This window comes from Malus sylvestris, chromosome 15, assembly GCF_916048215.2.
Source record: "Malus sylvestris chromosome 15, drMalSylv7.2, whole genome shotgun sequence".
Taxonomy (NCBI): Eukaryota; Viridiplantae; Streptophyta; class Magnoliopsida; order Rosales; family Rosaceae; genus Malus; species Malus sylvestris.
Genome location: NC_062274.1, coordinates 50,816,286 through 51,027,912, shown reverse-complemented (window position 1 = coordinate 51,027,912; position 211,627 = coordinate 50,816,286). Strand labels below are relative to the sequence as shown.

Genomic DNA, 211,627 nt, shown 5'->3' with positions numbered 1-211,627 from the left:
GTATGTCTAGTGGGGAAGTTAGTTGTCTAGCAGATAGTGCAACCACGTACACCATTTTGCGTGAACGACACTATTTTACTAACTTCATACCCAAGAAAGCTCATTTGACAACTCTCTCAAGCTCATCTAACCTGATTGAAGGATACGAAAATGCACGTATCATATTGTCTAATGGTACAATTATGATCATTAAGGATGCACTCTATTATCCACGTTCCGGAAGAACGTTTCTGAGTTTTAGAGATATTTGAGATAATCAATATCATCGTGAAACCACTGAAGATCATGGTTCTGAATTTCTTTGTATCACTTCATATGAATATGGCCAGGCATATTCATGCGAAGTTGGAACACTTGCCAAGTTGGTTATACATCACAACCATTCACGGCATAGAAGCCCACAGTGTGGCCAGCCCTATGCCTGAGTTCCATGACACTTTGTTGATTTGGCATGACCGTTTGGGACATCCTGGACGTGACATGATACGTTGTATCCTCAAATCTTCACACGGGTATAAGTTACATCCCTATGTTGGAGTTCCACCATGCAAAGCGTGTTCTTTAGGGAAGTTGAATGCTCAACCCTCATATACAATAATTATTCACGATCCCTCTAAATTTCTTTAGAGGATTCAAAGGGACATTTGTGGACCTATCCAACCAACCTGCAGATCATTTAGATACTTTATGGTGTTGGTTGATGCATCGACATGATGGTAATTGTTTGCTTGTTGTCCATACACAACGCCGCGTTTGCTAAACTTATAGCTCAAATAATTAAGCGAAGGGTTCACCACCCTGATTATCCAATCAAGTCGATTCAACTGGACAATGCTGGAGAGTTTACGTCATAAACTTTTGACGATTATTGCATGTCAGTAGGGATTGATGTGGAACATCTTGTGCCCCATGTTCACATCCAAAACAGCTTGGTAGAAACTTTCATAAAGCGCCTTCAATTGATAGCTTGGACTTTGGTTATGAGAACCAAACTGCTGGTATCTACCTCGGTCTATGCAATATTGCACGCAGTTATGTTGGTCGGCCTGAGGCCCACCGCTACCCAACCACATTCACAGTTACAATTGGTCACTGGATACGAGCCTGACGTCTTGCATTTACGGGTGTTTGGGTGCGCCATTTATGTGCCAATAGTGTCGCCACTACATACCAAAATGGGTCCTCAGAGAAAAATGGGAATCTATGTCGATTATGATTCGCCATCAATTGTTCGATACTTAGAACCCTTGACAGCAGATCTCTTTACCACACGTTTTACGAATTGTCACTCTGATGAGACAATCTTCCCGTCGTTAGGGGAGATAAGCATGTTAACGTTCCCATAGAACACCACAAATTGTCGTGGTATGCTCCCACTATGGCTCATTTAGATCCTCGCACTGCCCAGTCTGAAACTAAGGTGCAACGAAGTGTAGATTTTCAGAGCATTGCTCAAAGCATGCCAAATGCTTTTAATGATCTAGCAAAGGTGACAAGATCACATATACCCACTGCAAACACACCTGCAAGGATATATATACCCCGCATACATCAACAACCTGCCTGGGAAGGCCGGACTGTCCTCGAAGGTAGGGAGGTCGCACCCTCCATGCGGCAAGGTACATTGGCGGCTAGCCAATCACCTGTTCTGACCCTGAAGTATGGCAGACCCTTTGGTTCAAATGATTCACAACCCCGAAAGAGGAAAATGGCACCAATTAATGACCATAGTTTGAATCCGACCATCGCTTACTCATCCGTTCTGACGCATGAGGTTATTCTAGATTACGATGATGCTTTAGACGAAACATACCGGCCTCTCGAGAATCGTGAGATTTCGCACCACTACACAATATTGGATATGGTTTGGAATAAGAATGAGATGATCATCGACGATGCATTCTCGTACTCAGTAGCTACTGACATTGTTTGTACCATACTTGACCAATCCCGAAACTACTGAGCACCGGTCAACGTTATACCGTCAAGGACCCAGAAGAGCTTCCTTTCAACCAGGAGGCCAATCACAATGTGACACGTGTCGACATCAGAAGCCAATCACAGCTCGACACGTGTCAACATTAGAAGCTAATCACAACACGACACGTGTCAATGTTAGAACAAAACTAGAAACTCTCTTCTATAAATAGGGATCATTCTCCCACAATAATCTCTAATGTCATTTTGTACTAAACTATTCACTAGAACTCACAAAATGAGAGCTTGAACCTATGTATTTGTGTAAACCCTTCACAATTAATGAGAACTCCTCTACTCCGTGGACGTAGCCGATCTGGGTGAACCACGTACATCTTGTGTTTGCTTCCCTGTCCCTATTCATTTACGTACTTATCTTCACTAGTGATCGAAGCAACCAAGCGAAGGTCACAAACCTGACACTTTCTGTTGTACCAAAGTCCTCGCTGATTTTGTGCATCAACATTTGGCGCCGTCTGTGGGAAATCGACACTTATTCCCACTCTCTTCAGCTTTGTCAAGCTGGTTTCCACCACTCGTACACTTTCTTTTGGCCAAACATCTCTCTCCAACATGGGGAGCGAAAGAAGCCATAGCATACAGAATGACACCCCCATTGGACCTAGTATGAAGCAACGAAAGCAGAAAGGAAATAGAGTTACTCTTCAAGCTAAAGTCGATGAGTTAGAAGCTCAGAACAACAAGATAGTGATGAGGAACGAGGTCCTCCAGGAGCAGTATGAAAAACTTTTTGAGATGTTTCACGAGGCTAGGCATGCTCAAGCACACAAGCTCGTCGCCCCTGCTGAGGTCAACAATCATCTGAATGCCCCCCAACACGGAGGGTCACCGATATCCAACACGGACATCCCTGATAGGGATCGAGCTACACATCAATGTGATAATCAACATGAGACTTCTCTCAACCCAGTTGCTTCAACCTGAAGCAGAAGGAGTAGAGGAAAGCACCTCCTCACAGAAGGAGTGGAAGGATCAAAAGCCGTCTATCGCGATTGTCGAGACTTCCTAAAGCAACGTCGAGAAAATCCCATCCACATAAGCTCGAAGATCAATGACCCAAGAGTTTCTGAAAGACTCGGTCCTCTTCCACGACCTAGGCCAGCAGTTAATCTAGGGAATGGGCAACAAGTCCCAGAAGAACATGAAGGTACAGGGGACTCGGAAATGTTCCGACATACTCACTCTAGGAGTCAGTGTGACGAGTCTAAGGAAAAATCATGCTATCTTGATCAAACTTTCCTACTTCGAAGAGGCGATGGGGACTTACGGAAGAAAACTTCAGTGATGCATAACTCCACTCAGGACCCCCTCGTCTTACAGCTCCTGGAAGAAGTAAACAAGTTGAAGGCTGAACGTCAAGCCGAGATACCTGACTGGAACCAACCCAGGCCTGGCCCCCTCACAAGAAGGATCCTCAACACCCCCTCCAAGCGAAGACAAAGCAGAAGCTTGACTTACAACTCTATACTAGAAGGGAAGACCTGATTGAACACATTAACCTCTTTGAGTCCACCATGGTATATCGGAGACACACCGATGAAGAACGGTGCCTTCTCTTCCCCTCCACCCTCTCTGGCGGAGCTTTAAACTGGTATTGCCGTCTTCCACCCGAGACAGTAGACTCATTTGAAGAGTTGAGGAAGTTGTTTGTCTCTCAACACATCTTCCAGACCGATCGCTTGCATTCCGCAGATGACTTGTACACTATTCGCCAGAAGCCGGACGAGTCATTACGAAAGTATGCTGGCCGCTTCAGCCATGAGTATTCCTGCTGCGCTGAGGCAGATGACAAGACCGCCCTCAAGGCCTTCACGGCAGGCTTACGTGATTGTTTCTTCAAGTACATGATCAATGCCAACACTTGGAAGACTTACTCTGAGGTGATGGCATAAGCTTACAACCATGCCTCCGCCGAGGCAAGGACATATCAAGGGAAACCCCCTACAGTCACCCCTTATCAGCAAGTAGGGAGTGGAGGCCAGATCCAACCGAATGAGAAGACCTCAACCTTCCAAACGGTAGCAGCACACCCCCCTGCCTCATTTAATGCTTCGCCATGTCAGCAGACATATCAATCCCAGGGCAAAAGGAAAGATTTCCATCCTTACCAATCTCATTTTAATAAAAAGAATAAGGGGCACTAGCGCGATAACTCGGGATATCGTCACAATAACGCCCGTCCCCAGGCAGTCAATGCAGTGGGCCAATCACGTGTCAAAACAGGCCCTACCCCGAGGTATGAGACATACACACCTTTGAACGCTACATGCGCGGCCATATACCCCAGTATAGCTCATCTGATACCAAAGCCAAAGCCAAGACAGCCAGATTACAAGTCCATGAAAAACACGGGCATGTTTTGCTGCTACCACGAGTATAATGGTCATGATGGCGAGGAGTGCGTCATCCTCCGTGATCATATTGAAGCTTTGGCACGTGAAGGAAAAATTGATCAATTCCTCCTTCACCCTCCAAGGGATAACCGTAACCAACGCCAGGTGAATGTGATATATTCTATAAGCGGCGGCACACCTATGTCTGAATCTTCCAATAGGGCGATGAAAAACAGTGAACGAACTTTGAGACCTGGCCATCAAGTGTTTCACGTGGAAGACATCAGGGGAGGCAAGTATCAAAAGCCTAACTGAGATCCAATATGTTTCTACCCTGAGGAAGAAATAGCTATCATCTACCCTCATAACGACCCGCTGATCGTGGAGGCTCACATAGCAAATTTTGATGTGAAACGAATCCTGATAGACACAGGTGCTTCAGTCAATATCATGTTTGTTGAAGCTTTCAAGGCACTTAATGTAGCTGAACACTTGCTCGATAGCTCGATTTCTCCTCTGATAAGCTTCTCTGGCGATATCGTGCAACCTTTAGGGAGTATACACTTACCCTTCACCATTGGTACAGGCCCCTACACAGCTACTATTACCACTAACTTCCTAGTGGTCAATTGCCCAACGGCATACAATGTCATCTTTGGGCGAACATACATCAATGATCTCAAGGCCATGGTATCCACACATATGTTGTTGATGAAGTTTCCAACCCCTTTCGGCAATGGATACATCAGGGGAGATCAACTTAGTGCTCGATCATGTTACAACACTTCAGTTAAGCAACAACACCTGCCTGTCCCCAAGGAGACCCTCTCTATACATAACCAGGTAGTAAAGATCAGTCCAGATGAAGCCAACTCGGATCTTCATGATGGCAACAGTCAACCCGACGACCCTCGAGATGACTCATTCACCCAGCAAGCACAACCCGCTGAAGAGTTAGAGAATGTCTCTATCTCCAAAGACCATCAAGATCGCATGGTGAAGATTGGCACCACTTTGTCACCACCCCTTCGGTTGTCGCTGATCTCCTTTTTGCAAGAGAACGCCGAGGTCTTCGCTTGGTCATATAAAGATATGCCGGGCATTTCTCCCGATATCATCTGTCACCACTTAAGTATTGATCCCAAGACCAAACCAGTAAAACAGAAGCGAAGATGTTATGATGTTGAACGATACGAGGCGATGAAAGCAGAAGTTGAAAAACTCAAGGACATAGGCTTCGTCCGTGAAGTCAATTACCCAACATGGGTAGCAAATGTTGTCCTTGTTAAGAAAAATCTGACCAAGGAAAGTCTCCTGCTTCAAAAGGTCTTGTGGAGAATGTGTGTCGGCTACACTGACCTAAACAAAGGATGCCCGAATGATAGTTTCCCCCTTCCTCTCATTGATAGACTTATAGACTCTACGGCAGGGTGTGAGCTCTTGAGCTTCATGGATGCTTATTCAGGATACAACCAAATCCTCATGAACCCCTCAGACCAAGAACACACATCATTCATTACTGACAGGGGACTATATTGCTATAAAGTCATGCCTTTCGGTCTAAAGAATGCAGGAGCAACTTATCAGAGACTGGTCAATTCAATGTTCGCCGAACAGATTGGGAAGAGTATGGAAGTTTACGTTGATGTTATGTTAGTCAAGAGCAAACATGCTGACCAACACATCACCAACCTATCTGAAACTTTCACCATTCTAAAGAGGTATCGAATGAGGTTGAACCCCAACAAATGTGCCTTCGGCGTGGGCTCTGGCAAATTCTTAGGCTTCATGATTAGCCAACGAGGCATTGAAGCTAACCCCGAAAAGATCAAAGCAATCCTCGACATGAAAGAGCCAGTAACTTCAAAAGACATCCAAACCCTTACTGGCAAGGTGGCAGCCTTAACCAGATTCATCTCTAAGGCCACAGACAGATGTGCTCATTTCTTCAAATCACTCAAGGGAAATAAGAAGTACATTACATGGACGGAGGAATGTGCCAAGGCATTCAGGAACCTCAAAGAGTACATGAGTAAAGCCCCTCTGCTCTCCAAACCAGAAGTTGGTGACACTCTCATTATCTATCTATCGGTTTCGGCTTCAGCAGTTAGTTCTGTTCTTATTCGAAATGACAGTGGTGTCGAACGGCCCGTCTATTATGCTAGCAAGGCCCTACAAGATGCGGAGACACGATACTCCAACATTGAGAAATTAGCTCTAGCATTGGTCATGTCTGCTCGAAAACTTCGCCCTTATTTCCAAGCACACGCCATCATCGTGCTTACCAATCACCCTCTTCGACAGATACTCCAGAGTCCTGACACGTCTGGGCGAATGATCAAATGGGCGATAGCATTGGGTGAGTTTGACATCTCCTACCAACCAAAACCAGCCGAAAAGGGTTAAGCAGTAGCAGATTTCATCGCCGATTTCACATATCCTGTTGACATTGCTTCTACACCTGAAGCAATAGCTTCATTACCATCGAAAGCTCAGAAGATAAAATCAACAACCCAAGCATGGAGTCTGTATGTTGATGGCTCATCCAACCAACAGGGCTGCGGAGCAGGATTAGTCCTCACTACCCCTGACAAAGTGGCGATAGAATACGCTATTCGTTTCAAATTCAAGGCATCGAACAACGAGGCCGAATACGAAGCCCTTTTAGCAGGCTTACGTTTGGCCAAGCATCTTGGAGTTAAACAAATTGATATCTTCAGTGACTCCCAATTAGTGGTCAACCAAGTCACGAACAACTTTGATGCTAAGGATAGCTCCATGGCAGCATATCTTGCGCAAACACGACTTTTACTCAAGCACTTCCACTACCAGATCACCCAAGTTCCTCGAGCAGCAAACAGTCATGCAGACGCTTTGGCCCGCCTCGCCTCGGCAGTGGAAGACAAGATTGGGAGAAAAATTCATGTCGAATTGTTGGCAGCACCAAGCACCATGGTCGCGGAAGTGTGCAATTTACAACAAGGAGATAGTTGGATCACCCCAATTTATAAATTCATTGCCCATGGCACCCTTCCAAATGACAAAGTCCAAGCTAAGCAGATTCGATACAAGTCTGCTCGCTACTTGATCATTAATGACCAACTCTACAAGCGCGGTTTTACCCTGCCCTACCTAAGATGCCTTACACCTGCGAAGGCGGAAATTGTCATTCGGGAAATACATGAAGAATTCTGCGGAGATCATGCTGGGTCTCGATCCCTAGCACACAAGACTTTTCGCCAAGGATATTATTGGCCAACACTCCACCAATATGCCATCAGAATATCTCGCTCATATGATAAGTGTCAACGCTACGCAACTATCCCTCACTCCCCTCCCGAGCCGCTCACTCCTATGATCAGCCCTTGGCCCTTCGCCCAATGGGGACTTGATTTGATCAGCCCAATGCCTGCAGGGAAGGGCAAGGTCCGCTATGCAATCGTTGCAGTTGACTACTTCACAAAGTGGGCTGAAGTAGAACCCTTGGCAACCATTACTGAGGGAAAAATAGAAGACTTCGTATGGAAGAACATCCTCTGTAGATTCGGCATTCCCAATGCGATAGTCACGGACAATGGGCGGCAGTTCGACAACAAGAAGTTCAAGATGTTCTGCTCTAAGTTCAACATGAACTTATGTTTTGCCTCTCCAGCCCATCCCCAGTCTAATGGACAAGTCGAGGTCGTTAACAAAATAATCAAGCGCACTCTGAAAACTAGCTTGGACAAAGCTAAAGGTTGTTGGCCAGAATTCGTACCCCAAGTTCTTTGGTCATACCGCACTTCATATCGGACTTCCACAGGAGAAACTTCATTCTCACTTGCTTTTGGTACAGAAGCAGTTGTCCCGGTTGAGCTTGAGCAAGCAACATACCGAATCCAGAATTACATGCAGAGTGAGAACGACAAACAACTCACCCTCAACCTGGATCTAGTCGAGGAACACAGAAATCAGGCTCACCTGAGGAATGTCGCCTACAAGCAGCGCATTTCCAACTACTACGACTCAAGGGTCAAACCTCGCTCTTTCAAAGGAGGAGACTGGGTACTGAAGAAAAGATTACTCTGTGATATGGTCCCGAGTGAAGGAACACTCAGTCCTAACTGGGACGGACCGTTCGAGGTTGTCGGCATCAGCCGCCCTGGCTCCTACAAGCTCAGAAACTCCGACGGCAAGACCCTTGGCCATCCATGGAATGCTGACCACTTGAAGTACTATTACAAATAGACTCACATTGTACAAGTGTTAAGCTACAGCCGTTCGGCATCCTATGTAACAAAGACCATTTGGTAGAATTCAATAAAGAGGTGATTTAGCCAACTCGGCCATAAACTCTTTTCCATTTTGAGCAATGAAACACTCAAGTGTTGAAGCTTCAACGCAAATGTTTCCAATACAAAACAAAATCTAAGTATGTGTCAACAAGACTATACAAAGGATCTACATCATACATTCCAACACATTCATACATAAACATCATACATTCCAACACATTCATACATAAACATCATACATTCCAACACATTCATACATAAACATCATACATTCCAACACATTCATACATAAACATCATACATTCCAACACATTCATGCATAAACATCATACATTCCAACACATCCATACATAAGCCAACTGTGCTTCGAAAGGGTTCAACACACTTTGTGTCATTCGACATTTGCCACAATGTGCCTCGACACCTTGCCCTTATTCTCACCAACTAGGTGATGAAGGAACTCACCTTCGTACCACCAACTAGGTGATGAAATGTACAACCCGTACTCTAATATTATTTGGAAACTTGCCACCCTTATCACCAATCAGGTGAAGAAGGAACTCATCTTCATGCCACCAACCAGGTGATGAAATGTACAACGCATACTTTCCTTCATGCCACCAACCAGGTGATGAAATGTACAACGCGTACTCTCCTTCATGTCACTAACCAGGTGATGAAATGTGATGAAAGGTGATTAAGGAATTCACATTCGTACCACCAACCAAGTGATGAAAGTTAACCAGAAGACGAGTGGTACAACTTGTACATGTGAACTCCTATCATTCACAAATAATAAAAAACCATCAAGCTTTACAACTCAACTAGGGGAGCACTTATGCCTAACAAGAGCTATAGTCACCAACAAAGTCTTATTGCAAGCCAACAATGGCTTCAGTGCATGGTATACGAAGATCAAGCTCTTCAGCCCTCTTGCATCTGCTTCAGACATTTCTCCTCTGTAACAATGCAAACACTACAACTCATAGAAAACTTCAAACGCTCTTGATTAAGACTGTTCGAAGCAAATTCAATTTATATGGTTCATCCAAACCTTCGACTACTACAAGATGTGGCTTGCATCACAATCTCTCGCTTAACAGTATGGAAGCAAAATTTGTATACGATGTCTCTCCCACATTTTCAAATTTCTAGTTTTCCCAAAAAAAAAAAAAAAGAGGAAATTGGAAATTGGGAAATTCAACAAAGCTTCATCAATGGAACACAACTACAATCCTCAAAAGCTTTGCACTATCTTCATCAAGATAGTGTGAAGCAAAATCAATTTATGGTGCCAACAAAAGCTTCATCAATGGAGGACAAATATCAATCTCAAAAGCTTTGCACTATCTTCATCAAGATAGTGTGAAGCAAAATTAATTTATGGTGCCAACAAAAGCTTCACCTATAAAGCTTCAACCCCAAAGCTTCACCTATAAAGCTTCAACACCAAAGCTTCACCTATAAAGCTTCAACCCTTCAACACCAAAGCTTCACCTATAAAGCTTCAACACCAAAGTTTCACTTATAAAGCTTCAACACCAAAGCTTCACCTATAAAGCTTCACCTATCAAGCTTCACCTATCAAGCTTCAACCCCAAAGCTTCACCTACAATACAAAATTTCAACACCAAAACATATAAAAGCTTCACACACTCTTCATCAAGATAGTGTGAAGCAAAATCAATTCATGATGCCCAACAAAGCTTCAACCTCAAAGCTTCACCTACAAAGCTTCAACACCAAAGCTTCACATACAAAGCTTTTAAATATATATATATATATATATATATTATTTTTATTTTTTATTTTTTCGGAAATTCGAAAATTCAAAAATCCGAAAATTTGAAAATTAAAAAAAAAAAAAAAATTCCTAGGCCTCATATTTTTTGGGCCTAACAACTTTCATAACAAGTATATATGAAGAAGGAGTTTTGGGCTACCACTTAGAAAGGAAATGCCTCATTCGTCAACTCCCTCGACCAGAGACTTGGGGGACTCCTACCATATGCTACTGCACCTTGATACTCGGAAGTCTCACGACCACTTCGTGACTTGGATTTTTCAAGTCTCCAAACGAGAAGTTTTCCTCACTCGGGAAATTAAGGGAGCACTACCTCAACTTACATGCTTCACTCACAAAGTTTCAACATACAAGCTTCAACAAAAGAAAAAATTCAAAGAACTTAGTGAAGAAGGCCTTGGTGTATTTAATACAATACGTTGAAATGAAGCAAATCTTATTTATTGATATTTCCGATAAGTTACAAATATGTACATATACATGAATCGAAATAAACAAACAAGAGGGAGCCTTCACAAAGGTTGCTCAGGGGAAGTCTCAGCAGTCGGTAGAGCCCCAGAAAGAGAAAGCACCGGAGGGTGGTTATCCGGAGCCTCAGTACTGGACAGAACCCCAGAAGGAGGAGGCATCAGAGGTTGATCATTTGGAGCTTCATTACGCGGTACAGCCCCAGAAGACGACGGCAATAAATGCCTTTGGAACAAACCCACAAACCGCTGATGATCAAGTAAAACCTGACCATCAGATTCCTTCATCTGGTCAAGCTTTCTCTTCATGTTTGTAGCATAGTCATGTGCGAGCCGGTGCAACTGTTTATTCTCATGCTTGAGCCCTCTAATCTCCTGTTTGAGACTCATCACTTCAGCAGCCAATGATTCAACTTGGCGGGTTCTAGCAACTAGGCGTTGGGCCATATTAGACACAGAAGCTGCACACTGAACATTAAGAGCCAGAGAATCCTTAACAGCCAACTCATCAGACCGTTTGGACAGTAGTCTGTTATCTTTGGGAGTGAGAAGGTTCCTGGCCACCACCGCAGCGGTCATATCATTCTTCATCACAGAATCCCCAACGGTAAGAGGACCAGTAGGGGATATGAAGGATGGCTGCCATATGTTGTCTGGAGAAGGCGTGACTGTCTCTTCTCCAAGGTTCAAGTCAAAATGACGGTCGGAGGGGCCAGACATTTTCAAAGGTGTTGAAGAGGGAAGAGGTCAGACAAATCAAGATCTTAGAAGTGCAAGAATGGAGCTTCTACTGGTGGAGATTCAAGTGTGCTGTGGAACTTAATGCCAGCCTCTATAAAAATCTGCACTCGACGGAGCTTCAGAAATCGAAGAGGCGTTTGCTTTCTCAAAAGCTGGGCTGCTCAGAGACCACGAGGGCCGATCTCAAAAATCAAAGAGGCGTTTCCTTTCTCAAAAGCTGGGCTACTCATAGACCACGAGGGCCGATCTCAGAAATCGAAGAAGCACCTGCTTTTTCAGCCTCGTCAGCACCTATCACATGCACACTCAGCTTTGCGGAAATTACGGGCAATCTGTCGAAGATTTCTGGTGAAATAGAAAGCACGCGAATCTTGCTGTTCAATCACCACTCTCCACACGCACCATCAACTCCTCGGGTACCACATATAACTTTGCCATAGATCTCTGACAAAGTTTAGGCGCGAGAATTTCGAAGTTCCAGCTACCCTACTATTACCCATAAGGGTAAAGGAACATCACCACTGCTTGACAATTGGAAAGTCCCTATGTGTGTCGACCTCCGTGTTCTGTGGCAAGACAGGCTGGCAAGAACGTCCAACCTTTACTCACATTCGAGAAAAGACTCCCAACATAATTACTTTCTCAAAAACCGAAGCGGCACCGCTTTCCGAATCTCGAGAGCTAGATCCCCGACGAGATTGCTTGTTCGAAAACTGAAGAGGCATATCTCTCAGAACTTCGAGAGCCAGATTTCCTTAGATAAAGCTTGTCTGTAATCTTCACACGCAATATTAGCTTTCCAGATACCACATACCACTTTTTCAAAGTGCTCTGACAAAGTTAAAACACGTGAAGCTGACAGCTCCCACTACATTGCTGTGATCAAGAAGGGTAAAGGAATAGCATTACTACTTGTTATTGGGAAATCCCTATATACATCGACCTCCCTCCTCAACGGACAGGTAAACCTGCAAAAATGCTCAACCCTTTCTCGCATTCGAGAATGCACCCTCAACATAACCTCTCGAAATACTCAGCTTTATTTCTCCCTGATAATACCTCAGCAAATAAGCCACACCAAGAACAAGAGTATCTCATATCATCAGGGTCGAAAGCAAGAGTATCCCATATCATGCTTTCTCTCTGTCCTTGTCTTCGTCCTTGTCCATACCTGCAGGACAAAGAGAAAGAGAGCAGTCAGTCGGAACCTGAAATCAAACCTCCAATCTGGAACTGACTGCCTGAGACCTTTGCCTGGTTGCTTACTTAGCATTGCTCTCGAGAACTCATCCTCAACTGCTGTCAAGGTCATGAATTCCACCGGCACATACCTCATGACAGTTGATCAGATATTGGCTCTTTACACTGAAGCTGCTAAGCGTGGATGAGTCACTATGAAGGAATGTTCTGAAAGACCATTTAAATGCAAAGGTTGCACACCACTTCTGCCATGCAAAAGATTGAAGCAGAAGGTTCAACGGTGAGCTGAAACAGATCACTACAGCATGACACCTTTCCATACCACATTCATTATTCCGTCAACAGCAAAAGTATCCCATATCATCAAGGTTGAACGTACTCTAGATTTGATGGACTTGTTTTGACCCTCAAATTCTTGAGTCGGCCTTATACTCTGAAGGGAACCAGAAAACCCTCCAGCACAGTTCAAGAATAAGCCTGTGGAAAGTTACTTCTTCAAAAGCAAAAGTATCTCATATCATCTCTTCTCCATTTGCTTCTCCTTATCCTGGCAGGTGAATGAGAGACAAGGAGAAGGAGAACAATCAACCGGAAGCCGAAGTCGAACCTCTGATCCTGGGTTGCTTGCTTGGAAGTTTGATTGCTTACCTTGTCTGTCACCTCTTTCGGCAGATCTCCTAGCTCGGCGACTTGGGGGACTCCTACTATAGGGTTTGTATCGCACTTGACCAAGCCCGAAACTACAAGTAAGCTTCAAGTGAAATTGATACATTACCTTGTGCATCTTCATCGGTTAAAGATACCACCCATGGATGGAGGAAAAGTACTTCCAGAGAAGATGGCACATCCACATATGAGACAGATAAGGCACGTGAAAATGATACCACACTTCAGTACTTAGAAGTTTCGTGATTACTCAATGGCTTGGATCTTGCAAGTCCCCAACCGATGAGCTTCCCTCACTCGGGAACTTAGGGGAGCACTGTTTGTACCATACTTGACCAATCCCGAAACTACTGAGCACCGGTCAACGTTATACCGTCAAGGACCCAGAAGAGCTTCCCTTTAACCAGGAGGCCAATCACAATGCGACACGTGTCGACATCAGAAGCCAATCACAGCTCGACACGTGTCAACATCAGAAGCCAATCACAACACGACACGTGTCAATGTTAGAACAAAACTAGAAACTCTCTTCTATAAATAGGGATCATTCTCCCACAATAATCTCTAATGTCATTTTGTACTAAACTATTCACTAGAACTCACAAAATGAGAGCTTGAACCTATGTATTTGTGTAAACCCTTCACAATTAATGAGAACTCCTCTACTCCGTGGACGTAGCCGATCTGAGTGAACCACGTACATCTTGTGTTTGCTTCCCTGTCCCTATTCATTTACGTACTTATCTTCACTAGTGATCGAAGCAACCAAGCGAAGGTCACAAACCTGACACTTTCTGTTGTACCAAAGTCCTCGCTGATTTTGTGCATCAACAGACATCATGCTTAGCGATGACATTAAACCATGTTCCGTCAATAAATGCCGACGTAGAATCGATTGGTCAAATTGGAAACAAGTAATCCAGGTCGAACTCGATTTGCTCGTAAAACATAAGGTATTTGAACCTATCGTTCCTACACCGCCACGTGTGAAGCATGTTGGCTACAAGTGAGTTTTCATGAGGAAGCGTAATGAGAAGAATGAAATAATGCGATATAAAGCACGCCTCGTAGTGCAAGGCTTCTCTCAGCGCCCTGAAATTGATTACGAGGAGACGTATTCACCCGTAATGGACGTTATAATGTTTCACTACCTAATCAGTTTGGTAGTTTCCAAAAAATTGAATATACAGCTTATGGACGTGGTAACCGTGTATTTCTTTTTATAAGGATCTAGATACGAAAATATACATGAAAGTTCCAGAAGGACTTCCATTGACTGGCTCAAATAGTTCTAGACCATGGAACACTCTCTCAATTAAGTTAAGGAGGTCACTCTACGGATTGAAATAATCTGGGCGGATGTGGTATAACTGTCTGAGTGAATATTTGACAAGTCAGGGTTATGTGAACAATGAACTATGCTCATGCGTGTTCATAAAGAAGTTACATTCCGGATTTGCAATCGTTGCAGTTTATGTCGATGACATGAATCTCATTGGGACTCTCGCAGAGCTTAAGGAAATTGCTGCACACTTGAAGAGATGAATGATCTTGGGAAAACTTAATATTGCATCGGCCTAGAAATCGAGCATTGTTTAGATGGAATCCTAGTACATCAATCGAACTACACCCAAAATGTGTTGCGTCGTTTTAATGAGGATAAAACGAAGCCTTCGAGTACATCCATGGTCGTTCAGACTCTAGATGCTAAACGAGATCCCTTCCATCCAAAGGAAGAAAAAAAAGATTTTGGAACTCGAAGTTCCTTACCTAAGTGCAATTGGGGCTCTATTGTACTTAGCTCAGTGCACTAAACCTGACATCTCATTCGCTATGAATCTATTGGCTAGATACAGCAATGCGCCCACACGCAGACACTGGAATGGTGTTAAAGACATTTTTTGCTACCTTAAGGGTACTACGGATTTGGGCTTGTTCTATACCCGCGAATCTCCAAGTGTTGCCACCCCCTATGGTACACAGATTGATTCTCGCCTTGTTGGTTACACAGATACTGGATATTTGTTTGACCCACATAGAGCACATTCTCAAACGGGTTATGTCTTTGCCGTTGGAGACACCGCTAGTTGCGACTTCGTCTAACCATGATGAGATTCTCCCCCTACATGAAGCATTGTGTGAGTACTTTTGGTTGAGAGAAGTTATGAGACACATTTGAAGCACTAGTGGTCTTACATCAGTCGTTGACCTTCCTATGACGATCTTTGAAGACAATGCGACATGTATCTAGCAGTTGAAGAAGGGATACATCAAGGGAGACAACACCAAGCACATAGCACCAAAGTTTTTTTCCTCACACCAGCAGCAGCAACATCAGAACATTGAAGTCAAGCAAATCCGCTCCCAGGATAACCTGGCTGAGCTTTTCACCAAGTCGTTGCCCAAGTCTACATTTCAGAAGCTTGTCCAAGGAATTGGTATGGATAAATTATCTAAGTTGAATCACTTGTAGTTCTCATATTTAGAGGATATGTCTAACTCATGGGGAGTATCAAGAAGCATACTCACATGATCTTAATGTACTCTTTTTCCTACGATTAGGATCATTTTTCCCACTGGATTTTTGCTACCTAAAGAGGTTTTAATGAGGCACCCATCATGGTATGATCATACTTCGATGAGTTCACTACCTTTGTCCAGTTTGACGTTTGTTTAAGACATTATGCATACTTCTCACTTTTCTCCTTAGTCTATGGGTTTTCCCTATGCCTTGGGTTTTACCATAGTGAAGTTTTGTGAGTTTTACTACAAATGCATACTTCAAATAAATTTGAGACTCGCAATCACTCGTTGTGTCGAATACTCATCAACTATTCTACCTTATCTGCTGAAGATCTGATGCGATGGTTTGTTGAGTATTTACACACTTAAGGGGGAGTGTTGCAATCATATTTAGAATAGAAATGTAATTGTGTAAATCCTAGGAGATATGAGAAAGTATCTTATATTCCTATTAGGAGTAGATTACTTATTAAATGTTGTAATCCTAAAGGGAAAGGTTTTTACCTATCCTACTACTATAAATAAAGGCACAATGGTTTGAATCAAACACACCTCACAATTAAATCAATCTCTCTTCTCTCTAATTGTGGCCGCCCCCTCTCTCTAAACCCTAGATCGTTCAATCAAATAGACTTACAACAAATTCCTACTTTTCTCTAGCAATAAAAATTTGATTTGTATATTACCTTCTTCCACAAACACAAGCGTATTTTCATCTCTCTCTCTTTCTAATGTGCTTCATTTTTCCCATAGATGAACCCTAAATCAGTGATTTCATGACATTTCGAGATTATTTAATTAGTAAGAGTGAGATACTGATTTCATTTAAGTTTAAATATTGATTGTTAAACTTTGTATGAATATATTATCCATTTTCTTTTTCAAACAAGGAGGGCCTTTTTATTAATTTCTCCTAAAGAAACTACACTAGATGGAAAAAATGGTTTGAACCCAAAATGAAATGAGTTAAAGAAAAGGACCCTAACCACAACAGTTTTCCACCACTTACATCAAGTTTTGAATTCTATTCGTTAAAAAAAGGAGAGAAAAAACTTAACATGTGATACAAGTTGGGTCGTGTAATCCGTTATTTTAACAAGTTTGGTTTAAATATAGATTTTTTAATCATAAATAAACATGTTGAGATAATGAGTTAACATGAACACGACAAATAGAATTGAGACTTTTGATGGGAAAATAGAAAAAGAAAAGAGCTAAAAAAATTATAAAGACAAAAGTAGACATGAGGGAGCGTATTATTGGTCGGCGGTGCAGTAAAAAGGAATAAAGGGATTCTTTTTATTTTGGATCAAAATTAAAAAGGGAAGGGGGTTTAAGTCGGAAACTGAAGTGAAGGGCTAAAGCAGTTAGCAGAGTCCGTTTTCAAATCGTATTCATACGTATCACCCTCATCCTCCTCCATCGATACCATCAAATTTAGGGTTTCCACAGAGCAACTTGTGGCTTGCGATCGCCATTGAAATTCAGACTCATCAGGTAATATCATAATTTCGATTTCGTCCCCTAAAGATTTGATCTTCCGGCATCCAATTCGATACAACCAGTCAAAGAAACTTATTTCGGAGATTAAATTTTGTAACTTGTTTATTTTATTTGATTATTTTTGAATTTTGGTGAAGAGGGTTTGATTTGAATTGATTGGTTAATGTAGTAGGGATAGGGAGGGATGTCGAGGTTCCATGTGGGAGGGAAGGTGGTGGATAAAGTTGACTTGTTGAAGACTAAGAGCTTGCTGTGGCGATTTGATGTCTGGCCTTTCGCTATCCTTTACGCTATCTGGCTTACCACAATTGTGCCCACCATTGACATTGTGGATTCCGGGATTGTTTTCGGTGCCCTCGTAGCTCTTCACATTCTCGTTTGGCTTTTCACTGTTTGGTCCGTCGATTTCAAATGCTTTGTACATTATAGCAAGGTATGTGTATACATTTTATATATGATCTCAATTTATGTATGTATAATTATATATGTGTGAGCGCTTTACGGTACAACAATAAAGTTGTTCCATTGCATAGGAGAAAAATGTGGGGTTCAGCATGAAAACAACCCCTAATAGTGGGAGTCTTATCCCCTTTTAGCATGTGTTTGATGTCATACATTTACAATATATACATATGTACTTATATAAGTATATAGCAATGCTCTATTGTGAGTGAGGATTTAACATGTTAATGAGGACTGTATATTGGCACATGATTATACTCATTAACAATTTTGACGGCAATAGGAGAGTCTGGAAAGAAAGTAATTTTCTTGGCCTCAATAATCAGAATTGAGAGTCTAGCACAATAGCATTACTCTTAATGTTAATATATATGTATATCCTAACTAGTATGGGAAGACATGAATTGGAACGTAACTTGATGAAATTTCTTTTTGATGATTTGTTGTAATTGTTGATTCTTTTGGTCTTCAGGTAAATGATATTCACCAGGCAGATGCATGCAAAATAACGCCAGCAAAATTTTCTGGTTCTAAAGAAATTGTATCACTCCATTTCCGTAAGCTTGTAAGTCAATTATACAGTTTGAATACTTTGACTACACTTTCTTTTAATTTTATCATAAAGATTCAATGGATAGTATTATGCTAAAGTTCCTGGTTACTATCAATTTCCTTTTCCCAATATGGGAAGTAGTCCTTGATTTGTCTGGTGAATTTTCAGCAGGGAGATTCCTCGTCCTCAGTGGATATTGAAGAGATTTACTTTGACTTTAGAAAGCAACGTTATATCTTTTCCAAAGAGAACGATAACTTTTGCAAGCTTCCTTACCCTACCAAGGAATCATTCGGTTACTATTTAAAATGTACTGGCCATGGATCTGAGGCTAAAGTTGTTGCTGCTACTGAAAAATGGGGACGGAATGCGTGAGTTACCTTTCTTATTTCCCTTTTTCCTTCTTGAAAACGTATTTGTTGAATTGTTGTCATTGTTTTGATTTTTCTTGCTCATCAATTGGAATGCAGTAATGTTAGTCTTGATCATCCCTTATCCAATTTTTATCCAAGTCAAGCTTTAACATTAGCAAAATTGCTGCTTCAGTGCTGGGAAATATTGGTGTCTCTTTAATAGACTAAGTTAATAAATTTAATAGAATTCAATTTCCGTGGCTGCTTCAAATACTTCTGAAATGTTTGAAAAAAAAATTAAGAGATGAGTGGATGATAAAGCTTAGCCCATTGAGATGATATTTATTTCCCTTGATAAGTTAGACGGAGTGGTCTCAGCAATTTTGGAAAAACTTGAAATGTTCAGTATTTGAATTCTGAGTCTAGAACAATAAAGTTTGACCTAAGGGTAAGGGTCTTTGAAGTTTTACAGTTGAGGAGGTGGTGATGCTTTTGGAAAGGCTACGTTCCTGGGTATCTTAATGTGTGTGTTCTTTGCAGTACTTTTAGATAGGATGGCTGCAATTGTTTAGGAAAGATTCTGTAATTTTCATTTTTTTGAATTTTTATTTTAGTGGAGCATGTGGTACATTGAGCACGATCCAGTTAAGTTATCATTTTCTTAACTGGTCTTTGCTGTACACGTTTCTTTGTTGTGCAGATTTGAGTATCCACAACCTACATTCCAGAAATTAATGAAAGAAAATTGCATGCAGCCCTTCTTTGTCTTCCAGGTTTTTGCTCTCTCTCTCTCTCTCTCTCTCCAATGTGAGATTTCCTTTCCGTGCATGCTCCCTTTCCTTACCTACATTTATTTGTGCTCCCTGCATGTAGGTTTTCTGTGTGGGTCTCTGGTGTTTGGATGAATATTGGTATTACAGTTTGTTCACGCTTTTTATGCTGTTTATGTTCGAGTCAACAATGGCTAAAAGTCAGTTAAAGACTCTTAGTGAGCTAAGACGTGTCAGAGTGGATAACCAGACCATCATGGTACATCGCTGTGGGAAGTACGTTATCTACACGCAATTGTTTATTTGTCGTAATATTTAAGCTGTTTATTCTTGATGCATTGACTGCTGTAAATTTTAGGTGGATAAAGCTTGCTGGAACTGATCTTTTGCCCGGTGATGTTGTTTCTATTGGGCGAGCTTCTGGTCCAAATGGAGAAGATAGGGCTGTGCCAGCAGATATGCTTCTATTAGCTGGAAGCGCTATTGTCAATGAAGCCATTCTCACAGGCGAGTCTACTCCCCAGTGGAAGGTGGTCACCTCTTGTCAACTTATAAAGTGTTCTACGTCTGTCATTGCAGCATTTTGGTTTTTTAATTTATGCATGTTCACACACATAGATTTATGCATCTCAATGTGTGTATATTCTTTCTGGCGGTGATTGCTTGGCTAAATTTCTTGGTCCAGTAATAATAGTTTTCTCGTTTTATTTAATATTACCCCTATGTTTGTCTTCACTTTATCCTTTTTCCTTGAGGCTTGATGCAGTTACAAAACCATAATATTCTTGTCTAAGTTTGAAGATGTAGGGTTGATTCAAAGTTTGTGAGGATAATTAGGGTGTGGGTTGATGAATCATTCTTGGACTCAGTTGGACAAGGAACTTAGAGCTAAGACTGCAAATAGAAGTAAAAGCAGGTGAAAGAGTTAGAGGAAGAAAAAAAAGAGGGACAATACTAGGAAGCTGTGACTCAATAGTAAACTGATCCTGAATTGGATGAAACTTCATTCACTGTCAAAAATATGGGTTTTAAACTCACTGTGATCTTAAACCCTATATTGGAGGAAATTTGGTGTAGGAAAGTTTGGAGATTCTGTGGGATGGAACAGGATACAGTTTTGGAAGAAAAAGAAATAGTAATCAGGACTTTCTGTCTTTGATCTGGTTGCAGGATTTATGGGTAGCGGATAACTTTCTTATTTTTATGGTGGTCATTGTGAGGTTGTGATGAATCATTCGTCCCACATAGGAAAGTTAAGAAACTTTGTAAATGTTTATAAGGAGTTGGGGCATTTCCCCATTGGCAATTGGTTTCGGGGTGGAACCTCAAGTTTTTTTTTTAATGGTGTTAGAGCAGGTTCACCCATGTGTGAAGCTTAATGGCCACACATGCTCCATGTCACTTAGTTGAATTGTCAATGTGTTAGGCCAAATTTTGCCACACATGAGGGTGCGTGAGGATGTGAGAAATTGTTTCACAGCAGAAAGTAAAGAAATAACCTTGCAAGGGCTTATAAGGAGTTGGGTCACTCACCCAATTACCAATTGGTTTTGGTTTGGAACCTCAACTTCCTGCAGTTATTTGTGGCTAGAGTTTATGGGAGGATTCGGGTCTTTTGATGGGGAGAAGAAGTGGGTTTATTTTAGGCTGTTTCATAGTGCCATGTTCTTTTTTTTTTTTGGATGTATATTTTGCTGTACTTGTTTTTTTGTGCTATGAACTTCTTGTCTACTATTTCTGTATTTACTTATTTTAATTAATGGATTTTTTATTTATTTATAAAAATGAGAAAATTAGTTCGGCCGCGGACAAAAAGTCCACTATCTAAACAAAGCAAAAAAACTGAAAACATTATGTAAAAGATTCATTCCCTTAATTGGTTGAGCTCTCTCTTAATTTATTTATTTATCTGTCATTTTTCCCCACAGTACCTTGTAAGGTACAAGGTCTTTCTTGGATAATTGCTCATAGGGAGGGATGAGTGCTATCCAAACCAAGGAAACCTAATACATGTCTGCTATCCTCTTGGATATTTTATCCAGAAAAGGTAGCACAAAATACTGATAATTTATATCCATTTTCCTATTGCACTTGGACAATGGGGCTATTCTTCAAAGCAAGTTTGCGATTGGCACTTATGGCTTCTTGTGTACTGTTGTTTGATGATAAACGTTGTGTCTTTGCTGGAGGAAAATAATTGTAGGATTATTTTTCAGGTATCGATCATGGCCCGAGGAACTGAGGAGAAATTATCAGCTAAGCGAGATAAAAGCCATGTCTTATTTGGTGGGACTAAGATATTGCAGCATACTGCGGATAAGGTAGCTTATCCTAAAATATATGTTTAAGCCAACAAATGTTATCATTAATGTTTTTTTAGCGAATATCATTAATGTTTCATAATATCATGGGTTCTGTATTTATGTTTTCATTATCTCAATGGAGTCAGGGCTTTCCTTTAAAAACCCCCGATGGTGGCTGTGTGGCTGTTGTTCTGAGGACTGGGTTTGAAACAAGTCAGGGGAAACTTATGCGTACAATTTTGTTTTCTACAGAGAGGGTATTTTTGCTATGACTACTCAACCTATATACATTATGGTTTGACTTTTACTCCACTTTTATTTTATATAATGTGTGTACATACATTTTACTGTAGGTGACAGCTAACAGCTGGGAAAGTGGGCTGTTCATTTTGTTCTTGGTCATATTTGCAGTGATAGCTGCTGGTTATGTACTAAAGAAGGTAAAAGTGGTTCCTTGATAGGTAGATGTGATGCTTGATGCTTGTGTAGTGTTATTTTCTGACAATCAAGACGTCTTTGATGTAGGGGCTCGAGGATCCTACTAGGAGCAAGTACAAGCTTTTCCTTAGTTGTTCACTCATTATTACTTCTGTGATTCCTCCTGAGCTGCCAATGGAATTATCTATAGCTGTTAATACATCTCTGATTGCTCTTGCACGTCGCGGAATATTTTGTACCGAACCTTTCCGAATTCCTTTTGCTGGAAAGGTATGTTGTGACAGCTTTAATTATGTCTTTTTATTTTATTTTTAATTTTTATTATATATATATATATATATATATATTTCTTACACTTGTTTATAGGTTGCTCTTTGGATAATGCTGCTTTTTTCAAAAATACTGTCCATGGAGCTATCTAGTTATCTGATCTACAACTAATAAAGATGATCTTATTTTACAATGATGCTTCATAAAGTAATAGTTTATAACACAGAAACACTCCAGTCATTGAAAGCAGCCCAAACTATCTATCGACTCTGCAGAGAATACTGACATCCAAAGTGATCAACCTCCTCATCCCATTCATTTCCAACTACACCACCCTGTAAATTGCCACTCAGCAGGGGGACCCTCTTTATCCCTCCAATGAATTTGTAACTCACATTAAGGCATTGCATGAAACTGGAATTTCCCAGCTCACATGTTCTCTCCCTAAACAGTCTGCCCCAAGGATAAAAGCAATGGGACAATGAAGCAGGAGTTTTTACCCATCTAATACCATAAAACTGGATAGAGTTGCTTTATTCATGATAACTTCATTTCTCTAGTGTGCAAACCGAATACAAGATTTGGCTACTTAGGCATGCAGTCTGACATCTGTCTTCCTTGTCAAGCAGAAAATGTGTCCTAGAGAATTACATAATGTGATCGTATCTTTAGAATTAGTGTCATCCCCATACTTTTCTGTTCGGTTACGCATCAACCATACTTCTTTGATACCTTATTTTCGCTGTTTGCTTGTAGCCTTGTACTGACCAAGTTGTATTCCAATATGACATACTGCAGTCTTATTGTGCTGTACAAAGTATATTTTGATGCATTTGTTTACTGTTTTCCATGCAGGTTGATATCTGCTGTTTTGACAAAACTGGAACACTTACATCAGACGATATGGTATTCCATATTAATCAAGTATATGATGCTCATTAAATTGACTCGGATTCATATAAAATTTAATGCTTTTCTCGTGCTCTTCTCCAGGAGTTCTGTGGAGTTGTTGGGTCAACTAGCAGTACAGATTTAGAAGCTGACATGAGTAACGTGCCTGTGCGCGCAGCAGAGATTTTGGCGTCTTGCCATGCCTTGGTGTTTGTGGATAATAAGCTGGTATGCTAGTGTTATCTTCTAAACAGACGGTCTGTTTTAGGTTGTATTCTTTTTTATTTAGTTATGTCGGATGCAGTATGATTGTTGATGATGCAAGCTCTTTAGTTTTAGATTGCTTATATTGTCAAAGGTATGCGAATCAGAAAGGTAAAATCACACAAATTCTACCTATCTAGAACCATTAGATGTCTGCTTCTTTGCAATCATAATGAAATGTTTGCTCCTTAGAACTTGCAAAAATAAAGGAGCTTCAGAAATCAAGTCTTTTTGTAGTTTGTTAATGAATGGTCAGTTAGAAAAAGTATGTCTTGTGTTTTTCTTCCTTGTTTCAGGGTTCTTGGCCTGTTATGGATCTCCTGCATCCTTTTTCCTAATTTATTTTTATTTATTTTAATTGAAGTCTTTTTCTTATAATTTTTTTTTGGCTATAATGCCTTTCCTAGATTTTCTCTACTGCATTTGTTAGTTTTTGATGTGAACAAAAAGGAATAATCAAAAGGGATCTAGGCTCTTCCTTTTTTTGTTTTGGGTTTGTGTTTCTGGAGCAATGTATTAAAAGCTTGAGGCGTGGGCGAGGCGTCCGAGGGATAGCCCAGCCTAGGCGTGAGGCGTGGGCGAGGCGTCCGAGGGATAGCCCAGCCTAGGGGTGAGGCGAAGCCTCATGTGACCTAAATTTTTTAATATATACACTGAGCGTACACATATATTATATTAAAAAAAGAAGATTATTAATCAATAATGACCCTGAGCACACACATATATATACATATATTATATTATATATACATATATATGAAATAGAGGATGAAAAGCACAATGAGCACACATATAACAATGCACGTAGACAGCACACACATCCATTATATAAAAAAATAAAAATCAGAAAAAAGGCAGAGAGACGATAGTGCAAGAGGTATGAGGCAGTTAAAACCCTTCCCAAAATTTGGGTTTGGGAGTAAAAAAAAATAAAAAATAAAAAATCCCCTGAGGCGCGCCTAGGCGGCTCTGGTGACGCCTTCCACCCACTCCAGCAAAACAGAGGCGTTAGCCTTCGCGCCCAGCCTCAAAGGCGCCCTAGGCGTGCCCCGAGGCTAGTTTTTTAAAACATTGTTCCGGAGTTATCCAAACATATTATATCTCAAAATATATTCCCTTTTGGAATTTTGTCTTTGTTTTGCCAACTGGGTCATCCAGTCTCCCTTATTTGGTTTTCCCACCCCATGCATGAATTTAAATTTCTTGAAAATGCCTTATTTAGTTAACTGGATTTATAACTTTCAAGTCAGTTGGAACTCAATATCAATTTATCCTGAATAGCAAATTAATGGCTGCGTTGACTGAAAGATGGAACAAGAGATACTTCGGTGAAGATAAATTTATCCGCAGTAATGAAATGGCTTAGTATCCTACTATCCTGTTATATGTACTATCAACGTCTGGTGACAGGTGGTATTATTTTTTAAATTTGTTTGGAAAATAACTGATACTGCACAACTCCATGTAGGTTGGTGATCCTCTTGAAAAGGCTGCCCTTAAAGGAATAGATTGGACCTTCAAATCTGATGAGAAGGCCATGCCAAAAAAGTAAGCTGCAATCTCTTGTTTTTGTCAATTTCTATATGTCAGCACTCAGCAGTTATATTTGCATTTCTGGACTAATCCATAATATCCTTTAATCATTTATTTTCATATTTATTTTTTAACCTTTTTTTCTCATATTTTCCTCATAGGTTAGTTGTTAAACAGTTATCCTGACTGTTGATGATAGATTATTTTGGAAAGTTGAATTTAATGCAATGTTAACGTTTTAAGTAGATTGAAAAGTGAGGTAATCCTTCAGAAAATTGTTTAACCAAAGAAACCTTCAGCAGGGCATAGATTAAAGTACAATCCAGGATCCATCTTGGTATGAATTTTCCATTGGTATGATATCTAATTATTGTTAGAATGTCCAATCCAATCAGTTATCCTTAAGCCAGTTAGTTTCTTATGGAAAGCTTGTTTTCGTCTTTCGCACTGATTTTTTAGTCGAATTTTTTGGACAAAAAGAACATCAAGCTATGTTTATCCTTAAGCCAGTTACAGTATGAGAGGTTGTGGATAAATTAGATTTACAAGGTTGGTCTAGTGAAAATGCGGTCTGTGATGTGCTAAGATATATATTTGCTATTTCAAATATGAAAAATGGGCCAACATATTAGTGGTCTTATAAATAGGCGATCAATAATTTGTTAATCTAAAGTTTGATTATGGTCAATGTTCATTCTTCTTTTATGAGGCAGTAAATCCTGTGCTTTTGTCTATATTTATGAGTGGTAATTCTTTCTACGTTGTTCTTATTGTACGCATCACTAAAACGCAGGGGAAGTGGTCATGCTGTGCTGATTGTTCAGAGACATCACTTTGCTTCCTACTTGAAAAGAATGGCAGTTGTAGTGCGCATTGAAGAGAAATTTTTTGCTTTTGTGAAGGTTCGTCAGTCATTCATCAGTACTACGTTGCAATCTATGTTACCCATATACCATAAGCATTAAGATTGCCATTATAGAGTTCTTGATTGCTGCTCAATTTGCTTATTTGTGTTCTGGGACAGGGTATCATTTATCTTAATTCATCAATCTTGTTACTTCACAATCAATTGTATGATTTTTGTTCTTGTCATATCTTGTTATATCTACCCTCATAGTCAGGTGTTGACTTTGATTTCTGCACTTATAGAGCTCAATACTGGTTATTTGACACACAAGAGGAGACAAATGTGTTGGCGTTTAACCATAGGGAAAAGGGGGAAATAGTAACTCTGTTCTCCACTGTCTTCTAGCTTTTAAGTTTGTGGCTGAAACTATCTTGGGAAGAAATTTCGAGCTGGTAATCCCAAATGCTTGGGTAATCCCAAATGTTGTGATTATCAAGTGAAATAATATGGGTTTTGAAGAAGGCCAAGGTTCTTTTGGGGTTGCTGTTGTCTGCAATATAAGTTGTTTTGATGCAGAGTAACAATCAAACTTTTGAAGATTATTGGGGGGGGAGGGGGGGGGGGGGTGTAGGGGTGTAGGTGGAAGATCTGCGAACCTCAGTCTCTAATGAGTGTGGTGACCGTCCTTTCCTGTTGAATGTGAACTTGGAAAGTAGTTTCTTAGGCTCCTTTGGTGGTTTTAACCTGTCCTTGGTGTTGCTATTTTTGGTTGTCTGTTTGATATATATTTTTTAGTCCTGTTTCCTTCAGACTCCCGCTTCACTATTTTGTACAGTTTCCATTTTTTTCTCATTTCAGTGGTTCTATTTCTTATGTAATATATTACAATCTAAGTACTCCTTTTTCTATATCTTTGCAGTAGAAAAGATGTTCACTCCAGTATTAATAGCTGTTAACAATGAATTTTTCTTTTCATTTCAGGGTGCCCCTGAAACCATTCAGGGTAGACTCACTGAAGTGCCATCATTTTATGTTGAAACTTACAAGAAATTTACTCGACAAGGGTCTCGTGTTCTGGCCCTTGCCTACAAATCTCTTCCTGACATGACAGTAAGTTCTCTGGATTTGTTATTTCTCAATTGCTTTGAATAGTATAGGTCCTGGTGGTTCATGTTCAAAGGAAATAACTTATGTACACACTGGTCATACCATGTTATGTGGTACTAGATGATTTTAAATTGGACTGGAAAAGGGAAGACTTTTGAGAGCCATCGCATTGAGTACAGTACTTAAAATGTCAAAAAAAATGTTTTACTTTTGAGTTTATTCATCAGACTGGTTGGATTACAGATAAGATAAGAATTTGTTTTTTTTTAATAATAAACTTATGTCTTGAAGCTATTAATCATAACTAATGAATTTTCAGGACTCTTTTTCTTCCTTAGCCCAATCCAACTTCTGGATTTAATGCTTTGATCTTCTTCATGGTGCATGTTAAATTTCAAGCAAACTTCATTTGGCGTATCATCAATTAGTATTTTTCTTCATTTTTCGTAATTTAGAAATTTAACCTTAAGGAGGAAATGGTTTAAAATATAGATTATAGAATCGAGTTTCTAATTTGACATGCATAATGATCTCAAGTAGAAACAAGAATTAACCAAAGGCTATGTCTTTACTTTTCTACTTTACATTATTGTTAATTACATATGTATAATATCTGAGTAACTGGATTTAAATTCAATGACACTTCTTATACTTGAAGAGTTTCACATAGTTTGTCCCTTATCTCTCTCTAAGGAAGTTTTATAGGCTTTTTTTTTATATTGTATTTGAAGTGTTTAATTATCTTCTTATTGCTTGAAGGTTAGCGAAGCCAGAAGCTTGGATAGGGATGTGGTGGAGAGTGGCCTTACCTTTGCTGGTTTTGCGGTAAATTAATCATTTCTATTATTTCCTCATACAGAGTAATAGTTTTCTTACTGTTTCTGTTTTTTTATTTATTTTTGCCCCATTTATCTTGTTTTGAAGATTAGATTAGTGTCTGGAGTAGGCTTTGTTTACTTCCTTCACGTCACTAAATTCTTGTCGTTTGAATTTCAGGTTTTTAACTGTCCTATTAGATCAGATTCAGCCGCTATTTTGTCTGAGCTTAAACGATCCTCACATGACTTGGTATGTGGTTTCCCTGACGGTCTATCTGTAATTTTGTATAAGGGAATGGTATCTTGTATCTTACCCTTAACTACCATCACTTAAGAAGTATATTCTAGAGAAAAAGAAACTATGTTAGCCTTTTATTGAGGTGAAGAAATCATTTTCATTTTTTATAATTATTTTTGGCCATAAACATTTAGAAGCAAGTTTGTAAGACTATCATGGTCATGTTGCATTTCCAGGAACTATTCCTATGAAGAAATATTGCAGATTGTAAGAGCCTTTATATGGTGATAGCTGTAGAATTATCAGCACTATGGACTTCTAAATTATAGTTGTGTAGCTATTCTTAAATGCTCCCTTTTTTGATAAATTCAAACCACGTTTTACTATATTAGAGGGCCATTATGACCCTTTTACAGAAAACCACTCTTGCATATCTTCATAAGGATATTCGACCAACTGCTTGCTTTTGGGGTGTTGATTGTTTTTTTATCTCTGTATCAGCACTATGGACATCTAGATTGGAGTTTGGTGTAATTTTAAATACTTTCATTTGATTAGTTGAAATCATGTTTTACTGTTGAACACTCTCGCATATCTTCTTTCATTTGATAAGCTCAAACAATGGTTTTGCTGTATGAGGGCCATTATGACCATTTTACACAGAACCATTCTTGCATGTCTTTGTCAGGATATTCTACCTACTGCTTTCTTTTGGGTTGTCCTGATTGTTTACAGATTTAGTGTAGTTTATTTTTTGTTTGCTCACAGCTCTTTGGTTTGGTGTTCCCTTTCCCCTGTTTTTCTTGTTTTCCTTTGTATGGTACAATCATTCTCATTCATTTTGTTTTTAACAAAGCCGCTGCGTAGGCAGATATAAAATTTAAGTATATATATTTATCCAAAGTGTTTCTTTTGTTAGGTGATGATTACTGGTGATCAGGCTCTGACAGCTTGCCATGTTGCTAGCCAAGTTCATATTATATCAAAATCAGCATTAATTCTTGGTCCAAAGAGGGACGGTGAAGGATATGAGTGGATATCTCCTGATGAGACTCAGATGATTCCTTACAAGTAAAGCTTTTCTTATTTAATGGATTGACTGTTTTCAATTTGGTTTGGTACTCTTGATGTTTTGCTTGGCTGTAAAACCTACTAAAGTGGTTCAATAATTGGGAGTTCCTATCGTTTTTTGGTTTTTATTTATGATCTTGTGAATTTGTTTCCCTTCTGCACTCTTTTTGCTGATTCACCTCCTTATTTCTTTCTCCTTTGTTCTGAATGGAATTGATGAAACTGATTTCAGTGAAAACGAGGTGGAAGCTTTGTCTGAGACTCATGATCTCTGTATTGGTGGTGACTGCTTTGAAATGTTGCTACAAACCTCTGCTGTTATACGGGTCATTCCATATGTCAAGGTGCTTATTAATAACCAATTAAGTATTAATTGTGAAACTTGTTTTTTATTAGTGGCTTTATCTTAACGTTGCTGGCTGGAGTCATCTTATTAGGTTTATGCGAGAGTTGCTCCTGAGCAGAAGGAGCTGATTTTGACTACTTTCAAAACAGTGGGGAGGATAACATTGATGTGTGGGGATGGAACCAATGACGTTGGAGCGTTGAAGCAGGTAATTTGTTTTGTGAATATTCAACTACTAGTTGAGTTATTTTTTCTTGGCAAGGCAACTGGCTTATTTGAAATAATAAATCCTTAGTGTAAGTATTAAAAGTCAGTTATTGACGTAATGGCAATTAACGATAGTAGAATTGGATTAGTTTATTTCAATCCTATGTTTGGTGCTAAAAAATAATAGGGATTGGATAAAAGCCAATCCCATCAGTTTCGTTCTTGTATGATAATTATTCCTACCACTCTGACCTCGTGACCATGAACCCAAGACCAGGGACCTGGGTCCATGAACATAGGTGCTACTAAAACTATCCCATTCTTAGAAAGAACAATTACTAAAACATCGCATGTTATAAAAAATTATCATATCCTTAAAATAAAAATTAAAGTTATCCTATCCAATCTAGTGCAATCCAATCTAATCCGTTCCCTTGACAACAATCTAGTTAAATTCTGGGCACCAGACAAGCCTTCAGGGTGTTTCCTTTGTATTCATTCCAGAACTGTGGGGTTGCCATTCTAACTTTGAAGTTAGTTATCATGGTTTCATGCTACAAAAGAATAAGTAAAGTTCTAGGGGTAGCAATATGTTTCACTCCCCATAGTGTACTCGCTTACACACATTGACACACACAGACACACACACACACACATGGGCTTCTACAGAATCAAAGATTAAATGTCTCACTTGTTCCCTTGATAGCTTTTCAGATATTTATTAGTACTGTTTTGTGTTTTCTTAATTTTTTTAAGGATTTAATATAAGAAAGTCAAATTATAGCTCGAATCATGTGTGCTGCTTTTTCATAATTAAGCTGTGAACTAATAAAGTGTGGTATGTTTCGCTCCTCTCAGTCCCATGTGGGAGTTGCTCTATTGAATGCGGTGCCTCCAACTCAGAGTGGAAAGCCGCCCAGTGAAATGTCTAAAGAGCCAAAGAAGTCCAAGTCTGCATTGGATGTTGCAGGTAAATCTACTAGTGTAAATAGAGAAGTCTCTTCAAAGGGAAAAGCCACCGCAAAATTGGATCCCACTAGCAACCCAGCTGGTAACCGGAATCTGTCGGCTGCCGAGTTGAAACGACAGAAGCTAGCTTCATTGCAAAAGAGACTAATGGATGATATGAATGAGGAGGGGGATGGTCGCTCAGCTCCAATTGTAAAGCTTGGAGACGCTTCCATGGCATCACCATTCACAGCGAAGCATGCATCGGTTGCTCCGACCACTGACATAATTCGTCAAGGTCGCAGTACTCTGGTGACTACTCTCCAGATGTTTAAAATACTAGGCCTCAACTGCCTCGCGACAGCTTATGTGCTTAGTGTTATGTACTTGGATGGTGTCAAGCTGGGTGATGTGCAGGCTACTATCAGCGGTGTGTTTACGGCTGCCTTTTTCCTATTCATCTCACATGCGCGCCCTCTTCCAACCCTTTCAGCTGAACGGCCTCATCCGAATGTCTTCTGCTCCTATGTCTTTCTTTCTCTGTTGGGACAGTTTGCTATCCACTTATTTTTCTTGATATCTTCTGTGAACGAGGCTGAGAGACACATGCCAGACGAGTGCATTGAACCAGACTCTGATTTTCATCCCAACCTTGTAAATACAGTCTCGTACATGGTGAGCATGATGCTACAGGTGGCCACCTTTGCTGTGAACTACATGGGGCATCCGTTCAATCAGAGCATCACAGAAAACAAGCCATTCTTGTATGCCATCGTGGCTGCGGCTGGTTTCTTCACAGTTATCACATCTGATGTATTCAGGGACTTGAATGACTGGCTTAGGCTGGTGCCCTTGCCAGTGGGATTGAGAAACAAATTACTGTTATGGGCTCTTCTCATGTTTGTGACCTGCTACTCGTGGGAGAAATTTTTGCGGTGGGCATTCCCGGGCAAGATTCCAGCCTGGAAGAAGCGACAACGGATTGCTGCTTCTAGTCTCGAGAAGAAGAAACAACTTTGAGCGAGTACAAGCTCAACGCCGGACTGCGATTCGACATTTTTGGCAAATGGGCAATGCAGAGTTACATACAGCAGAATGGAGTTCTATTGTGCCACAGGAGGTTCCATCCCCTCTTTGATAGGAGATTTTTATTGAGTTGAGTTTGTAGGAGGATTATTTTTGGGACCTCTGCCCTATAAACAAACTGTATTCCTAATGGTAGCTTTTACCAATTGTTTTGACCCTTCATGTCCCTTGTATTTGGAACTACATGCCAAAAACTATAAATTCTGTTTCTAATCAAGATAATCTTGGCGGTTTAAAAGATCTTATGGGGTTTTATAAGCTAGTTTTAATTTTGATTTTCATTGTTTGTCGCTTGAATACCATTAGGTTTTCACGCTCAAAAAGTGGAGTCCGACTTCAATGCTTGGTTGCATTAGTGCTACATGTGTTTTAGCTGTTAGATCACAATGGTTAGATTCAAAGTTTTAAAAGGCGTTAGTCGGGCAAGGGACTAGCGCTAGGCGTCTAGATGGAGCCAAGTGGGGGCCTAGGCCCCTTTTTAAGTTTTAATTGAATTTATTATCTAACATAAAGATAAATGTTTATTTATACATAAAAAGGAATACATAATTGTATTGTGATACATATATTGCAAAATAGAATGACTATAAATTAGAAAGTATTGGAACACATATAATGAGTGTTCATCAAAGTATTCAACAAGTCTTACTATTTAATGAAAAAATAAAATGTAAAATGAATGTTATCTACTTTCTATTTAAGTGAGAGTTGTGACCAAGGCCGGTGCCTAGACGAGTCTAGTGGGCTAGGCGAGCTTCTAGGTAGGTCTAAAGTCCTTTCTTAATTTTTAAACGTCAACAAATTAATCAGGGTGGTGGTTAGCCGACTAATGCTTAGCCGATGGTCAATCTCATCTATTTATTTTTTGGACTAACTGGTACTTAGCATTGAAGAAACATTGAGGTTTCCGGGACTATATTTTTTACCTTTATGGAGCAAAATCATGTATATAATCTTGCATTTAAAAGTAGTTTGAAGGTTGAGGGAACTAGATTGTTGCGCAATTTGGTTGTTTGTGTTCTGAGCAATCTTGGTATTCTTCGATTAATTATATGAAGTAATTCTATTTTGTGCTTTTAAGGTGATTTGCTACCCACTCGTTGGGGGTGTGGCCCTATTATATGAAGTAATTTTAGCATCCTTCCTTGTTATATCATTCCATTGGCATAATACTCACTTTAAAATCAGAATGTCACAATAACGGTGAACCTGTTTTATGTAAATTATTTTTCTAAAAAAAAAAATGAAAAGGAAAAGGAAAGAGACCAAGACAATGATTCTAGTCTGATTCAAGAGAATGGTTGCCAAGGGGGCTAGCTACATGCATATTTACCTTTCATACATTGCCGATACATGGATTAAGCGAAAATGCATGTTTATATGTACCGAATAAATGCTACTAAATTGAACCTCACCTAGACAATTAAGAGAAAAAAAATTAAACAATATGTTCAAGTTAATACGCATGCAACCCCTAATGATCATTAACACTGAAGCTGAAGTAGTCTGTTTATAATTAAGTGTTAATTAATTGATGATTAGTAGGTGTGTGTGTAACCTCCCATGTTTATGTTGTGATGAGGGTTATGCTGTAGCTTTGTCAATCCAACCTGCCCTTGCATCCCACCCCTTGCATACTGCTGCCACATGAACTGCTCGTCCATCAACAGCTTCTGCTTCTTCTCCAGGTCTGACATTTGCACATATGATGGCGGCGGTACCACTAACGAAGCAGCAAAAGGGTCTACATGTACATTTGACTCACTAGGATGATTTGACGAAGACGATGATGTTGGTGGTGCAGGCAATGCTAGCATTGCAGGCCGTCCTGCTGACCCTAATGCAACACTACTCGAACTGCCACTAACTCCATACCCTGGGCCTGCCATCGCGGCTGATATCTCCGCTTGCTGGTACATTCCGTCCAGCAACAGCAAGTCAAAACCGCCCCCGAGGGAAGCCTTCTGATTCGACAAGTGGCTTGCGGACTGGACTAACGCCGTTTCCCAATCAGCTTCGTCAGCAAAAGCTTCCCATGCCGGTAGACCTGCTGGTGCTTGTTCAGTGGCGCCGTTGAACAAAGCCAACGCCAATTTGTCAGCGTGTTCATTGCTCGACAAAGCATCTTCTCCCAAGTTCAACAGGTCGCCTTCTTCTTGTTGCGATTTCTTAGTTTCCTCTTCCTTTACTGGTTCTATCTCCTTGTTATTGCTTTCCTCAACGAAAACCTCTGGCGGTGGCAGGGCCTTCATGGCGTTCATGTCTTCTTCTTCTTCTTCGCCGCCATGATTTGATTCTTCATCTTTGTTTGCCTCATCAATCTTTTGTTGGTCTAGTAGTGCCTTTACCGACCTCTTGCCTTGTGCCAAAGCTGACTTGTCACGTATGTAGTCGTCCATAACCTCGAGCTTCTTGGGTGTAATCTTCTCAACCTCCGGGTACTCTGAGGAGCGCGCAATGCCGATTTGTTTACACCACCCGTAGAACATGTCCAACTCATCAAATTGCTTTCCGATGCGGCAGAAGATCTCGTACACCTTGGCACAGTCAGGGATCTCCAGCTCCATGAAGCGGTCGATTAAGATGCCCATTATTTCTGTTATGTCATTATATATCTGGAAACTCTCTTTTACTATCGCGTACAAGGCCACTATTACAACCCTGTTGTTCTTTGCTACACCTGTAATTAAAAATCATGCACATAAAATAACAAAAAATTGTTAAGAAAGGCTCCCCTATTTAATATTGCTCTGCAAAAAATAAAAGAAGAAATAGCAAACTACAAACAAAAAAAAAAAGACTCTGTAATTCTCGAATAGAGAGTGATTGGCTGGTATCTCATAACAATCTACAATGCCTTCGACACATATATGGCCAATATTTTGCCAACTGAACAAATATCGACGAAGTATCAACAAAAGGTCGGCCAAATATCAACAATGTACCAAATATATATACTGTAGATTTGAATATGATATAAAAATAATATTTTCTCTTCTAAAATAAACGTGCACGTTTTAATTAGTTGATCACATAATGTGACATATGATTTCCTTGATGAAATATTGCATGCAGCCTGTTAGTGTTGGGCGAAGAAAGATTGAATTGATCGAACCTGTTGGGCGACATCCTAAAAATCGCTCAAGGAGCTGCTGCAAATGCTGCATCCTAGAAAACAACTTGTCAGCTTTCATTTCATGCACCGGTGTGGCTCTCTGACATGACTGCTGGTTGGTAAAATTATTAGCCTCCTCCTGAGGATCTTCAATATCTTCATCAAACCCAAATGCACTGCGTTTCCCACGCCGGCTTTGCATTCGGAACTCAAGCCGTTGGTCTAGATACAATGCATACGTGCGCACAAACGCAGAATGGTCCCAAGAATTGGAGCGCGAGGTGTCACGAAAATCAGACATGTTGAGAAAGCGAGTGCCGCGCCTTGTGGAGAAAAATATTTCTTGTTCATAAGCAGGGTCACCCTCGGTCAGCAGTCGTTGGACTAACATGAGGGTCTTGAGAGCCACGATCCAGTTTTTGGTCTTGTTGAGGCGCCGGGAGATGGTGTTGATACAAGCGCTGATGAAGGCACGCGAATAGCATGTTAGGCTGAGAATTTCTCGTAGGTATTTCTCTTCGGTCGGGTATTCTTCGTGCGTTGTTGCTTTCACAATGGCAACGTCTAGGTCCGCCAAAGAGGTGCTGCTACCGACTTTGGCGAGGCCTATGCTGGTTTGGTCCTTCACCGCATCCAAGGCTCTTCTAAATTTGCTTGAAGCCATGAATATTATAGATATTTTTCTATATATACACACCAGGTGTCACAAATCAAAAGAACCTTATTTGCAGTGTTAAAAAGATCGAGGAAAAGAAAATAATATTTGATAATAATTAAGAAAAGAAGAGAAGACTGCCCTCTCTTCTTCTCTTTTTGTTTTCTTTGTTCTTCTCCTCTCTCGATCCCTATTGTCTACTTGTTGCTCAAAACCTAAGTTTTTACACCCTTCAATGCAACCATGCAATTTTTGTGCGATATTGTAGCATCAAAATGTGGAAATTCAATGGCAGTGAAATAGCCACGTGTCACATGATGATTGCCAGTTTATTGTTACTGCTTGAGTTTATAAACATGGTTATTATTTTACCTGTCATTTTGTGGGTGGGTGCAGAGGACATTCTTAGCCTGCCATGGCATTTTGACCATTTCAACGGTCTTGGGACCAAGAACATGATTGGTGCGTCAAATGTGGTGTTGAAAAAGCAGCTGGATCTTCTAAATTTCTTCTTCCATTTTTCTCTCAATTTCCTCAAATCTTCTCGATTTAGATTCATTTAAACAAAATCAACCATTGCTTTTCTTGGTTGAGTTATCAACTATGGACGACTGAATTTCTTAAGCTGTCAAACTCCAAGGTTTTAGTGATAAGAGTTTCTCCCACTTTTTACGAAGTATATTCATAAACATAGATATTCTTTTCTTTTTTTTTTGTCAAAATAAACATAGATATTGAGTGGATCCATTAGACTCAATCATACACCAAGAATATGATGGGGTTCGGGGGGTGTCTTTGTCAAATCAATTCCTTTTTCAAATTGATCTATTGTGTGTGGATTTTCTTCAACTTAAAACGTGGATGAACACAAACTAGGACAAGAGAGGAAACTTTTGAGAAAATTTTGAGAATTTCACAAGGTTGCTGCATTTACTACTTTGCATGGGGGCTCCCTTTTTTGGGATGCTTTTGGTCCATAATTCTTATTTAATACCCTTGCAGTGGATGTAAACGTTTCTATTCATCTTTAATAAATTATACTCTTTTGACAAAAGAAAAAAATTATAACTTTAGACCCAATTTCAATCTTATGACACGAGATGAGTACACGGTAATTTAGTTGACAAGTTAAAATCCTACCACATGAGAAAAATCCAAGGAATCTAGCCCAAAGCTTCTTTGATGCCTTCTTAATCTCTCTCACACCATCTGCCTCAAAACTCCTTTGAAGCCTTCTTGTAACTTGTGAAGGAACTCGATAAACTTGGTATAAGCTCTCTCAACTATGTTCGAATACATTGTTGGAGCCATGTTGTGAATGAATCCTACATTTATGGGAGATTGGACCTTCCATGGGCTTATTAGTAAGTTAGGCTATTCTCTATATTGATAACTTGTTTTATGATGAATCCTCAATTTTTTTTATGGTGTCAGAGCAAATTGTTCTATGTATGAAGCCTAAAGCCACATGTGCTCCGTGTCATCTTGTTTGTGTTCTCCCGTTGTTTGACTTGAAAACTTGCCACACGTTAGGGGCGTGTTGATAATGAATTTTACATTGATGGGAGAAGAGACTTTACATGAGCTTATAAGTAGGTTGAGCTACTCCTTATATTGCCAATTAATTTTATGGTGAAACCTCAACTTTCTTCAAACTACATGAGGACCATGATAGGCCTAGGCCTCTCGTGCAGTTTCTTTAATTTGTATGTTTTTGCTTGATCTGTTAGATTTAGCTTCAGTTTGTGTGCTTTTGGTTGAGTACCATGTAGTTAATATTCATCATTTGCATGTATAGAGTGTTGTTTAAAGAATTTATCTTGAAAGAAAAATCTCACAATTGCAGTTTTGAGCCGTTGTCATTTATAATATTTTTTTTGACAAAACTTGTAAACAAATTAGGTGCTTATAATATAATTATTTTAATATTCCGTATCGCTGTTCCTCTCATTTGATTAAAATATTTGATTCCTACACAAAACTTGACCTTCAAATTGTCTCTGATCGTATATATAATATATAAAAAGCCCCCTATATTATATTTAGTTTAATTTCTTTCATATGGTCTAGAGACCTCTTTTAGCCTCAATTTCTGGCTCCATTGCTGCTTCATTCAAATAGAATAAAAAAGAAGACAGGTTACAGTAATCCTGCAACGACCAAATTTGAAGTTAAAATTGCGATCGGCGATGTCTGTAACGATGAAAGTGCGTTAAGTTTTAGAGAGTTTAAATTACTAGAAATATCTTTCAGAAATCCTGATGTCCAATTATATAGTAGTATTAAATTTCTAGAAACCATGATATCCAGCTTTTATTGTGTTTTAGTTCAAACATAATTAACTAGCTAGAATAATAGGTTAAAGCTAATTCCATGCAAGGGTGTAATACATAAGTGAAAAACCAAAAACAAAAGCTACAGAAAATTATTCTTCTAAATTCAGAGCTATACCCTTATTGGATTGCTTATGTATATCATATTTTATTCACTAATTAATTAGTCACCTCAATCAAATAATTTATAATCTCTTTAGTTTGCATTTAAAAGCACACATCTTGATTCCTCAATCGGTTATGCAATGTTCATTGCTTTCTTGTTCTTATCTCTCTCATCGTCTCTAACACTATTTGCAAATGCAAGAACTCCTCAATTAGTCAGGAGTAGCGTCTCAATTAGTTATGAGTGTCTGCAACAAACTCAAAACCAATTCGGCTACAACCATTAGAAATGCTAGCTCTTTGGAATGATATTCCAACTTGATGATCAACATCTAATTTCAAAAATCTTGATATAGCCATCGTTAACTTAGCACTATCAAATGCAACCCAAAGCAAAGTTTTATTTTTTATTTTTAAATGCGCTCAACACCACCAACAACAATGTTAATAGCTCCAGAGCTAAAGCAATGTGTAGATGTGTAGGATTTTGTGTCAGGCAATTTCATTTTTTCAAGGCAAGGGATCAACGACAGTGACAAATTGGTCTTTGATATCCTCAAAAAAGCATTGACCTCTGTTGAAGTTGAGCTTCTTAATTCAATATCTACTACGAATTTTCTGGTTATGTTATACAGGGATGTGCATTCCTTGTTACTTCTTAGTTGTGAAATATCGATGAAAAGAAACCCGAACAATGTATTACAATTTTAACATACTAAATATCGAGGAAAAGGAACGTGAACAATGTATTACAATTTTAACATACTAGCATCGAGGAAAAGGAACGCGAACAATGTATTACAATTTTAACATACTTATATACTAAAAGAATGTATCTATGATTACTATGTAAATAAAAAATAAAAAAAAGAATGAATAATGAAAATAAGAAAGGAAAAAAAAAAACTGATATTTACAACGAATTACGACCGTTTACAATCTCTTTTGTGTTATTTAATTTCAATTTCTTATATTACCTTCACTTAACTATGCATTGACTTATATGAAAAACAAATTATGCTACATGTATTTTAATTGAAACTTGACATCATCGTTATCATAGTTCGAATACAGCTTCTGAGATGTTTCATTGCACCATTCGATTCCTACAAACTATGTTTTCTTTATCAAAGGGTTAGGGAGATTTAAACTTGAAACCTCTTCAAACATGCATTGGGAGAAGAATTACTACTGGACACCCATATTTATCTTAAGGAATAGTTTAGTTGCGGTCCCTGGTCCCTAACTGTTATAGACTCAAACCTTATGCATTTTAGATTTTTTATTGAAGTCCCTTTCCGCTACATAAATAACATAATAATAAAAGAGATGCAATAATACCAATAAAGTCTCAACCTTTTTTTTTTTTTGCTTTCATTTACACTACCAATTTATTTATTCAAAATTGCTTATGGGTTTAGATAATAATAATAATAATAATAATTGTTTATGGGTGCATTCTAGATTATAAAAAAAAGGGATTTTTTTTTTAAAATGAGTACATTTATATAATAAAATGTGGCTACATTTTATATATTAAAAATTGGTACATTTACATAAAAACGTGGGTACATTTTATATAGAAAACAATGGGTACATTTTATATTAGAAAAAAACAATGGTACATTTTAGATTTAAAAATAAAGAGATTTTGCATTAAAAAATGAAAACATTTTACATAAAAAATGGTACTTACAAAAAAAAATAGGGATACATTTTACATATAACAAAGTGGTACATTTGTAAAAAAAAAAAAAGGGTACGTTATAAATAAATTATGGGTACAAATAAAAGGTTAAAAAACAATTATGAGTACAAATAAAAATTTAAAAAATAAGGGACAAAAAGAAATTAATACATGGGTACAAATTAAAATTTAAAAGAAAATTGGTACAATTTAAAAAATGATTGCAAATTAAAAATGGGTACAAACTAGAAATAGAAATATATGATAAAAAGTTTAGCCATAAATATAATATATCAAATGTAACGTTTCTAACACTAAATGAATATATTTAAAAATAAAACATAGTTATCTTGACATGTAAATATTTTTTTTTTGAATAATTAATGGCGTTATTAAAACTGAAGGACCTGATCAAAATTTGAAAAGAAATAAGGTTTTAATCAATGGAGTAGAAAAAAATAAGGATGGGAACCTAATTTCTCCTTATCTTAAAATGCCACCTTGTTTTATGACCTTTTTTAAGACAATCCAAAATAATTCGATAATCTTCCAAGATTCTTTTGTTTTACTAAAGAAATGAATTTTAAGAATGCAAAATTCTTGATCATGATCAACATCCAATTAGGAAGAGCTTGCTCGAGTCGCTCTTGAGTCAGCCATAACGAGTACACAAAGTAGTCGTAGCTTCATCAACATTTACTCAAGAGGGATCCGAGGAAGGCTATTAACAATATTATTTTTGGTGTGGCGCGGGCTTCATTCCAGGGGCGGAGTGAGGCCTGGGTCTCTTCTGCATTTTCTTTATTTTGTATATGCTTTTGCTTGTCTTTGTTAAATTTAGCTTCAGTTTGTGTGTTGTTGGTTGAGTACTCTAGAGTTGATTCACTATTCTGCATGTATAGGGTGTTACTTAAAGAATTTATCTTGAAAAAAAATATCTCAGTCAATTTTGAGCCATGATGATTAATGTTCTTTTTTGTAGCAAAACTTGTAAACAAATTTGGTGCTTATGATATAATTATCTTAATATTTCGTATCTCTATTCCTCTTCTTTGATTAAAATTTTCCATTCTTTTACAATTTTTTTTTTGTGTCCCCCCATTTTTCGCTTAATTAAGGGTAGTGCTATTCAAATAGTCCTTTTTACTTCCAACACATCCTTGTTAATTTTGGTCCATTGATCTTTTTCAATTTATTCGACCCAATAGTTAAAAATTGAAAGGGGTGTTGAGAGGTAAAAATGAGTGTTGGATAGCACCACCCCTTAATTAATTAATTAACATATTATTGGTTCATGTGATCAGTTAAATCTTTGCTTACAATTGATACCTAGATTATTTTGACACACAAAATTAATACGTTTGCTAATAATTTTGAATACAAGTAGTTATATGTGAGCTTTTTACTTCTATTAGAAAATATGTCAATTAGTATATCAATTCTGAGTGCCAAATAACATGACATCGAAAAGTATTTACCAACTAAGTGTGCATCACTCCTAAGCATGGAATATTTGCATCATGCATGTGTCATGCTCCCCTAAGCAGCCACCCGAAATCCCTATTGTTGCTTGGGATTGTACAAAATATTTACCCAAATGCTATAAAGCAGAAAAAGAAAGGAGAGTTTTAAGGTCTGCTCAGTGGCCCTTTAGCTGCAAACTTACACATTACATTACAGTGCTAACTGGGCTCCACTTCCCTCTCTCACGTTTATCCTCCTCAATAATTCTACACGTGAGCATACCAAGTCCCAACCAAAGGATGATCGAGACTTTCCAGCTAGATCTCAAGTGCACAAAATCTCAATGCAGCATGTAATAATTAAGCTCAAGTCAACTCCTACTAATAGTCATTTTACGAATTTGTCTTCATAGTTCAACCTACTAATTGATTTTTTTAAATGATTAATTTTCACTGTTCATTTTTAAGATTCGTAGTCTTAAACTATTGGGAAAAAAAAATATATTAATCACCAACTTATTACGCTAATTGCGGTTCCTTGCTTTTTGATGGTGGATTGGAAGAATTATCTCTGACGATTTCATCATATGCGATTTGCGTGTACATATATTTATAAATAAGGAAATCAGGTTGCATATGTTTTAGCTTCATTTGGGACATATAATTATGTTTATTACTGGGGATCCACAATTCCAAATTTTGTAACATCTGCCCGCGCCCGTGACATATCGTTTTGTCCTTATTATCCTTTTCGATGATCATTTTGCCTTTGCGGGTCTTGGCATAGTCCCCATGCTTGTATTTTTTTTGTTTACTTTCATTTATTATCAATAAATTTGGTGGAGGAGGGATTGGCGTGGGGGATTTCTAGGTGTAATGTTGCTCACCCCTTTAGGAAAAGGAGGTGTCTTGCATGCGACCATTGCCAAAGAGCTAATCTTGCCTCATCTTTTTCCATTGAATAAGATAATATTTAACTAAAAAAGATTACTAACAAATGTATCGATTCTGTATTTGCCTTGAGCAAACAAGGTTTAGAGTAGGGCCAGACGCAAAACAAAGACAAACACTATTACATGAGGGTTTTTCTTCTTGTTGTTGAACTGTTACATGCGTTACTATCTCAAAAGTTGGTAGAATAAGTTCCGGGGGGGGGGGGGGGGGAACCCTAACTAATGTACTTTTCTCTATGCTAATTAATCTCCAGAGAAATCTGCATATCTCTACGGACAGTTGATTATGAACACATGAAAATTTCTGACCATAAGTGGATGTGGTCTTCATTGTGAGACTCACATATATTCACGGTCAAATAATGCTTAAGCGGCCGCATGCCACTTAGTTCAAAATATGTAAAACATGTAGAATTGCTATATAGCTTTCCACTCCTCTCTATGTGACTATGCCAGTGTTGAAAAAATAGTAAAACAGGTCGATCTCATTGTCTCTAATAGGCATAAGTTCTACACATAATACTATGGTCCATTTTTATTAAAATTGTGTTAGATATGAAATTAGTTGTGTGTCTAAATAGCATTGTTTCGAAATAATATAAAGATAAGTTTAATGTATTGAACAACACTCAAATGGCGAAGCCAAAAATTATTTGGTGGGTGCGCTAAGCTAAAATTATTACTACGAAATCAATTTCTCAATTTTCTTTTGTTGCTTACATAGATTTATATAATAGTAACCTAATTCAATTCTATATGATAAATTATATTTCAACAAATCTATCAGAAAATTTAACAATTCAAATTATGCAAACTGAAAATATCAAAATAATTAAAATTTCAAGTATGAACTCTCAAAATCCAAAATAAACAGATAAACTCGCAGTTAGATCAAGAACAAAAAATAAAGTGGTCAAGAACTTACTAATTGATCAGAAAAATCAATAAACATGCAGATTAAGAGTCAAAGAAGAGAGACATTTGTCTAAGTGTCTCTTTGGCAAGAGGCCTTTCTTTAGACTTAAAAAATGTTTAGTCTGGTCTGTATCTCTGTATCGCATTGACAAGCAGCTTTCATGAGTCATGAGTGAGTGCTTTGAGCAATGAAAGGTTACAGTCTACTAAGACTCTTGGTAGTAATGATATTCAAGTTTTTAATTTAATACTATGAATTTTTGGTGTTGGTTAAAGTGATTAGTTTTTTTTTTTTTTTTTTTTTTTTTAAGTGATTAGTTGTGGGCTAGGACAATAAAACATTATATAGTAGCCCAACTAATTAGTTTGTTTAATGTTAAGGAACTCAAACGCTAACTATGCTATAGCCCACCATAGCCATGTACTTGGCTATGCTAGAAGACAAAAGTTCATCTACCATGGTGGATTCCCGTGATAGATTGAAATCTACCATGGACGGTCTGCCTTTTAAGAATCTAAATGTGATAAAAAATACATATTATTTTTTACCACATACTTGTATCATAATAGAAATGAGCTATTGTGGATTCGCTAGATAAATAAGTAAAGCCCACTTGGAGTTTAAATAATGGAAATTTTTACAACATTAATCTAGCTACAACCTGCAGTAATGAAATTATACAATTGGATAAAGCTAATCGATAATAATAGAGCACTAGTTAGGTCCCTCTCTGTCCTTTAATTTTCCCCTTGATCAGTTCTCTTAATTACTCTAATTATAATTTGGCAAACTTATTTCATCAAGATCATCCAAAGATAAGAACACTTCGTCCAGGCACGAAAGCTCTGTCCCATCATCATCATCATCCTCACGCTCGTAGACTTTACACAGAACGTATCCACTGTATTCCTGAAAAACAATTATATATGTAGAAATAAAAATAAGGAAAACTAATGAAAAATGCTTGAAAACTTTGAGTTTTAATGATAAGGACAAAATAAAGGGTAAAGTGAATAGTACCATGATTGACTTTTTAGTGTAAAAATGTGGTTTTTCGTTAAAGTGAACAGTACCAGGTTCTTTTCGTTAAAGTTCCCATAAGAATAACAAAAATACACTTTCTTTTGCATATGTAAGAGAACTGTCATAACTACGTAATTATTTTGTTTCTTGACGTGATATATAGTACGTGAGTAGCCACGCATGCACATCATGTCATTACATAGTAGTAGTATTAGTAGTAGTAGTAGTGATGGTGACATGCATTACTAACTGTATTGGATTGCCCTCTTCTTTTGGATGATCTGCTGGTGGTCGTGGTGGTGGAAGAAGAAGCACAATCTGAGGCTGACGAAGAGAGACGATACTCGTGCATTGTCCAATTAGTTTTGATGCCTGAATTTGGAGCTTCTCCAACGAAAAACGTCAAATATTTTTTCATCCCAACTTTCTTGGTAGGATTAGAAGATGAGCTTGAAAAGATAGGTTCTTCAATGCCTAATGTTTTCCAGTACCCATTATTCGTGACCCGATTCTGTGCCCTCCTGCTGTAGAAGTACCACTGCTTGCCCTCACTCAAAGCCTTACCTATACATAAATACAGTGCAAAAACTCATTAATTAATATACGAAATATATTCTCTTACCAGAAGATATAACAATATTAACTAATTATATTGCTAGTCTCAATATGTATGGGAATCGATCGGATTCTTGTGTAGACACGTCCGTATATAAGTTTGCAAGAGAGTCCTGTAATATGTGCTAGCAGTATTGTACCATCTATTCATTGTCAAATATATGTAGTCAAGTACATAAGTGCTTGATTTAGTTGTTCGGGAGTATTTTTAATATTTACAAAAGAAACGCATACATGCATGGTAACAAAAACAAGCATACCATTTAATTCCCATGGATCATATGGGTAGAGATGGAGATCGGGAATGACATCGGGATGGAAAGGTAAGAGAGCTGCCTTACGTTGAAGGAAATGGACTACAAGTTCTTCGTCGGTCGGGTCAAATCGGAAACCAGGAGGGAGCTTAAACTGGTCGTCTCCCATTAGGAACGAATATCAGACAATAACAAGAACAAGAACAAGAACAAGAGAGAAGAAGAAGAAGAAGAAGTTACATGATACAGTAGCTAAGCTGTGGATATATAACTCGTGTAAACGAAGTCTTAGCTGAAGGTGATACTTATAGCTAGCTGTATAGAAAGCAATAGATCGAGAAGAAAACAGAAAAAGATAGAAAACAAATATAAAAGAAAAGTGAGTGAGTGAGTGAGTGAGTGAGTGACGTGAAAAAGAAGGTGGGATTTCATCAGAAATGGGGGAGTTGAGTTGATGGTTTGATTGATGGTAAAAATGATTTGATATGCAAGGCGGCGGGCAACGAACCTGTACATGTAGATACTTTGAAAAGTAATTTAATTGGGTTTTGAGGGACATATTTGTGAGCCACACAAAAAAAAAAAAAAAAAAAAGAGAAAAAAAAAATACTTGATTGTAATTTGTGCCGGAAGCAGCCTGCAATATGAGTAGGTGGATGTGCCATATACACTCGTACTTCTGTTTGGACACTAACTTATTTAGAAGGATCAGTCATTCTTCTTTCAACGTGACGTAATATCAATTTATTATACAAACATTCTGATTGAGATAATTTATTCTCTTTGTTATAATGTAAATATTATCTTTATTAAAATGAATTCGATTTGGAAAAATTAAAACATTCATAAGAATCAAATAAATTTACGTTTCATTTTGAAAATATTACTTGTTACAAAACATCGATTTGTTGGATACAAATAGATGTCTCAAAGATCTCCAAATTAGATGAATGTCTTGAAATGATCTTTAGATGGTGAAAGAGAATAAATAATTGTGATTATGACGTTTGAACTAGGGGTGGGTTCTAAAAACCGAAAACCGAAAAAAAGGGGGACCAAACACCAATCCGAAACCAAAAACGAAAAAAAACCCAAACCAAATTGAAAACACCGTACCGAATTATTATATATCTATTATTTATTATTTATTATTTGTATTTTATTTTTTTAAGCGCAATTCCCGCTCCAATTCCAACCCAATTTATAAGCCCAATTATAAAAGGAAAACTAATGAAAAAGGGTTTGAAAACTTTAAGTTTTAACAATAAGGACAAAATAAAGGGTAAAATGAATAATACCAAGATTGATTTTTTAGTGTAAAAATGTGGTTTTTCGTTAAAGTGAACAGTACCAAGAGCTTTTTGTTAAAGTTCCCAATTATAAACCCTAGCACTATCCTTTTTTTTTACTTAGAGAGCCGCATGCATTCCTTTCTCCATCTTTCTTTCTTCTTCTTTTTTTTGTCCCTCTTTCTTCTTCTTTTCTTTCTCCCTAGACCTCAGCCGCATCGTCTTCTCTCCTTCTTCTTTCATTTTTTTTCTTCCTCTTCTTTCTTTTTTTCCCTAGACCCCACATCTTCTTTCTTCTCACCCCAATTTTGAATCTCACCCACCGACTCTATCCTCCCCGGAATTCCAAAGCTCTATTTCTACGCTTCCTGCTTGATCTCTAGCAGATTAACTCCGTCTGTAGCTCCCGACGCTGCCACCATAGACGAGTCCACCAAGCCCGCCATAGCCAATTCTACCAAGCGGTGCCTCGCAAATTTATTCAAAGATTTATATGTGGAATTTGAATTTAGATTTCTCAAATTTTCATATGATTTTAGGTCTTCCTAATTGAAAATTATGCATGCATGCTTAGATTTGTCAAAAATTAAATTTTTGGGACTTGTGTTTTGGTTGATTAGACAGAGATACACTTCTTTATGAAAGCTTTTCGTGATATGAAAACTAGTATTCTAAAACTTAGATGAAATCTAGATTTTGGACTTTTTCGATGATTGAATTTGAAAATTCGTTTGCTTAATGATAGGGAATGATAAGGTTAGTTTATTGATTTTGTTCTGCAATCCATGTATCTGGAAACAAACTGATTTATTCTTCAACCTAAAAAAGTTGCAGAAGGAAAAAAAAAATGAACCAAACCGAAACCGAATAGGAAAAAACTGAAACACCGAAGTTGAACCGAACCGAAAAAAACCGAATCCAACAGTAATTTCGATTTGATTTCCGGTTTCGGCCAAAAACCGAACCCATCCCTAGTTTGAACAGTAAAATAGTGGCACGCCGTCTTTGAAAAATAAATCATCCTCACAAATAAGGAGCCAAGTATAATATTTTTGTTTGTTTATATATTCAATCATGTTGTATATTTGGAATTTGATAAAATCAGAAAATTTGGAAAATATTGTGGGTCTTCATCATCCCACTTCATGCTGATATCATGCACCTCATTCTTTAATCTCATCCACGTAACTCACGTGAATATGGGTTTGGTCGTGGACCAATTTGAGGTCGATGGGCCACCTTCCTTTTGGAGTGTGCCAAAACACCAATAATTATCATTATTTGGGATTATAATTATTAAGAACAAGATTTGGAGTGTGTAACTAACTAACTTCTGGCTTTTGCTTTCCTTTGCTTCTCTTAAAGAATACTAGTCATCAACATCTCATAGCAAAGTTAGACAAATTGAGATGATCACACTCGCATACCCTAAACCCAATTAACAACAAGATTTGCACTTCCACTTGGGGACTTAACAACACTCAACTCCCTAACCCTAAATTCACAAATCAGAGTCTTGAGACTTGAGAGTCAAGCAAAACTTTTCTTACTTTGGAAGTGCGCGGGTGCCACTAGAGTAGGGCTAGTTTTCCCCTTTCAAGTTTATCGCATATGTATTCTCTTAATTTTGTACTATATTCCTTCTTTTTTTGCTTCATTACAAAAAACGGTTTTAGGCTCTTTATCTCTAACTTACTCCTACCCACCATCACCATTGAGCTAACCCTAATGGATTCTTCCTCCACCCTCTTTTATTTTATACATTTCCCCCCCTCTCTGTAATTTTTCAGATGCACTAAACCTAGCTCATTCAAAAAAATTACTAGGACTTACTGCTAAAAGGAGACTTGAAATGGTGACTGACGTTGTTCTTAGAAAATGTGTTTGGAAGTTTTGAGATCATCTTATTCCATTAGCTGTTGGACTACATAATTACAAGAAATGAGTTTACACTAGAAAAACTGATGATGATGCCAATGGCAATCCCTATGTGAACTTCCAAAACCACAAATAAACAAATTGTTGAAAAATATAAAGTATTTTAGAGATTTGATGTGATATGATTTGATTTGATTAAGACTTTGATATGATATGATTTGATTTGGTGTAGGTTTTCTTGTCATGTGGACAAAGGATGGTTTTTATTTTATTTATTTTCTATTATTGCTTTGGTGTATTCTTATAAATTACTTCCTTATAGAGAAGAATACAATATTAAAGTTGTATTTGAGATTATAGGCGCTTTCCTATGGGTGCACGAAGCTAATTTTCTTCATGAACTCACATGCTATGAACTTGAGAGTGAAGATTATCCACAATTGTTAGAAGAAAAAGAAGAAGTTAAAGTGTTGTCGCTACCATGAAGAAAAAAAAAAGTTATGTTGTCGTCGCTTGGGGAAAAGAGAAATTTTTTTTTGCATGATATCTGTTTCCTGTCATGGAGCCTTTTGTGCTTTATTTTATTTTTCTTTTTGATTTACTTTGATTATGAGTTTGAGGAATGAAAAAAAAACAAAACAAAACAAAAAGAAGAAGAGTGAAAAAAAAATTTGTTGGTTGGAGCTTTCAAAAAGAGGTTTTATTGGGCTTTCAAAAATATTAATGTTTTTTTCAATTAGACTTTCGAAAAAAGGTATTAGTTCCAACATATCAAGAGTTTTGTTTACAGGGCTTTCGAAAAAAGAATTGGTCTTTTGAAAATATTAGTGTTAGTTCCAGTTGTGCTTTCAAAAAGAGGTGACAACTCCGAGAATTATGATTTGTTATGATTTGTTAGTCAGCCTTTTCAAAAGAGATGTTTGTCTTTCAAAAAGAGGCGTTAGTTCTAACAGATTATGATTTGCTGAGTTTTCGTAAAAATTGATGTTAGGTTCACTGGTGAAAATTTCCTGCACGTGTGACTTAATGCGTGGTCCTAAGAAGGGGGTGTTGAACTTACAAAATTTCAAATTAGAATTTATTTCCTTCTTGGTACATCGGGAGTTTGAAGGGGGTGTTGGAAAATATGAACTATTTTAGAGATTTTATTTGATTTGGTCTACATTTCCTTATTTTGTGGACAAATTATTTTGATTTTATTTATTTTCTAGTATTGCTCGTTGTATTCATATAAATATCTCATTATGGAGAAGAATAAAGAATTAGAGTTGTATTTGAAAACTGTAAATTTGTAAAGAATTCTAAATTTATCCTAAACGCATTATTTTCGACTCCTCCAAACAAACAAATAAACAAGTTAATGTCAATTGAGGATGACGCGGGTCGACATCAATCCTAGACCAAGGCCGATCGACCACCTTCAGTTTCGCGGCCGAAGACGAGCCCAGTGATGGATGGAGACAAAGGCCTAAAAGCGAAGAAAGCTTAAGCAAATTCTCAATCCAAGTGCATTGTCCGAACTGAGTTGGAACGACAAGCGGCTCTAGATTGAATGAAGGGTGACAGGTGCCAAATGAAATAAGGACGTGTGAACAAAAACTTACACGTCTTTATTTCATTGGCACGGGACGTCGCATGATGTGGCGCTGTACCCATGTCATGTAAGTCGTTCTTAGACAGAAAGCCGTGAAAACTCGCCAAAACTCTTAACACACTGCTCCAAACAGAAAATACTCCAGTCGATATTATTGAAAGATTGCAAAGCAAAGCATATCTCATTTGTAAAAGAGAAGTTACAGTTCACAAAACATAGTCCACGCAATGAAATAGAATCCTCTGGTCCAGATAAACATGTAAGATTGTTCCACTAAATGTCTCTAAGCCACCACATATGTCATTATCATAAGCACGCTCCCGAAGAGATAACTTATCCAACGATTTGACTTCTGATATCAATGGTAGTCGGGAAAGGCAGAAGCAATCGCTTGATTCGAACTAAGCTGCTTATGTAGTAATCTGAACTTGTCCTTAAGCCTCTTGATCTGCAAATCCAACAGCATGTCAAACAAATGTGTACAAGCACGCGTGAAGCGGGTAAGAAAGAGAGGGCAATTTGACAGGTCATAAGTGGGTGGAAACACAAGGCAAAATTGAAATACCCTTTTAATCTCAATTTCTGCATCTCGCTTTCGCTGGCCTAATAAGCGTCTCAGATTTGTGATATCGAAAATATTATCCAAGTCATCCTCAAAAGCAGATTTTAAGTCTTCTCTAAGCAGTGCAGGCAACTTATCTACAACAGGCATCAGAAGAAAGCAGTTGAACTGCAAAACAAAGGCACACGTTATTAAACAAAATAAAATGTCCCATTAGCAGGAAAAAATAAACCAACAGAGCCATTAAAAGTTAGAAGTAGAATATATGTGTGTGAGTGTGTGTTTGTAGATATAATTGATCTGATTTAAAACTAAAGAAACAAGTCATTATTCACAATGTCCGAAACATCAACCAAATAGAGTGCTAATTATCATTTCCGCTTACTCAGTTAGATTTGGAAAGCAGCAGTTTATATTACAAACCTTCAACTCTGCAGAGGCTAAGAAATATTCCTTTATGCCATGAAATATCTGCTGCACCAAAGCATAAACGATCCTTTCAGATGAAGGAGCAAGCCTCCTATTCCAAAGTGTACTGTCTAAAAGATCAGCCAGCCTTGTTTCTGTTGAATGAATAAAAGATGTCAAATCAGTGCCAGAGGCCACATGGCTGAGCTTCACATCTCCCCGTGACTTGGTATCCTTCTCACTGGTGACCGACCCAACGGATGAATCTTGGGAAAGACCAGCAGATACACCACTACCACCTGTTGTGGCATGTTCTGTTCCAGCGAAAGAGTCTAAAAATTGACGTAACCCAGCTCGATTCTACTAATTAGGCATCAAATTAGTAGAGCAAATAGATTTTATAAGGAAAAATCATGCAATATAATGAATAGTATAGAAATTATTAGGCTTGAATCCTCCCTTTTTCGGGTTCCACAATATAAAAAATGAAACATACATAAACAGTAAAATGTCAGTTCTTAACTATACTAACAGATTATTTTAATAGGAATATTATGTCCTTTTCCTTCTTATTATGTTATGTAAGAGGGTTGAGATCATACTTGGTGTTTATATGGCATAAAAGATAATTTTCTTTAAGGCCTCTAACAAAGACTTGTAGTATTTCAGATGTTAATCTATTTAGCCTAGTAGGTCTCCAATAGTAATCTTTTTATATCTTTCTCTAAGCCAGAAAGCGAGAACGAGGTTATCTCCTGTTTTCCAGGTTGTTCAACCAGAAAAAGAGCCTACTGTAACTGATTTTGGCTGCTATAACTCTTCCACTCTAAATCTATTTCATTATTACACTATCAAACTATTCAAATTTTCGTACAGCAACAAAATAGACCAATTTGAAAGCATAACACATGTAGGAATGCCTTCATAGTCAACTATGAATACCTTGTTGTGAAGAGACCAGGTGACATAACGGGTGGTGCTTACTAAATCCTCCATGCATCTGCAGCAAAAACATATTTAACAGGAGCAGGTACAGGTGAAGGAAACGGGGATATATAAGATATACACATTCTTGGGGATTGTGTATGCTCCTAACTCACTTGAAGTTTAATTTATCAATAAATTTCATTTTAATGTTTTACTGCTGCATTTAATGAAAGAGTATCACATTTAATTACGTGAACTATATTGTTATGTATCTAGTTTGGAAGATTGAATGAAAATAAACTTAGTACATAGCATTAGCCATGTACAAGAATTCTAGTTCATCAGATCCACCCTAGTTGTAATTTATGTAATTTGGCCAATTCAGCATCTAGGGAATCAATCTAGGTTACTTGTGGTTCATTGCATCCATGCAGACCTGCAATTGGATATTCCTCCTAAATTTCCAAAGCCCACATGTCGTATTTGTTTCTTGGCTTCCTGTGCTGGTTGGATGAATTCAAGACTTTTCCTTCATGAACCGAGATTAGACCTTCAGGTGAAACTGGTTTTGGTAAACTTTAATGTGAGTTGAGATGTTCGCTTGGGCCCTTTTTCCTCTTAAAATTTCTAGTTCCATAGTGGCTAAAGATTGCGCTTGAGAGCACCAAAACGCGTTTCTTGGATCAATGAGTGGCATCCCATTTGAGAACCTCTCAAAAGGCCCTACGTTTCCTGACTAAACTTCAATGGATCAATAAAACATAGTAATGAAACCTTTACGAGTTTTATCATTTTTTATTCTAAAGAACAAGAAATTTGGTATACCATACTCTTCTAAAGACTAAATGCAGACCTCTGAAAGATGGTTTGGAATGAACAGTTAGGCATCGCTATAAAAAGATTAGGTAATACACTTATAGGGCATGTTTACTTGGAATGGGGAAGTCATGAATGATAATGATACTTTGTTGTTTATAATATCAGGATGCGTTACTAAGTGCGACATATGTTCCTTGTGTGTTAGTAAATACAGGATATGTCAGGATCAGGAATGGACAAGAATTTTCGCCACCCAGATTTGAAAACGAGCCATGGTAGCGCAGCTACTGCCCATGGCAGCTTAAGCCAGTGCGAGGGCAAAGGAAGAAGACGGGAAAAGAAAAAGCTTTTTAGTTAAAAAGTTCTGGACTGAACGGCACCGTTTGGTCCTTTGATTGAAATAGAAACGACAACAGCCATTTTAAAATGGAAAGAAATGACCGGTCAATTTTCTGAAATTAATTAACAGTATGTATGATAAGGGTTTCTTATAGATATAGGTTTTGAGTTCTTCAAGTGGGCTGGAGTTATTCTTCTCAAGCTTTATCAAAGGTTGATATCCTGTTTGGATTACTGTACTGTTTGTGAGATTTTAAAAGTTTGGAGTTGGTTGCAAATTGAGCAAGAAGGTAATAAAGAACTTTTCAACTTTGAAGCAATCTTCAAATGTTGGTTTTCAAGGGCTCCATCTCCCCGTTACCTTGTCTTTGGCTTAGCACTTAAAAGGAAAGCTTCAGCGGGTCAAACTTATCATTTCTATAATTACTACTACTATTAAGTATTAACGAATCTATAATGCATCATAAAAATTTTGGGGGCAATTATAGAGCTTATTCATTCTTTAAATTATGAATCAGATTCACAACAGCATGATTTGATTTTTAAGGACATTTTTTGTTCCCATAAAAATTTGAGAAGCTTTGCATGTCACCCACCCAGTGAAAAAATCCTGGATCCGCCCCTGTTAATTTTGATTTAGTTATAACATGCTTGTTTTAATGTATTCCCATTAGAAAAAACGAAAAGAAAAGAAAAACCTAAACAGGGTATTCACTTACTAAGATAGTAACATATATATATATATATATATATATAAGTAGTAAAGCAGCTTACTTTTCACGACATGCCCTTTCAGTAGATTCTGCAAAGTCATTGAAAGCAGAAGCAACACGCCTCAGAAACACCTCATGGCCACTTAAATACTCACCATCTTTCTGTAGAAAGCAAGATAGAAATTGCAAGAATTAACTGTGCAGAACTTGAGTTTATTATATGCACACAAGATTTGGAAACCACCAACCAACACAACGGTGTAGACTGTAGTCCATACCTGAAGAAGATAGACTGATATAGGAAGTAATCTCTTCAGAATGTGTAAGAGCCTACAACCTAACTGCATGAGTAGAAAATATAATTTTCAAAAGCTAAGACCGTGATAGTCATAACAAGATATTTACTTGCGAAATAATTTGTAGCCTGAATAAGAGTCCGAAAAGACGGACCAAATTACTGAACCTTTTGAAGATTCCTTAAGATTACATAAGTAGATTCCTTAATTCTATAGGGAAGTTTCCATTAACATCAGCCAAAATTTATTCATAAAAACAGAAGAAACACAATATGCTTGCTCCATCGAATATAACCTACTAGAATATATAAATTTTCAATTTCATCATTTGGGTGGGTTGATTAATTAACACTAACTTCCTAGTCAATGGAAAATAACCCCTTGAAAAAAGGAGGTTCCTAAAATGTATTCCTCTTTTATTAGGGAAGCCATTTTCCAAACCTACCAAGCTACCAAAAATATATATTTTGCAATTTCTGATTATTTTCTGTGATGGCGAACAAAAAAAATATCTTCCTGGTAGATGGCAATTCAGAAAATGACTTGCTCTGATCGAAGGGGAAAGCTGTTTTCTAAACAAATTTACCAAGACCAGTGGCCCATTGTCCACAGCCAGTCAGCCACCCCATGCTAATTGATGGTGAGTGCGAGGGCCAGAATGTATGAATTGTTCTTTCATTTGAAACAATTATTTTATGTAGTGCAAAGCCTAATTATTCAGCAGAAAACAACCAAAAGATCGTTGCAACAATTGTTTTTATATAAGAAATTCTTGCAATAAAATTAAAAGATTTCAAAAATTTACAAACCTATGGAGTTTAATCAAGTTTCATAGACTCCATGTGAATTTTAGGTGAAATCATCAGAAATTTTAGGGGGAGAGGCCTGATTTCCAAAAGCCTTAAAACAGTATAAAATCCCTCCAAATCATTCATCTTTTAAATATTTTAAAATCAAATCCTAATTGAATACACATGGAGTTTTATGAACTACGTTATAATCCAGAATGAATACACTCAGATTTCTACACAGTTTTATAAACTACTTTAAAATCTTGAATACCCATGGACTTACATGGATTCATTTAAATTCTTGATTGAATACATACGGATTTGTAAACTTTTTTAAAATCCTTTAAACTCCTAATTGAATACACCCCTAAGTATGAATATTTTCTAAAACCACATCTCCACTTAATTCCTCTAGGTACACGAGTAATGATAATTATATGCTGACCTACATGTATCTCCTGAATATTTTATTAAAAAGAGGGTGGTTCAAGATGGAAAAATTGTTAGGTATATTAATTGTATGATAATGTTACGATTTAAAGGGACACTAGAAGGCGAAACTGGGAGATATTTTTAGAATTGCAAGTTTCCAATCCATTTCTTCAAGATACATTGAAAGAAGAAAATCTGGGGGAGCTCCCTTGAGGGTTCCTATAGATCATTGCCGTTTATGAGGTAGTTTTCTTTGTGAAAACAACGGACTTAATAGAGTTCTCATAGTCTAGCATCTGTCAGGTAAAATGTAGCTTGTAGGTGCTCTGTTTCAAGGCTTGCATTTTATTCAATTAACCGAGCAGACAGACTTTAAAATTAATAACTATATTGATCATAACTTTTAAACACATGATGACACAAGATACCTATATTGCACCACTTATAACATAACTCGTGTCACAGGGAAAAGATAGAAGGAAAGAAAAATGGGAAATAAATTACTGAGAGAAATTATTCATCACCTGATGGAGGAAAGGCTCAAATGTATCACGGGCCTTTGCAACAGCTATTACACAAGCTGTCCTGATTTATCAAAAGTAAATTTGAAATGGAAAAGGGATTAATAATAGAAAGGGACACAAAAACATCAAGATAAATATTGGAGCACAAATATTGCAGCTTAAGAATCAGATTCACAGGTATGATAATATAAAATTATAAATACCTTGAGTAGTTTGTTCCATCATGTAAATCTTCCACTCCACATGCATTTACAATTTCTTCCCGTGTAATTGGAGGGCATTTTATACCACCAACTACAAAACGGAACTCAGCCATGGCACGATGGTATTGTGCACCCCCATATAGACGCATTCCTGCATTCTGAACACAATGGATACACGGTGATTACATGCATGTATATGAAACTCTAAAAGGTTCAGTCAGTTTGGGTCCAGAACATACGCAAGAAATGAGTCTACACTTTTCAGCCTAGTAAAAACTTTCACCTAGATGTTAACGAGAGAAAACAAAGAAAGGCAGCAACTTAAATAGCCTGATTTTTTTGCACGGTTTGGTACTCATATTGGAAGGGAAGAAGCAAGGCTGATTCCAACATTTAGAAAGAAATACAAACAAGCCAAAAAATCTGGAGAGAGAGAGAGAGAGAAAGAGAGAGATTTCCGAAAATTTTCAGTATGGAAAAATTCCTGCCACAATACAAGCCATGCAAACACAAAAGAAAATAAAAAAGGAAAAAGAAAATTTACAGTCTGAGAATTCTATAACTTACGGGTATAAGCTTGTGGGGGAACTGAAGGCCATCACTGCTAACAAATGCCCCTCCATTAGTCCTCTCGTCCTGTAGCGTTTCACCTTGAAAAAGGAGCGATATATGAATGAAACTAGAATAGGAAAGTCTCCATCAACATGAAACGAATTTTCATCATTCATCCTCTCATCCTGTATTATTTCACGTTTAGTAAGCTTAAATAGTTTGTGGTTAACTAATAAGCAACTTAAGCTTATTTACCAAATTTATCTGGAGGTGCAACAACTGTTCCTTTCAGTAGCAATGATAACTGAGGAACAAATAAAACTTTTGTCAGTAAAAATAACAATAGTTTTTAATCATTAAAAATTTAAATACAAATGAAGAACTAGAAACTAAAACAGCCAAACTAATGAAAAAATAAATGGTAAACAATAAATAAAGGTTTCATAAAACCATGAGACTTCATGTAAGCATAAAACAAATAGAAGCTAACATTATGACTAGTTCACATAATTTCTTCCACCCCAAAAATTCTGAAGGAAAACAAAAATGTAAGACCGAATCTACTTTTAACCACACTAAAACTCGGGTCCTTCGTGTGAGATCTCAATGTGGTCCTAACCTTTAGCACTATAGTGTGAGGCCATTCTACTACCCCATAGATAAGGTACAATATACCAGCCACGGAAGACTCCGATACTAAGATATGAATAACAACAACATATGAGTACTTTTAAATGACAACATCTAAACTACAGAAACCTTTGTCAAGAACAGATCATGAAATATTCTTCCTTTCTCCTTCAGTTTCAGTTCATCCAAAGTGCTGCATAAACAAAATAATGCAATATAACCAACCAATATAAAAGAAATAAATAAGATAAATTTATAATACCACAGAAAACAAAATTTGCTTAACCTTCCTGGTCAATGGTCTGACCAGAGTTTAAGCAAATAAAGTGCCATAAATTGCATCCAGTCTGTTAATTGCCCTAAAGAAATGTGCTCTGTAAGTTAAAACTGTGGACCTGAGTTCTTGATTTATTTCATTCATCTTTCTTGTTGCGCTACGGAACTCCTTCTCAAGAAGTGGAATGATTAGTGGCACATTATCCATATACCTTGCAAAATTTGATTCCAAAACTTTTAGCAATGGAACTTAGCAAGTTGTCATTATTATTATCAGAATAGGAAGAATAGGATTATTACTAACCTTTTCTGTAGTAATTCTTCCAAAAACAACCTAAGTTTGCTTACACCTATTCGACTTCTTTCTTGTATTGACAGTGACCGGCTCATCTTCTCCTCCAAGCTTGCAACATCTTCCATCTCTCTTAATGATATTGCCTGCATAAAGAAAGTACAAACCAGCCAGCTATGATTCCACATCAAAAGAAAAAAGGAACATAATTGTATACCTGCATACCCAATCTTATGCTTATTATCTAACAGAATACAAAGAATCTACCAGCAACAGCTAAGGTCGTACCCAGTGCACAAGGCTCCCGCTTTACGCAGGGTCTGGGAGAGGTAAATGTCGGCTAGCCTTACCCCCATTTATGGAGAGGCTGCTCCCATTTATGCAGTATGTAATTTAAACAGTATCAGGATTGACGCAAATATCACAACCAAAGCTCCAAACACTGGAAAGTTTCGGGCCAAAGTTCTGATGAGCAGGGTACATATTACAACTTTCATACTGCCAAATTATTGTTACTAGCAAAATTTCTTCCAGAAGAACAACCATTAGTCGGATGAGAAACAGGCCAGCAATTAGAGCCATAAAGTTGCAAATTCTGACTTCAAAAGTTGCTCTGAGGATCAGTGGATTAAAATATCACACTCAATGCAATATAGTTACTAAATAATAATGATCTACTTTAAAGCTTAAGCTTTATATCATTAAATGACAAAAACAACACTCTGCAGCGGAATATTGACAACTATCAATTAAGGTCGCCGAATGAACATCACAACCATTCCTCGCTTTTTACTCTCTGAAAATGAACAGAGGGCGAGCACGAGTACCTTTTTGAAATCTTCATTAGATCTGTAAACCGAATCATGGCCAACGCCAACTCTTCCAGAGGGCACAGAAGTGAAAAAGGGAGAGTCTCCCAAGATACACCCATCGAGCATACAAGTGGGAGGTGAGAGAAATACTTCCACATCCGAGGCACGAGCAAACTGGGGTATTTTGGTATCAAGTTTGGTTGAGACAATCACAGTCCTTGAGAGCTCGGGATCAATCTGCAGACGATGAGCAAGGTAAAGCTTGATCGAAAAGAATAAATTAACAAATCACAATGCATAAACAGAAGAAAAGAAGCAACACCTGCATTACAACCCTTCTTGTAGTTGCATTACTCCAGTCACTGCAATCTTCAAGACACAAAATTATGAACTCTTTATGCTGCATTTTCGCACGAACTAGAGCTTCGACAGCACGAGCGTGGCCCTGTAATCATCATAAATTACAAATTTACAACGCAACATCTATCGAAATTCAGAACGAAACCAATGAAAGCGTCATGTTTCCTACTCGAAATTCAAACATTATCGACAATGGAAAACCTGTAAAGCTCGATTCTTTGGACCAGGAGCAGGAGCGATTAGTCCAGGAGTGTCGATAATGGTAAGATTAGGGCAATACTTGTATTCGACTCGAATGATGATCTCCTCAGCGGAGAAAAGACAAGGCTCCTTCTCCAACCTCATGTTCTCAGCTTCAATGTAGGCTTGAATTTCTTGGAGCGAGAGAGACTTTTCGTAATCGGAACTGGAATCGGAGGGGAGGAGGAGGCGGCAGACGGGGGAGTGGGCTTGGGGGTCGTACTTCATGTGGAGGGTAATTGGGCGGCGGGTCTTGGTGCCGCCGCCTACGTGGTTGAACTGGAACCCCATAAGTGCTTCCACCAAGGCGCTCTTGCCGTCGGTCTGGTGGCCCACCACAAGCACCGCTGGCGCGTCGAATGGAGTGTCGAAGGCCTGCGCCAGGCCGTGGAGTTCGTTGTAGGCCTCGTACAGACGGCACTGCTCCTCCTCCTCCTCCTCCGCCCATTTCTTTTCATTTTCCGCCTCCTCCCTCGACATTGCTGCGCTGCTTCTTCTGTTACTGTTAGAGTGAAGTGGAGCGTAGGCCAGTTGATACAATACCGTTATTCAGATAGAAACTCGGAGCAGGACGTTTCACATTTCATACGTTATCTTCTTTTTTTTCCATACGATTTGTTTGTTTCTTCAAAAAAACGAGTGATCTTACTTTACTAGCTACTAGTTACTAAATATTATATTCAACCATTTTAATATGAACACACCTTTGCTGCTGAAAGAATTGCAGCCGTTGCTGTTGAAACTCAATTACAGATGGACATGGTATTCAAATAATTGAAATTAAAATTACAAATTGGACACGTGTTTATCTTGGATAGGAGTTTCAGCAGCAATTATTGCTTTTCTTTTGCCACCTGTTGATTTTCGTTCAACAACCGTTTGGTACGTGGAAGAGAACGGAACGGAGTAGGACGAGACGTTCCGTCCTATGTTTGATGTGCTTAAAACAGGTGAAACGTGCTATTCCATGGGATGAATTTTGGGTGAATTTTCGTTCCGTTTCATCCTCTGGAACGACTCTTTCCATATCTGTGGAACACAAAATTATAACATCTCCGTCTTCTTCTTCCTCCTTGTTTCCATCCGATGACATTTTTGCTCCCTCTCTGTTCCGTCCCGTCCTGTCCCTTCCCATTCCGTTCCATCTCGTCCCGTCTGCATACCAAACGATACCTTAAGGTTGGTTTGTAGTTGTGGTACTTTATAAAAACTAGCTCATTAAAAAATATGAGATATTAAATATGTAGTTAAAAAAAAAATAACTTTTAGGGTAGGATAACATATTCCACTAGATTGAACAAATAATTAAGCTCTTCTAAACAAGAAATTAGGATAGGATAAAAGTTTGATGCCCTGGTGGAAACTGGAGTAAAATGGACACTGAAAATTAAAAAAAAAAAAGATATAAATATGCAGTCGGATTATAATTAGAGTCTACTAGATTTGTAGCCTGCAAATCACATGATAATTAGAAACAACTTTTCCAGTTTTCCAAGAAAATTGGACGAAAGGGCCCATAAAAGATCAAAACTATGTGCTATTCAAAAATTTAAAGAATAAAAAGAAGCTGTGTTCTAATATAACCCCGGTCCGGGAGCCAAGTTTAAAATTCAACAAATTCGAGTCTTCCAAGCAAAAGTACTTAAGGCTAATCCACGCAAGTTCGAGTCCGGGAAGGGACGTGCTCCCATCCTAGCAAAGTACCTAGGCTAATCCTCTTTTGCATTTTCCTTCCCTTCGACAGAAGCTGGTGGATCCGCGAGAGCATTAGACGCTGGGTTATCACTACAACTGGATTCCTCTTCCGCTCCGTTTCCAAGTTTGAGATTTCGTTTAACAAGAAAATGTGTTTTCTAATGGTTCATAAATTTTAAGTTGGTTTTGCTTTATTAAATTGTCAAATATTTTAAGCTTTTGAATATAAACTAATATAATCATATGACTAATATGCATTTGAACCTCAGAGATCTTCAAAATGAGGACCTTAGGCCATCTCCAATCGAATGAGGATCAAAGGACTCTCTTTAGCCTTATAACCTTTCAACATATTAATATTTTAATGAATAATGCCTCGATCATATTTCTTAGCATATCCAATTGAGAGAGCCAAGGGACCATAAGCCAAACATAGTCATGTGACAAAAAAACCATTTCCTACTGATGGGCCATAGGTCAAACATAATTTATTATTTTAATTGAATTAATATGATTACTCAAATTAAACTACATCAATAGTTTTTCGAGATGTAATCTTAATAATTTTTCGAATATGATTTCGAGTGACACATGTCTCTAAAATGAGTAACTTTCTAGATTTATTGTCGATATGTAATCTCAATCATTTTTTCGATAGGATTTCGAGTGACACATGTCGCTAAAGTGAGTAACTCTCCAGATTTCTTATCGATATGTAATCTCAATAATTTTTCGGATAAGATTTCGAGTGACACGTGTCAAGATGTAATTGTTTGTGCAAATTTTAGATATGATTCTTATTTGCATGGTACTTCTTATCTTCAGCTTCTAATGTCCATAAATATGTTAGATATTAGGGTATAATTCACACACCTTCATCTTTGCCCTCTCTAATATCTCTTTCTATTCAAATTTGCAATAAATTCCAATTTTGGATAATCTTCGCATTTCAACTGGAGTCCATCCAATTCCAAATTGAAAGATAAATGAACGTGAGTCCATCCAATTCCAAATTGAAAGATAAATGAACGCAAATAAAATAAGAAGATTAGGAGTTCAATGAAAAAGATGAAACATGACACAACACAGCATATCAAAGTTCATCTTTCTGCTGACGGGCATCCAATGAAAGTGTAAAGCACCCTGGAAAAGAGGTAATCAGCGCCCGACAAGCTGAAGATTTAAAACTGAAAGAAAGAGGAAGCGGGAGCATGAGGTGATTGTAATCATGCATTTTCCTTTACAATTTTTTATTATAATTCATTTGGGTCGAGTGTGTGACATGACAAGTGTTTGGAGCAGAAAAATTTGCCTCGAAAGAAGCGACGAAAATTGGAAGCAGCTAGAGAAATGTTTAGAGGAGGAAAATCAAAATGAAAAGTTTGACGTACGTCCCTCTCTCTCTGACTCTGCATATACATACATATAATATTTCTGTACCTTTGGGACGAGGAACTTAATTTTGATTCGTATGTGGGGGCAGTCTTGTATTCCCGTAGCCAGCTTAGGCCACTAAATCATATTGTTAGGGGGTTACGGGAGTTAGCATAATGAATTGTCCTTAAGGATCCTTAACTATGCTAACTCCCGTAACCCCCTAACACATATATATAAAATGTTTAGTTAAATATCATATTATTGTGTTTTAGAGTGGAATAATATACAAAAACAGAAAAGATATCAGGATGAAGAAATATTTGGTTGGTTGGTCTTTCTCCTTTTCATATATTGTGAGATATGTTAATAGTCGTAAAATGATTTTGGTTGAGGTTATGTTATTTGTAAATAGATCTACTTGAGAGATCTTAACTAGTTTTGCTAGATGATGAATTTCTTATCCACTATTTTGTAATTCATGTTATATTTTAATAAAGCGTTATTGTTTTAAAAAAAAAAACACTTAAAGTTTTCTTGTAATCTTGTAGCTCAAAATTCTAGAAAAAAGGAGACAAAAAACTTTGATGACCATATCCACACTCACATACACACAGATATATATATATATATATATATATATGTATGTATGTATGTATGTATGTATGTATAAAATGCATAAAATGCAATAACGCAGAGAAATTTGTGACTAAGGTTATTAGACTTGATGCCACAAGAGTGGAAGAGAGATTTGAAAAACTCTACATGAAATTATTTCATAGGCTACTTTACTTTCATGCTTCTAGGTGTGTGTATACAGTAGTGATGCATGTTGTGGATTTTATGATAAAAAATTCTCTTCATATGAGTCAAAGGAGGCAGAACAAAAAACGTGGTGGAGTCGGAAATGAAGCACCTTATCTTGTGATTAATCCTCCCTTCGATTTTGATTTGTATCTTACAGTCTTACTAAGCATTTTTGTGCTGTACATAGACTTTATGTTACAGATTCAGTCAAATTTTTTAATGGGCACATATCACCTAACAACAAGTCCTTGAGAAATGTACCTATAGTTTACTCATCTTGAAGTCAATGAAAAGTGTGGCAGTGTTGTTGTCATTCTGGTGGGGAGCTTCCATCTTAGTAATAGCTCAAATGGTAAATGGCTTCAAATTTGTCCTGATTTAACATTGCCCTTTTTTATCCAGGTTTTTCAAACATTGCCCGCATTAAGGACCAACGAGACTTTCTAGAGAAAATTACTTCCGGTAATGCTTACTGCTAGTCTTATTTTACCTTTTCTTTTGTTGTGAGTGAACTTTTAATTTTCATTCAGTTCTTAACCTTTATTGTTTTTACTTTGTTTGAGTAGATGGTTTGACATCAGTCTTATTTTTCAGCCGCTTACCCATCCACGCTTGTAACTTGTGATATTTTTACAATGCATCAATCATGTAATATTTGTAATAAACTGCTTCTCTCAACTTACTCTTTTTCATCTTTACCGAGGCAATATCTTTGCTCCAACCGTTGCGGAGTTGAGATGGAGGTTCCCACATGTAACCATATATGAGACAATACTTGATAAGGTGTGTCATTCAAATATGCTACTAAATCATCAGATATCTGGTTTACTTGAAATAGTAACTTATTAAAAAAAAAGATTTGAAAATCATTTGTATGATTCTATTATGTGTTATGTCTTTAGTGGGAACTCCATGTTTTGATAATGCCCAGTCAGGCTTGCATTTTTAATATTTTGGGCTTAGGAGCCTCCACTTAATCAAAAAAGAAAAGAAAGTTTATTGCAGCTTGGCTGGATGCATTGAATTTATTTGTAGTTCGCACTTCCCAGTTGTACACTTGCTTTTTGCATCTTGATTGGATGTGATTTCTTTTGGCAGGGGATTTTAGGGAAACTATTCTATAACGATAAAAAAAGTTGGTGAATAATGTTCAACGGTCAAGTGATGAAATTTATTTTTCTTCTTATAGTGCTTCAAGATAGTCGTAACGACATCAAAATGTTGTATATCGCTTTGGCAAGTAACTTTTTCCAAACTTTAATTATCATTTACCATGTAGACATAACTTTTTTTTTTATATTCTCTATAGGAAAGTTTCCAAAAATTTTGCGTGAAAGATACCACTGTGGTAAGTGATTTCATTCTTTTGTTTATTTGAGCATAAAACTTCTATATGTAGTGTAGGGACGTTCAAGATCAATGAATATCGGCCTTGTTGTAATCTTTAGATAGAATAATGCTTTGTAAATATTTTTGCAGCCAGTGTTCTTAAAATGAGAAATTTGTGACTAAGGTTATTGGACTTGATGTGGAAGAGAGATTTAAAAAACTCTATATGTAATTATTTCATAGGCTACTTTACTTTCATGCTTCTAGTATGTGTGTATACGGTAGTGATGCGTGTTGTGGATTTTATGATCAAAGTTCTCTTCATATGTGAATTGCAGTGTGGACAGAATGAGGATATTTACTAATCTCAGGGTTCACCAGATAAGATGACAACATCTCTTATACCGTTATTCCATGGATGCATTACCGAGAAGAAGAAACATTCAAGTAATGTTTCTAACCTTTTGTTTCACACATCGGAATATAACCAACTTCGATTATTTGAGTGTGGTGTTAGTAAATATGTGTTGCACATATTCCACACAATACATATTTCGGAACATGTTCCTTTGGTTATCACCGGTAGGGTGAGTTCCATACTCGATCGTTGGTTGGAAGCACAAAAGATGAGACATGATTGCCTAGCACGGGTGAAATTTATATTGAGGTAGGTTAAGTACATTTCACTTAATTCAATGCTATTTTTATATGTTTACAGTTTTTTGGTATCTTGTTTAGGCAATTATGTATATCAAGCTAGAAAGAAGCTTAGGAAAATGGTCATTTTAGTTGATACGATTCTGATCGCGGATGGACAGATTCAATTACATTTTCCTATCAAAATTCAAAGCGGGCAAAAAAAGTTGGAGAGTTTGGTTAAACAAGGTCTAGACCAAATGCGAAATGTAGTTAATTGGAGTGGTATTAATATGGGAAGTGTTGATATTTATGAGCTGAAGAATATGTTTGCGCAAAATGATAATAGGTAGGTGCTTTTTAATTTGTGTTTGATCTATTTATTTTATTTGTAGTTATAATTTTCATTTTGAATGATGACAAGTGTTTTTCTGTACTATAGATTCTTGAAAATCATACTGCAGGGTCCGACGTTAAATGATTCAATAGGGCGAAATAAAATGCGTTGTTGGGCATGGTCAAAGTTTAAAGATAGTGGGGTTATGTTTGGTATTGACAGAGAACCTACAAAATTGGCTAGACTAGGGGTTGGTAAGATATACACAAAGAGGGGCATACGTAAGAAGTATAATTAGAAGTAGAATCTAAGAAAGGTGTTAGGAGATATAAAGTACCAATATTGGACTGGTCAAGTAGATGATTTTGACCATTTTGGTTAAGTGTGATGTGTTAGCATACTTGAGGTTTAACCGTATTATCGTAGCACACACTGAAGTCATATAAGAATACTTGATCTTTAGTGTGCGCTATGATTATAATGTTAAACCTCAAGTATGCTAACACATCACACTTACGAAACTGGTCAAAACCATCCACCTAACCAGTCTAATACTGGTACTTTATATCTCCTAACACCCTTCTTAGATTCATTATACTTCTTACGTATGCCCCTCTTTGTGTATATCTTACCAGCCACTAGTCTAGCCAATTTTGTAGGTTCTCTGTATATACCAAACATAACCCCACTATCTTTAAACTTTGACCATGCCCAACAACGCATTTTATTTCGCCCTATTGAATCATTTAACGCCTGACCCTGCAATGTGATTTTCAAGAATCTATAGTACAGAAACACTTGTCATCAATCAAAATTAAAATTAATATTACAAATAAAATAAATAAATCAAACACAAATTAAAAAGCACCTAGCTATTATCATTTTGCGCAAACATAAACATATTTTTCAACTCATAAATATCAACACTTTCCCATATTAATAACACTCCAATTTAAAATCCAATTAACTACATTACGCATTTGGTCTAGACCTTGTTTAACCAAACTCTCCAACTTCATGTTTTGAACGCTTTGAATTTTGATAGGAAAATGTAATTTAATCTGTCCATCCGTGATCAGAATTGTATCAACTAAAATGACCATCTTTCACAAGCTTCTCCCTAGCCTGATATACATAATTGCCTAAACAAGATACCAAAAAACTGTAAACGTATAAAAATAGCATTGAATTAAGTGAAATGTACTTAACCTACCTCAATATAAATTTCACCTGTGCTAGGCAATCATCTCTCGTCTTTTGTGTTTCCAACCAACGACCGAGTATGGAACTCACCCTACCGGTGATAACCAAAGGAACATGTTCCGAAATATGTATTGTGTGGAATATGTGCAACACATATTTACTAACACCACACTCAAATAATCGAAGTTGGTTATATTCCGATGTGTGAAACAAAAGGTTAGAAACATTACTTGAATGTTTCTTCTTCTCAGTAATGCATCCATAGAATATCGGTATAAGAGATGTTGTCATCTTATCTGGTGAACCTTAAGAATAGTAAATATACTCATTCTGTCCACCCAACACACTGCAACGTACACAATCAATTCACATATGAAGAGAACTTTGATCATAAAATCCACAACACGCATCACTACCGTATACACACATAAGCATGAAAGTAAAGTAGGATATGAAATAATTACATATAGAGTTTTTTAAATCTCTCTTCCACATCAAGTCCAATAACCTTAGTCACAAATTTCCCATTTTATAGAAAAAGAACACCGGCTGCAAAAATATTCACATTTACAAAGCATTATTCTATTAAACAAGGTTGATATTCACTGATCTTGAACGTCCCTACATATAGAAGCTTATGCTCAAATAAACAAAACAAAAGAATGAAATCACTTACCACAGTGGTATCTTTCACGCCAAATTTTCGGAAACTTTCCTATAGAAAACATTAAAAAAAAAATTAAGTCTACATGGTGAATGATAATTAAAGTCTGAAAAAAGTTACTTGCCAAAGCGATCTAGTGAAAGCAATATGAGAAGAAAACTAAATTTCATCAGGATCATTGACCGTTGAACACTATTCACATACTTTATTAATCATTACAGAAATAAAATCAAATACTTTCCCTAGAATCCCCTGCCAAAAGAAATTCAACAACTCACAGATCTTCCCTCAACCTCTGCAACTCATACTCACGGCAGAAATCACAAAGAAATTCTTCAAGGCCTCAAAACTCAAATCAAAACCCTAATGACCCCTCTTCCTCCAAGATCCTAAAATTTATATCTTGGAGTGAAATTAAAAGCAACCAAGTTCAAGACTCGGATTTTTGTGAGGACCCAAGTGGAACAACCAAACCCTTTCAGTCTCGAAGCGGCGAATGCCTGTGTGGAAGAGACGTGATTAAGGAGTTAACCTCCGACACTCCTGTCAAAACCTAGCAGCCCGAGCATGAACCCAAACCCATTTTTAGCAACAAATATCACCCCTGGGACCTGCCCCTCCAGCGCCGTACTCGCCTCTGTCTCCGCTCCTCAATCTCTCCCGCCGCGACCCTGACAACAGCGGCTGAATCAGACGAGATACTATTTCACTTGAGCATCTTGGCCACAGTCAGATGGGGAAGGCCTGGAGTTAAGAAAATGAGCAAGAATTTCGGTGTTGAAGGAAATGGGTGACTGCAAAACAAAAAATTAGTAAAACGAAGAAGATGGGGAAGGATGGAGAGACTGGGTTACTAAGGCTAGGAAGGAAGGAGGCTGTGCCGGGAAAAGAAAAAGAAACGAAAAACAAAAGAGGGAGCTGGGTAGGGTCACCCAAAAACCCCTAATACAAAAGAGAAAAAGGCTGCCAACAAAGTAAATGGGCGCGGGCCTCCTCTTTGGGCCTAAAAACCTTCATTAAAAAACATATATATATATACACACACATATATATATGAGAAATGAATTTTGAGCTGTCATTTGGAAAAGAAAAGGGTGAAGCTTTATTATTTTGACAATTTGGCTACTAGCAAGATACCTTCTTTGGCAACTCTTCTTCCTTGGAGATTTGGATGACTTCTACTATATGCTACTACTTGCTACTAGTCCTTAATACTTAGAAGTTTTGTGATTACTCAGTAACTTGGATTTGTCAAGTCCTCAATTGTGAAACTTTCTTTAGTCGGGAACTTAAGGGAGTACCATACTTGACCAATCCCAAAACTATTAAATACCGTCAATGTTATACCTTCGAGGACTTACTGACAGGTTCATGCTGAGGCACCCTTGCTGAAGCAAAAAGAAATTGAACCGCCTTTCTTATACAATCGAGAAGCGAGAGATTTATAGGGTTGTGATGATGCGGGAACAAAACCCAAAGATGATATGGTTGAGGACATCTCTGAAAGCAAAATGATATTTCATTTACAGAGATGAGATATGAAGGATTAACTGGATGTCCTCAAAGATGGAAATATGTTGGAAACAAATGAACATATATATAGGAGGAGGGAACCATCTTCTGTAAAATCGACGAAACTGAGAGACAGTGAGAGTGAGAGTAGAGAACCAGGAAAAAAGAGTTGATGATGTTGTATGGATATGGCATCGTCTATCCAACAAGGAGGCGATTTTTAGTGGGCTAAGCTCCTGCAGTTTAGAGCAGTTCCATCGGGGAACCTTTATGCCGGCACCCAGCCATATTATTGGCCCGGCACTCAGCTAATCCACTCCAGCCGAGCAGATAGGCTGGCACCTAGCCCAAGCTGGTCTCTAGGCCGGCTCAGAATGTGCTGAGCCCTTGCCCGGCCAACATGATGCCAGGCGATACCGCCACGCCTCCCTGAGCTGAATTCGAAGCACTCTGCTTTCCTTCCACCACCACCCCAACTCAAGCTTCCATATCCAAAACCCTCCCTCTCGGTCTTGGGCTGCTGCTCGGAGCTGCGGCGATCGAATAGATTGGTGACGAAGCAGCTGACGTCATGGTCCGAATCGAAGGCGGCATCGGAGAACCAGTCGCAATCGGAGGAGCTCCGGGGATCGAGATGATCAGCGGTGAAAGGTTTGCAGGTTTGGTTGGCACACCAGTGGGTGAAGGGATCGGGGAGGAGGGTTGGGTGGGATTGCGGGTCGTCGGGTTCGTTTGGTGGAGGCGATTTTCAGTGGGCTAAGCTTCTGCAGTTTAGAGGAACAAGTGAGGTAAGGTGATCATCACTTTCTATTTCCTTTGATCTGTTGAGGATGGAAGATGTAGGCTTAGTGTTAGATGTATATTGAATTCTGTTCTGATATTAGGGCTTAGCTGTTCTGTATTTAGCACCCTTTATAAAATAGAGTAAATTGTACAAATGGTCCCTCAACTTTAATCAAATTGGAGCAATGGTCCCTCAACTAAAAATCCATTACCATTGGTCCCTCAACTTATCAAAATGTGTAGCTATAGTCCTTTTCATCAATTTTGTCAAAATTTTGTCAAAATAAGCTATGTTGGAATGACCATTTATATAATTAGGGTCCCTTAACTCATCAAAGTGTATAATTATGGTTCTTTTCGTCAACTATGTCAAAAAATTTGTCAAAACGAGTTATATTGGAAGGACCATTGCTACAATTGGATTAAAGTTAAAGGACCATTTCTCCACTTGAATTAAAGTTCAGGGACCAATGGTAATGGATTTTTAGTTGAGGGACCATAGCTGCACGTTTTGATAAGTTGAGGGACCAAAGGTAATGGATTTTTAGTTGAGGGACTATTGCTCCAATTTGATTAAAGTTGAGGGACCATTTGTACAATTTACTCTATAAAATATGTCCTTTCACAAGTCCAATTCGATTAAATTGGTATTGAGCAATACTATTTCAGCTTTTGGTTCAAAGAATATAAAATTTTCTTATTGATTATGATCTCTCTATTGCGCTCATGCACTGTTATTGATAATGATTTCATCACTTGATTACATGATTCATGACACTTAATTTAATATTATCAATCTACTGTGATAAGGTTATGTCCCTACTGAGCTGTTAAAGCTCACCCTACAATTGAAAGGATAGGCGGAATGAGAATGAATTAGATGTGAGGATAGAGAGTTTATTCATTTATTTATTTTTGCCGTGCAAAGAATTCTTGAGTTCTTTTTATAAGAGGAATTTTATTTTTCACCCCGTTAATTCAGTTTCTTTATTTATTTATTTTTTTTAAGCTTGGATTACAGATTCGGGTTCGAGTTTTTTTGCCGACTCCGTATCCGCGGCATGACAAAATGTTTCTATATTGTGAAAACCATATGTCTGTGTATACCCCTTAGCCACCAATTGTGGCTTGTACCTCTCAATAGACACATCAACTTTGTACTTGACTGTGTATACCCACCTACACCCAACTCTCTTTTTTCCTTGCGGCAACGGAACCAAAGTCCACATTTGGTTCTTTTGAAGTGCATCCATTTCTTCTTCCATTGCCTTGGTCCATCGAGCATCGGATAATGCTTCTTTCAAGGAACTAAGGGTGCGTTTGTTGCGCCAGACTGTCTCGGACTGGACTAGCTGCCGGGACTAAGCTGGACTGGCTTAGACTGGACTAAGCTGGACTAACTTAGTGAAGCGTTTGGTGCAGTCTCGGACTAAGAAGCAGGATAAGAAAAACAGTATTGTTCACCAGATTTGTGTTTGCTTAGACTAGGACTACAAATTTTTGCCATTGTGTAATAGAGTAAAGCTACAAATCTCATGATATGGGTTAATTGGAGCATATTTTTACCATGTATATTATGAATCTTAAAAAAAATTGACAATTGTTTTGTTTCTATTACCTGCTAATAGAATTGGGTTTAATTTGCAAATGTAGCTTGATTTAAACTCTATCACCCAACAGAAGAAAAATAATAGTGGCCAATACATGCAACTTCAACAAATACAAGTACATAAGATCTCCATAATTTAGAAAATCCTAGTTAACATTAGTTAACATTAGCCAAAATAGATCTCCATAATTTACAAAATGGCTAGTTAACATAAGCCAAAATACTAGTGCAAAGCTAAGTTATAAGTCATAACATAAGATTGTATGATTAATAAAATACATCCATGTTAACGTTAATAAAATACATCCATGTTAACATTAGCCAAAATCCTCATCCGCTTGCGTTGTCGCTTAAAAGCCTTTGGACGAACACTTTCTTGAGTTCCGGTTTGATTGCCCTGAACACTCCCACATTTTTTGGTTTATCCAAAATAAGAGACAATGCATCAATTTGATCCATAAGAGAGAGACCCATTGCTTCAAGTTCATTAGCTATGTCAGTATGATCTGCAGTACCTTGAACTAAAGCTTCAGTTACCATTTGCATCCTCTTCCCACTTTCAACATAAAAATCTTTCAGTCCACTGATAATTGCCTCGGTTCCATCACTTGAACTTCCCACAACTCTTTTCCTCTTTCTTTGGCTATTTTCAGATGGGGTGCTTTGTTGGCTTTGTTGGTTCATTGAAGAAACAAAATTATCACCTCCAATATCACTTTCACCAACATGATCATGACTTTGTTCCTCCACCATTTGAGCAGGGGTTTCGGCTACATTACCCGTAGCCCGATCTTTTCCAAATATATATGCAAATCTATCAAACAGTGGAAAAGGTTTGCTTCTCCATCCATCGGCTTCTTTATTTCTCTAAGATTATATCAACATAGCAAAACTAAAATTTAGCATGCGTAACAAATATAGCAGCAAGAATATAACTAATGCATAAATAAAATAGGATATGAACCTTCACATAAGTTTGCCATGCGTCATCACTGTCAACTTCAACGCACTTTTTGACATCATTCCATGCAAATCCACTTGTGTTTATCATGTCAACGACCATACTATATGTTTTTTTCCATTTCTTCAACTTGGACTCAATATGTGGATTTGCCTTTATATTTGAATGAGGACATAAAACATTGACAGCTTTTGCTATTTCAACCAAAGTACCTTGTTTGAAAGCACCGGTGTCACACCGTTGCTTCCGAGCAACAAAATCCTCAAGAACTCCGAGTAATACTTCTTCCTCAAATGCTTCCCATTTACGCCTTCTTCCTTTTGGCTCTTGAGTAGCATTCAAAAAATTTTCGTTATCCATACCTAAACAAAAAATATTTTAATGAAGGAAAATACCATACAAATAATCAATTTGCATAATATCCAATCAACTTGCATAATATCCAATCAACTTGCATAATATCCAATTAATTTGCATACCATCCAATCATTGTGCTAATATCTAACAAATGCATGATAAAAAGGAATACTAAAATAAAATGTTATCATTAACACATATAGCTAGTTCGGTTGCTGGTTCCTAATTGCTCTCCACTCATTATACATTTCCTGAGCCATATCATTCCTCATTGCAGTCCACTGGTCCGATGTTTGAACACTACCAACATATTCACCTTCTTCTATATTTTGTCCATATTCTATTATTGGCAAATTCTCCATTGGATCTACAGACATCTCTTGCCTAATAAGATTGTGTAGTAGGCAACAAGCGGTAATTATTCGACCTTGTGTCCTTATCGGATAGAAATATGGACTCCTTAGTATCGACCACCTTCCTTTTAGCAAGCCAAAACAGCGTTCAATTACATTCCTTGCCTTAGAATGCTTCATGTTAAAATATTCTTCCTTATTAGAAGGTGTTCGTCCCTCCTATTCAGATAAATGATAAGGTATTCCTCTATAGGGTGCAAGGAATCCTTCACCATTTGTATAACCACCATCTACAAGGTAATAACAACCTAATGAAAAAAAAAACAGACCTTATTAGTGTTTTGTAGTTGACAAACAGAACTAAACCTAACTTACAAAGTTGAGACTAAGTAATAGTCTTACCCGCTGGTACCTTAAAACCATTAGGCCTACTAATTGCATCATGTAGCACTCTAGAGTCTGATGCGGAACCCTCCCACCCCGGAAACATATATATGAACTGCATATCTCCTGAACACACACCTAACACATTAGTTGCGACTCGACCCTTTCTTGTTCGGTATCTTGGTTTGTCAATTTCAGGTACATGCACATCAATGTGTGTTCCATCCAATGCTCCCAAGCAATTCTTAAAAATAAAAAATAAAAAAGTTTTTGTTAATTTATACAAAGGGAATGAAGAGTTAAAGCTTAGGGAAAATGAAAAAAATTTATCATCATACCTTAAAACATCGCCACCTAGGATCTGTAGAATCAATAGGCACAGGCTGGGGGACTTTTAGTAGGATACCTTGTAATCGCAAAATTCCTTGCAATACGCTATTGAAATACCTACTTATAGTCTCTCCCGACCTATAAAATCTACCGCCAACACTACGATTCTTAGTATGATGTGCTAATATTTGTAAAGTCATACACACATGTTCCTCTACAGACACCAAACCATTAGTTTTTACCCTCCCATCTTGACGAAGTAAGTCGCATAATATGCCAAAAGTCCTTCTATCCATTCTCAATTCGTTGACACATTCAGTATCAGTATTCCCTATTATACCATTCAGATAACACAAACTAATCTCTCGTCTAATAAGTGAACGGTTAGTCAATGTGGGTCGTTCAACATGTCTCTGTTTGCCACGTAGCATCATCACCACAAGAATCGTACAAATACAAATTGTCTCCAAATAAGACATCTCTAACAATAAGATCAATAAAAGCTTCATTCGATCCATATCTATCCAAACAAAAAAAAAAAACAATAGTATGAGGATTGCTATCATTCCTAGGCATTGCATGTGAAGAGGGAAATTAAAGGACACCTGTAATGCAGTAGCCTTAGCCTTAGCCTTCTGTTTATGCTCATCTTCTCTGCAACAAACAACCACAAAAAATTGCAATTCAGCATCAACCCCACACCATACAAAACATTCACATTATAATATCATGGTTATAAACCAAGTACATACACACACACACTCATGGACAAATGTGCAAAATACACATACATACTCACACTCACACTCACACTAACACACACACACGGACATACACACACACTGCACACACACTGCACACTGCATACATACTGCATACATACACACACACACACACTGCACACACACACACACACTGCATACATACATACACACACACTGTACACACACACACTGCATACACACACACACTGCACACACACTCACACTCACACACACTCACACTCACACTTACACTCACACTCACACACACTCACACTCACACTTACACTCACACTCACACACTGCACAGTCACACACACACACACACGGGGACAGAGTGCAACACACTCTTACCCTCACACACACACTCTGTTTTTATACTCACACACACACACATGCACACACACACACACACACACTGCATACACACACACTGCACACACACTGCACACTGCATACATACTGCATACATACACACACACATACTGCACACACACACACACACTGCATACATAAATACACACACACTGCATACACACACACATTGCATACATACTCATACTCATACACACACTGCACACACTGCATACATACATACTCATACTCATACACACACTGCACACACACACACTGCATACATACACTACACACACACACTGCATACATACTCATACACATACTGCACACACACACACTGCATACATACCGCATACATACACACACACACACACACTGCATACACACTCACACACACACTGCATACACACACACACTGCACACACACTGCACACTGCATACATACACACACTGCATACATACTGCATACATACACACACACACACACTGCATACACACACACACTGCACACACACAGTGCATACACACACACACTGCATATACATACACACTGCAAACACAGTACATACATACACACACTACATACACTACACACACACTACATACACTACACACACACACTGCATACATACACACTGCAAACACAGTACATACATACACACACTACATACACTACACACATACACTGCATACACTACACACACACCCTGCAAGTACACACACACTGCATACATACACACTGCAAACACTACACATATACACACACTACATACACTACACACACACTACATACACTACACACACACACTGCATACATACACACTGCAAACACAGTACATACATACACACACTACATACACTACACACACACACTGCATACATACACACTGCAAACACAGTACATACATACACACACTACATACACTACACACACACACTACATACACTACACACACACACTGCATACACTACACACACACCCTGCAAGTACACACACACTGCATACACCCTGCATACATACACACTGCAAACATACTACACACACACACTGCATACATACACACTGCAAACACTACACATATACACACACTACATACACTACACACACACTACATACACTACACACACACACTGCATACATACACACTGCAAACACAGTACATACATACACACACTACATACACTACACACACACACTACACTACATACACTACACACACACACTGCATACACTACACACACACCCTGCAAGTACACACACACTGCATACACCCTGCATACATACACACTGCAAACACAGTACATACATACACACACTACATACACTACACACACACAGAGACACACACACACGCAGACACACACACACAAGCACAAAGTACTCCCATTGTTGAAACCCCAATTTTAAAAAATCGAAAACAACATGTGGGTAGGACTTCCAAGTTTTACAACATTGACATCCTAAATTCCCAAGTTCCATCTCATCTTATGAAAAGCCCAAATCCTAATTTCAATTTCACCTAAATATCAAAACCCTAATTTATTCAAGTGCAGATCTCTATGATTCAAAAATTATCAAACCCAAAACAATCAAATCACATAAAACTCAGTAAAATTACCTTCTACAACACAAATACATGCAATTAATAGAAGAATCGAAGTTTACCGTACAACTCAGATGAGGCGAGCAGATGCAGAGACAGGAAGGCGCTCAGAGGAGGGTGAGGAGGAAGAAGATGAGAGAGCACGGCAACGAAAATGAGAGGGAACGTAGAGATGAGGACGAGGGAAGACAGGAGGAAGGGACGAAGGGACGAAGGGAAGGCAGAAACTCTCTCGGTTTGCTCTGGCTTACGAATCCGCTGGGTTTTGGGGTTGCTCGCGAAGACCACCTAAGGAGGTCTTTAGTCCGACCGAGTCCGACTTAAGCTCATTAAAGCTAATCCGGTTGCACACCAAACACAGGACTATAGTCCTGTCCAGTCCAAGCCTTGCTAATCCTGTCAAACAAACGTGCCCTAAGAGTACTACCAGTGAATATTTGTTGTACAAAAGCTTTGCCAGGTTTCGATAATTTATGTGATGACACATAATTGGCAATAGGATATTTGGACCCTTTATTTGTGTTCGGTGAGCATCAGTTAGGTGGTTTTTCTTAGTTGTGCTTGAAAGGTAACTAATAACTTGAAGTATTTGGTTAAACGATAAACCTCACAATTGGCTAGCCATAATAATTTTAAGAGGTGCCTAATTTGAGAGGTGAGGAGAATCCAACTCAAAGAGATGAAATGCCACCTCCTCCTCCACCACCTCACAATTGGCCCTTAATCACGTTGTGAAATCTGGAGCCCTTGTAGTGTAAGGGCTTACCAAATGCTCCCTTCCCGTGCTCTCCTGTGCAAAGAGCACGGAAGTTCTCAACGAAATCTGATGGAGCTTTGTCCTTGTAGAGCTCCATTACTATTTTTCCCATCTTTCCAGTTCCAAGTCGAATCTGAAAGAAGACCTTCAGATTCATTATAATACCTGTATTAATATACAGTAAATTCAAAGATTAGTTTCATGTTAATAAAGAAAAGAAAAGATAAAAACACACACACACACACACGCACACACACTCCAACTGAACTGGATTTAACATGCTTATTATTAGTTCCAATCTTAATATGCTTATGTCAAGAATTTAACATGAACATTTCTCAATTAATCAGCAAATACTCTTAATCTCCCATCTGTTTATTGATGAAAACAAGCAAAAAAAAAAAAAAAAAGATCTATTAGATCAAAAATTTGCAAACAATCCCAACGAGTATTATCATATATGAATTTTATTGGCCTATATGTCCCCCATTCAAAAGTCACAGAAACATAGACCCAAAAAGGTGCCCCCCATCCAATTACGCAGACAGTAGATTTGCAATTGGTTGGTGAGAAAACTTAAAATGTTTTGTTCCTCTTTACTTCCTTAATTAATATTAAAACAAAGACTTTATCAAACAATCAAATAGCTATATAAGATTGAATAGAAATGAGGGAAGAGAGAAATATACCGTAATTAGTAGATTGCAGATACCAAGAGAAGATTGAAGAGAAATGAGACAAGATAGAGAAAAATCTTAATTAAAACCTCAGCTCCAAAAATTGTATCCTTGAGAGTTAGGAGGTATCTATGTGAGAGATGAGTGAAGGGGAGGGCTTCATTTTTAGAGTTATGAAAGCATGCCCGTACAACTTTTACATGCATGTTAACCCATTTTTATTTTCTTATTTACAACTTTGCTATTTTGTCTCTTTCATACTATCACAAAATCTCTCTATTGGCCTGACAACATCTCTCTCCATACCAGAAGGCATGCATGCCTCCTTATGAGTGTAGCTTAACGTGTCTCTTTATGTTGCCAATTGTATCCTCTTGGGTTTTATTTTTATTTTTATTTTTTTTGTTTTTTTTAATTATGAAAATCAAATCTAAAGGCTAAAACATTCATAGTCTAGCACTGAGTATTATGTAGCATTAAAATCACACATGTAGCATATATTGTGTCTCTTAAGAGCAATGCTAACAACCACTTCTAAGTTTATTGCTAGGACACTTGCTAAAGCCAGGTTACTCTTGTGCCCTTATTTGCTTTCTCTTTCTCCTCCACTTCCACGTTTCTTATTTTTCTTCTTCTTACTCTAGTAAATTTCATCTTATTTTTCCAAAACACATTAAACAAACAAGGCGGCCAATATTCTTAGATTAGTCAAGCAAAAAAATCGATGCTCCTAGTTTGTTCAATGAGAACTTGAATTTATTTGAAAAAATATTTGTTTTGGAAAACTAAAATGTAGTCTAATGCTTTCTAAAAAAAACCACAACACATTAAAGAAAATAAATGCACATCTTACAATTCAAGACAAACAAAAAATGTTTGAGATATTAAAAAATCAAGAACGTTTAACCAAAAAAAATTAACAAAAAGAAATTAATCTTTTCGTTGAATTTGGTCCAATTTTACTAGGTTCCAACATTTTCTTTAGACCAGAAAACCTTGTTTTTTAGATTGGCTTTGTTGTCATAATATATTAGCCCTTCATATAGGTTCCAATCAATAAAAAAGAAAAAACCTTTTTCTTTCACCATTCTTCACATCCAGGACTAGGAGTATTGTTTCCCTTTAGTTGCTCTATATTTCTCAACTATGAACCCACAAAAGGTGAGTTATTTACATAGAACAGGTTCACCGTCATATGACGTTCCGACCATACATTGTCATGTGAAAAAAAAAAAATTACACATGACAATACATTGTTAGACAATGGACATCACGTGATCGTGAGTCAGTTTTCAAACAATGCAGTAAAACTGTCTAGGCTAGGCTATGAAACTGGTAAGAAAACAATGAGCGGGAAGAGAAAGATTTGAGAGATAGAGGGAGAAAGTAAAGCTTTGTATTCTTCACATTGAAAAACTAAATGACTCTTACGCTATGGTTATATAGCAACCATTCTTACAACAACAATGTCTATATTGCCCTCTGACAAACTCCCTCTAACTAACTGCAATCACAACTAACTCAATCAATTGCACATTGGCAAGTGTCATCATCTTAGCTTTACAATTGTCAACATCTTAGTATATCCATTACTTCCCCCCCCCCCTCAAACTTAGCTAGGAGCTCCTAGACTAAGTTTGTGACACGGTCAAATAAAGATTGGACTATGTAGTCCTTTAGTAATGACATCTGCCACTTGGTCTTCAGTTGGAATGTATTGGACTTTCAAGTCACCCTTTTGAACCTTTTCTTGAACAAAATGATAATCGGTGTCGATATGCTTTATCCGAGAATGGAAAACAGGATTTGAAGTCAATGCTAATGCAGAATGGTTATCACAATGTAGACATGGATGTTCTAATGTAGTTTCATGAATGTCTTTGAGTAATGACCTTATCCAATACACATCTGCAGCACAATGTGTAAGAGCCTTGTATTCTGCTTCTGTTAAGTTTCTGGAAACAATGGATTGCTTCTTTGATTGCCAGGAAATTGGATTGGAACCTAAGAAGACTACATAGCCATTTATTGATCTTCTTGTGTTTATATCCGCAGCCCAATCTAAATCTTAATATACTATCCTCCATTAATAGATAGACAATCCTGTCCTGCTAATGGAAGTCTCTACTTAGGGACTCCTAGCACCATTTTTAAGTACCCATTTAAAAATTTAAGAGATAGAGAGAGAAAGTAAAGCTTTGTATTCTTCTTCACATTGAAAAACGAAATGACTCTTACACTATGGTTATATAGCAACCATTCTTACAACAACAATGTCTATATTGCCCTATAACAATCTTCCTCTAACTAACTACAATGACAACTAACTCAATCAATTACACATTGATAAGTGTCATCATCTTAGCTTTACATTTTTCAACATCTTAGTACATCCATTACGTTTCATGTAAGTCATTCTCTTAAAAAAGAAAAAGAAGTGCAAAACAGGAGGAGAAATCTAAAGCAAAGAACGGCCATAAAATTGACTCCCATTCAACTAAGAGTGGTGCAATCCACACACTATTTTTTACCTCCCACACACCTTTGTTAAAGGTTGTCTATTGATTTTTGGCTATTCATTCGATCAAACGGCAAAAAACTGAAGAAAAAAAATATGTAAAAGGTGAAAATAGATGTGTAAATATGTCAGAATAAAGCTAGAGACTCTCTTCTTCTATAAAAGGAGATCATTCTCCTACAATGGATCCCTAATGTCACTATGAGGAGCTTGAACCAATGTATTTGTGTTAACCCTTCACTATTAATGATAACTCCTCTACTCCATGGACGTAACCAATCTGGGTGAACCACGTACATCTTGCGTTTGCTTCCTTATCTGTATCTCTATCTCTTTACATACTTATCCTCACTAGTGACCGGAGTAATCGAGAGAAGGTCACAAACTTGACGCTTTACGTTATTCCAAAATCCTCACCGATTTTATGCATCAACATGTTTCATGTAAGTCATTCTCTTGAAAGAGAAGAAGAAGTGCAAAACGGGAGGAGAAATCTAAAGCAAAAAACGGGCGTAAGTGTAAATTGACCCCTATTCAAGTAAGTGTGGTGCAATCCACACACCCATTTTTACCTCCCACACACCCTTGTTAATGGTTATCTATTGATTTTCTGCTATTCATTCAATCAAACGGCAAAAACTAAAACAAAAAAATATGTAAAAGGTGAAAATAGATGTGTAAATAACTCTACTCTAAAAGTAATTTCAACTTTATAGTAACTGAGCCAGTAGTTGGCAGCATTGCTCATTCTTAATATGTAACCATCTTTGAATCAAAAAGGTTGGTGGGAGAATTTCATAGGGCCCTTTAAATTCATTCAACTTTGATTCCATAAACTAAAACAGTATGTCCAACCTAGATCAACAAAAATGTTGCTATGCTACATATAGAAACTAGCAACCATCCCTCGCAGATGACATAATATTTCTACAGTCTGGCGCATCATGGAAGAAAGGGGCACCCAGTCATGAAAAAGTAGTAAATAAGATTCACTATCCTCCATTAATAGATAGACAATCATGTCCTACTAATGGAGGTCTCTACTTAGGGATTCCCACCATCATTTTTGAGTACTCATTTCAAAATTTAAGAGATAGAAAGAGAAAGTAAAGCTTTGTATTCTTCACATTGACAAAGCAAATGACTCTTACACTTTGGTTATATAGCGACCACTCTTACAACAACATTGTTTATATTGCCTTCTAACAATCTCCCTCTAACTAACTACAATCACAACTAACTCATTCAATTACAAAAGGACAAGTGTCATCATCTTAGCTTTACATTTGTCAACATCTTAGTATATGCATTACGTTTCATGTAAGTCATTCTCCTAAAAAAGAAGAAGAAGTGCAAAACGGGAGGAGAAATCTAAAGCAAAGAATGGGCATAAGGGTAAATTGACTCCCATTTAGTTAAGTATGGTGCAATCTACACACCCCTTTTAACCTCCCACACACCATTGTTAATGGTTGTCTATTGATTTTCTGCTAATCATTTGATCAAACGGAAAAAAATTGAAAAACAATATGCAAAAAGTGAAAATAAATGTGAAAATAAATGTGTAAATAGCGCTACTCTAAATTAATTCAACTTTATAGCAACTCAGCCAGTAGTTGGCAGCATTGCTCATTCTTAATATGTGACCATCTTTGAATAAAAAAGGTTGGTGGGAGAATCTCATGGGCCCCCTTAAATTAATTCAACTTTGATTCCTTAAACTAAAACAGTATGTTTAACCGAGATCAACAAAAATGTTGCTATGCTACATACAAAAACTAGCAACCATCCCACGTGGAAAGCTTCATTTACAGAGTTCTAGCTTCGAAAGCTTCATTTACAAAAGCTCTAGCTTCAAAAGCTTCATTTACAGAGCTCTAGCTTCGAAAGCTTCATTTACAAAGCTCTAGCTTCAAAAGCTTCATTTACAGAACTCTAACTTCAAAAGCTTCATCTACAGAGCTCCAACTTCAAAAGCTTCATTTACAAAGCTTCACTTACAAAGCTTCACTTGCAAAGCTTCACTTGCAAAGCTTCACCTACAAAGCTTTAGTGCAAGGTATACAAATACCGTCTTCGAACAACCACCACTTCGGCCCATACATGGATTCAATTTGAAGTCTCCAGCTAACACACTCTATTGACCGAAGTCTTGGGGGACTACATTATGTACCATATATTGGGCCTCAACTGGGCCTCATGAAAAATACTTGGGGGACTTAGCTCATTATCTATGTACTGAGGAGCGAGCCCTTATTCTATAAAAGGGACTCCCTCACTTTCATTAGAGATGACCCATTATTCATGTACTGAGGAGCGAGTCCTTATTTTATAAAAGGGACTCTCTCACCTTCATTAGAGAGCATCGCCGCCAGATGAGCAACCGCCTCACCGCGAGCATCACTCCTAACCCCTCACTTATATATTGAGGAGCGAGCCCTTACTCTATAAAAGGGACTCCCTCACCATCATTAGAGAGCATCGCCGCCTACTGAGCAACCGCCTCGCTGCGAGCATCAACTCTTAGCCCATCACTTATGTATTGAGGAGCAATCCCTTATTCTATAAAATGGACCCCCTCACCTTCAACGCCACAAGCCGAGCCAACCAAGGCAACATAAGCCACAAGCCGAGCAACCTCGCAACATGTGCTACTTCTAGTTGAACATCATTTCACATTGAGCACTGCCTCATATCGAGTATCAATTCTAGACGACATCTAGTTACTTCGGCCTACACATGGACTGAATTTCAAGTCTCCAGCCAAAAGACTCTCTTGACTGAAAACTTGGGGGACTATTGTTTGTACCATACTTAAGGCCTCTGTATTTAGATCTCGTATAAATACTCAGGGGACTCAAATGTAATTATGTAATAAAGGAATGGGCAAATATGTAATAAGTGAGGAGCCCTTATTCTATAAAGGGGACTCCTCACCCTCACAATAGAAGAAAGCCTCACATCCCCTCTCATATTCAGAAAAGCTCATCATCACATAAGGAAGCTCTCTCTCCCTCTCATCGCTCTCATCCTCACAAAGAAATACAATAATTAGTGTGGACGTAGCCCAAACATTGGGGTGAACCACGATACATCTTGTGTTATTTACTTTCTTGCAGATTCACGGTCGGATTTACGTTGTTCCAAGACCCCTCCAGTTTTGTGCATCAACAGACCTCACACATCCTCCTCAAAATGAGGACCTTAGGAGAGCAGGACTCCATCAAATTAATGGGTCTCACTTTGAAACATTAGATGGTTTAGCAAAATTACAAAATTAATGAAATGGGGTAAAGTGAGACACAAAGTTGGCATTTAGGGGTTAAGAGAGACATTTTGAGTGAAAATTTATCATATCTTGCCAAAACTTACACTTCGATTTAAAAAATGTGAGTTTTTATATAAAAAAAAATCAATTATAACAAAAAATGTACTTGAATATGCTTAAATGCCCAAAAAATTAAAACCAAACTACACTACACCAAAAATCCTTGAAGTTCCCATACTATTTGGTTGTCACCGTAAAAAACTGACTTGATTACTGAAAAGTAAGTTTCAACACCATGGAAATATCTTTTGTCCACAAAAAAAAAAAAAAAAAAAAAAAAAAAAACACACACACACACCATGGAAATATCTAAAATACTAACAATAGTAACCCTGCCTCTTTCATGGGTTGTAATTCCAACCTTGCTATATGAGTTATTATTGATGCAGGTTTTCGTAATTTTCTTTCCCACCAAAGCGGAATCAAATTCTTGGAATCCAGTTGCGGACAATTTTTCCGGGGATAGGCCATAGAATTCAGTTGCTCTGAATGCGGTATGGGTGGGTATTGGATCAAAGGGAGCTTTATTTCTTTGCTAGGATAAAAAACAATTATGATCAGAATTAATAGGCTCATACACATCGGTAACAATTTTTACCCAATGAATCCAGATCCATTCATCAGCTTGCAAAAGTTGCATACTTTGTTGTTGGTGAATGAATCACCACAATTTCATACTGTTGTCTAAGAGGGTTTAAACTTTAAGGTTTATATTGTTTTTACTGGGTATTTGAGTCTTTTCGAGTGTAGATTTGGCTAAATTAGAAATTATTTATAAAAATTTGATTTATGAAATTGAGTATTAAATTTTAGCTCTTTATGATAAATAGTCATTTTGAATTTGATGGGGCAAAGTTAAACTATAATTGAGTTTCATAAAGTAAAGTGAGACCAAAGTTGGATTTTAGGGGTATTGAGGAATACCTATTGAATCCTTCCTCTAGTATCGTCTCTAATCCCTACGAGAAATTAGCCAAATTGGAAATAATTGACACTTTGAGTTGTGACCAAAGATGAACGTATATTCTTAAAGGAATTGACATTTTATGACGATGACGGTCAAATGTTAAAAATAAATGTTTTGGATAAGATAATCCGACCTGACCCGACTCATCCCAACCCGTTCAACCCATTTAATGATCAATAATTTGATATGGGAGTGTGCTATTCACACACTGCTTTCTCACATATCTCTTGTTAATTTCTGTCATTTGATCTTTTTTAATTCAATTGATCTGATGATTGTAAATTAATAAGGTGTATAGAAAGTAAAAAATAGTGTGGATAGCATTAGGGGTGGGCGCGGTGCAGTTTGGTGCGGTTTTGAGTGAAACCACAACCGAAACCGAAACATTTTACGGTGCGGTGCAGTTTTGAAGCCAAAACCGAAATGAAACCAAACCGTTCGGTTCGGTGCGGTGCGGTTTCAAATGGTTTCGGTTTGGTTTTTGAGAAAAAAAATGTACAATTTAAAATATACACCTATTTATGCATAAGACGGTCTTATTTTCCTCGTATATTAATTAATGAATATACAGTAAAATTACAGCAAAATTGCAGCAAAAAAGAGTCAAAACTGCAAAAAAAAAAAAAAAAAAAAGCAGCAAAACTGCATAAAAAGCCACTGTCATAATGTCATTCACATGACTACATCCACACCAAATCAAGCAAGCTCGAGCAAAACACATAGTGCATTTCTATGCATGATTACCTTGAGTTCACTTTACATAATCTCATTTTGCACTTATATGATTAAGTACTGGTGGCTATACATTCATCTCTAATGTCAAAGTTATGAACTTTATCTACCAGTTTTTATGTACCACACTATTAGCTTGCCTACTGGACATATATAAGAGACGTTCGACGCACTGAAAGTATTCAACAACATCCTAGAATTTTCTATAAGCATGCCCGCCCATCTCTTAGTTATCAGGTTCCTAGACTTCAATACCAAATAGAGGGAAAATGGAATTAAACTCGACCTTTGCGAAACATATAAGAAATGCCCAAATAAAATTACCATTCATTCAACAAATTAAGGAGTAGGTAGTACTACTTGAGAATAGAGATACATATTTTTATTCTCTAATTAAAGTGCCAAATATTAAACCAACATGGTGGCATTAATTGGCAGGAGGGGAAAGGCGTGGTGGCATTAATCGAACGATGCGGAATAGGCGTTGTGGCAGCGGCAGCAAAAGGTGGTGAAGCAGGGGCGGAGGAATTAGTACTACTAGCTATATATATATATATATATAGATCAAATATTGCATAATGATGAATGATACAAGTTCTAAGTTCTAAGTTCTTACCATATTGCTGAGCTTTTGATTTGCAGAGATTAGATTAGGGCTTGCAGATGAAGGGGATCTAGGCAATGGGCATGCAAGGCAAGCAATGACTCAGTGAGGTCGTAGTCGCAGAGGCAGAGATGCAAGCAGGCAGTCGTAGAGGCAGTGATTTGCAGAGTTGCGGTCGCAGACTTGCAGTCGCAAAGGCAGAAGTAGAGATGCAAGCAGAAGCAGTGGAGTCGAAGTGCAAACCCACCGCAAAACCAAATCTATAAGTTATAACCTAGTTGAAAAGTTGAAAATATAAGTTATATAACATTTATTTATTATATGGTGTGGTTTCGGTTTCGGTGCGATTTCGAAAACCCAAAAACGAAACTAAATCTTTTTGTGTGCCACAGTCTGGTTTTGAAACCGAAACCGTTTCAAAACCGTAAAACCAAACGGTTTGGTACGGTTTGATTCGATTCGTGTTTCGATTTCGGTTTCGGTTTTCGATTCGAGTGCCCGCCGCTAGATAGCATATAATAGATAGCATATCCTAGATATGTGGTCGGTTATCGTGTTGAAGCCCTAAACGCAAAGGGATACAAGAACCAAAAACGGAGCGACAGCCGACCGAAATAAATAAATAAATAAAATTTAGACACAAGGAAGCGATCGAGGGAAGAAAATGGCGAGGGTAGTAGGACAGTTGCTTAGCAATCGCAACAATCCCTGCCGAGGTCTTCTCCATCATCTGAAGCAGCAGCAGCGTCCTTGCAATTTTATCCAAACCCAAACCCTAATTTCGGCCAGATTATCATCACCAGAGTCAACTCCTTCCACTAAAGAAAGCCCCTTCAACATTTACAACCTTCATGAATTTGCGAAAGAAATTGTGTATGGCCGGCCTCTGCATCCACCCACAGGTACTTCCCCACTCTCGGCCCGGTGCACCCTTTTTTTTTTTGTCAAAAGTTTGTTAGATTGGTCATCGATGAGGTTCGATCCCACGCAGTTTTTGTTTTTTTGTTTTTTGTTTCTGTTGTTGTCGATGGTAGTGTTTTCACAAATATTTATATTCATTTCAGGTCCCTCTCATGTTATCCTTACATCACCGGATAAGCTTGATCGCGACATTCGAAATATTTCTTGTAAATTTCTTTAATTGTTTGTTTCTTATAGGACACACTCACTGTGACTCGCATTCTCTAATTATTGTTTCTTTTTAATTCGTTCGGATAGTTAGGGGTTTGTCAGCAGTTTTCTACATGACTGGGCGCCGTCGTCCTAGTAAGTTGTACTGAATTTATTCTCTATGGGGTGTGTTTTGGTTTGGTTCAAACGGATTCTCGTTTACCAATTGACTTGCTATCGATTTTGGTCTGTGTTCTTGTGCAGAGAGGAAGCTTGTCGATTCAGTCCTTATCAATTTTAGTGGGCAGTTCCCACATGTGACAATATATGAGATGGTCCTTCCCAAGGTTTAGCATTGTAAACTCAACTGGTCTTCTGTTAACTTTGATTATTTATTGTCATGAACCCATTTTTAAGTTAGTTTTATATTTACTGTTTCAAGTTTGAACGTAACATTAAGGCGCGGACAACTAATGTGTTTTCATTTAAGTATAATCGTGGTTCTTAAGATTAATACGTTATTGTATTTATTTGAGGATAGTAGGAATAGATAGGAACATACGAGGTATCTGGAATTACTCCGACCTTTGGCATCATGCTAGAAGTATATCAGAGAATTTAGAAATTTCTGGCATCATGCCGGCCTTCGGCAGTACACTGAAGGTGCTTTAGAGTCACTCACAGTGAACCTGTGCCTCACCCTAACTGGAAATCCACAAAGTAGCCCCTTTTATAGGCAGAGTCTGGGAAAGATCCACATTAATACACTATGGAATTCTGAAGAATATTTTATGGCACCTGATGTATTGATTTTGTAATATAATATAGAGAGAGTCAAAGACAATGAACCTGCTGACTACATCTGTAAAATGCATCTACTTCATAAGAAACTAGGAATACTCTAATCTGTTGAATTTTAAACCTGGCTCCTGGATGGGGGTGTATTTGAACACACGATCTTTTTACCGTCTTTGAAAAAAAAAAAATGAATAGCACCCAATTTTGATATTTCTGGGTCCTTTCGTCCAATTTGGAAAGGAAAAGTTCTTCCTAATTTACAGGCGTCAGCTCATGAGAGAGTTGTTACTTGATAAGGAAGCAGATTCTACAGGAGCAGATTAGTTTCTCATGTAGTAATTTTCTTTTTCCATATTCTAATTATCATCTGACTTGCAGCCTTTTAGAGTATGTTTGTTTGCCTTCACTAGCATTCTTTGGACTGGACTAGACTAAATAATAGTCCAGTCTGATGTTTGTTATTTACACGGAAAAACGTTACTGAGACTAAAGGGGACTCGCCCCGACTGAACGCCTCGCTAGCCGTTCTTAGCGAGAGCCCTCGATTTCGAGCAGACTCCTAGTCCCGTCCTCCCTCGCAGCTGATCCATCCGTCTTCTTCTCCTTCGCACCTTTGCCATCTCCCATCTCTTTCACGACTTCGCCGTCTCATCCGAGTTCGAGCAGGACGAGGAGGTTCTCAGCGACGACGGAGATGCCTCTTTTGACCTCAAACTCTTCGTGGGTAACCTTCCCTTCAGCGTAGATAGCGCTCAGCTTGCTAGTATCTTTGGGAGCGTTGGAAATGTCCAGATGGTCAAGGTAATTCCTTGTTTTCACTCGAAATTTTGTAAATTTTACTTGAAATTTGGGTGAAAAGTGAAATCGGTTGTTGCTGGTTTAGTGTTTTGTGGGTTAAATTTGGAAGGTTTTTAGCAGGTGATATATGATAAGACGACCGCAAGAAGTAGAGGATTTGGGTTTGTGGCTATGTCAAGTGTTCAAGAAGTTGAATCTGCTGCTCGCCAGCTAAACGACTACGTAAGTCTGACCATTTGCTGATATTTTCTTATATATGCGAAAGTTTGTGATTTGCAAATTGGTACTTTATTTGTAATCGTATTTATACGAACGGGAATCTATTTTGAGAGAAAATGGAAATTTTGTGACATTTTCTGCCCTGCAACTTCCATGGTTGCGTGAGCTTAAGTAGGAATTAAGTAGGAATAGAGAACAGAGTAAGAAGTCAAGTGGTAACTTGATTCCTGGAAAGCAATATGTCAGTGTAAGAACACAGGCTCTAGTGACCATTCTGTCCTAGTTGGCGAGAAATGGTTTTGCTCCTACCGAAAATGTGGTCGTGTCTCTGGCAAAATCAATAATTGAACCACATGTTACCAAAGAGGAAGACATAGTGGGTTGCTCATTTCTGTTGAATATGTTGGATGCTGTGAGTGGGGTTGAAGTGATAGAGGAGCAGCTTAGAACAAGGAAGGATTACCAAGAAGTTTCTAGCATCATGAATGTGGGGATGACATATAGCTTGTTGTATAGTTCAGCATTTGAGTGTGAAGATCCTACGCAAAGGAGGGAACTGCTACTAAGGAAGTTCAAAGAAAAACACACAGGTAATCTGCTACACTTATTTACAATTTGCTATGCTATCATCTTAAAGCTCCAAGCAGTGGAAATGTGAAAAAGAGTAATATTATTGATGCATGTACATTTTTACAATGATAAGGAGTTCATGGTTTTGTATGTTGTTTTATTGGATTCAGGTGAAATAGGCAAATTTGACAAGGTGCAGTCTACCTTTTGGAGGGAATGGAAATTAAAATTAGAAGACCAAAAGCGTTTGCAGATCGTCGTACAACATTAGAGAAAATAATCCCTGGTGTTGACACAGTACGCTTTTAGTCTTAGGACTTTGATTATATTAAGAGTGTTGTGCGTCCCTTGATTGATTCAGTCAAGTTAGAGAATAAGCACATTTTGAAGGATGTTTTAACATTAGCTGATGAATACAACTTGAACCGTTCACAGGTAGGCAGCTTTGTAGGCTTACATCTCTGAATTCTATAACATAGAGATAGCTTTTTCCCCCATTGAGTGATAGTGATCTATTGTTTCCTTGCAGATCTTTTTGTGTTATTTGAGTTCTGTCCTTGTTTCTGAGGTTTGGACCAATGATGATATTACTTGTGAAATTTCGGAATTTAAAGGTGAAATAGTTGGCTATGCTGTGGAAACCATCAAAGCTGTTTCATATATTGTATACGCTGCAATTGATGGATGCCATAAGGTGCGGCTTGCTTACATCTTTGGTCTGCTTTCTTGCTTACATCTTTGGTCTGCTTTCGGTGAGATCAGACTCAGCCATCGTAGTAGAGTCATAAATGGCAGTTTTGATGCAGCAAGTCCGGCGTGTTGTGTGACCGCCGTATGCCACTGAAGCTCAAGGGAAAATTTTATAGGACGGCAATAAGGCCGGCGATGCTGTATGGCACAGAATGTTGGGCGGTGAAACATCAACATGTACACAAAATGGGTGTAGCGGAGATGAGGATGCTTCGTTGGATGTGTGGGCACACGAGAAAGGATAAGATTAGGAATGAGGATATCCGGGGTAAAGTAGGAGTAGCCGAAATTGAAGGAAAGATGAGAGAAAATCGGTTACGGTGGTTTGGACATGTGCAAAGAAGGCCTACTGACGCTCCGATTAGAAGATGCGACTATGGGACAGAGGTTCAGGGCCGAAGGGGTAGAGGAAGACCTAGGAAAACTTTGGAAGAGACTCTAAGAAAAGACTTAGAGTACTTGGATCTAACGAAGGACATGACACATGATCGAGCACAATGGCGTTCTAAGATTCATATAGCCGATCTCATTCAGTGACTTGGATTTTCCAAGTCTCCAACCGAGAAGTTTTCCTCACTCGGGAAATTAAGGGAACACTACCCCAACCTACATGCTCCACTCAGAAAGCTTCAACATACAAGCTTCAACAAAAAAAAATTCAAAGAACTTAGCGAAGAAGGCTTTGGTGTATTTAACACAATACGTTGAAATGAAGGAAAGCTTATTTATTGATATCCCCGATAATATCCCCGATAAGCTACAAATATGTACATATACATGAGTCAAAATAAACACACAAGAGGGAGCCTTCACAAAGGTTTCTTAGGAGAAGTCTCAGCAGTCGGTAGAGCCCCAGAAAGAGAAGGCACCGGAGGGGGATCATTTGGAGCCTCAGTACTGGACAGAACCCTAGAAGGAGGAGGCATCAGAGGTTGATCATTCGGAGCTTCATTACGCGGTACAGCCCCAAAAGACGAAGGCAATAAATGCCTTTGGAACAAACCCACAAATCTCTGATGATCAAGTAAAACCTGACCATCAGTTTCCTTCATCTGGTCAAGCTTCCTCTTCATGTTTGTAGCATAGTCATGTGCGAGCCGGTGCAACTGTTTATTCTCATGCTTGAGCCCTCTAATCTCCTGTTTGAGACTCATCACTTCAGCCGCCAAGGATTCAACTTGGCGGGTTCGAGCAAATAGGCGTTGGGCCATATTAGACACAGAACCTGCACACTGAACACTGAGAGCCAGCGAATCCTTAACAGCTAACTCATCAGACCGTTTGGAAAGTAGTCTGTTATCTTTGGGTGTGAGAAGGTTCCTGGCCACCACCGCAGCGGTCATATCATTCTTCATCACGGAATCCCCAACGGTAAGAGGTTCAGTAGGGGAGACGAAGGATGGGCGCCATATGTTGTCTGGAGAAGGCGGGGCTGCCTCTTCAACAAGGTTCAAGTCAAAACGACGGTCGGAGGGGCCAGACATTTTCAAAGGTGTTGAAGAGAGAAGAGGTCGGACAAATCAAGATCTTAGAAGTGTAAGAATGAAGCTTCTACTGGTGGAGATTCAAGTGTGCTTTGGAACTTAATGCCAACCCCTATAAAAATCTGCACTCGACGGAGCTTCAGAAATCAAAGAGGCGCCTGCTCAGAAATCGAAGAGGAGTTTGCTTTCTCAAAAGCTGGGCTGCTTAGAGATCACGAGGGTTGATCTCAGAAATCGAAGAGGCGTTTGCTTTCTCAAAAGTTGGGCTGTTCAAAGACCACGAAGGCCGATCTCAGAAATCGAAGAGGCGCTCGCTTTCTCAAAAGCTGGGCTCCCCAGAGACCACGAGGGCCGATCTCAGAAATCGAAGAGGCACATACTTTTCTAGCATTGTCAGCACCTGTCACACGCACACTCAATTTTGCGGAAATTATGGGCATTCTGTCGAAGACTTCTGGGGAAGTAGAAAACACATGAATCTTACTGTTCAATCACCCACTTCCCACACGCAACAATAGCTCATGGGTACCACAGATAACTTTGCCAAAGTTCTCTGCCAAAGTTAAGCACGTGAAGCTTGTGTTGGAAATGTGCCCTAAAGCCAATCATGTGATGATACTTTACGGACATTTCACATGTTAAACTAATCTAGTTTAACATATAAAGGGCATAGATTATTGTTTGAGCCGTCTCATATAAATGTTATATGCTTAAACAATAAAGTCCAAGGAATATGTGATTGGGAGAATGTAATCTAATGAAGTTAGATTCTTGAGACCATTCTTTCGTAGACACATCCTAAACGTTCCTGATCATAGGATTGCCAATTGGGCATTGACAGTCCGTCAAGATCGGTACGTACTATGTCTTCTCTCAGGGAGAGTGATTAGTCTCTAGTCATTGGTGTGTGTGACATCAAGACAAGTACGGTAGGTGCTCAATAGAGAATGAGTTCACTGAACGCGATCAACGAAGAGTTCTCATATTCCATGTCACATGAGAACTCATGGTTGGGATAATGCAAAGTAGTCCTTTGACCTGAGGCATCATAGTTGTCTTGTGGTTAAGACCTTGATCTTTGATTATGTCAAAGTCATCCCACCAGGAGGGTGTCCACGGCATCGTTGGGGTCAAGCCGCTTAGCTATGGAGACAAGTGAATGCGCAACAAGGGATCTCTAACCTTCAAACCGTTTGAAGGAGAATACTCTCTGATATGATTTGAATCTCTGGCCAGAGTATGAATGAGATTTGGGAATGCGTTCCTAATCACATTCAAGGTAATCATATAAGCACAAGACACACATTGGATAGTAGACATGAGAAAATAAACTATCAAACCAAACAATGTGGTCAAGAGTATTAGATTAGAGAAGGACCGTATTGCATTTGTAATCCCAGACTGAATAGGTTCTCCACCTCTTCTGATTAGCTTGGGTAACCATGACATACGGCTAGGTGTCACTCATGGTTTGTGGAAGCCCTAAACGTGTGTAATCACTAAAGGGAGAATTGAAAATAGTTTCAATTCACAATCGATGTAAAATGGTTTTAATCGCCCACTACCTCGCTAAAAGGAACCTAATGGATCGTACACCGTGTAAGGTAGAGATGGACGAAATAAATGAAATGAGTAAGATTAATTGAATGGTTTAATTATTTATGGTAAGGATTAATTAATATGTTAATTAATCAAACGAATAAGTTCGTTAAAGACTTCGGGATAGTTTTGGACCTTAAGGCCCAATGGGCTTCGAACGTCAAGCCCATTAACTTAAGTTGTATGACAATTTAATGAATAAAGATTCATTAAAGCCCAAAAGCCCAAAAATCCCCTAAATGGCCAGCCATGATGAAATGAATTAGGGTTTTGGTTGTTTAGGTCACTTAAAGAAGTGACTATATAAATGATTTTATAACTAAATATTCATTAAGTGAAATAAGGGTTTATTTTTGGGGAAAATGGGTGAGAATTGTCTCTCCATTTTCTCTCTAAAGAGGCCAACACCTTGGAGGTGATTAGCTAGTCATCTAATCCTCCAAGGTCACTCATTCATCATCCAATCTCTCCTTGGTGTAGAGACTTAGAGGTTCTCAATTTTGGGAACTTGGAGAACCTATTCTTCCATCCAAATCCATGGATCTAAGAAGCAAGGAATGAAGGCCCTATCTCTTTGGGTGATTAGCCTTTGCTTATGCAAAGAGGAATCTACAAAGGTATTAATTTCAACTCACTTATTTTTGAGTTGATTATTGGTTCACCAATCTACTAGGCTTTGAATTTCATGGGTAAATGTTTTGTATTTGAGTGCATGTAAGCATGATTCCGCCTTTAATTGTTAATTGCATGCTATATGATGTTGCTCAAATGAACATGTTTTACAAAATAATTCCTTCAAGTGGTATCAGAGCCTAGGTCTAGTAGTTGGTGAATCCTTTTGGGTTTTGTAGTTCATAGTATGTGATCTAAAAGTTGTAATTGTTACAAGCTTTATTCTTGCTTCTTTGAAAGTAAATTTTGTTGGAAAATTTGCTATCTCAAATGTTGTAGATGTTGTTCATATGAGCATGAATATTGGAGCTAAAATTTGGTGCCATGCTTTTGGGAAAATTCGGCCAAAATCAAAGGGTGAATTTTTGGGTTCTTGTTTGACTTGTTAAAAGTGTTTTAATGTGTTCTTTGGAACCCCTAAGTACCCTAGTTTGGTTAGATGTTATTTCCCTTAAGTAAGAATGGTTTTGGAATGTTTTTGGGTGGAAAAAGTTCATGGAAAAATTTGGGTTTTTCATGGATGTTCTTCATTGTTCTTGATGTTCTTGCCAAGAACAAAAAGGTTTGGTGTATTGATTCAAAGTTTTGAATTATTTCATAAAGTATATGTGATATGTTTTTAAATGATTTATCATGTATTTAAAGTGTTAATTATTTGTATAAATGATGATTGAAATAATAATGATTGAATTATTTCATAAACATATCCTTTTACATACACTTGCATGTTTTTTGACAAAACTTACAAATCAACACACACTCCCACCTTATCTTCCCCTAAAACCAGCCACTCCCTCAAAGGGAGTACTTTTGGGGCTTTTATGCAATTACATAAAGTTTTGATACTTTTGTGTATTTGCACTTTGGCCCAAAAGTTTACGTTTTTACGTTTAGGTCCAAAAACGCTAAAGGACAAATTGTTTTGTTCCTTTAATGATGTTTTTGCATTATTAAAAGTTTGGGTTCTAGTTGTATTTACATGAAGTTGTGACTTTTGTGTATTATACAAAGTGACCCCAAAAGTTTTTGTATTTGCAATATGGCCCAAAAGTTGAGGTTAATTGCAAGATGGCCCAAATAGGATGAGAACAAAATTGTTTTGTCTCTTTAAATGAGAATTGAATTTTCATTTTGTTTAGCTCCATTTAAATCAATTTTATGGATACAAAAACCAAATGAAAATGTTGCATTCAATTAATTAGTTAAAGTGTTAATTAATTAAAGGGTGATTATGAACCTAAGCCTAATATAATTGAGCTATGTGAAAGGCGTTTCAAATTTGTTTGAACCATGGGAATGTGTAGATTAAATTTTGGTTGTAATTTGATTTGATCAAATGTTGTAAAAGGGCTTAAGCTCTTCTTTACTTTAAAGTAATTTGTTATATGCAAATGTTGTAATGAGCATAAGCTCACCTTTACTTTGAAGTACTTCTTTCTTGCTTTATACGATATGCATGAAAATGAAGTAGTTGGGTCCAACGCCCATAAGACAACACGCCTTAATGTGATTAAACGCGTAACTAAAATCAATCTTCATTCCTAGACTGAGGTTCAACACAAGGCTCGTGTTGAATCTAAACAAAGGTTCATAATCATCCTTAGGCCCTAAGGCAACTATGTAGTCCATCAAATGAATGCAAAGTTTATGTTAGTAGTATCATATACTCTTGCTTTAAAAATCGTTTTAAAAGCATAGTGGGAGTATTATGTACAACTAAAACAATGAGATGGACCAATAGTTGTTATAGGACCAAAATAGTTTTAATAGAGATTAAAATGTATGTTTATATGTGATGAGACCTAAAACCCTCAACCAAACCAATATTAAGTTGATAAGCGAGAGATGTTTAGAATATCTCTTCGTGGCCTTCCACCGTGGTGGGATCCAATCGTTTATGACTTGTACACCGGCTTCACCCTATCATGGGGGAGTACACAGTGCATGCTTATACTCAGGAGGAATCCATATACATATGATGAGGTGAGTGTAGGCAACGAGGATAGCTATATATCGTATCATCGTGAGGCTATTCTTGAACCCCTTCACACACTAAGCATGGTGGGAAGAACTTAACTAAGTGCAATGGAACCAATATCATATCATTGTGAGGTTACATTCTCTAGAGGCCAAATAAGATGGGTACTTGCATGAGTTGCAAATGAGTAAGCGTACTCTCTCATTATTATTGTTGCTAGCCATATATCGTATCATCGTGAGGTGGGCTTGGTAATAGTGAGCCTCCCATAACCTACTAGGAGTTTCATCCAAAACTCTCGAATTCCTATGAGGGATATGGAATTTGCCAAAAATAGTGGGTGGTGCTATTTTGATTTAAAGACCCGAATCAAATGGCTTAAAATCAATCAATTTATATTCGTTATGTATTTGTTTACCAATATATTTGCAAACGCTATCCAACACTTGACAAAACCGAATGTTTTAGTTTCCGGACTTAGGTACCACAATCCCAAAGAATGTCTTAAAAGGATTGCATATGTATCTAAGTAGTCTCATCCTCACAATCTTACTATTGATAATGTATCATTAGAAGAATATGTTAGAAAATGTCTATCATAAAGAGGACAACACTTTTAAATGTCATAATTCTTCAATTACAATTTGTTGTATGAAGAAATAGGAGTTGCTTTGAACAACTCTTAGTCAATGCAAACACTAGTGCTTGTTTCTTTGTTAAATGAACAAAGAACTTGAGAAGGTTTGTAATTATGTTTAGAACATAATGGTTGGTTGACAAAAATAGTCCATTAACATGGATTTATGATGATTTTGAATCATTGAATGTTGAAGTGATAAACCACTTAACGAGACGGGAACTAGGCAAGGACTTCACCTTTGTGTCCCTATCCTAATCGTTCACTAAGTTTATTGTAAACTATATAGTGAACAATAACCACATACTCTCCAAAATGTTTGATGTGTATAACACAATTGAAAAAGGTTTCAAGAGAGATAGTGGGAGTTTAGGGACCATGACTAATGTAGTCAAAGGTGAAAGTCAAATAAAGAAGATAAATAACTCCAAGGGAACAAACTTTCTTTATGAAAGGATGGATATTGGAAGGGGTATTTGCAAGAAATGTCTTGCAAGTGTCAAGGACACACCTTTCGAAGGTGTTGTAAATTGTTCTTGAATAGTTCAAAACAGTTGGTTCTTCTACTTGAATGCATGATTCTGTATTAGTGACTATGTTTTACAATCGTTGTAAAAGTGTGGCTAATAAGAAGTAGAAGATAAATGAGAGAAGAGAAAGTACTTCACATTCGAAACGTGAATCAAATGTAGATCTCTGCGAAAGCAGATGGTACTTACTTCCTCATATGAACTACCAAAGAAATTGGAAAAACATAGATTGTCTTTGTATTCCAATTTTAAGGAACTAAATTCAGTCACTATGTGAAATGGATAAATGTTTTGTTTGACAAAACAATGTTCTTTATTAATCAATGATTGGATTATGGTAATCTAATTAATTATCTCTATAGTAGAGATAATATGGTGGTGTTAACTGTTTAGAAAATAATGATGCTTAAAACCCAAAAGGTTGCAAGGTAGTGACTAATCCCAACTAAAGTTGTGATACCTCTAAAAACATAAGTTATGAGTTGGTGAAAGATGGATGCTTTGGATCGTTAGATCCGGATCCAATACCTTCTTGTTAAAATTGTATAGAGGCAAAATGTTTGAATCTTTATTCTTTTGGAAAGAAGAAAGAATCACAAAGTTGTTGAGATTAATTCACTTAAATGTTAGTGGCACTTGTCCACAAACATAATATTACTCATGTTGAATTACATTCACCGAAGATCACTCTCGGTTGGACTATAGTTTATTTTGAATAAACACAAGTCCGAATACTTTGCAAAATGTTTCAAAGAATTCAAGTAATGTAAGTTGATGAGTAAGACGTCTAAAGTATTTACCTCCTTAGATTTGATCCAAGGAAAGGTAACACTTTAGATGAGTTTCCTTGAAAGATATCAAGGAAAATAGCATCATAAGATAATGTATTTCTCCATTAGGAGAAGAACGAACTTGAATAAGATTTAGTTCGTTAGATGTTATCTATTACCCATATATAGGATATATACTTCTAAAAACAATATGATTGTCAATGAGAAGATCTTCCAATATTTTCATGACTCCATAAGATGTAGTTGGAAAAGAAAGACAAATCTTAAGCATGTTAAAGATTTGGGATTGTGTGCTAACAAGCAATATTTGTTTGATAATAATCTTGTAGGATATCCTTAAAATAACTTTTGGATATCGCTTCTATAAACCAACTAACAAATGTTGTTTTGTTGGATAGTTCATTGTAATTCTACAATGTGATTTGCCTAAAAGCAAATGAACGAGAGATAGAACTCAAAGAATGGGTTCTTTGAGAGACAAGAAAGTAATCAACAAATATAACAACCTAGTTCCTATACCACAAGCTCCAAGGTAGTCGATAAGGATTTAAAAACCGTCTCAGTTGAATGGTTTTGAACTTTATGACTATGTCATAGAGTTGCACCTCTTAATTCGAAAGAAATAAGAATGAAAATCCTTATGACTACATTGAGTGCATATACGATATATACTCAAGGAAATGGTAAAGTACCATTTGACTCGAAATAATGAAACCTTCATAGCTAATTGGTAGCTTAAGGTGACTACAATCAAAGAGAATGGTTAACTTTAAAGGAACCATTTTTGACGTAGTCTTAGTTTCAATTAATTCGAAGATTGCTAGCTACAACTAAATGGTGATTCAATGTTTTGACATAATATGGGTTTCCGAAACCATTATTAAGATAGTCTTGATAATATATGTGTAAAACTACTAATCACAAGACATGTAAGTTGTAGAGATCCATCCATCATGGATCTTAGCAAGTTAGTGGGAGCTATTTGCATTTTATGAGAAAAATGATCAAATCGTTTGATTTCTCATAAAGATGTAAATGAATCTTTTGTTTACTAGTTTTACAAAAGATTAGTGGGAGTTAATCATGTTCCTAAAAATTTAAATATATATGATATATTAATTTTGGAAATGAAAAGAATACTTCTTCGTTAAAGTTATGACTTTAAGCATTCTATAAACGATAGAATGTATATGGGAGATATAGTCTATATACATGGGATGGAAATCTATAATGATATATTTCATGATATAATTGGATTATATCAATGCCTAATAATAGACAATGGATGCTAGGAAGTTTCTTATATGATGATAAACTTCAATAAGAAGGACGATTCTAGTGAGACTAGTAAGTTGCCCTTCTCAAAGGGAACGTGCCCCTTTGACTCCCAAAGAAATAATGCGTAAATAGAATCCTTTATGCATACGCACAAAGGTGATTTATGTATTTCATATTGTATGAAAAACATTGATATGAGTTGTACCTAGAACGGTACAAGATGATATCAGTGCAAGCCCAGGATCAGAACCATGGCAACTGTTAAGTGAGTCCTTAAGTATTTAAGAAATACTAAAGGATAAATTCCTCAAAGAATGAGGAAGAATTAGAGTAACGTAAGGGAAGCGTAAATGTATTAGATTATGAATCTAATCCATCATTGGATGTTTCTTCATTATGAATGAAGAGATAAACGAATATCTTTTTATTATGAATAAAGAGATATTTGGATGGAAACATTAAAGTAATGACTTTAGTGTGTTCCGTTATGAATGCAAGATATATTGCCATATAGAAGTTTACAACAATGTTGTTTGGATGGGATAGAAGTTTACAACAATGTTGTTTGGATGGGAAAGTTCATTTATGAACTCTCTATTCGGTTCCAACCAGAAAGTGTATGACACTAATGGGGCGATAGCTTAAGCCTGGGAATCAAGGTCTCATCAAGATCCGAACACAAATGAGAGACTGAACCACATGATTGAGAATCATGTATAATGGTGACGTCGTTATTCTCAAGGTTGCTTCTGTGGATAACACATATAGATATCCACTGTCTAGGCCTACTATTCAGCCATTTATGAAATGACTACAGAAGAGATATCATCATTGATGATCAAGCTGATTGGCTCTAGTGCAAGTGGGAGATTGTTGGAAATGTGCCCTAAAGCCAATCATGTGATGATACTTTACGGACATTTCACATGTTAAACTAATCTAGTTTAACATATAAAGGGCATAGATTATTGTTTGAGCCGTCTCATATAAATGTTATATGCTTAAACAATAAAGTCCAAGGAATATGTGATTGGGAGAATGTAATCTAATGAAGTTAGATTCTTGAGACCATTCTTTCGTAGACACATCCTAAACGTTCCTGATCATAGGATTGCCAATTGGGCATTGACAGTCCGTCAAGATCGGTACGTACTATGTCTTCTCTCAGGGAGAGTGATTAGTCTCTAGTCATTGGTGTGTGTGACATCAAGACAAGTACGGTAGGTGCTCAATAGAGAATGAGTTCACTGAACGCGATCAACGAAGAGTTCTCATATTCCATGTCACATGAGAACTCATGGTTGGGATAATGCAAAGTAGTCCTTTGACCTGAGGCATCATAGTTGTCTTGTGGTTAAGACCTTGATCTTTGATTATGTCAAAGTCATCCCACCAGGAGGGTGTCCACGGCATCGTTGGGGTCAAGCCGCTTAGCTATGGAGACAAGTGAATGCGCAACAAGGGATCTCTAACCTTCAAACCGTTTGAAGGAGAATACTCTCTGATATGATTTGAATCTCTGGCCAGAGTATGAATGAGATTTGGGAATGCGTTCCTAATCACATTCAAGGTAATCATATAAGCACAAGACACACATTGGATAGTAGACATGAGAAAATAAACTATCAAACCAAACAATGTGGTCAAGAGTATTAGATTAGAGAAGGACCGTATTGCATTTGTAATCCCAGACTGAATAGGTTCTCCACCTCTTCTGATTAGCTTGGGTAACCATGACATACGGCTAGGTGTCACTCATGGTTTGTGGAAGCCCTAAACGTGTGTAATCACTAAAGGGAGAATTGAAAATAGTTTCAATTCACAATCGATGTAAAATGGTTTTAATCGCCCACTACCTCGCTAAAAGGAACCTAATGGATCGTACACCGTGTAAGGTAGAGATGGACGAAATAAATGAAATGAGTAAGATTAATTGAATGGTTTAATTATTTATGGTAAGGATTAATTAATATGTTAATTAATCAAACGAATAAGTTCGTTAAAGACTTCGGGATAGTTTTGGACCTTAAGGCCCAATGGGCTTCGAACGTCAAGCCCATTAACTTAAGTTGTATGACAATTTAATGAATAAAGATTCATTAAAGCCCAAAAGCCCAAAAATCCCCTAAATGGCCAGCCATGATGAAATGAATTAGGGTTTTGGTTGTTTAGGTCACTTAAAGAAGTGACTATATAAATGATTTTATAACTAAATATTCATTAAGTGAAATAAGGGTTTATTTTTGGGGAAAATGGGTGAGAATTGTCTCTCCATTTTCTCTCTAAAGAGGCCAACACCTTGGAGGTGATTAGCTAGTCATCTAATCCTCCAAGGTCACTCATTCATCATCCAATCTCTCCTTGGTGTAGAGACTTAGAGGTTCTCAATTTTGGGAACTTGGAGAACCTATTCTTCCATCCAAATCCATGGATCTAAGAAGCAAGGAATGAAGGCCCTATCTCTTTGGGTGATTAGCCTTTGCTTATGCAAAGAGGAATCTACAAAGGTATTAATTTCAACTCACTTATTTTTGAGTTGATTATTGGTTCACCAATCTACTAGGCTTTGAATTTCATGGGTAAATGTTTTGTATTTGAGTGCATGTAAGCATGATTCCGCCTTTAATTGTTAATTGCATGCTATATGATGTTGCTCAAATGAACATGTTTTACAAAATAATTCCTTCAGCTTGCAGCTCCCACTACATCGCTCTGACCAAGAAGGGTAAAAGAATAGCAAAGAAACAGCACTAACAAAGTTTAGACCCATAAATTTTGAAGGTCTAGCTACCATATTATTACCCACAAGGGTAAAGGAACAGTACCACTGCTGGATAATTGGAAAGTCCCTGTGTGTCAACCTCTGTGCTTCGTGGCAAGGTAGACTAGCAAACATGCCCAACCTTTACTCACATTCGAGAAAACACTCCCAATAAGATTGCTTGTTCCAAAATCGAAGAGGCACCGTCCTCCGAATCTCGAGAGCCAGACTCCCAACATGACTACTTTCTTAAAATTCGAAGAGAGGGTAAAGGAACAGTACCATTGCTGGATAATTGGAAAGTCCCTGTGTGTCAACCTCTGTGCTTCGTGGCAAGGTAGACTAGCAAACATGCCCAACCTTTACTCACATTCGAGAAAACACTCCCAACAAGATTGCTTGCTCCAAAATCGAAGAGGCACCGCCCTCCGAATCTCGAGAGCCAGACTCCCAACATGATTACTTTCTCAAAAATCGAAGAGACACTTCTCCCCGAATCTTCGAGAGCCAGACCCCCAGCATGATTGCTTTCTCAAAAATCGATGAGGCATCGTTCTCCGAATCAATCGAAGAGGCGCTCGCTTTCTCAAAAGCTGGGCTGCTCAGAGACCACAAGGGCCGATCTCAGAAATCGAAGAGGCACCTACTTTTCTAGCCTTGTCAGCACCTGTCACACGCACACTCAGCTTTGCAGAAATTATGGGCATTCTGTCGAAGACTTCTGATGAAGTAGAAAGCACATGAATCCTACTGCTCAATCACCCACTTCCCACACGCAACAATAGCTCATGGGTACCACAGATAACTTTGCCAAAGTTCTCTGCCAAAGTTGAGCACGTGAAGCTTGCAGCTCCCACTACATCGCTCTGACCAAGAAAGGTAAAAGAATAGCAAAGAAACAGCACTAACAAAATTTAGACACATAAATTTTGAAGGTCTAGCTACCATATTATTACCCACAAGGGTAAAGGAACAGTACCACTGCTGGATAATTGGAAAGTCCCTGTGTGTCAACCTCTGTGCTTCGTGGCAAGGTAGACTAGCAAACATGCCCAGCCTTTACTCACATTCGAGAAAACACTCCCAACAAGATTGCTTGCTCCAAAATCGAAGAGGCACCGTCCTCCGAATCTCGAGAGCCAGACTCCCAACATGACTACTTTGTCAAAAGCGAAGAGAGGGTAAAGGAACAGTACCATTACTGGATAATTGGAAAGTCCCTGTGTGTCAACCTTTGTGCTTCGTGGCAAGGTAGACTAGCAAACATGCCCAACCTTTACTCACATTCGAGACAACACTCCCAACAGGATTGCTTGCTCCAAAATCGAAGAGGCACCGCCCTCCGAATCTCGAGAGCCAGACTCCCAACATGATTACTTCCTCAAAAATGGAAGAGACACTGCTCTCCGAATCTCGAGAGCCAGACCCCCAGCATGATTGCTTTCTCAAAAACCGAAGAGGCAGCGTTCTCCGAATCTCGAGAGCCAGATACCACAGACCACTTTTTCAAAGTGCTCTGACAGAGTTAAAACATGTGAAACTGGCAGCTCCCACTACCGTGCTATGACCAAGCAGGGTAAAGGAATAGCATTACTACTTGTTGTCAGGGAGACTCCTATATATGTCGACCTCCATCCCCAACGGACAGGCAGACCTGCAAAAATGCTCAACCCTTCATCATATCTGAGAGGGCACTCCCAACGAAGCCTTTCGAAATATTCAGCTTTCTTTCCCCCCGATAATACCTCTGCAAACAAGCTATACTAGAGCAAGAATATCTCATATCATCAGGGTTAAAAGCAAGAGTATCCCATATCATGCTTTTTCCTTGTCTTTTCCTTTGGCCTTGTTTTTACCTGCAAGACAAGGAGAAAGAGAGCAATCAGTCAGCACTTGGAATCAAGCTTCCAGCCAGGAACTGACTGCCTGGAACCCCTTACCTGATTACTTACCTGGCATTGCTCTCGAGTACTCATCTTCAACATCTTATGTTTCCAGGGAAGATTCCGCATCTGCTTAAGGAACAGATAGGGCAAGTGCGAAGGATACAAGGAAGCATGTGGAGACAAGCGTAACAGCACACGTGCCGATACATCCATTACTCTGTCAAAAGAAAAAGTATCCCATATCAGCAGGGTGGAACGTACTCTAGATTTGATGGACTTGTTTTGACCCTCAAATTCTTCAGTCGACCTTATACTCTGGAGGAAACCAGAAAACCCTCCAGCTCAGTTCAAGAATAAGCCTGTGGAAAGTTACTTCTTCAAAAGTAAAAGTATCTCATATCATCTCTTCTCATTTTTCTTCTCTTTATCCTTCATGCTGCTGCAAGATGGGGAGAAGGTGAACAATCAGTCGGAGCTCTGATTGCTTACCTTGTCTGTCACCTCTTTCAGCAGACCCCCTAGCTCGGCGACTTGGGGGACTCCTACTACATGGTTTGTATCGCGCTTGACCAAGCCTGAAACTACAAGTAAGCTTCAAGTGAAATTGATACATTACCTTGTGCATCTCCACCAGTTAAAGATACCACCCCTGGATGGAGGAAGAGTACTTCCAGAGAAGATGCCACATCTACCTATGAGACAAATAAGGCAAGTCAAGACGACACCACACTCCGATACTTAGAAGTTTCGTGATTACGAGATTATTCTCCCACAATATTTCCTAATGTCATTTGTACTAAATCATTCACTTGTACTCACTAAAGGAGAGCTTGAACCTATGTACTTGTGTAAACCCTTCACAATTAATGAGAACTCTTCTATTCCGTGGACGTAGCCAATCTGGGTGAACCATGTACATCTTGTGTTTGCTTTCCTATCTCTATCCATTTATATACTTATCCACACTAATGACCGGAGCAATCTAGCGAAGATCACAAAAAGCGACCGTTTTCGCTACCTAGGATCTATCTTGCAAGAGAACGGAGAATTAGATGGAGATCTCAACCATAGAATACGAGCTGGATGGATGAAGTGTAAGAGTGCATCCGGCGTGTTGTGTGACCGTCGTAGGCCACTGAAGCTCAAGGGAAAATTTTATAGGACGGTAATAAGGCCAGCGATGTTGTATGGCACATAATGTTGGGCGGTGATGAAGGAATTATTTTGAAAAACATGTTCATTTGAGCAACATCATATAGCATGCAATTAACAATTAAAGGCGGAATCATGCTTACATGCACTCAAAAACAAAACATTTACCCATGAAATTCAAAGCCTAGTAGATTGGTGAACCAATAATCAACTCAAAACATAAGTGAGTTGAAATTAATACCTTTGTAGATTCCTCTTTGCATAAGCAAAGGCTAATCACCCAAAGAGATAAGGGCCTTCATTCCTTGCTTCTTAGATCCATGGATTTGGATGGAAGAATAGGTTCTCCAAGTTCCCAAAATTGAGAACCTCTAATTCTCGACACCAAGGTTCGATTGTAGAAGAAATGAGTGACCTTGGAGTAGTAGGATTGCTAGATGTACCCTCCAAGGTGTTGGCCTCTTTAGAGAGAAAATGGAGAGACAATTCTCACCTATTTTCCCCCAAAATAAACCCTTAATTACATTAATGAATATTTGGCTATAAAGTCATTTATATAGTCACTTCTTTAAGTGACCTAAATAACCAAAACCCTAATTCATTCCTCATGGCCGGCCTACCTTGGGAATTTTGGGCTTTTGGGCCTTTGTGAATCTTTATTCATTAAGTTGTCATACAACTTAAGTCAATGGGCTTGACGTTCGAAGCCCATTGGGCCTTAAGGTCCAAAACTATCCCGAGGTCTTTAACGAACTTATTCGTTTGATTAATTAACATATTAATTAATCCTTGCCATAAATTAAATGATTAAACCATTTAATCATTCTTACTCATTTCCGTTTAATCTCCAATCTCTACCTTTTACGGTGTGCGATCCATTAGGTTCCTTTTAGCGAGGCAGTGGGCGATTAAAACAATTTTACATCGATTGTGAATTGAAACAATTTTCAATTCTCTCTTTAGTGGTTATACACGTATAGGGCTTCCACAAACCATGGTTGACGCCTAGCAGCATGTCATGGTTACCCAAGCTAATCAGAAGAGGTTAGAGAACCTATTCAGTTCGGGATTACAAATGCAATACGGTCCTTCTCTAATCTAATACTCTTGACCACATTGTTTGGTATGATAGTTTATTTATTCATGTCTACTATCCAATGTGATTCATTTGCTTATATGATTTCCTTGAATGTGATTTGGAACGCATTCCCCAATCTCATTCACACTCTGGCCAGAGATTCCAAATCATATCATAGAGTATTCTCCCTCAACTGTTTGAAGGTTAGAGATCCCTTGTTGCGCATTTACTTGTCTCCATAGCTAAGTGGCTTAACCCCAACGATGCCGTGACACCCCTAGGGGGTGAATTAGACATAATCAAAGATTAAGGACTTAACCACAAGACAACTGTGATGCCTCAGGTCAAAGGACTACTTTGCATTATCCCAACCATGAGTTCTCATGTGACATGGAATATAAGAACTCTTCGTTGATCACGTTCAGTGAACTCATTCTCTTATTGAGCACCTACGTACTTGTCTTGATGTCACACACACCAATGACTCGAGACTAGTCACTCTCCCTGAGAGAAGACACAGTACGTACTGATCTTAACGGACTGTCAATGCCCAATTGGTAATCCTATGATCAGGAACATTTAGGATGTGTCTACGAAAGAATGGTCTCATTAATCTAACTTCATTAGATTGCATTCTCCCAATCACATATTCCTTGGACTTTATCGTTTAAGCATATAACATTTATATGAGACGGCTCAAACAATAATCTTTGCCCTTTATATGTTAAACTAGATTAGTTTAACATTTGAAATGTCCGTAAAGTATCATCATATGATTGGTTTTAGGGCACATTTCCAACAGGTGAAGCATCAACACGTACACAAAATGGGTGTAGCGGAGATGAGGATGCTTCGTGGGATGTGTGGGCACACGAGAAAGGATAAGATTGGGAATGAGGATATCCGAGGTAAAGTAGGAGTAGCCGAAATTGTAGGAAAGATGAGAGAAAATCAGCTTCGGTGATTTGGACATGTGCAAAGAAGGCCGACTGACGCTCCGGTTCGAAGATGTGACTACGGGACAGAGGTTCACGGCCGAAGGGGTAGAGGAAGACCTAGGAAAACTTTGGAAGAGACTCTAAGAAAAGACTTAGAGTACTTGGATCTAACGGAGGACATGACACAAAACCGAGCGCAATGGCGTTCTAGGATTCATATAGCCGACCCCACTTAGTGGAAAAAGGCTTTGTTGTTGTTGTTGTTGTTGTTGTTGTTGTTGTTGTTGTTGTAACTGTATGTTCATGTAAGGAGTCGACTCAGAGGAGCTGTAGTGCAGGAGTACGATCGTATTCGTGTAGCCTAAACAAGCTTGTGTTTTAGTCTAGTCAGTAAATTAGTTAGAATAGCAAAATTTTGTCTGTATCATAACATTTAAATTTACATTCCCTCAACTAAAACTTGTTGCTTCACTTTTGACAATCCTTTGCTCCAAACGTTGTGTATTTTGCTCGAGGTATATTCATGATCTCTTCCTTTTGCATATTGTTATTGGTTATCTTCAAACTAGTTGGAGCAAGCAATTTACGTGCTCAAATCCAAATGTAGCAATGATCAAGGCTCGGCTATCCATTTGCCATTGCACCTCACACATCATTGTGGTCTTGGGATTGAATGCAATCAAACCAAAGTTGAATAATTAAGAAAAGCATTCTAAAACCCGTCAATTGTTAGGAAAACACCTTTGTTATATTGATGTTTGGAGCAATACTACTCTTGAATCATGTATGTTTCTTTCGTTGGCAAGAAATTTGGTTTTGTTTTTATTTTTTATTGAGTCATACTCTTATCTAATATTATTAATTTTGATAATATCTTTAAATAAAAAGAAATTAAATTAGAATAATAATTTAGTCTCAGTCCGAGCAAACACCAAACTGGTGACAATACTATTTTCATTATCCTGCTTCTTAATCCGACACTGCACCAAACGCTTCACTAAGTTAGTCCAGCTTAGTCTAGTCTAAGCCAGTCCAGCTTAGTCCCTGAACATAGTCCAGTCCGAGATAGTCCGGTGCAACAAACGCACCCTTATAGAATTATGATTTTATATCTTGTTATGTTACAAAGCCAGTAGACTTTAATGACGGTCCGACTGCAGCTGTTTATAGAATTATGACATTACTTGTTGCTATGGATGAAAGATAGTAGACCCACTTAAGCGTTGTTCCATTCCTTGTATAGGATTACATTGGACGTACAATAGGCCCATTTCATTTCACAACTTTGGTAAGTGGTATTATCCTTTTATCGGTTTTCAATTTCAGTGTCCATTTTGCTCCACCTTCCAGTCTAGCACTTTTGCGTTTATTTTGTTTTCAAAATAGGTATAATTCCTTGTTTGGAAGAGCTAATTCATTTGTTCAATCTGGTTGAATATAATTTGGGCTTGCTTTCATCTAAATATCCGAAATTACATTTTGTGGATGCAGCCAATGTTTTTTTTCTATGAACGTGGGGAAATGGTAGATGAAGTGGTTGGTGCTGACGTCGTTGGCTTGAGAGATACATTGGCATATCACTACGGGTAATTCTCTTGTTTTTCTTATTGGTTGAATAATTCTCTTCTAGTTACTACTAAACATGTGTGTACCTTTTGTATTTGTGAATGTGGTCATCAGTTGGTGCCCCCAATAGGTATTTTTTAGTTGAAGACAGTTCTTCAAATGTGATTATTATTATTCGGCGCAAGCTTTTTAATTACACACACACACAAGCATGAGGATGTATTTTGTTTACTCGTGCTCTCAGGAACATTTTAGCGTTTTTGCAAAATCACTGTGTTCGTTTATTTGTTTTATTATTAGATGACTAAATGATTTCGGATTTAGTTGATTTTTATGAGGATGATGTATGAATTGGATCCTTCAAAGTGAGTGGTTGAGCCACCCCTGATCCCTTTTCTGTAATAGTAAATGGGGATACCCCTTGTTTACAACACACACATAGACACACGCACAACGTTTGAATTTGATGTATGCGTTATATAGCACGGCATGCCTTATTTTTTGGATTTTCTCATCTGGTGTACTAGTTGGGAGGAATCTGAAGATATTGTCACAATTGGAAGCGGATCGACTATCGCAAAAACTACGACAAAAGTTTATGAAGATGAGAAATAGGTTGTTGATTATGAGATGGGGAGAACAAAACTTCATAGTTCAGTTATGGCAGATCTGTTAACGGATTTGGATGGTATGGCGTAATGAAATTTGGCACTCAAAAGAATTATAAACTTGCTAATGGTTATTTTACTCAGTATGTCATTTTTCATACAATATTTTTAACAAAAATGAGATCCACCTTTGTTGGTGGGCCTTACTCTTATTAGAGGGTTGGTACAAATACGATAATGTTGTCAAGAGAATTGACCTTAAATTGTGAGATGACAGATAGTTAATTTCCCTCAGTACCAAACCAGACATAACTCTCTTAAACTTTTATAAATAGTTAATTTCCCCCCTTGGCTTTAGATTTTAAAAATTTTCATCTAATTTTTCATCAATCTTGATCATGGAAACAATACATGACAACTGCATGAGGGCAAAAAGGATGAAAAATTGAATGAAAGTTTTCAAAATCTAACGCTAGGGGGAATTGGCTATTTATTAAAGTTTAATAGGATAATTTGCTAAAATTAAAGTTCAAAAGAAAAATTAACTAATTAAAAATGTTCAAAAAAAATATCGGCTAAAATTTAAGTTTAAGGACAAATCAACAAATACCTCCATTATCCTCCTTCTCTCGACTTTGCAGGCCTACCCTAATTTCGTATTAGCGCCACTTTAACAATGTTGATCAAGTTTCTGTTCATTCCCCACGTGGATGTGAGATGGAGTTTGCCACACGTGTCAACGTGGGAACCATCCACATCACGGACATGTAATTATATGTCCATCCATGTAACTTATTATGATCGAAGCTCTGATTTTTTTCGTTTCTTTTTTTCAGATTTGATCAATCATGATAGCAATGGTATGCAGTTCTTTGATTTTTTTGGAGAATTTGTGCTTGACAGCACCCCTCATCGGAACCGTCGTTTGAATAATCACAGTCCAACACAAGAATTCCCAGGTGAGAGAGAAAGAGAGATGAAAAGTCTTGGGGTGGGTCTCCAGAGTAGCTTTCTTTAATATTTTTATTTTTAAAGAATTTTATAAAAAGGTGACAGTGTTTTTGTTAAGTTAACTTAACAGTGTTGTTAGATGTGGTTAGATGTGGGTGTAAAGTAAGAGACAGTTGTCATAAAATTAAACATGAGACACAAATGAGACATGAAATACGGGACAGCAGATATGGAGCCGTAAGATTGTGAGTATCAATGAATATGATTTACAGATTTCTTAGCAATCAATTAACTTGGTCAACGAGTTAATTGGTGTTGAAAAAAAATGATAAAATCTCGTTTTAATTAAAATTTGGAATCCTTATTCCATACAACTAATCAAGAGGCCTTATTTGGTTCGACAAGAAATCAATATCAATTAGGACTCTAATGTTATCCTATGAGTTGAAAAATCCCCACTAATCAGCAATAAGAGGGATTAGCGGGAGACTTTTCACAATATACAGGTTGTCCTTGCTTAGAAGACACCTTTCGAAACCCTAGTAGTCAAGGCTTTTTCTTCTTCCTCCTCGACAGATAAGTTTATTTATTTATTTATCATGTTAATTTGGTTTATCATATCTATGATCCTGATGTCTTGTTGGTCTAATGATTTTAGAAATACCTTACATAATCTCATTAAGTTTATTAGTTGTATACGTGTATTACCTAAGTATGACATGGTGCATTATACAATCATTCTTGAGAGTTGAGATGATATTGAAAGGACAAAGGTATGACATGGTGCATTCTACAATCATTTTTACCAGCCAAACATAAGGACACCTCACACAACAAATTCATCCATATGATGTTGATACATAATGTAATTATTTAGGGGAGTGAATCCCACACACCACTTTTCTCCCCTCTGATTTTGATTGTATAAATCTCTTAGAAATGACCAAGAGTGTGGACGAGGAAAAAGAGGTATGAGAATCAGTTCCCTTATTTAGACTCCAAACCACACACACAAAGGACTTGTAGCTCATATATATTCTTTAAAAACTTAGAAATTTGAACAAAAACTTAGAATTGAATAAGAGTGTGTAAGAGGAAAAACGAAAGGACTGGTAGGTCCCCAAATATCGCCTTGTTTCGAGTCGTGTTGTCATCACCATCTTACTACGCTGACGCGGACCATATATTAGACATGAATCCTATCGAGGTATGGTGGCCTTTCAATGGGATGTTCACTAGATCAGAAAATTCAAACATACAGAGTTAGCAAATAACTGATAATTTGGTAAACCACTTTCCTAAATAGACTGTAAAAAATAGGAAAAACATGCTAAAATTAAAAACAAAATCATCTATAAACCACCCACATATATACGATCACAAATTTAAAGTACCACGGTTGAGAGGAGATTTACCCGTAGAGAGCTTCAAAAGTATACTTCAATTGTGCAATATTAGCACCAACACAGTTCGACACCCATTCCCCATCTTTGATGAAGGCCACAGCTGGCTGCAGAATTTTTTTACACATGATCAAGAAATTAAATTTTCCCTTTTGAGATGAATACAGGGATAAAACGACCAACTATTCACTAAGATCCTCCGCTTTACCCCACAACATTTGGGGAGCAAGAAACTCTAGCATTTTGCTCGGTGGGTACCTTGGGAGAGAGTCGGACCCCAAACCACTTGGGAGCAAAACCGGGGGCCTGGCCACTAGACCAACAACTCTTAGTTGACACGTATGGTAAATATACAAACCATTTTTTTATAAATATCGTATTCTAACAACAGGAACTTACCACAGCACGGACATCGAGCGTCCGAATTGCATAGTCAGAGTCTTCCTGTAGGTAGAATAAACAATGTCACGACTGTCATTTTTGGGGCATAACAAGAAATAATATCGTAACTGCTAAGCAGCTGCACGTCAGATAATAATTAGCGTATTTGAAAAAATTGTTACATGACCAAGTATTGATGCATAGCTAATGTAAATACATTTGTTTCATCAGGTAGAGAAAATAAGTTATCCTTAAGCAAGAACACAGTGATCAGCTAAGCACACCCATCAAACAAATGAAGATTAGTGAATGTAAATGCAAATATAGATACGTGACCATGGTCAATGACAACATTGGTCTCCGGGTTTATTTCAATTAATGAGGACAGATAATTTATAAAGATGAATGAGGTAAAGGTTTAAACTGAGATTTTTTAGGGGTTTTTAGATCCAAGTCCAAAAACTTAAGCTGGGATTACGTCCAATTGACATTCTTAAGCTCATTTTGCACATTGAGATAAGCGATATAAACAAATTCAAGTCTTTGATTTCAAGCATATTTCTTGGGAAAATGATCCAGAAATTCATCCACATATAAATATCAACCAAATCAACCTATGTGCAAACATTTATTAAATGGCTATACCTCTATACAAGTCACATCTAATCAACAGGCTATGGCTCGACATATGCATTAATCAAATAGCAACACCAATAACCACTACACATCAGAAAATATCACTCCACTGTTTCCAGTGGCAGGTCATGCCCAATTTTTCTCTCAGCAAAGGCCATCATTCATGGATGCCAATTAAAATCAAAAGCATCAGATTCCACCAACAACAGAGTCATTTTTTTAATTTTTTATTTTTGGAAAGAATAATAACCCGGTCAAATTTACACAAGAAACGACAAAAAAGGCACGCAATGATATAGGTACTTTAGAAGCACATAGTGATGAGTAGAGGTGTCTACGGTGGAGCTTTGGGATAGGTGGGAGAGAGTTAGGTACGGAGAAAACGATGGTGCAGGCAAAGATATAAAAGAAACCATTTTAAAACAGAAATAATGAGAGTAATTTAGTGATTTCTTTTAATCTTAAGACCCATAAGAAGATAACAAGATTTCATAACAGACTGCTGTTCAGTTTTTCAAATCTTAATCTTAGAAGAGGGATTCCAACACTAAACAATAAGGTCTCGAACGTTTTAAAGGATTAAAAAACAATAATCCAAGTTAACGGAAGACCAGATTGCAATATCGCGCACCTTAGAAGCGTCAATCTTGTACGCTTTTACGTGTGGAAATCGTACGATCAAATCTTGAAGGACTGGAGAAACCAGGGCGCCTGCACAAAGAATAATTACTACACAATGATTAATTTGAAGGGGGCTGTATTTAACTTTGATTGATTAAAAAAAAAGGGGGTAAATTCTTTGGAACTTACAGAATGCGGAGGAGGGTGCCGAGAAGAAAAAAATTACTGACGGTTTAGATTCCAATAGGACATCTAAACGAAATATTTATGTCAAATTGTCAATGAATAGGGGAAAAACTTGATGAAACTATATACAAGTTGCATCAAAATTAATCAATTAAAACCGTAGAGATACTGACCTTCAAGTTCAAACATTACTTGACGATATCGGGCCTCTGAGTAAAGGCTGCAAATTCTTGAGCGACCTGGAAATAAGAAATAAAACAATAAAAATTGCGAATATAGAAACAGAAAGTAGGAGCCACTTGGTATTTCCGAGCCCTTAGATCCGAATCTCGTTGTACAAAATATAAATAAAAGAAAACAGAAAGTAGCAGAGAAAGAGGGAGTAGTAGCTGAACCTGAACCTGAATGCAGGAAACGAGGGTTTGGGGAGTTGAAGCAATTGGAGAATGGTTTGGGTTGCGAAGATGGTGCTAGGATTAGGGTTTCCATGGTGTGATTTTTGACACGATTAGAATTAGGGAGCAACTGCCGTACCAAAACCCCTAAATTCCTCGCCATTACTTTCCCTTTCTTTTCCGTTCACTTCTTTTTCCTCTCTCCCCTCGTTCCTTCCTTTGCGTCCAGAGAAGCTGTAAAAACTGAAGAAAGAAAACTATCAAGGGTTTTACAACAAATGGTCCCGTATGTTTTAACAAGTCATCCCTTTAGGCTTTTTTTTTTCTTAGTCGAGCATCAAGAGGCAGAAGATGAGCTTATCAACATCCCTGGAACTCTGGAGGTGGCTAACCTTTGGATTCCACCAAGCAAGGCCCTGTCGGGCAGGGAAGAATGGGTTCAGCAGAAGGTAAAGAGGATATCCAGCCTTTAGATCACTCCATGGAGTTGTATTTTGATGGATCTTGTACCCAAAATGCTGCTGAAGCTGGGATGGCTATTATTCAACGGGGTTCAACACTGTTACTTATTCCTCCTAGATTATCAGGAGACTACCAACAATCGGACAGAGTATGAGGCATTGATAATTGGCTTGGAAATCCTAATAGAGTTGGGGGCAACTGAAGTTGAGGTGTTTGGTGATTCAGAATTGGTGATTAATCAGTTAAATGAAGAATACAAGTGCAGACACATCACCATGGCTAGTTATTACTTAGCGACCACTCAATTGTTAAGTTATTGGGGCACTGAAATATTAGTAAACTACATCCCTAGAGAATCAAATGCAATTGCCCATGAAATGGCACAATTAGCTTCTAGAGCACAGATCCAAGAAAGGAAGTTTGAAGGGGATATAGAAGTTCACAAAAAAAAAATCCTCCTTCTATCTTTGAAAGAGGATTCAGACTAGATATAATGACTGAAGAAATGGAGATGAAAGATTGGAGGACACCTATTATTCAGTATTTGAAGGATCCATCCTTCCCCACAAGTAAGAAAAATAGACAACAAACAACTAAATATGTCATGTGGGATAAATCTATGCTAAGGAAGACTCCAGATGGACTGTTGCTGAAGTGCTTAGGCCAGGAAGAATCAATGAGGATAATGGCCGAAGTACATGAAGGAATCTGTGGAGCACACCAGGCTAGAACTAAGATAAGATGGTTGCTTAGAAGATATGGCTATTTCTGGCTCGAGATGGAGAAAGACTGCAAAGCTTACACCCGAGGGTGTGAAGAATGCCAAAGACATGGATTGCGCATGTGCCCTCAATACCCTTGAACCCCGTAGTCAAATCATGGCCCTTTTGGAGGATAGGCAATGGATTTCATCGGGCTAATTTACCCAGTCTCTAGCAAAGGACACATGTTCATAATCGTGGCAACAAATTATTTCACCAAATGGGTAGAAGCCTCAGCTGTGAAGACTATCACTTCAACTGCAATCAAGAAGTTCATTGAAACCAAGATCTTACACATATTTGGAGTTCTCGAGACAATTGTCACAAACTATGGGCCATTTTTTATTTCAAAAGAAGTAGAGGAGTTTGCAAGTAAGTTTAAATAAAGATGGTTCAGTTTAGTCCTTACTCTCCCCAGTCAAACGGCCAAGCAGAAACTAATAACAAGGTCCTGGTGAACATTATCAAAAGAATGGTGGCCAAAAGTTCAGAAAGATGGCATAAGAAGTTAGGAGATACTTTGAGGGCTTATATAACTTCCAAGAGGGCAGCAACTGGAACTACTCCTTCTGCTCTAACCTTCGGGCAAGACGATGTACTCCCCATAGAGATCAATGTGAATTATATTAGGATTCAGAACTAGTTCGGGCTACACAGTGAAGAATATATTCAGGCTATGTGTCAAGGACTTGAAAACCTAGAGATAGCCCGAATTGAAGCTCTGGACAAAATTCAAGAGGGGAAAAGAGTTGTTGTTCGTGCATATAACAATAAGGTGAAATTAAAGACCTTCAAGAAAGGAGAATTGGTTTGGAAAGCAATTTTGCCTTTGGGAGTTCAAATTAGAGGCTTTGGGAAGTGGAGCCTAACTTAGGAGGGTCCTTTCATTGTTAACCAAGTATTGGACAAGGGTGGATATTACTTAGCAAATGTGGAGGGAGACTTACAGAAGTATCTAATCAACGCTAAGTTCTTAAAAAAATATCACCCAACCTTGTGGGATGTTAGGGATTGCTACATAGAAGAAGTATGAGTTTTACATGAAATCTAAAGTAAGTTTTATGCTCATCATATTTAGGTCTCAAGAAAAGAATGCAAGCCAAAGTGAATTGAAGAAGTCATTTTCATTTCAGTAAATGTTGAAAATTACATTAGAATTAGCTCAATAGTTTTACATCTTTGACTAGGGCAGCTATCCTAGAATGATGGGTCTACATTTCACTCGACTCCTTCTAAGCAATGTTACTATTAGCTAAATATGTTCTAGCATATCCAACTTCCATTTGCTGTCTTGACTTCTTCAAATCTTCAGAGTCGTCGTCCACAAACTCGACCGAGGTTTTTGGCCTACAAAGTCATGGTAGTTGATCCCAAAGCATACACCTATGATGATGAAGTCATCAAGAGAGCAGAAACTCTAGGGAAGTCTGGGCTTGAGGATATTAGCAAGTGAAATCTACTGGTGTAATTAAAACTGCTTGGCTACTCATCAATTCACTCCTCAATGCTATAGAAGTCCTGAAACAGAAGCTAGATGCAGTACGCTTTTATGAGGATAATGTGGAAGCCAATGACCAGTCATGGGTAATATTTACAACCCTGCCCAATGGCCTTAGCCCCAAGTAATGCACTCCTCCCTTCTTAGGGAAAAGTCGGTGTGCAAACCAGTTTGAAGGCGATGAAGACCGTTGAGCAAGCAACACATGGTAGAGATTCCCTCAACAGTTTCACAGGGAGATTAAGCGGGAATAGTTTTTGGCACCATCTAAGAGAATTCGAAGAGGGAGTAGAAGAATAAGAGAGTAAAGGAAAGGAAAATTTCTGGAAATTGTGAAGGCTTAGTAAGTTCTGAGAAGTTGGAAGATTCGAAGTGGCTAAGGTATTTAGCCAAGAGAGGGGGTTTATATAAATGGTTAATTGACGGTTAGAATTCATAGGGTAGTGTAAGGGTTTAGCTAATAAATGGTTGTTTAAAGTGGTGCAAGTCCTGAGTGAGGGTGTGCGGCAGCTATTTAATCATTATTAGCATCTTGGGCCGCAGACTCAACAATGATTAAAGGGGGCACTGTTTGGGTTAATATTTGAACTTTGGATGTAAAGGAAGCAAAGCCCAAAAGATCTAAAGTGAGAAGACTTGCCCGAGGCCCAACAGCAAGCCCAACCATTAATCTCAAGACAATATGATGGCTCTTGGCATTAATGCAAAGGCTATGTGCTTACAAGGGAAGTGACAGCCGATGGAAATCAACCTACTCTCAGCCCAAAAACACTTTCTAAACGGCAGAACACTTTCTAGATGTGTGAAATCCCAACCCCGGAATTTCACTATTCATTACGTATCTCGTTATTTAAATCCGTATTTCACGATTACGTTATTTTTATTAGTTAATTTTAATTCTGTTAATTTTGGGAATTGAATCGTATAGTTTTGGGTTTGAACTTTAATAATTAGTCTTTAACTTCGTTGACCTTTCGAGGTCACAAGTAACGTTTTCAAATAGGTCTTGAAGCCACGAGCGCATAGGCGAAAGCCGTTTGTGAGTCCGAATTATAACGGTATAGTTACGGACGTTTGAAATTGTGAAACTATAAATAGTAGGAATTATTTAACTTCCACTTGTGGAAAATGGCCCAAACATATATTTGGGTTAAGGGACCGATTAATTAGAAGGGGAAAGGGACCAATTGGAGGTGGAAAAAAGATTAGGAACAGAAAATCGAAAAGGGGAAAAAAAGAAAAGAAGAGGAGGGGAGAGGTCTCGGCCAAAGGGGAAGGAGGGAAAAGAAGGGGGACAAATCGGAGAAGTGTGTGGACGGGGGCGGCTTGCGGTCTTCTACCCTCTTCCTATTTACCTACCTAAACTCAACTTCTCAAACCACTATCATTTTTTATCTGCTTTGTTTTGTTTACTGATAAGGTGATAGTGATACCCCCATCATTTATCAAGTCTCAGCCTTGGGTTTTGGTTTCAAAGAAAAACCAAACGAGTTCTTGATCCAGCTTCAGCAGCATGGTATCTAAAGTTTCTAGCTTTCCGAGTTCAGATTATTGGGATAAGGTATTCCACTTTGGCTTCTTGTCATCTGTTGGATTTGGAATGCTTTGGTTTTGTTATTTTGATTTTTTTTCAATGAGTTTTGTTATTTCAAATTGGCATGCTTCAATATGGATGAGAGGTAGTTTTTGAATGAAAGAATTAGAATTCCAATAATTATTAGAATTCCAATAATTAAGTAAAGATTGGAAATCGTATTTCTTGACATACTATATATCTGCAAAATTAGGATTATTAATTTACTGTGAGAGCATACAATTGGTTGAAATGTTTGTTTGATTATCGTGCTATCTTGGGGAGATTAGTGAAGCAATGAGGGAGGTGCTTTCTATTTAGTTGTCACTAGATCACAATGTCTTTCTAGATTATATAATATGTGAGACATGAGCTGTATTCTTTGCACCATGTTGATGCACATATGGTAGTATTGAATTAACTCATTTACACTATTGGGAAGTGGTTATTGATATTATCTCTTTGGAGTTAGACCTCGTCACATAACTTCTCTACTTTCTTTGCACCGAGCCCTAGTGGCTGTAAATGCTTGTGTTATATGGTAATCTAATAGTACATTAGTGCATGCTAGAAAGTCCCTTATAGCTTTAGTTTAACTATACTTCTACATTTCCAACCCTCAAAGATGTATATTGGTCTTGATTATGTTTTCCGGATGACTTCAACTGTGGTACGTTAGCTAGCTATTCTATAAGTCATGTGGGATTAAAAGTGGGATCAAGTTTTATTCCCATGCTCCTTACAAGGTTGTCTTGCTTTCCTGTATTGCTATGCAAGAATGTGCTACAAATAATATGGATTTTTTTTATGATCTGGTTGCTATTAATGAAGTCCAAACATTTACGTTTAAGAAAAATGTTGTGTAGTTGGCATGGTTTCACTTCTCAGTGATAGCTCTGATGGATCACTACTCATATCATGATAAATATTGTTCCACAAAGGAACGAGATGTGTGATTACCAATAGGTGGCATTTTACCATTTATGAAGACAAACTCTGTGCACAACATTTGGTTATTTCTAGTTTTGCAATGTTACATAGTAGATGGTTTGATTTGATATATGTTTATCATTTCTGTGAGTGACTTTAATATAAGTGATATTGGTGATTATCCTATTTTTCGTAATTATTATCCTATATGGATATGATTTGGTTTTATAAATATGGTTTCTGATAAATTGTTATTTTTAATATTTAGCCATCGATTTATTTTTATGAAATGTGATTTGACGTGTATATTTGAAATGTGGTTTGAATTGCATGATTGGTATGATGTGATGAAATGTGAGGGCTAGTAGTGGATCGTTAACCCAATGTCATGGGGTTTGTTGCTTCGAGACTTGTTTCACATATCGTATCATTGTTTCATTTCTTGTTTCGTTGAGCTTTTGTATCTTAAGTACTTGGTTCTTGTATTGTTTCTTCAGGCCGTTGTTGTATCCCTTAGACTTCCACTCGATTCCGTTGAGTGATGGTTCAGAATCGTATCCTGGTTCGGATTTCGTTGAGTGATGGTCCGGAATCCATTCGATTCCGTTGAGTGATGGTCCAGAATCGTATCCAGCTTGTATTCCATTGGGTGGTTCTATATGCATGGTACTCCATGATTTCGTTGAATGATGATCCAGAATCGTATCCTGAATTTGATTCTGTGGAGTGGTCCGGAATCCTTTTGGTGACTTGGTTCCTTGGATTTGATTTCAACTTCAGAGATGTCGGCTTTGGCAGAATTGTGTCGCTCTAGCCCTGCATGTCAGTGTGTTGTATGGGTTATTATTGGGTGTGATTATTGGATGTCGTTGGATGTAATTGTTATGATCGTGATATACCGTTGACCAATATGGCTATAGATTATTATTGCGCCTCGTCGATTGTTCCTTGAGATGTTGTATGCTCTGAATTGTGCATTATGTTGAAATATGGCAGTTTATGTGATGAATATTCGATTGTAGTGAAAAGTCGAACTACGAATGTCTTGATCCCTACTGAGAGTACGTAGGGAATCTAACGAAGAGGTTAGATGCAGTCATAAAGTATACGCAAAATTATTATGCATCTGGATCTTGAATTATATTTTGTACATATCCAAAAGGCGGGGTACGTTGAGTTAAGGGCATTTAGTGACGTCAGGTGTCGATCTTGGATATATGTCGGGATCGAGGAGTGACAAGATGACTTAATGAAGTGCTTTTGGGCAAAGCCTACAATAGCCAGGACGAAATGCCTATAAAAGGGAAGACAAGGCCCAGAGACAAGGACACTTAACTAATCAAACAAACAAGCATACAAACTCTGCTCTCAAGCCAGTTCGTACCTTTCAAGCTCTTTTTAGCCAATAGTTCCCTTAGAAAGACATCTTTTGTCCAGTGTAAAAGCTCTGCTACCTTTTCTAGATGTTGTAGTATCGATCCCCTCGTGTAAACTTGTTTACCATCCATCCTTCTTTAACACACCACTCTCTTTAACCATAAAGAGAAGAGATTGCAATATGTTCAACATTGCCCGACAAGGTGAAATCTTGTCTGACTCTCTTTGTCTTGTCTTTCAATTAGTAGATATGGTAATATGATGTACTCTTTAGTATATATTCAAGTTATTTCCAGTCATTTGATGATCAAAAGTTCCATTGGTTCTCAGATCCGGTTCACCTAGTGGTTTTTACTGTCATAAAAAAACCAAATGGGGATTAAACCAATGACTTAGTTAGATCTGGACTTCCACCCTTTTAAGCATACAAATAATGAACTAAAAGTCCTTGATCTCAAGGCACAGAAAAGAACTTAATGTATACTTAACCCATCTACAACAATCATTTGATAACAAGAAGTAAGAATAACTTGGGACGCAAGTAATCGACTTAAACACACTTGTTCTACATCTGCCATACTGAGATGGCAGTGGCATGCCTTAGCACTTAGTTTTGATTGCGAGCCTCAAGGCCTACACCTAAGGTCCCACAAAGGCACGTTTTAGAACTAACTCTGTCCTCCTCTTGCAGCCTTTTGACAAGCAAGAGCCGACAATCAACAAAAGTGCCAACTCCTCGGGGAGTTGTGTGCTCGAGCCAAGGACTCTCGCCAGCAAAATTCCTGCCGAACATTAGACTACATGAAGTTTTCCATCTACATGTAACAATAAAGCTCCGTCCCATGGAGAAACCACTTAATTCGCCAACCTTGATAAAATTGGAAGTATCCGAAGCATGCCCATCTAAATTCTTGAAGAAAAAAAAAGCATGAAATTTTGAAGTATTATAGAGTTTTCTTTTTGAAACTTCAACACACAGAGCCTTCTTCTTCTGTAAATTATCAAAACTAATTAAATTGCAGGAATTCCTATCATTATAACGATATACCAGATTGAAGAAATATTATCGTACGCCTCTTTCACTTCTTCAATGGAGTTGCAACTCCTTATACCAAGAACTGCAACAATTAGGAAATTCAAGCCCACTGCAGTTTGACAAAAGTTCACGAACCGATGCAATAGTATATCTCTTGACTTGTCCCCTCCAAGATGCAACAATCCAACTAAATTGTCTTTGTCTCAAATTTTTCTGCACAAAAAGAGAAGAGTCCAAAGCTCCATCACAAGAACACCTTTTTTTGGCCAATATAAGTAAAAGATGGAAAGTATGAGGAATAAAGATTGTAGTTATTAGGAAATTGGTAGTGTGATCATAAATAAAAAGAGAATGGGAAAATGCTAATAATTATATGTTATTACCACCCTTAGTGAATGGGTAATAAACACAAATTAACAAAGAAAAAAAGTTACAAGAGTTACAAATAACCACTAATTAACCACCAATTTTCCCACTAATTACCACAAATAATGACAAATAAACTTGCTTCATGTTTTGGGTTTAGGTAATTCCCTAGACCTTAATTCATGTTTTGGGTTGGTTTTGGAGTGTGAAATCGTTGAAATCGAGCTCGGGGAAGCCTTGACAACATTATGGGTTATTCTCTATAGTTTCTGACGAGGCTTGGGCAACGGTATTCAGCGATGGCCACCGTTAAATTTGACGCAACAACTGAAATTCCGTTAACTTTGATGAAATATGGACGGAAAAGGTATATTCCATTACCTCACTTAAAACCTCACTGGACCAGCACGTGGCTCTGGCTTCGATGAGTATGGTGTCTACTAACCGAATTGTGACAGAGAGTATAAAGGCGTGTTCACTGGCGACGACATCCCATGGCGGCGCGTGACACCACCACGGCGGTACATGGAGGTGCGTGGCCAGAGCACGGCAGCTCGTGAAGGACTTGATACCTACCATAGTGTTTTTTTGTGATTTGAATCACGTGGTGCCCACCATGCAAATTCAATATCTAAATGGTAATTTTGGGCAATGTTCTATAAAATATCGGTTTAAGCTTAACTTAGCTTATTATGATTTTTACAGGCGTATTAAAGGATCGAAAGGATTTAGGCAATGAGCCTATTGACAAGAGACGTTCTGCTTACATGTGAGTGGACCTCTTTGAAAAACTAAATGTTTTTACGTTATAGAGATATATATGTTTTATATGCATATGCATATTACTATGGTGGTCTTTGATGAGATATGGTGATATTTGACGATATCTTGAAATCATCGGTGACTTATTTTCACATGGTCTCTTATATATGCTGTATAGCTATCTTCGGCCGTAGATTATTTGCAGGTGATATTTTATCCTATTAGACTGATGAGTCGATATTGTACTATATATTGTACCCTAATCTTAGTATTAATTTATTGGTTATTTTGTGTGAATGTTGATACTTTGAATTATATTTCTAATATAAGACATTTCGACTTCCTCTTGAGAAAAAAATAGATAAATGAATGAATTTTGGAGTGATTTCAATTGGAGGATGTTTGTGAGTCTGACAACTTGTTTGTGTCAAAGTTTCATATTTTTCTACTAAGCGGTTTATTTATGGCAATGAAATAAAGAAGCAGCGCGCAGTGCTGTCAAATTGACTTATTGGGCTTATTTGGACTTTTTGGTGTCCAAGATGATGTATTTTGTGTTCGAGACCTTCTACAATTATGTTTGGGACATCTCAAGCTTTAATTCTAGCCTTTTTGGGCCTGTTTTGGAGTGTTAAAGATCTAGAAACGTAGGATTCTTTATGGCTGGGCAGTTTACCCAAAGTTCGAATAAGAATGTATTTCCTAAATTATCTTATTCAATTATGTTTTCTAGTTTTATTCTAAGACCTTTCCTAGGTAGGATTTTATTTTGTAGTACTATAAATAGGCTATTTAGCCATTAGGGTTGAGTACGCACTACTTTGGAGAACTCAGTTTAGAGAGCATTTGATGATTCAAGTTTATTTTCAAAGTGTTTTCTATCTTTATTTTTAATAATATTTTGTTTTATGATTGTTCATAACTAATTTCCGTTTGCTAGGGTGAGGCCACGAGCCTTAGCAAGAATATGTAGTTTATTTTCAATTTACATATGATATTACGAATGTAGGTTTTGAATTATTAATAAACTATCTAATTGTCTTCATGATTGACCACTATTAGGATATTTAGAAAAGTAATTTAATGCAATTTTGGCAGATGACTATACCTGAAATTTATTAAGGCTTCTTGTGGTTAATAAATGTAACTTTACTTAGGATGGACGCCACATCATAAGGGTTGCATAGTTTTTCAAAAGGTTTGCACAAAACTTGATGAGTCTTGCATGTTCACATTCAATCTGGACACTACGAACGAGTTGCATGTTTGATATACATTCTATGTTGGAGGTTCCAAGTAGGACATATATTAGGAAAATCTACCCTTCAAAATATGCATTTGTAAGTCAAAAGTAATTGGAAGAACTACGTCGGATTGTTAAGGTGATGGCGGAACCCTAGTGCTTAATTTGATTTTCAAAATCGTTTTTTGTTTTTGTTTTTTTTACTTTGCTAATTTATTTAATTAAATTCATTTTTAATATTTTAAGTCATAAAATCACAATTTTATTCAAACTTTGTTTTTAAATAATTAATTAAAATTTGGTTCTAACATATGTTATTCATTCAATCCCTGTGGAGGATGACCTTGCTAAAGCCGACTATACTACAATTATCTTGTACTTTTGCAAGCATTTTAAGTGTTTTTATCCCTACTTTTGCAGGTGGTAAAATCCTATCATAACGCTAGGATTATTGATTATTACCGGTAGTGAACTTAGTTTGTTGATGCTAGCATACCCTGGGTGCTATATTTATGCTAGTGGACTAACACGCCCCAATCCCCATATCCCCGAATACCAGGATAGGCATGTGCTAGCCGACACCGGAGGGTGACGAAGCCACTTTAAACATGCATGCAAATAAAATATGTAATTAGAAAGAAATATACCAATGCGAGAACGCTTTCAAAGCATACAACTAATTAAGAATAATGTGAAAAGATGATTATAAAAGGTATGAATAAGGGAATGGGTACCACACAAAGAAGACTTTAGGGTAGCTAAGCGGAAGTGTCCTGACGCCGGGATCATGTGCCTTGACTTTAACTCCTGAGGGGGCGCAAAAACAAAAGAGTGAGTGGACCAAAGTTTATAATAGTGATACTAATAATAAGAAAACCATTTTCTTTCTGAACATACTAACCCCCTATTTTGAAAACACACACACACACACACATATATATATAATACTACATAGTAATTTTCTGAAAACTCTACATGCCATGAAAATGTTCATAAAATTAGTACGTATAAAACCATACTCATAAATGAATATACTTGCCTGAAGGAAAATCAATAAAACCTCTGTAAATCACATCAATGATGTACTCTCTAGGGGTATCATAGTCGCCTGAAGGCAGTACCTGTCCCTCACCCGAAGATGAAGTTGTACATCACTGGGTTACGTCAGTGAAGAAACATGGTAGGCCCTATCATCTGAAGGTGAAGTTGTACAACTCTGGGTTACGCCAGAGAAGAAACATATAACATCACACATCGACACTAGCCATGGCTAGTGAAGCTGTCCAACGCTGGTTTTGCCAGTGAAGCTGAGGGTATGACATAAATATCTCACTCCTCATTCGCCTGAAGGCAGTACCTATCCATCACCCTGTATGACTCTGGGTTACGGCGAAGAAGAAATATATACATAGATACCCCCAACTGTGTCATATGGCCATAAACGTGTACATACCCACTAGATAAACACCGAAAACATACCTAAAAAATCATATCAAATCTGAAGCTCAAAAGCTCAAAGCATCATCTCATAAATCCAAGATAGATCATATTCATAAATCCATAAAATAAATCATATTCGAAATCCATAAAATCTCATATACGAAAATCCAAAGAATTCATAACCTTTTGTAAAAACATAAATTCGATAAATCATAAATAATGCATAAAACGTAAAATCAGGAAATCATGCTTTTTGTGAATGCAATCCTAATATTTTATACAAACATGCAAGTTAAGAAGGGGTCCACTCATAGGTATTTCATTGCCCGAGAATCGCTCGAACTAGCGAGGATGGTGTCACTTCCCACTGATGCACCTATTAAAGGCTGTGACATGACAGGAGTTGGCTGGAACACCGCTAAAAAATTGTCGGATTTCTCACAGGAAACCATGTTAGAAAAGGAAATAACTCGTCGGAGAATCCTTTGAACAGTGGCAGTGCCACTGTAAAAAGAGAGAGAAACCATGCTGAGCTTGGGGTTCGTGAGTCCCACTTTAATAGATGAGGAAGGTTCGTAAAGGTGGTGGTGGTGGTTGCTTTTGTGGTCTTGCTAGAGTAGGTGGCTCGGGGAGGAGAAGTGCAGAGGTGAGAGGGTGAGAGTTTCCTGAGGGGAAAAGGGAGAGAGAAGAGAGGGAAAAAGAGATAGAGAGCGAACTCGAGAACACCCCAGAAGACCAATTTTGCCATGTGTCACCACCCCAGTGGTCTATGATGGAGAAATATCCCAAATTGTAAAATAACCAAAATACCCTTATCGTTCTAAGTCTCGTAAAATCTTCGTTTTAGCTCCAAATTCAATTCTGCTCGTGCCCACACGTTCGTAGTGACAAGTCCTACAAGTATACACCAAGGAAGTGGGTTTCACGTGACACAACAAGGCGGTCAACAAAAGTTAACATTTTTACGTTGAAGGGCATTTTCATAAATTTGAGTTTTAAAATTATAAAAACCGTAATAATTGGGGACGGGTCATTATAATTTACCCCCTTTAAGAAAATTTCATCCCCAAAATTTAAAATAACTTGCTATAAGTAACATACTCGAAAATCGGGAGAAAATATGTGTATATATATATACACACACACATACACAAGGAAGAAATTCAATTAGAGTGGCTGCATAAAAGAGAATGTTTTTGTCGCAATGGGATTGCAATGATTTCTCTTTCATGCCTCCAAGCTAATACCTTCTTCCTTCCTCGATATAATAGTATAGTATAATACTCAAATAAAAATATAAAGTTGAAAATACATATTATTATGTAATAACTTAAGGTCAAAATATATGCGTATAATAAGATACAACAACAACAACAACAACAACAAAGCCTTTTCCCACTAAGTGGGGTCGGCTATATGAATCCTAGAACGCCATTGCGCTCGGTTTTGTGTCATGTCCTCCGTTAGATCCAAGTACTCTAAGTCTTTTCTTAGAGTTTCTTCCAAAGTTTTCCTAGGTCTTCCTCTACCCCTTCGCCCCTAAACCTCTGTCCCGTAGTCACATCTTCGAACCGGAGCGTCAGTCGGCCTTCTTTGCACATATCCAAATCACCGGAGCCGATTTTCTCTCATCTTTCCTACAATTTCGGCTACTCCTACTTTACCTCGGATATCCTCATTCCCAATCTTATCCTTTCTCGTGTGCCCACACATCCCACGAAGCATCCTCATCTCCGCTACACCCATTTTGTGTACGTGTTGATGCTTCACCGCCCAACATTCTGTGCCATACAACATCGCTGGCCTTATTGCCGTCCTATAAAATTTTCCCTTGAGCTTCAGTGGCCTACGACGGTCACACAACACGCCGGATGCACTCTTACACTTCATCCATCCAGCTCGTATTCTATGGTTGAGACCTCCATCTAATTATCCGTTCTCTTGCAAGATAGATCCTAGGTAGCGAAAACGGTCGCTTTTTGTGATCTTCGCTAGATTGCTCCGGTCATTAGTGTGGATAAGTATATAAATGGATAGAGATAGGAAAGCAAACACAAGATGTACGTGGTTCACCCAGATTGGCTACGTCCACGGAATAGAAGAGTTCTCATTAATTGTGAAGGGTTTACACAAGTACATAGGTTCAAGCTCTCCTTTAGTGAGTACAAGTGAATGATTTAGTACAAATGACATTAGGAAATATTGTAGGAGAATGATCTCGTAATCACGAAACTTCTAAGTATCGGAGTGTGGTGTCGTCTTGACTTGCCTTATCTGTCTCATAGGTAGATGTGGCATCTTCTCTGGAAGTACTCTTCCTCCATCCAGGGGTGGTATCTTTAACTGGTGGAGATGCACAAGGTAATGTATCAATTTCACTTGAATCTTACTTGTAGTTTCAGGCTTGGTCAAGCGCGATACAAACCATGTAGTAGGAGTCCCCCAAGTTGCCGAGCTAGGGGGTCTGCTGAAAGAGGTGACAGACAAGGTAAGCAATCAGAGCTCCGACTGATTGTTCACCTTCTCCCCATCTTGCAGCAGCATGAAGGATAAAGAGAAGAAAAATGAGAAGAGATGATATGAGATACTTTTGCTTTTGAAGAAGTAACTTTCCACAGGCTTATTCTTGAACTGAGCTGGAGGGTTTTCTGGTTTCCTCCAGAGTATAAGGCCAACTGAAGAATTTGAGGGTCAAAACAAGTCTATCAAATCTAGAGTACGTTCCACCCTGCTGATATGGGATACTTTTGCTTTTGACAGAGTAATGGATGTATCGGCACGTGTGCTGTTACGCTTGTCTCCACATGCTTCCTTGTATCCTTCGCACTTGCCCTATCTGTTCCTCAAGCAGATGCGGAATCTTCCCTAGAAACATAAGATGTTGAAGATGAGTACTCGAGAGCAATGCCAGGTAAGTAATCAGGTAAGGGGTTCCAGGCAGTCAGTTCCTGGCTGGAAGCTTGATTCCAAGTGCTGACTGATTGCTCTCTTTCTCCTTGTCTTGCAGGTAACAACAACAAATGCGTATAATAAGATAACGTAAAAAAAAATCTATATATAAATATATATATATATAGTAAGCCTTTAAGGGTATGGATCCCCATTTTTCAAAAAAATTGGGGACACCCTCTTAACCGTTAAATTTGGCTTTAATGAGATTCTGTGGTTGAGATTCTGTGACCTGTGATTTAATCTCAACCACAAAATTTCATTAAAACCAGATCTAATAGTCAAGAGAATGTCCCCATTTTTTTGAAAATGGGAATCTCTTCCGTTAATGGACTTGTATACATATATATATTAACGTGCAATTCAAATACTTGTATTAAGTTTAAAATCGAAAGTGACCCGGGATTGATCGCGGTCGATGAACTTGATAGCCACGATGGCAGAGTTCATAGGGAAGCAGATGGCCTTGGAGACAACGACCCTGACACCGGATCCCATTTTGTCGAGGATTTGGTAGGAGGCGGGGTCCAACGGGAATTGGACCTTTTTGGGAAGTGGGTTTTCTTGGCGGGAAGAGAAAGAAGTTGTCATTGGATAAGAAAAGGTTGAAATCTAATGCATCGAAATGGGTTTTTGGGATTTCTGGGAAGTGATTTTTGATGGAGAGGATGAGTGGGTTCTGAGGGTGAAGAAAAAGTAGGGTTTAAGCAGCAATCTTGTGAAAGGTTGATGGTGAGGCTGTGAGGGTGGCTTTGGGACGATGCATATGAATGCCTACTGCTCTCTGTTTTCAGGGGCTTTCCTATTCCAGTTGGGGTGACATTATATATTTTGTTGTTTAAACAAAATCTTGATTATATTTTGAGGGGTCTTTTGGGAATTAGGATTGGGTGAAATAAAAGTTGGTTTAAGATAATACAGTTGGTCTGTTTAGTTGTCAAGGCATCAAGAGTGGAGTCTTAGGGTCATTGGGCGGTGTACCACCTTCTTGCACCCATGTTTGATTCTATTTTCACTGGTCAATAAATGAATTTTTGGAGCTGGTGAAAAAAAAAAGAACTACTAGATGAATGGCTAATTGGTAAAAAGAAATACGGAAGTATTGCTACGAATTGAACTTCAAGAGAACATACACCAGTCGATTATGAAGTCGGTGATTGAAGCTTGAAACACGTAATCTTCCCTTGCTATATTAATTAGGGTTCAACTCCTTTAAGAAAGAAGCCGAGCTTGACCTTAGACATGCTCAACTCATAAAGCATGTGAGTGGCCCTTTAAAAAGAAGTTTGAAGAACATGTTATACAAGCGGATCATCTCATTGTTGTAAAGTGACTTGTACTTAAGCCTGGCAAACGGGTTGTGTCTGTCGTGTTCATGTCGTTTTCATATAACACATGTTATTTTAATGAGTCGTGTCGTGTCATACCCGTTATGACCCGTTAAGAAAAATATATTTTTTTTCTTAAATTTGCACATACTATACATTGCCACATAAATATTACTTCAAAACATTAAAACACATTTGTCGTTTAAGTACTACATCTTCACTCGAAAATAAGAGCCTAATAAACAAACATTCATACACTATTAGTCTATTACAAAATATTAAATGTCTAAGGATATGCAAAATGAAAGAGTTTTTGTTTTCAAGGTTGTGAAGCCTTTCTCAAAAGTTTGAACCTTGCCAATGGAACTCAAAGCTTGCATGTTATTCCTTTTACAAAATCCTCAATTTTCATCGATCATCATGACATAAGATTTTGTGGTATCCACTAGTGTAAATATTTTAAATTGAAGATCAAATTCATTCATTGTATTCATATAGGGTCAACAAGTGTAGCTGTAAAAAATCATCAAAATCAGAGTTACAATAATCGTTAAATCATGATTATTCGTTGATAACCGTTGAAAAGTTTTGTCCCATTACTTGATCTCCGAATGTTTTTTTTTCTGCGATTTTTGGCTTATGCAATCTTGAAGCATATACAAACAAGTTTGACGGTTGGATCGTTGAAATTAGTTTCATAGAATGAGTATCCCATCAAAACGATAGATTCACTAACACAGAGTTTATTTATACTTTCACTAAGTATAACATAAGATTTTGTGGTATTCACTAGTGTAAATATTTTAAATTGAAGATTGAGTTCATTCATTGTATTCATATAGGGTCAAGGAGTGTAGCTGTAAAAAAATCATCAAAATCGGAGTTAAAATAACCGTTAAATCGTGATTTTTCGTTGGTAACCGTTGAAAAGTTTTGTCTCATTACTTGATCTCTGAATGTTTGTTTTTTTGCGATTTTTAGCGTATGAGATCTCGAAGCATATACAAACAACTTTGACGTTGGATTGTTGAAATTAGTTTCGTAGAATGCGTATCCCATCAAAACGATATATTCACTAACTTAGGAGTTTATTCATACTTTCATTAAGTATAACACAAGATTTCGTGGTATTAACTAGTGTAAATATTTTAAATGAAGATCAAGTTCATTAATTGTATTCATATAGGGTCAAGGACTGTAGCTGTAAAAAAATCATCAAAATCGGAGTTAAAATAACCGTTAAATCGTGATTTTTCGTTGATAATTGTCGAAAAGTTTTGTCCTGTTACTTAATCTCTGAATGTTTGTTTTTTTGCAATTTTTGGCGTATGCGATCTCGAAGTATATACAAACATGTTTGACGGTTGGATTGTTGAAACTAGTTTCATAGAATACGTATCCCATCAAAACAGTAGATTCACTAACACTTAAGAGTTTATTCATACTTTCATTAAGTATAACATAAGAGTTTATGGTATCCACTAGTGTAAATATTTTAAATTGAAGATCAAGCTCATTCATTGTATTCGTATATGGTCAATGAGTGTAGTTGTAAAAAATCATCAAAATCGGAGTTAAAATAATCGTTAAATCGTGATTTTTCGTTGATAACTGTCGAAAAGTTTTGTCCCGTTACGTGATCTCTGAATGTTTGTTTTTTGCAATTTTTTGCGTATGCAATCTCGAAGTATATACAAACATGTTTGACGGTTGGATCGTTGAAACTAGTTTTGTAGAATACGTATGCCATCAAAACAGTAGATTCACTAATACTTAAGAGTTTATTCATACTTTCATTAAGTATAACATAAGATTTTATGGTATTCACTAGTGTAAATATTTTAAGTGTGGAAAGTTTTGGGAGAGACAGGTATAACATGGCTCACTGACCTTTTCAATAGGATTTTGAAAACGAAGAAGATGCCAAATGAGTGGCGAACGAGCACTTTGGTGCCTATCTACAAGAATAAGGGCGATGTACAAAATTGCATGAACTATAGGGGTATTAAGCTAATGAGTCATACAATGAAGCTCTGGGAGAGAGTCATTGAGCATAGATTGAGGCAAGAGACACGGGTTTCGGACAACCAATTCGGGTTCATGCCAGGGCGCTCAACCATGGAGGCAATCTATCTCTTACGAAGATTGATGGAAAGATATAGAGATGGGAAAAAGGATTTACACATGGTCTTTATAGATTTGGAAAAAGCGTATGATAGGGTCCCAAGAGACATTCTTTGGAGGATTTTAGAGAAGAAAGGAGTACGAGTAGCATATATCCAAGCTATACAAGATATGTATGAAGGAGCAAAGACTGCCGTAAGAACTCATGAAGGACAAACCGAAAGCTTTCCCATAACTGTAGGATTACATCAAGGCTCATCCTTAAGTCCTTACCTTTTTGCGTTGGTAATGGATGAGTTAACAGGACATATTCAAGATGATATTCCTTGGTGTATGCTTTTCGCAGACGATATAGTGTTGATAGATGAAACTCAAGAAGGGGTAAATGCAAAGCTTAACCTTTGGAGAGAAGTGTTGGAATCTAAAGGTCTTCGCCTAAGCCGATCAAAGACAGAATATATGGAGTGCAAGTTCAGTGCAAATGGAGGCCAAAACGAGTTAGGGGTGAGGATCGGAGATCAAGAAATACCAAAGAGCGACCGTTTTCGTTACCTAGGATCTATCTTGCAAAAGAACGGAGAATTAGATGGAGATCTCAACCATAGAATACAAGCTGGATGGATGAAGTGGAAGAGTGCATCCGGCGTGTTGTGTGACCGCCGTATGCCACTGAAGCTCAAGGGAAAATTTTATAGGACGGCAATAAGGCCGGCGATGCTGTATGGCACAGAATGTTGGGCGGTGAAGCATCAACACGTACACAAAATGGGTGTAGCGGAGATGAGGATGCTTCGTTGGATGTGTGGGCACACGAGAAAGGATAAGATTAGGAATGAGGATATTCGGGGTAAAGTAGGAGTAGCCGAAATTGAAGGAAAGATGAGAGAAAATCGGTTACGGTGGTTTGGACATGTGCAAAGAAGGCCTACTGACGCTCCGATTAGAAGATGCGACTATGGGACAGAGGTTCAGGGCCGAAGGGGTAGAGGAAGACCCAGGAAAACTTTGAGAGAGACCCTAAGAAAAGACTTAGAGTACTTGGATCTAACGGAGGACATGACACAGGACAGAACACAATGGCGTTCTAAGATTCATATAGCCGATCCCACTCAGTGACTTGGATTTTCCAAGTCTCCAACCGAGAAGTTGTCCTCGCTCGGGAAATTAAGGGAACACTACCTCAACCTACATGCTCCACTCACAAAGCTCCAACATACAAGCTTCAACAAAAGAAAATTCAAAGAACTTAGCGAAGAAGGCTTTGGTGATTTAACACAATACGTTGAAATGAAGGAAAGCTTATTTATTGATATCCCCGATAAATTACAAATATGTACATATACTTAAGTCAAAATAAACAAACAAGAGGGAGCCTTCACAAAGGTTGCTTAGGAGAAGTCTCGGCAGTCGGTAGAGCCCCAGAAAGAGAAGGCACCGGAGGGGGATCATTCGGAGCCTCAGTACTGGACAGAACCCTAGAAGGAGGAGGCATCAGAGGTTGATCATTTGGAGCTTCATTACGCGGCACAGCCCCAGAAGACGAAGGCAATAAATGCCTTTGGAACAAACCCACAAATCTTTGATGATCAAGTAAAACCTGACCATCAGATTCCTTCATCTGGTTAAGCTTCCTCTTCATGTTTGTAGCATAGTCATGTGCGAGCCGGTGCAACTGTTTATTCTCATGCTTGAGCCCTCTAATCTCCTGTTTGAGACTCATCACTTCAGCCGCCAATGATTCAACTTGGCGGGTTCGAGCAAATAGGCGTTGGGCCATATTAGACACAGAACCTGCACACTGAACACTAAGAGCCAGAGAATCCTTAACAGCCAACTCATCAGACCGTTTGGAAAGTAGTCTGTTATCTTTGGGAGTGAGAAGGTTCCTGGCCACTACCGCAGCGGTCATATCATTCTTCATCACGGAATCCCCAACGGTAAGAGGACCAGTAGGGGAGACGAAGGATGGGCGCCATATGTTGTCTGGAGAAGGCGGGGCTGCCTCTTCAACAAGGTTCAAGTCAAAACGACGGTCGGAGGGGCCAGACATTTTCAAAGGTGTAGAAGAGAGAAGAGGTCGGACAAATCAAGATCTTAGAAGTGCAAGAATGGAGCTTCTACTGGTGGATATTCAAGTGTGCTTTGGAACTTAATGTCAGCCTCTATAAAAATCTGCACTCGACGAAGCTTCAGAAATCGAAGAGGCATTTGCTTTCTCAAAAGCTGGGCTGCTCAGAGACCACGAGGGTCGATCTCAGAAATCGAAGAGGCGTTTGCTTTCTCAAAAGCTGGGCTGCTCAAAGACCACAAAGGTCGATCTCAGAAATCGAAGAGGTTTGCTTTCTCAAAAGCTGGGCTGCCCAGAGACCACGAGGGCCGATCTCAGAAATCGAAGAGGTTTGCTTTCTCAAAAGCTGGGCTGCTCAGAGACCACGAGGGCCGATCTCAGAAATCGAAGAGGCACCAACTTTTCCAGCCTTGTCAGCACCTGTCACACGCACATTCAGCTTTGCGGAAATTATGGGCATTCTGTCGAAGATTTCTGGCGAAGTAGAAAGCACATGAATCGTACTGTTCAATCATCCACTTCCCACACGCAACAGTAGCTCATGGGTACCACATATAACTTTGCCAAAGTTCTCTGACAAAGTTGAGACTACTTTTCCAGCCTTGTCAGCACCTGTCACACGCACACTCAGCTTTGCGGAAATTATGGGCATTCTGTCGAAGATTTCTGGCGAAGTAGAAAACACATGAATCGTACTGTTCAATCACCCACTTCCCACACGCAACAGTAGCTCATGGGTACCACATATAACTTTGCCAAAGTTCTCTGACAAAGTCGAGACACGTGAAGCTTGCAACTCTCACTACATCGCTCTGACCAAGAAGGGTAAAAGAATAGCAAAGAAACAACACTAACAAAGTTTAGACACATAAATTTTGAAGGCCTAGCTACCATATTATTACCCACAAGGGTAAAGGAACAGTACCACTGCTGGATAATTGGAAAGTCTCGGTGTGTCAACCTCTGTGCTTCATGGCAAGGTAGACTAGCAAACATGCCCAACCTTTACTCACATTCGAGAAAACACTCCCAACAAGATTGCTTGCCCCAAAATCGAAGAGGCATCGCCCTCCGAATCTCGAGAGCCAGACTCCCAACATGATTACTTTCTCAAAAATCGAAGAGAGGGTAAAGGAACAGTATCACTACTGGATAATTTGAAAGTCCCTGTGTGTCAACCTCTGTGCTTCGTGGCAAGGTAGACTAGCAAACATGCCCAACCTTTACTCACATTCGAGAAAACACCCCCAACAAGATTGCTTGCTCCAAAATCGAAGAGGCACCGCCCTCCGAATCTCGAGAGCCAGACTCCTAACATGATTACTTTCTCAAAAATCGAAGAGAGGGTAAAGGAACAGTACCACTGCTGGATAATTGGAAAGTCCCTGTGTGTCAACCTTTGTGCTTCGTGGCAAGGTAGACTAGCAAACATGCCCAACCTTTACTCATATTCGAGAAAACACTCCCAACAAGATTGCTTGCTCCAAAATCGAAGAGGCACCGCCCTCCGAATCTTGAGAGCCAGACTCCCAACATGATTACTTTCTCAAAAATCGAAGACACCGCTCTCCGAATCTCGAGAGCCACACCCCCAGCATGATTGCTTTCTCAAAAATCGAAGAGGCATCGTTCTCCGAATCTCGAGAGCCAGATCCCCGACATGATTGCTTGTTCGAAAACCGAAGAGGCACCACTTTCCCAACTTCAAGAGCCGGATCTCCTTGGATAAAGCTTGTCTGTAATCTTCACACGCAACATCAGCTTTCCAGATACCACAGACCACTTTTTCAAAGTGCTCTGACAGAGTTAAAACTTGTGAAGCTGGCAGCTCCCACTACCGTGCTATGACCAAGCAGGGTAAAGGAATAGCATTATTACTTGATGTTAGGGAGACTCCTATATATGTCGACCTCCATCCCCAACGGACAGGCAGACCTGCAAAAATGCTCAACCCTTCCTCTTATCTGAGAGGGCACTCCCAACGAAGCCTTTCAAAATATTCAGCTTTCTTTCCCCCCGATAATACCTCTGTAAACAAGCTATACTAGAGCAAGAATATCTCATATCATCAGGGTTAAAAGCAAGAGTATCCCATATCATGCTTTTTCCCTGTCTTTTCCTTTGGCCTTGTTCTTACCTGCAAGACAAGGAGAAAGAGAGCAATCAGTCAGCACTTGGAATCAAGCTTCCAGCCAGGAACTGACTGCCTGGAACCCCCTACCCTGGCATTGCTCTCGAGTACTCATCTTCAACATCTTATGCTTCCAGGGAAGATACCGCATCTGCCTGAGGAACAGATAGGGCAAGTGAGAAGGATACAAGGAAGCATGTGGAGACAAGCGTAACAGCACACGTGCCGATACATCCACTACTCTGTCAAAAGCAAAAGTATCCCATATCAGCAGGGTCGAACGTACTCTAGATTTGATGGACTTGTTTTGACCCTCAAATTCTTCAGTCGGCCTTATACTTTGGAGGAAACCAGAAAACCCTCTAGCCCAGTTCAAGAATAAGCCTGTGGAAAGTTACTTCTTCAAAAGCAAAAGTATCCCATATCATCTCTTCTCATTTTTCTTCTCTTTATCCTTCATGCTGCCTGCAAGATAGGGAGAATGTGAACAATCAGCCGGAGCTCTGATTGCTTACCTTGTCTGTTACCTCTTTCAGCAGATCCCCTAGCTCGGCGACTTGGGGGACTCCTACTACATGGTTTGTATCGCGCTTGACCAAGCCTGAAACTACAAGTAAGCTTCAAGTGACATTGATACATTACCTTGTGCATCTCCACCAGTTACAGATACCACCCCTGGATGGAGGAAGAGTACTTCCAGAGAAGATTCCACATCTACCTATGAGACAGATAAGGAAAATCAAGACGATACCACACTCCGGTACTTAGAAGTTTCGTGGTTACGAGATCATTCTCCCACAATATTTCCTAATGTCATTTGTACTAAATCATTCACTTGTACTCACTAAAGGAGAGCTTGAACCTATGTACTTGTGTAAACCTTTCACAATTAATGAGAACTCCTCTATTCCGTGGACGTAGCCAATCTGGGTGAACCATGTACATCTTGTGTTTGCTTTCCTATCTCTATCCATTTATATACTTATCCACACTAATGACCGGAGCAATAGGGCGAAGATCACAAAAAGTGACCGTTTTCGCTACCTAGGATCTATCTTGCAAGAGAACGGAGAATTAGATGGAGATCTCAACCATAGAATACAAGCTGGATGGATGAAGTGTAAGAGTGTATCCGGCGTGTTGTGTGATCGTCGTAGGCCACTGAAGCTCAAGGGAAAATTTTATAGGACGGCAATAAGGCCAACGATGTTGTATGGCACAGAATGTTGGGCGGTGAAGCATCAACACGTACACAAAATGGGTGTAGCGGAGATGAGGATGCTTCGTGGGATGTATGGGCACACGAGAAAGGATAAGATTGGGAATGAGGATATCCAAGGTAAAGTAGGAGTAGCCAAAATTGAAGGAAATATGAGAGAAAATCGGTTCCGGTGGTTTGGACATGTGCAAAGAAGGCCTACTGACGCTCCGGTTCGAAAATGTGACTACGGGACAGAAGTTCAGGGCCGAAGGGGTAGAGGAAGACCTAGGAAAACTTTGGAAGAGACCCTAAGAAAAGACTTGATTACTTGGATCTAACGGAGGACATGACACAAAACCGAGCGCAATGGCGTTCTAGGATTCATATAGCCGACCCCACTTAGTGGGAAAAGGCTTTGTTGTTGTTGTTGTTGTTGTTGTTGTTGTTGTTGTTGTATCATGATTTTTTATTGATAACCGTAAAAAAGTTTTGTCCCGTTACTTGATCTCTGAATGTTTGTTTTTTGCGATTTTTGGCGTATGCGATCTCGAAACATATACAAACAAGTTCGATGATTGGATCGTTGAAATTAGTTTCGTAGAATGCGTATCCCATCAAAACAATAGATTCACTAGCACTTAAGAGTTTATTCATACTTTTATTAAGTATAACATAAGATTTTATAGTATCCACTAGTGTAAATATTTTAAATTGAAGATCAAGCTCATTCGTTGTATTCGTATATGGTCAATGAGTGTAGTTGTAAAAAATCATCAAAATCGGAGTTAAAATAACCGTTAAATCGTGATTTTTCGTTGATAACTGTCGAAAAGTTTTGTCCCGTTACTTGATCTTTGAATGTTTGTGTTTTTTTTCAATTTTTAGCGTATTCGATCTTGAAGCATATTTAAACAAGTATGATGGTTGGATTGTTGAAATTAGTTTCGTAGAATGTGTATCCTATCAAAACGATAGATTCACTAACACTTAGAGTTTATTAATACTTTCATTAAGTATAACATAAGATTTTGTGGTATCCACTAGTGTAAATATTTTAAATTGAAGATCAAATTGATTCATTGTATTCATATAGGGTCAAGGAGTGTAGCTGTAAAAAATCATCATAATCAGAGTTAAAATAGCTGTTAAATCGTGATTTTTCGTTTATAACCGTCGAAAAGTTTTGTCTCGTTACTTCATCATTGAATGTTTGTTTTTTGCAATTTTTGGCGTATGAGATCTCGAAGTATATACAAACATGTTTGACGGTTGGATCGTTGAAACTAGTTTTGTAGAATGCGTATCCCATCAAAACAATAGATTCACTAACACTTGAGAGTTTATTCATACTTTCATTAAGTATAACATAAGATTTTGTGGTATCCACTAGTGTAAATATTTTAAATTGAAGATCGAGTTCATTCATTGTATTTGTATATGGTCAAGGAGTGTAGCTGTAAAAAATCATCAAAATCGGAGTTAAAATAACCGTTAAATTGTGATTTTTCATTAATAATTGTCGAAAAGTTTTGTGTCGTTACTTAATCTCTGAATGTTTGTTTTTTGCTGATGTGATCTTGAAGGATATACAAACAAGTTTGACGGTTGGATTTTTGAAATTAGTTTCGTAGAATTCGTATCCCATCATATATATATATATTTATTAAGTAGATTTAAATTTATTTATTTTTTATGTATAACCAGTGGCGAAGCCACGTGAGGGCGAGGAGTGGCGGACGCCACTCCCCTCGCCGGAAAACACGCCTGGAGCAAAGGTTCAGCCCATTCTCTCGCCGGAAAACTGGACCGGTTCACAGGGGCGGATCCATTACAGGACCTGGGTGGTCTTAGGACCCTCCGGAAGATCGGAGAAGCATCTGTGAAGATCGTTGAGGACCACCTGACTGCCTGGTCCCGTGCTGGTTTTGGAACTCGATGAATTTGCAACACATCACCCAGCAGAATTTAGCGAAGAAGAAAGTTTAATATTGTTTTTAATGACCTGGCCTAGACGGTGCCGTTTTGAGCCAGGCTAATCAAAATATTAAAACTCTTTTTCGTCTACAAACCCGAGGCCCAACTACTTCTCATGCAATTCCCTCTTTTAATTAGCACAAAGCCCCAAATCCACCCATCCAATACAAACCTTACCCCGGAACCCCACCACAATTATTCCACCTCTATCTTTCCATTATCACCTCATAACAATATTGAATTTCAAATAAATTTTATGATTTTGGTCTTATGTGTATTAGATGAAAAATATTCATATGATTATTGTGATGTAGTTTATGATTTATTTATAACAATTTGATCATTGTTGGTTAATTTATAGAGAACTTACATCCAGACCAAAACGACGTCGGTTTTGGTCCTGGTAAAAAAAAAATTTTAAAAACCCAAAACGACACCGTTATGTATATATTTGATACCCGTGTCCACTGTCCGCCTTTTCTTTTTCAATCTTTGGCATTCGCCCAATCAGAGAGCATAGCACAGCTGAGCTACCCTCAAATTCTTTAGGTAAATTTTTTAATTCTTAAATTTATAATCCCTAACCCTAATTAATTATTTAATACGAATGGGTTTTAATTGGTATATAGAATCATATGGCAATGCACTAATATGGTTATTACTTATTGATTATTGATATAATTCTATGATTATTGATATGAAATTATGAAATTATTTTTAAGGTGAAAATTAAAATTAATTAATTGAATTATTCCATAATGTATACAATTATTGATATGATTAGTTGAATTGAATTTTTATTTATTGAATAATTTGTATGCTTATTGGTATTGATTAATTGAATTGTTGGTTGGGTTAGTTATTATGCATATTAGGGGTAATTATTTGGATCTTATGCAATTGGTTGGATTGGTTGAATTGTTGGTTGGATTAGTTACTATGTATATTAGTATAGTCTACTCTAGGATTAAAAGTCTAAGAATTTTATTTTCTTTCCATTTTACAGTTATGTAATGGAACGATACTATAAGAAACAATACTTAAATCCTTCTTCAAACATTACTATATAAAAGTATTTGGTTGTTGCTATTCTTTTAAACCTTGCACTCTTTTAACTTCGCCTCTTCTCCCTTCAATTTCTGGCTTCGCCACTGTGTATAACACCTAAGAAATTGAATGATATGTATATTTAAGCCAATTTAATGGTCACCAATTTTTAATATTTAATTTAATATATATATATATATATATATATATAATTATTATAGTATTTTTTTAGGGGTATAAAATTATTAAATTAATATTTTGCTTATCGTATATCGTGTTACCTACATGTATACCCGAACCAACCCATTATCTTAACAGGTGTTTATCAGGTTACCTGATAACGACCCAATTCGTTATCGTGGCGACCCGAACACCTGTTAATTTCGTGTCGTGTTGTGTTGTGTCGGGTTATCGGGTCGTGTCAGGAATTGCTAGGCCTACTTGTACTGAGTTTGAATTTCATTTTTACCTCGTTTAAGCTCAACTCAAAAAATAAATGAGCGAAACCAAGTTAACGTATTATGAGCTTTTAACAAACCTAACTTAAACGTGATGATACTCGCAACATTTATACCCTTAGTCAAACTTGGCGAGGTGATTTTTAGACACTCTATTTAGCTTCTCACACACACTCTTTATTTTTTGTCGTCAGATTAGATAAATCAACTAAAAGAGAGAGATATAAGTAAACATGAGAGTAAGAGAAGCTAAAAAAGATGTGTGTTTATTATTTTCCTAAATTTATTTGACCATTAAGGTGATTTGGAAAAATATCCTATTATTTATTAAATGAAGGGGCGATTTGGAAAAAGGACCTCCAGAACTAATGTGGACTTGGGACTATGGAGATACATGTTCTTACCTATAAATGTTGCTGCCAAAACTTATTGGGCTTAGTTTATGGTAACTTTGCTCTGATCACTAGTCAAAGACAATTTGATGGCGTTTCTTTCTTCGAAATTATGGCTCTATTCATGCATTCCTATTACTTTGGGGGCTGTACTCTTAGCCAAGAGAAAAAAAGAGTATCTTTTAGACACCCCTACATTTACAATATCCCAATGATTAAAAAGGAACAAAAGCAAAGAGTGGAACAATAAAAATATTTAGGAATCATAGTATTAAATCAGAAAAATGTAGACACATATATAGGGCATGGCCTTGCTACATGAAAATAATGGCCTTGCTACTTGAAAATAATAGAACCAAAAAAATAGACACTGAGGGAAAATAAGGCAGATATTAGGGTAACAGATAGTGGAATACTTCCTTTGTCTTTCCTTATTAGCATTCCTTCAATAATAGGGTAGTTAATTACTATGACATAAAAGGCTATGAAGATTTGTATGAACATCTTGTCCAACTCCCCCACAAAGATCCCTCTAGCAATCCCCACAGCAAACGAAGCCATGTTCAAGATGACTAGGGCAACCATTGGAGCAAGAAATCGTAGTGATGTTTGGAAATCAAATACTCCCATATTGTAAAGCTTGAGTTGTTCAACGTCGTCGACCTTATTTGTTGGGAGAAAACTGGCTTCTCTCATACCAAGTTTCTTCATGAAAGCATCCACACTACCATATAAGTGAGATGTGACTGACTTCATCATCCATATTCTCTGCTCATTTACCCAATGTTGAAATGTTGATCCTGTTGCGAGCACCTCGTATAAATGTTTAGAGAGCGATGAAAGGAATACGAACGAAAATACGATAAAATATGTATTTGAGACCTGCAAAGAACAAGAACATGATCGGCATGTTAGAATATCAGAATCATACTCCAAGGTGTGAATTACCTATAAGCACTCTAAAAAGGGTAATGCTTTCTTATGTACTTACGTTTGTATACAAGTATTTATATTGACAAACTGTGAAATTGAATTTTGAACCATAAATTTTGTCCATAATCAACCATAATAAATGGTTTAGATTCATAATAATGGAAGTGAACATTTCCCTTGTTGCTATAAAAATTCTTAATCATATTTAAATATATTTAACTATGCATAGTTATAATGAGAGGAAAACAAAATTTAATTACCTCGGGGTACAAAGGAATGCCATTGAGTAGACACACTTGAGGAATGATAGCAAAGCACCAGAGTGTCAAGAAATAGAAAATGGGGAAGAGAGCAATTTCTGCATAACACATGCTTTGAAGGAAAGTGTGGGTTTTGAAAGGGCCATATATAAGAGGACTGAACTTGGAGATAGCAACATCAGCTAAGCCAGAGGACCATCTTGTCCCTTGGACCAAAAGCTCATCCAAATTGGTGGTGCCACTACCCAAGAATTGTGGCCTTTTTGGATTTAAAAACACTGAAATCCAACCTTTGCAATGCAAATGAAACCCTGTGAAGTAATCTTCCACCACTGAACCGTATAAGAAACCAACCTGCATGCCACAAATAAGAGTAAGATATCACCATTAGCATTAGAGGAATGCTAGGCTCAGTCACCTCCTGTGCAAGGTTATTATGATCTGTTAATACATTGTACAACCGACATCTATCAACTACCCACAATTGACGCTTACCATAATTATTTTAATAAATTTACCTTTCAATTTGGGAGTGAAATATAAGATTCCAATGGTTTAATTGTACTTGCCTCTTCACCCCATTTGGTGCCATCTTCATAGGCACAAGAGGCTAGTAGTGGGCTTTCATTTGGCTGTGCATTATTTCTCTGGATGAACATATGGTCAGGCTTCTTGATTTGGCGGAGGGATTTGATGAACTGATTGGATGGACCAAAATATTGTCTAAGTTTCATTGCATCCCCATCTGAAAGCATATTATGATATACAACAGAGAAAAATGTCAACTAATTAATTAACACATATATCTATAGTCGATCGATACATCATCCAACAGGTATTGCAGAAAATTTGGTCAATTAAAAAGTATATATATGTAATCGACAAGTTCATAAATTTGATATATATGATATGCTTATTATATATTAAATCTAATTAAGGTCTTTTAATTTAGACAATTTATATACTTACCTTCACTAATGGAACTTCCACATAACGACACCCTCTTGATGTAATAGCCAGTACCACACACACAGGGCCCTCCAAGCCCATCATAACCTTGCCATGGCAACTATATATATACAAGTAATCAAGAACAACTAGTCAAAGATTATTCTATGATGTAAATAATACATTTACGTATCAATTAATTAATGTAAAGTTTATCCTTGAGTTCTTACATACCGTAAATAGTGATCTCAACTGACTGTCATAGATATCGTTGGTACTGATGTTGTGAAATTTATGAGGGAATTGAACAAATGCTAGAGAGGGTGATATCTTGGGGTCAAGATGGAAGCACATTGCTTGCCGAGCCGAACTTGCATCATTGCAGTACATGTCACAATCTAAGCCTAATATGTAAGGTGAATTGCTTATAACTCCCGACACACGTAGCTGATCAAAACAACGTTAACGTTCACTTGTCAAATCATGTAGCAGATAAGTATAATTTAATTATGAGACACTTTGGATGCGATCCCTACCTATCAATGTTATTTGATTGAAACCTTTGTGATTTTTAGTTTTTGATCGAAGTCCCTGATAGTAATATAATAATGTATTTCTATATAAGTTATTATATTTTTAACTTAAAAATAAAATTTGTAGTTATTTATATTAATGAGATTTAAAATAAAACCCATAATTTATGGGATTAAAAATATTAAAAATAAATTATACTCTCCAATATATTGTGTGTATCTATATATATATACATGGGTACATTCATAAAAAAACTAACCAAAAAATTATTGTACCAAAACATGGGTACATTTTTCAAAAACCCAAAAAAAGAAGAAGATATTAGGCTTAATAACATTATTAAATTTCTTCTACTAAACTTGACATAGATACATTTTCAAATCAAAGAAATAGAATGTACCCATATAAGTTTAAAAATGGATTAGAGAAAAGATTGAATGAATTTTACATAAAAAATGGGTACATTGTATATTAAAAAAAAGGGTACATTTTTCATATAACAAATTGGTATATTAAGAATGGGTACATATAAATTTTTTTTTATAAAAATTTAATGGGTACAAACTTATTCTAATTTTATTTTTTATATTTTGAAAATGTTTGAATTGAAAATTAATTAGGATTTTAATAAGGGTTTTTTATTATCAAAATTATGTAACTTACATGTAATTCATTAATATATTAATGATAAGGACTTTGATCAAAATCTAAAAGCTAACAATGTTTTAATCAATGAACATTAGAAACTAAGGACCGGATACTAATTTTCCCTTTAATTAAACTATCAATTTGAATCATTGAAACGAACTATTATTTTTTAACACACGACAATCAATTGACAGCTTGCATAAGTAACTATATAGGGTAAAGAGAGAGAGATGCATGCATACAAGAACATTGAGCGCTCCAGCCTTGAAATGATGGGGATGAGAGGGTCTTTTCTCGCGAGAAACATAAACAAGGAGAGGCATATTTTTTGCTTCATTTGTTTGAATTGCATCATCACCTTCACTGGACGTTTCTTGTATTACCTGCCAAAATTCAAGATATGGTTCTAGGATTATTTTGTATATATAATTAGAGATTTGTCTTTCCTTGCAAGAGTTTTTTTTTTTTTTGTTGGATTCTTATAGCAAGCCGGCCTGATGGTGAAAAAATTAATGGTATGAATGGTGTGGAGACTACTTTTTTCCTATTTGTTGGATATATTGGCAAATTAGGAAATAAATGGGAAAGTAGGCATGTGAGTTGTGAGGCAAGGCTTACCCTATCAACGTTGCTAATTACATGTTAACAAGGAGAGGCATATTTTTTGCTTCATTTGTTTGAATTGCATCATCATCTTCACTGGATGTTTCTTGTATTCCCTGTCAAAATTTAAGATATGGTTCTAGGATTATTTTGTATTATATAATTAGAGACTTGTCTTTCCTTGCAAGAGTTTTTTTTTTTTTTTCCTTTCTTTTTTGTTTTTGTTGGATTCTTATAGCAAGCCGGCCTGATGGTGAAAAAAAAATTAATGGTATGAATGGTGTGGAGACCACTTTTTTCCTATTTGTTGGATATATTGGCAAATTAGGAAATAAATGGGAAAGTAGGCATGTGAGTTGTGAGGCAATGCTTACTTGATCAACGTTGCTAATTACATGTTAATATTTTATGGGATAATAATTTGACTGTCACAAATCAGAACATCAATGGGCAGAAGGATGTGTCAACCAAGGAGAGCGACTCGATCCAATAATATATTTAATGTCATGTGAAAAAAATTTTACACGTGACATTGCATAGACCGGAATGTAATAATGGTGGTAAACCCTGATAAGTTCTTTTTTACCACCAAGCCTGAAAGCTCATTGGTAATTTATTTTAGGGTTTTTTTTATAACTTTAATCCTTCAAAAATATTGAAATTTAAAATAAATCTGGTGTTAGATTATATATTGATTATAGTCCCTTGATGTGTCCTTAATTCACAATAATTAATATGTATTTTATTTAATGTCTCCCATTAAATATTTAAATTTATTAATATACAAATTTTAATTTATTTTTTGACAAAAAAAGTTTTTTTTAATTTATTAATTTTATTTAACATTCTTCAAATTTGAAAGACTCAATTAATGTACCTAAATGTATTATATTAAATTAACGTACCTAAATGTGTACACCAAATGTATGCACCGAAATGTTAGTACCAAAATGTATCTACCGAAATGTATTATATTGAACTAATGTACCTAAATGTTTGCACCAAAATGTATGTACAGAAATGTGTATACCTAAATGTATGTACAGAAATGTGTATACCTAAATGTATGCATCGAATGTATTATAATGAATTTAATGTACCTAAATGAAGAAAACAAAGTACATCGAAATATATTGTATAACAAAAATGAGTTTATCTAAATGTTTACAACAAAATATATTACGATTAATGAAATGAAAATGAAAATTAGAATGAAATAAAATTAATACATCAAAATTAGGAAGAAATAGAGAAATAATAAAACCAACAAAATATAATTAATAAATAAGGTGATTAATGTATGAAGGGACTAAAATTAGATTTTGATTCTCATGGTTTTAGTCTAAAAGTCATCTTTAACAAGAATTAAAATGAAGTTTTCTATATAATGCGTCTAAATAATTTGTAAAACTAAAGTACTAATCAACAAACAATGTGATATGTAGGATACAAAATAACAATACCTCAATGACTGCAGAGTGATCTCGACGCATGTTGCTCCTGACGTCCTCAATCCTTGCATTTTCTGTTACTCTTTTCTTAAACACCTCGTATGCCTCCTGCAATCAAATCTTTACCATCAGCTTTGTTACTGAGAAATATCATACTTATGTATCTTCAAACATGAGGAATTTGTTTTGAGAAATATTAATTGCTAAAAAAAAAGTCATCATGCACTCATTCCGCGCTCCTTATATCTTTCTGACCATTTTAAGTATCTTCTTTAGAGTATTGTTATATTTATCATCTATTTTTATCATATTTCTAATGACGGTATGACACACCAACACATATGTGTCTTATTTCTATTAGAGAGATGGTACAATTGATGATAAAAATAGATGGTAAGAATAATATTTTTGTTATAATTAACCTTGATATGCTCTTTCTCTTGCACGAACTCACTACCCCCGGAATCACCATCCTCGTAGCCATCTCCCTCTCCTCCTGCAGAGAAATAAGCCTCCGGAGCCGTACACTTGATCCCATACCTCCTACAAAACGGAAGCCACCACTTTGCAAACCTCCAAGCCTCTCTCATCCCATTCAAAGTCACGGCAGCACAGCCGTCATCAGATAGATACACATGAAGCTTCTCTGGTGGATAGTCCATTGCCATGGCTGATAACACCGTGTTCATAACCATCACGGTTGGCTCCTTCTCCGGATCTGCGGTGCAAATTAACACGTCAATTGCCGGAAGTTTGTCATTCTCCGGCAGCCTCTCTGGGAACACGGTTCGCGAAACAGTCCGCCAGCAAAATGATTGGCTGAGGAGCCATTCGAAGGCAAGGAGGATTTCGGAGGCAAAGACAAGAAGCCATGGTAGGGTTGTGGCTTTGGTATTGGGGTGTTGGAAGAAGAAAGAGGCTCTATAGTAAAACAAGAACGCTAGAGCGACTGAGTGGACGAGGATATGTGTTCGGTTGATGAAGTTTGAAAGCTTGTGGACATGGCAGAGATGGAGAGGGAACTTAGGATTCTCCATAGCTTCTTATGTGGCAATTATTTGTGTCGTAGCACTCAAGCATGACAAAAAGCAACACCCTCCACCTCCTTTTAAAGGACCAGTAACACTGTCTACTAAATAATTTAATAAAATTAGAAGAAAATAGTGATTCCCACTACATAAAATACTGATTCCCACTACATAAAATAGTGATTCCCTTAACTTGTAGTCATGTGATATTTTTTTTTTGTTTTTTGTTTCAAAGTACTTGTCATATGTTGAATAATAGTAGTTGACGTCTAAGAATTGGCTACAATATTTGTCATTAAGTAACATGTTCTTGAAACTGGAAGGTGTTAGCTGTTACCAGATTTTTATAAAGAGAAAAGACTAGAAAGATATTTTAAGAGCTCCTTATAGAATTCCTACTCGAATCATACTCTCTAAATCAATTTTGACCAAGACAAATGTAGCGGTTGGCGCTACACATCAGTTCATGTCAAAATTGTATTTGCAACCACGAAGCTTCCTGGCTGCATGCAATTTTGAGTCCCATGTATCAGATTAGTCTCCTAAAAGAACAAGTGGTGAAATGAGTGGTGCCCAAGACTCTATCATTTCCTGGAAAACATCTTCTTTTTTTGGCATGTTTGGTTTGGACATGGCAGGGATTAATTTGAGCTGAGCCTACATAAACTTTGTGGCGTCAGAATGGTTTTGTTAGTATCTCAAAATATGATGATAAGGAATAATCATTCTAGGTCAGGATTTGTTAGCTGGTAGTTTTTCTTGGGTTCATCCCTTTTTATCCAATATTAACATATATTGTTCTTGTCATTTAGTGCAATGATTTAGTGATATTTGTTTTCACTTATGAGTAGAAATGTAGGTTTAGCTCTCGCGCAATTTCAATACCATATTATTAAGACAATCCCCTTGTGTAATTTAATTCAATATAAATAATATCATTATATTAATCTAACATATATTGTTCCTGAAATTATTCTTTTATTTTCTTGTGAACACGGAAATTCCTGAAACAAGAACGTGTACAAAGAAAGATTTTGGTGTTAATGATTTTGGGTTACAATCTCTTTATAACTTGATCCTCTGATTCGATCTCCGTTAAGGTGTTGAATGTGGGGTTGATTTATGGGCCGTCGAGGCTTAATCTTGGATGAACGGTTAGAAGTTTCTTCAAGGGCTTTTGGGCTTGATCTTGAAGAATGGTTGTGCGGATTTCTTCAAGGGCTTTTTGGGCTTGATCTTGAAGGTTGATGGATGAATAGATCTTCAAAGGCTTTTGGGCTTAATCTTGAAGAATGATTGTGCAGATTTGTTGATGTTGTTGATCCAAATGGCCGTTAGGACTTGATCTTAGGATGAACAAATGATGAACGATGAATACTTTCTTCAAGGACCGTCGATGCTTGATCTTGAATTGGTGGAAGTTCTTCAAGGATCGTTGGGGCTTGATCTTGAAGGAGGATTTGATGAAGAACGAAAAGGGCTTTCTTGATCCTTCGGGATTTGTTTGAGAGCTTTAGAGTTTCAAAGCTTCAAGGATTTTGGATGTGTGGGAGTATTCTTTTCCATTTTTGGAGTAGAGAAATGTATTTGTGAATTTTAGGATGATTGATACCTTGATGGAGAAGCCTATTTATAGGTTTTGAGAATGAATTACCACCACAAAATTTTCCCACTTAAGCACCATTACCTAATTTTCCCACTTAATGCAATATTAAAATTGAAGTGGTCTAACATATGGCCTAATTTTCCATTTTAAACTTGAAGTGGTCTAACTTATGGCCTAATTTTCACACTTAATACAATTTTAAACTTGAAGTGTGCTTGAATTGTCATTGCCCAAATGAGAAAAACTTGTTTTGATCCGTAATGGATTGAAATATGCTTACCTAGTCATTGCCCAAAATGAGAAGAAAAACTTGTTTTCATCCATAATGGATTGAAGTGTGCTTGCCTTGTCATTGCCCAAAAATGAGAAGAAAAAAAAAAACTTGTTTAATCCTCCAAGGGTATTTCTTCCAATATGTTGAGTCACATGCCATGTGTACAATTGTGTGACATGTGGAGCACGTGACACGTCAAAACTTTAATGCGTTGGTGAAGATTTATTTACCGAAATTTCGTTGTCTACAGTTCCACAAGATATAGAGAATGCATGAGTCTTTTCTGAATAAAATCTTAAGACATATAGCTCTAGTGAGGTTTAATACTAAATTATTATGACAATTCCCTTGTATAATCTAATTCAATCTTTCATCTTGGAGGAAATAATATCATCATACTAACCTAACATTTATCGTTCGTAAAAGCATTCTTTTATGCTCCAGAAGAGACAAAGATCGCATGTGAGTTTTCTGGAACAAAAAAAATCTTAACATATATAGTTTTCTAGGCAATTTTATGCAAAGATTTATGGGACTACCAGATTCCATGCATCTGGTTGAAACTGTATAGAGGCTTGGTCTAAGAAAATACCACTTTTGCTTGGACCAAATAAGAAAAATACTTTTCTGGAGCAGGTACAATAAAATATTGATCACTTGACGTAGTTTTCTGGAGCAGGTAAAAATTGATTCCATGCATCTGGTTGAAACTTTATCCAGGTCCTTTACAGAAATGGTAGGTATCACTCATTGATACGGAACGCACAGCTCAATTCTTATATGCATCTCGAAACGAGTAGGAAGAAACAATAGAAAATAAAATATAGCGGTAGCGAAGGATATCCTACTCAAGTCAGTGTTCAATTCAATCAATCAAAAGAGGTGAGGGTGATTTCCTTTTTTTTTTTTTTTTGAACAATACTTTGTTACTCAAAGATGAATAGGAACTTCTACTCAAAATTTCTCAAAATTGTTCGTTGTCAATTTATAAAAATTCATTTTTATAATCAAAATTGTTCATATTATAAATCACCTTATAAAGATCGCATTTGCTTCACATTGTGCTTCATAATATGAACGGTTCTGATCATAAGCGCAAAATTCTGTGATTAAAATACTAAGAGTTTTGAGTAGGAGTTCATACTCAAGTATTGTTTTTTTTTTTTTTTAATTTTTATTTTTATCGAAGGGGACTTGTAGCTGGGACTTGTAGCTTAAGTAAATTTTTGTTATTTGTCTTAGGAAAATTTAAGTAGTTAAGATGCTTTATGAAAATTGAAGTAGTTAAAACCATAAAGGGGCGTTTGTTTGACCGGATTAGGGGGACTAGACTAGATTAGACTGTAGTCCCTTGTTTGGTTTGGACAAGGATTAGGTTTAATGAGCTTAGGTCGGACTTGCTCGGATTATACACCTCGCTATGAGTTCTTAACGAGGGTCCCCACTTTTGGCAGGACTCGTAAGCCCTTCTCCCTCCTTGCACATCGCTCGTCCAAGAACCCCAACGTCGCTCGTCCTACTCGTCGCACATCGCTCCCTCCTTGCCCTGCTCCCTCATCGTCGTCCTCCTCACCCTCATCTACTCCGAGTTGTCTAGTAAACTTCGAATCTTTGATTTATTTCATCGATTTGTTTTGCAGATCGTGATATTACTGAGCTTTATTTGATTTTGTTGTTTTGGGTTTGAGAATTTTTCAATCATAGACCTTTACACTTGAACAAATTAGGGTTTTGATTTTTAGGTCAAATTGACATTTGGGGTTTTCATATTTCAACTTTTCTTTCAAATCTGAACTCAGAAACCATGCTTGGCCATAAAATCGACAAGTTTCTTTTGCAGAAAGGACACATATTTCCATCTCTGTTATGTTAGCATAAATCTGTGTGGTTTTTCATTTTTATGTTCTTGGTTCACGAATCTTTACCAGTTTCTGTTTTTTATTTTATTAAATTGCATGTAGGGTTGGATGTTTGTGAATTGTTTGGATGAGAAATTATGTGAGCTGGAGAAATTTTTGTTATGCACTCTTTAAATGGTTTGTGGTTATGTTGAAAGTCGTATCCTCTGTTTGGTTTTGTTTCTGCATTTTTTGATTTCGTGTTACCTTCCTCGGAGGACCTTATGTTGCTCTTAAAGAAAAACCCTATCAAGAAAAGAACTTAAACTTGTTCCCTAAACAATCAATCCTGTGAATAAATGTGATCACTGGAGAAAATTAGGAGAGGTTTTCTTCCAAGTTCTCTTCGAATCAATCCTTTTTTATGTCGTATGTTCAGAAATTTGAAGTGGAGATGAGTAGTTAAAGGTGATGGCTTTTTTTACTATGGAACTGTCTCAGACCACCTTGTTTGAATGGCATTGGAGATAGGTAGGAAGCAATTCCATATGTCCTGTCAATGCCCAACCATGATATTACAATGAATGTTTTTGTACCGTGTGGGGTAGATATTGAACTGCAATATTTTGTGGGTGCAGAGAGGAAGAGCATAAACGGAAGTGGCCAGTGTTCAGAACCCAAAGGAAAACAAGTAACAAACGACTCAAAACCCTCGAGTCTAGAAGAAGTTATAATTCCTAAACCCATATCAATTTTTGACATGGATCTATTAAATGTGGTCCTTGGATATGTGAAAGTCTGCGTTGCGCGTCTCTGTGAATATGACTTCTATGATATTATAGAAAAACCAAACTGTTTAGGCAATGTAAAAATACGGCTTTTGATGAAAGACAATTTTAGCTTTAGAGGATTTTCAGTAAGCTGATTGGATCTCTTTAGTCTCATCAAATGAAGCATTCTCTCCTCGGTTGAACTTAACGATAAGCGCAACTGAGTTGGCAATTTGAATTTTCTATTTGGAAATGCTCACTGATCAATACCCTGGATATCCAAGCAAACAAAAGTTAAAGGTCCAGTAAAGCTTAACAGTTAGAAAGTATGAGTGGGAAGTTGGAAAGCAACTATAGTAGTGCAATCTATGGCTAAGTTTCTAGGCCTAGTATTAAAACAAATGAATCACTTCACGCAACATAAGAATGAAGAAAAATAATCACACCATAGTGATTACACACATTGGTTCATACGCTACAAGCACAAACAAACTATTAAATTAGTATAATTTGACTTCGGGCTCATGAACTATAATGATGCAGTTAGTTGTGACTTGGCTAGTTATTTTTGGCTTGTTGATGCAGTTAGTTGTTTCAAAATTCTTTGTATACCTTTTCTTTTGATCTAGTTCATTTGATATCATAATCACTTCATTTCCATCACCCTTAAATTACAGTAAATATTACATATATAATGTCCTCAATTTTTTTTCCTTTTTTTTTTGTTTGGATGATATGGATCGAAGGAAGCTTTTATTGATCTTATTGTTAGAGATGTCTCATTTAGAGACAATTTTCATTTGTACGATTCTTGTGTTGCTGATGCTAAGGGCCAAATAGAGACATGTTGAACAACGCACCTTGACTAACCGTTCACTTGTTAGACAAGAGATTAGTTTGTGTTACCTGAATGGTATAATAGGGAATACTGATATTGAATGTGTCAACGAATTGAGAATGGATAGAAGGACTTTTGGCATATTATGTGACTTACTTCGTCAAGATGGGAGGGTAAAAACGGATTGTTTGGTGTCTGTAGAGGAGCAGGTGTGTATGACTTTACAAATACTAGTACATCATACTAAGAATCGTAGTGTTGGTGGTAAATTTTATAGGTCGGGAAAGACTATAAGTAGGCATTTCAATAGTGTATTGCAAGGAATTTTGCAATTACAAGTTATCCTACTAAAAGTCCCTCAGCTTGTGCAGGTGACGATGTTTTAAGGTATATTGATAATTTTTTTCATTTTCCCTAAGCTTTACCTAGAGATTCCCTTTGTATAAATTAACACAAGCTTATTTTTTGTTTAGAATTGCTTGGGAGCATTAGATGGAACACACATTGATGTGAATGTACCTGAAATTGACAAACCAAGATACCGAACAAGAAAGGGTCGAGTTGCAACTAATGTGTTAGGTGTGTTCAGGGGATATGCAGTTCATATATGTGTTTCCAGGGTGGGAGGGTTCCGCATCAGACTCTAGAGTGCTACATGATGCAATTACTAGGCCTAATGGTTTAAAGGTACCAACAGGTAAGGCTACTAGTTAGTCTCAACTTTGTAAGTTAGGTCTAGTTTTGTTTGTGAACTACAAAATACTAATAAGGTCTTTTTTTTATTAGGTTATTATTACCTTGTAGATGGTGGTTATACAAATGGTGAAGAATTCCTTGCACCCTATAGAGGAATACCTTATCATTTATCTGAATGGCAGGGACGAACACCTTCCAATAAGGAAGAATATTTTAACATGAAGCATTCTAAGTAGGGGTGGGTTCGGTTTAAATCGGTTTGGTTTTTTGCCAAAATCAAAACCAAACCGAAATTTCGGTTCGGTTCTTTTTTTTCGGTTAGGTTTTTTTTCGGTTCGGTTTTTTCTGGTTCGGTTTCCGTTTTTTGCTTTTTTTGTTTTTTTTTTTTAAAATGAAAAACATTGAAATTTTAAATTTTAACAAATCCAACACAATTATAACATAAGCATTCTAACTAGAATCAAAGACAATGAAAATAAACATTTAAAGTTGAACTAAAATTATCAATCAAGTCTTCCAAAGTCCAAACTAACAACCTCACAACACAAAAATCGTACAAATGACTTAGAAAAGTTATATTGTATGATGTTGTTCAAAGATCAGGGTTGTTTGCTTGTAACTGCCTGTTGACAACTTGATTAGTAAAAGAAATGCGTGGGTGGATTTATTTAGTGTGTGTTGGATTCTTTTCCATCACAAATTACCCAAGTAATCTACCCGAAATAAATGTTTATGGATTATGTTACATGTTATATGAGAGTAGATTTGGAAAAGAAAGCGGGGGCAGAAGTAGACAGTGCTATGGAGATGGATGTAGGTACTTCAGGAGGAGGTTTGGTTCCGGAACCTTATATGGGGGAGAAATAATAGGTTAGGGTTTAGAGTTTTTGTAGGCCTTTTTTTTAATATTTTGAGCTTAAAGTTTGGCAACACATTGGGTTTAGCACATTTTAACTTACAAATTGAGTTTAGAAAATAATACCCAAAACAAATAATTAAATAAAAAATTAAGTTAATTAATTCGGTTCGGTTCAGTTTGGTTCGGTTTCTAGATCACTAAAACAGAACCGAACCAAAAGAATTTGGTTCGGTTCGATTTTTCAATTCAGTTCGGTTCAGTTTTTTCGATTTCGGTTCGGTTTGGTTTTCGATTTTTTGAACCCACCCCTAATTTTAAGGCAAGGAATGTAATTGAATGCTATTTTGGCTTGCTAAAAGGAAGGTGGGGGATACTAAGGAGTCCATCTTTCTATTTGATAAGGACATAAGGTCGAATAATTACCGCTTGTGGCCAACTACACAATCTTATTAGGCAAGAGATGTCTGTAGATCCAATGGAGAATTTGCCAATAATAGAATATGGACAAAATACAGAAGAAGGTGAATATGTTGGTAGTGTTGGAACATCTTACTAGTGGAGTGCAAAGACGAATGCCATGGCTTAGGAAATGTATAATGAGTGGAGAGCAATTAGGAACCAACAACCGAGCTAGCTATATGTGTTAATGATAACATTTTATTTTGGTTTTTCTTTTTATCATGCATATGTTGGATATTAGAAAAATGATTAGATTGGTCATCATTGAATGTAATTTGATTTATTGATTGGATAGTATGCAAATTAATTGGATATTATGCAAATTGATTGGATATTATGGAAATTGATTCTTTGTATTGTACTTTAGTAGATTCAAATATTTTTTGTTTAGGTATGGATAACGACAATAATTTGAGTGCTGCTCAAGAGCCAAAAGGAAGAAGGCGTAAATGGGAAGCATTTGAGGAAGAAGTATTACTATCCGTTCTTGAGGATTTTGTTGCTCGGAAGCAACAGTGTGACATAAGTGCTTTCAAACAAGTTACTTTGATTGAAATTGCGAAAGCTGTCAATGTTTTATGTCCTAATTCAAATATAAAGGCAACTCCACATATTGAGTCAAAGTTGAAGAAATGGAAAAAAAACATATAGTTTGGTCCATGACATGATAAACACAAGTGGATTTGCATGGAATGATGTCAAAAAGTGCGTTGAAGTTGACAGTGATGACGCATGGCAAACTTATGTGCAGATTCATATCCTATTTTATTTATACATTAGTTATATTCTTGCAGCTATATTTGTTATACATGCTAAATTTTAGTTTTGCTATGTTGATATAACCTTAGAAAAATAAAGAAGCCGATGGATGGAGAAGCAAACATTTTCCACTGTATGCTAGATTTGCATATATATTTGGAAAGGATTGGGCTACGGGTAATGTAGCTGAAACCCCTGTTGAAATGATGGAGGAACAAAGTCATGATCAGGTTGGTGCAAGTGATATTGGAGGTGAAAATGTTATTTATCCAATGAACCAACAAAGCCAACAAAGCACCCCATTTGAAAATAGCCAAAGAAAGAGGAAAAGAGAAAGTTCAAGTGATGGAACCGAGGTAATTATTAGTGGACTGAAAGAATTTTATGTTGAAGGTGGGAAAAAGATGCAAATTGTAACTGAAGCTATAGTTCAAGGTACTGCAGATCATAGTGACATAGCTAACGAACTTAGGCCCCGTTTGGGATTGAGGTGATTTTAAAAAAAGCCATTGTGAAAAAAAGCTGAGGGTCATTTTTGTGTTTGGTAAACTGAAAAAAAGGGCTTATTTTGGAAGCTGTTGTGAGAATAAGCTGAAAATCAAAGGAAAAGCTGAAGCTGCTATTTGCTGCTTTGAAAAAAAGCCAGTTTTTTCAAAGCACACGGAGTTACAGTGCTCCTTTAATGAAAAGACACACTATCATCCTGTTTTTTTTTCCAAAAGCACTTTCACAAAAAAGTTTACCAAACACTCCACTGGCTTTATTTCACAGCCACTTATTCTCACAGCACAGCCGCTTATTCTCACAACAGTTTTTTTTCAAAGCACAACAATACCAAACCAGCCCTTAGTGCAATGGGTCTTTCTCCTATGGATCAAATTGATACATTGACTCTTATTTTGAAAAAACCACAAAATGTGGGAGTGTTCAGGGCAATCAATTCGGAACTCAAGAAAGTGTTCGTCCAAAGGCTTTTAAGCGACAAAGCAAGCGGATGAGTATATTATGTGGTGCCTTTTGACATGGATGTATTTTATTAATCGTACAATCTTAGGTTATGACTTCTAACTTAGCTTTGCGCTATGAAGTATTTTGGCTAATGTTAATTAGGATTTTGTAAATTATGGAGATCTACTTTGGAATGCTATACTATAGTTAACTAGCATTTTGTAAAATATCATGGATGAAAGTTTAGTGAATGATGTTTTAGAGAGTCAATCAATATCAAAGATTGACTTGCCACAAGTATCTTCTTACGTACCTTCATTTGTTGAAGTTGCATGTATTGGGCACTCTTCTTTTTCTTCTTTTGAGTCATAAAGAGTTTAAACCAAGCTAGATTTGCAGATTAAAAGAGCTTAGAGAAGGGATGTGAAAGAGCTGCGGGTTTGTGTACACGAATCCCATAAGCTAGTGAAAGCTTAGCTGCAAAAGCCGTTATATAGAATAGAGTTGAGAAATTCCATAGTTGAAGTTCCCAAACACTCACTTTGTTGCCTAAATGTGCCTTAAGGAGTGGGGGAGGCTTAGCCACTTGAAATGTAATGTTGCTCATTATATGATAAGCTGAAGAATTCTAAAAATTTGCCATCTTAAACTCAACTATAATATGTCCCAATTCTATTAGCATGTACTAAAAACAAAACAATTGTCCTCTTTTTTTAAGATTCATAATATACATGGCAAAAATATGCTCCAATTAACCCAAATCATGAGGTTTGTAGCATTATTACACAATGGCAAAAATTTGAGCGTTGGACACAGGTAATTGGAGCTATTAAAATAGAACAATAATGTAGTCCTAGTCTAAGCAAACACAAATATGGTGAACAGTACTGTTTTCATTATCCCGCTTCTTAGTCCGACATTGCACCAAACGCTGCACTAAGTTAGTCCAGCTTAGTCTAGTCTAAGCCAGTCCAGCTTAATCCCTGCAGCTAGTCCAGTCCGAGACAGTCCGGTGCAACAAACGTCCTAGAGTTTATTTTATAAGTAGAACATAATATTTTATGGTATCCACTAGTGCAAATATTTTAAATTGAATATTGAATTCGTTCATCATACTCTTATAAGGTTGAGGAGTGTATTTGTGAAAAATCATCAAAATCAGAGTTAAAATACCCGTTAAATCGTGAGTTTTCATTTATAACCGTGGAAAAGTTTCGTCTCATTACCTAATATATGAATGTCCGTTTTTTGTGATTTTTTATGTATACGATCTTGGAGCATATACAAACAAGTTTGATGGATGGATCGTTGAAACTAATTTTGTAGAATGTGTATCCCTTCAAAACGAGGGAGACATGGCGAGAGAAAAGAAGAGAGAAAGAGAGAATGTCTGATTGATGAGTAGAATAAAATAAGGAAAATGATTAATCGGTAGGTATGGTGGGTGAGAATGATTGATTTTTAAAGTTGGGAAAAGATTACTGTAGCAATACTATTCACTTTACAAATTTTCCTCAAATAAATAGCGAAAATACTATACATGAATAGTAATCCATTCATTTTTCTTCATATGAATAGTAATCCATTTGATTTTTCTTCATATGAATAGTGAAAATGCTATGCATGAATAGTAACCCATCCGTTTTTCTTCATATGAATAGTAATCTATCTAGCTTTAGTACTAAAGATGTATATCCTTCAAATAGCGAAAATTATAATAAACGCATGTGCTTAGAATGTGAAGAAAGCCATGAGCAATTAAAGAACCAAGTCAACACTTTAACAGATAAGTTGAATTCCTTGTAAGAATTAGTTGAAAGTCTGATGTCAAATAACTCAAATAATTATGCGTACTCAGGACCATCTGCTTTTATGGTAAGTTGTTTTATTTCATTTTTATTGTTTGTCTTATTCTTGAATAATATATTATTTCTTTACTTAAGTACTCTCTTTATTGTTTGTTTGACACGAGAATGTTGAAAATTAGTCAGGTGCTCAACATGAAGATTAGTCACCGATGAGATTCGAACCATATAGTCTTTTGTTTTATTTTTTTTGTTTTTTTTTGTTTTTTTTTGTTTGTTTCTGTTGTTGTCGATGGTCTAGTGTTTTCACAAATATTTATTTTCTTTTCAGGTCCCTCACATGTTATCCTTACATCAGTGGATGAGTTTTATGGCGACATTAGAAATATTACTTGTAAGTTTTTTTAATTGTTTGTTTCTTATAGGACACGCACACTCTGACTTGCATTCTCTAATTATTGTTTCTTCTTAATTCGTTCGGATAGTTTGGCGTTTGTCAGCAGTTTTCTACATGACTAGAAGCCGTCGTTCTAGTAAGTTGTACTGAATTTATTCTCTATGGGGTGTGTTTTGGTTTGGTTCAAACGGATACTCGTTTACCAATTGACTTGCTATCGATTTTGGTCTGTGTTCTTGCATGTGCAGAGAGGAAGCTTGTCGATCCAGTCCTTATCAATTTTAGTGGGCAGTTCCCACATGTGACAATATATGAGATGGTCCTTCCCAAGGTTGAGCATTGTAAACTCAACTAGTCTTCTGTAAACTTTGATTATTTATTGTCAGGAACCCATTTTTAAGTTTAGTTTTATATTTACTGTTTCAATTTTGAACTTAAGATTAAGGCGCGGACAACTAATGTGTTTCATTTAAGTCTAATCATGGTTCTTAAGATTAATACATTATTGTATTTATTTGAGGATAGTAGGAATAGATAGGAACATACGAGGTATCTGGAATTACTCCGACCTTTGGCATCATGCTAAAGGTATGTTAGAGAATTTAGAAAATTATGGAATCATGCCGGCCTTCGGCAATACACTGAAGGTGCTTTAGAGTCACTCACAGTGAACCTGTGCCTCACACCCTAACTGGAAATCCACAAAGTAGCCCCTTTTATAGGCAGAATCTGGGAAAGATCCGCATTCATATACTATGGAATTCTGAAGAATATTTTATGGCACCTGATGTATTGATTTTGTAATATATATATATATATATATATATATATATATATATATATATATATAGAGAGAGAGAGAGAGAGAGAGAGAGAGAGAGAGAGAGAGAGAGAGAGAGAGAGAGAGAGAGAGAGTCAAAGACAATGAACCTGCTGACTACATCTGTAAACTGCATCTACTTCATAAGAAACTAGGAATACTCTAATCTGTTGAATTTTAAACTTGGCTGGGGTATATTTTGAACACATGATCTTTTTACCGTCTTTAAAAAAATAAAAAAAAATAAAAAATGAACTTTAACGAAAAGCTTTTGGTACTGTTCACTTTAACGAAAAATTATATTTTTACACTAAAAAGTCAATCTTGTTACTATTCACTTTACCTTTTATTTTGTCCTTATCGTTAAAACTCAAAGTTTTCAAACCCTTTTCATTAGTTTTTCTTAAAAAGAATAGCACCCAATTTTGTTATTTTTGGGTCATTTCGTCCAATTTGGAAAGGAAAAGTTCTTCCTAATTTACAGGCGTCAGCTCATGAGAGAGTGGTTACTTGATAAGGAAGCAGATTCTACGGGAGCAGATTAGTTTCTCATGTAGTAATTTTTTCTTTTTCCATATTCTAATTATCATCTGACTTGCAGCTTATAGAATTATAATATTATATCTTGTTGTGTTACAAAGCCGGTAGACTTTAATTACGGTCCTTTTGCAGCTGTTTATAGAATTATGACATTGCTTGTTGCTATGGCTGAAAGATAGTAGACCCACTTAAGCATTGTTCCATTCCTTGTATAGGATTACATTGGACGTACATTAGGCCCGTTTCATTTCACAACTTTGGTAAGTGGTTTTATCCTTTTATCGGTTTTCAATTTCAGTGTCCATTTTGCTCCACCTTCCAATCTTAGCACTTGTGCGTTTATTTTGTTTTCAAAAAAGGTATAATTCCTTGTTTGGAAGAGCTAAATCATTTGGTCAATCTGGTTGAATATAATTTGGCCTTGCTTTCATCTGAATATCGGAAATTACTTTTTGTGGATGCAGCCAATGTTTTTTTTTTCCTATGAACGTGGGGAAATGGTAGATGAAGTGGTTGGTGCTGACGTTGTTGGCCTGAGAGATACATTGGCATATCATTACGGGTAATTCTGTTGTTTTTCTTATTGGTCGAATAATTCTCTTCTAGTTACTACTAAACATTTGTGTACCTTTTGTATTTGTGAATGTGGTCATGAGTTGGTGCCCCTAATAGGTATTTTTTAGTCGAGGACAGTTCTTCGAATGTGATTATTATTATTCGGCGCAAGCTTTTTAGTTACACACACACAAGCATATAACACTATGTTTGGCCGAGGGAAATAAACTTAAAATTTGGGTAAAAATCAGAATTTCTAAATTGACATGCACCAATTCCCTTGTTTGGATTTATAAACATAGAAATTTAGAATTTCTGCATGAAAAAAAAAACTTGGAATTTGGGACCTCCAATTCCCAAGTTTAAATTCCATGTAAATAGGTGTCATTTCTCAATTTCTATGATTGTGAGCTTAAAAATAACAAAGTTGACTTGTGATTCCACTTATGGAGCTTTACTAGGAAGAAATTGGATTCATCAGAGTCTCTCTATGCCATCTACCTTACACCAACAAATGGCTGTTTACCATGAAGAAGGGGAAGCAAGACTTGGATTTTGGGAGATGGTGGAGGTCGAATCACAGCCATTCCTCCTTACAGCCAACGTTGCAGAAGCCAGCTTCTACAATCCCATAGAGCAGGGGTTATCTCTTACAAGGGAAGAATGGGATCGGCCCCATATCATCCCAACTCCCTAACACCAATAATGTCAAAACAAAAAAGGAAGGACCAAGTGGTTGCAGTCAGCTCCTTAATAAAAAGAGTCTTGGTGTATGGGAGATAGAGAAAACAAGAAATGGATGACTCAGCCAAGAAGGAAAAAGATTGGAACAAAGAGGCTTCTAGCAGCCAAATAAGTAAAGAAGAATGTTTTGGGAATGAGTTAGAAGCAGCCATCCAAATGGCTGAATGTATATATGACCTAAAGGACCAAGTGGTTGTAGTCAGGTCTGTTGATGCACAAAATCAGTGAGGACTTTGGTACAACAGAAAATGTTAAGTTTGTGACCTTCACTAGATTGCGCCGGTCACTAGTGTGAATAAGTATGCAAATGGATAGGGACATGGAAGCAAACACAAGATGTACGTGGTTCTCTCAGATTGGCTACGTCCACGAAGTAGAGGAGTTCTCATTAATTGTGAAGGGTTTACATAAGTATATAGGTTCAAGCTCTCCTTTAGTGAGTACTAGTGAATGATTTAGTACAAATGACATTCAGAAATATTGTGAGAGAATGATCTCTATTTATAGAATAGAGTTTCTAGTTTCATTCTGACATTGACACATGTCGTGTTGTGATTGGCTTTTGATGTTGACACGTGTCGCGCTATGATTGGCTTCTAATGTCAACACATGTCGCGCTGTGATTGACCTTCTGGTTGGAGGGAAACTCTTCTGGGTCCTTGACGGTATAACGTTAACCGGTGCTCAGTAGTTTTGGGATTGGTCAAGTATGGTACAAACAGTGCTCCCCTAAGTTCCCGAGTGAGGGAAACTCCTCGGTTGGGGACTTGCAAGATTCAAACCATTGAGTAATCACGAAACTTCTAAGTACCGAAGTGTGGTATCATTTTCACTTGCCTTATCTGTCTCATATGTAGATGTGGCATCTTCTCTGAAAGTATTTTTCCTCCATCCAGGGGTGGTATCTTTAATCGATGAAGATGCACAGGGTAATGTATCAATTTCACTTGAAGCTTACTTGTAGTTTCGGGCTTGGTCAAGTGTGATACAAACCTTATAGTAAGAGTCCCCCAAGTCGCCGAGGTAGAAGATTTGCCGAATGAGGTAACAGACAAGGTAAGCAATTAGACTTCTAAGCAAACAACCTAGATCGGAGGTTCGACTTCGGCTTCCGGTTGATTGTTCTCATTCTCCTTGTGTCGTAAACAGCAACAAGGATAAGGAGAAGCTAATGGAGAAGAGATGATATGAGATACTTTTGCTTTTGAAGAAGTAACTTTCCACAGGCTTATTCTTGAACTGGGTTGGAGGGTTTTCTGGTTTCCTCCAGAGTATAAGGCCGACTCAAGAATTTGAGAGTCAAAACAAGTCCATCAAATCTAGAGTACGTTTGACCCTGATGATATATGATACTTTTGTTGTTGACAAAGTAGTGGATGTATCGGCACGTGTTCTATTACGCTTGTCTCCACATGTTTCCTTGTATCCTTCTCACTTGCCCTATCTGTTCCTCAGGCAGATGTGGTATTTTCTCTAGAAGCATAAGATGTTGAAGATGAGTACTCGAGAGCAATGTCAGGTAAGTAATCAGGCAATGGGTTCCAGGCAGTCAGTTCCTGACTGGAAGCTTGATTCCAAGTGCTGACTGATTGCTTTTTATCTCATTGTCTTGCAGGTAAGAACAAGGCTAAAGTAAAAGACAGGGAAAAAGCATGATATGGGATACTCTTGCTTTTAACCCTGATGATATGAGATACTCTTGCTCTGGTGTGGCTTGTTCGCAAAGGTATTATCGGGAGGAAAAGAAACTGAGTATTTCGAGAGACTCTGCTGAGAGTGCACTCTCGGATGAGAAGAAAAGTTGAGCATTTTTTTTTATTTGCAAGTCTGCCTAGTTGTGGAGGATGGAGGTCAACATATATAGGAGTCTCCCTAACAACAAGTAGTAATGCTATTCCTTTACCCTTTTTGGTCATAGCAATGTAGTGGGAGCTGCAAGCTTCACGTGTTTTAACTTTGTCAAAGCACTTTGAAAAAATGGTCTATGGTATTTGGAAAGTTGATGTTGAGTGTGAAGATTGCAGACAAACTTTGTCCAAGGAAATCTGGCTCTCGAAGTTCAGAGAGCGGTGCCTTTTCGATTCTTGAACAAGGAATCTTATCGGGGATCTGGCTCTCGAGATTCAGAGAACGGTGCCTCTTTGATTTCGAGAAAGCAATCCTGTTGGGAGTCTGACTCTTGAGATTCGGATAGCAGTATCTCTTCAATTTTTAATAAAGTAATCATGTTGGAAGTCTGGCTTTCGAGATTCGGAGGGCGGTGCCTCTTCAATTTTTGAGCACGTAATCTTGTAGGGAGTCTGGCTCTCGAGATTCGGAGAGCGGTACCTCTTCAATTTTTGAGAAAGCAATCCTGTAAGGAGTCTGACTCTTGAGATTCGGAGAGCAATATCTCTTCGATTTTTGAGAAAGTAATCTTGTTGGGAGTATGGCTCTTGAGATTCGGAGGGTGGTACCTCTTCGGTTTTTAAGCACGTAATCCTGTTAGTATTTTGGCTCTCAAGATTCGGAAAGCGGTGCCTCTTTGATTTTTGAGCAAGCAATCTTGGTGGGAGTGTTTTCTCGAATGTGAGTAAAGGTTAGGGATTTTTGCCAGTTTGCCTTGCCACGGAGCACAGAGGTTGACACACATTGGGACTTTCTAGTTATCAAGCAGTGGTGCTGTTCCTTTACCCTTGTGGGTAATAGTAGGGTAGTTGGACCTTCAAAATTTATGTGTCTAACCTTTGTCAGAGATCTTTGGCAAAGTTATCTGTAGTACCCAAGGAGCTGATGTTGCGTGTAGAAAGTGGTGCCTCTTCGAAATACGGAGAGTGGTGCCTCTTCGATTTTTGAACCAACGGCCCTATTGCCCTTTCTTTTATAAGGGCACCAATTGTGTGCAAGAAGTACATTTAGAGAGTTATTGCTTGCAGGAATTTTCCCCTTACTTCAGAGATTTATTGCACCTCATTTCTCCTTCATCATTTCTGAGAATGTCTGGCCCATCCTACCGTCGTTTTGACTTGAACTTTGGTAAAGAGGCAGCCATGCCTTGTCAAGACAACATATGGCGCCCATCCTTCTTATCCCCTACTAGTCCTCTTACCGTTGGGGACTCTGTGATGAAGAATGATATGACTGCTGTGGTGGTGCCCATGAACCTTCTCATTCCCAAAGATAACAGACTACTTTCCAAACGGTCTGATGAGTTAGCTGTTAAGGATTCTCTGGCTCTCAGTGTTCAGTGTGCAGGTTCTGTTTCTAATATTGCCCAATGCATATTTGCTCGAACCCGCCAAGTTGAATCATTAGCGGCTGAAGTGATAAGTCTCAAACAGGAGATCAGAGGGCTTAAGCATGAGAATAAACAATTGCACAGGCTCGCACATGACTATGCTACAAACATGGAGAGGAAGCTCGACCAACTGCAGGCTAATGGTCAGATTTTACTTGATCATCAGAGGTTTGTGGGTTTGTTCCGAAGGCATTTATTGCCTTCGTATTCTAAGGTTGTACCGCGTAATGAAGCTCCAAATGATCAACCTTCGGTGCCTCCTCCTTCTGGGGTTCTTCCTAGTACCGAGGCTTTGAATAATCACCCTTTGGTGCCTCCACTTTCTGGGACTCTGCCGACTGCTGAGACTTCTCCTTAGCAACCTTTATGAAGGCTCCTTCTTGTTTGTTTATTTTGATTCATGTATATGTACATATTTGTAACTTATCGGAGATATCAATAAACAAGCTTTGCTTCATTTCAACGTATTGTGTTAAATACACCAAGGCATTCTTCACTAAGTTCTTTGAATTTTTCCTTTTGTTGAAGCTTGTATGTTAAAGCTTTGTGAGTGAAGCATGTAGGTTGAGGTAGTGCTCCCTTAATTTCCCGAGTGAAGAAAACTTCTTGTTTGGAGACTTGAAAAATCCAAGTCACTAAGTGGTCGTGAGACTTCCGAGTATCAAGGTGCAGTAGCATATGGTAGCATTGCCTTTCTAAGTGGTAGCCCAAAACTCCTTCTTCATATATATTTGTTATGAAAGTTGTTAGGCCCAAAGAAAAGGAGGCCTAGGCAATTTTTTTCGAATTTTTTTTTTCAAATTTTCGAAATTTCAAATTTTTGAATTTTCAAATTTCTGAAAAAAAAAAAAAATATATATATATATATATATATATTAAAGCTTCGTAGGTGAAGCTTTGAGGTTGAAGCTTTGCTGGGTACCATGAATTGATTTTGCTTCACATATCTTGATCAAGATAGTGTGAAGCTTTTGTAGATGAAGCTTTTGTGTTGAAGCTTTGTAGGTCAAGCTTTTGTGGGTGAAGTTTTTGTGGTGGGTGAAGCTTTTGTTAGTAAAGCTTTTATGGGTGAAGCTTTTGTGGGTGAAACTTTTGTGGTGGGGGAAGCTTTTGTGGGTGAAGCTTTTGTGGTGGTGGAAGCATTTGTGGGTGAAGCTAAGCTTTTGTTGGTGAAGCTTTTGTGGTGGGTGAAGCTTTTGTGGGTGAAGCTTTTGTTGGTGAAGCTTTTATAGGTGAAGCTTTTGTAGGTGAAGCTTTTGTGGTGGGTGAAGCTTTTGTGGGTGAAGCTTTTGTGGTGGGTGAAACTTTTGTGGGTGAAGCTTTTGTTGGTGAAGCTTTTATGGGTGAAGCTTTTGTAGGTGAAGCTATTGTGGGCGAAGCTATTGTGGGTGAAGCTTTGGTAGGTGAAGCTTTGGAGTTGAAGCTTTGGAGTTGAAGCTTTGTAGGTGAAGCTTTGGAATTGAAGCTTTTGTTGGGTACCATGAATTGATTTTGCTTCACACTATCTTGATCAAGATAGTGTGAAGCTTTTGAGAATTTGTAGTTGTCCTCCATTGATGAAGCTTTTGTTGAGTACCATGAATTGATTTTGCTTCACACTATCTTGATCAAGATAGTGTGAAGCTTTTGAGAATTTGTAGTTGTCCTCCATTGATGAAGCTTTTGTTGGTGAAGCTTTTGTGGTGAAGCTTTGTTGGATACCATGAATTGATTTTGCTTCACACTATCTTGATCAAGATAGTGTGAAGCTTTTGAGAATTTGTAGTTATCCTCCATTGATAAAGCTTTGTTGAATTTCTTTTTTTTTTTTTTGGGAAACTAGAAATTTGAAAATGTGGGAGAGACAACATATACAAATTTTACTTCCACACTGTTGAGCAAGAGATTGTGATGCAAGTCACACCTTGTAGTAGTCGAAGGTTTGGATGAACTATATAAATTGAATTTGCTTCGAACAGTCTTGAATTTGCTTCGAAGGTTTGAGAATTGTAGTTGCCCTCTATTGATGAAGCTTTTGTTGGCACCATAAATTGGTTTTTCTTCACACTGTCTTGATCAAGAGTGTGTGAAGCTTTTGAGAATTGTGGTTGAACTCCTTTGATGAAGTTTTTGTTGGCAACATAAATTGGTTTTGCTTCACACTGTCTTAATCAAGAGTGTGTGAAGCTTTTGAGAATTGTGGTTGCCCTCCATTTATGAAGCTCTTGTTGGCACCATAAATTGGTTTTGCTTCACACTGTCTTGATCAACAGTGTGTGAAGCCTTTGAGAATTGTGGTTGAACTCCTTTGATGAAGCTCTTGTTGGCACCATATATTGGTTTTGCTTTAAACTATCTTGATCAAGAGTGTGTGAAGCTTTTGAGAATTGTGGTTGAACTCTTTTGATGAAGCTTTTATTGGCATCATAAATTGGTTTTGCATCACATTGTCTTGATCAAGAGTGTGTGAAGCTTTTGAGAATTGTGGTTGCCCTCCATTGATGAAGCTCTTGTTGGCATCATAAATTGGTTTTGCTTCACACTGTCTTGATCAAGAGTGTGTGAAGCTTTTGAGAATTGTGGTTGAACTCCTTTGATGAAGCTCTTGTTGGCACCATAAATTGGTTTTGCTTCACATTGTCTTAATTAAGAGTGTGTGAAGCTTTTGAGAATTGTGGTTGCCCTCCATTGATGAAGCTCTTGTTAGCACCATAAATTGGTTTTGCTTCATACTGTCTTGATCAAGAGTGTATGAAGTTTTTGAGAATTGTGGTTGAAATGAAGCTCTTGTTGGCACCATAAATTGGTTTTGCTTCACACTGTCTTGATCAGGAGTGTGTGAAGCTTTTGAGAATTATGGTTGCCCTCTATTGATGAAGCTCTTATTGGCACCATAAATTGGTTTTGCTTCACTCTGTCTTGATCAAGAGTGTGTGAAGCTTTTGAGAATTATGGTTGAACTCCTTTGATGAAGCTCTTGTTGGCACCATAAATTGGTTTTGCTTCACACTATCTTGATCAAGAGTGTGTGATGCTTTCTACGAGGTTGTAGTGTTTGGATTGTTACAAAGGAGAATTGTCTGAAGCAAATGCAGGAGGGACGAATAGCTTGATCTTCGTATGCCATGCACTGAAGTTGTTGTTGGCTTGCAATAAGACTTTGTTGGTGACTATAACTCTTGTTGGGCATAAGTGCTTTCCTAGTTGAGTTGTCAAGCTTGAGGGTTTTTTATTATTTGTGAATGCTAGGAGTTCACATGTACAAGTTGTACCACTCATCTTCTGGTATGTGGAATGAATGGTGAGTTGTTTTCATCACTTGGTTGATGGTGCGAAGATGAGTTCCTTTTTCACCTGGTTGGTGGCATGAGTGGTAAGTTGCCAAATGATATTAGAGTACGGGTTGTACATTTCATCACCTGGTTGGTGGCATGAAGGAGAGTACGGGTTGTACATTTTATCACCTGGTTTGTGGCATGAGTGGCAAGTTGTCAAATGATATTAGAGTGCGGGTTGTACATTTCATCACCTGGTTGGTGGAATGAATGAGTACGGGTTGTACATTTCATCACCTAGTTGGTGGCATGGAAATGAGTTCCTTCTTCACCTGGTTGGTGGCATAAGTGGCAAGTTGCCAAATGATATTAGAGTACCGGTTGTACATTTCATCACCTGGTTGGTGGCACAAAGATGAGTTCCTTCTTCACCTGGTTGGTGGCATGAGTGGCAAGTTGCCAAATGATATTAAAGTACGGGTTGTACATTTCATCACCTGGTTGGTGGCATGAAGATGAGTTCCTTCTTCACCTGGTTGGTGGCATGATTGGCAAGTTGCCAAATGATATTAGAATACGGGTTATACATTTCATGACCTGGTTGGTGGCACGAAGATGAGTTCTTTTTTCACCTGGTTGGTGGCATGAGTGGCAAGTTGCCAAATGATATTAGAGTACGGGTTGTACATTTCATCACCTGGTTGGTGGCATGAAGGAGAGTACGGGTTGTACATTTCATCACCTGGTTGGTGGCATGAAGATGAGTTCCTTCTTCACCTAGTTGGTGAGAATAAGGGCAAAGTGTCGAGGCACATTGTAGCAAGTGTCGAAGACACAAAGTATGTTGAATCCTTTCGAATGACAGTTGGCTTATGTATGAATGTGTTGGAATGTATGATGTTTATGTATGAATGTGTTGGAATGTATAATGTTTATGTATGAATGTGTTGGAATGTATGATGTTTATGTATGAATGTGTTGGAATGTATAATGTTTATGTATGAATGTGTTGGAATGTATGATGTTTATGTTGATTGATATGAGCGATGCTTATGAATGTTTTACCATGCATAAAGGGATCCATGCTTTTAATATGTGAACCATGTTGGTTGTAACACTTAGTATCACATACTTTGTGTCAAAGTATGCATGTTGAAGCTCTGAGTTGGAGTATAAGGGTAGGTCAGTGTAGACCAAGTGTTCCAGTGCTAGGAGTGCAAAAGACTTAGAAGAAGTTGTCTGAATTCCTTTTTCTTTAAATATTTGCCGAATGGTTTTTGTAACAAAAGATCTCAAGCAGTTGAGAGTCAAAACATTTGTAATATGTATGCCTTCTTATAATAGCATTTCCTTCAGTACCTAGTCTTCCACTTTGAAAGAGTGAGGCTTAGCCCCATAGTCATAATAGTCGACGATATGTTTACCCCTGGTTGTCTTGATACGAACTTTTATCCCTCTTGTTGTAATAGGCTTGCTGAGAGTAAAAATCCTTCCTCTTACCAAGAGACAGATACGTTTGGTGACTTAGCGAGTAGCTAAATGAGGCAGGAGATGATGCAATGGGTGTCTGAATGGCCAAGATCTCCTTACTTGGTAGAACTTGACTTCCACTTCCCACTTGTTGATAGAGGTTAACCATGTGGGGGGTTCCTTTGGTATGTCCTTGCTTCGGCGGAGGCGTGGTTGTAAACCTATGCCATCACTTCAGAGTAAGTATTCCAAGTGTTGGCATTGATCATGTACTTGAAGGAACAATCACGTATGCCTGTAGTAAAAGCCTTAAGGGCGGTCTTGTCATCTGCCTCAGCACAGCAAGAATACATATGGCTGAAGCGACCAGCATACTCTCGTAGTGACTCGTCCGACTTCTGGCAAATAGTGTACAAGTCATCTGTAGAATGCAAGCGATTGGTCTGGAAGATGTGTTGAGAAACAAACAGTTTCCTCAGTTCCTCAAATGAGTCTACTGTCTCAAGTGGAAGACGGCAATACCAGTTTAGAGCTCTGCCAGAGAGGGTGGAAGGGAAGAGAAGACATCGCTCTTCGTTGGTATGCATCAGATATGCCATGGTGGACTCAAAGAGGTTAAGGTGTTCAATTGGGTCCTTCCTTCCAGTATATAGTTGTAAACTAAGCTTTTGTTTTGTCTTTGCTTAAAGGGGCGTGTCGAGGATCCTCCTTGTGAGAGGGTCAAGCCTGGGTTGGTTCCAGTCAGGTATCTCGGCCTGACGTTCGGCCTATAACTTGTTTACTTCTTCAAGGAGCTGTAGGACAAAAGGGTCCTGAATGGAGCCATGTACCACTGGAATTTTCTTTTGTAAGTCTCCATCGTCTCTTGGAAGTAGGAAAGTTTAAGCAAGGGCGTGTGGTTTTTTCTTGGACTTGCCGTACTGACTTCTAGGGCGAGTCTGTTAAAATACCTCAGAGTCCCCTGTACCTTCATGTTCATCTGGGACCTGTTGTTCCTTCCCTAGATTGGCAGCAGGCCTGGGTCGTGGGAGGGGACCAAGTTTTTCAGAAACCCTTGGGTCATTAATCTTCGAGCAGCGTCTCAAAGAGCTTCTCATACTGCTCATGGAGGATCTCATTCTTCATTGCTATCTTGTTGTTCTGAGCTTCTAGCTCATCGACTTTACTTGAAGAGCAACTTTTTTTCTTTCCTTCTTTCGTTGCTTCGCACTAGGTGCAAGAAGGGTGTCATTATGTGTGTTGTGGCTTCCTTTGTTCCCCATGTTGGAGAGGGATGCCTGGTCAAAAGAGAGTGTACGAATGGTGGAAACCAGCTTGGCAAAGCTGAAGAGAGTAGGAATAAGTGTCGTTCCCACAGACGGCGCCAAATGTTGATGCACAAAATCAGTGAGGACTTTGGTACAATAGAAAATGTTAAGTTTGTGACCTTCACTAGATTGCTCTGGTCACTAGTGTGAATAAATATGTAAATGGATAGGGACAGGGAAGCAAACACAAAATGTACGTGGTTCACCAAGATTGGCTACGTCCACGGAGAAAAGGAGTTCTCATTAATTGTGAAGGGTTTACACAAATACATAGGTTCAAGCTCTCCTTTAGTGAGTACTAGTGAATGATTTAGTACAAATGACATTCGGAAATATTGAGAGAGAATGATCTCTATTTATAGAATAGAGTTTCTAGTTTCATTCTGACATTGACATATGTCGTATTGTGATTGGCTTCTGATGTTGACACGTGTCGCGCTATGATTGGCTTCTGATGTCGACACGTGTCATGCTGTGCTTGGCCTCCTGGTTGGAGGGAAACTCTTCTAGGTCCTTGATGGTGTAACGTTGACCGGTGCTCAGTAATTTTGGGATTGGTCAAGTATGGTACAAACAAGGTCCTTAATAAAAAGACAGTTGGTGTATAGGAAAAAGAGAAAACAAGAGAAGGAGAACTCAGCCAAGGAAGAAAATGATTGGAACAAATAGGCTTCTAGCAACCATATGAGTAAAGAAGAATGTTTTGGGAAGGAGTTAGAAGCATCCATCCAAATGGCTGAATGTATATATGACCTGGATGGGCCAGAGGATTTGCCCGAAAGTCCAGAGTTAGTTGAATTTTTACGTGTAGAGCCTGATAAACCGCCCCAGAAGTACAAGACCCCTTGGAGACCATTGATTTGGGAACTAAGGAGGATCCGAGACCTATACATATCAGTTTGCTGGAAATCGAGGATCGGGTAAGGATTGTCAACCTTTTACATAAATATAAAGACTGTTTTGCTTGGCACTACATCGAAATGCGTGGTTTAGATTCAACCTTAGTAGAACACATGATGCCTATTAAGGAGGGGTTTAAACCTGTCAAGCAGACACCACGAATGATGTCAAAAGAGATCGAAGAAAAGATCAAAGAAGAGATTGAGAGGCTGATGAAGGTTGGATTTATTAGGCCTGCCAAATATGTCGAGTGGTTGGCCAACATTGTACCTATATTAAAAGCTATAACTAATGCAGTTAGATGTTATGTTGACTATAGAAACATTAATGGAGCCATGCCTAAAGATGAATACCGCATGCCTATAGCTGGCCTATCCATAGATGCAGTTGCCAAGCACAAAGTTCTATCTTTCATGGAAATAAATGCTATATACAATCAGATAAAAATGACTAAAGAAGATTTACATAAAACAACTTTTAGGTGCCCGGGTCATGTCAGAGTATATGAGTACTTGGTAATGTCATTCGAGCTCAAAAATACCGGTGCAATCTATCAAAGAGCAATGAAAACCATTTTTCATGACTTAATTGGCCATAGCATGAAGGTATATATTGATGACAGCGTGGTGAAATCTAATATTGAAGAACAGCATCTAATAGACCTCAAACAAGTCTTAACAAGAATGAGGATCCATAAGTTAAACATGAATCCAAAGAAGAGTGCTTTTGGGGTAAGATCGGGCAACTTTTTGGGTTTCCTTGTTCATAAAAAAAGGGTAGAAGTTGACAAGAACAAAGCTCGGACAATAATGGAATCACCTTCTCCCACTAATAAAGTACAATTGCAAAGGCTGCTTGGAAAAATCAATTTCTTAAGGAGATTTATTGCTAACTTGAGGGGCAAGATTTAGCCGCTAACTCCTCCTCTGAGGTTGAAAGATAAAGAAGAGTTTGAATGGGGTCCACCATTCGACAGCATAAAGACTTACTTGGCCTCTCCACTAGTGCTCATGCCACCTCAGAAAAGGAAGCCTTTAAAACTTTATATTTCTTCCTCTTAGAAATCAATTGGAAGCTTGCTGGCCCAAAATAATGAAGGCGGGAAGGAACAAGCCATATACTACCTCAGTAGAATCCTTACTGAGGTAGAGACAAGATATACTCTAGTAGAAAAATTATGTTTAGCTCTGTACATTACTGCCTACAAGCTAAGAAATTACATGTTGCCTTGCCACATCCACATTATTGCCAAGACCGACATGATCAAATATATGCTGTCAAAACCAATGTTGACAGGGAGAATTGGAAAGTGGATTCTAGTACTGTCAGAGTTCAGTTTTCAGTATGTACCACAAAAGGCAATAAAGGGGCAAGCAATAGCGGATTTCTTAGTTGAGCATCAAGAGGCAGAATATGAGATTATCAACATCCTTGGAACTCTAGATGTGGCTAACCTTTGGATCCCACCAAGCAAGGCCCTTTCGAGCAAGGAAAAATGGGCTCAGCAGAAGGTAAAAAGGATATCCAGCCTTTAGATCACTCCATGGAGGTTGTATTTTGATGGATCTTGTACCCAAAATGCTGCTGAAGCTGGGATGTTTATTATTGATCCCAACGAGGTTCAACACTGTTAACCGTTCTTCCTATATTATCAGGAGACTACCAACAATCGAGCACAGTATGAGGCATTGATAATTGTCTATAGAGTTGGGGGCAACTGAAGTTGAGGTGTTTGGTGATTCAGAATTGGTGATTAATCAGTTAAATGGAGAATACAAGTGCAGACATATCACCATGGCTGGTTATTACTTAGCGGCCACTCAATTGTTAAGTTATTGGGGCATTGGAATATCAATCAGCTACATCCCTAGAGAATCATATGCAATTGCAAATGAAATGGCACAATTAGCTTAATAGTTTTACATTCTTGACTAGGGCAACTATCCTAGAATGATGGGTCTACATTTCCCCCGACTCCTCCTAAGCCATGTTACTACTGGCTAAATATGTTCTAGCATATCCAACTTCCAGTTTCCGTCTTAACTTCTTCAAATCTTCGGAGCCGTCGTCCATAAACTTGACCGAGGTTTTTAGCCGACAAAGTCTTGGTAGTTGATCCCAAAGCATACACATATGATGATGAAGTGATCAAGAAAGCAGAAGATATAGGGAAGTCTGGGCTTGTGGATATAAGCACAAGTGAAATCTACTGGTGCGATTAAAACTGCTCAGCTACTCATCAATGCACTCCTCAATACCATAGAAGTTCTGAAACAGAAGCTAGATGCAGTACGCTTTTCTAAGGATGTTGTGGAAGCCAATGACCAGTCATGGGTAACATCTACAACCTTACCCAATGGCCTTAGCCCCAAGTAATGCATTCATCCCTTCTTAAGGAAAAGTTCAGTGTGCAAACCAGTCCGAAGGCGATGAAGATCGTTGAGCAAGCAACACATGGTGGAGATTCCCTTAATAGTTTCACATGGAGATTAAGCAGGAATAGTTTTTGGCGCCAACTAAGAGAATTCGAAGAAGGAGTAAAAGAATAAGAGAGTAAAGGAAAGGAAAATTTCTGGAAATTGTGAAGGCTTAGTAAGTTCTGAGAAGTTGGAAGATTCGAAGTGGCTAAGGTATTTAGCCAAGAGAGGGGGTTTATATAAATGGTTAATTGACGGTTAGAATTCATAGGGTAGTGTAAGTGTTTAGCTAATAAATGGTTGTTTAAAATGGTGCAAGTCCTGAGTGAAGGTGTGCGACGGCTATTTAATCATAATCAGCATCTTGGGCCGTAGACTCAACAATGATTAAAGAGGCCATTGTTTGGGTTAATATTTGAACTTTTAATGTAAAGGAAGGAAAGCCTAAAAGAACTAAAGTAAGGAGACTTGCCTGAGGCCCAGCACCAAGCCCAGCCATTAATCTCAAGACAATATGATGGCTCATCATTAATGCAAAGACTATGTGCTTACATGGGAAGTGACAACCGATGGAAATCAACTTACTCTCAGCCCAAAAACACTTTCTAGATGACTCACTGAAGTGCTTTCGGGCAAAGCCTACAACAGCCAGGACGAAATGCCTATAAAAGGGAAGACAAGGCCCATAGACAAGGACATTTAACCAATCAAACGAACAAGAATACAAACTCTGCTCTCAAGCTAGTTCGTACCTCTCAAGCTCTTTTTAGCCAATAGTTCCCTTAGAAAGACATATTTTGTCCAGTGTAAAAGCTATGCTACCTTTTCTAGATGTTGTAGTATCGATCCCCTTATGTAAACTTGTTTACCATCCATCCCTCTTTAACACACCACTCTCTATAACCACAAAGAGAAGAAATTGCAAGATATTCAACCTTGCCCGACAAGGTGAAATCTTGCTCGATTCTCTTTGTCTTGTCTTTCAATTAGTAGATCTAGTATTATGATGTACTCTTCAGTATATATTCAAGTTATTTCCAATCATTTGATGATCAAAAGTTCCTTTGGTTCTCAGATCCAGTTCACTTAGTGGTTTTTACTGTCATGAAAACCAAATGGGGATTAAACCAATGACTTAGTCAGATCTGGACTTCCACCATTTAAAGTATACAAGATAATGAACTAAAAGTCCTTGATCTCAAGGCACAGAAAAGAACTTAATGTAGACTTAACCCATCAACGACAATCATTTAATAACAAGAAGTAAGAATAAATTGGGGCGCAAGTAATCGACTTAAACACACTTGTTATACATCTGCCATACTAAGATGGTAGTGGCACGCCTTAGCACTTAGTTAGTTTTGATTGCAAACCTCAAAGCCTACACCTAAGGCTCCATAAAGGCACGTTTCAGAACTATCTATGTCCTTCTCTTGCAGCCTCTCGACAAGAAAGTGCCCAACAACCAACCAAAGTGCCAACTCCTCGGGGAGTTGTGTGCTTGAGCCAATGACTCTCTCTAGCGAAATTCCTTCCCGAACATCAGGCTACATGAAGTTTTCCATCTACATGTAACAATAAAACTCCGTCCCATGGAGAAACCACTTAATTCGCCAACCTTGATAAAATTGGAAGTATCCGAAGCATGCCCATCTAAATTCCTAAAGAAAAAAAAAAGCATTAAATTTTGAAGTATTGTAGAGTTTTCTTTTTGAAACTTTGACACACAGAGCCTTCTTCTTTTGGAAATTATCAAAACTAATCAAATTGCGGGAATTCCTATCATTATAACAATATACCAGACTGAAGAAATATTATCGTACACCTCTTTCACTTCTTCAATGGAGCTACAGCTCCTTATACCAAGAACTGCAACAATTCAATCAACAAAGAAATCGTTTAAAATCCATTGTTGGGAAAATTACAAGTAAATTTAATATTCTTTTAAGAAGCACGTAGACAATTAGGCTGAGGCGCAGGTATCTTACTTTCTTTAAGGAAGTTCAAGCCCACTGCAGTTTGACAAAAGTTCAAGAATCGATGCAATAGTATATCTCTTGACTTGTCCCCTCCAAGATGCAACAATCCAACTAAATTGTCTTTGTCTCAAATATTTCTGCACAAAAAGAGAAGAATCCATAGCTCTACCACAAGAACACTTTTTTTTGGCCAATATAAGTAAAAGATAGAAAGTATGAGGAATAAAGATTGTAGTTATTAGGAAATTGGTAGTGAGATCATAAATAAAAAGATAATGGGAAAATCCTAATAATTATATGTTATTATCACCCTTAGTGAATGGGTAATAAACACAAATTAACAAAGAAAAAAGGTTACAAAAGTTACACATAACCACTAATTTTCCCACTAATTACCACAAATAATGACAAATAAACTTACTTCATGTTTTGGGTTTAGGTAATTCCCTAGACCTTAATTCATGTTTTGGGTTGATTTTGGAGTGTGAAATCATTGAAATCGAGCTCGGGGAAGCCTTGACAATGTTATGGGTTATTCTCTATAGTTTCTGACGAGGCTCGGGCAACAGTGTTCAACGACAACCACCATTAACTTTGATGCAGCAACTGAAATTTCATTAACTTTGATGAAATATGGACGGAAAAGGTATATTCCATTACCTCACTTAAAACCTCACAGCACCAGCGCGTGGCTCCGGCTCCAGTGAGTATGGTGTCTACTAATCGAATTGCGATGGTGAGTACGACAGCGTGTTCACCAGTGACGACATCCCATGGCGGCACGTGACACCACCACGGCGGTACATGGAGGTGCGTGGCCAGAGCACGGCAGCTCGTGAAGGACCCGAGACTTACCCTTAGTGTTTTTTTTGTGATCTGAATCACGTGGTGCCCTCCATGCAAATTCAATATCTAAATGGTAGTTTTGGGCAATGTTCCATAAAATATCGGTTTAAGCTTAACTTAGCTTATCGCGTATTAAAGGATCGAAAGGATTTAGGCAAGGAGCCTATTGATAAGAGATGCTCTGCTTACCTGTGAGTGGACCCCTTTGAAAAAATAAACGTTTTTACGTGATAGAGATATATATGTTTTATATGCAAATGCATATTACTATGTTGGTCTTTGATGATATATGGTGATATTTGACGATATCTTGAAATCATTGGTGACTTATGTTCACACGGTCTCTTATATATGTTATATAGCAATCTTTAGTCGTAGATTATTTGCAGGTGATATTTTATCCTATTAGACTGATGAGTCGATATTGTACTATATATTGTACCCTAATCTTAGTATTAATTTATTGGTTATTTTGTCTGAATGTTGATACTTTGAATTATATTTCCAATATAAGACATTCGACTTCCTCTTGAGAAAAAGTAGTTAAACGGACAAATTTTGGAGTGATTTCAATTGGAGGATGTTCATGAGTCTCTCAACTTATTTTTATCAAAGTTTCATATTTTTCTACTAAGCAGTTTATTTATGGCGATGAAATAAAGAAGCAGTGTGCAGTGCAGTCAAATTGACGTTATGGGCTTATTTGGACTTTTCAACATCCAAGATGATGTCTTTTGTGTTCGAGACCTTATGTAATTATGTTTGGGATATCTCAAGCTTTAATTCTAGCCTTTTTGGGCCTGTTGTGGAGTCCTGAAGATCTAGAAACGTGGGATTCTTTATGGCTGGGCAGTTTTCCCAAAGTTAGAATAGGAATGTATTTCCTAAATTATCTTATTCAATTATGTTTTCTAGTTTTATTCTAAGACCTTTTCTAGGGAGGATTTTATTTTGTAGTAGTATAAATAGGCTATTTAGCCATTAGGGTTGAGTACGCACTACTTTGGAGAACTCAGTTTAGAGAGCATTTGATGATTCAAGTTTATTTTCAAAGTGTTTTCTATCTTTATTTTTAATAATATTTTGTTTTATGATTGTTTGTAACTAATTTCTGTTTGCTAAGGTGAGGCCACGAGCCTCAGCAAGAATATCTAGTTTATTTTCAATTTACTTATGATATTACGAATGCAGGTTTTGAATTATTAATCACCGTATTTGAAACTATCTTATTGTCTTCATGATTGGCCACTATTAGGATATTTAGAAAAGTAATTTGATGCAATTTTGGCAGAGGACTATACCTGAAATTTACTAAGGCTTCTTGTGGTTAATAAATGTAACTTTACTTAGGATGGACGCCACATCCTAAAGGTTGCATGGTTTTTCAAAAGGTTTTCACAAAACTTGATGAGTCTTGCATGCTCACATTCAATATGGACACTACGGATGAGTTGCATGTTAGATATACGTTCTACGTTGCAGGTTCCAAGTAGGACATATATTAGGAAAATCAAACCTTCCAAATATGCATGTGTAAGTCATAAGTAATTGGAAGAACTACGTATGATTGTTAAGGTGACGGCGGAACCCTAGTGCTTAATTTGATTTTCAAAATCGTTTTCTTTTGTTTTTTTTTCTTTGCTAATTTATTTAATTTTTTTTAATTAAATTCATTTTTAATATTTTTAAGTCATAAAATAACATTTTTTTTGTTTTCAAATAATTAATTAAAATTTGGTTCTAACATACGTTATTCATTCAATCCCTATGGAGGATGACCTTGCTAAAGCCGACTATACTACAATTATCTTGTACTCTTACAAGTATTTTAAGTGTTTTTATCCCTACTTTTGCAGGTGGTAAAATCCTATCATAAACGCTAGGATTATTGATTATTACCAGTACTGAGTTTAGCTAGTTGATGCCAGCAAACCCTGGGTGCTATATTTATGCTAGTGGACTGACACGCCCCAATCCCCATATCCCCAAATATCAGGATAGGCATGTGCTAGCCGACACCCCAGGGTGACGAAGCCACTTTAAACATGCATGCAAATAAAATATGTGATTAGAAAGAAATATACCAATGCAGGAACGCGTTAAGAGTATACAACTAATTAAGAATAATGTGAAAAGATGATTATAAAAGGTATGAATAAAGGAATGGGTACCACACAGAGAAGACTTGAAGGTACCTAAGCGGAAGTGTCCTGACACCGGGATTGTGTGCCTCGACTTTAACTCCTGAGAAGGAGTAAAAACAAAAGAGTGAGTGGACCAAAGTTTATAATAATAATACTAATAATAAGAAAACCATTTTCTTTCTGAACATACTAACCCCCTGTTTTGAAAACACACACACACACACACACATATATATATAATACTACATAGTAGTTTTTTGAAAAATCTACATGCCATGAAAACGTTCATAAAATTAGTACGTATAAAACCGTACTCATAAATGAATATAGCTTCTCGAAGGTAAATCCGTAAAACCTCCGTACATCACATCAATGATGTACTCTCTAGGGGTATCATAGTCGCCTGAAGGCAGTACTTGTCCCTCACCTGAAGGTGAAGCTATACGTCACTGGGTTATGCCAGTGAAGAAACATGGTAGGCCCTATCATCTGAAGGTGAAGCTGTACAACTCTGGGTTACGCCAGAGAAGAAACATATAACATCACACATCGACACTAGCCATGGCTAGTGAAGCTGTCTGACACTGGTTTCACTAGTGAAGCTGGGGGTATGACATAAATATCTCACTCCTCATTTGCCAATGAAGCTGTCCATCATCCGAAGGTAAAGCTGTACGACTCTGGGTTACGCTGGAGAAGAAATATATACATAGATATTCTCAATTGTTCCTATGGCCATAGACGTCTACATACTTGTGTTGTTTGGATGTGTTGTATGATAACCCACTAGATAAGCATCGAAAACATACCTTAAAACTCATATCAAATCCGAAGCTCAAAAGCTCAAAGCATCATCTCATAAATCCAAGATAGATCATATTCATAAATCCATAAAATAAATCATATTTGAAATCCATAAAATCTCATATACGAAAATCTAAAGAATTCATAACCTTTTTGTAAAAACGTAAATTCAATAAATCATAAATAATCCATAAAACGTAAAATCAGGAAATCATGCTTTTCGTGAATGCAATCCTAAAATTTTATAAAAATATGCAAGTTAAGAAGGGGTCCACTCATAGGTATTTCATTGCCCCAGAGCCGTTCGAACTAGCGAGGATGGTGGCACTTCCCACCGATGCACCTATTAAAGGCCGTGACATGACCAAAGTTGGTCGGAACACCGTTCGAAAATTGTCAGATTTCTCATAGGAAACCATGTCGGAAAAGGAAATAACTCGTCGGAGAATCCTTTGAACAGTGGTAGTGCCATTGTGAAGAAAGGGAGAAACCATGCTGAGCTTGGGGTTCGTGAGTCCCACTTTAATAGATGGGGAAGGTTCGTAAAGGTGGTGGTGGTGGTTGGTTTGTGGTCTCGCCAAAGTAGGTGGCTTAGGGAGGAGGAAGTGCAGAGGTGAAAGGTTGAGAGTTTCCTGGGGGGAAAAAGGAGAGAGAAGAGAGGGAAAAAGAGAAAAAGTTCTAGAGAGAGAGCGAACTCGTGGAGAACACCCCAAAAGACCAATTTTGCCATGTGTCACCACCCCAGTGGTCTATGATGGAGAAATAACCCAAATTGTAAAATAACCAAAATACCCTTATCGTTCCAAGTCTCGTAAAATCTTCGTCTTAACTCCAAATTCAATTCCACTCGTGCTCACACGTTCATAGCGACAAGTCCTACAAATATACGCCAAGGAAGTGGGTTTTACGTGACATGACAAGGCAGTCAACATAAGTTAACATTTTTACCTTGAAGGGCATTTTCGTAAATTTGAGTTTTAAAATTATAAAAACATAATAATTGAGGACGGGTCGTTACAATCTACCCCCTTTAAGAAAATTTCATCCCCAAAATTTAAAATAAATTGCTATAAGTAAAATACTCGAAAATAAGGAGAAAATATGTATATATATGTATATATACACACACACACAAAAGGAAGAAATCCAATTAGAACGGCTGCATAAAAGAGAATGTTTTCGTCGCGATCAGATTGCAATGATTCCTCTTTCATGCCTCCAAGCTCATACCTTCTTCCTTCCTTAATATAATAGTATAGTATAATACTCATATAAAAATATAAAGTTAAAAATACATATTATTATGTAATAACTTAAGGTCAAAATATATGCGTATAATAAGATAACATCAAAAATAGATTGATATAATAGATATAGATATATATAGCCTTTAAGGGAATGGATTCCCATTTTCCAAAAAAATTGGGGACATCCGCTTAACCATTAGATTTGACTTTAATGAAATTCTGTGGTTAAGAGTCTGTGACCTGTGATTTAATCTCAACCATAGAATTTTATTAAAACCAGATCTAATAGTCAAGAGGATATCTCTATTTTTTTTTAAATGGAGATCTCTTTCCTTAAAGGGCTTGTATATATATTAACGTGCAATTCAAATACTTGTATTAGTTTAAAATCGAAAGTGGCTCGGGATTGATCGCGGTCAATGAACTTGATAGCCACGATGGCAGAGTTCATAGGGAAGCAGATGGCCTTGGAGACAACGACGCTGACACCGGATCCCACTTCGTCGAGGATTTGGTAGGAGGCAGGGTCCAACGGGAATTGGACCTTTTTGGGAAGTGGGTTTTCTTGGTGGGAAGAGAAAGAAGTTGTCATTGGATAAGAAAAAGATGAAATCTTATTTATCGAAATGGGTTTTTGGGATTTCTGGGAAGTGATTTTTGATGGAGAGGATGAGTGGGTTGTGAGGGTGAAGAAAAAGTAGGGTTTAAGCAGCAATCTTGTGAAAGGTTGATGGTGAGGCTGTGAGGGTGGCTTTGGGACGATGCATATGAATGCCTACTGCTCTCTGTTTTCTGGGGCTTTCCTATTCCAGTTGGGGTGGCATTATATATTTTGTTGTTTAAACAAAATCTTGATTATATTTTGAGGGGTCTTTTGGGAATTAGGATTGGGTGAAATAAAAGTTGGTTTAATATAATACAGTTGGTCTGTTTAGTTGTCAAGGCATCAAGATTGGAGTCTTAGGGTCATTGGGCGGTGTACCACCTTCTTTCACCCATGTTTGATTCTATTTTCACTAGTCAATGAACGAATTTTTGGAGCTGGTGAAAAAAAAAAAAAAACTACTAGACGAATGGCTAATTGGTAAAAAGAAATACAGAAGTCTTGCTACGAACTGAACTTCAACAGAACATACACCAGTCGATTATGAAGTCGGTGATTGAAGCTTCAAACACGTAATCTTCCCTTGCTATATTAACTAGGTTTCAACTCCTTTAAGAAACAAACCGAGCTTGACCTTAGACATGCTCAACTCATGAAGCATGTGAGTGGCCCTTTAAAAAGAAGTTTGAAGAACATGTTATACAAGCGGACCATCTCATTGTTGTAAAGTGACTTGTACAGTTGTACTGAGTTTGAATTTCATTTTTACCTCGTTTGAGCTCTGCGCAAAAAATAAATGAGCCAAACGAAGTTAACCTATCATGAACTTTTAACAAACCTAACTTAAACATGATGATACTCGCAACATTTACACCCTTAGTCAAACTTTGAGGGGTGATTTTTACACACTCTATTTAGCTTCTCACACACACTCTTTATTTTTTTGTCGTTAGATTAAATAAATCAACTAGAAGAGAGAGATATGATTAAACATGAGAGTAAGAGAAGCTAAAAAAGATGTGTGTTTATTATTTTCCTAAATTTATTTGACCATTAAGTTGATTTGGAAACATATCCTATATATTATTGATTAAATGAAAGCGCGATTTGGAAAAAGGACCTCCAGAACTAATGCGGACTTGGACTATGGAGATACATGTTCTTACCTATTAATGTTGCTGCCAAAACTTATTGGGCTTAGTTTATGGTAACTTTGCTCTGATCACTAGTCAAAGACAATTTAATGGCGTTTCTTTCTTCGAAATTATGGCTGTATTCATGCATTCCTATTACTTTGGGGGCTGAAGTAGAACTCTTAGCCAAGAGAAAAAACAGAGTAAATCTTTTAGACACCCCTACATTTACAATATCCCAATGATTAATAAGGAACAAAAGCAAAGAGTGGAACAATAAAAACATTTAGGAATCATAGTATTAAATCAGAAAAATGTAGACACATATATAGGGCATGGCCTTGCTACATGAAAATAATAGAACCAACAAAATAGACAATGAGGGAAAATAAGGCAGATATTAGGGTAACAGATAGTGGAATACTTCCTTTGTCTTTCCTTATTAGCATTCCTTCAATAATAGGGTAGTTAATTACTATGACATAAAAGGCTATGAAGATTTGTATGAACATCTTGTCCAACTCCCCCACAAAGATCCCTCTAGCAATCCCCACAGCAAACGAAGCCATGTTCAAGATAACTAGGGCAACCATTGGAGCAAGAAATTGTAGTGATGTTTGGAAATCAAATACTCCCATATTGTAAAGCTTGAGTTGTTCAACGTCGTCGACTTTATTTGTTGGGAGAAAACTGGCTTCTCTCATACCAAGTTTCTTCATGAAAGCATCCACACTACCATATAAGTGAGATGTGACTGACTTCATCATCCATATTCTCTGCTCATTTACCCAATGTTGAAATGTTGATCCTGTTGCAAGCACCTCGTATAAATGTTTAGAGAGCGATGAAAGGAATACGAACGAAAATACGATAAAATACGTATTTGAGACCTGCAAAGAACAAGAACATGATCGGCATGTTAGAATATAGGAATCATACTCCAAGGTGTGAATTACCTATAAGCACTCTAAAAAGGGTAATGCTTTCTTATGTACTTACGTTTGTATACAAGTACTTATATCGACAGACAGTGAAATTGAATTTTGAACCATAAATTTTGTCCATAATCAACCACAATATAAATGGTTTAGATTCGTAATAATGGAAGTGAACATTCCCCTTGTTGCTATAAAAATTCTTAATCATATTCAAATATATATAGTTATAATGAGAGGAAAACAAAATTTAATTACCTCGGGGTACAAAGGAATGCCATTGAGTAGACACACTTGAGGAATGATAGCAAAGCACCAGAGTGTCAAGAAATAGAAAATGGGGAAGAGAGCAATTTCTGCATAACACATGCTTTGAAGGAAAGTGTGGGTTTTGAAGGGGCCATATATAAGAGGACTGAACTTGGAGATAGCAACATCAACTAAGCCAGAGGACCATCTTGTCCCTTGGACCAAAAACTCATCCAAATTGGTGGTGCCATTACCCAAGAATTGTGGCCTTTTTGGATCAAAAAACACTGAAATCCAACCTTTGCAATGCAAATGAAACCCTGTGAAGTAATCTTCCACCACTGAACCATATAAGAAACCAACCTGCATGCCACAAATAAGAGTAAGATATCACCATTAGCATTAGAGGAATGCTAGGCTCAGTCACCTCCTGCGCAAGGTTATTATGATCTGTTAATACATTGTACGACCGACATCTATCAACTACTCACAATTGACGCTTACCATAATTATTTTAATAAATTTATCTTTCAATTTGGGAGTGAAATATAAGATTCCAATGGTTTGATTGTACTTGCCTCTTCACCCCATTTGGTGCCATCTTCATAGGCACAAGAGGCTAGTAGTGGGCTTTCATTTGGATGTGCATTATTTCTCTGGATGAACATATGGTCAGGCTTCTTGATTTGGCGGAGGGATTTGATGAACTGATTGGACGGACCAAAATATTGTCTAAGTTTCATTGCATCCCCATCTGAAGGCATATTATGATATACAACAGAGAAAAATGTCCACGAATTAATTAACACGTATATCTATAGTCGATCGATACATCATCCAACAGGTATTGCAGAAAATTTGGTCAATTAAAAAGTATATATATGTAATTGACAAGTTCATAAATTTGATATATATGATATGCTTATTATATATTAACTCTAATTAAGGTCTTTTAATTAAGACAATTTATATACTGACCTTCACTAATGGAACTTCCACATAACGACACCCTCTTGATGTAGTAGCCAGTACCACACACACAGGGCCCTCCAAGCCCATCATAACCTTGCCATAGCAACTATATATATACAAGTAATCAAGACCAACTAGTCAAAGATTATTCTATGATGTAAATAATACATTTACGTATCAATTAATTAATGTAAAGTTTGTCTTTGAGTTCTTACATACCATAAATATTGATCTCAACTGACTGTCATAGATATCGTTGGTACTGATGTTGTGAAATTTATGAGGGAATTGAACAAATGCTAGAGAGGGTGATATCTTGGGGTCAAGATGGAAGCACATTGCTTGCCGAGCTGAACTTGCATCATTGCAGTACATGTCACAATCTAACCCAAATACGTAAGGTGAATTGCTTATAACTCCCGACACACGTAGCTGATCAAAAAAACGTTAACGTTCACTTGTCAAATCATGTAGCAGATAAGTATAATTTAATTAAACTGCCAATTTGAATCATTGAAACGAACTATTATTTTTTAACACACGACAATCAATTGACAACTTACATAAGTAACTATATAGGGTAAAAAGAGAGAAATGCATGCATACAAGAACATTGAGCGCTCCAGCCTTGAAATGATGGGGATGAGAGGGTCTTTTCTCGCGAGAAACATAAACAAGGAGAGGCATATTTTTTGCTTCATTTCTTTGAATTGCATCATCACCTTCACTGGACGTTTCTTGTATTACCTGCCAAAATTCAAGATATGGTTCTAGGATTATTTTGTATTATATAATTAGAGATTTGTCTTTCCTTGCAAGAGTTTTCTTTTTTTTTTTCTTTCTTTTTTCTTTCGTTTTTCTTTTTTGTTGGATTCTTATAGCAAGCCGGCCTGATGGTGAAAAAAAATTAATGGTATGAATGGTGTGGAGACCACTTTTTCCTATTTGTTGGATATATTGGCAAATTAGGAAATAAATGGGAAAGTAGGCACATGTGAGTTGTGAGGCAAGGCTTACTCTATCAACGTTGTTAATTACATGTTAATTTGTTATGAGATAATAATTTGACCGTCTCAAATCAGAACATCAATGGGCAAAAGATTGAAATTTAAAATAAATCTGATGTTAGATTACATATTGATTATAGTCCCTTGATGTGTTCTTAATTCAAAATAATTAATATGTATTTTATTTAATGTCTCCCATTAATTATTAAAATTTATTAATATACAAATTTTAATTTATTTTTTGACAAAAAAAAGTTTTTTTAATTTTTTAATTTTATTTAACATTCTTCAAACTTGAAAGACTCAATTAATGTACCTAAATGCAAGTACCGAAATGTATTATATTAAATTAATGTACCTAAATGTGTACACCGAAATGTTAGTACCAAAATGTATCTACCGAAATGTATTATATTGAATTAATGAATTTAATGTACCTAAATGAAGAAAACAAAGTACATCGAAATATATTGTATAACAAAAATTAGTTTATGTAAATGTTTACAACAAAATATATTACGATTAATGAAATGCAAATGAAAATTATAATGAAATAAAATTAATACATCAAAATTAGGAAGAAATAGAGAAATAATAAAAACATCAAAATATAATAAATAAATAAGGTGATTAATGTATCAAGAGACTAAAATTAGATTTTGATCTTACTCATAGTTTTAGTTTAAAAGTCATCTTTAACAAGGATTAAAATGAAGTTTTCTATATAATGGGTCTAAATAATTTGTAAAACTAAAGTACTAATCAACAAACAATGTGATAGTAGGGTACAAAATAACAATACCTCAATGACTGCAGAGTGATCTCGACGCATGTTGCTCCTGGCGTCCTCAATCCTTGCATTTTCAGTTACTCTTTTCTTAAACACCTCGTATGCGTTCTGCAATCAAATCCTTACCATCAGCTTTGTTACTGAGAAATATCACACTTATGTATCTTCACACATGAGGAATTTGTTTTGAGAAATATTAATTGTAAAAAAAAACAAAAAAAAACAATCATCATGCACTCATTCCACGCTCCTTTTATCATTCTGACCATTTTAAGTATCTTCTTTAGAGTAGTGTTATATTTATCATCTATTTGTATCATCTTTCGAATAGCTGTAGGGCACACCAACACATATGTGTCTCATTTCTATTAGAGAGATGGTATAATTGATGATAAAAACAGATGGTAAGAATAACATTTTTGTTATAATTAACCTTAATATGCTCTTTCTCTTGTACGAACTCACTACCCCCGGAATCACCATCCTCATAGCCATCTCCCTCTCCTCCTGCAGAGAAATAAGCCTCAGGAGCCGTACACTTGATCCCATACCTCCTACAAAACGGAAGCCACCACTTTGCAAACCTCCAAGCCTCTCTCATCCCATTCAAAGTCACGGCAGCACAGCCGTCATCAGATAGATACACATGAAGCTTCTCTGGTGGATAGTCCATTGCCATGGCTGATAACACCGTGTTCATAACCATCACGGTTGGCTCCTTCTCTGGATCCGCGGTGCAAATTAACACGTCAATTGCCGGAAGTTTGTCATTCTCCGGCAACCTCTCTGGGAACACGGTTCGCGAAACTGTCCGCCAGCGAAATGATTGGCTGAGGAGCCATTCGAAGGCAAGGAGGATTTCTGAGGCAAAGACAAGAAGCCATGGTAGGGTTGTGGCTTTGGTATTGGGGTGTTGGAAGAAGAAAGAGGCTCTATAGTAAAACAAGAACGCCAGAGCGACTGAGTGGACGAGGATATGCGTTCGGTTGATGAAGTTTGAAAGCTTGTGGACATGGCAGAGATGGAGAGGGAACTTAGGATTCTCCATAGCTTCTTATGTGGCAATTATTTGTGTTGTAGCACTCAAGTATGACAACAAGCAACACCATCCACCTCCTTTTAAAGGACCAATAACACTGTCTACTAAATAATTTAATAAAATTAGAAGAAAATTTTAAAAGTTTGTTTCTTTTTCTGGATATAGTAATTAATATGCGTTTTGTGTTTTCTTGGTCAGCACGATGGCCGCCGGTGGATGACTTGTGTGATTAATATAGGAATGAGGACGACTGGTTACTTTAATTATACCTATTAACCTTTGTTTTTAAACGGTTCTAGCAATAGAGTAAAATAATTTAAACATGTGAAGTTCCTGTACTAAACGTAATAAAAAATCGACCTTATATGGTTAATTAATGGTAAAACTCCTTAACTACATAAATTAGTGATTCCCTTAACTTGTAGTCGTGTGATATTTTTTTCTTCTTTTTTGTCTCGAAGTACTTGTCATATGTTGAATAATAGTAGTTGACGTCTAAGAATTGGCTACAATATTTGTCATTAAGTAACATGTTCTTGAAACTGGGAGGTGTTAGCTGTTACCAGATTTTTATAAAGAGAAAAGACGAGAAAGATATCTTAAGAGCTTCTTATAGAATTCCTACTCGAATCATACTCTCTAAATCGATTTTGACCAAGACAAATGTAGCGGCTGGCGGTACACATCAGTTCATGTCAAAATTGTATTTGCAACCACGAAACTTCCTGGCTGCATGCAATTTTGAGTCCTAAGTATCAGATTAGCCTCCTAAAAGAACAAGTTGTGAAATGAGTGGTGCCCAAGACTATCATTTCCCGGAAAATATCTTCATTTTTTTGGCATGTTTGGTTTGGACATGGCAGAGATTAATTTGTGCTGAGCCTACATAAACTTCGTGGCATCAGAATGGTTTTGTTTAGTATCTCAAAATATGATGATAAGGAATAATCTTTCTAGGTCAGGATTAGTTAGCTGGAAGTTTTTCTTGGGTTCATCCTGTTGGTTATTAGTCAACAATCTGTGATAACTTATATATGCTAATAAATAATAAATGCAATATAAACTAACAGAATATAAACTAGAATATGAATTATAAAACAGACCACTTGAAGATCGAGGCTTGCGTACCGCAATGTCCTTGAAACAGAAATTTCGTCCCTACTCTGTGCTTGTAGTTCTACAGACGTCTGTTCCACCAGGATTCAACGATCTAAGTCAGAAATTCCAGCACCGGAAAATAGACTTCTGGCGAATATTAATGTGGTTCTCTCAGTAAGAAGGTTTATGAATGTAGAAGATGAAGTTTATTATTTCTGTGTTCTAAATGCTATGCAGATGTATGAATATATAGCAGATAGATGCCTGTTTGCAACAGGTATGAGAATGGGGTGTGACTGTTGGGAGACATCTCTTCAGAAGGGTGTTTTGCTCTGTGTTCAGAAAAAACTCTCAGACTTCATCTGAAAGGATGAGTCTTTTCATAAAAAATAATTAATTAATTAAATTCGAATTTAATTAAAAAATAATTAAGTAAATCCGAAAAATAATTAATTAAATAATTTAAATATATATTAAATATAATTAATTATAATTAATTACCAATTAATTATCACACCCCAAAGCCCAACCCCAAGGGTGAGCCCAATTTTAGTCTCCAGGCCTATTACTCCAATCACTTTCTTTAAAGGACAAAACCTTATAAAGTGATAAAATCTTTTGGGAATGGCCAATGTGGGACAAGGAAATTTCTTGGGTTCATCCCTTTTTATCCAATATTAACATATATTGTTCATGTCATTTAGTACAATGATTTAGTGATATTTCTTTTTATTTATGAGTAGAAAGGTAGGTTTAGCTCTCGCGCAATTTCAATACCATATTATTAAGACAATCCCCTTGTGTAATTTAATTCAATATAAATAATATCATTATATTAATCTAACATATATTGTTCCTGAAATTATTCTTTTATGTTCCACAAGATACAGAGAATGCATGAGACTTTTCTAAATAAAATCTTAAGATATATAGCTCTAGCGCAAGTTTAATACCAAATTATTATGACAATCCCTTGTATAATCTAATTCAATCTTTCATCTTTGTGGAAATAATATCATTATACTAACCTAACATTTATTGTTCCTAAAAGCATTCTTTTATGCTCCAGAAGAGACAGAGATCGCATGAGAGTTTTCTGGAACAAAAAAAATCTTAACATATATAGTTTTCTAGGCAATTTTTTGCAGAGATTTATGGGACCACCAGATTCCATGCATCTGGTTGAAACCTTATAGAGGTTTGGTCTAAGAAAATACCACTTTTGCTTGGACCAAATAAGAAAAATACTTAAAACCTAAGCAATTTCTCTCCGTGTGTGAGAGCTTTTTCTCTCCTTGAGTGAGAGCAGTAGCCCCGCTAAAGTTTGTTCCTCTTGTCGCTGGCCCTAATTCTGATTAGGGTCGGTGGCAGCCCTTCCTTCTTCCTATTTGCTTGCTCTTTCTTCTTCTTTTTGGTGTGTTTCCCTGCTTTCCTTCCTTTTTGTTTTCTTTTTACACCCCGATTTTCACAGGTTTATCCTGCTGCCCTCAGATCTCCATCCATCCACATACATGTTCTTATTTTGGCTTCCACCGACTCCATCTCCGTTCCGCTCTGCAATCAATTTTAACCGCAAAGTGATGCGGTCTTCTGAGAAGGTGCGTAGAGTTCCGGCGTTCTCACCGGCTCGGGTGGCAACACCACCTCCTTCTCTTTGTTGTCTGCCAGTTCTGGCAGTGTTGTTCGTGGTGATCCCATGGGCTTCTTTGGTTTCTCTTCATTTGTGGCTGCGTTTGGTGAGATGTTCTCTGTTGGAAAAAATTCATCCTTTTTCCTTCTCTGGGGTGTGGGTTCCTGGCGAAAGTTGGTGGTGGCGGTTCGTGATCGTCGTAGAGTGCAGTTCATGTGCTTTTGGCGGTGTCTTTGGAAGGAAATCTGCTAGGTTTAGCTTCTGTGTTTTGTTGTTTTGGGCTTTTGGGTTACTATTGAGATCCCTTCTTTTGCTTGTGTGGTTATTGTAATTAGTTGTGTTGTGTTAATAAAATTTCTTGTCCTCTTTCAAAAAAAGAAAAATAAGAAAAATACTTTTTTGGAGCAGGTAAAATAAAAAATTGATTCACTTGACGCAGTTTTACAGAAATGGTAGGTATCACTCATTGATACGGAACGCACAGCTCAATTCTTATATGCATCGTAGGAAGAAATAATAGAAAATAAAATATAGCGCTAGAAATAATAGAAAATAAAATATAGCGGTAGAGAAGGATATCCTACTCAAGTCAGTGTTTAATTCAATCAATCAAAAGAGGTGAGGGTGATCTCTTTTTTTTTTTTTTTTTTTGAACAATACTTGGTTACTCAAAGATGAGTAGGAACTTCTATTCAAAATTTTTCAAAATTGTTCGTTGTCAATTTATAAAATTTCATGTTTATAATCATAATCGTTTATATTATAAATCATCGTATAAAGATCGTTGATGACAATGACATTGGTGTTGCAAAACACGTTGAAAGTTTGGGAAGTGAAGGAAAGAGGAAGGAGAAGCGGGCGGTGGAGATGGTGTGATGTTGTGATTGGCAAACTGTCGCAACAAAACTAAAATTCTTCTAGCCATTTTTGTCCTACTGCCGCTTGGATTGGGTTGGATGTGACGGTGTTACTAACATATAGGAATCCATAGGTAAGTTACAACCCAAAGGTAAAATAAATAGTTCTGCACACTAAATTGATGCATTTCATGAAATATCAATTGTAAATTAAGCATGTAATCCAGCAAGCACAGCATTATATTGAACAAATTTAACATATAATCCAGCAAGCAAAGCAGCATATTGAATCTATTCAAATTTAACATGTAAAAAATTATAGACATTGAGCAACCAGAAATTGTCGTGCAGCAACCATGCACAGCACACCTACACAAAATCCAAAGTGTACCAAATGGGTCTCGATCAAAATTACCTCAAAATACAGAATGTGCAGCAGCAACCCTAAATTCTAATTATGAAATGCCTAATTTCTAATCGTACCTTCCCTAAATCCACAAAACCCTAATTTCTTCTTGAATAGAAACATATCACAGAAAATGAAAGAAACTACCAAAATTTGGGAGGAATGTTGGTTGATTAGGCTCTTAGCTGGGCGTCTGCGTTCGATGCGCAGCCTAGCAGTCGCAGCTTTGCTGAAGGATTGGGCGGAGTAGATTCGCACACTGGTGGTGCATGGCGGCGGCAGCGAGACTAGTTAGAGAAGAAACAGCATAAGATGGAACTTTAACGAAAATTCCGGTACTGTCCATTTTAACGAAAAATAACATTTTTACATTAAAAAGTTAATTCTGATACTATTCACTTTACTCTTTATTTTGTCTTTATCATTAAAACTCAAAATTTTCAAACCATTTTATAATATATACAAACTTTAAAAAGAAAGAAAAAAAACTGATGAGAGAGCCCGTATGATTGTTGGCCCATTATGTTGGTCTCATGCCCAATGAACAGACACAGCCCAAACACCACCCTTGTGATTAATTTTGGATTAAATTACATTTTGAACTCTAAAGTTTAGATGGAATTACAATCCCATACTTGATTTTAAAAATGTTGCAATGTTATACACAAATTTATGTTCTAATCTTAATATCATAGATTGTTTAGCCAAACCGTCAATTTGACCTTTAAATAATGATGTGGCAACTACGAGCACCACTATTTGTTGTCGATGTTGTCAAATTTGTGTCATGTGGACAAACAACAAAAAAAGTTATAATGGTTTACAAACTCTTAAACTAATTTCATGAAATTATACTAATAAAATAATCTTAAATATAACAAAAAAATATAACACTAACAGCCGCCAAACCCGAAAGACCACAGTAACCACACCTTTTCTCTCGAGAGGATCTTCCACACCCATTTTGGGGGCAGAAAATCCTCTCTCCTTTCTCTCTATCTTCACACCTTCTACTTCTTTTGTACGGCCAAGATGTTGACAAGCGGACTTGGATTCTCTGCCCTCCCAATTCGGTGCCCTTCCTGTGCCCTCCTGTTTTGTGTGGTCACGGTTAATCCATGCTAACATTTTATATTATTTTTATATTATTTTTTATAAAAATAATAAGACAAAAAAATGATAATAATATAAAATATTGACGTGGCTTAACCGTGACCACACAAACAGGAGGGCACGGGAGGGCACCGAATTGGGAGGGCAGAGAATCCAAGTCCGTTGACAAGCAAGAACATGGCCAGATTAAAGCAAATGGGCATAAATATTTGGTCCCAAAAATCAAGATATCAAAATGGAAGATCGACGAATCGCGCAAATTCGGGTATTCAACGAAGGTTCAAGACAAGGCGGATATTCAAATATTGAGTTTCAGGACGTGTTATTGGTGTAAATTTAGTTCAAATAATTAAATATGTAAGGGTAGATAAATAAATAATATAAACTATGTTAACTAATATATATCTTGTTGGTCGTAATTGATAACGCGACAAAGAACAAGAACTAAGAGATCAACTTACTCGAATCCTTAACCATAGACGTGCTGCTTTGTTGGATCATCCTTGTGCTCACAATCTTCTTTTTCATGACTGATCATGTGAAGATCTCCTAGCGTTGGAGTGATTGATTTAAATGTACTAGCAATATCTCACACCTGGATCAACAGTATTTGGACGGCACACAAAATGTTCTTTGGAGTTTTTTTCTTTTTTCTCTGAGGGACAAAACTGATTGCATTATGCATTAGGGTTATAGGAGAAACATAAGGAGTATATATAGACCCCTTGTCGCACCCCCTAACAGCACCTCATTAGGCCTTGACATTGTGGGAACAAGTGAGGTAAGGTGATCGTCACTTACTATTTTCCTTTGATCTGTTGAGGATGGAGGATGTAGGCTTATCTTTAGTCTTGCGGTTGAATTAAACTAGAGACCACAAGACATTAGTGTTAGATGTATATTGAATTCTGTTCTGATATTAGGGCTTAGCTGTTATGTATTTAGCACCTTTTATAAAATATGTCCTTTCACAAAGTTCAATTCGATTAGATTGGTATTGAGCAATACTATTTCAGTTTTTGTTCAAAGAATATAAAAATTCTTATTGATTATGATCCATCTATTTATACATACTTGATCTAAACCAATGGAGTTTTCAGAGTAAATTGTAGCAATAGTCCCTTAATTTTAATCAAATTAGAGCAATGGTCAATAAACTAAAACTTCATTACCATTGGTCATTCAACTCATCAAAATGAGTAGCTATGGTCATTTTCATTAACTTAATCAAAATTTTGTCAAAATGAGTTATGTTGGAAGGACCATTAGTACAATTGGGGTCCCTTAACTTATCAAAACATGTAGCTATGGTCTTTTTCGTCAACTTCGTTAGAATTTTGTCAAAACGAATTATGTTGGAAAGACCATCGCTACAATTGGGTTAAAGTTAAGGGACCATTGCTCAAATTGAGTTAAAGTTAATAGACCATTTTTCCAGTTGGATTAAAGTTGAGGGACCAATGGTAATCAATTTTTAATTGAGGGACCAATGATAATGAACTTTTAGTTGAGGGACTATTGCTCCAATTGAGTTAAAGTTGAGGGAACATTGCTACAATTTACTCGAGTTTTCACCATAGCACTCTATTTACTTGTATATGCCTACTTTCACTTCTAAGGTAGTTTGGTTTTAGTTATTTATATATATTACACTTGATATACTAAATAATTAGTTTTAAAAAGAAAATCTATTTTGATTGAAGGTTAAAGCTGCTATACATAATACCTTTGCCAAGTATATTTTTATGTCTACAATATATATAGTTTTATGCTATTATTCGGATTACATTATTTGTAATATTGATAAAGTTTATATATATCTATAAGTTAAATCCTATTTAAGCTTACTTTATTCAATCGTTTCTTCTATTATGGCAAATCTATTTTACATGGTACAGAAGTGTTATTTGATCTGAGTTATGCGGAATTTGTAGCTTATTAAGTAATTCTATTAGGCTTAGTTCATGTCATGCATTTAGTGATTTGTTTATACTTGTGAAATAGGAACTGACCAAGGTGGTGGTGCCTTTTGTTACTAACTCAGAGCAATGCTTTGGAGTCTAGGTAGAAGAAATACAGCAGACCTTTACATAGATTGATTTTACTGAGAATGTGACTTTACCCCTTCAAACTCAATTTTTTTAACATAAAACCATAATAATATATTTTTCTAACAAACACCCGATGACTAGGCTCCACTTAAGCAAATTACCTAATCGAGATTGTGCGTCATTTAATATTATTCTAATTCCCCAAATTACCCTCAATTAAGTCATTATAGCATTTTATATTGATAGCAAAATTAAAATGGAAAGCTTTTTTATTTTATTGTCTCCAACTTTGAAATTTTAATTGACATAGGAATAAAAATTCAAAACGTTTTGAATTCAACAATAAATTTTCAGATCACCCTATTGATTTAATAAAAACCATGCTTTTGTTTTCTTTAAAACAAAAAGCGTTAAAAATGATGTGTCTAGTATGTTTTGTTTTATTTTTCAAATATCAATGTACCTATTTTTTTTGTTTTTTTTGTTTTTTCGTTTTTGTTTTACTTAGTACTAATAGTTTGGGTCATTTTGAAAAATAATGCACCTGTTATCAAATTTTTGAATCTAGTAAATATAGGTAAATTAATTTATGTAGGTAAATTAGTATAAAATTTCATACATGTTTATCATGGATCCTGAGCCTCTATTAGGTGGCATATTGTTAATATTTCTCATATAAAATATATTTATCATTTAAGTAAGTGAATCTACAAAATATATGCACCGAGAGCCTCTATTAGTAGGCATATTATTGATATGTCTCATATAAATATACTTATTATGCATACTATGTTTCTCATATAAAATATATTTTATTATTTACATGAGTGAATCTACATAATATAGGTAAATTAGTATAATATTTCATACATTTTTATCATGCATTCCGAGCCTCTATTAGTAGGCATATTATCAATATTTCTCATATAAATATACTTATTAGGCATACTATTGATATTTCTCAGATAAATATACTTATTATTTAATCTACAAAATATAGGTAAATTTGTTGGTATAATATATTAATAGTATAGGGGCTTGTTGCTCATCATAATGAGGATGAGTTATGATAACCTTTATTGACTTAATTAGGGAGTTGTGGCATAAGCTGTAAATATATTGTAATAATAGGTCACTTATTTGCCTACATGTCAGTTTATTTGAAAATTGGGTTTTATTTAGAGATTCAAATTTATGTGGGTTTTTGTTTATGAAATGCAACTTGTCCGGGCTTATATCTGAAGAACCCTTGATTTTATTAAATTTCATAAATACTATTATTATTGTTGATCTCATTCGTCTATAATTCTTGTTGAGTGTTACTTGGAAATGTGTACATCATTGTTTTGTTGGATCATTGTTTGCTATTGTCTATGGAATTACTCTTGGTTGAGAATATATTGTGGTATATGTAAATGCTGAATTCAAAGTATTTGTGAAATCATTCATAATGTGTCATGTGGTTGGAGTTACGACGTTGAGAAAGGAATTGGAAATGAGGGTAGTTGGAAAGGATCCTTTGTGTAGTTGAGCCAAACTCTTAGTAGGTACCAAGTCTTAGGCGAGCCCACAATTTCTTTTAGGGTAATTCAGGATTGGCGACAAAAGGGTTTTGGCAAGACGGCTAACAAAAGGGGAAATTGGGATGACGAGTTATGGGCGTTAGTTCATATAATTAGTCACTCGGGACCAATTGGTATAAGTACGGAATGCGACTTACGAGGTCTGATTGTTTTAGCGGGTGTAGATGAAGAGTATTGCATTGTGCTCATGCACTGTCATTAATTTCATCACTTGATTACATGATTCATCACTTGACCAATCGTGGCTTGTACCTCTCAATAGACACATTAGCTTTGTACAACGGAACCAAAGTCCACGTTTGGTTCTTCTAAAGTGCATCCATTTCTTCTTCCTAAAGTGCATCCATTTCTTCTTCCATTGCCTTGGTCCATCAAGCATCAGATAATGCTTCCTTCAAGGAACTCGGAGTATTATCAATGGATATTTGTTGTACGAAAGCTTTGCCAGGTTTCGATAATTTATGTGATGACACATAGTTGGCAATGGAATATTTGAATCCTTTCTTTGTGCTTGGTGAGCATCAGTTAGGTGGTTTTCCTCAGTTGTGCCTGAAAGGTAACTAATAACTTGAAGTACTTGGTTAGCCGATAAACCTCACAATTGGTTAGCCAAAATAATTTAGTTCGATTTGATAGCCATAATAATTTTAGGGGTGCCTAATTTGAGAGATGAGGAGAATCCAACTCAAAGAGATGAAATGCCACCTCCTCTTCCACCACCTCAAGTTCAGCAATGCCAATCAATACCTTTGCAAGCACCCCTTTCAAGAGCAACTACAAGAAGAGTAAGCGGTCAACCATCAATTCGTGGAAGGGGCCAAACAGGATGAACTTAAACTTAACGTTTTGCTTTTGGTTTGTTAAAATTCATTTGGAAATTTGATTTGTAACTAACTTTTTGCTTTTGGGTTTGCAACTTATTTCATTTTGGTTGTATGCTCTTTTAATTTAAGTAGTTTGATAGACTAGAAAATTTGGCTTCATATGAATTGGAATTAGCAGTTGGTATGAAATTATGACTTTTTGTATGATCTGGAAAAATAGTGCTTGAATTTGTTACACTTGTTGCAAGATTTTTTTTTGATATTCAGTCCAATATCCAAATAAATTAAAAAAGCCCAACAATTTGAGCTTGAATGGCCAATTCCGAAATTCGAGAATTCCAAAATTTTGATTCAGTTTTAGGGTTATTTTGGTCTAAATATTTGTTTGGTGAAACCTTGTGAGCTCAAAGTAGGGTTTTGCGTTTGTAACGGTAGTATTTAGTTTCTATGATATTAGGGTTCTTTGGATTTGTAGTTTTAGTTCTCGATTTAATTTGTGTCATTGTTGTTTTGTGGGTTTCATTCTATTTAGGGTAAAAGACTGTTTACTACCCTCATGTTTCGTGGTTTTCAACATTTAGTACATCAAGTTTTTTTTGTCTCAGAGTCATACCTAAAGTGTAAATTTTGGGACAGTCTCATACATCCGTTAGTCAAACTGTTAATTCTCCCGTTAACTGTGACGTGGCGCCCATGTAGACACTAACTAAGCGTCACGTGTCATCCACGTTCTTTCTTCTTCTTCTTGTTCTTCTTTCTTCTTCTTAGTGCAACTCTTTTTTTTTTCCTTCCTCCGTCTTCCTTCCTCCTTCTCTTTCTTCCTTCTTTTTCCTTCTCCTTCTTCTTCTTCTTCTTCCTCCGAATCTGAGGAACATTTTTTTTTTCTTCCTCCTCATTCTTCCTTCTTCTTCCTTCTCCTTCCTTCTTCTTCTTCTTCTTCCTCCGAATCTGGGTTGCAGACGGTTTTTTTTTTTCTTCTTCTTCCTCCGACTACAACTTTTTTTTTTCCTTCCCCCTTCTTCTCCTTCTTCCTTCTTCTTCCTTCTCCTTCTTCTTCTTCTTCTTCTTCCTTCGAATCTGGGGAAGATTTTATTTTATTTTTTTTTTCTTTTTTCTTCTTCTTCCTCCTTCTTCTTCCTTCTTCTTCTTCTTCTTCTTCCTCCGACTACAACTTTTTTTTTTCTTCCTCCTTCTCCTTCTTCCTTCCTCCTTCTTCCTTCCCCTTCTTCTCCTTCTTCCTTCTTCTTCCTTCTCCTTCTTCTTCTTCTTCTTCTTCCTCCGAATTTGGGGAAGATGAAGGGTTTTTTTCTTTTTTTTAATATATATATATATATATATATATATATAATTTTATTTATTTTATAAATAATTTATTTTAATTTCCACATGGATGACATGTGGCGCCCAATTAGTGTCCACATGGGCGCCACGTCACAGTTAACAGGAGACTTAACAGTTTGACTAACGGATGTATGAGACTGTTCCAAAATTTACACTCTAGGTATGACTTTGAGACGAAAAAAACTTGATGTACTAAATGTTGAACCACGAAACATGAGGGTAGTAAACAGTCTTTTACCCTTGTATTTAATTAGTTTGAATATATATATATATATATATATATATATATTAGGATGTAGTTGAGAAGGTCACAGAGCAATATAACTAAAAAGTGATAAGTACATGTGCTATAAATGCCCAATGAATTTGTTGTACATCTGCCAAATCACATGCTTGGAATTAGGCCTGCATTCCATGTCTCTTTTCCAAAATATGTGAATTTGATTATATTCACTGTCGTTTAATTTTGTTCCTGGTATCGATTAATCAGTTTAATATGAAATACCACGCCGTTAGACTTATTAGGAGGTCTCCTTATACTGGGTGCATATGTTATGACTATTATGTCATTGTCAATCTTAGGGCTGGTTTGGTATTGCTGTGCTTTGAAAAAAAGCTGCTGTGAGAATAAGCGGCTGTGCTGTGAGAATAAGCGGCTGTGAAATAAATCAGCAGAGTGTTTGGTAAACTTTTTTTGTAAAAGTGTTTTTGGAAAAAAAAAAGCAGTCTAATAGTAGATCTTTTCATTAAAGAAGCACTGTAGCTTCGAGTGCTTTGAAAAAAAACTAGTTTTCCAAAGCTACAAATAGCAGCTTCAGCTTTTTCCTTTGATTTGAGCTTATTCTCACAGCAGCTTCCAAAATAAGCCATTTTTTTTCAGTTTACCAAACACCTAAAACCCTCACAGCTTTTTTTCATGGGTGCTTTTTTTTTAAGCACCTCACTCCCAAACTAGGTCTTAGAACCATCTCCAACTTAGAGCTATATATAGCTCACTTAATTTAGCCTAAATTTGTGCAAAACTATCTCCACCTAGGGCTATAAGAATTGCTAACTATCAGACCCCAGCATGTTCATCACAAGCCAATCATCAACCCCACATCATATTGTCTATAAAATATTTTCTAAGAACAAAACATCTCTAGAATTTTCCGTTCTTTAGAATGCTAATTTTTGAATGGCCAAAACAAAGCCCCCATAGCTAGAGGAGAGAGGATTTGCTGCACCCAAAATTGGGTGTGGCCTCTCTATGACTCTAATTATTGATTGATACGTATTTATAAACTTAATTTTTTTTAAACTTTGCTATCATAAACTTAATACGTGTTAGTCAATAATTGAGGTCATGACCACAACCATTTTGGGTGTAGAAAATCCTCTCTCACTATAGATAGGAATAATAGTTGTCCTCTCTTTCTCTCTCACTTAGCACCAGACACACTATTCGTTGCTTCAATCCATGGTACTGATTTGTTTTGCCAACGATGAATATGAATCTTTACTATTGATCATAAATCATCTCTTGGTATTTTGCTACAATATTTACCAAATTAACATCTTTTCTTCTTTTCTTTTTTTGCAATTACAACAACAACAACAACAACAACAAAGCCTTTTCCCACTAAGTGGGGTCGGCTATATGAATCCTAGAACGCCATTGCGCTCGGTTTTGTGTCATGTCCTTCGTTAGATCCAAGTACTCTAAGTCTTTTCTTAGGGTCTCTTCCAAATTTTCCTAAGTTTTCCTCTACCCCTTCGGCCCTGAAACTCTGTCCCGTAGTCACATCTTCGAACCGGAGCGTCAGTAGGCCTTCTTTGCACATGTCCAAACCACCGTAACCGATTTTCTCTCATCTTCGTTCAATTTCGGCTACTCCTACTTTACCTCGGATATCCTCATTCCCAATCTTATCCTTTCTCATGTTCCCACACATCCCACGAAGCATCCTCATCTCCGCTACGCCCATTTTGTGTACGTGTTGATGCTTCACCGCCCAACATTCTGTGCCATACAACATCGCTGGCCTTATTGCCGTCCTATAAAATTTTCCCTTGAGCTTCAGTGGCCTACGACGGTCACACAACATGCCGGATGCACTCTTACACTTCATCCATCCAGCTTGTATTCTATGGTTGAGATCTCCATCTAATTCTCTGTTCTCTTGCAAGATAGATCCTAGGTAGCGAAAATGGTCGCTTTTTGTGATCTTCGCTAGATTGCTCCGGTCATTAGTGTGGATAAGTATATAAATGGATAGAGATAGGAAAGCAAACACAAGATGTACGTGGTTCACCCAGATTGGCTACGTCCACGGAATAGAGGAGTTCTCATTAATTGTGAAGGGTTTACACAAGTACATAGGTTCAAGCTCTCCTTTAGTGAGTACAAGTGAATGATTTAGTACAAATGACATTAGAAAATATTGTGGGAGAATGATCTCGTAGTCACGAAACTTCTAAGTATCGGAGTGTGGTATCGTCTTGACTTGCCTTATCTGTCTCATAGGTAGATGTGACATCTTCTCTGGAAGTACTCTTCCTCCATCCAGGGGTGGTATCTTTAACTGTTGGAGATGCACAAGGTAATGTATCAATTTCACTTGATGCTTACTTGTAGTTTCAGGCTTGGTCAAGCGCGATACAAACCATGTAGTAGGAGTCCCCCAAGTCGCCGAGCTAGGGGATCTACTGAAAGAGGTGACAGACAAGGTAAGCAATCAGAGCTCCAAGCAATCAGTCCCAGATCAGAACTTTGATTTCGAGTTCCGGCTAATTGTTCACATTCTCCCTATCTTGCAGACAGCATGAAGGATAAAGAGAAGAAAAATGAGAAGAGATGATATAGGATACTTTTTCTTTTGAAGAAGTAACTTTCCACAGGCTTATTCTTGAACTGGGCTGGAGGGTTTTCTGGTTTCCTCCAGAGTATAAGGCCGACTGAAGAATTTGAGGGTCAAAACAAGTCCACCAAATCTAGAGTACGTTCGACCTTGCTGATATGGGATACTTTATCTTTTGACAGAGTAGTGGATGTATCGGCACGTGTGCTGTTACGCTTGTCTCCACATGCTTCCTTGTATCCTTCTCACTTGCCCTATCTGTTCCTCAGGCAGATGCGGTATCTTCCCTGGAAGCATAAGATGTTTAAGATGAGTACTCGAGAGCAATGCCAGGTAAGTAATCAGGTAAGGGGTTCCAAGCAGTCAGTTCCTGACTGGAAGCTTGATTCCAAGTGCTGACTGATTGCTCTCTTTCTCCTTGTCTTGCAGGTAAGAACAAGGCCAAAGGAAAAGACAGGGAAAAAGCATGATATGGGATATTCTTGCTTTTAACCCTGATGATATGAGATATTCTTGCTCTAGTATAGCTTGTTTGCAGAGGTATTATTGGGGGGAAAGAAAGCTGAATATTTCGAAATGCTTCGTTGGGAGTGCCCTCTTAGATATGAGGAAGGGTTGAGCATTTTTGCAGGTCTGCCTGTCCGTTGGGGATGGAGGTCGACATATATAGGAGTCTCCCTAACAACAAGTAGTAATGCTATTCCTTTACCCTGCTTGGTCATAGCACGGTAGTGGGAGCTGCCAGCTTCACATGTTTTAACTCTATCAGAGCACTTCGAAAAAATGGTCAGTGGTATCTGGAAAGTTGATGTTGCGTGTGAAGATTACAGACAAGCTTTATCCAAGTAGATCCGGCTCTTGAAGTTGGGAAAGTGGTGCCTCTTCGGTTTTCGAACAAGCAATCCTGTCGGAGATCTGGCTCTCGAGATTCGGAGAACGATGCCTCTTTGATTTTTGAGAAAGCAATCCTGCTGGGGGTCTGGCTCTTGAGATTCGGAGAGCGGTGTCTCTTCGATTTTTGAGAAAGTAATCATGTTGGGAGTCTGGCTTTCGAGATTCGGAGGGCGGTGCCTCTTCGATTTTGGAGCAAGCAATCTTGTTGGGAGTGTTTTCTCGAATGTGAGTAAAGGTTAGGCATGTTTGCTAGTCTACCTTGCCACGAAGCACAGAGGTTGACACACAGGGACTTTCCAATTATCCAGCAGTGGTACTGTTCCTTTACCCTTGTGGGTAATAATATGGTAGCTAAACCTTCAAAATTTATGTGTCTAAACTTTGTTAGTGCTGTTTCTTTGCTATTCTTTTACCCTTCTTGGTCAGAGCGATGTAGTGGGAGCTGCAAGCTTCACGTGTCTCAACTTTGTCAGAGAACTTTGGCAAAGTTATATGTGGTACCCATGAGCTAATGTTGCGTGTGGGAAGTGGTGATTGAACAGTAAGATTCATGTGCTTTCTACTTCACCAGAAATCTTCAACAGAATGCCCATAATTTCCGCAAAGCTGAGTGTGCGTGTGACATGTGCTGACAAGGCTGGAAAAGTAGGTGCCTCTTCGATTTCTGAGATCGGCACTCGCGGTCTCTGAGCAGCCCATCTTTTGAGAAAGCAAGTGCCTCCTCGATTTCTGAGATCAGCCTTCGTGGTCTTTGAGCAGCCCAGCTTTTGAGAAAGCAAACGCCTCTTCGATTTCTGAGATCGACCCTCGTGGTCTCTAAGCAGCCTATCTTTTGAGAAAGCAAACGCCTCTTCGATTTCTGAAGCTCCGTCGAATACAGATTTTTATAGAAGCTGGCATTAAGTTCCAAAGCACATTTGAATCTCCACCAATAGAAGCTCCATTCTTGCACTTCTAAGATCTTGATTTGGCCGACCTCTTCTCTCTTCAACACCTTTGAAAATGTCTGGCCTCTCCGACCGTCGTTTTGACTTGAACCTTGTTGAAGAGGCAGCCACGCCTTCTCCAGACAACATATGGCGCCCATCCTTCGTCTCCCCTACTGGTCCTCTTACCGTTGGGGATTCCGTGATGAAGAATGATATGACCGCTGCGGTGGTGGCCAAGAACCTTCTCACTCCCAAAGATAACAGACTACTTTCCAAACGGTCTGATGAGTTGGCTGTTAAAGATTCTCTGGCTCTCAGTGTTCAGTGTGCAAGTTCTGTGTCTAATATGGCCCAACACCTATTTGCTCGAACCCGCCAAGTTGAATCATTGGCGGCTGAAGTGGTGAGTTTCAAACAGGAGATTAGAGGGCTCAAGCATGAGAATAAACAGTTGCACCGGCTCGCACATGACTATGCTACAAACATGAAAAGGAAGCTTGACCAGATGAAGGAATCTGATGGTCAGGTTTTACTTGATCATCAGAGATTTGTGGGTTTGTTCCAAAAGCATTTATTGCCTTCGTCTTCTGGGGCTGTACCGCGTAATGAAGCTCCAAATGATCAACCTCTGATGCCTCCTCCTTCTAGGGTTCTGTCCAGTACTAAGGCTCCGAATGATCCCCCTCCGGTGCCTTCTATTTCTGGGGCTCTACCGACTGCTGAGACTTCTCCTAAGCAACCTTTATGAAAGCTCCCTCTTGTTTGCTTATTTTGACTCATGTATATGTACATATTTGTAACTTATCGGGGATATCAATAAATAAGCTTTCCTACATTTCAACGTATTGTGTTAAATACACCAAAGCCTTCTTCGCTAAGTTCTTTGAATTTTCTTTTGTTGAAGCTTGTATGTTGAAGCTTTGTGAGTGGAGCATGTGAGTGGAGCATGCAGTTGGAGTCCCTAAATAGAGACTTTTATTAGTAAGTTTTATTAGTAAGACTTTTATTAGGTCGATTACTTGCACCCCAAGTAACTTCGGACTTCTTGTTATCAAAGCTTGTCGTGGATGGGTTAAGTCCACATCAGGTTCTTTTTTATGCCTTGAGGCCAAGGATTTTTAGAGTGATCAAATCTTATATGCTCGAGGGCTTAAAACTTAGATCTGGCTTGAACTGTGAAGACATATTCAAATCGGATTCAAATGCTGAGAGAGTCTTTTAATAGCCATAGCCATATTACTAGAAATAACTTGGATACAACTTGTAGTATACAACATATTGCTAGGCTAATGAAAGAAAAGACAAAAACAAAGAGGGTCAGGCAAGGTTTAACCTTGTCGGGCAAGGCTGATCGTCTTGCAACTTCCTATTATTGTGGTTTATCAGGAGGTTTGAAAGCTTAGAAAAGGGGTTGGGAGGTGAGTTTACAGAAAAAAATCGATACTACAGCAAGAGTTGAACAGGGTAGCAGAGTTATTACAAAGGGTTTATCCCGAAAGGGATGAAGGCTTGGGCTGACTACAGCTTCGTTTTGAAGGAAAATCTGGCTTTGAGCAGAGTTTATGCTTTTGTTTGTTTGTTTGAGTGTCCTTGACTCTGATTTCTCTGTCTCCTTTTATAGACACTTTGGCTTGGCCTCCTGTAGCAATAATCTTGCCCGAATGCAATTCTGAAGGATAGTGACTCATCAACTATTTACTTGTACTGCCATTATATAGTACTTTTGGGCTGATTAGCTGGCTGGTCTATACCACTTGGCCCTTGGGTAAGTAAGCAAGTGGTGCAAATGATCTGCACCTAGTCAGGAAAGGCCTTTTCTGCATTCTGGGCTTGGGCTGAGCTTCGGGCTTTTCTCCTCTTTTTGGGCCAACTCCCTTCTAAACTCAAAGTTTAAGTTTTAACCCAAACAGTGCCCCCCTTCAATCAATATTCAGACTGGAATTCCAAGTGCCAATATTGATTGAATAGGTCTCTATTAATACCTATGTCTTTCGTTCTTGGGATTTGCACACTTTTCAAAAGCAATCACCGCCTTTCTTCGGTTAATCCCATCACTTCCGAATCTCCTGCATTCTTCTTATCTCTGTAATCGAAAACTTCCTAATCCTCCAGTCGTTTCTTCTTTGTTGCTCCATTTCCAAACTTCATCAAATGGCTTCAGGATCCAGCCAAATCCAACTATCATACGAATCTGGCGAAGGCATTACCACTTTGCGTCGTTTACTCAACGGCCTGCATCGCCCTCGAGCAGGTTTGTATTCTGAGCTTTTATTTGAAGTACATGGAGTACAATCGTTGGGTCTTGCATGGATTTCTCGAGTCCCTGCTGTGATAGAGGATAATATGCCCAAGGATAACTGGTTTTCTCAAAATCCCTATTTGGCTAAGTCGGGCATTTCCTCATCTAAGTGGTCGTCACATCACCGAGGCTTTCCATTGATGAATGATCCGGCTTGGGCCCAATGGATTGACGAACTATAGCTAACTTTTAAGAAGAAAAGGATGAATAATGGCATTTATGAGTTGATAATGCTCTAAAAAACCACTATTATTCCAAAGCCCGAACTGCTTGCATCCTCTCTTCTTTTCTGGAATTCGGGCACAAACACTTTTGACTTTCGCATGGGTCCTATGTCTCCGACTATTCTAGATATGGCTCAAGTCTTCGGGCTAAGGCCATCGGGTAGGATAGTAGACATTACTCAAGACTGGGCTCTCCTCTCAATTGCTAAAAGCTCAGGTTCATCCACATCTTTCCTCTCCCTGGAATATAACTCTGCAACCTTCAAGAGTTACGGGACCTCATTCAAGGGATTCATCCCTTTTGTAAAAGAAAATTTTGGAGCAGGCTCTTCCCATGCTGATAGAGATCAAGAGCACATGTATTTCCTTTTATACTGGCTCAACAAACATATCTTCCCCAATAAATCTAAAGGGGTGAAGGTTGAATGGATCCCCTTGATGGAAGCTCTTCATAACTTCGATGATGTAGCAACAGGTCCATTCCTTCTTTCTCATCTTTACCACCTTCTCTTCGAAATGACTCAAGGCGAGCCATTTGAGACCAACCTGAATGGACCCATATAGATGATATAAACATGGCTCCAATGGTACTTTCCAGAGTTTCGGGCTGCCAACTTAGAGTTCCCAGAAGGTGTGGCCCCCGCCCGAATCCTAGCTAAAGTTGCTCCTACTGATCACCCCACATTTGCCTGCTTTTATTTCTTCAAGGTTTGTAGAACTCGATCAGACCTGGAATGGGGTGCGTCAGTTTTGAGAAGATATCCTTGGTTCTCTGACCAGGCCTTTCAAGATGCTCCTGGAGAAGATGCCACTTCCTCTTGTAGGGAAAAATTTATTAGTTGCATTCAATCGAGAGACATGGCATGGGGAGTTCGGGGCAATCGATACGATCAAGGGTTGGAGGTGTATCACCCTAACTTTTGCAGCAGGCAATTAGGCTTTAGGCAAACCATCCCTATCCCATTTTTTGACTCTGTCCATTGTGGCACTTTATTTCGTTTAGTATCTCCCTCTAAGGCGACCTTTAGAGTTGCCCGACGCAGTCTTGAAGTCATGAGTCAGGCTGTCCGAAAGTCCATCATCCTCAATTTTGAATGCACTTCACTCTTCTCTTCTTGGTGGGAAGAAAAATGGACCAAGAAATATGAAGGAGACTTGAAAGAGACTCATGATCGCCTATTCGGTCAACTTTCTCTTAAATCATACCGCAATTCGGGCGAACTTGAAAATTGGAAGGAGATGATTCAAGAGAAGAATCGGGTTCTTCTGATAGGTATTTCTTCTTCTTATCTTGATGTCGTAACCCTTCTCTTAAACCCTTTTAACTTTTTTCCTACTTAAACTTGCGGCCCAAGTGGATGTTGAATTAGTACCTACTGAGTCCGAGGATGACTCAGCTGATGCAGCTGTTCTTCATGGAGCTGCGGCAGAAGCCGAAAGGCGAGAAGCTGGAGAAGGTGGGGATGTTTCAGAAGATTCAGAAGCTGAAAAGGAAGCACCTGAAGCCACCATCCAAGTGCCCAAGCGAAGGAAAACAGTTGTGATTAAGAACTCAGATTCTGATCCTGCATCCCCACCCAAGACTAAACGACGAATTCCTACCCCTACTCGAAAGAGTAAGAGAACCAGAACCATCCAAACTCTCAAGTCTTCAGATTCACCTGCTCCAGTTGCTGAGGCGGGCAGAAAAAAGCAAAAATCTTCAAGTGAGTTGTGTTCCTTTTTGTTAGGTTGCCACCTTCCTTCTTTATCTAGTTACCTATGTTTTTATTGAACACAGGACCTCAAGCATCAAAGAAACCAACCATCGCTTCCAATGATGAACCCTTAGGAGCTGAAATGTATAAAAAGGCTGAAGAATTGAGAAACCTCACCCTTAAAGAAATTGAGGCATCGTCTACTTTTATGTTTGCATAATCTTTCCTGTTTTCAAAACAACCCTGAGCATGGTTACTTGAGTCAGGCTACAAGAAACGAAAAGCTTCATCCGCTCGAGGTCTCTTCACCACTTGCCCAATAAAAAAACCTCTCCCCCCCCCCCCCCGAGTTAATCCTTCGGAGGTACACTCCCTTTCTTCTTGAACTTTAAGTAACTTTTATACTTTCTGGGGCTAATGCTTGATCTTTTTCCTTCTTCTGACTTCACCCATGTCGAGGTATCTGCCCCCTTGACTAGGCAAGGTTCTCCTTTGATTTCTCCTTCCGTCCTGGAGGCAACTCCATCCTCTCAATTTGATCTGTCCACGGGAGTAATGTTGCACTTCGTCGATGAGGACAGTAATTTGGTGAGTAACCATCCTTACATTGATTCCCCGTACATTGTTTCGATACTAACTTCTATTTACCTCTTCCTCAACCTTCTTCAATAAGAAATCCATCAGTGGCAACAAGAACAATTGACGAACCCATAGTCCCTGAGATTCCTGTGACTTCAAAAGCAACTACTCTGCAGGTGTTCGCCTGCCCGACAGTTACCCTTGATGAACCTCCTTCATCTCCTCAGGGTTGAACTCTGGTAAGGAGATATTTTCTTCATGTTCTTCTCTTACCACCTGCTTACTAACAATTGATGCCATTCCTAGGTACTTCCAAGGTATTGGTGAAGGTTCAGGCGCAGTTTCTTCTTCCCCTGCCAGTGGTAGGGAGTATTCTCCTCAACCAGGAATTGGTACTCTTCCTTGTGAGGCTCCAAGGCTTAGTCAGGTATATTTCTTCCTCCCAAAACTTCCTTTCATTTCAAACTATATATTTAACAATTTGATCTTCTTTTGGTCTTTGCAGCAAGTTCTTCAAGAAACTTCTCCTCCTCGCTTGGTTCGTAAACCAAAGCTCCCCCGACCTCATTTAACTATTGGGAGTGTCGGGATTGTTCATCCTGGTATGGAGAAGGCCGAAGAGCTAAAAACTGCCCCATCAGTAAGCGCTACTTCATTAGAGGAAACTGAAGTGCGAAATCCCCCTCCTGCTTCTCCATTTTCACCAACTGCAAAGTTGTCTGAACTATTTGAAAAATTCAGGCAGCTCGAGACAAGGCTAAAATCTTCAAAGCATTCTTCACCTTCAGGTTTTCCAGAGCAGAAGCGAGTTTTCCAAGAATGGGCAAGGAAGGATTTCTCCGTTTCATTTAGCCTTAAAGCCCTTTATGATCTAGAAAAGGTTACGAGTGATCTTTTCAAAGCTGGCCAACTATCAAAAACCCAACATGATTCCTTTCTCTCTTTCTTTGAGAATCTGAGGGCTCTTCGGGACCAACATAAGAGAGCATAAAGACAAGCCAATCGTGTAAGATGCTTCCAGGAGAAGGAATCAAGTACTTCTGCTCAGGTAGACAGGTTGATGAATGATGGTTCGTTAACAAAAGAAAGAATTTGAGTGGTGACTTCTGAAATCCAAAAACTAGAAGAACAACTGGTTGTTCTCAAGGCTGAGCAAGCAACTCTTCTTGACACCCTCGAAAATCAAATCGAAGAAGTGCAGAAGACAAACTCGGAGTTAGAGCATTCTAGATCTCAGCTTGCAAATAGCCACACTGTCCTGGCCAAACCTAGTAGGATTTTTACAATCATGCAGACATATCACTCTCGAATAATCACCCTGAGTGAAGATGTAAATTTATTAAACTAGGATTACTTGTAATCTCTCTTTTAGTGGAATGAACATGCAATTTTCTTTTGCTTGCTTTGCTTCTGGCCCTTGTCTGAACTTCTTTCGGGCAACTCTTTGCCCCCTTGTTTACTTCTTCTTTATTTGGGCGAGAGTGTTGTGACCACCTGAGATCCATCTTTCCCCTTTGTTGTAACAATTAATGACCCTTTGTTGTAACAATTAATGACACTGGCTTCTCCATCTAAACCAGATGAATCGCGTTGATAGGAGCTTCCGAGAAAGGATTGGTATCAACCATCATACTAGCTTGTGGCTTGTCAAGTAACAACTTTCCCTTCACTATAAGGTCTTGTATCCAGTCTCTGAACTAGACACAATTGGTTATAGAATGGTTGAAGGTATAGTGTAACTTACAATACTTCCTTCCCCTCAGCTCTTCTGGTTTGGGCATCTTTTTTGTACTGTCGGGCACAATCACTCTTGCCCGCACAAGCTCTTCATAAATTTCAGGTGCTTTGGCCAGATCGAACGAATAGCTCTAGTATTTGGGAGGTTTCATCGGGACAAAGCCTCCATCGTTCATCACAATCTTCTGGTCTTTGATGGGCTAAACAAATCATTTCACCGTCAATGGTTTGAAAGCGTAGTCATCTCAGCAGCTTACACCTCGATTTCATCTCTATCATGGTCATCCTGTTGCTCTGGTCCAATTTCTCCTACCTCCACATGATGAATTGCAGCTTTGTTTTTGTAGAAGGGAGGAGTTTTGGAAGTATGCTTCACTTGTTGTTCTTCTAGCAATAGCCTTTCATATCTTGTGGCAGCAATGACTAATTCCTGTAGCTCGTTAAATTGTGTATCATAAAATCTTTTCCTCAAAGGCAATTTCAGAGCCCTTTGAGCTATTGATATGAGCTAAGCTTGGTTAACAGGGAATTGACACATCATCCTTGTCTTCCTGAACCTCATCATGAAGTCTTCTGTGGACTCATGCTCATATTGTTTGACTTCAACCAGATCATTAATAGTCATTTCTGGTTCTATTCTGTAAAATTGTTCATGAAAAGCTATCTTCATTTGCCCCCAGTTGGCAATAAAGTTAAGGGGTAATAGAGAATACCACTGGGATGCAAGTCCTGCCAATGAATTCCCAAACAACCTTAACTTGTAATTTGGGTTGTCTTCATATGCCACACAGTGATTAGAGAACTTGAAAATATGATCTCTGGAGGACACACTGCTGTCTTCACCTGTGAATGTTGGGAATGCGGGCATCTTGAAGTTGAGAGAAAATGGATTATGTTCATCAATGTATTCAGGATAAGGCTTTTGATAAGTAATCCTGAACACTGGGCGAGCTCGTGGTTGAGCATTTTGAACCACTGCCCTCCTCAATTCAGCCAACTCATCCCTTAGTTGTTGATTAGTTGTATTATTCTGGAAAAGAAGGGCGGACTCGTCCTTCGGGCTTCGGTCATTGCCTGTGAATGCTTCTTTCTTTGATTCAGGCTTTCTCCAGTTGGTTCCCCCTCCCTTATGAACCAATGGGGGTGGCCTATAAGGAAGAGGTTTGTCCGGGGCTGCGGAGCTTTCTTTTTAGATGGACTCTCCTGTTGTTATGGGCATCACATACTTTGTCCTTTCCTGCTCGCTTTGCTTCCTGTTAGTAAATGATAATAACGGGAAGCTAGGAAACTCTTTCCCCAGGACCGGCTCTATCACGGGTTGACTTTCTTCAGGAACTGCTTTCTTCTTTCCCCTATCTGTTTCTTCTTCTAATAGTGTAAATAGGGGAATGACTGGCTCACTTCTGATGGTAACCTGGCTCATCCCACTCCCTTAAGCGCCTTTTGGAGTGGAAAACTCCAGATCTAACCTTCTCTGTAAATTCCCTGTTAAGGTGCACAGTCTACTGACTTCCCCCTTGGTCTCTAAAGACATTTTTTCCATACTCCTCAATACTTGAATCATAGTAGCCTGTAATTCCTCATTAGTTCCTTTCCCTTCCGACTTCCTGGATGGAGATGGGCTTTCTAGGACCACCTGTCCTGATAGGGAACAAGGATTTCTTGATTGATCTGTCATTGGTAGTAAAAGTTGAGAAGAACCGTTCTTCATACTCTTTTTGCAAAGTTTATGGCCTTTCTTCTTGGACATGCAAGATCCACACAAATGAGATCCCACCGGGCGTGCCAAAACTATGTTCGTGGTGGGAATTTCCGTGGGGGATGCTTCCTGGCCGACAAGCACACAGCTCCCCGAGAGGTTGGCGCCGGTTGATGCTTTCTGTCGGGCTTCTGCTTTACTGGCGGGCTTGTCGGGCAAAGCCTGTCGGGCAAGGCTTGTCGAGCAAGGCTGAAAAAGAATGACAGAGTTAACTTTGAAATGTGCCTTTGTGAGGCCTTAGGTGTAGGCCTTGAGGCTCACAATCCAGATTAACTTTTAAGTGCTCAGGCCTGCCAATGCCATCTTCAGCATGGCAGATGTAGAATGGATGTTTGAGTTTTAATTATATATATTCGAGAGACTATGTTAGTTATTGACAGGTGCCTTTGTGGGGCCTTAGGTGTAGGCCTTGAGGCTTCCCATAAATAACTAACTTAGTACTCAAACACATAAGGTTCATTTTCTTGGTTATAT

General features: G+C 37.7%; 10 protein-coding genes and 1 long non-coding RNA gene across 35 annotated transcripts; 3 read left to right on the top strand and 8 right to left on the bottom strand.

Annotated features, from left to right (window-relative positions):
- The first annotated feature begins 17,317 nt into the window (after positions 1-17,317).
- LOC126603817 (probable manganese-transporting ATPase PDR2) lies at positions 17,318-32,254 on the top strand. Of its 3 annotated transcripts, none has more exons than XM_050270777.1 (22): positions 17,318-17,503; positions 17,682-17,942; positions 18,444-18,536; positions 18,693-18,895; positions 19,578-19,650; positions 19,751-19,923; positions 20,006-20,177; positions 21,864-21,968; positions 22,097-22,207; positions 22,304-22,390; positions 22,476-22,658; positions 23,514-23,564; positions 23,652-23,777; positions 25,282-25,361; positions 26,140-26,248; positions 27,175-27,303; positions 28,060-28,125; positions 28,297-28,368; positions 29,276-29,427; positions 29,660-29,771; positions 29,865-29,981; positions 30,839-32,254. In XM_050270777.1, the coding sequence occupies exons 2-22, from the start codon at positions 17,694-17,696 to the stop codon at positions 31,946-31,948; spliced, it is 3,573 nt and encodes a 1,190-aa protein (XP_050126734.1). In that variant the 5' UTR covers positions 17,318-17,503; positions 17,682-17,693; the 3' UTR covers positions 31,949-32,254. The 3 variants fall into 3 exon arrangements, with proteins under 3 accessions (XP_050126734.1, XP_050126735.1, XP_050126733.1); XM_050270778.1 differs by having other exon boundaries at positions 17,679-17,942; positions 18,696-18,895; XM_050270776.1 differs by having other exon boundaries at positions 17,679-17,942.
- A 1,023-nt stretch (positions 32,255-33,277) lies between these two features.
- Positions 33,278-35,996, bottom strand: LOC126603822 (putative clathrin assembly protein At1g03050). Its single transcript, XM_050270789.1, has 2 exons — positions 35,130-35,996; positions 33,278-34,694 (listed from the first exon to the last, which is right to left on the bottom strand). Exons 1-2 carry the CDS (start codon positions 35,791-35,793, stop codon positions 33,553-33,555), a joined length of 1,806 nt encoding a protein of 601 aa, XP_050126746.1. The 5' UTR covers positions 35,794-35,996; the 3' UTR covers positions 33,278-33,552.
- A 7,840-nt stretch (positions 35,997-43,836) lies between these two features.
- LOC126603830 (NAC domain-containing protein 104-like) lies at positions 43,837-45,444 on the bottom strand. Of its 3 annotated transcripts, none has more exons than XM_050270819.1 (3): positions 45,140-45,444; positions 44,506-44,828; positions 43,837-44,150 (listed from the first exon to the last, which is right to left on the bottom strand). In XM_050270819.1, exons 1-3 carry the CDS (start codon positions 45,300-45,302, stop codon positions 44,013-44,015), a joined length of 624 nt encoding a protein of 207 aa, XP_050126776.1. In that variant the 5' UTR covers positions 45,303-45,444; the 3' UTR covers positions 43,837-44,012. The 3 variants fall into 3 exon arrangements, with proteins under 3 accessions (XP_050126776.1, XP_050126778.1, XP_050126777.1); XM_050270821.1 differs by having other exon boundaries at positions 44,511-44,828; XM_050270820.1 differs by having other exon boundaries at positions 44,515-44,828; positions 45,140-45,441.
- Positions 45,445-50,022: 4,578 nt separating this feature from the next.
- LOC126603818 (dynamin-like protein ARC5) lies at positions 50,023-59,774 on the bottom strand. Its single transcript, XM_050270779.1, has 16 exons — positions 59,032-59,774; positions 58,793-58,915; positions 58,486-58,707; positions 57,671-57,804; positions 57,486-57,578; positions 57,220-57,283; positions 56,716-56,764; positions 56,476-56,558; positions 55,909-56,066; positions 55,706-55,766; positions 53,941-54,003; positions 53,724-53,824; positions 51,807-51,864; positions 50,880-51,224; positions 50,460-50,624; positions 50,023-50,342 (listed from the first exon to the last, which is right to left on the bottom strand). The coding sequence occupies exons 1-16, from the start codon at positions 59,548-59,550 to the stop codon at positions 50,253-50,255; spliced, it is 2,328 nt and encodes a 775-aa protein (XP_050126736.1). The 5' UTR covers positions 59,551-59,774; the 3' UTR covers positions 50,023-50,252.
- Positions 59,775-61,688: 1,914 nt separating this feature from the next.
- Positions 61,689-63,815, top strand: LOC126603831 (uncharacterized). The gene is made up of 3 exons (XR_007616407.1): positions 61,689-61,981; positions 62,068-62,152; positions 63,349-63,815. It is a non-coding gene; the product is annotated as an uncharacterized LOC126603831 (long non-coding RNA).
- A 7,249-nt stretch (positions 63,816-71,064) lies between these two features.
- Positions 71,065-76,430, bottom strand: LOC126603823 (protein ANTAGONIST OF LIKE HETEROCHROMATIN PROTEIN 1-like). 3 transcript variants are annotated; one of them, XM_050270793.1, is made up of 4 exons: positions 76,189-76,423; positions 74,010-74,058; positions 72,193-72,342; positions 71,065-71,886 (listed from the first exon to the last, which is right to left on the bottom strand). In XM_050270793.1, the coding sequence occupies exons 3-4, from the start codon at positions 72,316-72,318 to the stop codon at positions 71,350-71,352; spliced, it is 663 nt and encodes a 220-aa protein (XP_050126750.1). In that variant the 5' UTR covers positions 72,319-72,342; positions 74,010-74,058; positions 76,189-76,423; the 3' UTR covers positions 71,065-71,349. The 3 variants fall into 3 exon arrangements, with proteins under 3 accessions (XP_050126750.1, XP_050126747.1, XP_050126749.1); XM_050270790.1 differs by lacking the exons at positions 71,065-71,886; positions 72,193-72,342 and adding exons at positions 72,909-72,998; positions 73,093-73,318 and having other exon boundaries at positions 73,413-74,058; positions 76,189-76,430; XM_050270792.1 differs by lacking the exons at positions 71,065-71,886; positions 72,193-72,342; positions 76,189-76,423 and adding exons at positions 72,909-72,998; positions 73,093-73,318; positions 73,413-73,924 and having other exon boundaries at positions 74,010-74,070.
- Positions 76,431-86,186: 9,756 nt separating this feature from the next.
- Positions 86,187-177,139, top strand: LOC126603827 (thioredoxin O1, mitochondrial-like). Of its 7 annotated transcripts, none has more exons than XM_050270799.1 (7): positions 86,208-86,611; positions 86,774-86,836; positions 86,928-86,975; positions 87,084-87,166; positions 159,835-159,879; positions 160,084-160,181; positions 177,037-177,139. In XM_050270799.1, the coding sequence occupies exons 1-7, from the start codon at positions 86,374-86,376 to the stop codon at positions 177,122-177,124; spliced, it is 663 nt and encodes a 220-aa protein (XP_050126756.1). In that variant the 5' UTR covers positions 86,208-86,373; the 3' UTR covers positions 177,125-177,139. The 7 variants fall into 7 exon arrangements, with proteins under 7 accessions (XP_050126759.1, XP_050126756.1, XP_050126755.1 ...); XM_050270798.1 differs by having other exon boundaries at positions 177,031-177,139; XM_050270804.1 differs by having other exon boundaries at positions 86,215-86,611; positions 177,007-177,043.
- Positions 110,696-114,175, bottom strand: LOC126603829 (thioredoxin O2, mitochondrial-like). 12 transcript variants are annotated; one of them, XM_050270807.1, is made up of 9 exons: positions 113,878-114,175; positions 113,492-113,728; positions 113,264-113,329; positions 113,094-113,156; positions 112,915-113,012; positions 111,666-111,710; positions 111,525-111,572; positions 111,279-111,373; positions 110,696-111,098 (listed from the first exon to the last, which is right to left on the bottom strand). In XM_050270807.1, exons 2-9 carry the CDS (start codon positions 113,646-113,648, stop codon positions 111,050-111,052), a joined length of 621 nt encoding a protein of 206 aa, XP_050126764.1. In that variant the 5' UTR covers positions 113,649-113,728; positions 113,878-114,175; the 3' UTR covers positions 110,696-111,049. The 12 variants fall into 12 exon arrangements, with proteins under 12 accessions (XP_050126764.1, XP_050126766.1, XP_050126769.1 ...); XM_050270809.1 differs by having other exon boundaries at positions 112,915-112,994; positions 113,878-114,168; XM_050270812.1 differs by having other exon boundaries at positions 111,525-111,579; positions 113,486-113,728; positions 113,878-114,161.
- LOC126603826 (uncharacterized) lies at positions 132,617-136,265 on the bottom strand. Of its 2 annotated transcripts, XM_050270797.1 has the most exons (3): positions 134,842-136,265; positions 134,582-134,623; positions 132,617-134,363 (listed from the first exon to the last, which is right to left on the bottom strand). In XM_050270797.1, exon 3 carries the CDS (start codon positions 133,382-133,384, stop codon positions 132,710-132,712), a length of 675 nt encoding a protein of 224 aa, XP_050126754.1. In that variant the 5' UTR covers positions 133,385-134,363; positions 134,582-134,623; positions 134,842-136,265; the 3' UTR covers positions 132,617-132,709. The 2 variants fall into 2 exon arrangements, with proteins under 2 accessions (XP_050126754.1, XP_050126753.1); XM_050270796.1 differs by lacking the exon at positions 134,842-136,265 and having other exon boundaries at positions 134,582-134,812.
- On the bottom strand, positions 140,845-147,072 carry LOC126603819 (cellulose synthase-like protein E1). The gene is made up of 8 exons (XM_050270780.1): positions 146,405-147,072; positions 145,995-146,090; positions 144,171-144,311; positions 142,981-143,193; positions 142,768-142,867; positions 142,368-142,543; positions 141,799-142,152; positions 140,845-141,487 (listed from the first exon to the last, which is right to left on the bottom strand). The coding sequence occupies exons 1-8, from the start codon at positions 147,017-147,019 to the stop codon at positions 140,942-140,944; spliced, it is 2,241 nt and encodes a 746-aa protein (XP_050126737.1). The 5' UTR covers positions 147,020-147,072; the 3' UTR covers positions 140,845-140,941.
- A 5,430-nt stretch (positions 177,140-182,569) lies between the features above and the next one.
- Positions 182,570-187,360, bottom strand: LOC126603820 (cellulose synthase-like protein G2). Its single transcript, XM_050270782.1, has 8 exons — positions 186,687-187,360; positions 186,266-186,361; positions 185,063-185,203; positions 184,676-184,888; positions 184,463-184,562; positions 184,063-184,238; positions 183,494-183,847; positions 182,570-183,190 (listed from the first exon to the last, which is right to left on the bottom strand). The coding sequence occupies exons 1-8, from the start codon at positions 187,299-187,301 to the stop codon at positions 182,645-182,647; spliced, it is 2,241 nt and encodes a 746-aa protein (XP_050126739.1). The 5' UTR covers positions 187,302-187,360; the 3' UTR covers positions 182,570-182,644.
- Between the last annotated feature and the right edge of the window lie 24,267 nt (positions 187,361-211,627).

Bases quoted from the DNA above. Each gene is read 5' to 3' on its own strand.
- LOC126603817 (XM_050270777.1), top strand. From the start codon at position 17,694: ATGTCGAGGTTCCATGTGGGAGGGAAGGTGGTGGATAAAGTTGACTTG. The intron at 22,659-23,513 runs GTATGTTGTGAC...TTTTCCATGCAG, and splicing joins GAATTCCTTTTGCTGGAAAG to GTTGATATCTGCTGTTTTGA. The intron at 28,126-28,296 runs GTAAATTAATCA...TTTGAATTTCAG, and splicing joins TTACCTTTGCTGGTTTTGCG to GTTTTTAACTGTCCTATTAG.
- LOC126603822 (XM_050270789.1), bottom strand. From the start codon at position 35,793: ATGGCTTCAAGCAAATTTAGAAGAGCCTTGGATGCGGTGAAGGACCAA. The intron at 34,695-35,129 runs GTTCGATCAATT...TTTTAATTACAG, and splicing joins TTTAGGATGTCGCCCAACAG to GTGTAGCAAAGAACAACAGG.
- LOC126603830 (XM_050270819.1), bottom strand. From the start codon at position 45,302: ATGGGAGACGACCAGTTTAAGCTCCCTCCTGGTTTCCGATTTGACCCG. The intron at 44,829-45,139 runs GTATGCTTGTTT...ATTTATGTATAG, and splicing joins TGATCCATGGGAATTAAATG to GTAAGGCTTTGAGTGAGGGC. The intron at 44,151-44,505 runs GCATGTCACCAT...ATTGTTTTTCAG, and splicing joins AATCCAATACAGTTAGTAAT to GAATACAGTGGATACGTTCT.
- LOC126603818 (XM_050270779.1), bottom strand. From the start codon at position 59,550: ATGTCGAGGGAGGAGGCGGAAAATGAAAAGAAATGGGCGGAGGAGGAG. The intron at 57,579-57,670 runs GTTAGTAATAAT...AAATTTTGCAAG, and splicing joins GAAGAATTACTACAGAAAAG to GTATATGGATAATGTGCCAC. The intron at 50,343-50,459 runs GTATTTCAATTT...TTGGATTTGCAG, and splicing joins CAGAAATTGAGATTAAAAGG to ATCAAGAGGCTTAAGGACAA.
- LOC126603823 (XM_050270790.1), bottom strand. From the start codon at position 73,985: ATGCAATGCCTAGGAATGATAGCAATCCTCATACTATTGTTTTTTTTT. The intron at 73,319-73,412 runs GTATGATGATAA...TTTATTTTTAAG, and splicing joins CTAGGTGGCGATGTTTTAAG to AATTGCTTGGGAGCATTGGA. The intron at 72,999-73,092 runs GTAAGACTATTA...TTTTTTCATTAG, and splicing joins TGGTTTTAAGGTACCAGCGG to GTTGTTATTACCTTGTAGAT.
- LOC126603827 (XM_050270798.1), top strand. From the start codon at position 86,374: ATGGCGAGGGTAGTAGGACAGTTGCTTAGCAATCGCAACAATCCCTGC. The intron at 86,976-87,083 runs GTAAGTTGTACT...GTTCTTGTGCAG, and splicing joins GACTGGGCGCCGTCGTCCTA to AGAGGAAGCTTGTCGATTCA. The intron at 87,167-159,834 runs GTTTAGCATTGT...TTCCTTGTATAG, and splicing joins ATGAGATGGTCCTTCCCAAG to GATTACATTGGACGTACATT.
- LOC126603829 (XM_050270806.1), bottom strand. From the start codon at position 113,648: ATGGCGAGGAATTTAGGGGTTTTGGTACGGCAGTTGCTCCCTAATTCT. The intron at 111,711-112,914 runs GTGCGCGATATT...TTCTACCTACAG, and splicing joins ACAAGATTGACGCTTCTAAG to GAAGACTCTGACTATGCAAT. The intron at 111,099-111,278 runs GTAAATCTCCTC...TTTCTGATCTAG, and splicing joins ACTTTTGAAGCTCTCTACGG to TGAACATCCCATTGAAAGGC.
- LOC126603826 (XM_050270797.1), bottom strand. From the start codon at position 133,384: ATGTCTGGCCCCTCCGACCGTCGTTTTGACTTGAACCTTGTTGAAGAG.
- LOC126603819 (XM_050270780.1), bottom strand. From the start codon at position 147,019: ATGGAGAATCCTAAGTTCCCTCTCCATCTCTGCCATGTCCACAAGCTT. The intron at 146,091-146,404 runs GTTAATTATAAC...ATTTGATTGCAG, and splicing joins AAGAGAAAGAGCATATCAAG to GAGGCATACGAGGTGTTTAA. The intron at 143,194-144,170 runs GTATGCATGCAT...TGTTTTGATCAG, and splicing joins CTGGAGCGCTCAATGTTCTT to CTACGTGTGTCGGGAGTTAT.
- LOC126603820 (XM_050270782.1), bottom strand. From the start codon at position 187,301: ATGGAGAATCCTAAGTTCCCTCTCCATCTCTGCCATGTCCACAAGCTT. The intron at 184,889-185,062 runs GTATGCATGCAT...TTTTTTGATCAG, and splicing joins CTGGAGCGCTCAATGTTCTT to CTACGTGTGTCGGGAGTTAT. The intron at 184,563-184,675 runs GTATGTAAGAAC...GTATATATATAG, and splicing joins AGTTGAGATCAATATTTATG to TTGCTATGGCAAGGTTATGA.